Source organism: Coregonus lavaretus (assembly GCF_964263955.1).
Source record: "Coregonus lavaretus genome assembly, chromosome: 1".
In the NCBI taxonomy this organism is placed as follows: domain Eukaryota; kingdom Metazoa; phylum Chordata; class Actinopteri; order Salmoniformes; family Salmonidae; genus Coregonus; species Coregonus lavaretus.
The window spans coordinates 70,947,785-71,236,142 of NC_139988.1; the positions used below are offsets into that span (position 1 = coordinate 70,947,785).

Genomic DNA, 288,358 nt, shown 5'->3' on the forward strand with positions numbered 1-288,358 from the left:
TCCATAGCTAGGACTGACAGTGAGGACTTGTAAAGGGCAGAATCAACAACCTCTGCATAATCAAAACAGTTGCTTTGTGAGAAGGTGTTACAGTTCACAGTTAGCTATAGTTATGTAAATGCCAGCTGAAAAGTACCAGTGGCCTGGCTTTGGCCCCAAGTTACTGGGGGACTAAGACAGGGGGGTTGGGAGAGACTGTGACCCCATTCAATGTCACCCCTGGACAGACCAAGCAGGAAGGAGCTTACCCAACGACTCTAAGGTAGTGGTTGTGTGGCTACAAAGGGAAGCACAGCAGCGAGCTGCCCAGTGACACGAGCCTACCAGACAAGCTAAATCACTTCTATGCTCGCTTCGAGGCAAGCAACACTGAAACATGCATATGAGAGCATCAGCTGTTCCGGATGACTGTGATCACGCTCTCCGTAGCCGATGTGAGTAAGAATGTTAAGCAGGTCAACATTCACAAGGACGCAGGGCCAGACGGATTACCAGGACATGTACTCAGAGCATGCGCTGACCAAATGGCAAGTGTCTTCACTGACATTTTCAACATGTCCCTGACTGAGTCTGTAATACCAACATGTTTCAAGCAGACCACCATAGTCCATGTGCCCAAGAACACTAATATAACCTGCCTAAATGACTACCGACCCGTAGCACTCACGTCTGTAGCCATTAAGTGATTTGAAAGGCTGGTCATGGCTCACATCAACACCATTATCCCAGAAACCCTAGACCCACTCCAATTTGCATACCGCCCCAACAGATCCACAGATGATGCAATCTCTATTGCACTCCACACTGTCCTTTCCCACCTGGACAAGAGGAACACCTATTTGAGAATGCTATTCATTGACTACAGCTTAGCGTTCAACACCATAGTGCCCTCAAAGCTCATCAAGCTAAGGACCCTGGGACTAAACACCTCCCTCTGCAACTGGATCCTGGACTTCCTGACAGGCCACCCCCTGGTGGTAAGGGTAGGCAACAACACATCTGCCTTGCTGATCCTCAACACGGGGGCCCCTCAGGTGAGCATGCTTATTCCCCTCCTGTACTCCCTGTTCACCCACGAATGCGTGGCCAAGCACAACTCCAACACCATCATTAAGTTTGCCGATGACACAACGGTGATAGACCTGATCACCGACAACGATGAGACAGCCTATAGGGAGGAGGTCAGAGACCTGGCAGTGTGCTGCCATGACAACAACCTCTCCCTCAATGTAATGAAGACAAAGGAGATGATTGTGGACCAAAGGAAAAGGAGGACCGAGCACACCCCTATTCTCATTGACGGGGCTTTAGTGGAGCAGGTTGAGAGCTTCAAGTTCCTTGGTGTCCACATCACCAACAAACTAACATGGTCCAAACACACCAAGACAGTCGTGAAGAGGGCACAACAACGCCTATTGCCCCTCAGGAGACTGAAAAGATTTTCCATGGGTCCTCAGATCCTCAAAAAGTTATACAGCTGCACCATCGAGAGCATCCTGACTGGTTGCATCAAGGCGCTACAGAGGGTAGTGCATATGGCCCAGTACATCACTGGGGCCAAGCTTCTTGCCATCCAGGACCTCTATACCAGTCAGAGGAAGGCCCTAAAAATTGCCAAAGACTCCAGCCACCCTAGTCATAGACTGTTCTCTCTGCTACCGGTACCGGAGTGCCAAGTCTAGGTCCAAAAGGCTTCTTAACAGCTTCTACCCAAGCCATAAGACTGTTGAACAGCTAAACAAATGGCTACCCGGACTATTTGCATTGACCCCCCCCCATTTTATTTTCACGCTGCTGGTGCTCGTTGTTTATTATCTATGCATAGTCACTTTACCTCTACCTACATGCACGTATTACCTCAATTACCTTGACTAACCTGTACCCCCGCATATAGCCTCGTTATTGTTATTTTATTGTTACCCTTTAATTTTTTGACTTTAGTTTATTTAGTAAATCTTTTCTTAACTCTTATTTGTCTTTAAACTGCATTGTTGGTTAAGGGTTTGTAAGTAAGCATTTCACAGTAATGTCTACATCTGTTGTATTCGGCGCGTGTGACAAATTTGATTTGAATAGTGACAAATTTGATTTGAATAGTGAAATTGTGACTGAACAATTTTTACAAAAAGTAACAGCTCTTAATTTACACATGCTATTATATTCGTCTTTAATAAGACTCCACAACTGTTAGTTGGCATGCTTCACATCTACTTGCATAACACAACAGAACTGATAAACTGAAATGGCACTCTCACTCAAGTTGCACAAAAGGAACTCGGTGCAAACCACACACCCAAATATTATATTGAGCCACTTCCGCTATATTTTAATTATCACTAAAAGAGTAAAAAAACTTTTTCTGAACGGCAGATAAACATGTAAGGGCTCAAAGGGTTATTTGAGTCGCTGGCTGGTCATTATGGTTCCACATAGAACCATCACCCTTACCAAAGAAACCTAACACATCCTAAGTCTGAATGAATGAAATAATCTTATTAAATACTTTTTTCTTTACATAGTTGAATGTGCTGACAACAAAATCACACAAAACTTATCAATGGAAATCAAATTTATCAACCCATAGAGGTCTGGATTTGGAGTCACCCTCAAAATTAAAGTGGAAAACCACACTACAGGCTGATCCAACTTTGATGTAATGTCCTTAAAACAAGTCAAAATGAGGCTCAGTAGTGTGTGTGGCCTCCACGTGCCTGTATGACCTCCCTACAACGCCTGGGCATGCTCCTGATGAGGTGGCGGATGGTCTCCTGAGGGATCTCCTCCCAGACCTGGACTAAAGCATCCGCCAACTCCTGGACAGTCTGTGGTGCAACGTGGCGTTGGTGGATGGAGCGAGACATGATGTCCCAGATGTGCTCAATTGGAATCAGGTCTGGGGAACAGGCGGGCCAGTCCATAGCATCAATGCCTTCCTCTTGCAGGAACTGCTGACACACTCCAGCCACATGAGGTCTAGCATTGTCTTGCATTAGGAGGAACCCAGGGCCAACCGCACCAGCATATGGTCTCACAAGGGGTCTGAGGATCTCATCTCGGTACCTAATGGCAGTCAGGCTACCTCTGGCGAGCACATGGAGGGCTGTGCGGCCCCCCAACGAAATGCCACCCCACACCATGACTGACCCACCGCCAAACCGGTCATGCTGGAGGATGTTGCAGGCAGCAGAACGTTCTCCACGGCGTCTCCAGACTCTGTCACGTCTGTCACATGTGCTCAGTGTGAACCTGCTTTCATCTGTGAAGAGCACAGGGCGCCAGTGGCGAATTTGCCAATCTTGGTGTTCTCTTGAAAATGCCAAACGTCCTGCACGGTGTTGGGCTGTAAGCACAACCCCCACCTGTGGACGTCGGGCCCTCATACCACCCTCATGGAGTCTGTTTCTGACCGTTTGAGCAGACACATGCACATTTGTGGCCTGCTGGAGGTCATTTTGCAGGGCTCTGGCAGTGCTCCTCCTGCTCCTCCTTGCACAAAGGCGGAGGTAGCAGTCCTGCTGCTGGGTTGTTGACCTCCTACGGCCTCCTCCATGTCTCCTGATGTACTGGCCTGTCTCCTGGTAGCGCCTCCATGCTCTGGACACAACGCTGACAGACACAGCAAACCTTCTTGCCACAGCTCGCATTGATGTGCCATCCTGGATGAGCTGCACTACCTGAGCCACTTGTGTGGGTTGTAGACTCCATCTCATGCTACCACTAGAGTGAAAGCACCGCCAGCATCCAAAAGTGACCAAAACATCAGCCAGGAAGCATAGGAACTGAGAAGTGGTCTGTGGTCACCACCTGCAAAACCAGTCCTTTATTGGGGGTGTCTTGCTAATTGCCTATAATTTCCACCTGTTGTCTATTCCATTTGCACAACAGCATGTGAAATGTATTGTCAATCAGTGTTGCTTCCTAAGAGGACAGTTTTGATTTCACAGAAGTGTGATTGACTTGGAGTTACATTGTGTTGTTTAAGTGTTCCCTTTATTTTTTTGAGCAGTGTATATGCTGCATCAAGGATTTGAGCAAGCATTCGATACATTTTCCCAGTGCTATCATTTACCATATTTCTTCATCTATAATGATCCATTAATAATTAATGAAGAAATTAATATCATTTACACATGACATTGAAAGGGAATGCACACTTGCATTCTTCATCGAAAGAAGACTGGTCCTCCTCCCTGAACTTCAGTTCCCCTCCTTTGTCCAGGCACATCAGCAACTTGTTTGGGTCATATGGGCTGGATATCTTTCCTCTCCCTGAAGTTCTGAAGGTCTGCTGCATCCAGTAAGATTCTGGCAACAATCCTGCAGACCTCCAGAGACAACTCAATGTCAGAGAGGAGGACCAGCCTTTGAAATCCTCTTTTGATGGTGTGGCAGATCAGGGGGTTGGGTCAAGACGTTTGCACAGATCAGACATGGACAGAGTATGATTAGCTCGGTTTCAAGGGTGTTTATTAATGAAATAATCAAAAGAAAAAGGTTAGGTCTCCCCCATGAGACCCTCTCCAGGATACCGTCTCCAACTGCACGGAAGTTACCTTACTTCCCCTAGTCCTCCCCATGAGCTGCCCTTCTGGCAGCTTTATGGGCCTTGCACAGCTGGTGAGCAATCCGCCCTTAATTACTCACCAGCTCCCAATTAGTCCTGTCCGGGGAGCCCGTCGAGACCTGGCACGTCCAGCAGATGGAGCCACTGCCTCGTGATGTATACTTCATCTGTTACCAGGCCTCGACGAACCCCCCTGGTGGCTGACCTGCTGTACGCCACAATGGGGACTGCAAGTGTGCGTTCCCTTGTAAGATGTCTTGAGTCACTACACATTGTCTGTCTTGTGTTTCTGTGTGAGCAAAAACCATCTCTGCTGAAACATCATTACAACATTCTTTATGAAGAGGAGCGCCACCATGACTTTCTTCAGTGTGTTCTTTGTGTGTTCTTCGTGGCTTTAAAATGGGCCAGGTCTTCCCAGGGGCAGTGCAAGCTATTTGGAATTTGATTTGGGGCCCTCTCCCTATCTCGCAACAACCCACCAACCTCCTCCCCTTGGTTGACACATTGTACTCAGGGAACTCTTGCAGTTGGGACTCTACGCACAGTATGGAATCTGCTGTTGGCCTCCCCAACCATCTATCTCTTTTAGGACTAGCCTCACTGATGGACTGATTTACAGTCTCAGTTGAAATTTTCCTAATTTGAAATGAATTAATCCCTCCTAGAATGGGAGCAACACAGGCCATATGGACCCAGTCCACATCAGTATTTGGATACCACTTTGGGGGTTTTAATGGCTTTCTCAGCCACCAAGGCTGTGATGGAGATGAACGGCCGCATCATGGGCACCAAGCCACTATACATGACCCTAGCCCAGAGCCAGTGCAGACGGAGATATCGTGGACGTAGGTCAGGGTGCCTTGTAAGGATCTGACGTCAAGCGAGTAAACTGCCTCTTCCATCAATTCTATTAGCCAATGTTCAATTATTTGAAAATAAATTAGATGACCTAAGATTAAGGTTATCCTACCAACGGGACATTAAAAACTGTAATATCTTATGTTTCACCGAGTCGTGGCTGAACGACGACATGGACAACATACAGCTGACGGGATATACGCTACATTGGCAGGATAGAACGGCTCACTACGGTAAGACAAGGGGTGGCGGTCTGTGTATATTTGTAAACAACAGCTGGTGGATAAAATCGAATACTAAGGAAGTCTCGAGGTTTTGCTCGCCTGAGGTAGAGTATCTCATGATAAGCTGTAGACCACAATATTTACCAAGAGACTTTTCATCTATATTTTTCGTAGCTGTCTATCAACCACAAACCGATACTGGCATTAAGATTGCACTCAATGAGCTGTATAAGGTCATAAGTAAACAGGAAAACGCTCATCCAGAGGCAGCGCTCCTAGTGGCTGGGGACTTTAATGCATTAAATCCATTCTACCTCATTTCTACACACAGAGACGCATACAAAGCTCTCCCTCGCCCTCCATTTGGTAAATCTGACCATAACTCTATCCTCCTGATTCCTGCTTATAAGCAAAAACTAAAGCAAGAAGCACCAGTGACTCGGTTCATAAAAAAGTGGTCAGATGATGCAGATGCTAAGCTACAGGACTGTTTTGCTAGCACAGACTGGAATATGTTCCGGGATTCTTCAGATAGCATTGAGGAGTACACCATATCAGTCACTGGCTTCATCAATAAGTGCATCGATGACGTCGTCCCCACAGTGACCGTACGTACATACCACAACCAGAAGCAATGGATTACAGGCAACATCCGCACTGAGCTAAAGGGTAGAGCTGCCGCTTTCAAGGACTCTAACACACATAAGGACGGGACTCTAACCCAGACGCTTATAAGAAATCCTGCTATGCCCTCTGACGAACCATCAAACAGGCAAAGAGTCAATTCAGGACTAAGATTGAATCGTACTACACCGGCTCTGATGCTTGTCGGATATGGCAGGGCTTGAAAACGATTACAGACTACAAAGGGAAGCACAGCTGCGAGCTGCCCAGTGACACAAGCCTACCAGACGAGCTAAATCACTTCCATGCTCGCTTCGAGGCAAGCAACACTGAAGCATGCATGAGAGCACCAGCTGTTCCAGATGACTATGTGATCACGCTCTCCGTAGCCGATGTGAGTAAGACTTTTAAGCAGGTCAACATTCACAAGGCCGCAGGGCCAGACTGATTACCAGGACGTGTACTCCGAGCATGTGCTAACCAACGGGCAGGTGTCTACACTGACATTTTCAACATGTCCCTGACTGAGTCTGTAATACCAACCTGTTTCAAGCAGACCACCATAGTCCCTGTGCCCAAGCACACTAAGATAACCTGCCTAAATGACTACCGACCCATAGCACTCACGTCTGTAGCCATGAAGTGCTTTGAAAGGCTGGTCATGGCTCACATCAACACCATTATCCCAGAAACCCTAGACCCACTCCAATTTGTATACCGCCCCAACAGATCCACAGATGATGCAATCTCTATTGCACTCCACACTGCCCTTTCCCACCTGGACAAGAGGAACACCTACGTGAGAATGCTATTCATTGACTACAGCTCAGCGTTCAACACCATAGTGCCCTCAAAGCTCATCACTAAGCTAAGGATCCTGGGACTAAACACCTCCCTCTGCAACTGGTTCCTGGACTTCCTCACGGGCCGCACCCAGGTGGTAAGGGTAGGTAACAACACATCTGCCACGCTGATCCCCAACACGGGGGCACCTCAGGGGTGCATGCTTATTCCCCTCCTGTACTCCCTGTTCACCCATGACTGCATGGTCAGGCACGACTACAACACCATCATTAAGTTTGCCAACGACACAACAGTGGTAGGCCTGATCACCGACAACGATGAGACAGCCTATAGGGAGGAGGTCAGAGACCTGGCCGTGTGGTGCCAGGATAACAACCTCTCCCTCAATGTGATCAAGACAAAGGAGATGATTGTGGACTACAGGAAGAAAAAAAGGACTGAGCACGCCCCCATTCTCATCGACGGGGCTGTAGTGGAACAGGTTGTCCACATCACCAACGAACTATCATGGTCCAAACACACCAAGACAGGCATGAAGAGGGCATGACAAAGCCTATTCCCCCTCAGGAGACTGAAAAGATTTGGTATGGGTCCTCAAAAAGTTATACATTTTAGTCATTTAGCAGACGCTCTTATCCAGAGCGACTTACAGGAGCAATTAGGGTTAAGTGCCTTGCTCAAGGGCACATCGACAGATTTTTCACCTAGTCGGCTCGGGGATTAGAACCAGTGACCTTTCGGTTACTGGCACAACGCTCTTAACCACTAAGCTACCTGCCGCCCATCGAGAACATCCTGACTGGTTGCAGAGAGAGAGAGAGAGAGAGAGAGAGAGAGAGAGAGAGAGAGAGAGAGAGAGAGAGAGAGAGAGAGAGAGAGAGAGAGAGAGAGAGAGAGAGAGAGAGAGAGAGAGAGAGAGAGAGAGAGAGAGAGACCTAGCCCTTATGATAGAAGAATTCATAAAGGTATTGATTAACTCACTAAATTCAAAATGTTGTGACTTATATCATCAGAAGCCCATCTGTATTTGTTTAATCTACAGTGCAATGATGATTTACCTTACAGAATTACAATTTAACCACAATAAAATACAACTAAATATAGTGGAAATATTCCAGTCAACAATATCGACCTGACAGTGGAAAAGGATGTCACGCGACCTTAGGTCACACTAGCCATCTCTAGGGTATGCAAGTCTGCAGCAACTCTCTTGCCTGTCTCCAGTCGTCACTAGCTTCTATAGCCACAAAGTCATAAACCCAGCACATTTCTACAATTTCTCTTCTTAAAATTTGATTTTAAACCTAACCCTAACCTTATCCCTAACCACACTGCTAATGTCATTCCTAACCCAAACCTTAAACGAAGATCAAAGGGCATTTTTTTTGTTACCAATTTGGACTTTGTGGCTGCGGAATCGGACTTTGTGGCTATCGAAGCTCGTAGAAAGCTCCGAGCTTTCCGGGATCCTTGGGATGTCCCTATCCCATTGAGGATGAAATGTAAAATGGTTAAGTAAGGGTTAAGGTTAGAGTTAATCGTTTATGGTTGGGACGTCCCAAGGACTCTGGAGAGCACTGACCCTAGAGGAAACCCCTGTCTCCTCCTCTCTCACGACCCGTCCGCTCGTTAGACCCATAACTCCCCGCGCCAAGACAAGATGGAAGAAAGCAACAGCCGCAAGACAACAATGTTTTGGCTATAAAACCTCAAAGGAACGAGAAAGGGAAGAAAATACGAACGTTTAAAGCAAATAGCGGTCATGTGTAGGTAAATGTACCTTTACATTTCCATTTAGTTTGGAGTATTTGTTGAAATTATGTCGAGTTCTGTGGAAATGTCAAACGCAAATCGCTTAAACCAGCGAGAGATGCACTCAAAAGCCGAGCATCATTGTTTCTCTGTTGCATGGGCCATAATAATGCGGGGTTTCAGTTGGAGCGGCTAGCTCGTTAGCTTTATCTAGCTGGTAAGCACTAATTTGTCTCTTGGCATCCGTAGTTACTATTTGCAGTATGGGATCTAAAGTTAACTTGCACCGCAAACAGTACGGAATGTATTAATACATGCAGCTGTAATTGCTAGTTATAATTAGCTACAGTTATAGCTAGCTAGTTACTGTAGCTCGACAAATAGGCTCGAACGCCAGAGATGACCAGAATTTCTTTATCGAGCCTCGTCCCAGCCAAGGACAGCAAGCCAATCGTCTTTCATAAACAGGTTAATAAAATGTACTCCTCGCCCACGGTGAGATAATGTCAGTATTTGGGTTTTATTAAGGTCGTGCGAACTGTAAAGCCATTGAATCCCAGGGTAATGTACTGTAATGTTTTGTCAGCATGAGATTAACGTTACTTGGACTTCATAGCTAACATTAACAAAAACTAGCTACTCATTATTGAGCCGTCGCCATCTAGCTTCTATTTTCATAATGTATGAGTTGATTTGTTGTCCTGTGTTATTGTGTTTTAATAGTAATGCATTTATGTGACAAGTGTGTTTTGTATCAACAAAGCTGGCGAGGACATATAGGTAGTAGGTAGGTGGCTACCGTAATTCATTTCATTGTAGCAGGTTTGCTAGCTAGTTAGCTAGCTATTCATCACAAAAGCCCATCCGCTTTCCATATAATTCGATGTCGAGTATCCAAATGGTCGGTTAGACTAAACAATACATTTGCGCCTGAGACGTTCAGGAGCCAGCTGGAATAGTCACCCAACTAGCAGTTTTAACGTTTGATCACATTATGTTACTAAATTCAAGGTGAAATGTTTTGTTTTAGACTAGTTTAGTGGACCGTGTAATTTGATATGCTTATCACAGGCAGTGTCTTCAGCCTGTGGTTCTTATAAATTGTCAATGGCAGCAAATTCATTGTGTTCACATCCCGGGTAATACATTTGAATCAATTGTCAACCAGACAGTGTAATTTGAAAGGGGAAACTAAAATTGCACATTTTACACTGCAACAACGATTTTTGTTTGGCTGCATGCAATATACAAAATGTCGCACGTAACACGTGATTTGGATTATGTTTCAGAAGTAGCCTACATTTGATTGGTGATGATGACTGGCTACACTATTCTTCGCGGGCCTAATGTTATGGTGATGTCTAATTGGTAGCAGGCGAGCACAAGGTCATTTGAGACAGTTAGAATCTTGGGCAACATTTCAAAAGCAGCTCAAACATAGAACATGTAAGAATGAACTATAGACTTTGAATTCTACTGTGAGGATGTACCATAACGCACGCTCTAGAATGCCCTTCAAGCCAATCAGAAATAGGCTTGGTAGTACCCAGGTATTTGGAAATAGCCACGGGATGGGTTTTCAGTAACATCAATACTGTAAACTACTTCTTTGAAGTTTAAAAAAAATATATAATAGTAAATACCTGCAGCCAACTTGTGCAATGTGTTAGATGAAGCAGATTGCATTCTTATTTCACCTAAAGCTTACTTAGTTTCCCAGCACAGTTGAGCCAGTCACGTGTTTGTTTGTAATTATAAACTGGGTGCTATGAGCCCTGAATGCTGATTGGCTGACAGCCATTGTATATCAGACCGTATACCACGGGTATGACAACATTTATTTTTACTGCTCTAATTACGTTGGTAACCAGTCTATAATAGCAATAAGGCACCTCAGGGGTTTGTGGTATATGGCCAATATACCACAGCTAATGGCTGTATCTAGGCACCCTGCGTTGGGTCTAATCCTAGATGCTGATTGGTTAAAACCGCCTTCCAGCCGGTGTCTATTCCACAAGTTACCACCGGCTACATGTATGACGTTAAAATGCCTATTTACTCTGTTCCATCTGACTGCACAATCCACTGTCTCATCAAATTCGATCTCCAGCTGTCCCATAGTAATGAACGTGTCGGGACGAGACAGGCAGGCAGTGTTTCTCAGCCAGTCGAAATCACGAATCAGCTGGCATCATTTTTATGGATACATACAAAGAAATGTCAAATGAAAAAAGGTAAAACGAAACACAGCTAGTTTGCAGTCATTCCAGCTTCAGTTTGAAGTGATTGTGTTAGCTGTGTTGTTGGCTAGCTCCTCTGAACAACAGTGCCCTGACAAGAGAGCACATTTTCTATGCCAGGCAAAATCGCACCTATCATAAAAATAATGTAGCCAGCTACATTTCCTAATGTTTTGCTATAAGTTAATCTTGCATTTTACCATAGAGAAAAAATGCTGGCTACACCGAAAAAAGGACTGGAGAAAAGAAGCTACACATCAGTCGTCAACCTGTCTGCTGATAGAATGCCCGTTCGTGAATTCTCATCCGAGTATAGAAGTGCAACTTAAGCACAAAAATAGTCTGATGCAGAGCAGAAATTACAATAAGAAGCATTTTAGATCTGTGTTTACAAAATGCAGAAAGACATTTCTTGTGCGTTTTTATCTTTTTTTCCTGCGTGAAAATCGCAGAATTAGGCGTAAACACAACCCCTAGTTTAACTTGCTATCAAAGTGGCTGAATTAATAAGGTGACGGGGCATCATATTGTGTTAGCTTTCTGCCATGTTTGAGAAGGTAAAGCCCTTTTGGATGTTATTTATACAGCTGCCACTGCTATCTTGATTTCCTTGCATTTATCTCCTCTCTGTTCTCGGCCTGTCTGCTCCTCCCCCCTCTTCTCAGAGCAGGCAGGCCAGGAAATACAATGACATTGCTAAAGTAGTCAAATATTTAGTAGGAAACAACTGCCAGTATTATCATGTCGTCAGATTTACTTTAGACAGATGGCAATGTTGTCATTAGCTAGCAAAGTTTATCAAAAATAGATAGAAATGCTAACGTTAGCGAGCTATAGTCCGGTGGCCTCCCCTCAATCTTAGCTAGCTAACGTTAAACTGCATCTAATGTCAATCTGGTGACATCAAAAGGTTTTCCTACTAATTATTTGCCTCCTTTTGAATGTCATTCTATTTCCAAGCCACTTTAATGCACTTTTGGTAAAATCTTTATCAGCTCTCATTGACAATGCATTGAGTACAATGCTCAGTTGGACATCAGTCGAAACAGTGTTCAAAACAATATTGTGACAATATGCATTCTATGAATAAGCGGGACGAGATGGAGCCGAGTCCCTTTGCGGAGTTCATTTTTCCAAGGTAATGTACAGAATGTCGGCGTTTATTCCGCTTTTACCACAGTTGCCAAAGAAAACAATACTAAAGGCACACATTTACCAATAGGAGAAAAAAATAGTTTGTATTTATATTTTTACAAGATAATTCATACTTTGTCATCTTTTGGTTGCTAGAGACGCGACCCAGTCGTTTGTTTAGTTAGTTGGATATTTATGGACGCCACCCAGTTGGTCTTTCTACATGTTCCATGGCAACGTTCTTGTCCCTTGCTAGCTAGCCAACTAGCTACGGCTAACACAGTCATGACCTCTGCAGCCAGAGTAACAGCAAAGTTGCTGCATTTGTTTAAGCTGTTTTCTGTTGACATTTATTTGGATACGTCCATAACAATGAGTTTATAATGCCCGATTTTGCCTGCCATAGTGCCTTCCCGTCAGGGCACACGTTGAAACTTCATTATGAGGAGATCACATTGTATATCAAACACTAGGCTAGAAGCTAGCTAAATAGTTTGTTGCTAGCAAACCTGCCAATATGACAACCGAATTCAAAAATATCAGTTGCTGGAAACAGTTGGTCAAACTAGAAACGTGGGAGGATTTGACAGCATAGCGCCACTTGTCATGACTGCAACATAGGGACTGGCGAAATTAATGTTCATCACTCACCACGTTAGGCCATCAAATGCTTTGCAGAAGCAAATCAATACTAGCTAGCTAAGTTTTTCCTCGGTGGATCTGCATTTACAATGTGTCCAATATCAGTTAGTGTGGTTGTTGGTTTATATTTCTGTAACTTTGTAGCAAGTACGGTCTGCATGTGTAGGTGCATATTGCGTCAAGTCCCGATATCTTTTACAACGGTCCCGTTATTTGGTTTTAATGTCCATTCTAGAATGCCCTTCTAACCAATCAGAAACAAGTAATCAACAATGCTGTGGTAAAAACATTTGTAACCACATTTAATTACATTTGCATAGACAATGGATAAACAAGTAGTGGTGGAGAGTCGACTCCAAATGAATCGATTCCTTGACTCCTGGCCCGTTGTAGTTGCCGTAGGCTATTTCCGAGAACAAACTCTTGCGTTATTCACAGCAAATAAAGAGCGAGGGGAGGGGCATAGGTCGGCAACCAGGCAGACAGTCCTAACCATGCATCGGTAATCTCGCAATGCTGTATCTGTCAATTTCTTGGCTTGAAATTTCTCACAAGTTCACTAAAGTAGGGGCTATCAATGAGTAGGCTAAGCTATTCTAGACGCAACGGACCGAAGACTGAACACACACTCACATCTTTCATAGCTAAGATAAAGAGCAGGCAAGGGGGGAGACAGTCAGTCGGAACTGTGCGCGTAGGCTATATCTTTGTAATCTGTATCTCGCATTGTCTTGTCTGAGCTGGCCGCCTGTCAAAACTGAGTAATCGGAGGAGAAGGGGCCAGATGGAAGCCACTCTTCAGTAAAAGGCACATGACAGCCCGCTTGGAGTTTGCAAAAAGGCACCTAAATGACTCTCAGACCATGAGAAACAAGATTCTCTGGTCTGATGAAACCAAGATTAAACTCTTTGGAATGAATGCCAAGCGTCATGTCTGGAGGAAACCAGGCAGCGCTCATCACCTGGCCAATACCATCCCTACGGTGAAGCATGGTGGTGGCAGCATCATACTGTGGGGATGTTTTTCAGCGGCAGGGACTGGGAGACTAGTCAGGATCAAGGGAAAGATGAACGGAGCAAAGTACAGAGAGATCCTTGATGAAATCCTGCTCCCGAGCACTCCGGACCTCAGACTGGGGCGAAGGTTCACCTTCCAACAGGACAACGACCTTTAGCACACAGCCAAGACAACGCAGGAATGGCTTCGGGACAAGTCTCTGAATGTCCTTGAGTGGCCCAGCCAGAGCCTGGACTTGAACCCGATCGAACATCTCTGGAGAGACCTGAAAATAGCTGTGCAGTGACGCTGCTCATCCAACCTGACAGAGCTTGAGAGGATCTGCAGAGAAGAATGGGAGAAACTCCCCAAATACAGGTGTGCCAAGCTTGTAGCGTCATACCCAAGAAGACTCGAGGCTGTAATCACTGCCAAAGGTGCTTCAACAAAGTACTGAGTAAAGGGTCTAAATACCTATGTAAATGTGTTATTTATATTTAATACATTTGCAAAAATTTCTACGGACCTGTTTTTACGTCGTCATTATGGGGTATTGTGTGTAGACGGGGGGGGGGGGGGACAATTTAATCCATTTTAGAGTAAGGCTGTAATGTACACATTTTAGGAAAAAGTCAAGGGGTCTGAATACTTTCCGAATGCACTGTATAAGAAGCCTACTAATGATAATGACATTACTTATTATAATGATCATAATAATTGTAATAACAATAAGGAGTTCAAGAAAAACGAATGTATAGGAGCTAGAGCTGCGTGAATATTTTCAACCAGTTGACTCGAATGGAGTCAGCCCAAGTCGCATACTCCCTTTTAAAGACCTTTGCTTGAAAAATTTGAAAAATCCCACAATAGCATTGTTTGTCCCTCTTGAGACACCAGAGCCAGAATAGTCAGCCAATCTAAGATAACTCAAGAAATCTGTCATTACTTTTGATGTTTTTGCAGAGTAGATCTTAGTCGCACAATTTTACATCTAACTAAGATGCAGTATTTCTCAAGTGGAAACATTTGCATGAAAATGAGTATCGTTGAATGACAAACACTTAATTTAAGAATTTCTACTGTTGACCAACGAATGGCCGTAGACTAAAGCTCCCGAACTTGGGCTTGCCTCAAGAATTTTTTTTGTTTACACGAACAGCCGTTGTGTGCACGAAACACATGTTGTTTTGGATGGGAGCATGCAGACACCTTAAAGAAAGAATCCACCCAAAACCACTAATTCCTATAATTTAAGTGAGAACGATATTTTTTGTCAACAAATGTTACATTTTGTTGTTAAGGTTGGTAGCAACATGAGAATTGTTGTGGAAATCTGTTGCAGCTTAAGTCGACTACAAAACCCACAATGCAATGCGCTCTATGGGCTGGCTAGCTATTAAATGTAGCTACTCACAGTAATACCAAATTCAATATCAGCATGTGGAGTAGCTAGTTAGCTGTACAATTGCCTAAACAAACTGCACTGTTAATTTAGGAATCTACAATCTCACCATGTTCAACCTGCAGATCGATGTGCCTCAGAGTGGAGTCTGACATTCGCAACGACACCATGCAGTGCACCCTGGACTGAAGAGGCAGACAAATAACAGAAATGTGTTTAGGGCCTCTGTTAAATTACACATTTCTCGAGGTAGGAATTTTTCAAATATGATCAATGGCTTATTCGAGAGACAACCTCCCGCGTTATGACATCGGACAGTATTGAAATCTGACATGTATGATAGATGTTTTCGCAATCTAAAAGTCAAATTCCTATTAACTTCCAGTGTAGTGAGAGCGGCGTTATCACAATGCTACGTCATATCTGCCAAATTTCTGCCTGCTTAAACGGTAATAGCTCAGATAAACATGAAATGACCCAGGGAATCGATAAGAGTCGCTCAGATTCACAAAAACAAGATGGGTTAATCTTTTTTCTGTCTCAATATCAAGCTACATTCCTATTTGATATTAAGGTCAGACTGCAGGGGATGTCCACTGTTGGACTAGATTAGTGCCTATCTGAACATTGGTGTGCAGGGCAAGCATAGCCTACAGTTGCCCATTCCTAGACGCTAACTACCTTTAGTGTGTATTCATCAAGGTATCTTTTGGCCGGGGGAGTTTTGTTAAGAGCCCTGACGCTCTGGCTGACAGTTAACACACATCGCTTGCGGTACCGTTTTGGAAACATAAGGAATGTATCTTTCATATAAACAAGAAATCATTTTCACCAAAAAAGAGGTTAAATTACTACACAACTTTTTTTTTTTAGGGTTAGTTGTTCCCACACTGCCATATCTCTGTGTTACAGCGCTTGTTTACGGAAGACAGAGGCGACCATCTGTGCTAATTTAAGGGAAAGCATAACTGGGAAGTGTGGTTTTACAGCCTTATGGAGCTGTGAAACCCTGCTACAATAAGTGTATCTTTTTTATTTTAAAGATTATTTAGCTGATAGGAAAGAATTTCCATATGTTTCGAGAACTGCATCGCAAGTGTTGATTATTGACGTTTCTAAACGTTAAAACAGAGCATTGGGATTGTAGTTCACATGGTCCCACCAGTAAGTGGTGCTTATAGCTGAGAACCCTTGGGATAAGGCAGAATGCCTTGTTAATGCATTGGGTTTTCGAGAGCAAACTCTTCAGCACCATTTTTATTAGGCTGATATTCTATTCAGACTGGCACAGCTGCTGGCCTTGGTCCATTGTTGGGAGCATGCTGCCAGCAGTCAAGAGGTTAAGCTTTGCTTTAGCTTAAGTCGTTTCTTTAATCTTTGTTTAATCTTTGTTGACCCGGTGAGAGAGACTTAGCACGGCTAGTAATGGCCTTGATTTTGCTGCGGTGCTGTGAATCTTATATGACATGGATCACGCATGTCGCTCCCCTTGCGCTTTGCACGATAACACTGGACTAGGCAATTTAGTCATATGTCCCTGCTTTAACGGTGGAGTTATTTTGCCCTCTTTAATCATGGCAATTTTATTTAGCCATAGCAGCCTGGCATTTGGAAATGTGGGTTATCCTACATGGAACATTAGACAATTATATTACTTAAAGTAAACAAGAAGCAGGGTGTTTATAAGGTCTTCAAAGGAGCCACAACACAGTTTTTGCTTGATAACCATAACCCAGCCACTATATCATAGCCTCACTCCGTAGAAATAGAACTACTCACGCGTCCTGTTCCAGATAGGCAAATCCCAATAAATCCAATCAAGTAATTAATGGATGACTGGGGAAATGTAGAGCACGCTGACTCCACCTGGGACCAGTCTAGCCCTAAGGTCAGGGTTAAACCAAAACCTTACAAGATTGTAGGCTTGCAGCCTATATCTTCCACGGTGTAACTGTTTTTTTTTCTTTTCTCTCATGCAAAAAAACACATGAGAAAACAACTTGTCTAATATATTATCTCAACTCAAGATGTAGAAAAATCTGTCGGCGAGCCCTTGCGCAAGGCACTTAAAGAGAAATTTCACAATTTTTCAACTTCATCTCCAGCATCACCCCAACATCAACATGTGAAAATAGTACATTTCAATTTTTTGTAGTAAAAAAGATAGAGGTAGATAAGTGTTTCCAATGACATCAGCTAATTAGTAGGCAATGCCTACTCATAATTGGTTAAAATCAATGATGTCAATGATGTTCCTCTTTTTCCCCAGAAAACATAGAAACATGCCATTTTCACAGGTGGTGCTGGAGATGATGAATATGAAGTTGAACAATTGTGAAATTTCACTTTAACCCTAATTAATCCTCTAAGTTGCTCTGGATAAGAGCATCTGCTAAATAACAATTGTAAAACTGATATTGTGGAGCTATACTTAGCCTCCTCCCTTCTCTTCCAGGACATCCCCACTTGGCCCCATTTAGTGTTTCCCCTTTCTGCACGTGCTGACCAACCATGAGTATTATCCAAGACAAGCTAGGCAACGAGTTTCTGCGAGGCAATGGGGGCATGGACCCCAACTTTGCCCCGGGCATGCTCATGTTCAGCCACCTGCCGCCCGTCACCAGCTTCACCCGCCTGGCCTCGCAGTCGGTCATGGGGGGCGACCTTCCCCAGGAGATGATCCTGAAGAAGGAGCGCGACTCGCCACCCAACGCCCACGGCTTCCTCCACGGCATGGGCATCAAGCAAGAGCGGATGAGTGAACTGGATTACCGCATGCCCCTTTATAGCGGAGGTGGCGGGGGAGGAGGGCTGGGTGGCAGCTGTGGCGGAGGAGGAGGGGGCGTGGGTAAGGGCAACGAGATGATGGAGATGCAGTTTGGTGGAGGCCACCACCACAACCATCAGAACATGCTCCTGCACGACCTCAGCCACGGCGATGTCCGAATGGGAGAGCCGGTGAGGGAGCCATGTTTATTTTTTAATGTTGTAGTTTTAGTGGCTGAAAGGGGGCCTCCTCAATAGATATATTCTGTAGAGTTAATCCATGTATGCTTTGATCTTTTTGTCTTTGGGACTCCCTCTGTAAAGATCAAAATTAGTTATCAGTATAGCACCTATCGCTCCTTTGAGAATATTCAAACTGTGCATGAGGTATCACATCATAAGAACGTATCTGTTTACATGGCCAACCTCCTCCTCTGCTTTGTCCTCAGATGTCTGGAATACCAGAGAAAGGGCCAAAAGAGTCGTCGGGAAGAAGAAGGAAGAGCAACAGCGATGGGGAGGGGAAAGCCAGAAGAAAACGTGGAGAACCCAAGGTAGAACACAACACATCTCTAGCATTTACATTAATAATGCGTTTTAGAATCAAAGCTACCATAAAGTCACACAACAGTTCAGTTTTGCTGTGGTCAGCTCATGTTAACAACAGTTTGCCCCTTAAACAACATGTTGTTAAAACTTCGATGTAAAATTGCAATCGGGTTATTCTGACCTTTCATTCTGTCCCGTCCCCGCACAGGCCATGATGCTGGACGGCGGGGGGACCGGCCTGTCTCCCAACTCCAAACCGCACATCTGCGAGCACTGCAACGCTGCCTTCCGCAGCTCCTACCATCTCCGCAGACACGTGCTCATCCACACAGGTGAGAGGCTTTCAGTGCTTTCTGCATGGGAATTATTTTGTTCATTAGGTGCATTCGTTTTAGCTTGACCGTTGCACCGGGTGGCTGGAGTGTGCACTTTTTAGATCATTCTATTGGTCCTAAAGTGAAATCCTCACCCACCCAAGGCACAGGGTGAGCTAAAACGAATGCATCCAATATCACTGATGTGAGTAGCACGGATGACATTTGTTTGATGTTACAAAAATCCTGTAAATGCAGAGGTAATCATAAGGACTGATGCTACAAATATCCTGTCAATGCTGAGGTAATCTAAATCAAACATTTCTTGCTGGAGGTTTGACTCATTGTCGCGGTGAGAAATTCTGTTTTATAATTTTTATTTAAACGGAATGTTCAGCCAAATTACAAATGTGTGTGTGTATATATACATTTCTTTACCTTGAAAGTGGTCTATGGACAAGGAGAGAATGCAATCCACGCTTTGGTTTCGGTAAACAAGACACTGCCCCCAAAGTGTTTTATTGCCGATTTTGTCCAAAGACTACTTTCAAGGTAAGGGAACAAATATAAATGTGTTATTTGGCTGAACTATCCCCTTTAGGATTTCACTGTTTAACTTACCCTAACGTGTTTGCTTCTTCTGCAGTGTTAATCCAAAAAGTCAAATTGAATGAACTGACACTTGAATAAAGCCAACTTCTGCTTTCCCCCACTGATAGTCAATTAATGTGGAGAGTGGGTGATTGTATTTTTGATCGCACAGGTGAGAGGCCTTTCCGGTGCAGTCAGTGTAACATGAGCTTTATCCAGAAGTACCTGCTGCAGCGGCACGAAAAGATCCACAGCGGTGAGTCTTGACCTATGACAGCCAGCGCTGTGGTCAATTCCATTTCAATTTAGTCAATTCAGGAAGTAAAGGGAAATTCAGAGACATTTGAATTGAAATTTCAGTTTACTTCCTGAATTGAAATGATGCCAGCATGCCATTTATTTATTTATTTATTTATTTATTTATTTATATATATATATATATATATATATAGATATAGTACCAGTCAAAAGGTTGTACACACCTACTCATTCAAGGGTTTTTCTTTATTTTTTACTATTTTCTACATTGTAGAATAATAGTGAAGACATCACAACGATGAAATAACACATAGAATCATGTAGTAACCAAAAAGGTGTTAAACAAATCAAAATATATCACTCTCCTTCTTGGTAAAATAGCCCTTACACAGCCTGGAGGTGTGTTGGGGGCATTGTCCAGACCAAAGGACAAATTTCCACTGGTATAATGTCCATTGCTCATGTTTCTTGGCCCAAGCAAGTCCCTTCTTCTTATTGATGTCCATTAGTAGTGGTTTCTTTGCAGCAATTCGACCATGAAGGCCTGATTCACAAAGTCTCCTCTGAACAGTTGATGTTGAGATGTGTCTGTTACTTGAACTCTGTGAAGCATTTATTTGGGCTGCAATTTCTGAGGCAAGTAACTCTAATGAACTCATCCATTCCTGTGGCGGTCCTCATGAGAGCCAATTTCATCATAGCGCTTGATGGTTTTTGCGACTGCACTTGAAGAAACTTTCGAAGTCCTTGAAATGTTCCGAATTGACTGACCTTCATGTCTTAAAGTAATGATGGACTGTCATTTCTCTTTGATTATTTGAGCTGTTCTTGCCATATTATGGACTTGGTATTTTACCAAATAGGGCTATCTTCTGTATACCCCACCCCCCCCCCCCCCCACCCCCTACCTTGTCACAACACAACTGATTGGCTCAAATGCATTAAGAAGGAAAGAAATTCCACAAATTAACTTTTAAGAAGGCACACCTGTTAAATGAAATGCATTCCAGGTGACTACCTCATGAAGCTGGTTGAGAGAATGCCGAGAGTGTGCAAAGCTGTCAAGGCAAAGGGTGGCTATTTGAAGAATCTCAAATATAAAATATATTTTGATTTGTTAAACACTTTTTGGTTACTACATGATTCCAGGTTATTTAATAGTTTTGATGTCTTCACTATTATTCCACAATATAGAAAATAGTAAAAATAAAGAAAAACCCTTGAATGAGTAGGTGTTCTAACACTTTTGACCTGTAGTGTGTGTGTGTGTATATATTCATTCCTCAGGAGAGAAGCCCTTCAGCTGTGACCAGTGTAACATGTGCTTCATCCAGAAGTACCACATGGAGCGACACAAGAGGACCCACAGCGGAGAGAAGCCATACAGATGTGACACCTGCCAACAGGTCAGTCAGTCACAAGGGTAACTAGGTTTTACCCTCAAAGCAGATAAACAGATTTTTGATTGGCAACCGACCTGTGTTCAAATTAGGGTATTTCAATTACTTTCAAACACATTTCGAGGTAAGTTTTTGAAAAAATGTAGGTGAATATTGGAATGTATTTGGAAATAATGTGTATTTTCAAATACAAATATGTAGCCCTTTACACTCACAACAGGTATACAGGTTGAAAATGGCAGATTTGGTTACTGATAAGCGCCTAAATTGGAACACAGTAGCTGTACAGTAATATGCTGTACATGAAGTCAGAACTCAGGGTCTCCGCTTTACAGCGATGTATGGGATTCAACTGACAGCCATTCTAAACTGACAGCCATTCTAAACTTGAGCACTACTCGCAAAAAGAATATGCCCCCATCCCTCCTGCTAATTGGAATACTTTTGCGAATGTTTTGTTGTCTGAGTGAGGGGAATGCTCTAAATCAGTGTTCTGAGACGTTGTGAATTATTTTTAAAAAACACCGCTTTGATGTGATACACGCAAACCACACATCCGTGAGTCCAACATATTATACAACTTGTAATTTGCAATATCAACATTTATGATCGCTATGTTTGAACAGTTACAAGGATGACATGGCATCATACCCTGGGTTCTTCTGAACAGAATGAGCCTATGTTTGTCGTATTGTAAAGGAAATTAGCAGTGGAACACGCACCAAAATGCACTCATGACTCCATTCTATTCCCAACAGAAATAATGTGTCTCTGAACTTCTTTGTGAAAACCTAACACTGTAAGATCATTTTGTATAACTTAGCTAGTAGGGATGGGCATTTGAAATGTTTTGAGTGTTCATGTACTCAAATGACAAAAGTGTGCTTTTATTTATATATATATAATGAAACGGAAACAGATAATGAATCATAATTGCTAAATTGCCTCATAGACACTGAGTGTACAAAACATTAGGAACAACTGCTCTTTCCATGACAGACTGACCAGGTGAAAGCTATGATCCCTTATTGATGTAATTTGTTAAATCCACTTCAATCAGTGTAGATGAAGGGGAGGAGACAGGTGAAAAAAATGATTTTTAAGCCTTGAGACAATTGATACATGGATTGTGTATGTGTGCCATTGAGCGGGTGAATGGGCAAGACAAAATATTTAAGAGTCTGTGAACGGGGTATGGTAGTAGGTGCCAAGCACACCGGTTTGAGTGTTTTAAGAACTGCAACGCTGCTGGGTTTTTCACGCTCAACATTTTCCCGTGTGTATCAAGAATGGTCCATAACTCAAAGGACATCCAGCCAACTTGAAACAACTGTGAGAAGCATTGGAGTCAACATGGGCCAACATCCCTGTCGAACGCTTTCGACACCTTGTAGTCCATGCCCCAACGAATTGAGGCTGTTTTGAGGTTAATAGGGGGTGCAACTCAATATTACGGTGTTCCTAATGTTTTGTACACTCAGTCAATAAAGAAACAAGTGCCATTTTAAGATTCATTTATTGAAACCATAATATCAACTGGTTATATTATGAACACAATCTTCAAAAAGGTAGTAACCTCAGCAGTGGCGCTTGCTTGTAGAAGCCTATGGCTGTGCAATGGCATAGCATTGTTTTGTTAATTTAGTAGACAATACCCTCTTATTTCCCGAGCACTTATCACAGTCGACACATCTATTTTATAATAAAAAAACATGATGTAATATAACAGAATAAAATAGAACAGAATAGTGCGAAGTGATGCGCATCTCGCGTCTGGAACAGTTATTCTCAAAGAGTGATCATTTGAAACAGGGCTCAATTTGGTGAGTTGAAAGACCACATTTTTCAGGGTCACAAACAAATCTGTCTTTTCGATATACCGATGTTTGATTTAGTTCATTCTGCCTGTTCTTTTGGAATTTTCTAAATGGATTAATAATTCCACATTGAACTGTGGGATGAAATATGTTTGGTGAGTAGGCCTAGGCATAATGATTCTGATGAAAATACGCTCTTTGTCAAACGAATGTTTCTGCATATTTTCACTGTGGAACCTGTATGTTTAGGGGGGGGATATAGCTTAGGCTAACCAATTCTAAATGGCACTAGCAGTTTGCAAAGTAGGGTCGCCACAAACCCCTGCTTTTTCTACAATTTCTCTTCTTACAGTCTGATTTTAAACCTAACCTTAACCACACTGCTAAACGTATTACTAATCCTAACCTGAATTGATGACCAAAAAGCTCATTTTTGTTTTTATAAATTTTTACAATATAGGCAATTTTGACTTTGTGGCTGTGGTAACTGGTGACAATTGCAAAGTAGCCTAAGCGGAAAATTATGCAATTATTCCAAAACTGCAGCTCATTGTTGGAACACGCATTTCCTTACTTCAGTCAACCAGTCCATTTTGAATTTGTGATAAAACTGTCATTTGGCATGGAATGCTTGTGTATCCCATCGTTTTAATAGGCATTTATTTCTGTAGGCGCACTCAGCACGCGTGTGTAGCTGGAGCGGTCGGAACGCAATTGAGTGAGACGCTGAGGGGAAAGGGACTTTAGGGAGAACTGTGTGATGCTTGGTTTCTTTTTTGTTGTCCCGTAAATGCACATCTACAAATGGAACACTAAGCAAATTAATGTTGTCTTCAAGACAACATTTAGAGCAAATAGTTTTACAGTAGTTGAAAATAATGTGATCTCTGGTTAAAGATCGAGTTTTTATGTCCGTTTGAGTACTTGATTACTCATGCCCATCCCTATTAGCTAGTCATGTTGGCAATAGAATAAGCTTTCACCTGACCCAGATTGCAATTTTATAATGGACCGTTTTTGTATTGCATAAACAACAACAGTATTGTGATGGTATGGATGCAGGGCTGTGTTCCAAACAAACGACAAGTGTCCTTGCATCAGTTTCTCACTGGCACAGCTAGGAGAACTCAAAAGCACCTAATAGTTGAAGATTCTTTCCTTGAGTCTTAAAAGGAATTGTGCACAATTCGGAAAGGTGTGTGTGTGTGGCTATGTGGAGACACCAGTTAGACCTCTCAATGTTGCACCTACCCCAAGTCTCCATGAATATTCTTACTATGTTACTGAATGTATCCAGGGTAATTTCAGATTTAGTTATTGACTAATGCTGCGAAAAGTACAGTAAATGTACTGGATTCAGTCTTGTGGTGAGGTCAGGTGAACTGTTGTGGATTTCCAAAGTGTTCCCTTTCAATTGCTACCATGATTATACATATGCTTCTCATATTTCTTCTGTTAAAAACATTTCCATTTTCATATTTCTTCTGTTAAAAACATTTCAATTTGGGCCTATCCATATAGGGCAATTCCCATGAGTGTAAAGGTTTAAATACTCCATGCATTTGAACCAAGGTCTGCTTGGTCCTAGGCGTATTTGAAATAATGTATTTGGAAGTAAGTATTTGAAAATAGTTACAGCTATTTATAGGAATTTATTTGAAAATACTATATAATACGTAAAATAGAAGTAGCTGATTTGGCCACATTATTTGAAAATACTAAAATACTTATTTTCTATGTATTTAAAGAGCAAATACTTGAATACACATTTATTTTGAACCCAGGTCTGATTGACAATAGTTATTGATGTCAGTTCTTGATGTTAGACTGATGTTTGCAGTTTATCTTAATCTAGCATGTGTTTGCTCAAAATATCATGGGTACTCCACACTGTTTGATGCTTGCAACGTGCTCTGTCATCACAGACGTTTCAAACCGTAGTGCTTTGTCGAGCGCTTTGGGTGCATCTAACAGTGGGCCGATGCATTTTGCTGTCATTGATCCATTTGCTCTATCCAGTGACTAGAAAGTTTTAAAATACTGTGTATCTCCCCCGTTCCCCCTGTAGTTTTTCTCGAGGACGGACCGGTTATTAAAGCACAAGCGGACCTGCGGAGAAGCCATAAAGAAGGGCCTGGACCCCAGCATGCTGGAGCTTGCCCACGGAGACATGGGCCAGGGCAACTACTCACTCACTCAGGGAAACGCTACCGCCACCTCGGCATGCAAGAGAGGCAAGTCCAAAAATGTAGGCGAGGGCGGCGATCGTAAGCGTAAGAAGGCTGCTGCCACCACCGCGTCATCCGGGGGCCTGCAGGACTACGGCATGGAGTGCGCCGGCCCCAGCCTGCAGGGCCGCTCACCCAAGCTGGTGTTCAAGAAGGCCAAGAAGGGCCTCCTCCCCATGGAGGATGGGGGGCAGAAGCTGCTGTCTCAGAAGCAGGGCTCCATGGAGCTGGCGGGGGGCTCAGGGCTAGACGCCATGGGCCTCCTCCAGGGTTCCTCCAGCGGTGGCGCAAAACGGGGCCCATCAGCCACAAGCAACAACTACGACGACGCCATGCAGTTTGTGAAGAAGCGGCGCTACCTCCAACACATGGCCAACAACGACTACGCAGCGCCATCCCTCCACATGGGCCAGCCCCATGCCAGCAGCGTGATCCAAGGATCGCTGGGACACCACAACGAGCCCACCCTGGCCATGCTGGACACCTCACCCCTGGACCTCAAGCACCACGACAAGTCGGTCATCCCGGACGAGGTGCTCCAGAGCCTGCTGGACCACTACAGCCACAAATCGGAAGGCACGCACCACCATCACCACGATGTGAACTTTGACCTCTCGGACCACAGCGGCCCGCACCACGTGACCCTGCAGCCGGCGGCCCCTGTCACCCCAGAGCTGGACGTCGACTCGCCCAACGGCGGCGACAAGCAGGTGGTCATGAGCGAGTACTCCAAGTTCCTGCTGCAGGCCCTGGAGCGCACCAGCCACAGCGGACCCTTCCCCACGCTGGTCCCCAGCGGGCCCTTCCCTTTGCTCTCCAGCACCTCCAGCCCCACGGGGCCTCTCTTCTCCGACAAGCATATCTACACTACATCTCCGCTGGAGTGCGGCTACCAGCCCGCCGTCTCCTCGCCGCTGCCCATCCCCTCCATCTCCTCTTCTTCCTCCTCCTTGTCCTCCTCTAAGTCCCACTACAGCATGGTGGTGGGCTCCCCCTCCCAGCCGGCCTTCCACCTCAGCAACCTGGAGGTGGCTGGCCACCAGCAGCTCACCCCGTCTCAGGAGCTCACCGAGCAGCTGGAGAAGCAGCACCACTCCCCCGGGTTCCAGCTCATGCCTCAGGAGCTGACGGCCACCGGTGGAGCCCCCAAGGAGCAGGGGGCCAAGGGCAACGGGAGCAACGGCACCAATGGCTCCGGCAGCTACTCCGACCTGATCACGCCCAAGGAAATGGACCTGCGGGCCACCTACCAGATCGAAAACTTCGCCCAGGCCTTCGGTTCCCAATTTAAGTCGGGCTGCCACACCCCGCTGGGCTACAGCACTGGGGCCGAGGTCGATCAACGAATACGAACTCCCGTGTCAGAATTCTCAGGGTATACCAGTTTGTTAGCTGACGTCAGTGAGCCAGTAAGTACAGGATCGAAAACCCCAACAAGCCAAAGTTTCAGGTAAGGGTTAAAATGAGGTGAACCTAGTTGCGGGTCTTGTATTTTTCTTTGTGTCCCTATACCCCTCTACATTTTGTTCTTGTAGCGAGGTCAATTTTTTTAAAACACTGCCATTAAATGTTGATAATGAGAACTCTACCAGGGGAAGGTCTTCAAGGCCTCAAATGCAATTTTTTATATTCCTTTAAAAAAAATCTGTATTTAGTCTTTATTTTGTTAGTGTAGTTGGTATGATATGAACGTAAACGTAGATTTTAATGTAATTTAAAAATTAGGGGTTAGCTAAGCTTGATCATTTTTATTTTTGAACTCTTGTTTTACCAATCATCATACAGTTGTAAAGTAATAATGAATGATGTTGATAATTACAATAATAATAAGGTGGTGGCAGGGAAAGGCCCAGAATTCAAATGGCAAAAAAAGTTATATTGTCTGTTACAAGAATCGTATTACTCAGGTATTAAGGAAAAATTGTGTAATAAGGAAAACTTTGTATAATGAGATGCAATTAGCACACTTTTTACAAGTGTACTTTGAGACTACAAAGCTTTGTTACTATTTATCCCTCGAGGAGGGGGAAACAAAAAGACAAACAAATTCAACGGATCTTCCTGTTCAGTTTTCTTTGTCATTGAACAACCCTTTCCGCGACGTGTAGCTGTGTAGAGATTATGGTACTTCTGTGTCAATGTGAAAATGACTGCTCGCATTTCCTCCGCAAAGGGCCACATGTAAAACACACGCTAACATGGATATTTATACACTCAAGAACTCATAGTGCACACAGTCCAGCCTCAACGGAAAGCAGTTTCAACCCGATAACCTTTTTTTGTATATATAAGTGATGTTTGTCTAGCCATGCACCTTTGGATGCCCCCTTCAATGGCCCGTGACAAGGAAATGCGCTGGCCCCATTGGTGACATTTCAACTATATTGTCTCATTGTTACTGGGTTCCACTCCACTCCTGTCTGTTACTTTTTTTGTCAGTGGAAATCAAACAAGCACTTTTAAAAACAAAATCGTAATTGAAAACTAAAAACAGCCCAACTCAATTAAGGATGCGCAAAACAAAGCCATTTTCTTATTGAAGAAGATAACTGTGAACGGGGGTGGGTGGGATAGGGTGGTTTGTTGTTCTGTAGGGAGGGTTAGACGGGTTGAATGGACATGGGCATTGAGATGTATTTTTGTTTTAGTCTTTTTGACGGTTTGGTCAGGTGGAGGGGTTGTACAAATGATGATTTGCCATAATTGTATGTAACCCAATGTTCTGAGAATACCTCTGTATTGATACTGAACAAAAATATAAACGCAACATGAAACAATTTCAAAGATTTTACTGAGTTACAGTTCATATAAGGAAATCAGTCAATTGAAATGAATTCATTAGGCCCTAATCTATGGATTTCACATGACTGGGCAGGTGTACAACCATGGGTGGGCCTGGGAGGGCATAGACCCACCCACTGGGGAGCCAGGCCCTGCCAATCAGAATGAGTTTTTCCCCACAAAAGGGCCAGATGTGGAGGTCCTGGGCTGGCTTGGTTACACGTGGTCTGCAGTTGTGAGGACGGTTGGACGTACTGCCAAATTATCTAAAACGACGTTTGATGCAGCTTATAGTAGAGAAATAAACATTACATTCTCTGGCAACGACACTGGTGGACATTCCTGCAGTCAGCATGCCAATTCCACGCTTTCTCAACTTGAGACATCTGTGGCATTGTTGTGACAATGTGACAACTGCACATTTTAGTGGCCTTTTATTGTCCCCAGCACAAGGTGCACCTGTGTAATGATCATGCTGTTTAATCAGCTTCTTGATATGCCACACCTGTCAGGTGATTATTTTGGTAAAGGAGAAATGCTCACTAACAGGGATGTACACAAATGTGTGCACAAATTGAGAGAGTTAAGCCTTTTGTGCGTATGGAACATTTCTGGGATTTTTTTATTTCAGGTCATGAAACATGGGACCAACACTTTACATGTTGCGTTTTATATTGTTGTTCAGTGTAAATTGTTTTGAGAGGGGGCCGATAATATGCTGCAACACCCCTTTTTTTTATTCCCACTGATGTACTAAGACTCTACTGGATGCAAAAACTATTTTCCCTTTATTTATTTGTAACCTAGCAAGAGTCTTTTTGCAGGATGTTTTGGAATTGCAAGTATTCACTGTACCTCAATCTGTCTTTATCCTATGAAATCAGGCCTGATACATAACAATTGCCTCAAACATACAGGCTCAACATTACTATATATATATATATATATATATATATCTCCCCAAAGAAATGCATTCTTCAAATTTTGCAAGAATAAACAATGGCCTTCTTTGTCTTCCGCAGCTCAAGCCATTCTCTCCCGGCAGTCAGGGTTGATATGTAGCTAATTTTCTGTGTCTATTTCAGACCCTAATGTACCTCATATCACTGAAGCGTCAGAAAACAGGGACACACATTTCATGTATGTAGTGGAAATACTTGTAGTATAGGTTAAACATTGTATAATCATGTAACACCACCTGTGTTTACAATTATAGAAGAGCAATTGACTTGTTGAAATGCTAAATGTATTATTTGTTTTGTCTGTAAAGCATTCACGCCAAGCAGTGTTGCATTCTAGATGCCTCATAGAAACGTTCATTTCTCATGTTATATCCCTTATTTTTGTTACTTGCCATAAATGTTTTGATATGATCTCTAGAAGGATATTGTTTACAAAAATGTACAAAAACACTAAAAATGTATGTTCATTTTTTGTTTCTACCGATATGCATGATATGTTTTTGTATGGCTTTTTTCTGATCGTTACCACAACACCAAATTTTGTAGCAGATGCCTCCCCATCCCTGTCTTATTTGTTTAAGACCCTTGTGATATGATTTCCAGGGCTGTACCAGTTATTGAATTTATAAACTGCTTAGAGAAGCCAATAAAAGCATTTTTGGTAATAAAAAAACACCTGTGCAGACTGGACTTGATTGTGATAGTGAAGTCTTCAACACATGTCAACAATTCTTTTTGTAAGGGTTTGAACCACAGTAAAGACGGGAAAGAACTCTCATTTTGAATTTTAGATTGACTCACAATTATATTTTGCGGGATTTGAATTACAGGGGGGCTACAGGAGCAAAATAACGGAAATATCAATGTTAGTGTAATTTGAACCCTGATGTTTTCTATTGTAATTCTTCAAAATCTTCCTGATATGATTATTCTTTAAAATCATTTTAAAATGCTTTATCAATGCTCTATCTATTCAAAGCGGATGCTAACATCGGTACTGGTAAGTGACCTGGCATAGGGAGAATCTCAATTGCATATCCTCTTCCACGCTCTCCTCACCTCGTTCTCAAAATCCTTTTAGAGGAGAATGTCGGAGGAGAGGTACATCTGGCTTTCTCATCCAATGGGTTTTGAGAAGGAGGCGAGGAGTATGCTATTGAGATTCTCCCGTAGTCTTTCTCTACCACACTCATTCATTTAGTTACCATTTCGTTCCTCAACACAGACAACTGTGTGTACCCAACCTGAAGCTGGCCACGGTAGCCTAGCGGTTAAGAGTGTGGGGCCAGTAACCGAAAGGTCGCTGGTTCGAATCCCAGAGCCGACTAGGTGAAAGATATTTGCACTTGAGCAAGGCACTTAACTCATTGCTCCTGTAACTCGCTCTGGAAAAGAACGTCTGCTAAATTACTTAAATGTAAAAAATGTCCATGTCTTATGTTTGGTAACACTTTACATTAAGGTACCCTTTAAAGGTGTAAATGGTTAATAAGTAGTTAGACCTTTAAATATCAGTTAATGAATTAGAACTTAATGACAAACTATTTGTAAACTAACTATTAATGTGAACCCTTTACAACCTCCGTTAAAGGGTACTTTAATGTTAAGTTACCTATGTTTTCATATGCTTTAAGGCTAATTTCTGCTTTCCATCAATTTTTCCCCTCTAAGAAATCATATTTATCGTAAAGCTTCATGTTCAGATGTTACATGTTCTTTTTGGTATCTGTTTTTGCATATGTTCTCAGCTTGATAGTTACTGCAACCATGTATCCGACTGATGTGTTCATGTTTGCTGTCCAGACAATCACAACCAAGTAGATCCTTCACTTGCTCTGCCTTCCTCTTAGACATAATGGTAAGTACTGTGAGGTAAATTAACCACTATCAGTACTTTTTCACAGTGCGTGACAATGGGTACCTTCTTTAGCCTGCTTTGTTGTTTTGATTCCAGAGAAAAACTTTGTCCATTTCTATTCATGGATACACTTTTGGATTTTGAAGAGTACCATCTTATAACCAAAAAAAACAAGGACCAATTTTCCTTCAAGGCCCAACCTATAGAGGGCAGCAAGTAATAGTTTTAGTGATGCCACTGCACTGGCTGATCTTGTTGTACCGGTCGAAGGTTGTTACATGTACCCTCAACCTGATCTCATGCCTATTCATCTATTTTTGTCACTTTCTTCCATTTTTTAAATGTGTATGAAACTATGTAAATAGTATCAGCTATAGCCATGGTTTGAAAGACCGGTGTCCCAGCAATCTGATAACAAATCTGGGGACCTCCATAATAAGAAATATTAGGGTGGGCACTCTTGACTAAGCTACTTACAAAATAGCAAGAGTTTCTAGTTAAATTTGCCACATCCTTTAATAAAGTATCATCTACCGAGGCCATGGAAGGACATGCTTTTAACACTTCTGTATGTGCATTTCCAGGATAGTTTCCCTTGATTACGGCTATATGTAGCCTGTTGTTAAAGGCCTAACCAAGTTGTATACAATTGACCTATTTTTGTAGAGATGTTCACTAGTCTTTATCTTATCCCACCTTTTGGTTTTGCTTTATTTCTCATGACTGGGCAGGGTCGCAGTGATGGGTGGTGCCATTGGGAGCCAGGCCCAGCCAATCAGAATGAGTTTTTCCCCACAAAAGGGCTTTATTACAGACAGAAATACTCCTCTGTTTCATCAGCTGTCCGGGTGGCTGGTCTCAGACGAGCCCGCAGGTGAAGAAGCCGGATGTGGAGGTCCTGGGCTGGCATGGTTACACGTGGTCTGCGGTTGTGAGGCCGGTTGGACGTACTGCCAAATTCTCTAAAACTAGGTTGGAGGTGGTTATGGTGGAGAAATGAATATTACATTCTCTGGCAACAGCTCTGGTGGACATTCCTGCGGTCAGCACGACAATTGCACACTCCCTCAACTTGAGACGTGGCATTGTGTTATGTGACAACTGCACATTTTAGAGTTTCCTTTTATTGTCCCTAGCACAAGGTGCACCTGTGTAATGATCATGCTGTTTAATCAGCTTCTTGATATGCCACATCTGTCAGGTGGATGGATTATCTTGGCAAAGGAGAAATGTTCACTAACAGGGATGTGAAGACATTGGTACACAACAGTTGAGAGAAATAAGCTAGAAAATGTCTGGGATCTTTTATTTCAGCTCATTGAACATGGGACCAACACTTTACATGTTGCATTGATATTTTTGTTCTGTGTGTGTGTGTGTACACACACTGCATTCGGAAAGGCACTTAACCCTAATTGCTCCTGTAAGTCGCTCTGGATAAGAGCGTCTGCTAAATGACAAAAAATGTAAATGTATTCAGAGCCCTTGGCTTTTTCCACATTTTGTTACGTTACAGCCTTATTCTAAAATGTATCTACACACAATACCCCATAATGACAAAGATTTTAGCAAATTTATAACAACCGAAATATCACATTTACATTAGTATTCAGACCATTTACTCAGTACTTTGTTGAAGCACCTTTGGCAGTGATTACAGCCTCGAGTCTTCTTGGGGATGACGGTACAAGCTTGGTACACCTATATTTGGGGAGTTTCTCCCATTCTTCTCGGCAGATCCTCTCAAGTGCTGTCAGGTTGGATGGGGACCGTCGCTGCACAGCAATGTTCAGGTCTCTCCAGAGATGTTCGATCGGGTTCAATACCGGTCTCTGGCTGGGCCACTCAAGGACATTCAGAGACTTGTCCCGAAGCCACTCTTGCGTTGTCTTGGCTGTGTGCTTAGGGTCGATGTCATGTTGGAAGGTGAACCTTCGCCCAAGTCTGAGGTCTTGAGTGCTCTGGAGCAGGTTTTCATCAAGGATCTCTGTACTTTGCTCCACTCATCTTTCCCTCGATCCTGACTAGTCTCCCAGTCCCTGCCGCTGAAAAACATGATTCTGCCACCACCATGCTTCACCGTAGGGATGGTGCCAGGTTTCCTCCAGACGTGACGCTTGGCATTCAGGCCAAAGAGTTCAATTTTGGTTTCATTAGATCAGAGAATCTTGTTTCTCGTGGTCTGAGAGTCCTTTAGGTGCCTTTTGGCAATCTCCAAACGGGCTGTCATGTGCCTTTTTTTAAATTGAGGATATACAGTGGTGTGAAAAAGTGCATGCCCCCTTCCTGATTTGTTATTTGTTTGCATATTTGTCACACTTAAATGTTTCAGATCATCAAACACATTTAAATATTAGTCAAAGATAACACAAGTAAACACAAAATGCAGTTTTGAAATGAAGGTTGTTGTTATTATTAAGGGAAAACAAATTCAAAACCTACATGGCCCTGTGTGAAAAAGTGTTTGCCCCCCTGTTATAACACAACTCAACTGTGGTTTATCACACCTGAGTTCAATTCCCAGGCCTGATTACTGCCACACCTGTTCTCAATCAAGGAATCACTGAAATAGGACCTGCCTGACAAAGTGAAGTAGACCAAAAGATCCTCAAAAGCTAGACATCATGCCGAGATCCAAAGAAATTCAGGAACAAATGAGAAAGAAAGTAATTGAGATCCATCAGTCTGGAAAAGGTTATAAAGCCATTCCTAAAGATTTTGGGACTCCAGCGAACCACAGTGAGAGCCATTATCCACAAATGGCGAAAACATGGAACAGTGGTGAACCTTCCCAGGAGTGGCCGGCCGACCAAAATTACCCCAAGAGCGCAGCGACGACTCATCCAAGAGGTCACAAAAGACCCCACAACAACATCCAAAGAGCTGTAGGCCTTACTTACCTCAGTTAAGGTCAGTGTTCATGACTCCACCATAAGAGACTGGGCAAAAATGGCCTGCATGGCAGAGTTCCAAGACGACAAACACTGCTGAGCATAAATAACATTAAGGCTTGTCTCATTTTTGCCAGAAAACATCTTGATGATCCCCAAGACCTTTGGGAAAATACTCTGTGAACTGATGAGACAAAAGTTGAACTTTTTGGAAGGTGTGTGTCCCATTTACATTTGGCGTAAAAGTAACACCGCATTTCAGAAAAAGAACATCATACCAACATTAAAATATGGTGGTGGTAGTGTGATGGTCTGGGCCTGTTTTGCTGCTTCAGGACCTGGAAGACTTGCTGTGATTAAATGGAACCATGAATTCTGCTGTCTACCAAAAAATCCTGAAGGAGAATGTCCGGCCATCTGTTTGTGACCTCAAGCTGAAGCGAACTTGGGTTCTGCAGCAGGACAATGATCCAAAACACACCATCAAGTTCACCTCTGAATGGCTGAAGAAAAACAAAATGAAGACTTTGGAGTGGCCTAGTCAAAGTCCTGACCTGAATCCTATTGAGATGCTGTGGCATGACCTTAAAAAGGCAGTTCATGCTCGAGAACCCTCCAATGTGGTTGAATTACAACAATTCTGCAAAGATGAGTGGGCCAAAATTCCTCCACAGCGCTGTAAAAGACTCATTGCAAGTTATCGCAAACGCTTGATTGCAGTTGTTGCTGCTAAGGGTGGCCCAACCAGTTATTAGGTTGTAGGGGGCAATCACTTTTTCACACAGGGCCATGTGGGTTTGGATTTTGTTTTCCCTTAATAATAACAACCTTCATTTCAAAACTGCATTTTGTGTTTACTTGTGTTATCTTTGACTAATATTTAAATTTGTTTGATCTGAAACATTTAAGTGTGACAAACATGCAAACAAATAAGAAATCAGGAAGGGGGCAAACACTTTTTCACACCACTGTGTATATATATATATACACTACTGTTCCAAAGTTTGGGGTCACTTAGAAATGTATTTGTTTTCGAAAGAAAATCATTTTTTTTTGTCCATTAAAATAACATCAAATTGATCAGAAATACAGTGTAGACATTGTTAATGTTGTAAATGGCTATTGTAGCTGGAAACGGCTGATTTTTAATGGAATATCTACATAGGCGTACAGAGGCCCATTATCAGCAACCATCAGTCCTGTGTTCCAATGGCACGTTGTGTTTGCTAATCGAAGTTTATCATTTTAAAAGGCTAATTGATTATTAGAAAACCTTTTGCAATTATGTTAGCACAGCTGAAAACTGTTGTGCTGATTTAGAGAAGCAATACAACTGGCCTTCTTGAGGCTAGTTGAGTATCTGGACCATCAGCAATTGTGGGTTCGATTACAGGCTCAAAATGGCCAGAAACAAATAACTTTCTTCTGAAACTCGTCAGTCTATTCTTGTTCTGAGAAATGAAGGCTATTCCATGTGAGAAATTGCCAAGAAACTGAAGAACAGCGCAAACTGTCTCTAACCAGAATAGAAAGAGGAGTGGGAGCACAACTGAGCAAGAGGACAAATACATTAGTGTCTAGTTTGAGAAATAGACGCCTCACAGTTCCTCAACTGGCAGCTTAATTAAATAGTACCCGCAAAACACCAGTCTCAACAGTGAAGAGGCGACTCCAGGATGCTGACCTAGGCAGAGTTGTAAAGAAAAAGTCCAGTGTCTGTTCTTTTGCCCATCTTAATCTTTTCTTTTTATTGGCCAGTCTGAGATATGGCTTTTTCTTTGCAACTCTGCCTAGAAGGTCAGCATCCTGGAGTATACTCAGTGGTAGGCCTGATTACCAGCAACGTCGAGACCGCCAGGGCTCTCACCTCATCCCTGTAGGCTGAGTGGTGTCAGGAAAATAACCTCTCCCTCAACGTCAACAAGACAAAGGAGCTGATCGTGGACTACAGGAGACAGCAGAGAGAGCACGCCCCCATCCACATCGAAGGGCTGCAGTGGAGAGGGTCAAAATATTCAATTTCCTCAACGTGTACATCACAACCCTCACAAACTTCTACAGATGCACCATCGAGTATTCTGTCAGGCTGGCACTCTGTCTGCCCTCCAGAATATCTACAGTACCCGGTGTCACAGGAAGGCTAAGAACATCATCAAGGACCTCAGCAACCTGAGCCACGGCTTGTTCACCCCACTACCCATCTAGAAGGCGGAGACAGTACAGGTGCATCAAAGCTGGGCCCGAGAGACTGACAGAAGCTGTTTATCTCCAGGCCATCAGACTGTTAAACAGTCATCACTAGCCGGCCCAGTAACCAGCCCTGAACCTTAGTCACTGTTACTAGCCGGCTACCACCCGGTACTCTACCCTACACCTTAGACTGCTGCCCTATCTACATAGTCATTGAACACTGGTCACTTGAATAATGTTTACATACTGTTTTACCCACTTTATATGTATATACTGTATTCTTCTAATCATTGCTCATCCTATATAACTACTGCTGTACACACCTTTTCTATTCATATACTGTCTAAACTGTCTATGCACCGAGTATACAAAACATTAAGACCTATTTCCATGAAACTGATCCAGGTGAAAGCTATGACCCGTTATTGATGTCACTTGTTAAATCCACTTCAATCAGTGTAGATTAAAGGGATTTTAAACCTTGAGACAATCACAACATGGATTGTGTATGTGTGCCATTCAGAGGGTGAATGGGCAAGACAAAATATTTAAGTACCTGTGAATGGGGTATGATAGTAGGTGCGAAGCACACCGGTTTGAGTGTCAACAACTGCAACGATGCTGCGTTTTTTGAGTGTGGAAAAAGTACCCAATTGTCATACATGAGTAAAAATAAAGATGCCTATAATAGAAAATGACTCAAGTGAAAGTCACCCAGTAAAATACTACTTGAGTACAAGACAAAGTATTTTGTTTTAAATATACTTAAGTATCAAAAGTATAAATAATTGAAAATTGCTTATATTAAGCAAACCAGACGGCACAATTTTCTTGTTTTATTAATTTATGGTTAGCCAGGGGCACACTACAACATGCAGACATAATTTACAAATGATGCATTTATGTTTAGTGAGTCCTCCAGATCAGAGGCAGTAGGGATGACCAGGGATGTTCTCTTGATAAGTGTGTGAATTGGCCCATTTTCCTGTCCTGCTAAGCATTCAAAATGTAACGAGTACTTTTGGGTATCAGGGAAAATGTATGGGGTAAAAGGTTTAAAAAAAATCTTTAGGAATGTAGTAAAGTAATCCAAAATAAATAGTAAAATAAAGTACAGATACTCCAAAAAACTACTTAAATAGTACTTTCAAGTATTTTTACTTAAGTTCTTTACACCACTGTTTTTTTGTTACGCTCAACAGTTTCCCGTGTGTATCAATGGTCCACCACCCAAAGGACATTCAGTCAACTTGACTCAACTGTGGAAAGCATTGGAGTCAACATGGACCAGCATCCCTGTGGAACTCTTTCGACACCTTGTAGAGTCCGTGCCCCGACTAATTGAGGCTGTTCTGAGGGCAAAAGTTGGGCGCAGCGCAACTCGATATTAGGAAGGTGTTTCTAATGTGTGGTATACTCAGTGTACACACCACTCTATTAGGCACACCACTCCGTTCACGAAAATGGTTCGCTCCTACAGACACCTTATAGCCGTGGATTGCTATATACAGTGGGGAAAAAACTTATTTAGTCAGCCACCAATTGTGCATGTTCTCCCACATAAAAAATGAGAGAGGCCTGTAATTTTAATCATAGGTACACGTCAACTATGACAGACAAAATTAGAAGAAAAAAAATCCAGAAAATCACATTGTAGGATTTTCTAATGAATTTATTTGCAAATTATGGTGGAAAATAAGTATTTGGTCAATAACAAAAGTTTCTCAATACTTTGTTATATACCCTTTGTTGGCAATGACACAGGTCAAACGTATTCTGTAAGTCTTCACAAGGTTTTCACACACTGTTGCTGGTATTTTGGCCCATTCCTCCATGCAGATCTCCTCTAGAGCAGTGATGTTTTGGGGCTGTCGCTGGGCAACACAGACTTTCAACTCCCTCCAAAGATTTTCTATGGGGTTGAGATCTGGAGACTGGCTAGGCCACTCCAGGACCTTGAAATGCTTCTTACGAATCCACTCCTTCGTTGCCCGGGCAGTGTGTTTGGGATCATTGTCATGCTGAAAGACCCAGCCACGTTTCATCTTCAATGCCCTTGCTGATGGAAGGAGGTTTTCACTCAAAATCTCACGATACATGGCCCCATTCATTCTTTCCTTTACACAGATCAGTCGTCCTGGTCCCTTTGCAGAAAAACACCCCAAAGCATGATGTTTCCACCCCCATGCTTCACAGTAGGTATGGTGTTCTTTGGATGCAACTCAGCATTCTTTGTCCTCCAAACACGGCGAGTTGAGTTTTTACCTAAAAGTTATATTTTGGTTTCATCTGACCATATGACATTCTCCCAATCCTCTTCTGGATCATCCAAATGCACTCTAGCAAACTTCAGACGGGCCTGGACATGTACTGGCTTAAGCAGGGGGACACGTCTGGCACTGCAGGATTTGAGTCCCTGGTGGCGTAGTGTGTTACTGATGGTAGGCTTTGTTACTTTGGTCCCAGCTCTCTGCAGGTCATTCACTAGGTCCCCCCCGTGTGGTTCTGGGATTTCTGCTCACCGTTCTTGTGATCATTTTGACCCCACGGGGTGAGATCTTGCGTGGAGCCCCAGATCGAGGGAGATTATCAGTGGTCTTGTATGTCTTCCATTTCCTAATAATTGCTCCCACAGTTGATTTCTTCAAACCAAGCTGCTTACCTATTGCAGATTCAGTCTTCCCAGCCTGGTGCAGGTCTACAATTTTGTTTCTGGTGTCCTTTGACAGCTCTTTGGTCTTGGCCATAGTGGAGTTTGGAGTGTGACTGTTTGAGGTTGTGGACAGGTGTCTTTTATACTGATAACAAGTTCAAACAGGTGCCATTAATACAGGTAACGAGTGGAGGACAGAGGAGCCTCTTAAAGAAGAAGTTACAGGTCTGTGTGACCCACAAATCTTGCTTGTTTGTAGGTGACCAAATACTTATTTTCCACCATAATTTGCAAATAAATTCATAAAAAATCCTACAATGTGATTTTCTGGATTTTTTTCTCTCATTTTGTCTGTCATAGTTGACGTGTACCTATGATGAAAATTACAGGCCTCTCTCATCTTTTTAAGTGGGAGAACTTGTACTTTGGCTGACTAAATACTTTTTTTCCCCGCTGTATATTCATATTATCAACATTTATTCTGTCATCAAAATACATTGTGTAATTACACTGCCGTCAAAGCCAAGCTAACTATCTCTCACCCTGTCAAAGCTGTTGACTGAAGTTTTGTCCAACTACTGTAGGGCTGGGCCAATTGAATTATTGGTCCAATGTGTTCAAATTGTGGTCCTAATCATCGTTAAAGTACATCGCCACGTGTCGGGAATGGTCGGTGTGGGTGAGATGGCCTTGCCCGCAAGTGACGTGAGAAACTTTGGACTTTGGACTGGAAACAGTGGCAATTTCCGAGCTGTGATGATGATGCCTCCCTTGCCACACCTGCCTGTTAGTCTATAAGTCTCTTCTCGTGTTTACATATCTTACAATGGTCTCTGCTCTTATCGCTAGACCCTTGTGAGGCCAATGTCAAAGTCTAATGACAATCAATAGGCCTTTTCTCATAGTGGGTACAGTGCAATTATGTATATAAACCCTGGATCGCTGATGTTATGTTAGCCATATTGGCACTTGTCAGAAAGGCAGTCCTCCATAGGAATGAATGGAATTCCACAGTATTTCATTTAAAGGACAAAATTACATGTATTTAAGTATTTTTCTTGTAGTTGGGACAGTAACATTAGTACTTTCTTAAAATTATACTTTAAGGAAAATGTTTTTATATATTATTTCATTTATGTTCAGCTCATATAATATACACTGCTCAAAAAAATAAAGGGAACACTAAAATAACACATCCTAGATCTGAATGAATGAAATAATCGTATTAAATACTTTTTTCTTTACATAGTTGAATGTGCTGACAACAAAATTACACAAAAACTATCAATGGAAATCAAATGTATCAACCCATGGAGGTCTGGATTTGGAGTCATACTCAAAATTAAAGTGGAAAACCACACTACAGGCTGATCCAACTTTGATGTAATGTCCTTAAAACAAGTCAAAATGAGGCTCAGTAGTGTGTGTGGCCTCCACGTGCCTGTATGTCCTCCCTACAACGCCTGGGCATGCTCCTGATGAGGTGGCGGATGGTCTCCTGAGGGATCTCCTCCCAGACCTGGACTAAAGCATCCGCCAACTCCTGGACAGTCTGTGGTGCAACGTGGCGTTGGTGGATGGAGCGAGACATGATGTCCCAGATGTGCTCAATTGGATTCAGATCTGGGGAACGGGCGGGCCAGTCTATAGCATCAATGCCTTCCTCTTGCAGGAACTGCTGACACACTCCAGCCACATGAGGTCTAGCATTGTCTTGCATTAGGAGGAACCCAGGGCCAACCGCACCAGCATATGGTCTCACAAGGGGTCTGAGGATCTCATCTCGGTACCTAATGGCAGTCAGGCTACCTCTGGCGAGCACATGGAGGGCTGTGCGGCCCCCCAAAGAAATGCCACCCCACACCATGACTGACCCACCGCCAAACCGGTCATGCTGGAGGATGTTGCAGGCAGCAGAACGTTCTCCACGGCGTCTCCAGACTGTCACGTCTGTCACGTGCTCAGTGTGAACCTGCTTTCATCTGTGAAGAGCACAGGGCGCCAGTGGCGAATTTGCCAATCTTGGTGTTCTCTGGCAAATGCCAAACGTCCTGCACGGTGTTGGGCTGTAAGCACAACCCCCACCTGTGGACGTCGGGCCCTCATACCACCCTCATGGAGTCTGTTTCTGACCGTTTGAGCAGACATTTTGCAGGGCTCTGGCAGTGCTCCTCCTGCTCCTCCTTGCACAAAGGTGGAGGTAGGGATCCTGCTGCTGGGTTGTTGCCCTCCTACGGCCTCCTCCACGTCTCCTGATGTACTGGCCTGTCTCCTGGTAGCGCTGACAGACACAGCAAACCTTCTTGCCACAGCTCGCATTGATGTGCCATCCTGGATGAGCTGCACTACCTGAGCCACTTGTGTGGGTTGTAGACTCCGTCTCATGCTACCACTAGAGTGAAAGCACCGCCAGCATTCAAAAGTGACCAAAACATCAGCCAGAAAGTATAGGAACGGAGAAGTGGTCTGTGGTCACCACCTGTAGAACCACTCCTTTATTAGGGGTGTCTTGCTAATTGCCTATAAATTCCACCTGTTGGCTATTCCATTTGCACAACAGCATGTGACATTTATTGTCAATCAGTGTTGCTTCCTAAGTGGACAGTTTGATTTCACAGAAGTGTGATTGACTTGGAGATACATTGTGTTGTTTAAGTGTTCCCTTTATTTTTTTGAGCAGTGTAATTTAAAAGTATGCATTAAGGTGTCTGTAATAGAATAATCATGTCAAAAACAAATATAGACATTAGTAAATGCATTTCTATAGCTTCTGATAATTATTATTTTTTAACAAAGGTGAGGGAGTGCCAAGATGGAGGCGCGATGGCTTCAATGCAGCGCCCCCTCAGTCATCTAGTGCAGGGGTGTCAAACTCATTTCATGGACGGCCTAGTGTCTGCAGGTGTTAGTTTTTTCCTTTCAATTAAGACCTAGACAACCAGGTGATGGGAGTTCTTTACTAATTAGGGATTTTAATTAATCAAGGACAAGGGAGGAGCGAAAACTTTCAGACACTTTCGGAAATTATTCAGACCCCTTGACTTTTTCCACATTTTGTTACGTTACAGCCTTATTCTAAAATGGATCAAATAAAATAAAAAATCCTCATCATTCTACACACAATGCTTTCCGAGATGCCGTTCTGCACACCACTGTTGTACTGTGCCTGTGGCCCACCTGTTAGCTTGAACGATTCTTGCCATTCTCCTTTGACCTATCTCATCAACGAGTTATTTTGGGTGGTGTACCTAATAAACTGGCCGGTGAGTGTATATATAAAACACAGGAAAATCACATATTTATTTATTATGGATCCCCATTAGCTGCTGCAAAGGCAGCAGATACTTTCCCTGGGGTCCAGCAAACTGCACTCTGCAGTTGTTTTAATGTCGAGCTTATAAAACTCCAAAGTTGAGCATGACGTCTTTACCCTCCACTTTGAGCCACCCATCCCAGTTTATTGACCATAGAGTTCAATACAACATTGTGTTAACAGCTTAGTCCGGCAACACTTTGCATCAACACCTAGTGCATATCTGTTATGTATTAGATTGTTTTTATTTAATTAGGCAAGTCAGTTAAGAACAAATTCTTATTTACAATGACGGCCTGCACTGGCCAAACCTGGATAACGCTGGGCCAATGGTGCGCCGCCCTATGGTACTCCCAATCACTGCCGGTTGTGATACAGCCTGGAATTGAACCAGGGTGTCTGTAGTGACGCCTCAAGCGCTGAGATGCAGTACTTTAGACCGCTGGCGCCACTCGGGAGCCCACTCGGTAGGGTGTAGCTTAATCTTTTTTACAACATTTTGTGATGTGGAGTTGTCATGACTAAACCTTATAACTGAAGTAACAATGTTTATCAAAGTTTTAATGAGATGGATGGTGACATGGCACAACTAGCAATAAATTAATAAAACGGTGGGTTCAGCACCTATGTTGAAATTCATGACCCAGCTTTCTTCATTTGTTTAAGTCTTTTACAACATCCAACGGTTGTTTACTGTAGTTATCAAGTTAATGAGTCCATGTAGACTGATTTTAATTGGGCAACCATTTATTATACTGAACAGAAAAATAAACGCTTCATGTAAAGTGTTGGTCCCATGTTTCATGAGCTGAAATAAATGATCCTAGAAATTGTACATATGCACAAAAAGCTTATTTCTCTCAAATTTTGTGCTGGGGACCAGAGCATGTGAGCGGAGTGGAGCGGGAGCGAGCGGGGAGCGCGAGCGGGTGGATTTTGGACAGAGCGCAGAGCGGCATTTTTAAAAGGACGGAGCGTCGCCCTATGTCCCGCTCCAGTTTCGCTCCGCTCACACCACGAGTCTGAAGCATGCTCAAGCCCAGTCATCAACAGTAGACTATTTTCAGTCAAAACTCGGCTCAATAATGGAGTTCACCAAGTACTTCAAAAAGGAAAATGAGAAGTCATACAGGTGTACTATTAATATAAAACTAACAATGATAATGTGGTACAAGAAAAAGAATGTGGTGACATCGTTTCAGTCAGTAAAGATTCATTTTGGAATCTAAAAAGACAAATATCTCGAAAACACGAAAGTGTGCTACGTGAACACGCTGGGAAGAAAGCAAAAGGTTAGCAAGTTGAATACGGTAACTTGTAACAAAAGTGTTTGTAAATATAGCCTAATATTCAAACAAATTCGTTTTGTCATTCAAAGTAGGCCTAATATATGGTTTGTTTAATTTAATTTGTGTCGTCCATGAATTTGTATTTTATAGAGCGATAGGAGCAGCAGCAGCAACAAGAGAAAAGGGTTGAGGAATTCAAAAGTTTCTTCACTGCATGCAAAGGCCCAACCATAATAAGGGAGAGAAAAAGAGAGCTGGATGTAGCATTTAAAAAAATGATTGACATGGACTATGAACCGCTGAGTAAAGGAGAACGTGAAGGGATGCAACACTTCGCCCGCGCAGCTCAACCGGGCTACACCCCCCCCATGCTACAACACCGTACGGGACACGCTCATGCCACATGCCCTGGAAGAGATGTAAGCCAAACTGCAAGACCTACTGCAAAATGGTGATGGGCTCGTTCTGTCAGCGGACATTTGGACCAGTAGAAGAGGGCACAGCTTCCTTGGCATCGTGGCCAGTTTCGTTGATGGGACGTTCCGGGGGCACACGGTTTTGTTGGGCTGTGAGCACATACAGGGGCATCATACCGCAGATCGTATTTACCAAAAGTATGAAGGTGTACTGAAATATTGGAACGTGCAACGACGTGTGATTCGAGTCGTCACTGACAGTGCCAGCAACATGATCAAGGCGTTTAACCTCCTCCCTGGCACTGAAGAGGAGGCGGAGGGTGAAGAGACCGCGGATGCCAGCAGCAGCGCAGAACATGAAGAGGAGGATGAGGGACCACCTGCGCCCTCGCAAGTCCATGTGGAAGTTATAACCACTAATGTAGAAACTATGATGAATCAGTACTTTACTGTGTCAAATTTACATCTGAGATGCCCCATTCACATGCTTCAGCTGGCGATCAAAGACGCCAATAACGAGCACGACAACATTAATAGGCTGTTAGTGGAAGTCGGGCACCTGGTGAAACGTGTACGCAAGAACACCCTGAACACAGAGGAAACCGACCAATTAGGTGTCTGCCCCCACAAATGCCTGCGCCACTCGATGGAGCAGCCAGCTGCGGATGATTCAGTCGTTCATCCGGTTGTTCCAAAAAGACCCGTTATGGCAAAACAAACTCAAGTCTAATGTTGCTAACATCACCCTGAATCAAGTACGGCAGTTGACGCACCTTGTCAGTGTGCTGACACCACTGGCAGACCTCACAGACAAAATGCAGAAGGAGCTGAGGAACCTGGGGATGATCCTCCCTGCTGTCACAGAAATCAAATCTCTGCTCACCGATGACACTCACGCTGCACTTCCAAGGGGCATCGCTGCTTTTGCAGAAACATTGGCAAACAACGTGTCAATTCGCTATGGAATATACTATACTGATAAACATCTCATTTTAGCATCAGTGTTAGATCCCCGTTTCAAGACAGAATGGATAATCCGAGATGAGTCTGTATGCAACAAACTCGGGGAGTTCCGCAAACTCCTCATAAAAGAAGCTGAGGAAATTAACGCTCCCAGCGGGACACCCGAGACCGACACCCCACCCGCCGCTGACCTGAATCCCGAGCCTGAACCAAAAAGAGCTTGCCTGTTCGGGTCATACTTCAGCGAGCAGCTACGCATAACCGGAGACGCCAAAGGTGAAGTCGAAAATTACCTCTCATCCCTGAGACAGAACCCGGACGCAGATGTTATTCGATTTTGGAAAGAAAACGCCACGTCTTTTCCCCGCCTGGCTAAAGTAGCTCGCATTGTGTTCAGCATCCCAAGCGGGTCTGCGAGCGCAGAGAGGGTTTTCTCCGCTGCTGGCCTGCTGTCAAGAAACCACTTTTGACATTGGCCAAACTTCTGTTCTTGAAGGTGAACTCAAAAGAACTGTAGATAAGGAAAGCAATTCATTTTTATTTTTAATTTTAAAGTTTGACAATGGATATAAGCCAATTTAAAGTTTTATCCACGTGCACGCTGCGCAAAAGTTCAGTTATCAGAATTTTGGCCTAATAGTTAATTTACTTTTAAAACTTTGATGTATAACGTGTATATTAATTCCCATTGATTCGTTTAATTTTACAGGACATTTTGTGTATATTCCTTCTTACATAGGCTAGGCCTAATTTGTAATTTGAAATAAAACATTTATATTTGTAAAATGTTGTCGTTGCTCTTTAGTTCTTTGGGAGGTAAGGCTGTGGTTTAAGCTAAAAGTGAAATACATGCAGATTTTTTTAATTTTTTGGAGCGAGCGGGGGGGCGATTTGAGTGGAGTGCGATGCAAACTGCGTTGAGCCCTGAGCGATAATGAGCGGACTGGCCTGATGTGGCTTTGAGCGGGGGGAGCAGAGGGGTGAACAGCTCCGTGAGCGAGGAGCTGAGATTCTCATCGCTCCACTCCGCTCATATGCTCTGCTGGGGACAATAAAAGGCCATTCTAAAATGTGCAGTTTTGTGACAAAACTAAATGCCACAGATGTCTCAAGTTTTGAGGGAGTGTCCAATTGGCATGCTGACTGCAGGAATGTCCACAAGAGCTGTTGCCAGAGAATTGAATGTTCATTTCTCTATCATAAGCCGCCTCCAACGTCATTTTAGAGAATTTGACAGTAAGTTCAACCGGCCTCACAACCGCAGACCACGTGTAACCACGCCAGCATGAGCATCTCTTATTAGGTTTATAGTTATGTACAGAAATGTTAAACTTACTCATAATCATTATGATATACAGTACCAGTCAAAAGTTTGGACACACCTAATCATTCAAGGGTTTTTCTTTATTTGTACTATTTCCTACATTGTAGAATAATAGAGAAGACATCAAAACTATTAAATAACACATATGGAATCATGTAGTAACCAAAAAAGTGTTAAACAAATCAAAAAATATTTTTGATTCTTCAAAGTAGCCACCCTTTGCCTTGATGACAGCTTTGCACATTCTTGGCATTCTCTCAACCAGCTTCATGAGGAATGCTTTTCCAACAGTCTTGAAGGAGTTCCCACATATGCTGAGCACTGGTTGGCTGCTTTTCCTTCACTCTGCAGTCCAACTCATCCCAAACCATCTAAATTGGGTTCAGGTCTGGTGATTATGGAGGCCAGGTCATCTGATGCAGCACTCCATCATTCTCCTTGGTCAAATTGCCCTTACACGGCCTGGAGGTGTGTTTTGGGTCATTGTCCTGTTGGAAAAACAAATCATAGTCCCTCTAAGGGCAAACCAAATGGGATGGCGTATCGCTGCAGAATGCTGTGGTAGACATGCTGGTTAAGTGTGCCTTGAATTCTAAATAAATCACAGACAGTGTCACCAGCAAAGCACCATCACACCTCCTCAATTCTTCAGGGTGGGAACCACACATGCGGAGATCATCCGTTCACCTACTCTGCGTCTCACAAAGACACGGCGGTTAGAACCAAAAATCTCCAATTTGGACCCATCAGACCAAAGGACAGATTTCCACCGGTCTAATGTCCATTGCTTGTGTTTGTTGACTCAAGCAAGCCTCTTCTTCTTATTGGTGTCCTTTAGTAGTGGTTTCTTTGCAGCAATTCGACCATGAAGGCCTGATTCACGCAGCCTCCACTGAACAGTTGATGTTGAGATGTGTCTGTTACTTGAACTCTGTGAAGCATTTATTTGGGCTGCAATCTGAGGTGCAGTTAACTCTAATGAACTTATCCTCTGCAGCAGAGGTAATTTGGGGCCTTTCTTTCCTGTGGCTGTCCTCATGAGAACCCGTTTCATCAGAGCGCTTGATGGTTTTTGCGACTGCACTTGAAGAAACGTTCAAAGTTGTGTTAAAGTAATGATGGACTGTCATTTCTCTTTGCTTATTTGAGCTATTCTTGCCATAATATGGACTTGGTCTTTTACCAAATAGGGCTATCTTCTGTATACCGCCCCTACCTTGTCACAACACAACTGATTGGCTCAAACGCATTAAGAAGGAAAGAAATTCCACAAATTAACTTTTAATTGAAACGCATTCCAGGTGACTACATCATGAAGCTGGTTGAGAGAATGCCAAGCGTGTGCAAAGCTGGCATCAAGGCAAAGGGTGGCTATTTGAAGAATATAAAATATATTTTGAGTTGCTGTCACGTTCGTTGTGTAAAGGATCGGACCAAGGTGCAGCGTGGTATGCGTACATAGTCGTTTATTTTAATAAACACCGACAAAATAACAAAATCCAACAACGTGAAGTTCAAGAGGCTAAACATCAAACAAGCCAAACAGAAACAAACTAAGGTTGTGTAACATTCCACAAATTAACTTTTAAGAAGGCACACCTGTTAATTGAAATGCATTCCAGGTGACTACCTCATGAAGCTGGTTGAGAGAATGCCAAGAGTGTGCAAAACTGTCATCAAGGCAAAGGGTGGCTATTTGAAGAATATAAAATATATTTAGTGTTGCTGTCACGTTCGTTCTGTAAAGGATCGGACCAAGGTGCAGCGTGGTATGCGTACATAGTCGTTTATTTTAATAAACACCGACAAAATAACAAAATCCAACAGAACGTGAAGTTCAAGAGGCTAAACATCAAACAAGCCAAACAGAAACACACAACTAAGGTAGGCAACATGGCTGCCTAAGTATGATCCCCAATCAGAGACAACGACCGACAGCTGCCTCTGATTGGGAACCACACCCGGCCAACATTTTTTATTTCACCTTTATTTAACCAGGTAATCCAGTTGAGAACAAGTTCTCATTTACAACTGCGACCTGGCCAAGATAAAGCAAAGCAGTGCGATAAATATAAATACAACAACACAGAGTTACATATGGGGTAAAAAAACAAAGTCAAAAAATACAACAGAAAATATATATACAGTGTGTGCAAATGTAGCAAGTTATGGAGGTAAGGCAATAAATAGGCTATAGTGCAAAGTAATTACAATTAGTATTAACACTGGAATGCTAGGTGTGCAAGAGATTATGTGCAAATAGAGATACTGGGGTGCAAAAGAGCAAAATAAATAACAATATAGGGATGAGGTAGTTGGGTGGGCTAATTTCAGATGGGCTGTGTACAGGTGCAGTGATCGGTAAGGTGCTCTGACAACTGATGCTTAAAGTTAGTGAGGGAGATAAGAGTCTCCAGCTTCAGAGATTTTTGCAATTTGTTCCAGTCATTGGCAGCAGAGAACTGGAAGGAATGGCGGCCAAAGGAGGTGTTGGCTTTGGGAATGACCAGTGAGATATACCTGCTGGAGCGCAGACTACGGGTGGGTGCTGCTATGGTGACCAATGAGCTAAGATAAGGCGGGGATTTGCCTAGCAGTGATTTATAGATGGCCTGGAGCCAGTGGGTTTGACGACGAACATGTAGTGAGGACCAGCCAACAAGAGCGTACAGGTCACAGTGGTGGGTAGTGTATGGGGCTTTGGAGACAAAACGGATGGCACTGTGATAGACTACATCCAATTTGCTGAGTAGAGTGTTGGAGGCTATTTTGTAAATGACATCGCTGAAGTCAAGGATCGGTAGGATAGTCAGTTTTACGAGGGCATGTTTGGCAGCATGAGTGAAGGAGGCTTTGTTGCGAAATAGGAAGCCGATTCTAGATTTAACTTTGGATTGGAGATTCTTAATGTGAGTCTGGAAGGAGAGTTTACAGTCTAACCAGACACCTGGTTAGAAATATATAAATTCGATTTCACACCCTGACCAACCCAACTAGAGATCTCAATATCAGGGCGTGACAGTACCCCCCCCAAAGGTGCGGACTCAGGCCGCAAAAACCTGACTCATTAGGGGAGGGTCCGGGTGGGCATCTATCCTCGGTGGCGGCTCTGGCTCCGGCTTCGGACGTGAAGTAGGCAGTAAACTCTTCTCCCATCCTGCCTCCCATTTGCACGCCCGGTCCGGTCTGGACCCCGGTGCGATGCTCCCCCTCTCAGTCCTCCCACAATGCACCAAGCCCTGTCTGGACCCTGGTGTGGGAGACCCCGATCCTGGAGAGGGGTTGACGTCTGGCTCCGGCACAGACCCCAGTGGAGCGGATGGCTCCGGCATGGGGTAAGAGTAGACGACCGGACCCGGACTGGGCACTGGTGAAGCGGAATGCCCCGGCTCTGGTAAGGAGCAGATAACCGGAGCTGGACTAGGCACCGGTGGAGCAGACTGCTCTGGCACTGGAGTGAAGCAGCTGACCGGAGCTGGACTCGTCGGGCCATGGATCATCACAGGAGGCTTCGTGCCATGGATCATCACTGGAGGCTTCGTGCCATGGATCATCACTGGAGGCTTCGGGCCATGGATCATCACTGGATTGGTGTGAGGAGCAGGCACGGGCCGTACCGGGTTGGGGACACGCACCACTGGTCTGGGGACACGCACCACTGGTCTGGTGCGAGGAGCGGGCACAGGCCCTACCGGGCTGGAGACACGCACCACTGGTTTGATGCGAGGAGCAGGCACGGGCCGTACCAGGCTGGGGACACGCACAACTGGTTTGTTGCGAGGAGCAGGTACGGGCCGTACCGGACTGGAGAAACGCACCACTGGTTTGGTGCGAGGAGCAGGTACGGGGCGCACCGGGCTGGAGACACGCACCACTGGTTTGGTGCGAGGAGCAGGTACGGGGCGCACCGGGCTGGAGACACGCACCACTGGTTTGGTGCGAGGAGCAGGCACGGGCCGTACCAGGCTGGGGACACGCACCACTGGTTTGGTGCGAGGAGCAGGTACGGGCCGTACCGGACTGGAGACACGCACCACTGGTTTGGTGCGAGGAGCAGGTACGGGGCGCACCGGGCTGGAGACACGCACCACTGGTTTGATGCGAGGAGCAGGCACGGGCCGTACCGGTCTGTGAAGGTGCACTGGTGGCACAGTGCGTAAAGCCGGCGCATAGCCTGGTGCCTGCATGGTCACACGCTCCTCAAAGCGAGTGTGGGGAGTTGGCTCTGCTAAACCTGGCTCTGCCAGCCTCTGCTCTAAGGACCGAGCTCTCTGCTGCTGGAGGGTTAACTCCTCTCTCAGCTCCTCCTGTTGCCTGGCCAGCTCCTCTCTCCGTGCATCTACTGACTCCTCCTCCCTGTGGGCCTCCTGCAGTGCATCCTTCTGAAGGGAGAGCTCCTGCTCCCTCTTAACTAACAGCTCCTGTAAGGTGGTGGCCTCCTCTCTCAGAGTGCTGAGCTTCAGGTCTTTAGCTGCTTGGAGGGCCTCCATCTTCAGAGTGGCCTCCTCTATAGCTCTCTCCTCCTTCACAGTCAGCCCTTTCAGGGCCTCCTGCTGCGTCGCCAACCACCCTGTGTGCACCCCCAAAACATTTTCTTGAGGCTGCCTCTCGGGCTTCCTTCGTGATCGGGACCTTTTGAGTCCCCGTTTTTTCTCCCTCGCTGCCTCCGTCTGCTCCCAAGGAAGGCGATCCATACCTGCCTGGATCTCCTCCCACGTCCATGATCCTTTTCCATCTAATATCTCCTCCCATGTCCATGATGTCTGCTCCTCCTGTTCATGCCGCTTGGTCCGTTGGTGGTGGGATCTTCTGTCACGTTTGTTGTGTAAAGGATCGGACCAAGGTACAGCGTGGTATGCGTACATAGTCGTTTATTTTAATAAACACCGACAAAATAACAAAATCCAACAGAACGTGAAGTTCAAGAGGCTAAACATCAAACAAGCCAAACAGAAACAAGATCCCACAACTAAAGTAGGCAACATGGCTGCCTAAGTATGATCCCCAATCAGAGACAATGACCGACATGTGCCTCTGATTGGGAACCACACCCGGCCAACATAGAAATATATAAATTAGATTTCACACCCTGACCAACCCAACTAGAGATCTCAATGTCAGGGCGTGACAGTTGCTTAATACTTTTTTGGTTACTACATGAATCCATATGTGTTATTTCATAGTTTTGATGTCTTCACTATTATTCTACAATGTAGAAAATAGTAAAAATAAAGAAAAACCCTGGAATGAGTACGTGTGTCCAAACTTTTGACTGGTACTGTATATTATTTTGATGATATGACATTAGAATGGGGTCATATGTACAGTACTTATATCTGGCCAGACAGCCTATTGTATGTAGCCTAGTCTTGACTCTAGTCATATTGCAAAATAGGACTCCGTTTGATTATAGGTCAAAAATATCCCATTTAAGCTTTTTCTCTCTACTTCTCATAGCAAAACCCAGAGCCATATAAATACATTATATATTTTTTTAAGTAACTAAGAATAACGCGATTATTAAGTGATCATAGCGCATTAAGATACTGGTAAAATAGTGCCGCCCTTGCGAGGAGTGGTCAAAGACACCTGAACCATCAGTATTCAAACACAACAAGGAAGACCACCTGGCGACGCACCTAGAAGTCGTAGTATTTATCGCCTGTCGCAGTTTTTTGGCCTGAAGAAAGTTTTTCCTTTACTTTCATGAGATGAGCAAGATGTTCGTCGTTAGACTTATTCTCTTTTTCTGCCTTGCAGTGGCCGTTTTCGGACAGACACCAAGTAAGTTTAACGGTCTCTCCCCCATTTTGGACAACAGGTTGATGTCATTATATAGTCTATTGAATGTCTTGTCGAACAACTAATTTAAAACCAGTTTAGTTCATCTTAAAGCTAGAATCCTTAATAGAAACAATATCAAAACGACTACCTGCCTCTGTTTTGGTAAAAAGCTGAGGGATCGGCATGGAGAAATCTTTCCACTCAAATTTATAGACCTAGCTATGGATGAAAGGACTGACCATCCATGATATCAAAATGTGAGTTGTAACCATGTTTATTTACGTTTACATTGTTCACAAACATAAATGTATAAGTCCAAAAATGGACGTAGCTGCTAAGGATTCTAATTTTAAAGATACGGAAATGGGCTATGGGTTATTGATAAAGTAGCCTGAGTCTGAGTTTAAACACAGATTTTTAAATTATTCAGTAAAAGCTAGAATTAAATCATAAGACTAATGCACTGAATAGACCTTCCTTTCTCATAAATCAGGAATAAGACTGAAGTGCTTTCAAGTTGCCTCTGAAGTGTGAGCGCTCAATCTGCTGTTCAATGGTCACTTCTAACTTCTAATACTAATTTACTCACACAAATGTCATTTTAGTTTAATACCCTTCTGTGCATATTTACATCGTTCAATGTTAATATGTAATTCTGAATCTCTGCAATTGAAGACAAGCAGTAGGCTATAGTAAACATTAACTAGCTCGTTTTCGAAGCGTCAATTTAGGGAAGAGTTCTGTGTGCCAAAAGAGCATCTCTATAGTCACTGTAATATCTCCTCTTATCCATGATTGGATTGATACATGTCTATGAAAGCATTTCCCCCCCAAGCGTTGTCTTGTGGACCAGTATGGGAGATTAAGGAGCGCTACTTGAAAGATTTCCCCCAGGAAAATCCTACTGTAATATAATTTCCCCCAGGTGGTACACTGCCATACAAATGGGTTGGGAGACTGGTGAGCTAAGCTGAAATGTATTGGCAAATGCAACATTTATAAAGACATTAAGTATTTTTCTGCTACCGCTGTAAGTGTAATCCTTACCAAGGAAGGAAACAAATCGTTTTCATCTTTCCTTTGTGCTTCACAAAATCCATGCATTGGTCTTATACAGTATACATTTTGTAAAGGACCAGTCTGCCTTTGACCCTGAAGAGTCATTTGGGTGGCCCTAAGCTTGCACTCTGTCATGCAGAGGGCCTTTTCCGCTCTACCCTTCCATTGTCCTCATAGGCTCTCATGATTGAAGAGATATTTTGGCTAATTCTCAGTGTTTGCAACTGTTGCAGATGCCACACTGATTCCACGTCAGTAAGGCTGTATATCCTATACAGTGGGGAAAAAAAGTATTAAGTCAGCCACCAATTGTGCAAGTTCTCCCACTTAAAAAGATGAGAGAGGCCTGTAATTTTCATCATAGGTACACGTCAACTATGACAGACAAAATGAGATTTTTTTTTCCAGAAAATCACATTGTAGGATTTTTAATGAATTTATTTGCAAATTATGGTGGAAAATAAGTATTTGGTCAATAACAAAAGTTTCTCAATACTTTGTTATATACCCTTTGTTGGCAATGACACATGTCAAACGTTTTCTGTAAGTCTTCACAAGGTTTTCACACACTGTTGCTGGTATTTTGGCCCATTCCTCCATGCAGATCTCCTCTAGAGCAGTGATGTTTTGGGGCTGTCGCTGGGCAACACGGACTTTCAACTCCCTCCAAAGATTTTCTATGGGGTTGAGATCTGGAGACTGGCTAAGCCACTCCAGGACCTTGAAATGCTTCTTAGGAAGCCACTCCTTCGTTGCCCGGGCAGTGTGTTTGGGATCATTGTCATGCTGAAAGACCCAGCCACGTTTCATCTTCAATGCCCTTGCTGATGGAAGGAGGTTTTCACTCAAAATCTCACGATACATGGCCCCATTCATTCTTTCCTTTACACGGATCAGTCATCCAGGTCCCTTTGCAGAAAAACAGCCCCAAAGCATGATGTTTCCACCCCCATGCTTCACAGTAGGTATGGTGTTCTTTGGATGCAACTCAGCATTCTTTGTCCTCCAAACACGACGAGTTGAGTTTTTACCAAAAAGTTATATTTTGGTTTCATCTGACCATATGACATTCTCCCAATCCTCTTCTGGATCATCCAAATGCACTCTAGCAAACTTCAGACAGGCCTGGACATGTACTGGCTTAAGCAGGGGGACACGTCTGGCACTGCAGGATTTGAGTCCCTGGCGGTGTAGTGTGTTACTGATGGTAGGCTTTGTTACTTTGGTCCCAGCTCTCTGCAGGTCATTCACTAGGTCCCCCCGTGTGGTTCTGGGATTTTTGCTCACCGTTCTTGTGATCATTTTGACCCCACGGGGTGAGATCTTGCGTGGAGCCCCAGATCGAGGGAGATTATCAGTGGTCTTGTATGTCTTCCATTTCCTAATAATTGCTCCCACAGTTGATTTCTTCAAACCAAGCTGCTTACCTATTGCAGATTCAGTCTTCCCAGCCTGGTGCAGGTCTACAATTTTGTTTCTGGTGTCCTTTGACAGCTCTTTGGTCTTGGCCATAGTGGAGTTTGGAGTGTGACTGTTTGAGGTTGTGGACAGGTGTCTTTTATACTGATAACAAGTTCAAACAGGTGCCATTAATACAGGTAACGAGTGGAGGACAGAGGAGCCTCTTAAAGAAGAAGTTACAGGTCTGTGAGAGCCAGAAATCTTGCTTGTTTGTAGGTGACCAAATACTTATTTTCCACCATAATTTGCAAATAAATTCATTAAAAATCCTACAATGTGATTTTCTGGAATTTTTTTCCTCAATTTGTCTGTCATAGTTGACGTGTACCTATGATGAAAATTACAGGCCTCTCTCATCTTTTTAAGTGGGAGAACTTGCACAATTGGTGGCTGACTAAATACATTTTTTCCCCACTGTATTTCAGTATGGTCCTTACAGGGTTTGGCTGATCTGGGATGTGCTAGCATGCAAGGCATCGGTCAGTTCACCGTTGTGGTGGTTTAGGTTTTCCCAACTTGACAGATGATGCTTAAGAGATGGTGCTAGCTCAACCACGCCACCACTATATTTCTTTCCAATCGCTGAAATGCCGTTGTCATATTTGTACCTTTCAAATTGTTTACCTTCACACTTTGATCCTGGCCTACAGTATTTACTATGTGAAGTGGTTACTCTTTTTCAATGGTAGCATGCAATCTGAAACAATGTTTTTAACGTCATTGCTTGAATTACTGTGGCTCTGGAAAGTTTAATTGTGAGGAAGGATAGCATCTATAAGAAAAGCCTGTTTTGAACCCCCAGTTGATCATATCAAGAAATTGCATTGAGTTGGTCATTGAAATCTTCATCCAACCCGTAAATGTCAAACTGGGATGTTCTGTCTTGAGAGGACACGATACAGCTGTGGCCCACTGATTGCCCATCTCTGTTTTTTCTGTAGTCTAGGACTGCAACCTGCACTGCTTGATGGGATAACAACTATTTCAGGAATGCGCCCCTAATCCCCCTGAGTAAGCGGGAGATGTTACCACGGTAACTCAGGAGAGCGATGGCTAGGCCTCCATCCTGTTGTTCGGCTTAGACTCAAATGACTGCACAGTGAAAACCCCAGAGTTTCTCGCTCATTGGGATATCAAATGAGGTGGCTTGATTGAGACTCAAATGACTCAGCACAGAAAATACCCTCGTTTTTTTGCTCAGTTAGGACTCAAATGACTCAGCACAAGTGAAGAGTCCAGTGTTTCAGGGAATCCAATGTCCTGGCATGATTCTGACTCCACTGACTTAGCACAGTGAGGAATCATATTGCTTGATTCAGACTCGAATGACAGCTTATTTCAGACTCTAATGATCTAATTCAGTCTGGAATGAGTCAATTTACGACTACTATGGATGACTATCCTCAATTAAGTTTCTTGTTGTGATGAGACAAATATGACCTGAGACATTTAGGCCTACTCAGTAAACCCCCACTTGTTAGAGTCATGATCACTGGTATGGTGCTTGTAACGCCAGGGTAGTGGGTTCGATCCCCGGGACCACCCATACGTAAAAATGTATGCACACATGACTGTAAGTCGCTTTGGATAAAAGCGTCTGCTAAATGGCATAATATATATATATATATAATAATAGTCAACAACATGGCGTACCTTGGCCTTTTTTGTGATGGTTTCTTTCTAGAGAAACGAAAAGGCAAAGTCCATGAACTCATAAATACCTAGGCTTCGTATCAGGAATATTATGTTCTTGTCATGCTGATAGGCGTATATTTTCCTCATCGTTTTGATGATCAATTGACCTTAGATAGCGGAGTTGATTCATATGCATTGCTTTTATAACTACTCAATGACACTGATGTGTGTTGCCATTAGTGCCCTGATAGAAAATTATTGACATGGACAAACATTTTGATTATGAGACAGGGACTTGGAATGGGTCCCTTCTGTGTGGGTCTTCTTGATACACTTTCAGTGGGGATGTGCAAGTACGACTGTGCATGTGAAGGTGTGTGTGGGTAGGAGAGGAGAGTGTGGGGTGGGTTGCTGGAGGTCAGATGTGAGGTTCCAATGGGGATCTTTCAGAAACCAGTGGGATTGTGTGTTCAGGTGTGTCCACACACACACACACACATACACTGTCTTATTGGCCCTGTCAATTAATAACGTTTTAAGTGCTCTCAGTTGCAAGTCATGAATTGATAAAACGGCTGTTAAAGAAATGTCTTAACAAGATGGTCAATTTTCCATCTGTAAAGATGGAAGGTCTGGATAATGTAGGCCTCTGACCTAGATGTAATTTTAGGTACAATAAGTTCCCTGCATTAAATTAAATCGTAAAACTAGAATAATTGACAGAATATGACACAAAACAACACGTCACGTAGAGGGATTCAAACTTGGCAAAAGATGCCCTTTTAGTTAATATTCTATCCATCTGTGAAATAGTGATAAAGGTCAGTTGGTTACTTCCTCATTGGTCTTACAATCACTAACTTAAACTCTTTTATTGTGGTTTTTGTGGTTCAACTCAGAGTTCTCAACGTTTGTGTTTTTCCCCAACCATTGTGTTGGTGGGCCGCCCTTCCTCTCCGGATCGGGCTCTATGGAATAGTATTGTAGCATGTCTACCCACTCTGCCCAGAAAATGCACTTTGGTGATGAAATGTCACTTCCTTACCAAGACAAATATGACTATTAATGTTCTGAATCGTTCAGTGGGGTCTTTCTCTAACGTACACTACATGGCCAAAGTATGTGGACACCCCTTCAAATTAGTGGATTTGGTTATTTCAGCCACACCCGTTGCTGACAGGTGTATAAAATCAAGCACACAGCCATGCAATCTCCATAGACACAAATTGGCAGTAGAATGGCCCGTGCTGAAGAGCTCAGTGCCTTTCAACGTGGAACTGTCATAGGATGCCACATTTCCAACAACTCAGTTCGTAAAATTTCTGCCCTGCTAGAGCTGCCCCGGTCAACTGTAAGTGCTGTTATTGTGAAGTGGAAACGTCTAGGAGCAACAACGGCTCAGCCGCCACACAAGCTCCCAGAACGCGCATCGCGTAAAAATCGCCTGTCCTCGGTTGCAACACTCACTACCGAGTTCCGAACTGCCTCTGGAAGCAACGTCAGCACAATAACTGTTCGTTGGGAGCTTCATGAAATGGGTTACCATGGCCGAGCAGTCTCCCACACGATCACCATGCGCAATGCCTGGAGTGGTGTAAAGCTCGCCGCCATTGGACTCTGAAGCAGCGGAAATGCGTTCTCTGGAGTGATGAATCACTCTTCACCATCTGGCAGTCCGACAGATTAATCTGGGTTTGGCGGATGCCAGGAGAACGCTACCTGCCCGAATGCATAGTGCCAACTGTAAAGTTTGGTGGAGTAGGAATAATGGTCTGGGGCTGTTTTTCATGGTTCGGGCTAGGCCCCTTAGTTCCAGTGAAGGGAAATCTTAACGCTACAGCATACAATGACATTCTAGACAATTCTGTGATTCCAACTTTGTGGCAACAGTTTGGGGAAGGCCCTTTCCTGTTTCAGCATGACAATGGCCCCATGCACAAAGCGAGATCCATACAGAAATGGTTTGTTTAGATCGGTGTGGAAGAACTTGACTGACCTGCACAGAGCCCTGACCTCAACCCCATCGAACACCTTTGGGATGAATTGGAACGCAGACTGCGAGCCAGGCCTAATCGCCCAACATCAGTGCTCGACCTCACTAATGCTCTTGTGGCTGAATGGAAGCACGTCCCCGCAGCAATGTTCCAACATCTAGTGGAAATCCTTCCCAGAGGCTGTTATAGCAGCAAAGGGGGGACCAACTCCATGTTAATGCCCATGATTTTAAAATGAGATGTTCGACTAGCAGGTGTCCACGTACTTTTGGCCATGTAGTGTTTCATTAACATTATATGCCAAAAGTCTGATTTTATAACCTAATTCATTTTGTGGTTGTCTTTAAAGTTGTTTTCCGCGGGTTGCAAAATTACCATGACACAAGCTGAATTAAATGTAAAAGGCCCTGAAAATAAAAGCTTGTTATACGCTCAGTGCTCCGTTGACATTTCACAGAGACACGCTTGTTTTTGTGAGAAATCGTAGAAAAATAAGAGGTATTTCGAATGAATATGAAAAGTGTATACTAAAATATGAAAATACTACTCGTCATGTTTCAAAATCAATAACCATCTTAGCTCTATTGTTTTATGTCCTGCGGATTCGAGAAGAAAGATGATGAGTTCAACGGGAAAGTGAGCCTGTCAGGTAACCAGTAGCCAAAATTCTTGTACAGAATCCAGCCTAGCTGTTGGGATGCAATTTTCCAGATTTTTGACCACTTTTTTTCTCTGGCCTCCATTGATTTAGTCACCCTAATTCTGGCCATCCTACAAGGGTAAAAACTCCAAAAACTTTTGAACGGATTATGTTAGAGGCATTAGGATCGGACCGTTGGTTTTCTTAGAGGATTATCTACCCAATTAGCATACCCATTAGTCAAAATATGCATTTTTGATTGAACACGCTAAGTATTGTCTTTGTTTGCACAATTTTCCCATGACGATTTCCCAGAAATTAGCTATGAACTGTCTCATATACAGGTAACAGACAAAATATAGGAAACACAAGTACATTTAGGGTTTTGGCGCATCTTATGGTGTGGGGTGCATTTTCCTAGCAGGGTTTAGGTCCACTCAATCCCTTAGAGGGCAAGGTGTAAATGCCAATACATACACAACCATTCTGAGTGATCAACTTCAACCTATGGTGAATCATTTCTATCCTGATGGAAGTGGTCTCTTGCAGGATGAAGATTCCCCCAGCCACAAGTCACGAGTGGTCATTGAATGGTTTGATGAGCATGAAAACTAAGTAAACCATATACCATGGCCGTCTCGGTCACCAGATCTCAACCCAATTGAACACTTATGGAAGATTCTGGAGCGGCTAATGAGACAGCATTTTCCACCACCATTGTGTCGCATCCCTCCAATAGAGTTCCAGACACTTATAGAATCTATGCCAAGGTGCATTGAAGCTGTTCTGGCTCGTGATGGCCCAATGCCCTATTAAGACACTTTATTTCGGCAGTGACCTGTACTTCCTCCTATCTTTAGTGGATTGTCTGAGGGGAAGAGATGAGTGCTGTTATCCAGCTTGGACCCCTCCTGATAAGGATACTAGGGATGGAACAAGGAAGTACCAGTCTACTCTCCCACTCCTTTTTCTTCTCCCATCTTCCCTCTTTCATTGACACTTCTCAGATGTGAACTCTCTACGACCTATTATTGCAGTTCTTTAAAGTTTGTCCACATTTCTGTAAGTTTACTTTGTCTGACCTGCTGAACTTGAAGATATTTATCATGAGTCAGTTTCAGTGGGACTTTGAGAAAAGGGGCATACTGCAGAAGTCTTAATGAGGTGGTAGTGAAAGCCGATTTGTCACATAAATCTAAAGTGAACTCAAATTAAAGTAATCCAGAGCAAACACTTGGGTGTTTTCAACGATCCTGTCATTATCAGTGGCGATTTTAGCATGTAAATCTTGGTGGGGCAAACTGTCAGCAAAGACAACACTAAACAATACATTAATTGGACTATAACGGTGACAAACGGTGCCCACAAACTGTTAGGGCCTACATAAAGCTGTCCCAACAGTGGAGTCCCAACAGCAGTCTCAACACCTTACCACCGCTACACATAGCTATCAGCGGAGCCTTGTCTGGCGGCGAAACACTTCATTCAGCCTCATTTACTGCCTTTAAAAAAAACAGCTGATATGGCTGACTTGCTTAAACAAATGTGGTTTCTACTGACAATTGAGATGTACAAACTATGGCATAAGGGGATGACGAGCGGATAAGAGGCAATCCGTAATTGTGATTAAGACATTAATGAGCGAGCTAGGACGGACTTAGTCAATATAACTATTTGTTCAGCACTTTTGAAATGTACACCGACAGAATTCAGAACATGGGCCGCTCTTACAGTATTCTCCCTGTACCCCAAGTCCGAACCGTATAATAAATAAAGGGGGCATATAATTGTATTTATTTATTTTATTTCACCTTTATTTAACCAGGTAAGCCAGTTGAGAACAAGTTCTCATTTACAACTGCGACCTGGCCAAGATAAAGCAAAGCAGTGCGGTAAAAACAACAACAACAACAACACAGAGTTACATATGGAATAAACAAAATGTACAGTCAATAACACAATAGAAAATGTAGTAAGTTATGGAGGTAAGGCAATAAATAGGCCATAGTGCAAAATAATTACAATTATAATTAAGTGTTAACACTGGAGTGATGTGCAGAAGATGATGTGCAAATAGAGATACTGGGGTGCAAATGAGCAAAATAAATAACAATATTGGGATGAGGTAGTTGGGTGGGCTAATTACAGATGGGTGGTGTACAGGTGCAGTGATCGGTAAGATGCTCTGACAACTGATGCTTAAAGATAGTGCAGGAGATAAGTGTCTCCAGCTTCAGAGATTTTTGCAGTTCGTTCCAGTCATTTGCAGCAGAGAACTGGAAGGAATGGCGACCAAAGGAGGTGTTGGCTTTGGGGATGACCAGTGAGATATACCTGCTGGAACGCATACTACGGGTGGGTGTTGCTATGGTGACCAATGAGCTAAGATAAGGCGGGGATTTGCCTAGAAGTGATTTTATAGATGACCTGGAGCCAGTGGGTTTGGCGACAATAATGTAGTGAGGGCCAGCCAACGAGAGCGTACAGGTCACAATGGTGGGTAGTATATGTGGCTATGGTGACAAAACGGATGGCACTGTGATAGACTACATCCAATTTGCTGAGTAGAGTGTTGGAAGCTATTTTGTAAATGACATCGCCAAAGTCAAGGATCGGTAGGATAGTCAGTTTTACAAGGGCACGTTTAGCAGCTTGAGTGAAGGAGGCTTTGTTGCGAAATAGGAAGCCGATTCTAGATTTAACTTTGGATTGGAGATGCTTAATGTGAGTCTGGAAGGAGAGTTTACGGTCTAACCAGACACCTAGGTATTTGTAGTTGTCCACATATTCTAAGTCAGACCCGCCGAGAGTAGTGATTCTAGTCGGGCAGGCGGGTGCAAGCAGCGTTCGATTGAAGAGCATGCATTTAGTTTTACTAGCGTTTAAGAGCAGTTGGAGGCCACGGAAGGAGTGTTGTATGGCATTGAATCTCGTTTGGAGGTTTGTTAACACAGTGTCCAATGAAGGGCCAGATGTATACAAAATGGTGTCGTCTGCGTAGAGGTGGATCTGAGAGTCACCAGCAGCAAGAGATACATAATTGATATACACAGAGAATAGAGTCGGCCCGAGAATTGAACCCTGTGGCACCCCCATAGAGACTGCCAGAGGTCCAGACAACAGGCCCTCCGATTTGACACATTGAACTCTATCTGAGAAGTAGTTGGTGAACCAGGCGAGGCAGTCATTTGAGAAACCAAGGCTAATTTAGTCTGCCAATAAGAATGCGGTGATTGACAAAGTCAAAAGCCTTTGCCAGGTCAATGAAGATGGCTGCACAGTACTGTCTTTTATCGATCGCGGTTATTATATCGTTTAGGACCTTGAGCGTGGCTGAGGTACACCCATGACCAGCTCGGAAACCAGATTGCATAGCGGAGAAGGTACAGTGGGATTCGAAATGGTCGGTGATCTGTTTGTTAACTTGGCTTTCAAATACTTTCGGGGGGGGGGGGGGGGGCATGGGCAAGTTGCAGCGGCGTGTGCAGAGCTGGTGGCCGGGGTAGGGGTAGCCAGGTGGAAAGCATGGCCAGCCGTAGCAAAATGCTTGTTGAATTTTTCGATTATCGTAGATTTATCGGTATTGACAGTGTTTCTTAGCCTCAGTGCAGTGGGCAGCTGGGATGAGGTGCTCTTATTATCCATGGACTACAGTGTCCCAAAACCTTTTGGAGTTAGTGCTACAGGATGCAAATTTCTGTTTGAAAAAGTTAGCCTTTGCTTTCCTAACTGATTGTGTATATTGGTTCCTGACTTCCCTGAAAAGTTGCATATCGTGGGGGCTGTTCAATGCTAATGCAGTACGCAACCGGATGTTTTTGTGCTGGTCAAGGGCAGTCAAGTCTGGGGTGAACCAGGGGCTATATTTGTTCTTAGTTCAGAATTTTTTGAATGGGGCATGCTTATTTAAGATGGAGAGGAAAGCACTTTTAAAGAACAACCAGGCATCCTCTACTGACGGAATGAGGTCAATATCCATCCAGGATACCCGGGCCAGGTCAATTAGAAAGGCCTACTCGCTGAAGTGTTTTAGGGAGCGTTTGACAGTGATGAGGGGTGGTCGTTTGACCGCGGACCCATTAGGGACGCAGGCAACGAGGCAGTGATCGCTGAGATCCTGGTTGAAGACAGCGGAGGTATATTTAGAGGGTAAATTAGACAGGATGATATCTATGAGGGTGCCCATGTTAACGGATTTAGAGTTGTACCTGGTAGGTTCCCTGATCATTTGTGTGAGATTGAGGGCATCTAGTTTAGATTGTAGGACGGCCGGGGTGTTAAGCATATCCCAGTTTAGGTCACCAAGCAATACGAACTCTGAGGATAGATGGGGGGCAATCAATTCACATAAGGTGTTCAGGGCACAGCTGGGGGCTGAGGGGGGTCTGTAGCAAGCGGCAACAGTGAGAGACTTATTTCTGGAAAGGTGGATTTTTAAAAGCTCAAACTGTTTGGGCACAGACCTGGATAGTATGATAGAGCTCTGCAGGCTATCTCTACAGTAGATTGCAACTCCGCCCCCTTTGGCAGTTCTATCTAGACGGAAAATGTTGTAGTTGGGAATGGACATTTCAGAATCTTTGGTGGCCTTCCTAAGCCAGGATTCAGACACTGCTAGAACATCAGGGTTGGCGGAGTGTGCTAACGCAGTGAATAACTCAAACTTAGGGAGGAGGCTTCTGATGTTAACATGCAAGAAACCAAGGCTTTTGCAGTTACAGAAGTCAACAAATGATAGCGCCTGGGGAGCAGGAGTGATACTGGGGGCTACAGGGCCTGGGTTAACCTCTACATCACCAGAGGAACAGAGGAGGAGTAGAATAAGGATACGGCTAAAGGCTTTAAGAACTGGTTTAAGAACTGGTTTTCTAGTGCGTTGGGTACTGAGAAAAAAAGGGGCAGATTTCCGGGCGTTGTAGAATAGATTCAGGGCATTATGTACAGACAAGGATATGGAAGGATATGAGTACAGTGGAGGTAAACCTAAGCGTTGGGTAAAGATGAAAGAGATAGCATCACTGGAGGCACTGATTGAGCCGGTCTCCGCATGTGTGGGGGGTGGGACAAATGAGCTATATGAGACAGGTTGAGCAGGAATGGGGGCTCTACATTGAAAAAGTACAGTTAGAACTAACCGAAACAGCAATAGGCAAGGCATATTGAGATGCGAGAGAGGCATAAAGCAGTCACAGGTGCTATTCGAGAGAGCTAAGACAACAGCTGGTAATGGCGACGAAAGTTTGAGCTGAGGCTAAACAGGATGGGGTACCGTATAACGGAACAGTCCAGCAGGCATCAGCTGTGTAGCTGAGTGATCATAAGGTCCAGTGAACAGCAATAAGTAAGTCCGGGAGCAGTTCAGTGGCTGCTACGATACAGGCGAGCTGGAGGCACGGCTGTTGATTGCATGTGCTAGCGGGCCGGGGCTAGCAGATGGATCTTCGTGGTCGTCGCAACGGGAAGCCTGTTGAAACCACATCAGACGATTATTTCGGCAGACCAGTCGTGATGGATCGGCGGGGCTCTGTGTCAACACCAGGAGGTCCCGTCCGGTTGACAGAGAGGTAGATAGCTGGGTGATGGGCCTGGCTCGAGGCTAGCTCAAGGCTAACTGGGGTTAGCTTCAGAACAGTGGTGATTAGCCAACAACAACAACAGCCATTCGGTTGCAGCTAGCTAGTTGCGATGATCCGGTGTTAAGGTCCAGTGATTCAATGATTCCGGCGGAAAATCCGATATGCTCTGGCTCGATAGCGTGATGTGCAGACTGTGCAGACTGGCCGACAATTGTCCAGGCTAGAGCTGGCTGGTATTTAGTGCAGGCCACGGCCACGGACAATGGTGAAGACCGCTAACGGTGGCTAATAGCAAGTAGCTAGTTAGCTGGCTAGCTGGCTAGTTTCAGCCAGAGGTTCTGGATAAAAATGTATGAAGAAACAACAGAATCCGTTCCTAATTTGGTGAGGCGGGTTGCAGGAAAGTATATTTAGTTAAAGGATGGAAAGTGAGATTGAGAAATATATACGAAAAAGACAAAAAAACGGGCTATTTACATGAGGACACTACAGAAAACACGAAAGCTCTTACAATATTTGATGATGACATTTATCTAAAAGAGGCTATAGGCTACATGTGCACCACCAAGTCAGAACAGTAGGCTAAATTATGAGGGGAACAGGGACCAAATTATTAGGGTGAGGCACATGGGCTACTAACAGCTTACTACACAACATACAGTACATTCTGAAAGTATTCAGACTACTTCCCTTTTTCAACATTTTGTTACGCTACAGCCTTCTTTTAAAATTGATAAAAACAAAAAATCCTCATCAATCTACACACAATACCCCATAATGACAAAGCGAAAACATGTTTTTAGAAATGTTATCAAATTTATAAAAAATTGAAAACAGATACCTTAGTTACATAAGTATTCAGACCCTTTGCTATGAGACTCGAAATTGAGCTCAGGTGCATCCTGTTTCCATTGATCATCCTTCAGATGTTTCTACAACTTGATTGGAGTCCGCCTGTGGTAAATTCAATTGATTGGATATGATTTAGAAAGGCACACACCTGTCTAGATAAGGTCCCACAGTTGACAGTGCATGTCAGAGCAAAAACCAAGCCATGAGGTCGAAGAAATTGTCCGTAGAGCTCCGACGCAGGATTGTGTCGAGGCACAGATCTGGGAAAGGGTACCAAAACATTTCTGCAGCATTGAAGGTCACCAAGAACACAGTGGCCTCCATCATTCTTAAATGGAAGAAGTTTGGAACCACCAAGACTCTTCCTAGAGCTGGCCGCCCGGCCAAACTGCGCAATCGGGGGAGAAGGGTCTTGGTCAGGGAGGTGACCAAGAACCCGATGGTCACTCTGACAGAGCTCCAGAGTTCCTCTGTGGAGATGGGAGAACTTTCCAGAAGGACAACCATCTCTGCAGCACTCCAACTATCAGGCCTTTATGGTAGAGTGGCCATACGGAAGCCACTCCTCAGTAAAAGGGTACGTAACAGCCCGTTTGGAGTTTGCCAAAAGGCACCTAAAGATTCTCAGACCATGAGAAACACGATTCTCTGGTCTGATGAAACCAAGGTTGAACTCTTTGGCCTGAATGCCAAGCGTCACGTCTAGAGGAAACCTGGCACCATCCCTAATAATAATAATAATAATATGCCATTTAGCAGACGCTTTTATCCAAAGCGACTTACAGTCATGCGTGCATACATTATTATTTTTATTTTTTTGTGTATGGGTGGTCCGGGGGATCGAACCAACTACCTTGGCGTTACTAAGGTGAAGCATGGTGATAGCATCATGCTGTGGGGATGTTTATCAGTGGGAGGGTATGGGAGGATCGAGGGAAAGTTGAACGGAGCAAAGTACAGAGTGATCATTGATTTAAACCTGCTCCAATGCACTCAGGACCTCAGACTGGGGCGAAGATTCACCTTCCAACAGGACAACGACCCTAAGTACACAGCCAAGTCAACGCAAGAGTGGCTTCGGGACAAGTCTCTGAATGTCCTTGAGTGGTCCAGCCAGAGCCCGGACTTGAACCCGATCGAACATCTCTGGAGAAACCTGAAAATAGCTGTGCAGCGACGCTCCCCATCCAACCTGACAGAGCTTGAGAGGATCTGCGGAGAAGAATGGGAGAAACTGCCGAAATACAGGTGTGCCAAGCTTGTAGCGTCATATCGAAGAAGAACGGTTTATTCTTTGTCATTATGGGGTGTTGTGTGTCGATTGATGAGAACCCCCCCCCCCCAAATTCAATCCATTTTAGAATAAGGCTGTAACTTAACATGTGGAAAAAGTCAAGGGGTCTGAATACATTTCCGAATGCACTGTACACTTAGTATTACTTTCTTAGCAGTGGGTCTATTACAGTATACATATCTCCCTGGCATATTACATAATGTATGCAGCAGCATACAATACATTTTTGGACTCACCTTGTTGTGCTGTGCTCACTTGAACAGGAAGGTGGTGATGCGGGCCTTCATAGGGCAAATTTTGTCATCAAAGTCTTTCATTCTCTGGATTTATAGTGCTTTCAAGACAACTGGGAACTCTGAAAAAGGTTGAATCATGACGTTAGTGATCTTCAGGTCGGCGCTCTAGAAAGAGGCTCACTGAAGTCTGAGATTTCCCAGTTCCGAGTTTCCAGTTGTTTTGAACGCGGCAGAATTCATGCTGGATTGACAGCATGGCCAATGTTGAATGTTTATCTTTTTAAGCTTGGAAAAGAGACCCTTAAACCCAGACTTGGACCACACATCCACTCCACTGAATAGCAGGCTAGTGATTGCTTTGCAATGCTTGCAGTTAGCCACTGATTCCTTCCAAACCACATTTTCTATATTTTCCGCTGGCTGCCCCACCACCACAGAAAACATTGAGCTAGGCTGAAACACCTGCATTACTCAAGAAAGCAAAAAAGAGACCATGTTTGTATGTGGCTTTATTAAGTCAATGATTATTTAATTTTTTCATTGTTTGCAAACTGATATGTGACATGTATTAATGCCAAAATAACATGCAAACCTGCCCTTTGATGGGTCGCCACTGGTCATTAAAATGAGTTTGTAAAAGTAGTTTAGGAGCTTCAGAAGTATTTAAGTATTTAAGTGCAAGTATTTTGCAATTTACTTCCCTAACCATTACAAAGTAGTTTCATTGTAGGGCAAATTCATGTCCCGAATTATCTTGTTTGTGTGTTTAATGGGTGGACGTGAATCATGATATAATTTTACTGTGACACTAAAGAGGAAGAGACAGTGAAATTCAGCCCCTTTCCTGGCCGCTCACCCAAAAGTGAACACTAGTAACCAAGCAATAAATCACAATAGTCACACGACACAAAGTACAGAGCAGGTTACCTACCTATAGTACAAACAATGGCATTGTCTACGCCTAGTAGTTATGGACTTGGACAGTGGACTCTTGTCTTTTTTTTTACATTACCTGCTTTTTCTCTGAGTGATACCTGTAAATATGTTTCCAGTGAGAGAGTAGGCATATACAATGTAGAGTGAAACTTTAGCCAGGTGCTTCAAGTGTTGCTGGCTGGCTAGCTTTGTTCTCTTTCAGGGGCCCCTGTAGTTCTTTTGGGACAGGGCTGAGCTGTATACAGTCAAGGGCTGAACCCACAAGACTCCAAATAAAGACCCTATTCTTTGCTGTGCTGCTGCTGTTCTGCAAGAGCATCACGGTGGACAGTGAATGAAAGGATGTGGGTGTTTGTGTCTGCATTGTCTGTGCGTAGGGGTTGGTGTCTGCTTCAGTAATGAAATATGACTGTTTAATCAATGTCTATCTATCTTGGTGAACTTGGATCTGTCTTATCCTGCCAACTACAATTATCCAAATGAATGGCATATTATAGATTTTATCGTAGCATTTAGTAGCAATGGCTTAAGTCGCAGAGGGACCTAGCCTATACTGTATATGGGCTTAGTTTGTCGTGTTAACTGTACAAGCCCAATGCTGCATTTTTATTTGTTCACATCTTGCTGTTACATGCCCTGGATTGCACCTGAAACTTAAACATAACGCAATGTTTATCATGCCGATGGTCTTATGAACAAGGTGACGCAGTCTGCTGAAGTGGACACATCCTGTGTTTGGCATCCCTGTTATTGAAGTGGTATATTATGAGTTTCAGGGTTGGTGGAGGGAAAGATGGTGGGGAGGGTGGACAACTTTTCTGAATTCAGAGTTGACCCCTAGGCCCTACCCTTAGGCACTTCATGTAGATCTGAAAGGATTGGATAGGTATAAGCAATATTGTACTTTCACCTTTTCCTCTGATAGACTAGGTGGAATCTTCGACTGAGTTACACCTGTCCAACCAAGCCTTTAGTGCTACATAAATACATAAGGGACGGGGGATAAGTGTTCTTCCCACACCCCTTCTACCTGAAGTGTCCACTCGTTCAAGTGTCTACCATATTTCTTACTCCAGTCCAATTCTTTGAAATCCTTGAGGGGGAGTGAATGAATGCATACCGTCACCTCAGGGAGAAGGGGGAGAAACTATATTGGGCTAGGGTGGAACATAGAGGAGAGGAAGACTCAATGTTTGTCCAGGGCCCGCGCCATTAGGTTGTGGGAGTCTTCCCAGCTGGGCTGATAAGAGAATGGAGGCAGTACAGCCTTGTTTCCATTGTGTGACAGTAAATCAAGAATGAACTGTCTTCTCTACCCGTCAAAGTACCTGACCAGTGACAATATTTCCTGTACGATTTAATTATATAGAATTTCTTACAATGAAAAAGTGTTTGTAACAGATTTATGTTTTAGGGAAAATAAATCTTAGCAGCAGTGAAAACTAGTGTCAACTTTTTTATGGGACACAGACATTTCAGTCAGCCGCTGAATGTTGTTTTTGCTACATTAATTATCTTAAAGGGCAATTCCACCACTTTTCAACCTCATTTTCATTATCTCGAGCACAATACCAGTGTCTACATATGTGAAAATGGCGCATTTCTAAAGTTAAAAAGTTCTACTCAATGACATCATCAAGCACAGGGAGCAGTGAAATGCCATCCCCTGGCAAAAAAAATTATGGCAGGTTTTGGAAATCACTTTTTTACTTTTAATTCTACTCGATGAGGAATATTTTAGGACCTTTCTTTTTAACCACAGAATGGGGACATTGGTATGGTACTGGAGATAATGAATATGAGGTTCAAAGTGGTGCAATTGCATTTATTCAATAATAATTAATCTATACCCTTCAGCCGCTGATCCCAATGCTGAACCCTCTGCTACCCCCCCCCCCCCCCCCCCCCCCCCCCTTCCAACAATGTCCCTACAGCAACAGCTCCAACAGCATCAACCGAATCTCCAACAACAAAGGATCCTACACCAACAACAAAGGATACTGCAGCAACACCAACAACGAAGGATACTGCAGCAACACCAACAACGAAGGATACTGCAGCAACACCAACAACGAATGATACTGCAGCAACACCAACAACGAAGGATACTGCAGCAACACCAACAACGAAGGATACTGCAGCAACACCAACAACGAAGGATACTGCAGCAACACCAACAACGAATGATACTGCAGCAACACCAACAACGAAGGATCCTGCAGCAACACCAACAACGAAGGATCCTGCAGCAACACCAACAACGAAGGATCCTACAGCAACACCAACAACGAAGGATACTGCAGCAACACCAACAACGAAGGATCCTTCAGCAACACCAACAACGAAGGATCCTGCAGCAACACCAACAACGAAGGATACTGCAGCAACACCAACAACGAAGGATCCTGCAACAACAACAACACCAAGTAGGCTCATTAGTCATCCAACTAACCTTCTTGTTTTTCTATGACCAGGGGTGTCAAATAGTAGGCCCGATTTCATATGGGCTGCCATGTTGGCTTGGTAAGATGTCTTTCTTCTTTTTTTTTTTCTTCTTGAATGACTAAAACCATATAGAAGCTGTGTAGAAATAATAATGGATGATGAAAAATTATTAGCCTAACAATCACTGAAACGAAAGCTAGACAGTCAGGGAACATTATTGAAAGAGGAGTAATTGTTTTGCAGATTTTGACGGCAAAACAAAAGCTAGAGTCTTAGAGCATCAGAAATTCTAAAGATGATTGATAGAGGACTATATTTTGGACATTTTGACAGCAAGGCAATACAACCCATTGTCATTGCGTCCCTCTAGACCGCAGTGAATGCCCTCTGGGCAAATTTACTGAGTTGTTTTGATGACAGAATGACTGGAATAGGGTATGGATTGGGTTAACACCATTATCAGACCTAGAAAAGTTATCTGGTGACATGATTTTAGGGAATTATTTCAATGCACATATACAGAATCTATTCACGCCCCTTGGAAACCGCTCAAGGATTTCACCATGAGGCCAATGGTGACTAAAACAGTTAGAGTTTAATGGCTGTGATAGGAGAAAACTGAGGATGGATCAACAACATTGTAGTTACTCCACAATACTAACCAAATAAAAGAAGGAAGCCTGTACAGAATAAAAAAAATATTCCAAAACATGCATCCTGTTTGCAGCAAAACACTAAAGTAATACTGCAAAAAATGTGGCAAAGCAATTAACACTTTGTATTTAGGACAAAAAATTATGTTTGAGGCAAATCCAATACAACACATTACTGAGTACCACTCTCCATATTTTCAAGCATAGTGGTGGCTGCATCATGCTATGGGTATGCTTGTAATTGTTAAGGACTGGGGAGTTTTTCAGGATAAAAAAGAAACTGAGTGGAGCTAAAACACAGGCAAAATCCTTGAGGAAAACCTAGTTGTCTGCTTCCCACCAGACACTGGGAGATCAATTCATCAAGATCAATTCATCTACACAAAAAAAAAAAAAAATTTATGCACGCATGACTGTAAGTCGCTTTGGTTAAAAGCGTCTGCTAAATGGCATATTATTATTATTATTATTATCTTTCAGCAGGACAATAACCCAAAACACAATAACCTAAAACACTGTAATTGCTTCTGCAGTGATTATCCATTATGGTCACAGCCAATTCAATATTAAAATCCAAAACGAGTGCGCCTTTGCCAATCTTAAATGGTGATATGATATCCCACTTTGGAAATTGGATCTGCTCATTGAGTAAGACGGTAAAAAGGTAATTCAATTATGTACATAATTTTCAGAATTCACATGTGGTGGCAGGTAGCTTAAAGATTAAGAGTTTTGGGCCAGTAACCGAAAGAAATCTGTCTGTGCCCTTGATCAAGACACTTAACCTTAATTGCTCCTGTAAGTCTCTCTGGATAAGAGCGTCTGCTAAATGACTATAATGTAAGAACTTTTTTTATAAAGCATTAATAAACTATGTATAACTAGTATACATTCAATGTATTAAACTATTAATAAATGATCGTTTCGTTATTTGTAAACATTTATACATATTTAATAAGCATTCATAAGCATTGCATTGCAAGGATGTATAAATATTAATTTATAACAGCTTATTCATTAACGTTTTAATAAATTGTCATCAATTAATGCAATTAAGTAGTTACAAAACATATCAATACAACTCCTATTTCAGAGCTCATAGTAAGGTTTCAAATAACATCAAGGACAACGGCATCTGTACTAAAAGTAGTGCAAAAAAGGCCATATCACAGTACTTGGGTGCTGATTGGCTGAAACAGCATTTCAGCCGTGTGTATATCAGACAATATACCCCACCCCCTCTGGCCTTATTGCTTAAATATATAACCAGCACAGTTGTGTGTTGCGTGCAATATAGGCTAATTGCAAGCTGCAGTATTTCAAACACATTTTTGAGTAAGTGCCACTTGTATATTTAAATCAATAACTCATAACTCTGGCCCTCGAGTTCCACAGTCATACTGGTTTTCCAGTTTTCCCTTCTGCTTTGATCAATTGATGCCACTGATTGGCTGGGGAGTGCACACACACAAGGGCTTTGTTTAGGATGAAGGAGATATAGTAAATGGGAGTGGTGCTGTTTTAATCAACCAGTGAAGGAAAGTTGTTATTATTGTGGCTAACATGGCAATTTTGTACGGTGTGCTGCTGCATGACTCTTGCTATTTGGGTCACATTCGAATAGCAGTTCGTGGACATACCCTGAGCGACAGGAGCAAACGGACCTCAATGAAAGTTGAAGAATGGTGTGCAACATTTGTATTTATTTATTTACCCTTATTTTACCAGGTAAGTTGACTGAAAACATTCTTTTTTACAGCAACGACCTGGGGAATAGTTACAGGGGGGAGGAGAGGGGATGAATGAGACAATTGGAAGCTGGGGATGATTAGGTGGCCGTGATGGTATGAGGGCTAGATTGGGAATTTAGCCAGGACACCAGGGTTATCATCTCTACTCTTACGATGAGAGTCAGGACACCTGTTTTAACATCCCATCCGAAAAAAGGCAACCTACGCAGTGCAATGACGCCTTCACTGCCCTGGGGAATTGGGATCTCCAGATGGAAGAGTGCCCCCTACTGGCCTTCCAACACCACTTCCAGCAGCATCGGTTCTCCCATTCAGGGTCCAACCAGGACTGACACTGCTTAGCTTCAGAGGCAAGCCAGCAGTGAGTGGGAGGCAGGGTGGTATGCTGCTGGCAATTTCGAGAGCACTTAAAATAACTTAATTAGTACGTACTGCTGCAAATGTAACCAAACTTTTATTTTCACAAACCTTTATTTGCAACATGTAAAAAGACAAAGTAACATGGTGACAGTCAAATATAACATGGTGACAGCTTATATATAAACCACTTATAAAATTAACTATATTAACTACACTTTTCGTTGTCCTATTTTAACTACAACTAAAATAGGAAAATGAAAAATGTATAGAAAAGCTGAACACACCCTTGTTTTCCCAAGTAGAAATCTGTCCCTCGTTGAAATGCATCAAGCCAAACCAGTTGTATGCCCCAGATTATTGTTCTTTAGGGCAATTTTGCTGTTTAGTGGACAGACATTCTCCCCAAGACTTGCTCTGTATCGTCTATTCTACACAGATTATTTTGTATTAATAAATGCATCACAAAGTGCTATGTGCGTTCTAAAGAACTGTGTTCCTCTTTAATTTTAAGATCCCTGTGACTCAAACCCATGCAATGGCAGTAGCAGCTGTCAGCCAGGCTATGCATCCCACTTCACCTGTCTCTGTATTGCTGGCCAAACATACTCTGAGGCAAGTGGACTATGTGAGGAAGGTGGGTATCTCCTCTTTGACACCACTAGTGGGTGCTACAATACCATGGATGACAGAATGATATAGCCCTACATAGCTCTGATTGATAGGGAGGACAGCTTCATCATCTACAATGAAAAGTTAGGAACTTTAGAAACTATTCTGATTTAAGACGAGTTTTTTTTGTCCTGGGCATGGTTAAGTGTGGATAAGCTGGTTCTATGTTTGTATTTAGCTTCCACGTGAAGCAATCGAATAGGTTTAGGTTCTCATCAATACATTGATAAATGTATAAGTGTATGAATACATAAATGAGAGCAACCTAGATGACAGTGGGTAGATGAGTCAAACTCAGTTAAATATATATTATATTAGCTATAGCATCTATACATGTATATTGGATCTCATGTACCATCTCCTCTGTGGGCTTTTTAACACAATGCTGCACCCCCACCATTTTCAATAGGTGCTTATCATTCGTATTTGTCATGTGATACCACCATGTGTTGATTCTCAATTTCAGCCAAGGTCTTCCCTGGATCTCTGACCCTGACTAATTTGCCCTTTGAAGAAGAAATGATCAACTCAACAACACAACAATTCAACAAGATAGCTGTCAAGATCATTGACTTGGTAAATAGATATTAGACGTTTTACACTGTATTTATGTCTGTCTGTAGTTAAAAATCACAACTTTTCTCCAACGTTGTCACATAGTAAGGTCGTTACCAAGCTGTTTGTGACATTTTGACAATGTGTGAGCTAGGTAACAGCTGCATTACACTTGTTGTTAAGTCCTTGGAAACTGTCCCAGTCAACCCAGGTCGTAGAAACTGTAGAATTTTTCCAAGCAGGTATTTTCACAACAGTTAGTGCAGTAATTCTGAGGAGAAAATATGGGTTCTTGATCTTCTAAGGAGCATCCATGTTGACCCGTTCAATCAGTGAACATACATCTACTGTAGTAATATGAACATTCACATCTCATTTACTTACTTAATCTCACAAATGAGATGAAGTTAATAAAGAAATGCCATCTATTTTAAACATTTTCTAATTAATATAATGGGATACAATTGAATGTGTGTGTGGAAATCCTTCAGTCAGTATCAGCTACTGTAATGGCCTTGAAAGATGCTAATAAAGATGGACCCCCATGTAAAAATACGATAATGATGACCTTAGTACAGCACCTAGTGATTATATAATGGATCACATTTTGGAATGGCAGTCACAGGGACTAGGGTCCTGGTCGGGTTACCCCCCTAATTAACTACATTGGTGTCAGAAGTGGTTAGTACCATTGGAAGCATGTCCCTAGCGAGTCTGGCCCACAGTAAAGTTTTCTGAGGCATAGCTATTTTTGGTTATTAGTATGCGTGCATCACAAAGTAATCAGACCTATTCTCACTATATTGAAATGCTTCAGCTGCTATTCAGCTTGAATTCTACATTTAAAACATCTCCCACAGCTATAAAAAAACTTTTTCTCCAGGAAATGTACCGTTTCAGTCATATTTATCTTACCTTAGAAGTATTATGTCAGTAGTGACGTCATATACCATAAGCCCATGTTTACTTTGCAGGCTGACTAGGATCTATTGAGTGATGCAATGTCCCATAAATGTAATGCCCAAATCAACTTATACAAAACAAGTTTTGCAGCTACATAATCCAAAAGGAAGCTTGAGATCTTTACTGGAAGCCTGGGATTTTGTTTTGCTGTTATCTTGCAACCTTTCAGTAGCCTACATCTTATCTTTTTACTTTTGCTGTTCGTGATTCACAAATGATTATTTTGATTTGAAATTATTCGATTCACCATGATCTAACCATACCCCATCTACTACAATGTTTGTTGTTTGTAAAAAACAACAGTCTCCTTTATTTAGCTGTACTAGGCTAATCTAATTTTAGCGTGTCATGATGAAGAAACGTTGAGATGAACTGTCCAGCAGAATAATATTGTGAACTAATTTGTCTGTCCGAAATACAGATGTTTATGGCTTTTAAAGGTCACGCCGGCTACATTGATTCCACAGTGCTGAAGCTCAGGTCAGTGTTAATGTAGTTACTGTGGTCCCCTGTTTTTACCATAAAAATATAATTTTGTATACCAGTCACGCTATAGGCTACACTACAATTTTCGTGTTATTGGTTTGATTCTAACAAACTACTTTCATCCTTGAATTTCAAAGTCAACGTCTTCTTGAACAAATTCAACCTAACTGTAATTGTGTCAGTTCAGATTATTATAACCATCATGATAATGTCTCATTTTGACTTGGAAGATATCCCACGCCCAAGACAAATATTGACAGATGATTGATGCTGTAGCTATCACTACTTTCTTGCACACTTGTGAAGATCATGAGTATGTGATAGTTTCATGATGATCCTAACTCTAAAAATCCTGATACTAATTTGCCTCCTAGCAGAATGAGTGAGGGTTCGGCTCGTACCTTCTGGTCACGTGAATCAGCAGGTGTCAACGCGACCATTGAGAACAATTTTAAACTCAACTCCATCATCGACGAAACCATCATCAATGGAATTATAGAAAATGCTCTTCAAGACAGTAAAGATGATGTGTTCTTAAAAGCGAAATACAAAGGTATGTCACCTATAGTAACACACTATTCCCTTTATGTATAATGACTGTGGTTTAACATAAGCTAGGAGGCAATCTAGTGAGCATAGCTACAATGAATGTCGAGGCAAAGACCGAGAACTAAGTGTGCAATCAATCACAATCATGATGTTGTCATATGTCATTGGTAGTATGATGTAACTTTACACTCTAGAGTAGTGATCCTCCTAAATCCTGCTGCTGGAGAGCTGTACCCTTATTTTGTCCCATGATTCAACTATTCAACTGATCTTCAACCCCTGGACTAGCTGTCTTTTGGATGTTATGCATTCAGGCCTCCACAGCGGGTAATGAAGACATGATGGGGGGGGGGGGGGGGGGACCACTGCGGCACTCGCACTTGTTATTGAAGATGTCAATGTGGAATTGATTTGAAGGAATTCCGTCACATCGGGCAATTGATTGAATTTATGGAATAAACATTGTTTGCCCCAAGCATAATGCTGAATGAAGGCACACTTACTTACTGTATGTAATCATCTCCCTGTGGCACTGTCTATACAGAAGCCAAACAGTGTGAATCGTCTCGGAAACCTTGTGAGGACACTTCAACTATTTGTAATTCTGTGGGTGGTAGACCTAAATGTGACTGTCGGACCGGTTACGTGAAAACGGAATACTCTATCAGAACATGCAGAGGTGAGTGGCACTGGGGGGGGTTGTTGCAATGACTTGTCCTTTGTAATAAAAACATATTGTGATAGACTTACTTTACCGTCTCTGTCTGCAGCTTGTGAAAGTGGGAAAGCAGACGGCTATGTGTGCCATGAGTAAGTACTTAAAACATTTAATTAATTCAATCATTTTCCATCAATTCATTTATTCAGTCATCTATTTTCACATAAACAATGAGTCTTTCATCTAGGAGTCTAACTCCTGAGTGGTGCAGTGGTCTAACGCACTGCATCGCAGTGCTAGCTGTGTCACTAGAGATCCTGGTTCGAATCCAGGCTTTGTCGCAGCTGGCCGCGACCAGGAGACTCATGGGCGGCGCACAATTGGCCCAGTGTCGTCCAGGGTAGGGGAGGGAATGGCCGGCAGGGATGTAGCTCAATTGATAGAGCATGGCGTTTGCAATGCCAGGGTTGTGGGTTCGATTCCCACGGGGGGCCAGTATAAAAAAATATGTATTCACTAACTGTAAGTCGCTCTGGATAAAAGCGTCTGCTAAATGACTAAAATGTAAATGAGTTTGGATGCAGTGCAATGGTTAACTTGCGTTGTTGGTCTGTGTGCAAAGATCACGTTTTTTTTTTCTTTCAGTTGTTCATTTGGTTATTCGGGATTCAACTGCAGTGAATGTAAGTATAACATACCATATTATGGTATGATAGTTCCTTACTTGGATTTCCTTGGATTTGACACTAGGCCGTCGCAATAGATTTGTGTGCTACAACTATTATTCTTTCATGTGGTGTTTCCTGTAATGGTGTTTGCAGGTTTTTTAACATCCCTTCTCTTTCTCTCTCTCCCTCTCTCTCTCCCTCTCTCTCTCCCTCTGTCTCTCTGCAGCATGGAAGTTGATACTGGTGATTGTCGGCACTGTTCTTGGTGCACTGCTACTCGTCACACTAATCCTGCTGCCAGTAGTTGCACGCAAGTGAGTCACAAACACAGAGGACAACATTTACACCATCTTTTAATCAAATAAAATTCATCTTTAATCTTGTTACAATTCCACAATTGTCTCTAATGTAGTATAAAATGTAGTTATTAAATCTTACGTGTATTGTCAATTTCTATAGGACACCCAAGAAGAGCTCCTCCAAGAAGTCCTCTAAGAACGCTGAGGTTCCTACCTACACCAGCCCCTATCCCGCCAAGGACTTCAGGGCATCGGCCTTAACCAATGGGGGTGTGACCAATGCCAGTTCAGGTTTTGCGGGCGTACCCAAGATCCCCCGGGCCATGCCCAACAATAACAGCAGCTGGGACCGTGGCAGCAACCTGGAGATGACGGAGAGCGGCAGCAGACAGGCACTGGTGACCAGGGGAGACAAAGGAGGGGTAAGAACCTAGGGAGGGAGAGAGGAAGAATGAGTGAGAAAGAAGGGGGAAAAAGACACAGTAGTTCATCTGGCCAGATAACTACCAAAGTATGACTTTATATGTCTTATAATCTCGGACAACCAGAACTAAAATCTTGCGTAATTGCACCAGATGCTCAATTAAGTTTGGGGTGAAACGTGTTCGAAAATGGACTAATGAGACTAGTTGGTGTGTATGTGGTGGGGTGTGTAACCATACACATATTATGATGAGTGTAACCGTTATATGCCCAACTACAAAAATGCCACCTTTTGGTAACGTCTATTATGTCTTGAAGAAGTACTATCATGCCCTTATACTGCCACTTACTATAAGATAAGTGACAGTATTATTTCATGTAAAAAGGAATCATTTTATTTGATCAACAGAGGATTTTCTTACCAATATTTTGAGGAAACATTTAAAATGTGTTATGTATTCTATGAATCCATTAAATATATTATATTAAAGAAGAAACAATATGAACAAAAAGTATATTCAGAGTAAAGTATCTTAAGATGTGAAGTACATATGAATTACCGAATAGTACAAAGAACTGGGCCAATTTAACCCCCCAAAAACAATTTATTGAAGAACATTTCAAGCACTTGCGTTCAACTTTATTCATTAAAGAATACAAAAGTGTATTTTTATGAAATGTATTGGTTGTAATATGTCTTCTCAACCAAAACACCAGTTACAACCAGAAAATGATGTCATTAAAATGTAATGTGCCAAATTGTTATGAATTATTCACTGTAGTGTCAGATACAGATGTTGTTTTGTGTTTTAGATTGGTGGCTACCAGAACCCTGATGACACAAGGAGCTTCAACACCAGGAACCCCTACCAGAGCAGAGGTCAGGGCAGCAACCCCTACCAGAGCGGAGGTCAGGGCAGCAACCCCTACCAGAGCGGAGGTCAGGGCAGCAACCCCTATCAGAGCGGAGGTCAGGGCAGCAACCCCTACCAGAGCGGAGGTCAGGGCAGCAACCCCTACCAGAGGGGAGGTCAGGGCAGCAACCCCTACCAGAGCGGAAGTCAGGGCAGCAACCCCTACCAGAGCCGACCCCAAGACGACAACCCCTACCAGAGCCAAGGCCAGGACAACCCCTACTTTACACACGACAATGGAAGAAGAAACTGAAGACCCACTGGAACAGTCAACTAAGGATACCATTTTTTTCAGAACGCAAATGCTTAGAAATCAGAAAGCAATAACAATGGTTTTTGAATAGTCCTACTTGTGATTCTTCCCTATGTTCTACTCAACTTTTATGCACTGTGTATCAATCTTTTTTTTTGTACAATAAATTATTGTTGAGTTGCAGTGACCATTCAGTCCAAGAGTGGGCGGTGTATCCAAGCTTCTGAAATTGATGTAGCCAAAAGGCTACTACTGTATTGTCGCTCAGTTTTTCTTATGTTTTTAAGTATCAGTTAATCCATTCACATGTCCTGATTGTATAACTGTAATGAATGTATTTTCCAATATCATTCCAATACTGTATTCATGTGTGATACATGAGGGCTTAATCTTTGACTTAGCTGAAACTGTTGTGACTCATGCAAATCTTACATTAACATCAATGCAAGATGTCAACATGAAAGTCCCAAATTTCACGTGCTAAATCATCATTACATTATGATTGTATGGGTCTGTCGTTTTAAATGTTTCTTATTTATTAATTTGAATATGGACTTGAACCCAGATAAATTGATGTCGGGAATTTATTGGTGTAGTTCGCACTTATCTGTTTGATCTCTTGCACGTCTATGAATTTGCTGATATTCAATCAAGGTTTAGAAATAACAATTTACTCATAAATAATGCCTTTTATCCTTTAATGTGCCATCTTAATACATATTGTATATGTCATGTAAATATAGTCAAATATAAATTAACAATGTGTGTAAAATTGTTCAATGATACACACAGTTCAGTATGACTTTTACACAATACATTTTGTAAATGAGACTGGCTTCTGTATGTTTGAATAAAGAAAAGGGGAAAAAAAACAATTTTGATTGTACAGCTGCGTTTGGTTATTAATTCAGACAGACACTAAGATTTTTTGTGTGTGTTTTTGTACATAATGGAATTTCTATAGTGAGTGTATCATATTGCAAATATGTAACGTGTGCTGTCTGGAAGTAGTTCTGTATTTTAAGATTAAGATCACTTTATTCAACAATTGTACACAAGGTCCAACCGTAATTGGGCTTTTGCTTTATCCCAATCCCTCCGAAAGACACACAGGCTACACGTTGGAGCTTGTGGCTGCCACACTGGGCCCCCTTGGAGCAGTTATTGTGGGGGGGGGGGGGGGTCAGGTGCCTTGCTCAAGTGCGCGATAGCATCTAGGATTTTATACCAGCAACCCTCTTGTTGCCAGCTCACTTCCCGACAAAATTTCCCCATCACAGGCTCCCTTCTCTAACATCAAGGCTACCTGCTGCAATGGTGTATAAGTGATGGTAATCAAGAGTTTGTATAGTCCCATGTCATAACATTGTTTCTGCCCAGTGAATATTCAATATGGCATTTGGAGAAACAATGTATTAATGGTGAACAAAACTAAAATGTACTGTTGATTCTGCAACTTTATGTAGCCTATCCCACGTTTCCCTTACCAATGAGAGTGAATAATAATGTCAACCATACAGATTGGCAACAGCAGTTACATTTTATCAAAATATGAACAGGAATAATCAACTTAATCTTGTGTTTTTTTACAGCATATTAAATGTCAATCACCTATTTTACATTTAAGTCATTTAGCAGACGCTCTTATCCAGAGTGATTTACAGTTAGTGAATGCATACATGTCTTTTTTATACAGGCCCCCCGTGGGAAACGAACCCACATCCCTGCCGGCCAAACCCTCCCCTACCTTGGACAACCCTGGATTAATTGTGCGCCGCCCATGGGTCTCCCGGTCGCAAACAGAGCCTGAACTCGAACCAGGATCTCTAGTGGCACAGCTAGCACTGCGATGCAGTGCCTTAGACCACTGCGCCACTCGCACTTGTTATTGAAGATGTCAATGTGGAATTGATTTGAAGGAATATTCATGTGATCAAGACAGATGACACTTTTAGTTTAATGATGTACATAACTACATATTTACTCTTAACTAATAAGTTAATAAAATAAATAAATAGCCTATCTAATTGTTTTTTAATTATTTTCATATTTTATCATTTTTATTAACCTATACCAGTTTGATGTTACCGTTTACATTTCATGAATTTCAGTAACAAACAGGGGGCAATTTGCACTGGCTATTAATAATTGGTGTCCAATAACACTTCTGAATAATGTCTGTAAAGTGTAAAGGTACACGCTTCCATCTTAGAAATGTGTTTAAAATTACGCTTAGATGGAATTATTAGTATTTCTGTAAAACTAGCCTGCGGGTACATAACCTAGGCTAGGTTTGAGGTCAGCAGGGGAGTTTGTAAAGGTTGCCAGATTTCTCCCTTCCTCTACCTTTTGACAGCTCAGATTTTATATCTATTAGTATCCCCAAATTCTTGTTTTTTGAATGTGTCTTTGTAACTATATTTACGGTAGGTCTTCGGGAAAAAGTAATGCTTCATCAGATTTCAGCATGTTTTCAGATTTTGTTTAGATAAAAGTAACATTGCTCTCATAGAATGTAGTTCCTTGAGCACTACAGATATGTCGACCAGTAGGGGTGGCAGGTAGCTTAGTGGTTAAGAGCGTGTGGCAGTAACCGAAAGGTTGCTGGTTCTAATCCCCGAGCCAAATAGGGAAAAATCTGTCGATGTGCCCTTGAGCAAGGCACTTAACCCTAATTGCTCCTGTAAATCGCTCTGGATAAGAGCGTCTGCTCAAAAACCAAATATTTGTGAGAATTGCTCCATTGTTAAACATTTTGTTGGTGACCCATTCTTATATGGTATGCAAATTGAACAGTTGTCGCTTTAAAATGGGTCTTGATTGATGTGATCTGATCTTTCAAAACCAGGACGAAAATAACAATTCCTGTCTTCCTGTTGCACAAAAATGACTGGGTTGTTTTCTTGCTGATGTGGACAACATCTCCACCGGTACAAGTTAATCTTAGATGAATTTCATGTAAAAGAGAGAGTCATAAAAAGCTGTATACTTTATGTGTTTCAAATTGGACCCTATGTCATTTGGGTTTAGAAATCTTCATCCAAAAGACACTCTGGTTTACACTGGGGTTAGAGGGAAGAGAGGTGATAGTTAAGATTGAGTATGAATCAATTTAGTTCATCATACTAACTAATACCCAAACTAAGAAAAGAGAGTATTGACTAAAGGGAGAGGGTGCTTGAAGATGGACCTCTTAGGTCTACTTGTCCTGTCTCTCTTACTGCTCTCTCAACGAATTCAGCTTACTCAAGGTATGTATGATTTGAAAAAATTATGTGTGTATTACTATCTGTTTTAATTTACTTTAACAAATTGTTATAGAACAAGTATTGCATCTATGGCACAGTGATAATGCATTAGGTTTTTTAAATTGAATTTATTGAATCATTCAGTCTTTCTACATGATTTGAAAAGTGTCCTCTTAGTTGAACAGTTAGATATTCAATATGCTTTCCAGAATGCAAAGTGCACCCAAATGCCCAAACCTCTCAAACATAAAAAAAAAAGAAAAAAAGTCTGCTACCACAGGCCTAACCAAGATCCATAGGTGTGCTGACCTTATTCTATTATTCCACAGGTTCCTTCAGAAAAGAAAGTCATGAGATATGATGTGAAATTGTGTAGACATGTTAAGTTTAGAATTCTGGGGGTGATTCAAATATGTTTTGAAACATTTCTTTATTGTTATTTTTATAGACAAACAGTATGAATCGTTAGATTTACAAAAAACTGCACACATTTTGATTTATATGAATGTAAAATATGTCTGCTTTAGAGCTGTACAGATGAAAGAAGTCATCAAATTATTATTGTTAAATGGAGTAGCTGATTGATTATGAATATGTATGAATATGTATTTCCTTTCAAATGTATTACATGATGACATGGTTTGGTCAACTATATGATCAAGGACTCATCTCATGAGTTTCAAGGTCATAGGATGTGCTCTGACTGCATTTATGGACAATAATTAACTATATTTTTAAAGGTCCATCATGTGGTAGGGTTCAAATGCCGTACACATTAGACGAAACAGTAGCTGTAGTTGTCATAAACACTGTTACTTATTGTTAAGGGAAACAGTAAAATGTTTTTTTCTAATAAATTCAACCAGATGATGAAATCCAAAGATGTTTTATTAACGGATAGGCCATCTCTATTTCAGTTTTGTTCAAATGCACTGAAGACTGTCATTTTTTATTTCACATCATGTCGTTTTGTCTATTGAAAAGTACAACAAATCATTAGTATTAAGACATGAAATGATAAAGGTTCTCTAGTTCTGTAGACTATCCAGGAGTGTAAAATATGATATTCTAATGGTTTAGATAAGGGATGGGGTGGGGGTCACAGAAAATCTGAACTCATCTTGAGGGGCCGCAGTGGCTCGCGGGTCTGCGTACCTACATCCATAACCACACGTGCAGTCAGAGCCGGCCCTAGCCTTTTGGGGGCCCTAAGCTGTTTATTTTTTAACAAGTCAACCATACTGCAGTTACCACACTGACTGTGCTACTGACCGCTGCACTCTCTTTTTTGAAGGCCAATGTGACAATGGTAAGTTTCAGTGTGCCAACGGTCAGTGCATTGACTTAGACTGGAGGTGCGATGGAACCAAGGACTGCACAGATGACTCTGATGAGCTCAACTGTCGTGAGTATCACGGGTACCATGATCTTGGAAATCCTTATACTGTACATGGCTTCAGTTGATGCTCTTATAAATGTTGAACATGCTGCTAGCTGTACCAGATAACATTCAATTCAAATTTGTTTGAGTGTATTTGAAAATCTCAGACACTGGGTTATAGGTTTTGATTGAATAACACCCTATACATAACTTGTCCTGGGCCTTATTCATGAAGCTTCACAGAGTAAGAGTGCTGATCTAGGATCAGTTCTTCTCTGTCCATATAATCTTTGTCATTGTAATCTAAAAGGAAAAACTGATCCTAGATCATATTCTGAGACTCTTTGTGAATATGGGCCCTTGTGTATTTCTGTGTGGCAGCACCTCCATCCTGTAGCTCCCAGCAGTTCAAGTGTGTGACGGGAGGCGAGTGTATCTCCCTCCAGTTTGTCTGCGATGGGGAGGAGGACTGCACTGACGGCTCCGATGAACAGAGAACCTGCGGTACGTACAAGTTCACAAGACTTCACTTCAGGTTACATGGGGTTCCAGTTTCCTCTGGATATCACTCACTTAAGACCAATATTTTACTCTGAGACGCTTTATACATACAGGCCCTGACCTCACACAGCTTGGTCTTATCTCAACATGGTACTCGGTACATAAATCCGAGACACTCCATTTAGTATGATATGTTACAAATTACAATTCGTATTATATGTTACGAATTTGCAAAACGTGTTACAGTAGATGTTATGAATTTGAAAACCATACAATATGTTACGAATTTGCAAAACGTATGGGGGTGTTACACTTGCATCACGATTTCATATCAAGTGTCAGGAGTAATTTATCTTACAGTTTGACTTTATTTAGAGATAACAAGGCAGCAGAGTTTCTGCATCTCAACGGCTCAAATATTCTCGAATGTGGTATTGTCTTATTCCTGGGGATTAAGACATGACTGTTGCCTATCTCCCTCACTGTTTATAATACCGAGGTAAAATTTGTTCATATTGGATATTCGGTTTTCTGTCATCAATAGCTATTGAACCAAGCATGCCATGACTATGAAGATGGTATATTCTGAATCAGGGGTGGATGGAGAAAAATACACAGTAAAAAAATACATCTTCAATCTTCAATAGCTCTTTAACAAAGCATGCCATGACTATGCAAATTATATATATACAGTTGAAGTCGGAAGTTTACATACATCTTAGCCAAATACATTTAAACTCAGTTTTTCACAATTCCTGACATTTAATCCTAGTAAAAATGTCCTGTCTTAGGTCAGTTAGGATCACCACTTTATTTTAAGAATGTGAAATGTCAGAATAATAGTAGAGAGAATGATTTCTTTCAGCTTTTATTTATTTCATCACATTCCCAGTGGGTCAGAAGTTTACATACACTCAATTAGTATTTGGTAGCATTGCCTTTAAATTGTTTAACTTGGGTCAAATGTTTCGGGTAGCCTTCCACAAGCTTCCCACAATAAGTTGGGTGAATTTTGGCCCATTCCTCCTGACAGAGCTGGTGTAACTGAGTCAGGTTTGTAGGCCTCCTTGCTCGCACACGCTTTTTCAGTTCTGCCCACACATTTTCTATAGGATTGAGGTCAGGGCTTTGTGATGGCCACTCCAATACCTTGAATTTGTTGTCCTTAAGCCATTTTGCCACAACTTTGGAAGTATGCTTGGGGTCATTGTCCATATGGAAGACCCATTTGCGACCAAGCTTGAACTTCCTGACTGATGTCTTGAGATGTTGCTTCAATATATACACATAATTTTCCTTCCTCATGATGCCATCTATCTTGCGAAGTGCACCAGTCCCTCCTACAGCAAAGCACCCCCACAGCATGATGCTGCCACCCCCGTGCTTCACGGTTGGAAGCAACCCCCTTTTTCCTCCAAACATTACGATGGTCATTATGGCCAAACAGTTCTATTTTTGTTTCATCAGACCAGAGGACATTTCTCCAAAAAGTACGATCTTTGTCCCCATGTGCAGTTGCAAACCGTAGTCTGGCTTTTTTTATGGCGGTGGATATAGATGCTTTTGTACCTGTTTCCTCCAGCATCTTCACAAGGTCCTTTGCTGTTGTTCTGGGATTGATTTGCACTTTTTGCACCAAAGTATGTTCATCTCTAGGAGACAGAACACGTCTCCTTCCTGAGCGGTATGACGGCTGCGTGGTCCCATGGTGTTTATACTTGCGTACTATTGTTTGTACAGATGAACGTGGTCCCTTCAGTCGTTTGGAAATTGCTCCCAAGGATGAACCAGACTTGTGGAGGTCTACCATTTTTTTCTGAGGTCTTGGCTGATTTCTTTTGATTTTCCCATGATGTCAAGCAAAGAGGCACTGAGTTTGAAGGTAGGCCTTGAAATACATCCACAGGTACACTTCCAATTGACTAAAATGATGTCAATTAGCCTATCAGAAGCTTCTAAAGCCATGACATCATTTTCTGGAATTTTCCAAGCTGTTTAAAGGCACAGTCAATTTAGTGTATGTAAACTTCTGACCCACTGGAATTGTGATACAGTGAATTATAAGTGAAATAATCTGTCTGTAAACAATTGTTGGAAAAATTACTTGTGTCATGCACAAAGTAGATGTCCTAACCGACTTGCCAAAACTATAGTTTGTTAATAAGAAATTTGTGGAGTTGTTGAAAAACGAGTTTTAATGACTCCAACCTAAGTGTATGTAAACTTCCGACTTCAACTGTATATCATTATTTAACAGTGACACATACACTACCAGTCAAAAGTTTGGACACACCTACTCATTCAAGGGTTTTTCTTTATTTTTACAAGAGTGTGCAAAGCTGTCATCAAGGCAAAGGGTGGCTATTTGAAGAATCTCAAATATAAAATATATTTTGATTTGTTTAACACTTTTTTGGTTGCTACATGATCCCATATATGTTATTTCATAGTTTTGATGTCTTCACTATTATTCTACAATGTGGAAAATAGTAAAAATAAAGAAAAACCCTTGAATGAGTAGGTGTGTCCAAACTTTTGACTGGTACTGTATATATAAACTAAATTTAAATAGGAAGAAAAGCAATGGGTTTTTGTCCATCCTCTCGTGATTCTGAATATATCATTTTCATAGTCATGTCACGGTTTGTGTAAGAGCTATTGAAGATTGAAACCAAAAAAAGAAACTAAAAAAGAAACAACAAAAAATAAAAAGTCGTGGATTTTTGTACATTCTACCCTGATTCTGAACATGTCATTTTCATGGTCATGCCATGCTTTGTCTAAGACTATTGAAGATTGAGTGTGAATTTTTCTCCATCCACCCCTGACTCATAATCTACCATTTTTATAGTTATGGCATGCTTGGTTCAATTGCTAATGACGAGAGAAAACCGAATATCCACGGAATATCCAATATTAAACTAATTTTACCTCGGTGTTAATGTGATTTTGGAAAGAATTCAGACCCCTTTACTTTTTCCACATTTTATTACGTTACAGCCTTATTGTAAAATGAATTAAAATGTTTTATTCCCTCATCAATCTACACACAAAACCCTATAACGAGAAAGCAAAAACAGGTTTTTAAAAATGTTTGCTAAAAAATAAATAAAACGTAAATATCATATCATAAGTATTCAGACCCTTTACTCAGTACTTTGCTGAAGCACCTTTGGCAACGATTTCAGCCTCGAGTCTTCGTGGGTATTACACTACAAGCTTGGCACACCTGTATTTGGGGATTTCTCCCATTCTTCTCTGCAGATCCTCTCAAGCTCTGTCAGGTTGGATGGGGCGCGTCGCTGCACAGCTATTTTCAGGTCTCTCCAGGGATGTTAGATCGGGTTCAAGTCCGGGCTCTGGCTGGGCCACTCAAGGACATTCAGAGACTTGTCCCGAAGCCACTCCTGTGTTGTCTTGGCTGTGTGCTTAGGGTTGTTGTCCTGTTGGAAGGTGAACCGTAGCCCCAGTCCTAGTTCCTGGGCGCTCTGGAGCAGGTTTTCATCAAGGATCTCTCTGTACTTTGCTCCGATCATCTTTCCCTCTGGCAAACTCCAAGTGGGCTGTCATGTGCCTTTTACTGAGGAGTGGCTTCCGTCTGGCCACTCTACCATAAAGGCCTGATTGGTGGAGTGCTGCAAAGATGGTTGTCCTTCTGGAAAGTTCTCCCATCTCCACAGAGGAACTCTGGAGTTCTGTCAGACTGACCATTGGGTTCTTGGTCACCTCCCTGACCAAGGCCCTTCTCCCCCAATTGCTCAGTTTGGCCGGGCGGCCAGCTCTAAGAAGAGTCTTGGTGGTTCCAAACTTCTTCCATTTAAGAATGATGGAGGCCACAATCAACAGCTTGAACAGCTCTATGCGAAAGAAATGTGTCTTGCTGCATGAGGCAAATGGTGGTCACACCAGATACTGACTGGTTTTCTGATACACACTTTTTAAAAAGTTATCTGTGACCAACAGTTGCATACCTGTATTCCCAGTCATGTGAAATCCATAGATTAGGGCCTAATGAGTTTATTTCCTTATATGAACTGTAACTCAGTAAAATCTTTGAAGCTGTTGCATGTTGCGTTAATATTTATGTTCAGTAACGCCTTGCCCCCAAAATAAGACATTAGCATCCCGAGTGGCGCAGCAGTCTAATGCACAGTATCGCAGTGCCAGAGGCATCATTACAGATCCGGGTTTGATCCCGGGCTGTCTCGCAGCCGGCCGCGACCGGGAGACCCATGAGGCGGCGCACAATTGGCCCAGCGTCGTCCGGGTTAGGGGAGGGTTTGGCCGGCTGGGATGTCCTTGTCCCATCGCGCTCTAGCAATTCCTTATGGCCGGGCGCATGCACGTTGACTTCGGTCGCCAGCTGTACGGTGTTTCCTCTGACACATTAGTGTGGCTGGCTTCTGGGTTAAGCGAGCAGTGCGGCTTGGCAGGGTCGTGTTTTGGAGGACGCATGGCTCTCGACCTTCGCGTCTCCCGAGTCCGTACGGGAGTTGCAGCGATGGGACAAGACTATAACTACCAATTGGATATCACGAAAAAGGGGGTAATAAGTACAGAACAAATAAAAAAATAAGACATTAACAATAATGCGACAGGAATGTGAAATCCCTCCTTATCCATTTTACATCTTACATTTACATTACATTGACATACCTTATGATTTATGTGCTCGTGTTCTACGTTTTCAGGAGAGCAGACTTGTGGACCACACCAGTTCACGTGCCAGGAGGGCCAGTGTATTCCCAAAGTGTACCGATGTGACCGTGTGAAGGATTGCTTGGACAACTCAGATGAGAACAACTGCAGTAAAGTTTTTAAATCCACATTCCTTAATAAGATTGGTCTGTAGTTTAAGGTTCTTAAAACTTGTCTGGTTAATTTGCAGTAGATCTACAGTAGATCATTTCTGCTGCTAGCAAAGGTTGTGGACATTTGTCTATTTTGACGATAACACATTTTCACATGATTCAGTGTTATTTAGTAGATGCTTGTGATGTACTGTATGATAGATGTAGGCCGTATGTATGTATGTACTATATGTTCATAGGGAATGATACTGCAATTTTTGGGATTTGCAAATGTGCAAAGTCAGACTGTTTTATTGTTTATGGGACTACCTTTACAACCCATTTTGTTCTTATTAATATTTTAAGAAGCATTCCAGTTTTGTTCCTGCTAGATATGCGTTAGTCACCAAATGGTTTGATTTTTAATTAGGGGTTGTTACGTTGTTAACTCAGATTGCATCTCCTATTACTGGCCACTGGTCATCTTAATGTGGCAAAATAGAAGTAGACTTTATTCTCCACTCAAGAAAGTGGTTCAAGTCTATCGTAATTAAACTATATAATTCTCAATTACTTTATGGTTTGGATTATTCTTTCTGAACAGGAAGTAAAATGGGACACTCCTCAGTCACATTGTCACATTTAACTCATTGCTTTGTCACAATTTTGTCCCCACAACCATTTTGAGATCTTGTGACAAAACGTGCAACGTGACAATCTACCTTATAGTATGTGTGTGTGTCAGGGTTGGGGTCATCTCAAGTTGAAGTCAGCCAATTCAAGGAGTGATTTGTAATTAAAATACAAAAAGGTTTAAACTTTTGAAGTAAATTGCTTCTCCTTTTCAGTTTATTGAGAATGAATTGAACATAGATGGCCTTTTCTCACTTATTGAATTAGAATTTCAGTTTGCTTCCTGAATTGACTGATTTCAATTCAAAATTGACCCCAACCCTTGTGTGTGTGTTATTCTCTAGTCTACCCCAGCTGCACTGAGAAAACCTGTGCCAATGGAGCTTGCTACAATAACTCGCAGCACTGCAACGGGCTGCAGAACTGTCGGGATGGCTCAGACGAATCCAACTGCAGTAAGTCAGATGGGTCAGGGGAATCGAACTATACAGCCTTAATAGAGTTAGTAATTTGAACTTCAGTGGCTCAAGAGAGTCTGAAAATTCAACTGAAGATAACATCACATAATGGTCTGTTTGAGGGAGTAGTCTTGACCCAAAACACCAAAGACACCTAGCAGGATGATAAAATATATGACCCAATTAAGAAATGATGGTTTGACATAATCACAGTCATGCATTTATCCCATGTTGAATGACAATGACAAATGAAGACACAAAATATATACTTAATATATGTCAGGCATATGGGTTGACATAAGATTAATGCGTTTATTACATTTTCCTGTATGTCTGCTCTTTTGCTGAGTATATTACATTGTGTCTCTTAGCAACACAGCAATGTCCTCTGCACCAGTTCCAGTGCACCAATGGCTACTGTATCCCTGTGTCCTTTATCTGTGATCACTGGGACGACTGCGGGGACAACAGCGATGAGCAAGGCTGTGGTAAGAAGCACATAGACCACCCATAGTACATAGTATATTCTTACCTCACAACAAAAACATGGTGAAGTCCTAAAACATTGGCGTAAATATGTGTTCATCTGAGATTGCTATTTCAAACATTTGTACCTCTCGCTATATCAACTCAACAATATCAACCATACAGAATCTAATGGAGGTTTTACTGTAGTGTTATTTGCGAACTTTATTGTAGTATTCACTGTAGTTTTTTTGCGGACGTGAGTGTATACTATAGTAATATAGTACTATAGTAATTACTGTAGTGTTTTTGCGGACTGTAGTATACTGTAGTATTTACTGTAGTGTTTTTGCAGACATTACTGTAGTATTTACTACAGCGTTATTTTTGCGGATAATACTGTAGTATTTACTATAGTATTCTACAGTATACTACAAAATGCTATAGTAAATACTACACATGATCGAGGGATACTACAGTGTATACATAGTATTCTTCAGGTTAGTACAGAATTCTATAGTAAACTGTAGTATTTTTTCATGTTGGGAGCAGCCATTCAGATTTGATGGTTAGTCATGGCTTTGTAAAATGACAGACAGAAAGACTGACAGAAAGACCGACACGCGCACACACACACACACACACACACACACACACACACACACACACACACACACACACACACACACACACACACACACACACACACACACACACACACACACACACACACACACACACTCACTGTATTTTATTGCATTGTATTGCATGATATTCTTCCCCTTAGAGTACCAGAGCTGTAGTGGAACTCAGTTCACCTGCTCCAGCGGCCGCTGCATCCCTCAGAACTGGGTGTGTGATGAGTTCAACGACTGTGGGGACTACAGTGACGAGAACGGATGTGGTGAGAAACTCACTAGGAAATCTTGGACAGTTTATTATGTCACTGACTATGAAGATTGAGACATTGTTGATTTGGACATCTAAACGGTAAAATGTTTATAAGTGACAGAGAGGAACATAAAAGAGGAACAAATAACATTCTAGCTGTATGTGTAGCAAAGTAAATATTCAAAGTAGTGGTCATACTAAAGTGAATGGAAACAAAACACATAAAAAAAAGCCCTAAAACATTGACAAATGAATGAATGAATGACGAATGAATGAATGACGAACAAATGAATGAATGAATGACGAATGAATGAATGACATTTTGTTTTCGTGTCAAATCGGCAGTTGGCAACCCATTCCTTACGGGATTAATTGACACATAAACAAACGTTATAATAATTCACTGTGATAATTCAGTGATTATTTTTCCAGTGTTCTGTGCAGTGCGCGCTGCATAAAGAGTGAAACAGAAATCAATACATAATAGTAAATAAGGTTATCCAAGCAATAATTATATTGCCATTATAGTCAAAGCATTAACATTTTAGTCAAAGCTGCGTGAAATGTGTAATTATTGGATAAAAATAACTGTGTCATTGAGGCCTACCCAGCAAAAGGTGATAAATGAAATGTGTTGTCTTTGCTCTCTCAGATAGTAACTCCCGAGACTGTTACCCTGGTGAGTGGCCTTGTCCAGGCTCCTCCATGTGTGTGCCAGTGGGCAAGGTGTGTGACGGCAAACCAGACTGCCCCAGAGGAACAGATGAGACCAACACCACCGCACAGCAAACCTGCAGTGAGTCTCGTCTTCTATCTGACAGGTTTTACTACTGGGCACACCTTTGTACTGGGTTTTATGAGGTTAACAATTTGGTCAGCATGACTTTCTCTAAATGTGTTCGGACGTGGGCATGGACACAGGCACGCACGCACATACTCTCATACTCTCGCATTTACTCGCACACACAAACACACACGCTTACACACCAGACCTGGGTTCAAATACTATTTAAAATATCTAAATTACTTTCACATACATTCGAAGTAAGTATTCAGATATCTTTAATTTGAAAAGACAAGTAGTTTAACATTTTAATGTATTTGGAAACACACTTGGAAAGCTATTTGAAAATGTCAAATACACTGACTCAAATACACTCCCATGCGTTTAACCCAGGTATTTGAAAATAGTATTTAAATCAAGTATTTTAAAATCCTCTTAAATACAATTTGGTCGACTATTTGTTTTTTACCAATAACCATTCAAATACGCAAATAAAAGCACTTGTTTTGGGCCCTGTATTTGAAAATACTCAAATACACAGAAAAAGTATTTTAAACACCAGATACATAAAATACACATGTATATAACACACACACACACATACACACACACAAACACACTCTTAAAAGGACAGTATTGCACCCAGTCAGCTCACTGCTGTGTGATGTTTCATTGGGCAGTAAAGCCAAGGTCCTGGAGTCATGCAATAAGACTGTACTCTTGAATGTTTTTATGTTTCTCCAAACTCACCTGTTACGACAGCCATCGTCACATTTATGGCTTTAGCTCTCACATTCACTTATCACTTCATCAGCATGTGCGTGCACACTCTTTGTTAAAGATTGACTTTTGCACTTTTACTTATTACTGTGTACAACTACATAAAAATGACCTCTTTAGTAATTATACTGACGTTATAGTGTAAGTCATAGGCAGCCAGTAGAAGATGGATGGTGGACATTCAGAGAAAGTTTCCCCCGACAGAGATTAAGCATAATCCTGAACTAAAAAGCACTTTTTAGAATCTCCATTCAACATGCTTCTTAGTCCAGGACTAGGCTTGATCTGTGTCCAGGAAACTGCCCCTCAACGGCTGCTACCCAAATGGTACCCTATTCCCTATTTACTGTGCTACTGGTCAAAAGTAGTGACTATAGGGAATAGGTTGCCATTTGGAACACAGAAATCTAAAAGTGTTAAAAAAGTGTTCGAAAACTAAAATTGTTAGTACAGCATTGGGGGGTGTTGTAGATAATTATTTCCTGTTGCAGTCCGGCCCATTTCCACCACTAGTTGTATCTCCCATCTCTTTCCCCTCTCCCAGGCCTGGACCAGTGCTCAGCGCTGAGCTGTGAGTACCTGTGTCACTACACCCCACAGGGCGGAGCCTGCTACTGCCCAGACGGCTTCATCGTGGCCAATGACAGCCGCTCCTGTGTGGGTGAGTCTGAGTGTGAACGGTATGATTGGTGGAAGTAGTAAGTACAGAAACAGCTGAAGAAAGTGAGGAAGGAAACAGGGCCACTAGCAGTGATGTCACAAACACTATGAATGAATCCACACACAGATTACTAAATAGAAACAGATGTAGGCCAGAGACATTTAAAACAATTACCATTCTGTAACATAGACAAACAGAGGTCTGTTCTATTCTATTCAATTCTATTATGTTAGTGTAGGTACAGGTAACTGCCAAAATAAAGTAAACACCGATAAAAAGTGTCTTAGTAGGGTGTTGGGCAACCACGAGCCGCCAGAACAGCTTTAATGCACCTTGTCATAGATTCTACATACTCTATTTTGTATTTCTGTATTTATTATGGATCCCCATTAGCTGTTGCCAAGACAGCAGCTACTCTTCCTGGGGTCCAGCAAAATTAAGGCAGTTATACAATTTTTAAAACATTAAAATAGATTCATTACAGATTTCACAACACACTAAGCGTGTGCCCTCAGGCCCCTACTCCACTACCACATATCTACAACACAAAATCCATGTGTACGTGTGTGTATAGTGCGTATGTTATCATGTGTGTGTATGCATGTGTCTGTGCCAGTGGAGGTTCCTCAGAGGAGGAAGGGGAGGACCATCCTCCTCAGTGAATCTCCTAAAAATAGAAATGGTAAAACATTGAAAAAGTTATCCTTTTTAGATAAAACTATACTAAATATATTCACGTCACCAAATAATTGATTAAAACACACTGTTTTGCAATGAAGGTCTACAGTAGCCTCAACATCACTCTGTAGGGTAGCACCATGGTGTAGCCGGAGGACAGCTAGCTTCCGTCCTCCTCTTGGTACATTGACTTCAATAAAAAACCTAGGAGGCTCTTGGTTCTCACCCCCTTCCATAGACTTATACAGTAATTATGACAACTTCCGGAGGACGTCCTCCAACCTATCAGAGCGCTTGCAGCATGAACTGACATGTTGTCCACCCAATCAAAGGATCAGAGAATGAATCTAGTACTGAAAGCATAAGCTGCAGCTAGCTACGCTGCAGTGCATAAAATGTGGTGAGTAGTTGACTCAAAGAGAGAGAAAGACAGTTGAACAGTTTTTAACAAATTAATTTATTCAAAAATGAAGGAGAAGCAAAAGAGAGAGAGAGATTTCATCATTATTTTTCACTTTCAGTTTCACTTATTTAGCTAGCAAATGCAGATGGCTAGTTTAGTTACTCAAACACCTGGCTCAAACAGAGCTGGCTATGACTATCCAACACAACACTGGAACTCTTCCAAGTCAAGGTAAGCTTTTGGTTTTATTCATTTATTGCCACCGGGGACGGTGTAACTGCTTACAGACTATACACTGTAACGTTACTGCATGATTGTAGTGGGTTTACTTACAAATTATTTATATTAGCTATGTTGACTAGGACGTTACTTTAGCTAATATTGGGACAATGATGTAGGCTGTGTGTAGCGGTTATGACATGGTTTGGCTTGGAACGTTTTTTTCGCCTGGTCACATACAGCAGATGTGTTGTTCATTGAAGTCCACAAACGAACGGAAAAGGTGAGAGAAGGAGAGTGCTTAGAGGCCAGAATTAATCCAACGTGGCTGCTATGAAAGTGAACTGTGTTTATGCGTGATCAGGAGTGTATTCATTCCGCTGATTCTGTTGAAAAACATTTCTTAAACGGAAGCAAACGAAATAGGAATAAAAATACCTGAATTTGTCCAATAGAAACTCTCGTTTGCAACTGTTGGACTAATCATTACACCCTAGATAAGCTAGATGAAGGCAAGAGTGTGCAAGGCGGTACTGTCTGTCCATGTGTCACTGTCTGTCATCTAAACATTTTCTCCCGACCTGTGTGCACCTACGTTGTAAACTTTCATTCATCGGCTAGGTTGTAGCAACCTCATGATGGGCATAGGGAACATTTGAGTACCATGTAGTAGCGTAAACCCATCGATGTTACATTGAACTAAGTGAATGGAATATGAATGACAGTCATCCAACATAATGTAATAGAAATAAGGCCATGCTCATTAAAACAAATATTGTCCTCCCTCATCATAAACGGCACTGACTGCCACAGGTCTGTGCATATGTTTGTGTTACTTCACAGACCTCGCTGTTCCATAAGGTGTATTTTTTATCAGTTTTTTAAATAAAAATGTTGTGCTTGCATCAGTTACTTGATGTGGAATAGAGTTCCATGTAGTAATGGCTCTATGTAGTACTGTGCGCAAGTGGGTGTCAATTCCTCTCACAAATACAAGTAGTGATGAAGTCAATCTCTCCTCCACTTTGAGCCAGGAGAGATTGACATGTATATTATTAATGTTAGCTCTCTGTGTACATCCAAGGGCCAGGCGTGCTGCCCTGTTCTGAGCCAATTGCAATTTTCTTAAGTCCCTGTTTGTGGCACCTGACCACACGACTGAACAGTAGTCCAAGTGCGACAAAACTAGGTCCTGTAGGACCTGCCTTGTTGATAGTGCTGTTAAGAAGGTAGAGCAGCTCTTTATTATGGACAGACTACATGGGGCTCCTGAGTGGCGCAGTGGTCTAAGGCACTGCATCGCAGTGCTAACTGTGCCACTAGAGATCCTGGTTCGAATCCAGGCTCTGTCGCAGCCGGCCGCGACCGGGAGACTCATGGGCGGCGCACAATTGGCCCAGGGTAGGGGAGGGAATGGCCGGCAGGGATGTAGCTCAGTTGATAGAGCATGGCGTTTGCAACGCCAGGGTTGTGGGTTCGATTCCCACGGGGGGCCAGTAAAAAAAAATAATGTATTCACTAACTGTAAGTTGCTCTGGATAAGAGCGTCTGCTAAATGACTAAAATGTTAGCTAGGAGGGATGCGACACCATTCTTCCACAAGAAATTCCATAATTTGTTGATGGTGGTGGAAAACGCTGTCTCAGGCGCCGCTCCAGAATCTCCCATAAGTGTTCAATTGGGTTGAGATCTGGTCACACACACGCACACACACAAACAGACACACACCCTTCAGACCCCCTATGCTCCTTTGAAAACCTTATTTCAAAGTCACTGAGATCTCTTCTTCTAGCCATGGTATGCATGACCCTAAGCTGTGTGGAAGCACCTGCTTTCTATATACTTTGTATCCCTCAATTACTCAAGTGTTTATTTCATTTGGGCAGTTACCTGCAGGTTTAACCTTGGATGAAGGCTACATGACAACACTGTGGTTGTGTTCCCCAGACTATGACGACTGTGACATCTGGGGGATCTGTGACCAGCTCTGTGAGGACCGCCCCGGGACCCACCGCTGCAGCTGTGCAGATGGATACTTCCTGGAACAGGGCAACCGCTGCAGGGCCAACATCTCAGGTACAGGATGTGACATCACTAGCTCCACTCGTGATCACGTGGGAGCACTACTGTATTTTTGTTCAGGTTCAAGTTAATTTAATTCATTCATATGCAGAATATAATTGATCTCTTAATTGTGTAATGAATAAAATAAACGGAAAACAAACAAACATTCATGAAACATACATTTAGGGAACTGTCGTTTTTATGATTAGTTGTGGTGTAGTGTGGCTAGTGAGCTAGCACGAGTGAGCATTGTGTGAAAGTGATGTGATTAATTGTGGGAGTTCCATTGAAGGTCATTATCCAAAAGGGTCATTGTGAAAAGACCTTTCTTGTGTGCATAATTGTGCTTACGTAAACCTACAGTAAGTGTACCAGTTATCATTCCAAAATATAATTGACTGTCCTATATAGGGTTAAGTCCGTTAGTTCAAAGACCTGGATGTATGCCCTGTATTTTTTCCAATTATCTTCTCAGTAAACTGTTTAACTTGAACTCAGGCCTCTCTGCCTCATCCATAGATAATAACCTAACATGGTGTCAGAAGTAGGATCAGAATGAACCCTTTACAGGATAACAACCTATGCTTTATATCTACCCTGTAGCTGGCTTGCCACAACTCATCTTCACCAATGGTGGCGACGTGATGATGGCAGACATTCATGGGCGCTTTATCAGAACCCTGGTCCCTTCACAGGGCAGAGGTAGCTCGGTGGGTGTGGGGTACCACTGGCACAGTCAGAGGGTCTTCTGGACAGACACTAACACTCAGAAGGTGGGTCGCATTTACTGTTTGCGGGTGACATTTCCATCGCTCTAAAACAGCACTGCACTGTGAACTAATGCACCGCAACGATCTAAATATGGAGCAATTGCATTGGTTTTGGCACATTTAGTGCGCTGTTTACTACATTTCCGGTTAAACTAAAGTTCCCCCTAACGGAAATTGTCAAAGAAAAGTTACAACATAAATCGCTTACAGTGCATTATCTCACAGTGCAGGTGACTTTGCCAGAGAAAATGTTTGCCCATTGTGCGCAAAAGCATGGGAGACCTAAGATCTAAATTTGTGAACATTTGTATGAATATAGGCCCAAAAAAAAACATACTCTGTGTGTCATGCCTTAAAGAAATAGCTCATTTTGAAATGTTAGAAAAATAAATGTCTCTGTTTGGTATCCAATAATGAAAATGTCACACAATATTAATTCAAGTAAGGTAGTGAATGTTATTTATAATAAGGGTTACATGGAGAAAATCGGACCTCTCTGAAATGAAAATGGATGGTATTTTCAAAAGTTAGGCCTACCTTTCCACCCCATACAATGTAGGCCTACTGACACAGAAACATTTCAGCTTTAACTGCTGGCTACTCTTTTTCCGTGGCTTAACCCAACGAGAGAAGGTCACAAGTGTTTCCCTAAAAGCTGTCTGGGTTCAAACATCTTCTATTGTACGGAAAGTGAATAGCTTAATCAATTGATAGTGACAGAATTAGATTACTTCCCTAGTAAATTTGTTGTCTCCTCGGCTATAGAAAGTTGTAGCTCAGCATCTGAATGTCAAAGAAACTAAACAATGATATCCCCATATACATCTTAGCCACTTTTTTCCCTGGTATTTTACAGCTTCTTTCTAGCATAAAGCAGCGCGGACCAAAGCGCTGTTGTAGATCACTTTAGATAATCGGATCTGTTTTTTTTTCTTCAAAATCTGACAATGGGTAGACCTGTGCTTTTTGACATTTTCTTTAATAAAAGGTAGGCCTATGGCATATCCTCTCATACCCCCTCAATTCGAGTACTGGTTTTAACTTAACAGCCCTTCACTGACAAGGAGGTAAGCTATTTAAAGAGTGCATGGTGGGTGGAGGAATTGGCAGACAAATCTGTGGATATAGCAGCCTATAGCCTAATTTCGTCTGTCAAACAGGTAGGCTCCAACACAATATGCTTCAACACAAAGCCCTCTTGTTAGTAAAGTCTAATTAAAATGAAGATGGTTGAAATGAATTATGCCTACTTGAATTTGGCTGTCCGTTTCCGATTGATTGTGCAGCGGCTGCTGCTGCTTCAAGTTTCAGCACCACAATGTAAGTTACTCGAATCTGCTTTATTGAGAGGTCAATAACTCTCATAAATACATCATGGGCAAGAAACATATTGTTTTTATTCAAATCAATTATAGTAGTAGCAAGCTATCAAAGTTGACCTCCGGTCCTCCTTCTCATCTTCGCGTTCTCCTTCTCAAATTGAACAGAACATAGGCTATAGGCTAGTCCGCCCCCAAGGTATAGATTTTTGTGGACCAGGCATAATAATTATTTGACTCTCCTCCTGAACTGTCACTGTAGGCCTACACAGCACAGCATTGGTTAGACAGCACAAACAAAAGTTTTGATCAGCAAGAGCATAGCAGGCCATGGGCTCAGGGTTGTAATATATATTGCAGTGTGTAATGCAGCCTAGTTTTATTTACACAATCATAGCAGAGCAAAAGACTTTGCTCTGTACTTCTCCAAGCATGCACTCCCTATAGGATATGGATCATTTGATTGAGACCACACTAAATAGCTTATAGGCGCACTTGATATTGTGCGCCCAGCAGAGAATCAGAAATGATGGCCGATATAACTCTAAAACACTGAAAAATATTGATATTTCATCAAATACAAATTACATGTATATTGAAAAAATATTACTCCTTGAATGAAATTGAAAAAGCATCCCCCATTTTCCTCCCTAAGTCTAAATGTTAAGAATAAGATTTCAACATATTTGCCATATGTAATAAACTCACAAACTAAAAACACCCTTTGAAACAGCTTTGTTTGTGTTTGCTGAATCAGACTTGCTTAAAATGTCTTTAAATTACCATTGCAACACAATAGTAATACTACAAATCGATTTTTAACACATTTGTCATGCAATCATTTCCAGTATGGCGTGTCCCTTGAAACATTTTTTGCACTGAGGTTAATGGTGCAATCTAGGATATATGCAGCTGTTTTTGAACAATTGCGATGAATGATATACCCATTTATTCTTCAAGAATCCCCGATTGTAGCTTTAAATTAGTGTCACTCTGACCCTATAGGTGTACTCTGCCAACTTTGATGGAGGTGACATCCAAGAGGTGCTGACCGAGGCCGTTCACAGTGCCCAGAACATCGCTGTGGACTGGATCAACTTCAAGCTCTACGTCCTAGAGGCCAGGGTGGAGCGCATCGACATGTGTGACTTTGACGGAGGCAACCGGGTCACCCTTGTGGCCGAGAACCTCTTGACTCCCCATGGGCTGGCTCTGGACCCCACAGTGGGGTAAGAACTTTGAACGTCTCAACACCAAAGACATGAAACATGGAACCCATCCCCTTTACATTAATATAACCCATTGACAAACACACCCATTGAAAAACAAGGACAAGGAGATTGAAAGAGAAATGTGATTGTCAATGTTTTTTACAGGAACTTTTTCCGACTCTCCTTACATGTGTGTAAAACCAACACTGTTTTTGGAGCACAATTATGCTATCTTGGTCCTAACCAAGCTTAAATCATGAATTCAGTTATTCTCCCACACTGTACTGCCCATTGTATTATTAATAACTGCTGCTAACTAGCGCTAGCTAACTCAAGTTAATCAACACCCTCCTCCAATGCTAACCCTCAAGAACTAACTTGGCTCCTGCTTTTTGAAGGTACATGTTCTTCACGGACAGCGGCTACATCAGTGAGGACATGAAGCTGGAGAGGGCTTACATGGATGGTAGTAACCGTGTGGAGCTGGTGAAGACCAGGCTGGGGATACCGACTGGTGTCACCCTGGATATTGTCACCCAAAGGGTCTATTGGTCCGACAGCCACTTTAACATGGTGGAAACGGTCACCTACAGTGGTCTGGAGAGGTACGCATGCAAGTCCTCATGTCTCAGGCAAGGTCCTACTAATTAGGGTGTGCCAGGTAGCCTAGAGGTTAGAGAGGTGGATCTGCAACTGGAGGGTTGCTGGTCCAAATCCCAAGTCAAACAGGAAAAAATTATAGATATCCTAGATGCCATATCCTGCCTGTGTGCCCTTAACCCCAAATGAGCTCACGAATTTGCATGAGCTCAAATTGACAATGGATAATAAAGTATTCTTCTTATTTTTTGCCGAACCACCGCCTTTACACTAGCGTGCTTTTATATGCACAAATCATTGCCATCTACAGTGTTAGCCATGTTTGCTAATTCTCCACAGGAAAACGGTGCTCAACGGTGGCACCCAGGTTCCATACCCATTTGGCATCTCTGTTTTTGAAAACCATGTGTTCTTCACCGACTGGACCAAGATGGGGGTAATACGAACCAACCGCTTCAACGGTAGCGATCCAATCCTCATCTACCGCACCGCAGATAGACCCGGTCACATTGTGGTCGCACACCCTGTGCTGCAACCCATTGGTGAGTAGAAGAACAGCAGACTGCCTATCAAGAAGGACATGGTTTTCTCCAGTCTTGCAGTACTTTATAAGCCTGGTTCCAGATCTGTTTGTGTTGTATAGCCAACCCCTACGGTCATTTTCATGTTCAGGAGTTGGAAAAAACAGCACAAACAGATCTAGAATCAGGCTAGTACTTTATACAGTATATCTTACCAATTAATGTACTTTTGCTAGATTGGAATGTGCCTGATTCTGACTGTCATGCACCTCTGCAGGAGGTTGAGAGTATGTTGCTCTGTCTGGTTGCAGTAAAGTCCATAGGCATTGTGAGATTTGATCATCACACTATGATATCACAGCATACACAACCTTGGGGATATTTAAGATGGTTTGACTTTGAACATGAGCATCCTTATATGCATTTATGAATCTAACTTTTTAAGAGATATTTGATGGTAGTCAAAAGTCACTACTGAGTCCATCTTTAATGTTTTTTGTGGGCTTTTAGCATTGTTGTAATTGACCGTGTGCGGTCCTACTCTGCTCTCTCCCACAGTGATGAGTCCATGCGGTCGAAACAACGGGGGTTGTCAGCACATCTGCGTCCTGAGCCACCGCTCCGACAATGACGGCCTTGGCTTCCGCTGCAAGTGTCGCCTGGGTTACGACCTCCATGAAGACCGCCACAGCTGCTTCAGTGAGTGACTGGGACGGAGGGGGTCTCATCAATTATTAAAAGCCCAATCCTGAATTAATTAGTAAAACAACAAAACGACAGTCCTGCCACTTGGTAAAGAGTTTAATAATAAAGAGTATCTGATTGTTCTGTCCCCATCCAGAGGTGAGAGACTACCTCCTGCTGGCCACCCAGTACGCAGTGCGTGGAATCCCCCTGAACGTGTCCCTCCAGGAGGATGTGACTCTGCCGCTTACCGGCCTGGGGGTCACGTTCTCCTCATCTGCCGTGGAGTTCGACGGCAACGAGGAGGCCGTGTTCTACAATGACCGCAGCAGGCAGATCATCTACAAGTCCAACACCAACGGCTCCAGTGAGTTTGTAGTCTATCAGGGCCCGTGTTCACAAAGCGTTTCAGAATAGGTTTGCTGATCTAGTGTCAGGTCTTTCCTGTCCGTATAATCTTATTCATTATGATCTAAAGGGGAAAATGTATCCTAGATCAGGACTCCCTGGTTTAGCTGAATGCGTTCTGTCATGTCCTGCCTTTACCACAAGGTGGCAGTAAAGATTGCAATGTGTTGAACCGCGATATCAGATCTGTTCCAATATTGACATTAGCATACCACTTAGAATGAAGCGATGTATTGGACATGCATTCTAAGTGAGATGTTAGTATGGACATAGAAAAATAGCTTCCTGTCTTTATGCACATAAGTGATTTAGTAGTAGGAAAAATATTGAACTGAAGTAGAAGAAGGCTAAAGAGGACTTTACACATAAGACTTCACCGTTACACATTCTACATTGCTAATTTAAGTCTGTAGTGCTACCTTTTAAATTGATTTATTTCTCCAACTCACTAATTCTCACTTAATTTACTACCACAAGCTATATTGAAGTTACTGATACATAACATTCAACATATCTGTTTTGTTCTCTGGTATTAAAAAGGAAAAATACCACATCCAATTGTCAGTTGCTGGACAAAGAAAGCATAAGAGTTGTGGACATTACATTTTTCATACCGGGAATTTAATGTTTGGTTCTCCAGACGCGCAGATCCTGACAGGTTACAGGGTGGGCCATGCGGAGGCCATGGCGTACGACTGGACCTCCAAGGTCCTCTTCTGGACATCCAGCTCCTACAGGGTGGTGGTGGCCTTCAGAGTGACCGACAAGTCCAGGCGGGACATCGTGACAGGCCTGAAGAGCCCCAGGGGTCTCGCTGTGCACCCCAGTGCGGGGTGAGAAACATAATTTAAACTTAAATGTAATATTTATTTATTCAGGTTAGTTTCATTGAGATAAAATCTATTTTTGAAGAGAGACCTAGTCCAACCAAGACAGCAGCAGGGGGGAATAATGTTTCAGATAAATCTCACAACTTCCAGACATAGACACACCATAAACAATTTAGGATCAGTTTTGCCTCATAGACAGACACACAGTGAATAAGAATACATGGACGGGGGGGACTGGGATGGGGGGACGGGGGGACTGTCTTCTCTCTAGACAGTCCTATAACAAAGATATTGGCCCACAGATACCTGTTCTGGACTGACTGGTACCGGCCAGCGGTGATCATGAGGTCCTGGACTGATGGCAGCAACGCTGTTCCCCTCATCAACACCACCTTGGGCTGGCCCAACGGACTCACTATTGACTACATGTAAGGAGGGATACTATGTACTGTTTGTTTGGGAGTTTCTATGCGTCCCAATTTTCTACCCTTCTGCCCAATCATACTGGACTCGAGTGATTGCCGATGGAGACTTCCCTTCATGGATTTAAAAGGAAAGGACTGGTATAAGAAGTAAAGTGGAAACTGCCTCTAGCCCATGGCTTTACCAATCCAATACTTTTAAATGTGTGGGGAAGAGTGTACACTTTTCAGAGAATTGGAGGTCGTCCCCTAAGATTTCACTCTAGCTCTTAAAGTAATGGCCGGTTCCTTCACAATTTTACTCAGTTAACACGTTTTTAAAACAACTGGAATCTTATATGGAATTGATAAGATCTCTGCTAGCATGTCACAGGAATATTTGTCTCATCAATGTAAAGACGCATAGCTGATTCCTATGATGATTGGGAGCCTAAATAGCAACCTGATCTCTTCTGACTTGGTTCCGGTTGGCAGGAATGACAGGCTATACTGGGCGGATGCCCTCCTAGAACAGATAGGCCACGTGGGCATTGACGGGTACGACAGACAGATGTTCTCCAACATCGGGCAGATCACCCAACCCTTCTCCATCACTATCCATGCAGGTGGGCACAATCAGAGGAGCTGAAGGCTCTTATCTTTATTTGTGTAATTGTGAATTGAACTACATTTACGTGTTAAACTGTTTACATGTGGGTCACTAGGGACTATGGATCTGTCTCCGTCCATTCATACGTACGTTAGTCACTCACAATATCTCAGAGACCATGGCCCGATTTTGACTAAACTTGGGTGAATGGTGCGTCTTGCCATGAAGATCTGCATTTACAAAATTACATAGATTGGCCCAAGGGGGGTGCGATAGTAATCAACTGAAAACTTTGAACAAGCATATCTCTTGTCCCGTTTGAGCTACAGCCATGAAATTTTATACATACAGGTAAAAGTCAGTAAATTAGAATATTTTGAAAAACTTGATTTATTTCAGTAATTGCATTCAAAAGGTGTAACTTGTACATTATATTTATTCATTGCACACAGACTGATGCATTCAAATGTTTATTTCATTTAATTTTGATGATTTGAAGTGGCAACAAATGAAAATCCAAAATTCCGTGTGTCACAAAATTAGAATATTACTTAAGGCTAATACAAAAAAGGGATTTTTTAGAAATGTTGGCCAACTGAAAAGTATGAAAATGAAAAATATGAGCATATACAATACTCAATACTTGGTTGGAGCTCCTTTTGCCTCAATTACTGCATTAATGCGGCGTGGCATGGAGTCGATGAGTTTCTGGCACTGCTCAGGTGTTATGAGAGCCCAGGTTGCTCTGATAGTGGCCTTCAACTCTTCTGCGTTGTTGGGTCTGGCATTCTGCATCTTCCTTTTCACAATACCCCACAGATTTTCTATGGGGCTAAGGTCAGGGGAGTTGGCTGGCCAATTTAGAACAGAAATACCATGGTCCGTAAACCAGGCACGGGTAGATTTTGCGCTGTGTGCAGGCGCCAAGTCCTGTTGGAACCTGAAATCTCCATCTCCATAGAGCAGGTCAGCAGCAGGAAGCATGAAGTGCTCTAAAACTTGCTGGTAGACGGCTGCGTTGACCCTTGATCTCAGGAAACAGAGTGGACCGACACCAGCAGATGACATGGCACCCCAAACCATCACTGATGGTGGAAACTTTACACTAGACTTCAGGCAACGTGGATCCTGTGCCTCTCCTGTCTTCCTCCAGACTCTGGGACCTCGATTTCCAAAGGAAATGCAAAATTTGCTTTCGTCAGAAAACATGACTTTAGACCACTCAGCAGCAGTCCAGCTCTTTTTTTCCTTAGCCCAGGTGAGACGCTTTTCGCGCTGTTTCTTGGTCAACAGTGGCTTGACACGAGGTATGCGGCAGTTGAAACCCATGTCTTTCAAGCGTCTCTTGGTGGTGGATCTTGAAGCCCTGACTCCAGCAGCTGTCCACTCCTTGTGAATCTCCCCCACATTTTTGAATGGGTTTTTTTCACAATCTTGACTAGGGCGCGGTGATCCCTATCGCTTGTACACTTTTTCTGACCACAGTTTTTCCTTCCCTTTGCCTCTCTATTAATGTGTTTGGACACAGAGCTCTGAGAACAGCCAGCCTCTTCTGCAATAACCTTTTGTGTCTTTCCCTCCTTGTGCAATGTGTCGATGGTCGCCTTTTGGACAGCTGTCAAATCTGAAGTCTTCCCCATGTTTGTGTAGGCTTCAGAACTGGACTGAGAGACCATTTAAAGCCCTTTGCAGGTGTTTTGAGTTAATCAGCTGATTATTTTGTGGCACCAGGTGTCTTCAAAATGTAACCCTTACACAATATTCTAATTTTGTGACACACGGAATTTTGGATTTTCATTTGTTGCCACTTCAAATCATCAAAATTAAATGAAATAAACATTTGAATGCATCAGTCTGTGTGCAATGAATAAATATAATGTACAAGTTACACCTTTTGAATGCAATTACTGAAATAAATCAAGTTTTTCAAAATATTCTAATTTACTGACTTTTACCTGTATATGCAGAACCCTCATGAGTAACAAGTTCCCCATAAGGACCTACAGTATAAGCTCTGCCCATTAGATTTTCAGCAAATTAGACTTTTTGTCCCCCACCAAACTTTGACCTACAGTCATGTAATGTTTATATATATATCTCCTCATGATAAACAAAAACATTTCCCATAAGGACCTATAAGCTCTGCCCATTAGATTTCCACAAATTAGACTTTTTGTCCCCCACGATTGTGTGTGGGGGAATATATTTTTTTAATAAAACGCTGCTACTCTTCCTCCCTATATGATTCGATGACACTACATAACCACCTGGTCTTTTGTCACGAAACTTTGCACAATGATAGAAGGTCACTCCAAGGTCACTCCGATTGACCACATGGTATCTTATATGTGGCTATTGCGTGCTTGGGCCCCAGAATTGCTGCTTGCAGCTATATTTTTTGATAACTGATATTCAGATTTAGACCAAAAAAGCAAAACATAACACCATTTCGCAACAGCTCTGATGACATATCTACCTGTGAAATACATTTATTTCCCACATGCCACTAAGTTTGTTCCTTTATCCTGTAATGCATCTCCCTATCAAGCAGTGGAGTCCGTTCTCTGACATCCCATCCATTGTGAGCTGTCAAGTTTTGATTTCCAGTGAGGGAAAAAATACTTTTTTTCACTCTCTCCCATTAATCCACACAACATAAGTTTTAATAATTGGCACTAATTGGCCCAAGGGGGGAGCTGCATCATTTTTGGGGGATGACATGTTTACTGTTTCCTTTTGTTAATTTTTATCTTCTTTCTCTTTTTCATCTCTCTCTACCCCCTCTCTTTCCCTTGTATTTCTGTATCTCCTCTCTTTGTTCTCCCTTTACTCTTTCCCTCTCTCTCTTACCCTTTCTCTCTCACTCTCTTTACCTCCCTCCCTCACTCTCTCCTCTCTCTCTCTATCTCTCTCTATCTCCCTTTTTTCCTTCTCTTCTTCCAGATTACCTGTTTGTGTCAGACTCGAGGACCAGGTCGGTGTTCCGGATGCGGAAGAGGGATGGGGGTGAAATTACCCCTATCCGAAAAGGAATCTCCGGAATCCTGAACGTCAAGGCTTACACAGCTGACCTTCATGGCAGTGAGTGAAAAATAAGCAATTTTACACACTTATTTGTTTTGTGAATAGAGTTTATACACCTAGTACGCAACATTTGCATTAGCATTTAGGTTACTCGTGAAATGTCATCTCTACTAGCCTGGGTACCAGTCTTTTTAGCTAACATTCCGCTCCTTGCCACTCCTGGCAAGGAGTGTAATGTTAGCTAAAACGACTGGTACCCAGACTACATAAAATAATACATGGGTTTTAAAGACCCAAAGATGTTTTTGCATGTATTTTCTGCTAATCTTTTCTCCACGTCTGTTTCTCGTCTTTCTATTTTATATTAATTTCTCCTCTCTGCCTCAAAGTGTTCAACAGCCGGTGCAACATGGTACCAAATGGACGCTGCAGCCACTTCTGCTTCCCCGCGCCCTCCTCTAGCCGTGTGTGTGGCTGCCCCTACGGCATGAAGCTCCAGGAGAATCAGAGGGACTGCGTGAAGGACGACTCAGTCCCCCCTATAGACACCAGCTGCGGAGACTACTCCTTCCCCTGCGACGGGGGCCGCTGCATGCCCAACTCGTACCGCTGCGACGGGGTTAAAGACTGCATGGACCAGACGGATGAGGCCAACTGCACTGATACAGGTGGGGGCACTAGAATGGCCGTTTGCATCCTGGCAATGTGACTAAAATGGAGGCCATCTTGGTCAGGGAATCTTTTGTTTTATACAGTGGCTTGTGAAAGTATTCACCCCCCTTGGCATTTTTCCTATTTTTCCTTACAACCTGGAATTAAAAAGGATTTTTGGGGGGTTTGTATCATTTGATTTACACAACATGCCTACCACTTTGAAGATGCAAAATATTTTTTATTGTGAAACAAACAAGAAATAAGACTAAAAAACAGAAAACTTGAGCGTGCATAACTATTCACCCCCCAAAGTCAATACTTTGTAGAGCCACCTTTTGCAGCAATTACAGCTGTAAGTCTCTTGGGGTATGTCTCTATAAGCTTGGCACATCTAGCCACTGGGATTTTTGCCCATTCTTCAATTTAAAACTGCTCCAGCTCCTTCAAGTTGGATGGGTTCCGCTGGTGTACAGCAATCTTTAAGTCATACCACAGATTCTCAATTGGATTGAGGTCTGGGCTTTGACTAGGCCATTCCAAGACATTTAAATGTTTCCCCTTAAACCACTCGAGTGTTGCTTTAGCAGTATGCTTAGGGTCATTGTCCTGCTGGAAGGTGAACCTCAGTCAAAGTCTCAAATCTCTGGAACACTGAAACAGATTTCCCTCAAGAATTTCCCTGTATTTAGCACCATCCATCATTCCTTCAATTCTGACCAGTTTCCCAGTCCCTGCCGATGAAAAACATCCCCACAGCATGATGCTGCCACCACCATGCTTCACTGTGGGGATGGTGTTCTCTGGGTAATGAGAAGTGTTGGGTTTGCGCCAGACATAGCGTTTTCCTTGATGGCCAAAAAGCTCAATTTTAGTCTCATCTGACCAGAGTACCTTCTTCCATATGTTTGGGGAGTCTCCCACATGCCTTTTGGCGAACACCAAAAGTGTTTGCATATTTTTTTCTTTAAGCAATGGCTTTTTTCTGGCCACTGTTCCGTAAAGCCCAGCTCTGTGGAGTGTACGGCTTAAAGTGGTCCTATGGACAGATACTCCAATCTCCGCTGTGGAGCTTTGCAGCTCATTCAGAGTTATCTTTGGTCTCTTTGTTGCCTCTCTGATTAATGCCCTCCTTCCTGGTCCGTGAGTTTTGGTGGGCGGCCCTCTCTTGGCAGGTTTGTTGTGGTGCCATATTCTTTCCATTTTTTAATAATGGATTTAATGGGGCTCCTTGGGATGTTCAAAGTTTCTGATATTTTTTATAACCCAACCCTGATCTGTACTTCTCCACAACTTTGTCCCTGACCTGTTTGGAGAGCTCCTTGGTCTTCATGGTGCCGCTTGCTTGGTGGTGCCCCTTGCTTAGTGGTGTTGCAGACTCTGGGGCCTTTCAGAACAGGTGTAAATGTACTGGGATCATGTGACAGATCATGTGACACTTAGATTGCACACAGGTGGACTTTATTTAACTAATTATGTGACTTCTGAAGGTAATTGGTTGCACCAGATCTTATTTAGGGGCTTCATAGCAAAGGGGGTGAATACATATGCACTTTTCCGTTATTTATTTTTTAGAATTCTTTGAAACAAGTTATTTTTTTCATTTCACTTCACCAATTTGGACTATTTTGTGTATGTTCATTACATGAAATCCAAATAAAAATCAATTTAAATTACAGGTTGTAATGCAACAAAATAGGAAAAACGCCAAGGGGGGTGAATATTTTGCAAGGCACAGTATCTCTATGAGTGGGGGACAGTGCAGACATTTTGTGTTTGACTGGGAGTGTGCGAACGTACATGTGCAAGATTGTTTGTGGTTTTCATTTGTGTGTGTGTTTATGTGAAATAATGAAAACTGTATGAGTGTGTGTCAAATGAGATAATCAGCATCATGTAACTGTAACTATTGTGCTCCCAAAGCAAACAAACACAGACAACCCAACATGTTTTACCTATGTCCTCCTTTACTTAATATACCCCCCACTATGCTATTCTCTTCATGCTTCTTTCCTCTTCTCCTTCCTTTACCTGTTTACCAGGCATGACCTGCTCCCCGTGGGCGTTCACCTGCGACAACAAGCACTGCATCCTGTCCGGCTGGCGCTGTGACGGCCATGAAGACTGTGGTGATGGCTCAGATGAGGTCAACTGCCCCACACGTCTGCCCTTCACCTGCAGTTCGGAACAGTTCGCCTGCACTGACGGCACCAGATGCATCCCCAAAGCCTGGACATGTGACGCCGACAAGGACTGCAGCGATGGCTCGGACGAGAGGAACTGCAGTGAGTAAAAGTAGGAGGGGCCAGGATTGGGAGGGTCGGATACAGTTTTATAAACATACTGTTACTTAAGTGTATCCCTAGTCAAAAAATCCTATAGGATTAGTACTTTTTCTAATCGAATCCTATAGGATTCTCACAGTCCTATAGGATTTTGTCACCTCTATCAGATTCCTATTGGAATCCTATTGTACTACTTTTTTCCTATTGGAAAGCTAAATTAATCGTATTGGATCCTATAAGATTCTAACAATCCTATTGGATTTTGTCACCTCTATCAGAATCCTATTGGAATCCTGTTGGACTACTCTTTTCCTATTGGAAATCAAAAGTAATCCTATTGGATCCTATAGGATTCTCACAATCCTATAAGAGTTTGTGTCAACTCTATCATAACCCTATTGGAATCCTATTGGACTACTTTTTTCCTATTGGCAATCCAAAGTAATCATATTGGATCCTATAGGTTTTGCAGAATTTTGTCACCCCAATCAGAAGTGTTTTCTTAATTTAACCCATTAAGTTATTGTTTGTTCTCATTTGTTCCAGTACAATATAATAATATAATTTACAAAACATTTTGTTGATCAGAAAACAACAGTTCTATATTAATTTATGTTTTATTCACCACCACAATATGGGAGAGATTCAAGGCTGCAAGTTCATTTGAAGTATGACCACCAGTACAGTACAACTTTTTCAACAAAACACTCATTTGAGTTATTTGATTTGATTCTTATTCATGCAACTTCTTGTCTTTGAATTAGACATTACAATATGACATGCAAGGGTTCCCCTTACAATGCACAGCATCTTTACATTTCTTTATATGCAAATAAAAAGTAGAGGGAAAATAAATATTTACGTACAGTAACACAATACAAGAATCCAATAGAAAAATCTGAAATCAGATAAAGTCCTATAGGATAGGTTCAAAATATGATATGATTTTCTATTGGATTCTATTGGATTTTTTGACTAGGGATATGTTTACTTGCCTGACGACTCAAACGGAATTCTTCCACTGCTATATGTTCGCTACATACTTAAGTCTGAGACTGCCATCATTGAAGTCGTTTGTGTTGTACAAAACAAATTCATCAGCGATTGGATCATCTCTAACCAATCAGTGTATCGAAGCCAATGATGAATTTTCTAAACGCTGCTTTACCCACGTGTGTTCAACTTCTGACTCTGGCCGAACCCATCGGTTTCTGGGACCAATCAGAATGGTTAGAATGTGTTTACGTTGTAGAACTCGTCGGGGAGGTAATCAGATCCAGACTCATTGCGGACAAGAAACTAACGTCCGTGGGCGTGGCGTAGCGTTTGGGCGGAGCAAGGAATTTGGGTAGCCAGGCAATATGTTCACAGTATATGAACTGAACTACATTGTTGATTTGTGTGTTATTTTATTTGAAGGGGCAGACTCATCAAGTCCCAACTTCTAAGTACCCAGAGATTTTTGTAATTTCTCAAGCCTTTACCATCTCATACATGTAGCAAACAGACATGATGTTAAAGGGATAGTTAAAAAATAATAAATATAAACTAAAACGTGAACTATAAGGATAGACCTCTGTCTTAATAACTCTGTCAGGGATTGTTCTGCCATTGAAATCCTTGGACGGGCCACCTAAGCGTTTTTTCAGTCCAAACTGTGTAAACTTTTTTTGGGGAGAAAAACAATTTCGGGATGGAAAAACACTTTCAATGTAAACTTAAAGCTGCAATATGTAACTTTTTGGGCGACCAAATTAACATAGATATGTCATTCTCATTGAAAGCAAGTATAAGAAGCGGTAGATCTGTTCTATGTGCGCTATTTCTATGCTTCCCGTTCTTAAGTTTAGTTTTTGCGTCTTTTACTTTCAGTTTTGTACACTAGCTTCAAACAGCTGAAAATACAATATTTTTTGTTATGGAAAATATATTTCACAGAGGTTTAGATGGTACAATGATTCGCTACACTATACTTGCTTGTTTTGTCACATAAACTGAAATTATTTGAATTTTAGCAACCAGGAAATGCACCATTAAACGACTATACCAGATATAAAGTATGTAGAAAATATAATAGACCTATATATTTTAACTAACAATCTCCACAATAAAAGCTAGACAGTCACTGAGTATTGAAAATTCCAAAAACAATGAATTTAGCAGTATATATTTTGTTATTATGTTTGAACAAAAGAACACAGCATTAGCCATGGCAAAATGCATAGAATTGCAGGAAATTTGCTTTAAAACTGCAACATTTTCTCTCAGCTGCATGGCAAAATGTGTAGAATTGCAGGAAATAAGCGTAAAAATGCAAACATTTCTCTACACCACCAAGATTGGGGACCTCTGAAATGTTCTCTAAAATTCAGCCGTGTCGATGGGCCAACCGTGCCCCCTGCCACACCCCTGTCACGTCCACCACCTAAGCCCCTTTTTGATTCAGAAAAAAACCCTGCTCTGTCTCTTTTGTCAGACGGGACCATCGCTACGTGTGAGCCTGGGTACTTCTTCTGTCCCGACCACCGCTGCATCTACAGCTCCTACGTGTGTGACGGAGACCAGGACTGTATGGATGGCTCAGATGAGAAGAACTGTGGTACGATGAATAATCTAAGACTATCCTCCTCTGTGTGCTCTGTCACTGTAGTTCTGGGATGTACAAGAGAGAATGACTTCTATTCAATAAACTTATATTTCTATTTAATAAGCTTATATTTCTTTAAGTACTCTTGTTAATCTAAGATTTGTATTTTGCAATGTTGTGCAATGTTTTTCCCCACCCTTTCCATTTCTCAACTATGCTCTTCTCTTTTTTGCCTCTCATCCCCTTATCACATTCATTTTCCTACTCGCCTTTCTCCTCCCTTCACCAATCATCCCATTTCCTCTTATCTCTTCTCCTTTACCACCCCTCCTCTTCGCTTCCTTTCCTCTCAGAGTTCTCCTGTTCATCCTATGAGTTTGCCTGTGCCAGTGAGGACCAATGTGTCAGTAGCATCTACCGCTGCGACGGGGTCTTCGACTGCAGGGACCACTCAGATGAGAGTGGCTGTCGTAAGTCAACTCGTCCTGCTTCCTGTGCCATCATCCTGGGTTGACTCAGATTTCAAGTCATATGACAAATTCAGTTGTATTTCTCCCATAGGAGAAATAATTGCTTTATAATTCCTAACTTTGAGTATGGCTGTGTTTTAATTTTATTGCAACGACTTATCAAGCCAAATATTTATGCTTATCTGAGATTCAATCATATATTAATTGTATCATATTCAGCCCTCCAATGTCCTTTATGGACTCCTCAATCAGTTTGTTAATTTCTTACGTCTGCAGCCACGCGAGGACCTGGCCTCTGCCACAACGATGAGTTCCAGTGCCAGACGGATGGCCTGTGCGTGCCCGACGCGTGGGAGTGTGACGGGCATCACGATTGCGAGGACGGCTCTGACGAACACAACTCATGCCCGCCTATAACATGCCACATCAACTATTTCCAGTGTGCCAATGGCAACTGCATCTCTCCGAGCTGGGTGAGTGAGTGGGTGGGTGAATGGGTGAGTGAATGAAATGAGTGAATAAAATGAGTGCGTGAATGAAACTAGTGAATGAATGAATTTGATTAGACAAATTCTAAATACACGGGAGTACATCTATCGACTTGTTTCCATTGTGGTCATCGTTATTATTAGGTGTGCGACGGCGACAACGACTGCAGGGATATGAGCGATGAGCAGAACTGCCCCACGCCTCCTTTCATGTGCCCCTCGGGCCAGTGGCTGTGCCCCACCGACCAGGTGTGCATCGTCCTAGGGAAGGTGTGCGACGGACAGCGGGACTGTCCCAATGGAGCTGATGAGTCGCCCCTCTGCAGTGAGTGAAATTGACATTTCTAGTTTAGAAGTAGTGTATGACATGTGAAAACTTTCAGGTGCACAAGTGAAGTCATTAAGAAAGATACCTGCACACTGTTGAGTGCTCCTGCAGTGTTGTTGTGCAAAGTTTTGACCCGAAGGTAGTGCTGAGCGATTAGTGCTTTTTGAGGTCGGTTCGGTTTCGGTTAGATTATAAAAAAATTATATTTATTTTTAATTACATTAAATGCACTATGCATTATGTGGGTTGAATGCTGTAACAACACAGAATAAAATAATTAATAAAAGTCCCATGAGGGTAGTGATTGCCCATTAATGCTTATCACTAAGTGATATGATTATTAACCATAATTTATTCACAGTCACAATATTTCAGTTGTTGTGTGCATTACATTTGTTTTATTTGATGACTTTATAATTTCATTCCAAGTCATCATCTCAACTCTATAGAGCTGCTGCCTATGCTGTCTGACAAAATCACTTTTTTAGTAGTCCTTCAAAGTAAATAAGGCATACTTTTATGACTGCTGTATCAATCACTTAGATAATGTATTTTCAGGTAGAGATACCTCGCGAAGCAACTGCTCTCTATACCTCTCGATTGCACATTCTTCTGTCTTTTCTCTCCCTCTATGTGTCTGCCCCACACAGAAGTAGGCGCAAAATGGATTATGGTCATTGTAGTTAATTACCACGTTTTCTGTGCTAAACTATGTAGAATACATGCCTGTTGGAAACTACAACTCCCTACTACACTGAAGAAAAATATTAATGCAACATGTAAAGTGTTGGTTCCATGTTTCATGAGCTGAAATGTTCCATACGCACAAAATCTTTTTTCTCAAAAATGTTGTGCACAAATTCTTTACATCCCTGTTAGTGAGCATTTCTCTTTTATCAAGATAATCCATCCACCTGACAGGTGTGGCATATCAAGAAGCTGATTAAACAGCATGATCATTACACAGGTGCACCTTGTGCTGGGGACAATAAAAGGCCACTCTAAAATGTGTATTTCTGCCACAGAAGTTTTGAGGGAGTGTGCAATTGGCATGCCGCAGGAATGTCCACCAGAGCTGTTGCCAGAGAATTTAATGTTAATTTCTCTACCATAAGGCATCTCCAACGTGGTTTTAGAGAATCACAACCGCAGACCACGTGTAACCACGCCAGCCCAGGACCTCCACATCCGGCTTCTTCACCTGCGGGATTGTCTGAGACCGCCACACCGACAGTTGATGAAACTGTGGGTTTGCACAACTGAATAATTTCTGCACAAAGCCATCTCTGAGAAGCTCATCTGCATGCTCGTCGTCCTCCCAGGATCTCGACCTGACTGCAATTCGGCGTCGTAACCAATTTCAGTGGGTAAATGCTCACCTCCGGGCAGATGGCAGACAGCGTGTATGGCGTTGTGTGGGCGAGCAGTTTGCTGATGTCAATGTTGTGAACAGAGTGCCCCATGGTGGCGGTGGGGTTATGGTATGGGCAGGCATAAGCTACGGATAACGAACACAATATCCAGCAACTTCGCACAGGCATTGAAGAGGAGTGGGAAAACATTCCACAGGCCGTAATCAACTGCCTGATCAACTCTATGCCAATGAGATGTGTCGCGCTGCATGAGTCAAATAGTGGTCACAACAGATACTGAATGGTGTTCTGATCCACGAACCTACCTTTTTTTAAAGGTATCTGTGACCAACAGATGCATATCTGTATTCCCAGTGATGTGAAATCCATAGATTAGGGCCTAATGAATGTATTTCAATTGACTGATTTCCTTATATGAACTGTAACTCAGTACAATCTTTGATATTGTTGCATGTTGCGTTTATATTTTTGTTCAGTGTACATTGCACAGTTCAGGCTTGATCTGATTTATCTCTAGAGAAACTGCGCATTGAGCTCACAGAAAACAAAATACGAAATGGTGTTCAAATAATTGAAATGACATTGGTCAGTTAGTTGTTTAAAAATGCTCAGCACTACCTGAAGGTCTTAGTCAGGCTGACAATGATGTTACACGCAGTTGTCTCTGACTTTGCCTGTCTGTTTCGGTGAATGAAGTTGTATTCGAACAGGAAAAATACTAAATGAAAGAAATTGATCAACAAGACAAGTGATTGGGTGTGAATAGAAAGGTCACGTTATGTATTCTCTCCCCTTTCCTAGGGTGTATTGACTAGCACCTTCAGTGTTGATGTTAAGATTTACATGTGATATAAATGTTTAAAATGGTAATGGATGTTGAGTGAAGACTTGTTTTAGTCTGTCCATGTTAGGTGAGGGCGCCATGAAATAAGTAGTAGTGGTATACCGTGACTATATCATGTCCACAATATACACTATATATACAAAAGTATGTGGACAACCCTTCAAATTAGTGGATTCGGCTATTTCAGCCACACCTGTTGCTGACAGGTGTATCAAATCAAGCACACAGTCATGCAATCTCCATAGACCAACATTGGCAGTAGAATGGCCTTACCGAAGAGCTCAGTGACTTTCAACATGGCACCGTCATAGGATGCCACCTTTCCAACAAGTCAGTTTGTCAAATTTCTGCCCAGCTAGAGCAGGCCAACTGTAAGTGCTGTTATTGTGAAGTAGAAACTTCTCGGCGCAAAAATGGCTCGGCAGCGAAGTGGTAGGCCACACAAGCTCACAGAACGGGACCGCTGATTGCTGAAGCGCGTAAAAATTGTCTGTCCTCGGTTGCAACACTCACTACCGAGTTCCAAACTGCCTCTGGAAGCAACATCAGCACAATAACTGTTCGTCGGGAGCTTCATGAAACGGGTTTCCATGGCGTCGGCTGAATTGGTGGAAACGCGTTCTCTGGAGTGATGAATCCCGCTTCACCATCTTGCAGTCTGAAGGACGAATCTGGGTTTGGCAGATGCCAGGAGAACGCTACCTTCCCGAATGCATAGTGCAAACTGTAAAGTTTGGTGGACGAGGAATAATGGTCTGGGGCTGTTTGTCATGGTTCGGGCTAGGCCCCTTAGTTCCAGTGAAGGGAAACATTCTAGACAATTCTGTGCTTCCAACCTTGTGGCAACAGTTTGGGGAATGCCCTTTCCTGTTTCAGCATGACAATGCCCCCGTGCACAAAGCGAGGTCCATTGTCATGAATGTCTGTGGAATGCGGTAGGCCAGAGTCAAGCGCAGGACACAGAATGAAATGAAAATCTACTTTACTGTATAGTAAAAAAACAAGCAAAACCTCCAACACAGGGAGGAGCAAACCCGCTCACAAACGACACTCGAAACAAGTAACAAACAAGCACAACACACAGTGGGAGCGAACAGGTTAAATAGGGAAGGACATAATACCATAATGGGAAACAGGTGTGCAACACTAGACAACAACCAGATGAACATAGATCGGCAGCCGCTAGTATTCCGGTGATGACGAACGCCGAAGCCTGCCCGAACCAGAAGGAAGGGCAGTCTCGGCAGAATCCGTGACAATACCCCCCCCCCCCCCCCCTGGGATGGCCAGGAAGACGCTGCGTGGGGCGAGTCGGATGATTTCGATGAACTTCTCTCAACAAGGAGGGATCGAGGATATCCCTCCTAGGAACCCAGCACCGCTCCTCCGGACCATACCCCTCCCACTCCACGAGATACTGCAGGCCCCCCAACCGACGCCTCGAATCCAGGATGGAACGGACCGAGTACGCCGGTGCCCCCTCGATGTCTAGTGGGGGCAGAGGAACCTCCCGTATCTCAGATTCCTGGAGTGGACCAGCTTGAGGAGAGACACATGGAACGAGGGGTTAATGCGATAATTAGTAGGAAGCTGTAACCTATAACATACCTCGTTCAATCTCCTCAGGACTTTAAATGGGCCCACAAACCGCCTACCCAACTTCCGGCAGGGCAGGCGAAGGGGCAGGTTTTAGGTCGAGAGCCAGACCCGGTCCCCCGGTGCATACACCGGGGCTTCACTGCGGTAGCGGTCGGCGCTCGCCTTCTGCCGTCTGATGGCCCACTGCAGATGTTCATGTCCCAGGTCTCCTGCCGAACCCACTCATCCACCGCAGGTACCTGATCTGGCTCTGATGCCAAGGTGCCAGGAACGGCTGATAACCTAACACACACTGGAAAGGAGTGAGGTCAGTTGAGGAGTGGCGGTTGGAGTTTATTGCCATCTCTGCCCAGGGTAGGAAAACCGACCACTCCCCTCGCCGGTCCTGACAATACGACCTCAGAAACCTACCCACCTCCTGATTGATTCTCTCCACCTGCCCGTTACTCTTGGGGTGAAAACCTGAGGTAAGGCTAACCGAGATTCCCAACCGTTCCATGAACGCCCTCCAAACCCTTGAGGTGAATTGGGGACCCCGATCAAACACTATATCCTCAGGCACCCCGTAGTGCCGGAAGACGTGTGTAAATAGGGCCTCGGCAGTTTGTAGGGCCGTAGGGAGTCCGGGCAGAGGAAGGAGGCGACAGGAGTTAGAAAACCGATCCACAACGACCAGGATGGTTGTGTTCCCTTTTGAGGGAGGAAGATCAGTCATAAAATCCACCGATAGGTGGGACCATGGTCGTTGTGGAACGGGTAGGGGGTGTAATTTCCCTCTGGGCAGGTGTCTAGGAGCCTTACACTGGGCGCACACCGAGCAGGAGGAAACATAAACCCTCACGTCCTTAGCTAAGGTGGGCCACCAGTACTTCCCACTAAGACAGTTCACTGTCCGACCGATGCCAGGATGACCAGTGGAGGGTGACGTGTGAGCCCAATAGATCAAACGATCGCGGACCTCCAGCGGAACGTACATACGACCCTCTGGACACTGGGGAGGAGTGGGTTCGTTACACAACACCCGCTCAATGTCGTATACCACCGGTGCCACCAGACACAACGCCGGAAGTATGGGAGTGGGCTCCACGGAACTCTCCTCCGTGTCATACAGTCAGGACAGAGCATCTGCCCTAGCGTTCTGGGAGCCTGGCCTGTAAGAAAGGGTGAAAACAAAACGGGTGAGAAACATGGACCACCTTGCCTGGCGAGGGTTTAACCTCTTCGCCGCTCAAATGTACTCCAGATTGCGGTGGTCAGTCAAAATGAGAAAAGGGTGTTTAGCCCCCTCAAGCCAATGTCTCCACGCTTTCAGGGCTTTGACCACAGCCAACAGCTCCCGGTCCCCCACATCATAGTTGCGCTCCGCCGGGCTGAGCTTCTTCGAAAAGAAAGCACAGGGGCGGAGCTTGGGTGGCGTGCCCGAGCGCTGAGAAAGTACAGCGCCTATCCCAGCCTCGGACGCGTCCACCTCAACCGTGAAGGCCAAGGAGGGATCCGGATGAGCCAGCACTGGAGCCGAGGTAAACAGGTCCTTCAGGTGACTAAAAGCCCTGTCCGACTCAGCTGACCACCGCAGACGCACCGGTCCCCCCTTCAGCAACAAGGTAATGGGAGCCACTACCTGACCAAAGCCCCGGATAATCCTCCGGTAGGCGTTGGCAAACCCCAAGAATCGCTGCACCTCCTTCGCCGTGGTTGGAGTCGGCCAATTACGCACGGCCGAAATGCGGTCACTCTCCATCCTCACCCCAGACGCGGACATGTGGTACCCTAGGAAGGAGATGGACTCCTGAAAGAACAGGCATTTCTCTGCCTTAGCATACAGGTCATGCTCCAACAGTCTTCCAAGTACTTTACGCACCAGGGACACATGCTCGGCCCTTGTAGTGGAGTATATAAGGATGTCATCAATATACACCACTACCCCTTGTCCGTGCAGGTCCCTGAAAATCTCATCCACAAATGATTGGAAAACTGATGGAGCATTCATTAACCTGTATTGCATGACAAGATACTCATAATGTCCAGAGGTGGTACTAAATGCCGTCTTCCACTCATCTCCCTCCCGGATACGCACTAGGTTGTACGCGCTCCTGAGATCCAATTTTGTGAAGAAGCGTGCCCCGTGCAATGATTCCGTCATACTAGCTATCAGGGGTAATGGATAGCTGTACTTGATGGTAATCTGATTTAAGCCACGGTAATCAATGCAGGGGCGTAACCCACCATCTTTCTTCTTCACAAAAAAGAAACTCGAGGAGACAGGTGAAGTGGATGGCCGAATGTATCCCTGTCTCAGAGATTCGGTGACATATGTTTCCATAGCCGCCCTCTCCTCCTGAGACAAAGGATACACGTGACTCTGGGGAAGTGCAGCTCCTACCTGGAGATTTATCGCGCAATCCCCCGGACGATGGGGTGGTAATTTAGTTGCCCTCTTTTTACTGAAGGCGATAGCCAAATCGGCATACTCGGCAGGAATGTGCATAGTGGAAACCTGGTTTGGACTTTCCACCGTAGTTGCCCCCAAGGAAACTCCTACACACCTCCCTGAACACTGACCGAACCATCCCTTGAGAGCCCTCTGTTGCCATGAAATCGTGGGGAATGGAGTCCCAACACCACAGGATACGCAGGAGAATCAATCAGATAGAGGCTAATCCTTTCCTCATGACCCCCCTGCGTCCTCATCAGAAGTGGAGCGGTGACCTCCCTGATTAAGCCTGACCCTAACGGGCGACTATCTAATGCATGCACAGGGAAAGGTTTATCAACAGACACAGTAGGGATCCCTAAACTACGAGCATACTGGCGATCAATAAAATTCCCAGCCGCGCCTGACTCTACTAGCGCCTTATGCTGGGAATGGGAGGAAAACTCTGGAAAAACAATATCAATACACAGATTAGCAACAGGGGGCTCTGGGTGAGTCGGGTGCCTACTCACCTGAGACGGTTGACCAGTGCTCTGCCTGCTGCCTCGACCTCCTGAGGACCCTCCCCAGCACCGACCAGCAGTGTGTCCTCTGCGGCCACAGTTGGTGCAGGGGACGGTCCCTCTCCCCGTCTCCCTAACCGCAGCACCTCCGAGCTCCATGGGGGTAGGCTCGGAGGTGCTGGGGGATGGAATGGACTGCCCCCGATCAGAACGTCCGCGGGCTGCCAACAGGTTATCCAACCTGATGGACATGTCCACCAGTTTGTCCAGGTTGAGATTGGTGTCCCTGCAGGCCAGTTCCCGACGGACGTTCCCCCTTAAGCTGCAATGATAATGGTCGATCAGGGCCCTCTCATTCCATCCCGCGCTGGCTGCAAAAAGTTCTAAACTCCAGCGCAAACTCCTGCGCACTCCTCATCTCCTGTCGTAGGTGGAACAGACGTTCACCCGCCGCTCTCCCCTCTGGTGGATGATCGAATACCGCCCGGAAACGGTGGGTGAAATCCTCGTAGCGGACAGTTCTCGAGTCTATTCCTCCCCACTCAGCGTTGGCCCATTCAAGCGCCTTCCCCGATAGACAGGAGATGAGGGCGGACACGCTCTCGTATCCCAAGGGCGCCGGGTGAATGGTGGCCAGGTAGAGCTCTATCTGGAGGAGAAATCCCTGGCACCCGGCAGGTGTACCGTCATATGCCCTCGGGAGTGAGAGCCGAATCCCACTGGACCCAGGTGGCGGAGTGGTGAACAGTGTTGTAGGTGGTTGAGTGGTTGGAGATGGTGACGGGATACCACCTCTCTCCCATCGTTCCATCGTCTGGAACACTCGTTCCATGGTGACACAGAGAGTCTGAATCATCATCTCTTGTCGTTGGACTCGTTCCTCCATCGTCTTGGATAATCCAGCTGTTCCTGCTGACTCCATAGTGGTGCGTGTTTCTGTCATGAATGTCTGTGGAATGCGGTAGGCCAGAGTCAAGCGCAGGACACAGAATGAAATGAAAATCTACTGTACTGTATAGTAAAGAAACAAGCAAAACCTCCAACACAGGGAGGAGCAAACCCGCTCACAAACGACACTCGAAACAAGTAACAAACAAGCACAACACACAGTGGGAGCGAACAGGTTAAATAGGGAAGGACATAATACCATAATGGGAAACAGGTGTGCAACACTAGACAACAACCAGATGAACATAGAAACATAAAACATAGATCGGCAGCAGCTAGTATTCCGGTGACGACGAACGCCGAAGCCTGCCCGAACCAGAAGGAAGGGCAGTCTCGGCAGAATCCGTGACATCCATACAGAAATGGTTTGTCGAGATCTGTGTGGAATAACTTGACTGGCCTGCATAGAGCCCTGACCTCAACCCCATCGAACACATTTGGTATGAATTGGAACACCAGGCCTAATCGCCCAACATAAGTGCCCGACCTCACTAATGCTCTTGTGGCTGAATGGAAGCAAGTCCCCGCAGCAATGTTCCAACATCTAGTGGAAAGCCTTCCCAGAAGTATGGAGGCTGTTATAGCAGCAAAGGGGGGACCAACTCCATATTAATGCCCAAGATTTTGGAATGAAATGTTCGACGAGCAGGAGTCCAGATACTTTTGGTCATGTAGTGTATCCCTAACATTTAATTTGTTTAAATATTACATTTATTTAACAGACACATACACTACCAGTCAAAAGTTTGGACACACCTACTCATTCAAGGGTTTTTCTTTATTTTTACTATGTTCTACATTGTTGAATAATAGTGAAGACATCAAAACTATGAAATAACACATATGGAATCAAGTAATAACCATAAAAGTGTTAAACAAATCAAAATATATTTTATATTTGAGATTCTTCAAAGCTGCCTTGATGACAGCTTTGCACACTCTTGGCATTCTCTCAACCAGCTTCATGAGGTAGTCACCTGGAATGCATTTCAATTAACAGGTGTGCCTTCTTAAAAGTTAATTTGTGGAATTTCTTTCCTTCTTAATGCCAGTCAGTTGTGTAGTGACAAGGTAAGGGGGGTATACAGAAGATAGCCCTATTTGGTAAAAGACCAAGTCCATATTATGGCAAGAACAGGTTAAATAATCAAAGAGAAACAATAGTCCATCACTACTTTAAGACATGAAGGTCAGTCTATACAGACAATTTCAAGAACTTTGAAAGTTTCTTCAAGTGCAGTCGCAAATACCATCAAGCGCTATGATGAAACTGGCTCTCATGAGGACCGCCACAGGAATGGAAGAACCAGAGTTACCTCTGCTGCAGAGGTTAAGTTACCAGCCTCAGAAATTGCAGCCCAAATAAATGCTTCACAGAGTTCAAGTCACAGACACATCTCAACATCAACTGTTCAGAGGGGACTGTGTGAATCAGGGCTTCATGGTCAAATTGCTGCAAAGAAACCACTACTAAAGGACACCAATAAGAAGAAGAGACCTGCTTGGGCCAAGAAACACGAGCAATGGACATTAGACCGGTGGAGTCCAAATTGGAGATTTTTGGTTCCAACCGCCGTGTCTTTGTGAGACGCGGTGTAGGTGAACGAATGATCTCTGCATGTGTATTTCCCACCGTAAAACATGGAGGAGGAGGTGTTATGGTGTTGGGGTGCTTTCCTGGTGACACTGTCTGTAATTTATTTAGAATTCAAGGCACACTTAACCAGCATGGCTACCACAGCATTCTGCAGCGATATGCCATCCAATCTGGTTTGGGCTTAGTGGGACTATCATTTGTTTTTCAACAGGACAATGACCCAACACACCTCCAGGCTGTGTAAGGGCTATTTTACCAAGAAGGAGCGTGATGGAGTGCTGCATCAATTGACCTGGCCTCCACAATCCCCGACCTCAACCCAATTGAGATGGTTTGGGATGAGTCAGACGGCAGAGTGAAGGAAAAGCAGCCAACAAGTGCTCAGCATATGTGGGAACTCCTTCAAGACAGTTGGAAAAGCATTCCAGGTGAAGCTGGTGGAGAGAATGCCAAGAGTGTGCAAAGCTGTCATCAAGGCAAAGGGTGGCTATTTGAAGAATCTCAAATATAAAATATATTTTGATTTGTTTAACACTTTTTTGTTTACTACATGATTCCATATGTGTTATTTCATAGTTTTGAAGTCTTCACTATTATTCTACAATGGAAAACATTTTAAAAATAAAGAAAAACCCTTGAATGAGTAGGTGTGTCCGAACTTTTGACTGGTACTGTATGCCATAATTAAAACATAACTCTCAAGGGGAAATTTGATGCATTGTACTAGATTTAGCTAAACAGCTCATTTACATCTACTGTCCCTGAGCAGGTGAACAATAAACATACCTCCATGTTTGTTCCTCCATAGACCAGGAAGACTGTGCATTGAACAACGGGGGCTGCAGTGACGGCTGTATCCAGGGTCCTTTCGGAGCAGAGTGTACCTGTCAACCAGGCTACCAGCTCCTCAACGACTCTAAGACCTGTGACGACATCGACGAGTGTTCCATCCCAGGCTGGTGTAGCCAGCAGTGCTACAACGAGAGAGGCTCCTTCCGCTGCTCCTGCTCAGACGGCTACCTGCTAGAGCCCGATAATCGCTCCTGCAAAGCCACCGGTAAGGGTGCAACCTAACATTTTAGCTGCTCATCCATTACTATTTTTTGGGGGGAGGGGGGAAATTGCACTTTAATAGACATATTTTGAATATATTTACCTTTATCATTTTGAGGTGAAAGTGAAATGATTATTTTGACATTACAGTAAAAAAAACGAATCCCAATCATTTTTATTGGCGAATACAAAGTAAGACATATTGTTATGGTAACATTTTAGCCATGTAGCAAATGCTATTTTTGTTCAACTAAATACTAACTCCCTCTAAACTATCGTGAAATAATTGTATTGTATTGACTATTTATTTGTTTACCCGCAGACCCCACAGCAGCCACGCTCCTAGTTGCCAGTCGCAGTCAGATCATCTCCAGCAAAGTCAACCTCCAACCGCCCCTCATCCGCCCTGTGGTCAGCGGTTCCGACATCGTGACCGTAGACTTTGACCGCTTGACCAGCAGAATCTACTGGGCCGACGTCTCGCTGAAGAAGATCTTTACCTCCTTTCAGAACGGCACGGACAGACGAGAGGTCTGAGAACATACGTTAGGAACACACTGAATTATAGTTCTTTTTCGGTTAATGCTCCAAGAAAAAGCCTTCGTCCAGTTTTTATAACAAATATAGTTATTTAATATACATCAGAATATACATTATTATGCTTCTTAATATTTCATCCATATTAACACAATATAACAGTATGTCCGATATGACGTGCTGAAACTCCAAAATACAGTGCGTTGTAATGGCGAGAATTGAAGTACATGAAATTGAACTCTACTATGGTCTATATTGTTCTAATATACCGCACTTTGTTCTTCTGTGGTTCTAGGTGTTCTCCACTGGTCTAATGGTACCGGAGAGCATAGCTGTGGACTGGGTGGCGAGGAACCTTTACTGGACCGACTCAGTAATGGAGAACATCGAGGTGTCCACTCTGGACGGCCGCTTCAGGAAGGTTCTCCTCACCAAGAACGTCACCAGCCCCCGTGGACTGGCTCTGGATCCCCGAAACCAGTAAGGCCTTTCACTGCTAACCATAGGAACACAGCAATGATTGAATGATCAGTAACACTGAAAGGTACCTACATAAGGATTTTATAGCACATTCATTAACCATACATAACACATTCATGAGCAGTAGAGAATAATTAATGAAATGCCTGTCAACAAACGCTCAAATTATGAATTACTTAATTAATTAAGTGACTTAATTACTGCTTATGAATGTGTTATGCTGTCCCTTTCTAGGAACCCTTCAATAAAGAATTGCTAAATTATCTAGCACCAATACATTCTACTTTACATGTTGTTCTTTAATCATTATTGGGCATTCTTTTTCTCTCTGTTGAGTTCTCGACATTTACCTTATTCACTGCAAAATCACAGCATTGCAAAGGTAAAAAAATACAATAATTGATTTGACATTTGACCTTTCCCAGCACCAACATAATGTTCTGGTCAGACTGGGGTCAGAACCCGAGGATAGAGAAGGCCTATATGGACGGCACCGGGAGACAGGCCATTGTCACCACCAAGCTCTACTGGCCCAACGGTCTGGCCCTGGACTACACCACGCGCCGGGTCTACTTTGCTGACGCCTACCTCAAGTACATCGACTACTGCGATTACAACGGCAACGGCCGCTTCCAGGTCATGGCCAGTGATATGGTGAGCATTGGTAAAACCAGCAGGCTGAGGTTGTCCTAAAATGTACACTGTACGCTAGTTCCTTATTCTTATTGTAGGTGCTCATGAATCAATTGTTCTCATGTCACTACTTCCTACAGTTTCACATTCATTGGTAACACTTAATGCAGACATTACTGCATTGTAATGCTGTTATGATGCATTGTAAGACTTAAGCATTTATGACCCCTTATAATGTCTTAGTATCATGTTATGTTTGTGGCTAAATAACTGCCATTTTCAATCTGTTGAAAGATTGCACCATATAAATACATTATAAGTTGTATAATAAGACATTATAAAGGCTCATACAATAACAAGTAATAAAGCATTGAACACGTTGGCTTTAAGTGAAGTGTCACCCATCCTTTTGAAATCCCTTCATAACAGTTTCTCCACCTCTCTGTAGGTTCTTCAACACCCCCACGGTATGACCATCTTCGAGGACCACATCTACTGGTCGGAGCGCTATACTTACCAGGTCCTGAGGACCAACAAGTTCCATGGGGGCAACACGACCACCATGATCACCAACGTCTACCAGCCCATGGGCATCGTCATGGACCACCCCATCAAACAACCTTCAGGTAAAAATTGGAGGCCCCTTACACTTCAGTGCTGTGATGCAAAGATTCTAGCAAAATGTATAGCGCATAGAATTAAAAAGGTATTGTCGGACATTATTCATTCTAATCAGACAGGTTTTTTACATGGAAGATACATTGGAGATAATATAAGGCAAGTACTGGAAACAATAGAACACTATGAAACATCTGGGAAACCAGGCCTGCTATTCATAGCAGACTTCGAAAAGGCATTTGATAAAGTACGACTGGGGTTTATATATAAATGCCTGGAACATTTCAATTTTGGAGAATCTCTTATAAAATGGGTTAAAATCATGTATAGTAACCCTAGGTGTAAAATAGTAAATAATGTCTATTTCTCAGAAAGTTTTAAATTGTCAAGAGGAGTGAAACAAGGTTGTCCACTATCGGCATATCTATTTATTATGGCCATCGAGATGTTAGCTAATAAAATCAGATCCAACAATAATATCAAGGGATTAGAAATCCAGGGCTTAAAAACAAAGGTGTCATTGTACGCTGATGATTCATGTTTTCTTTTAAATCCACAACTTGAATCCCTCCACAGCCTCATAAAGGATCTAGATACATTTTCTAACCTCTCTGGATTACAACCAAATTATGATAAATGTACTATATTACGTATTGGATCACTAAAAAATACAATTTTTACATTACCATGTAGTTTACCAATAAAATGGTCTGATGGTGATGTGGATATACTCGGAATACATATCCCAAATGAAATAAATGATCTCACTCCAATACATTTTAATAGAAAGTTAGCAAAAATAGATAAGATCTTTGCTACCATGGAAAGGTAAATACCTGTAAATTTGTGGAAAAATCACCCTGATTAACTCTTTAGTATTATCCCAGTTTACCTATTTGCTTATGGTCTTGCCTACGCCTAGCGAACAGTTTTTTAAATTATATGAGAAAATAATATTCAATTTTATTTGGAACGGCAAGCCAGAATTAAACGGGCCTATTTATATAATGAATATGAATTCGGAGGACAGAAATTATTAAATATTAAAGCATTAGACCTATCACTAAAAGCTTCAGTCATACAAAAGTTATACTTAAATCCGAACTGGTTCTCTAGCAAATTAGTAAGATTGTCTCACCCAATGTTCAAGAATGGCCTTTTTCCCTTTATTCAGATTACAACCTCTCACTTTCAGTTATTTGAAAAGGAAATAATCTCCCAAATATCACTATTTCTAAAACAAGCCATAGAAAGTTGGTTACAATTTCAATTTAATCCTCCAGAAACGACAGAACAAATAATGCAACAAATATTGTGGTTAAACTCAAATATACAAATTGATAAAAAAACTTTTTATTTTGACAAAATGTTTAAAAAAGGTATAATCTTCGTAAATGATATCATGGGTAGGACTGGTGGAGTTATGTCGCACATGCAGCTAACAAAAACATATGGAAATGTCTGCTTTACCCAAAATTACAAACAAATAATTGCAGCATTACCACAAAAATGGAAGAGGAAAGTGGAAGGGGGAAAAAGTAAGTAACTTGTCTGTCAGCCTTGCATTAAAGAACATAATGATTTAAAGAAAACTGTGATAAATAAAAAAGTATACCAGTTTCATTTAAGGACCAAAGGATTGACAGCCGTCCCATATAGATTGCAAAATAGTTGGGAAGAGATTTTTCACGCACCGATCCCATGGCATAGTGTTTATGAACTGATACGAAAAACAACGCCAGATTCAAAACTTAGAATTTTTCAATTTAAATTATTATATAAAATTCTTGCTACCAATAGAATGTTATTTATATGGGGAATACAATCTTCCCAGCTCTGCAGATTTTGCTGCGAAGAGACAGAATCATTAGATCATTATATAGAATGGCGCCGGAGAAGATGACTGCCGTTTTACAGCCCTCTAACCAATTGTCAAGAATGCTGTAGGTGGGTGTAGTGGTGGAATCAAGCGCAGGACACCGAAGTATAGTCCAAAAGACTTTAGTTCAATTTCCAACAAGGAAAATACGAACAAACTTGCCCGAAGGCGAAACTACGCACGAAGGCGACAAAACAAAAGGCGCACTAAACATGTGCGTAAACGCTCCAACACAGTGGAGTGAAGCTCAACCGAGCGAATAAGCAATATACAAGCACAACACACGACAGAAATAAATCAATCACACACAACACTAGACAAACACAACGAGAAACTTATAGGACACTAATTATGCTAAACGAGAACAGGTGTCACAACAAACAGACAAAAGCAAACGAACATGAAACATACAACGGTGGCAGCTAGTATTCCGGAGACAACGAACGCCGAAGCCTGCCCGAACAAGGAAGAGAGGTGCCCACGATGGAATTCCGTCAGGAGAGACGGGTCCAAAATGTCTCTCCTCGGCACCCAGCACCGTTCCTCCGGACCGTACCCCTCCCACTCCACTAGATATTGGAGACCCCCCATCCGACGTCTCGAATCCAAGATGGACCTCACGGAGTACGCCGGTGCCCCCTCGATGTCCAATGGGGGCGGAGGAGTCTCCCTGATCTCACTTTCTTGGAGTGGGCCAGCTACCACCGGCCTGAGAAGGGACACATGGAACGAGGGGTTAATACTTTTATATTCAACAGGTAGTTGTAATTTGTAACACACCTCGTTCAACCTTCTCAGGACTTTAAATGGCCCTACAAACCGCCGACCCAGTTTCCGACAGGGCAGGCGGAGGGGCAGGTTTCTGGTAGAGAGCCAGACTCGATCACCAGGTGCGTACACCGGTCCCTCACTGCGGTGGAGATCGGCGCTCGCCTTATGACGTCGGAGGGCCCGCTGCAGGTGGACGTGTGCAGCGTTCCATGTCTCCTCCGAGCGCCGCGCCCACTCATCCACCGCAGGAGCCTCGATCTGGCTCTGCTGCCAAGGTGCCAGAACCGGCTGGTAACCTAACACACATTGGAAAGGGGTTAGGTTAGTGGAGGAATGGCGTAGGGAATTCTGGGCCATCTCGGCCCAGGGAACGTACCTTGCCCACTCCTCCGGCCGGTCCTGGCAGTATGTTCTAAGAAACCTACCCACATCCTGGTTCACGCGTTCCACCTGCCCATTACTCTCCGGGTGGTAACCCGAGGTGAGGCTCACCGAGACCCCCAACCGCTCCATAAAGGCTCTCCAGACCCTGGAGGTAAATTGGGAACCTCGATCAGACACAATATCCTCGGGTACCCCGTAGTGCCGGAACACATGGGTGAATAGTGCTTCGGCAGTTTGCAGGGCGGTAGGAAGGCCCGGCATGGGGAGCAAACGACAGGCCTTAGAAAACCGGTCCACAACGACCAGTATAGTGGTATTCCCCTGTGAAGGAGGAAGGTCAGTAAGGAAATCCACCGAGAGGTGAGACCATGGTCGTTGTGGAACGGGCAGGGGTAGTAACTTACCCCTAGGCAGATGTCTAGGCGCCTTACACTGGGCGCACACCGAGCAGGAGGAAACATAAACCCTCACATCCCTTGCCAACGTGGGCCACCAGTACTTGGCACTAAGACAGTGCACTGTCCGGCCGATACCAGGGTGTCCAGAGGAGGGTGACGTGTGAGCCCAATAGATCAATCGATCCCGAACCTCGAGCGGAACGTACTTCCGACCCTCCGGGCATTGCGGTGGACTAGGGTCGGTGCGTAACGCCCGCTCGAGCTCAGCATCGACCTCCCACACTACCGGTGCCACCAGACACGACTCCGGCAGTATGGGAGTGGGCTCCACGGACCTCTCCTCCGTGTCATACCGCCGAGACAGTGCATCTGCCTTACCGTTCTGTGACCCAGGGATGTACGTGATCTTAAATGTAAACCGGGTCAAAAACATATTCCATCTTGCCTGACGAGGGTTCAGCCTCCTTGCTGCCCGGATGTACTCCAGGTTACGGTGGTCCGTCAAAATGAGGAAAGGGTGTTGAGCCCCCTCAAGCCAGTGCCTCCACACCTTTAGGGCCTGTACCACGGCTAACAGCTCCCTGTCCCCTACGTCATAGTTTCGCTCCGCCGGACTGAGCTTCTTGGAATAAAAAGCACAGGGGCGGAGTTTAGGTGGCGCGCCTGACCGTTGTGAAAGCACGGCTCCTATACCGGCCTCAGACGCGTCCACCTCTACCTGAAATGGCAAAGAGGGATCCGGATGCGCCAGCACCGGGGCCGAGGTAAACAGGTCCTTCAGCCTCCCAAACGCCCTGTCCGCCTCGGCAGACCACTGCAGACGCACCGGACCCCCCTTCAAAAGAGACGTGATGGGAGCTGCCACCTGTCCAAAACCCCGGATAAACCTCCTGTAGTAATTCGCAAACCCCAAAAACTGCTGCACCTCCTTCACAGTGGTTGGTGTTTGCCAATTACGCACGGCTGACACCCGGTCTACCTCCATCTTCACCCCTGACGCAGACAACTGATACCCCAAAAAGGAGACCGACTCCTGGAAAAACAGACACTTCTCTGCCTTAACATACAGGTCGTGCTCCACCAGCCTCCGCAACACTCTGCGCACCAGGGCCACATGCTCGACACGGGTAGGCGAGTACACGAGAATGTCATCTATGTACACAACCACCCCCTGCCCCTGCATGTCCCTGAAGATCTCATCCACGAATGATTGGAAAACTGACGGAGCGTTCATCAACCCGTATGGCATGACAAGATACTCGTAATGGCCCAAGGTGGTACTAAAGGCTGTCTTCCATTCATCGCCCTCCCTGATGCGCACCAAGTTGTACGCGCTCCTGAGATCTAATTTAGTGAAGAAACGCGCCCCATGCAATGACTCAGTCATGGTCGCAATCAGCGGGAGTGGATAACTGTACTTCACCGTGATCTGATTGAGACCACGGTAATCGATGCACGGGCGTAAACCACCATCCTTTTTCTTCACAAAAAAGAAACTCGAGGACGCAGGGGAAGTGGAAGGCCGTATGTATCCTTGTCTCAGAGATTTGTCTATGTAAGTCTCCATAGCTTTCTTCTCCTCCTGAGACAGAGGATACACATGGCTCCGTGGGAGCGCAGCTCCTGCCTGGAGGTCTATCGCACAATCTCCCTGCCTATGGGGCGGCAACCGCGTCGCCCTCGACTTACTAAACGCAATAGCCAAATCCCCATACTCAGGGGGAACGTGCAATGCGGGCACCTGGTTTGGACTCTCCACCAAGGTAGCCCCTACGGAAACGCCCAAGCATCGACCCACACACTGGGCAGACCACTCCATCAGAGCCCTCTCCTGCCACGAAATAGATGGGTTATGGGTACTCAACCAGGGCATGCCCAGCACCACCGGATACGCAGGCGAGTCAATCAGAAATAGCTGAATCATCTCCTGATGACCCCCCTGCGCACACATCCTAAGTGGCGCAGTGACCTCCCTGATCAAGCCCGCACCCAACGGACGGCTATCTAGGGCATGAACGGGGAAAGGGACATCAACAGGAAGAAGGGGAATCCCTAAGGCTAAACAAAACTTCTTATCAACAAAATTCCCAGCCGCGCCTGAATCTACCAGCGCCTTATGCTGGGAATGAGGTGCTACCTGTGGAAAACGCACAGGTATACAGAAATGTGCAACAGAGAGCTCTGGGTGAGTGGGGCGCCTACTCACCTGGAAGGAATCCCCAGTGCGGGACCTCTCGTCCTCTCCCCTAGGAGGCCATCCCCAGCACCTAGCCGCGGTGTGTCCTCCCCGACCACAGTTGGTGCAGGAGATGGACCCCCTCGTAAGCCGACCCCTCCTCTCTCTAGCGCCAGCGCCCCCGAGCTCCATGGGGCATGGCTCGGAGGCGCTGGAGGGTGAAATGGACGGACCCCCCTCGGAACGTCCGCGGGTAGCTAGCAGGTTATCCAGCCTGATGGACATGTCGACCAACTGGTCGAACGAGAGGCTGGTGTCCCTACAGGCCAGCTCCCGACGGACGTCCTCGCGAAGACTACATCTGTAGTGATCGATGAGAGCCCGCTCATTCCACCCTGCATCTGCCGCTAGAGTACGGAATTCTAGGGCGAACTCCTGGGCACTCCTCCTCCCCTGCCGGAGGAAGACCAGACGCTCCCCCGCCGCTTTCCCCTCCGGGGGATGGTCAAACACCGCCCTGAAGCGGCGGGAGAACTCTTCGTAGGTGATGGTATCCGCGTCGATCCTCCTCCACTCCGCGTTGGCCCATTCCAACGCCTTCCCGGAAAGGCAGGAGATCAGGGCGGACACGCTCTCATGTCCCGAGGGCGCCGGGTGCACGGTGGCCAGGTACAGCTCCACCTGGAGAAGGAATCCCTGACACCCGGCCGCGGTCCCATCGTAGGCCCTCGGGAGCGAGAGTCGAACTCCTCGGGGTTCCGGAGCGGGAATGGGCTGACTGGCCGATGGTGCTGGCAGGGAGGATGGCGGTGGAGGAGTCCCCCAGCCTCGGATGGTGGTGATCACCTCCTGCAGTGCGGACCCCATCTGCAGGATCTGGTCACTTTGTTCACGGACCTTGTCCTCCAGCGTCGCCTGGGCTGCTGCGGCTCCTGCTGATTCCATTCTTGAAGGTGTGTGATTCTGTCAAGAATGCTGTAGGTGGGTGTAGTGGTGGAATCAAGCGCAGGACACCGAAGTATAGTCCAAAAGACTTTAGTTCAATTTCCAACAAGGAAAATACGAACAAACTTGCCCGAAGGCGAAACTACGCACGAAGGCGACAAAACAAAAGGCGCACTAAACATGTGCGTAAACGCTCCAACACAGTGGAGTGAAGCTCAACCGAGCGAATAAGCAATATACAAGCACAACACACGACAGAAATAAATCAATCACACACAACACTAGACAAACACAACGAGAAACTTATAGGACACTAATTACGCTAAACGAGAACAGGTGTCACAACAAACAGACAAAAGCAAACGAACATGAAACATACAACGGTGGCAGCTAGTATTCCGGAGACAACGAACACCGAAGCCTGCCCGAACAAGGAAGAGAGGCAGCCTCGGCCGAAACCGTGACACCAATTGTACTATTATGTGTGTTTTTCTGCGTTATTTGAAATGTATTCTGTACATAATGTTTCTGCCATCGTCTCTTATAACCAAAAAGAGCTTCTGGAAATCAGGACAGCGATTACTCACCTCGTATTGGACGAAGGTTTTTTTCTTCAACAAGTCGGACACGAATGATATCCTACAGACACCCGACAAGGCCCAAATCCCTGTCATTCACATGAGAAAGAGACAGAGATATCGTGGACGTTGGTCGGGGTGCGACGGCGAGCGAGTAAACTGCCTCTTCCATCAATCCTATTAGCCAATGTTCAATCATTTGAAAATAAATTAGATGACCTAAGATTACGGTTATCCTACCAACGGGACATTAAAAACTGTAATATATTATGTTTCACCGAGTCGTGGCTGAACGACAACATGGACAACATACAGCTAGCGGGCTATTTGCTACATCGGCAGGATATAACGGCTGACTCCGGTAAGACAAGGGGTGGCGGTCTGTGTATATTTGTAAACAACAGCTGGTGCACAAAATCAAATACTAAGGAAGTCTTAAGGTTTTGCTCGCCTGAGGTAGAGTACCTTATGATAAGCTGTAGACCACACTGTTTACCAAGAGAGTTTTCATCTATATTTTTCATAGCTGTCTATTTACCACCACAAACCAATGTTGGCATTAAGATTGCACTGAATGAGCTGTATAAGGCCATAAGCGAACAGGAAAATGCTCATCCAGAGGCAGCGCTCCTAGTTGCCGGGGACTTTAATGCAGGGAAACTTAAATCAGTTCTACCTCATTTCTACCAGCATGTTAAATGTTCAACCAGAGGAGAAAAAAACTCTAGACCACCTTTACTCCACACACAGAGACACATACAAAGCTCTCCCTCGCCCTCCATCCTGATTCCTGCTTATAAGCTAAAACTAAAGCAGGAAGCACCAGTGACTTGGTTAATAAAAAAGTGGTCAGATGACGCAGATGCTAAGCTACAGGACTGTTTTGCTAGCACAGACTGGAACATGTTCCGGGATTCTTCAGATAGCATTGAGGAGTACACCACATCAGTCACTGGCTTCATCAATAAGTGCATCGATGACGTCTTCCCCACAGTGACCGTACGTACATACCCCAACCAGAAGCCATGGATTACAGGCAACATCCGCACTGAGCTAAAGGGTAGAGCTGCCGCTTTCAAGGAGCGGGACTCTAACCCGGACGCTTATAAGAAATCCCGCTATGCCCTCCGACTAACCATCAAACAGGCAAGAGCCAGTACAGGACTAAGATTGAATCGTACTACACCGGCTCTGACGCTCGTCGGATGTGGCAGGGCTTGAAAACTATTACAGACTACAAAGGGAAGCACAGCCGCGAGCTGCCCAGTGACACAAGACTTCCAGACAAGCTAAACCACTTCTATGCTCGCTTCGAGGCAAGCAACACTGAAGCATGCATGAGAGCACCAGCTGTTCCGGATGACTATGTGATCACGCTCCCCGTAGCCAATGTGAGTAAGACTTTTAAGCAGGTCAACATTCACAAGGCCGCAGGGCCAGACGGATTACCAGGGCGTGTACTCCGAGGATGTGCTGACCAACTGGCAAGTGTCTTCACTGACATTTTCAACATGTCCCTGACTGAGTCTGTAATACCAACATGTTTCAAGCAGACCACCATAGTCCCCGTGCCCAAGGACACTAAGATAACCTGCCTAAATGACTACCGACCCGTAGCACTGACGTTTGTAGCCATGAAGTGCTTTGAAAGGCTGGTCATGGCTCACATAAACACCATTATCCCAGAAACCCTAGACCCACTCCAATTTGCATACCGCCCCAACAGATCCACAGATGATGCAATCTCTATTGCACTCCACACTGCCCTTTCCCACCTGGACAAGAGGAACACCTACGTGAGAATGCTATTCATTGACTACAGCTCAGCATTCAACACCATAGTACCCTCAAAGCTCATCACTAAGCTAAGGATCCTGGGACTAAACACCTCCCTCTGCAACTGGATCCTGGACTTCCTGACGGGCCACCCCCAGGTGGTAAGGGTAGGTAACAACACATCTGCCACACTGATCCTCAACACGGGGGCCCCTCAGGGGTGCGTGCTCAGTCCCCTCCTGTACTCCCTGTTCACACATGACTGCATGGCCAGGCACGATTCCAACACCATCATTAAGTTTGCCGACGACACAACAGTGGTAGGCCTGATCACCGACAACGATGAGACAGCCTATAGGGAGGAGGTCAGAGACCTTGCAGTGTGGTGCCAGGATAACAACCTCTCCCTCAACATGACCAAGACAAAGGAGATGATTGTGGACTACAGGAAGAAAAAAGAGGACTGAGCACGCCCCCATTCTCATCGACGGGGCTGTAGTGGAACAGGTTGAGAGCTTCAAGTTCCTTGGTGTCCACATCACCAAAGAACTATCATGGTCCACTACATCATGATCATCATGAAAATGATCAGAGAGATTGAGGGTAGATGAAGTTCAGGAGTAAAAACAAACAAAAAATAATTATTGTAAAATTGACTGTGTCCGTAAAATGTATATAGTATGTATAAGCTGGAAGTAGAGGCCTAAGCATTGTTGTTCACTAGTTTACTCCAATTAGGGAAGGGGTTGTGGGGTTGGAAAGTAATAAAGGGAAATATATTTTTTGAAAGGATATGTACAGTGGGGAGAACAAGTATTTGATACACTGCCGATTTTGCAGGTTTTCCTACTTACAAAGCATGTAGAGGTCTGTAATTTTTATCATAGGTACACTTCAACTGTGAGAGACGGAATCTAAAACAAAAATCCAGAAAATCACATTGTATGATTTTTAAGTAATTAATTTGCATTTTATTGCATGACATAAGTATTTGATCACCTACCAACCAGTAAGAATTCCGGCTCTCACAGACCTGTTAGTTTTTCTTTAAGAAGCCCTCCTGTTCTCCACTCATTACCTGTATTAACTGCACCTGTTTGAACTCATTACCTGTATAAAAGACACCTGTCCACACACTCAATCAAACAGACTCCAACCTCTCCACAATGGCCAAGACCAGAGAGCTGTGTAAGGACATCAGGGATACAATTGTGGACCTGCACAAGGCTGGGATGGGCTACAGGACAATAGGCAAGCAGCTTGGTGAGAAGGCAACAACTGTTGGCGCAATTATTAGAAAATGGAAGAAGTTCAAGATGATGGTCAATCACCCTCGGTCTGGGGCTCCATGCAAGATCTCACCTCGCGGGGCATCAATGATCATGAGGAAGGTGAGGGATCAGCCCAGAACTACACGGCAGGACCTGGTCAATGACCTGAAGAGAGCTGTCCCTACAGTCTCAAAGAAAACCATTAGTAACATACTACGCCGTCATGGATTAAAATCCTGCAGCGCACGCAAGGTCCCCCTGCTCAAGCCAGCGCATGTCCAGGCCCGTCTGAAGTTTGCCAATGACCATCTGGATGATCCAGAGGAGGAATGGGAGAAGGTCATGTGGTCTGATGAGACAAAAATAGAGCTTTTTGGTCTAAACTCCACTCGCCGTGTTTGGAGGAAGAAGAAGGATGAGTACAACCCCAAGAACACCATCCCAACCGTGAAGCATAGAGGTGGAAACATCATTCTTTGGGGATGCTTTTCTGCAAAGGGGACAGGATGACTGCACCGTATTGAGGGGAGGATTGATGGGGCAATGTATCGCGAGATCTTGGCCAACAACCTCCTTCCCTCAGTAAGAGCATTGAAGATGGGTCGTGGCTGGGTCTTCCAGCATGACAACGACCCGAAACACACAGCCAGGGCAACTAAGGAGTGGCTCCGTAAGAGGCATCTCAAGGTCCTGGAGTGGCCTAGCCAGTCTCCAGACCTGAACCCAATAGAAAATATTTGGAGGGAGCTGAAAGTCTGTATTGCCCAGCGACAGCCCCGAAACCTGAAGGATCTGGAGAAGGTCTGTATGGAGGAGTGGGCCAAAATCTCTGCTGCAGTGTGTGCAAACCTGGTCAAGACCTACAGGAAACGTATGATCTCTGTATTTGCAAACAAAGGTTTCTGTACCAAATATTAAGTTCTGCTATTCTGATGTATCAAATACTTATGATATGCAATAAAATGCAAATTAATTACTTAAAAATCATACAATGTGATTTTCTGGATTTTTGTTTTAGATTCCGTCTCTCACAGTTGAAGTGTACCTATGATAAAAAATTACAGACCTCTACATGCTTTGTAAGTAGGAAAACCTGCAAAATCGGCAGTGTATCAAATACTTGTTCTCCCCACTGTATGTGTATGTGTATGTATGTATATATGTATATATGTATGTATGTATAAAAAATAAAAAACATCAGGTAACGTTCAAACAACTTCCAGATAACATTCAAACAACCAGTAGGTACTGTTCCAACAAATTCTGTATTACATTCTAACAACCAGCGGGTAACATTCAAAATTCGTCCATAAAACATTCAAACATACTATTTGTTTGTAGTGGATAGTGCTGAACAATTAACAGAAATTCCTGTTATTGAATGATGTCTGTTAAATTATTTGAATTCCATTTCGTTCTTTTTTTTTGTGAGTGCAATGCGCAGTTTCTCTAGAGATAAATCAGATCAAGCCTGAACTGTGCGATGTAGTAGGGAGTTGTAGTTTCCAACAGGCCAATATTCTACATAGTTTATTGCAGAAAACATGATCATTAATTATAACCATAAACCATTGCGCGCCTACTTGTCCAGTCTGAGAGGGAGAGAAGTGACAGAAGAACGAGCGATCGAGAGGGATAGAGAGCTTCGTTAGGTATCTCTACCTGAAAATACATGATATAAGTGGTTGATAGTTGGTATTCAGCAGTCATAAAAGTATGCCTTATTTACTTTGAAGAACTACTAAAATAGTGATTTTGTCAGACCGCATAGGCAGCAGCTCTATAGAGATGAGATGATGACTTGGAAATTAAATAATAAAGTAATCAAATAGGCCTAAAACAAATGTAATATACACAACAACTGAAATATTTTATTAAAGTAAAGTAATGTCAATAAATGATGGTTAATAAGTAATAAGCAGTAATGGGAAGCCACCACCATCATTGGACTTTTATTAATTGTTTTATTCTGTGTTGTTACAGCAGTCAACCCACATACATGTAATGCATAGTGCATTTAATGTAAAAAATGTATAATCAAAACCGAAATCGAAAAAACTTGATAATCTTTTAATAATCGAACCGAAACCGAACTGACCTCAAAAAGCACTAATCGCTCAGCACTAGTTTACATTTACATTTAAGTCATTTAGCAAACGCTCTTATCCAGAGCGACTTACAGTTAGTGAGTGCATACATTTTCATACTGCCCCCCTGTGGGAAACGAACCCACAACCCTGGCGTTGCAAGCGCCATGTTCTACCAACTGAGCTACAGGGGACCCTGTAGCTCAGTAGTGGATAAAGCATTTCATGATTGTTCCATTGTTTTCCACTATGCAGCAATCAACCCATGCGCGGAGCACCTGTGCAGTCAGCTGTGCCTACTGTCTGGCTTTAGGCCCAGGTACTACACCTGCCACTGCCAGTCTGGCTGGAACCTCAACAGTGATGGGCGGACCTGCATCAAAGGTACCCTACCAGCAGCTCTAACGATAGGCTTGTAGCATCTCTCTTAGCACATCGATTTGACCTGATGAATTATTGCTGTCATAAATTTGTACAGTACAAGGGATTTTTTCTATCCTATTCCTAATCAATTTTATTTTATTCTATACCACTCTGATTTATACTATTCTGTATGAAGGCAAATGTGTTGTGTATTTGTCATAACATGATAAATGGAGATAGCGATATCGCAAATGCCAATCAGAAAAAAACATTGGTTGATTTTGCTTTTCTGTTTTGCTTGTCTCTTTCATATTCTATTCCACTCCACTCCACTCCACCCCATCCCATTCTATCCTACTCTGTCTCTACCTCAGATGACACTCCGTTCCTGATGGTGGTGAGGGAGACTGTGATCTTCGGCATCCCTGTGGACCCGGCCGACCCCTCCAACAACGCCATGGTACCCGTGTCTGGCATCACCCAGGGGCGGGACATCGACTTTGACGACCAGGAGCAGTTTGTCTATTGGGTGCAGGGCTCGGTGAGTGACAAGTTGCTCACAGTAAATAAACCACTACCATTTTAAATGTTGCAAAATTCAGGTTTTGCAAAATTCCCCAGTTTTCCAGAAATCCCGGTTGTAAGATTCCCGTAATAAGGCAGGAATAAGCAGATTTCTAGAGAAAAAAAATGGGACGGTTACTGGAATTTTGTAACCTTAACCGTTTTGAATGATGTAAGTGCAGAATCCTACCTCAATATACACACACTTAACTAGACTCTTGCTTAACTCACACATTGAAGTCCGAGGAAGTTGAAATTAAGACTAAGAAAAAGCTCAAACCAAGTTTATTCACCCACTGGGTCCAACAGCTGAAAAGACAAAGACATGTTTACACAAGTACATATATTTATACCCTCTAGTGGGTGGAGTCAACTCCTTGCATATCTAGACAGCCAATACACCTCTGTTGCTAGTCAGGAACTTAAGTGGTTCCTCTCATGGGTGTAGTCATGTCCCTGCCTCCGTTGTGTGTATGTCATAGGACTGTTCCTGCTCACTTCATCTGACCTGACCTCGGCCCACATTCCTCACTCCTCCCTAATCCACGGCTATACAACCTTATCAGTGACTGAAACCAGACTGTTACTCTTTGCCTCTCTCCATAGGATACATGAGATTTGACAATAACATGTTCTGACAGAATGTAAACTTTCTGCACTCCCCTTTCTCACTCAGTAGATTTCCATACACCCAGTTCTAATATGGAAACATGAATAAGGATATTTCAATATTTCAAGTTAGAACCCAACACCCCAAAACTCACTTATTTCAAGTCTGGATTCGGGTCTAATATAAGTGAATTGTTTGCTGTCTCTCCCTCTCAGAGCTCCATTTACAGGGTGAAAACGGATGGAACCAATAGGACTCTGTTTGCTCCATCTGCAATCATTGGCTCGCCCTCTGGTCTGGCTTTTGATTGGATAACTCGCATGATGTACTACACTAATCCAACTAATAAAGCAATAGAGGTAACGTATCATGTCCTCATTGTAAATGATGTATAGAATATATCTTACTTGCATTTGTAGACATACAATATCATTACTAGGCTTAAGGTGTTATTGGATCCAATATAGAGATGATAACTGAGTAGTTTCACGCTAATTGTGACTATATCTCATTTCTTTGCATAATGTATCTTTTAACTGCGTTAGTAGTAACATGGTTATAATGTATTCATTTAACATGATATAACAAGTTTCTCATCTACTGTAGGTCATTCGTGTGGATGGAGTCCAACTCTACAGGAAGACCCTCATCACAAACACAGGGAAGCCAGAGGGAGCAGGGGAGCCTATTGGAATAGCCCTGGACCCAGCCAGAGGGTAAACACTCGTCTGTGTATCAGTATTACTAGTTACAAAGGATACAACTGAATAAATGTAATACTGACAAACAAGTAGTACTGTATGTGTATGTGCCGTCTTGCGTATGTAGTGTATGTTTAATGGTCAAGTAATAATACTGTACAGTTTGTTGGATACTGATGTATTTAGGAAGTAAAATAATCAATGTGACTTTATACCAACATTATACCAAGCATTTCATAACATTATAAGGAAAATCAACAACAACAACAGACATTTTTTGAATTGTTAGTTAGGCTTCATTCCAGGTCATCATCAGTGGATTAATACTAATGCTAATACTAATTTATGCTAACCTTTCTGAATTCCTGCTTTATAGTAAGTTGTTCTGGACAGACCGGGGGATAGACAGTGGCGTACCTCCTAAGGTTGCCAGTGCTGACATGGATGGAGGCAACCTGAGGAACCTCTACACCATCAACCTGGGGAACATTGGGTTCATCACCGCAGACATCGCTATGAGCAAGCTGTACTGGGGCGTCGCCAGCACCGGAGTGGTGGGTACCGAGTTACACAGAAACAAATATATTAAATCAAATCACATTTTATTGGTCACATACACATATTTAGCAGATGTTATTGCGGGTGTAGCGGAATGCTTGTGTTCCTAGCTCCAACAGTGCAGTAGTATCTAACAATTCACAACAATACACACAAATCTAAAAGTAAAAGAATGGAATTAAGAAATATATAAATATTAGGACGAGCAATGTTGGAGTGGCATTGACTAAAATACAGTAGAATATAATACAGTATATACTGTATATATGAGATGAGTAAAGCAGTATGTAAACATTATTAAAGTGACTACTGTTCCATTATTAAAGTGGCCAGTGATTCCATGTCTATGTATATAGGGCAGCAGCCTCTAAGGTGCAGGGTTGAGTAACCGGGTGGTAGCCAGCTAATGATGGCTATTTAACAGTCTGATGGCCTTGAGATAGAAGCTGTTTTTCAGTCTCTCTGTCCCAGCTTTGATGCACCTGTACTGACCTCGCCTTCTGGGTGATAGAGGGGTGAACAGGCAATAGCTTGGGTGGTTGATGTCCTTGATGATCTTTTTGGCCTTCCTGTGACATCGGGTGCTGAAGTTGTCCTGGAGGGCAGGCAGTGTGCCCCTGGTGATGCGTTGGGCAGACCGCACCACCCTCTTGAGAGCCCTGCGGTTGCCATACCAGGCGGTGATACAGCCCGACAGGATGCTCTCAATTGTGCATCTGTAAAAGTCTGTGTGGGTGGACCATTTCACATTGTCAGTGATGTGTACACTGAGGAATTTGAAGCTTACCACCTTCTCCACTGTGGTCCCGTCGATGTGGATAGGGGCGTGCTCCCTCTGCTGTTTCCTGAAGTCCACGATCAGCTCCTTCGTTTTGATGACGTTGAGGGAGAGATTATTTTCCTGGCACCACTCCTCCCTGTAGGCTGCCATAGGCTGTCGCGTCATTGTTGGTAATAAGGCCTACTACTGTTGTGTCGTCTGCAAACTTGATGAGAATATATGCCATTTAGAAGACGCTAAAGCGACTTATGTGTGCATACATTTTCCTTATGGGTGGTCCTGGGAATCGAACCCACTACCCTGTTCTACCAATTGAGCTACAAAGGACTACACAGACGGACGGACGGACAGACATACATGCACGAACACACACAACCACTGTCATATTATTTTCTCATTTAGTGCTCACAACTTTATTGCATATCATATTCTGATGTGTTGTATGTGTCTGAAACATCACTAGCCCTAGTAGTTATTACCTAAGGGGACAAATAAGGTTATGCTGAATTGAATTGAATAGTGCTGCAACTGAAGCATACAGTATCTCTAATGTCCCTGACTCCCTGTACTGTCCCTTTCCCTGTGAACAGATTGAGTGTGGTACAATGGACGGGGTCAGCAGGGTGACCATAGTGAGCCAGCTGTCCCACCCCTGGGGCCTCACCGTGCACCAGAACTACCTCTATTACACCGACCTGGACTACGAGGTCATTGAGAGGGTGGACAAGGGCACTGGGGCCAACATGGTGGTGCTGAGGAGTGGGATGACAGGAGTGCGAGCCCTCAAAGTCAATGCCCGAGACAGTGAGTGTGGCTACCTACAGCTAATCTGCTGGTCTTCACCTGCGTAGGCTAAAACATATATCGTTTTTCAACAGAGAGCTATGTAGAGTATGAAACTGAACATTTTACTGATCCGATATTAGGTACATTTGCCACCAAGTAGATTGTCAATAGATTTGTAGGTCCTTGAATTTTCAAGTTGGTGTCAATGGGAGATTTTTGTGAAAAAATGAGTTCCACACAGGCATTATACCTCAAGTTAATTTCTCATCCTTTCTCTTCTTCCCCAGACTCGGCCGGGACCACCAACGGCTGCAGCACCAACAATGGGGCTTGTCCCCACCTGTGTCTGCCCAAGCCTGGGGGCCAGAAGACATGTGCCTGCACCACGGGCTTCGTGCCTTCCCAGGATGGCACCAGCTGCGTGCAGTACGACTCCTACGCAGTGGTCTCCACCCCCAGACTTATCCGAGGCTTCCACATCAACAGCTCCGACCACTCGGAGGCCATGGTGCCTGTTGCTGGATGTGCGTAACCCTAACTCTAACTTTAAATCAACCAGACCTAAATATACCCTAACTTTAACCATACATAACATGTACATGTCATAATCGTATGCTAACTATGACCTTTATTAATTGGGTAATTGTTAATTATGACCTATAATAATCTATCTGATGATGTCTGAAACACATCTTGTCATGAATCCTCATTAATTAATCTATACCCAACTTTGTTACTAACTTATACTGTAACTGAGTATCTAGATAAGCTAACATGTCTTTACCCGTTGCAGACTCCTACTCTGTGATGGACAAGTTGGATCTCCACGTCGCCTCTAGGTACATCTACTGGATCGACAACAGCACCTCCAGCTCTTACAGAGGGATCTTCAGGGCCCAGACAGATGGTGGAAGCTTCACTCCCGTCGTCAACCAAGGCATCGGCCGAGGAGGCATACAAGGCATGGCTGTGGACTGGATCTCAGGTTAGGATCCATGATGTAAAGAGTGGAGAGACATACTCCAAGTTGTAAATAGTTCTGGTACTGACCTTCATCTATAAACCACACCCAGCAGGCAAAACTGGTTGAAATGACTTCATTACAAAAAGATAACAACCAGTTCCATTAAGGGACCGGTCGGAATTTACACAATTGTTACCCGGAAAAAAATGGGGGACAGTTTCGTATTTTTTTATTTAGTCCAGGGTAGGGTCATGTAATTTGTAATCGATTAAATGTTAGTATTTGTCAGCACTTTGGAATTTACTAATTGAATTCGACTGTGTAACTTTGACGTACAACCCCAAATAACTGGGGCGTATTCATTATGCCGGTTCTGTTGCAAAACGTTTCTTAAACGGAAGCAAACGGAACGAAACGGGTAGGGACCTACCTGAATTTGGCAAATAGAAACTCTAGTTTTGCTCTGTTTTCTTCCATTTGGTTATAAACAGTAAACAGTTTCCGTAATGAATACACCCCTGGCTGGGAATTTGAAAGGAGAGAGAGAGAAACTGCGTAATGGTGTGATCAAAATACACCATGTGAGTAGCCTGCTAATGTACCTTTCAGGACCTTGTAAACTGTTGAGAATAGACCCATAACTGATCCAAATGGTTGCACAATCAGGCCTATACTGTATGGTACTCCCTGTATATAGCTCCATTCTTGTGTATTGTGTTTTATTCCTCGTGATACTATTTTACTCTGCATCGTTGGGAAGGGCTCGTAAGCCAGAATTTCTCGCTAAAGTCTACACCAGTTGTATTCGGCGCATGTGACAAAATGTTATTTTATTTTATCCAGTTATTTCGGCATGAAGCATTCAAAACAGGTTGTTTTAGCGGTCTTGCTCTTCACTGTAATCAGAGGGTTAATATCAATACTATGCATGCCAGTCTCTCTTGGTTAAAAGTAAAGGAGAGACTGATTGCATCACTTTTTGTTTTTAGAACTCTAGCCTCCCTCTTCCAGCTATTCCCATGCGCAATAGGCTATAGGCTACGGAAGCAAGCCTCTCTGCTATTCCTCTTCTCGTGAAATCCCAGGAAAAGCTATAGGCTACAAAAGCTAGAGGAGTTTTTTTGTTGTTGTATTTTGTATACTAGGCCTAATAGGCTTTCCGTGGAGAGAAGAATGCTTCCTTGCTATTGCTGAATGTAAAATAGGCCTTGGCCAAATGAACTGTTGGGGAAAGTTGCGGAGAGAGAGTGCAGTGATGATAACATTGTTGCACAGATGTAGCCTATTAAATGGTTGCACAGGACAGATAGTGATGAGCACAGTGAAAAAGAAGATCCAAATTTACATCCATTAGAAAAATGGAAATCACTTTCAAACCACTTGAGCAACGAGGCAAGCAATGACATGATGTAAAAGATGCGCAGGCTAAACAGCGTTTGTTGTTGAATTTCAACGTTTAATTAACATTTTCATTAGGCTACATGTAACCTACATTGAAGTATTATTTGCAGTTGTCACCATAACAATGAACACACTTTGAAGCACTGAATGGTCTGTGTTACCACCTTATTAATAGTCCTACAGCATGCAGTAGGATGCGTTGATAGTTGATTGACAGGTGTAGGCTACTGTAGAACGTAAACTTTCCTCTAGTGTGGATGCTCGCCAACGTTTTATAGTTACGTATAATTTATCATTATATTTATCGTCCTTGGTGTTGACGGCCCTTAACGCTTAAATTGGTAAATGCGGCCCTCTAGCGGATAACATGAATATGGTATGAATACAGCAGTGGTTCTCAACCACGGGTTGATTTGATAGAAAGCACGTCTGCAACATTGATAGCCTACTAAAAAGGGATTTAATATTCCCTGCTATTTTGTTTTAATGATAATTTTTGGAGGGGGAGGGTTACATGTTTAGTTTTTTTACGCTCAGGGAGGGCCAGGTAAAAATATTTTTCCACAGTGGGAGGGCCATCTATTTTAATTTCAAAGAGGTCCGATTACCTCCAGGTATCCCTCAATATCAATATTGTTCACTCCCTAAACTTTCTTTCTCCCATCCCCTCCCCCTTAGGCAACCTCTACTTCACTAACGCTGTCGAGGCCCAGACCTACTTGGAGGTGACCCGCCTCGAAACCCCCTACCGCACGGTCCTCCTCAAGTCCATTGAGGACCGGCCCAGTGACCTTGCCGTCAGCCCCAAGCTCCGTTTTCTCTTTTGGGCTGACGGAGGCCAGAACCCCAAAATTGGTAAGTAGTCCAGAGGTTATAGAGGTTGACCAGTAACCAGCACACTTCTAAAGGGTCGGCATAGGTTTCGAATCTAGCCTATTGCCCTTTGACACAACCTCTCTATCTTTCCCCACTCACCCTCTCTCTCTATCTGTTCAATAAAGTCAGAAAACACCTAACAATATATAAAATGAAAGGAAAAGTGGGAACTGAACTGCCTACTGGAGGGCTGCTGGTGTCATTACTACCACTACCGTTGTTCCCTTGAGCAAGGCCCTTAACCCCCAAAATAGCTTTCCATCCAGTGGTGCTGCATCCTAAACCTGTGCCTTTCAATGTGTGTGTAACAAATGTATTATTTTCTATTCTAGAACGTGCCCAGCTAGATGGTGCCAACCGTACCTTGTTAGCCTCCGAGAGCCTGGCATCGCCACGCGGCCTCACCGTCGACTACACCAATGATTTCCTGTACTGGACCGACGACGTGCTGGATATGATTTCGCGCATGGCGCCCGATGGGACGCAGAGGGAGATTGTCCGTTATGGGAGTCGATACCCGGCTCCGTACGGATTGTCGATATTTGGGAATTCTATGTTGTGGGTGGATAGAAAGCTCGGGAAGCTTTTCCAGGCCAGCAAGGATCCGGCGAATACGACCCAGCCAGAGGTGATTATGAAATATCTTTATTTTGCCTAGTGTCTCTTTCACTTTTTTGAAAAATGTCTTATCAAAGTAACATAACAAAACATTATAATCAATGTACGCAACAATGTATACAACGGGTAAACCTACAACATACAACTCCTAGATGTCGATACAACAAGCTGCACAAAAGTAGCACAAAATCACAAAGCACAAAATAGTGTCTTTCACATTCAAAGACTGAACTAACAACATCACTGTCATCACCAGGTGATCCGCGACGACATTGACGGACTCACGGACGTGGTGGTCTTCAACTCCCACGTGCAGCCCACCGCTGCCAACCTGGTGGGCTTCAACCCGTGCCAGGAGGACAATGGGCGCTGCCAGCAGCTCTGCTTCGCCCTGCCCGAGCAGGAGAAACCCACTTGCGCCTGTGCCCACGGTTCGCTCCTCAACAACGGCGTGTCGTGCGGCTACGGTCTGGATGAGTTCCTGGTTTTCACCACCGACTACACCATGAATAGTTTACGTTTAGACCCCTCCGATCACACTAGCCCCTACCCTACTATCAACTTGGGCTATAATGTGGTGGCGCTGGATTTCGACTTTGCAGACAAGAGGATATTTTTTACTCAGTACATGGGGATAGGCCGAAGCAGGATAGGCTATGTCATCACCACGGTTACCGGTGCACCTGTCATCATAGCCGACAGTAAGTGTTGTGAATCCGAGGGTTGGGGAAAACAATGTATAGTGTTTTTGTAATGATTTTTCCACACTATGTGGTCGAAATAACACTCTGAAATTGTGAAAATGATGATAATGTCCTTTTTGTGGAAGAAAAGATTGCCTGGAATTTCAGCCTGCTCAGGTGGGTTTTTGGCCCAGATCATGACATCACAATCTGATCTGATTATTCTGACCGATGACCAGTCATCTTTTATTTGCATATGTATCCTCCTACTTTTAAGAGGTAAGCGGTAGGCTCTAGAGTCTAGACCAGTGGTCGATCTCCAAGGCATTCCTAGTCAATCACCAAACATTTATGTTAAAACCCAACGATAAAGCCTTGCATTCAAAATGTTTTATTCGTTTCGCGCTATTGGCGGTAGGTGCACTTGATTCAGCAGCCATAGCGCCGGGAAGGCAAAGTATTCCCACTTTGAACCATTTCATGTGTCTGAAGGTAGAACTCCGCCTACTCGGCAGGCCCAGAGAGCAAACCAAGTGCACCTATAGGCCTACCGCTGGCCAATCAGATAGCTCAGATCACCGTGTCTGCACAGTTTTCTCGAGCCATAGACTGTAAAAAGAAACCTTGTACGCACAGCAAAGTTGATACTGTGAGATTTCAAAAAATTCAAAACCATGACTAGAGAGAGACAACGAATATAGCAAAGAGCTGCTGTTTTTATGAATAAGTTAATGTTTATGTTGTTATTCAGCACTGTCAACACTTTGCTCAATATTTTATAAGCCATAAAATGCGCATTCTCCCTACTTCCATTTACGCTACAACCAGCACTGCAGCTGCAATGAATGAGTATAGTGAAGTGTTCCGATAAGCTTGCATTGTTATTATTAGTGGCTTGGGTCTTTTTTAATATCGAGGAATATTTCACTTTCTCTGGGCATAGGAGTGACAACATGAATTGGTGCATTATGCAGAAATAATGCAGTGCGACTAGATTTTTGCCATCAGCTGGAAGACTGTGTCCCCCTTTCTCATTGGAGGGAGGGAGGGAGAGTGAAGGGACGGTGAGTCAGAGAGAGGCAGCCTCACCGCTGTTCCCTCCCCTCACACTGTCGATCCAGGCCATCAGTCTAGTAAAAAAAGCGGATTATTATGCTCACTCAGCTGTGCCTCACAAGTAATACAACAAAATGTCTATTACCAGTGTGATCATATACCAAAAATATACACTGCTCAAAAAAATAAAGGGAACACTAAAATAACACATCCTAGATCTGAATGAATGAAATAATCTTATTAAATACTTTTTTCTTTACATAGTTGAGTGTGCTGACAACAAAATCACACACAAATTATCAATGGAAATCAAATGTATCAACCCATGGAGGTCTGGATTTGGAGTCACACTCAAAATTAAAGTGGAAAACCACACTACAGGCTGCTCCAACTTTGATGTAATGTCCTTAAAACAAGTCAAAATGAGGCTCAGTAGTGTGTGTGGCCTCCACGTGCCTGTATGACCTCCCTACAACGCCTGGGCATGCTCCTGATGAGGTGGCGGAGGGTCTCCTGAGGGATCTCCTCCCAGACCTGGACTAAAGCATCCGCCAACTTCTGGACAGTCTGTGGTGCAACGTGGCGTTGGTGGATGGAGCGAGACATGATGTCCTGTTGTCTATTCCATTTGCACAACAGCATGTGACATTTATTGTCAATCAGTGTTGCTTCCTAAGTGGAAAGTTTGATTTCACAGAAGTGTGATTGACTTGGAGTTACATTGTGTTGTTTAAGTGTTCCCTTTATTTTTTTGAGCAGTGTATATAATTTCAAAATGGTCTGAGAACAACAACATTGGCAGGGCAATTCAAGCATAGCCAATATGCAGTGATAATGTATTCGGCCTATAGCCTACTGCACAAACCTCATTGATCAGACTGAGCATTTCAATGGCAAAAGGAGACTCAGGGAAATAAATGATAACAAATATATTTAGAGTTATTTTTATGAAATAAACACCCACAGTGATTTATTAGACATACTGTGATGATTTAAACATAATATAGAAAAGGGGGCCTTGAAGGCCCAATGCAGTCAAAATTCAGTTTTTCCTTATTTTGATTAACCTAACACTGTAAAAGTATGAAAAATGTGATCATTGTTATTTTCTGATAGTTGCCGGTTGAAAATACAATCTACACTGAACATAAAAAATATATACGACATGCAACAATTTCAAAGATTTTACAGTTCATATATGGAAATCAACTCCGTTGTGTCCTCCTCCCAGAGTGCGAAGAGCCTTGGCGTGACCCTGGACAACACCCTGTCGTTCTCCGCTAACATCAAGGCGGTGACCCGATCCTGTAGGTTCATGCTCTACAACATTCGGAGAGTACGACCCTGCCTTACACAGGAAGCGGCACAGGTCCTAATCCAGGCACTTGTCATCTCCCGTCTGGATTACTGCAACTCGCTGTTGGCTGGGCTCCCTGCCTGTGCCATTAAACCCCTACAACTCATCCAGAATGCCGCAGCCCGTCTGGTGTTCAACCTTCCCAAGTTCTCTCACGTCACCCCGCTCCTCCGCACACTCCACTGGCTTCCAGTTAAAGCTCGCATCTGCTACAAGACCATGGTGCTTGCCTACGGAGCTGTGAGGGGAACAGCACCTCCGTACCTTCAGGCTCTGATCAGTCCCTACACCCAAACGAGGGCATTGCGTTCATCCACCTCTGGCCTGCTGGCTCCCCTACCTCTGCGGAAGTATAGTTCCCGCTCAGCCCAGTCAAAACTGTTCGCTGCTCTGGCACCCCAATGGTGGAACAAGCTCCCTCACGACGCCAGGACAGCGGTCACTCACCACCTTCCGGAGACATTTGAAACCCCACCTCTTTAAGGAATACCTGGGATAGGATAAAGTAATCCTTCTACCCCCCCCCCCCCCCCCAAAAAAAATAAAAAAAATAAAAATAAACATTGTAAAGTGGTTATCCCACCGGCTATAAGGTGAATGCACCTATTTTTAAGTCGCTCTGGATAAGAGCGTCTGCTAAATGACGAAAATGTAAATGTAAATGTAATTGAAATAAATTAATTAGGCCCTAATCTATGGATTTCACATGACTGGGAATACAGATGTGCATCTGTTGGTCACAGATACCTTAAAAAAAAGGTAGGGCCGTGGATAAGAAAACCAGTCAGTATCTGGTGCGATCCAGAGCATCCCAAACGTGCTCAAGGGGTGACATGTCTGGCCATGGAAGAATTGGGAAATGTTCAGCTACCAGGAATTGTGTACAGATCCTTGCGACATGGGGCCATGCATTATCATGCTGAAACATGAGGTGATGGTGGTGGATGAATGGCACGACATTGGGCCTCAGGATCTCGTCACTGTTTCTCTGCATTCAAATTTCCATCGATAAAATGCAATTGTGTTCGTTGTCCATAGCTAACCCCACTGCCACCATGGGGCACACTGTTCACAACGTTGACATTAGCAAACAGCTCACCCACACAACGTATGTCTGCCATCTGCCCGGTACAGTTGAAACCGGGATTCACCCATGAAGAGCACACTTCTCCAGCATGCCAGTAGCAATCAAAGGTGAGCATTTGCCCTCTGAAGTCGGTTTTGACGCCAAACTGCAGTCAGGTTAAGACCCTGGTGAGGACAACGAGCACGCAGATGTCCTTCCCTGAGACGTTGTGCAAACCCACAGTTTCATCAGCTGTCCGGGTGGCTGGTCTCAGACAATCTTTCAGGTGAAGAAGCCGGATGTGGAGGTCCTGGGCTGGCGTGGTTACACGTGGTGTGTGGTTGTGAGGCCGGTTAGACGTACTGCCAAATTCTCTAAAACGACGATGGAGGCAGAGAGAAATTAACATTAAATTATCTGGCAACAGATCTGGTGGACATTCCTGCAGTCAGCATGCCAATTGCACGCTCCCTCAAAACATCTGACATCTGTGGCATTGTGTTGTGTGACAAAACTGCACATTTTAGAGTGGCCTTTTATTATCCCCAGCACAAGGTACACCTGTGTAATGATCATGCTGTTTAATCAGCTTCTTGATATGCCACACCTGTCAGGCGGATGGGTTACCTTGGCAAAGGTGAAATGCTCACTAACAGGGATGTAAACCAAAAAAAATATATATATATATATATATATATATATATATATATAAAAATGTATAAGCTTTTTGTGCATTTGGAACATTTTTGGGATCTTTTATTTCAGCTCATGAACATGGGACCAACACTTTACATGTTGCGTTTATATTTTTATCCAGCGTACCTTCTAACTAGCAGGTTTTGTGTGGGTGGAGTTTTGGCTTGCCTGGTGACATCACCAGGTGGTAAATTAGTTAAAAACTATATTTTGGTATTTGTTTCATTAGTCTATTGTTGATATAGTCCAAAAATGTTTTGCATGTCAGCAATCAAGTTTTCAAAATATATAACTTTCAAAATACAGAAATATGATGCATTTTGCATAATGAAAGAAATGCCCCAAAAAAATTTTTGGGGTGGAGTTTTCCTTTAATAGACCAATAACAAAAAGAGTTCCAAAGCTCTCTGCCAATAACAGATACTATTCAGTTTCCCCCTTTCCACTCAGACCACTTCCAGACAGTCTTAGCTAAATTCTGGCATGAGAAATAGTTTTTTGCTAAAAATCTATTATTGTATATTTTTGACCATTGAAATGGAAATCTAGTACAGTAAGGTACTTCATTGTTACCCAGAAATGATTTGATATTGATACAAAAATGGCTGCATTGGGCCTTTAATGTCTTGTTACAATATTGAGTGTAGCTGTTAATATCTCTAAGTTGCGGTATTAGTTACCTTGGTGACTTTGGTTGTCTCCATCCTCACCCTTATCTTTTTCCACTCTGACTCTTTTCTCTCTATTTCTCTCCCCTCTCTCTTTTAAAATGTTCCTTCTCTCTCTCTCTCTCTCTCTCTCTCTCTCTCTCTCTCTCTCTCTCTCTCTCTCTCTCTCTCTCTCTCTCTCTCTCTCTCTCTCTCTCTCTCTCTCTCTCTCTCTCTCTCTCTCTCTCTCTCAGATTTGAATGATCCAGAGGGGCTAGCCTATGACTGGGTCCACAAGCGCCTCTACTTCACCGACTACTACAACAGGAGTGTCCAGGCCATGGGGGTGGATGGGCAGAACCGCTCCTTCATAGCCCATGCCAACCGCCCTCTTGGCATCATTGTGGACCCCTGCTATGGGTAAAACCAACTGAGATGTTTGCATACATTGATCGCTAATTTTACAAATCCCATCCAGGTCTTCCACAAATTGGTCATTTGAGCCAGATAGGAACAATTGTCCTGGAACACTAATATCAATTATTTTGATTCCAGATTATATCACATTCTGTGGTGCCATTGAGCTTTTCTCATTTATATGTTTTTGCCTTTTTTGTCAGACATTTTTATTGATCAAAAGTGGTCTAAAATAAAATTGTCCCATATTTCATGCCATCTATTGTGTAGCTCAAGCTAAATATGTCAATCCATCCAATTCATTTGGGATTGACAGGTGCATATTTCTTGTCTGGCAAACTTTGGTGATTGGTCAATCCATCCCATGTACAGTATCTTGCGAAAGTATTCACCCCCCTTGGCATTTTTCTTATTTTTCCTTACAACCTGGAATTAAAAATGATTTTTGGGGGGTTTGTATCATTTGATTTACAAAACATGCCTACCACTTTGAAGATGCAAAATATTTTTTATTGTGAAACAAAGAAATAAGACAAAAAAACTGAAAACTTGAGCATGCATAACTATTCACCCCCCCAAAGTCAATACTTTGTAGAGCCACCTTTTGCAGCAATTACAGCTGCAAGTCTCTTGGGGTATGTCTCTATAAGCTTGGCACATCTAGCCACTGGGATTTTTTCCCATTCTTCAAGGCAAAACGGCTCCAGCTCCTTCAAGTTGGATGGGTTCCGCTGGTGTACAACAATCTTTAAGTCATACCACAGATTCTCAATTGGATTGAGGTCTGGGCTTTGTCTTGGCCATTCCAAGACATTTAAATGTTTCCCCTTAAACCACTCGAGTGTTGCTTTAGCAGTATGCTTAGGGTCATTGTCCTGCTGGAAGATGAACCTCCATCCCAGTCTCATATCTCTGGAAGACTGAAACAGGTTTCCCTCAAGAATTTCCCTGTATTTAGCGCCATCCATCATTCCTTCAATTCTGACCAGTTTCCCAGTCCCTGCCGATGAAAAACATCCCCACAGCATGATGCTGCCACCACCATGCTTCACTGTTGGGATGGTGTTCTCGGGGTGATGAGAGGTGTTGGGTTTGCGCCAGACATAGCGTTTTCCTTGATGGTCAAAAAGCTCAATTTTAGTCTCATCTGACCAGAGTACCTTCTTCCATATGTTTGGGGAGTCTCCCACATGCCTTTTGGCGAACACCAAACGTGTTTGCTATTTTTTTTCTTTAAGCAAGGGCTTTTTTCTGGCCACTGTTCTGTAAAGCCCAGCTCTGTGGAGTGTACGGCTTAAAGTGGTCCTATGGACAGATACTCCAATCTCCGCTGTGGAGCTTTGCAGCTCCTTCAGGGTTATGTTTGGTCTCTTTGTTGCCTCTCTGATTAATGCCCTCCTTGCCTGGTCCGTGAGTTTTGGTGGGCGGCCCTCTCTTGGCAGGTTTGTTGTGGTGCCATATTCTTTCCATTTTTTAATAATGGATTTAATGGTGCTCCCTGGGATGTTCAAAGTTTCTGATATTTTTTTATAACCCAACCCTGATCTGTACTTCTCCACAACTTTGTCCCTGACCTGTTTGGAGAGCTCCTTGGTCTTCATGGTGCCGCTTGCTTGGTGGTGCCCCTTGCTTAGTGTTGTTGCAGACTCTGGGGCCTTTCAGAACAAGTGTAAATATACTGAAATCATGTGATAGATCATGTGACACTTAGATTGCACACAGGTGGACTTTATTTAACTAATTATGTGACTTTTGAAGGTAATTGGTTGCACCAGATCTTATTTAGGGGCTTCATAGCAAAGGGGGTGAATACATTTGCACGCACCACTTTTCCGTTATCAATTTTTTTGAATGTTTTGAAATAAGTTATTTTTTTCATTTCACTTCACCAATTTGGACTATTTTGTGCATGTCCATTACATGAAATCCAAAATAAAAATCAATTTAAATGACAAGTTGTAATTTAAATTGGAAAAACGCCAAGGGGGTGAATACTTTTGCAAGGCACTGTAGCTCCAACAAATCAAATGTTATTTGTAAACAACAGGTGTAGACTAAATGTGAAATGCATACTTATGGGTCCTTTTTCAACAATGCAGAGTTAAAGCTAAAGAATACAATACAAATTTGAAATTGTGACACAAGGAATAAATACTCAGTGAATAACAATAAAGAGTAAAAATATCATAGCTATATACAGGGAGTACCAGTACCGATGTGGAGGGGTAAGACGTAATTGAGGTAGCTATGTACTGTACATACAGGTAGGGGTAATGTGACTAGGCAACATAATAGATAATAGACAGTAGCAGCAGCATATGTGGTGAGTGTGAAAGTGTGTGTGTGTGTGGCGTCAGTATTGCATGCTATGTGTGTGTGGTCGTATGTAGTGTGTGTGTACAGTGCATTCGGAAAGTATTCAGACCCCTTGACTTTTTACGTTACAGCCTTATTCTAAAATGGATTAAATAAAAAATTTCCCTCATCAATCTACACACAATACCCCATAATGACAAAGCAAAAACAGGTTTTTAGAAATAAAATAAAAATAACTGAAATATTACATTTACGTATTCAGACCCTTTACTCAGTATACAGCCTCAAGTCTTCTTGGGTATGACACTCCAAGCTTGGCACACCTGTATTTGGGGAGTTTCTCCCATTCTTCTCTGCAGATCCTCTCAAGCTCTGTCAGGTTGGATGGGGAGCATCGTTGCACAGCTATTTTCAGGTCACTCCTGCGTCATCTTGGCTGTGTGCTTAGGGTCGTTGTCCTATTGGATGGTGAACCTTCACCCACGTCTGAGGTCATGAGCGCTCTGGAGCAGGTTTTCATCAAGGATCTCTCTTTACTTTGCTCCATTCATCTTTCCCTCGATCCTGACTAGTCTCCCAGTCCCTGCCACTGAAAAACATCCCCACAGCATGATGCTGCCACCACCATGCTTTACCGTAGGGATGGTGCCAGGATTCCTCCAGACGTGACGCTTGGCATTCAGGCCAAAGAGTTCAATCTTGGTTTCATCAGACCAGATAATCTTGTTTCTCATGGTCTGAGAGTCCCTTAGGTGCCTTTTGGCAAACTCCAAGCGGGCTGTCGTGCCATTTACTGAGGAGTGGCTTCTGTCTGGCCACTCTACCATAAAGGCCTGATTGGTGGTGTGCTGCAGAGATGGTTGTCCTTCTGGAAGGTTCTCCCATATCCACAGAGGAACTCTGGAGCTCTGTCAGAGTGACCATTGGGTTCTTGGTCACCTCCCTGACCAAGGGCCTTCTCCCCCAATTGCTCAGTTTGGCCGGACGGCCAGCTCTAGGAAGAGCTGGAGGCCACTGTGTTCTTGGGGACCTTCAATGTTGCAGAAATGTTTTGCTACCCTTCCCCAGATCTGTGCCTCGACGCAATCCTGTCTCGGAGCTCTATTGACACTTCCTTCGACCTCAAGGCTTGGTTTTTTCTCTGACATGCACTGTCAACTGTGGGACCTTATATAGACAGGTGTGTGCCTTTCCAAATTATGTGCAATCAATTGAGTTTATCACAGGTAGACTCCAATCAAGTTGTAGAAACACCTCAAGGATGATCAATGGAAACAGGTTACACCTGAGCTCAATTTCGAGTCTCATAGCAAAGGTCCTGAATACTTATGTAAATAAGGTATTTCTGTTTTTTATTTTTAATACATTTGCAAAAATGTCTAAAAACCTGTTTTTGCTTTGTCATTATGGGGCATTGTGTGTAGATTGCTGAGGGGGGGGGATTATTTAATCCATTTTAGAATAAGGCTGTAATGTAACAAAAGTGGAAAAAGGGAAGGGGTCTGAATACTTTCCGAATGCACTGTATGTGTGTGTTGGGGTGTCAGTGTAAGTCTGTGTGGCTAGAGTCCAGTGTGTGTGCATAGTCAGTGCAAAAAGTGCAGGTAGTCCGTGTAGCCATTTGATTAGCTATTTAGTCTTGTCTAGCAGTCTTATGGCTTTGGGGTAGAAGCTGATCAGGGTCCTGTTGGTTCCAGACTTGGTATACTGGTACCGCTTGCCGTGCGGTAGCAGAGAGAACAGTCGATGGCTTGGGTGGCTGGAGTTTTTTGGGAGCCTTCCTCTGATACTGCCTGGTATAGATGTCCTGGATGGGAGGTCGGCTCCAGTGATGTACTGGGCATTACTCATCACCCTCTGTAGTGCCTTGCGGTCGGGTGCCTTGCAGTTGCCATATGAAGTGGTGATGTAGCCAGTCAAGATGCTCTCAGTGGTGCAGCTGTGTAACTTTTTGAGGATCTGAGGGCCCATGCCAAATCTTTTATTCCTTAGTGATGTGGACACCGAGGAACTTGATGCTCTCGACCCGCTCCGCTACAGCACCATCGATGGGGATGGGGGCGTGCTCGCCCTTTCATAGGGACCTTAGCTAAGCTAAGATGCTAGAATAACGTTTCTCCCTTCCTCTCTCTCTGTAGCTACCTATACTGGACTGACTGGGGGATCCCTGCTAAGATAGAGAGAGCTACTCTGGGTGGAAACTTCCGGGTGCCCATCATCAACACCAGTCTGTCCCAGCCCAACGGCCTTTCCATAGACTACGAGGAGAGGATGCTCTACTGGGCCGACGCTTCCCTGTAAGAACATGATCATCTGTTACATTCTGTAATGTTTCAGATGTTGTTTGTCTTGTGTTATAATGTACAGTACAACATTTTTTGTAGCATAGTTTGAATGAATCTCAAAGAAAGAAAGTAACTCATTCTCATTACCATTTTACCATGTAATTTCTTAGTATGTACCTGGTCGTTTAGTTGGAAATTAGGTGGAATCAATAAGTTCTTCAAATCATGTGCCATTTGTGACACCACTGGATTTTTTACCCAGACAAATGTTGAACAATTCTCCACTTCCTTAAATATTTAAGAGCAGTAGGCTGCACTGTTTCTATGCACCCATTTCTCATGATCTCTTATCATTCTAACTCTCCATCCATCCATCCATCCATATATCCATCCATCTATGCATTCATCCACCGACTCAATCATCAATTATTTTTCTCCAACTCCACCTCCCTCCTTCTCACCATCAGAGATAAGATTGAGCGTTCCACCCTGACCGGGGAGAGCCGCCAGGTGATCATGAGGGGGGTCCAGTACCCCTACGCTATGACCGTATTCCAGCAGGACATATACTGGACCGACTGGACCACGCGAGCGGTCTACCGTGCCGGGAAGGACGACGGGTCAGGGTTAACGGTCCTGGCCCAGGAACTACAGTACAGGCCCAACGACATCCATGTTTACGCAGGCTCCAAGCAGGAGGCTTGCTCAAGCCCCTGTCAGCAGTATAACGGAGGGTGTAGTCACGTCTGCGTGCCAGGTCAGGAGTTTGAATAACAAAACATTTGCTTTGTTACATATGCTAAACTCAATGCTAAACTCAAATTTCTCGTCTCCCATTGACATTAATTAATGATTCAGGTTCAAGTCTGAGAACAACAATACCCACTGGGCACACCACGTTCTTTCAACATGTATAATTTGGTAATACAGTATTTGGTTGAGACGTTGATCAATGAGATTACAACCTATATTTACCCACTCAAAAGGACAGCCAAAAGTTATATAAATTTCCAATCACTATGCTTTCAACCATCTACATTTACATTACATTTACGTCATTTAGCAGACGCTCCAGAGCGACTTACAAATTGGTGCATTCACCTTATAGCCAGTGGGATAACCACTTTACTTTTGTATTTATTTATTTATTTGTATTATTTTTTTGGGCTGGGGTAAGGGGGGTAGAAGGATTACTTTATCCTATCCCAGGTATTCCTTAAAGAGGTGGTGAGTGACTCCGCTGTCCTGGCGTCGTGAGGGAGCTTGTTCCACCATTGGGGTGCCAGAGCAGCGAACAGTTTTGACTGGGCTGAGCGGGAACTGTGCTTCCGCAGAGGTAGGCTGCAGGCCAGAGGTGGATGAACGCAATGCCCTCGTTTGGGTGTAGGGACTGATCAGAGCCTGAAGGTACGGAGGTGCCGTTCCCCTCACAGCTCTGTAGGCAAGCACCATGGTCTTGTAGTAGATGCGAGCTTCAACTGGAAGCCAGTGGAGTGTGTGGAGGAGCAGGGTGACGTGAGAGAACTTGGGAAGGTTGAACACCAGACGGGCTGCGGCATTCTGGATGAGTTGTAGGGGTTTAATGGCACAGGCAGGAAGCCCAGCCAACAGCGAGTTGCAGTAATCCAGACGGGAGATGACAAGTGCCTGGATTAGGACCTGTGCCGCTTCCTGTGTAAGGCAGGGTCGTACTCCGAATGTTGTAGAGCATGAACCTACAGGATCGGGTCACCGCCTTGATGTTAGCGGAGAACGACAGGGTGTTGTCCAGGGTCAGGCCAAGGCTCTTCGCACTCTGGGAGGATGACACAACGGAGTTGTCAACCGTGATGGCGAGATCATGGAACGGGCAGTCCTTACCCGGGAGGAAGAGCAGCTCCGTCTTGCTGAGGTTCAGCTTGAGGTGGTGATCCGTCATCCACACTGATATGTCTGCCAGACATGCAGAGATGCGATTCGCCACCTGGTTATCAGAAGGGGGAAAGGAGAAGATTAGTTGTGTGTCGTCTGCGTAGCAATGATAGGAGAGACCATCTAAAAGCACAACCAAATTCCAATGGAAAAACAATGTCTGATTTTTGGTTTAATTGTCACCCAAATGTCTATCACTGCGCTTTCAACCATTTAAAAGTACAGCAAAGTTCAAATGGGAATACAAAGTCAGATATTTTGTTTAATGTGCTATCACTGTGCTTCAACTAATAGCAGAATCACATGACCTGGATTGCCGTTTAGATTACATTAAAAGTACATGGTGCAAGTGATCAATGCCGTTCGAGATTCTGCACAGTTTATTACAGCAATTGTGAAGATCTTCACAGACCTGCGACGACCTGGACCCACTCCAATTCACCTACCGCCCCAACAGATCCACAGATTACGCAATCTCTATTGCAGGCCACACTGCCCTTTCCCACTTGGACAAAAGGAACACCTATGTGAGAATGCTGTTCATTGACTACAACTCAGCGTTCAACACCATAGTGCCCTCGAAGTTCATCACTAAGCTAAGGTCCCTGGGACTGAACACCTCACTCTGCAACTGGATCCTGGAATTCCTGACGGGCCGCCCCCTGGTGGTGAGGGTAGGCAACAACACATCCGCCATGCTGACCCTCAACATAGGAGCCCCTCAGGGGTGCGTGCTTAGTTCCCTTCTGTACTCCCTGTTCACCCACGACTGATTGGCCCTGCACGACTCCAACACCATCATTAAGTTTGCTGACAACACAATGTTGGTAGGCCTGATCACCGACGACGATGAGACAACCCCTAGGGAGGAGGACAGAGACCTGGCAGTGTGGTGCCAGGACTACAACCTCTCCTTTCAACGTCAGTAAGACAGAGGATCTGATCATGGACTACAGGAAACGGAAGGCAGAGCACGCTCCCATTCACATCGACGGTGCTGTAGTGGAGTGGGTCGAAAGCTTCAAGTTCCTCTGTGTCCACATCATTAACAATCATGGTCCAAACACACCAACAAAGTCGTGAAGAGGTCACAACAACGCCTCTTCCCCCTCAGGAAGAGGGTAATGCGTACAGCCCAGTATATCATCCAGGACCTCTATACCAGGCGGTGTCAGAGGAAGGCACAAAAAATTGTCAAAGACTCCAGGCACCCAAACCACAGACTGTTCTCTCTGCTACCGCATTGCAAGCGGTATCAATGCACCAAGTCTGGAACCAACAGGACCCTGAACAGGTTCTACCCCCAAGCCATATGACTTCTAAACAAGATTGATAAATAGCTAATCAAATGGCTACCCGGACTACCTGCTTTTACCCTTTGTACCCTTCTCTTGCTCTGACTCTATGCACACACTGGACTCTACCCACAAACACACACACACCCACACAAACACACACACATACTACATACGCCCACACATACATAAAATGCACACACATGTATACTGACGCCACACACTCACTCACCACCTACGCTGCTGCTAGTAACTTTACCCCTACCTATATGTACAGTACATAGCTACCTCAATTACCTCATGCCCCTGCATATCGACTCGGTACTGGTAACCCTTTTTATAGCCATGTTATTTTCTACTCCCTATATACTGCATAGCCAGTATTTTTACTTGTTATTTTTATTAGTTATTCACTGTGTCAATTTTGTATATTTATTTTGTATTATCTTTAACTCTGCATTGTTGGAAAAGGACCCGTAAGTAAGCATTTCACTGTTGTCTATGAAGCATGTGACCTATGCATGCTATCTTGAACATGTGCATGCTTTACATCATGACATATTAAGGCCTCCTGTGGCTCAGTTGGTAGAGCATGGCGCTTGCAACGCCAGTGTTGTGGGTTCGATTCCCACGGGGGGCCAGAATGGAAAATGTATGCACTCACTAACTGTAAGTCGCTCTGGATAAGAGCGTCTGCTAAATGACTAAAATGTAAATGTAATTACATAAGAAGACATTTATAGTTACAGTAACCTCAAAATGTGGCCATTTGAAGGATGAATGTTACATTAGTTTGTTAGATAGCCTTAACTTTAGGCTATTTATGGTATTACAACGCAACCAAATATCAACATTTAAAGGATATGTATCTACTGCTTGAATAGTTACATCTGAGCAACTGGCTTAATCCCATTCTTTAACTTTTATTTTTGGTTAAATTGGAGACGAGAATCCAACATATCATTTGTTAACTTGTTGACACGTTTATAGGCTATTATACTTCAAAAGTGATATTGAATTGTGTTTGGTTGTTAATGCTATTCATTGACTACAGCTCAGCGTTCCACATCATAGTGCCCTCAAAGCTCATCACTAAGCTAAGGATCCTGGGACTAAACACCTCCCTCTGCAGCTGGATCCTGGACTTCCTGATGGGCCGCCCCCAGGTGGTAAGGGTAGGTAACAACATATCTGCCACGCTGATCCTCAACACGGGGGCCCCTCAGGGGTGCGAGCTCAGTCCCCTCCTGTACTCCCTGTTCACCCATGACTGCATGGCCAGGCACGACTCCAACACCTTCATTAAGTTGCCGACGACACAACAGTGGTAGGCCTGATCACCGACAACGATGAGACAGCCTATAGGGAGGAGGTCAGAGACCTGGCCGTGTGGTGCCAGGATAACAACCTCTCCCTCAACGTGACCAAGACAAAGGAGATGATTGTGGACTACAGGAAAAAAAAGAGGACTGAGCATGCCCCCATTCTCATCGACGGGGCTGTAGTGGAACAGGTTGAGAGCTTCAAGTTCCTTGGTGTCCACATCACCAACGAACTATCATGGTCCAAACACACCGAGACAGTCGTGAAGAGGGCACAACAAAGCCTATTCCCCCTCAGGAGACTGAAAACATTTGGCATGGGTCCTCAGATCCTCAAAAAGTTATACAGCTGCACCATCGAGAGCATCCTGACTTGTTGCATCACCGCCTGGTATGGCAACTGCTCGGCCTCCGACCGCAAGGCACAACAGCTTCTACCCCCAAGCCACTCCTGAACAGCTAATCATGGCTACCCGGACAATTTCCATCTCAACCAAAAATCTAAGTTTAAGAATTGGACTAAATCAAATCAAACTTTAAATGCAGTTTAAATAAAGTTTGATTTGATTTCGTCATATTCTTTAACTAGATTTTTGGTTGAGATGGAGACGTGAATCCAACATATCAATTATTAATTTGAAAACAAACTGGAATTAAAGCCAGACAATGGCACATATGGAACTATCCAAGCAGAAGATACATCTTCAAATATTGATATTTCAAATCAAATCAAATCAAATTTTATTTGCCACATACGCCGAATACAACAGATGTATCTCCTTTGTCTTGATCACGTTGAGGGAGAGGTTGTTATCCTGGCACCACACAGTCAGGTCTCTGACCTCCTCCCTATAGGCTGTCACACTGTTGTGTCGTCGGCAAACTTAATGATGGTGTTGGAGTCGTGCCTGGCAATGCAGTCATGGGTGAACATGGAAGTACAGGAGGAGACTGAGCACGCCCCCGTGTTGAGGATCAACGTGGCAGATGTGTTGTTACCTACCCTTACCACTTGGGGGCGGCCCGTCAGGAAGTCCCGGATACAGTTGCAGAGGGAGGTGTTTAGTCCCAGGGTCCATAGCTTAGTGATGAGCTTTGAGGGCACTATGGTGTTGAACGCTGAGCTGTAGTCAAAGAATAGCATTCTCACGTAGGTGTTCCTCTTGTCCAGGTGGGAAAGGGCGGTGTGGAGTGCAATAGAGATTGCATTATCTGTGGATCTGTTGGGGCGGTATGCAAATGTAGGGTTTTTGGGATAATGGTGTTTATGTGAGCCATAACCAGCCTTTCAAAGCACTTCATGGCTACAGACGTGAGTGCTACGGGTCGGTAGTCATTTAGGCAGGTTATCTTAGTGTTCTTGGGCACAGGGACTATGGTGGTCTGCTTGAAACATGTTGGTATTACAGACTCAGTCAGGGACATGTTGAAAATGTCAGTGAAGACACTTGCCAGTTGGTCAGCGCATGCTCGGAGTACGCGTCCTGATAATCCGTCTGGCCCTGCAGCCTTGTGAATGTTGACCTGCTCAAAAGTATTTCTCACATAGGCTATGGACAGCGTGATCACATAGTCATCCGGAACAGCTGATGCTCTCATGTATGCTTCAGTGTTGCTTGCCTCGAAGCGAGCATAGAAGTGATTTAGCTTGTCTGGTAGGCTTGTCACAGGGCAGCTCGTGGCTGTGCTTCCCTTTTGTAGTCTTTAATAGTTTGCAAGCCCTGCCACATCCGACGAGCGTCGGAGCCGTTGTAGTACGATTCAATCTTAGTTCTGTATTAACTCTTTGCCTGTTTGATGGTTCGTCGGAGGGCTTAGCGGGATTTCTTATAAGCGTCTGGGTTAGAGTCCCGCTCCTTGAAAGCGGCAGTCTCTACCCTTTAGTTCAGTGCGGATGTTGCCTGAAATCCATGGCTTCTGGTTGGGGTATGTACGTACGGTCACTGTGGGGACGACGTCATCGATGCACTTATTGATGAAGCCAGTGACTGATGTGGTGTGCTCCTCAATGCCATCGGAAGAATCCCAGAACATATTCCAGTCTGTGCTAGCAAAACAGTCCTGTAGCTTAGCATCTGCGTCATCTGACCACTTCCCAATTAACCAAGTCACTGGTGCTTCCTGTTTTAGTTTTTGCTTATAAGCAGGAATCAGGAGGATATAATTATGGTCAGATTTGCCAAATGGAGGGCGAGGGAGAGCTTTGTACGCTTCTGTATGTGTTGAGTAAAGGTGGTCTGGAGTTTTTTTTCCTATGGTTGCACATTTAACATGCTGGTAGAAATTAGGTAGAATGGATTTAAGTTTCCCTGCATTAAAGTCCCTAGCCACTAGAAGCGCTGCCTCTGGATGACCGTTTTCCTATTTGCTTATGGCCTTATACAGCTCATTGATTGCAGTCTTAGTGCCAGCAGCCTGTTTGTGGTGATAAATAGACAGCTGCGAAAAATATATAGATGAAAACTCTCTTGGTAAATAGTGTGGTCTACAGCTTATCATGAGATACTCTACCTCAGGTGAGCAAAACATAGAGACTTCCTTAATATTAGATTTTGTGCACCAGCTGTTGTTTACAAATATACACAGACCACCACCCCTTGTCTTACCGGAGTCAGCCGCTCTACCCTGCCGATGTATGTTATCCATGTAGTCGTTCAGCCACGACATAAGATATAACCATTGTTAATGTCTCATTGGTAGGATATCCGTGATTGTAGGTCGTCCATTTTTTTTCCAATGATTGTACGTTGGCTAATAGGACTGATGGAAGAGGCAGATTACTCGCTCGCCGTCGGATCCTTACTAGGCACCCCGACCTACGTCCACGATATCTCTGTCTCTTTCTCATGCGAATGACGGGGATTTGGGCCTTGTCAGTATATCCTTCGCGTCCGACATGTTGAAGAAAAAATCGTTGTCCAATACGAGGTGAGTAATTGCTGTGCTGATATCCAGAATCTCTTTTTGGTCATAAGAGACGGTGGCAGAAACATTATGTACAGAATAAATTACAAAGAACATGAAAAAACACACATAATAGCACAATTGGTTAGGGGGCCGTAAAACGGCAGCCATCTCCTCCGGCGCCATTCTTGCTGATTATTACATTTACATAAATATTCAGACGCTTTACTCAGTACTTTGTTGAAGCACCTTTGGCAGCGATTATAGCCTCGAGTCTTCTTGGGTATGACGCTACAAGCTTGGCACACCTGTATTTGGGGAGTTTCTCCCATTCTTCTCTGCAGATCTTCTCAAGCTCTGTCAGGTTGGATGGAGATTGTTGCTGCACTGCTATTTTCAGGTCTCTCCAGAGATGTTCGATGGGGTTCAAGTCCGGGCTCTGGCTGGGCCCCTCAAGGACATTCAGAGACTTGTCTTGGCTGTGTGCGTTGTCTTGGCTGTGTGCTTAGGGTCTTTGTCCTGTTGGAAGGTGAACCTTCACCCCAGTCTGAGGTCATGAGCGCTCTGGAGAAGGTTTTCATCAAGAATCTCTCTGTACTTTGTTCCGTTAATCTTTTTCTCAATCCTGACTAGTCTCCCAGTCCCTGCCGCTGAAAAACATCCCCACAGCATGATGCTGCCACAACCATACTTCACCATAGGGATGGTGCCAGGATTCTTCCAGACGTGACGCTTGGCATTCAGGCCAAAGAGTTCAATCTTGGTTTCATCAGACCAGAGAATCTTATTTCTCATGGTCTGAGAGTCCTTTAGCTGCCTTTTGGCAAACTCCAAGCGGCCTGTCATGTGCCTTTTACTGAGGAGTGGCTTCCGTCTGGCCACTCAACCATAAAGGCCTGATTGGTGGAGTGCTGCAGAGATGGTTGTCCTTCTGGAAAGTTCTCCCATCTCCACAGAGGAACTCTGGAGCTCTGTCAGAGTGACCATCAGGTTCTTGGTCAGCTCCCTGACCAAGGCCCTTCTCCCCCAATTGCTCAGTTTGGCCGGGCAGCCAGCTCTAGGAAGAGTCTTGGTGGTTCCAAACATCTTCCATTTAAGAATGATGGAGGCCACTGTGTTCTTGGGGACCTTCAATGCTGTTCTTAGGGACCTTCAAATGTTTTCGTACCCTTCCCCAGATCTGTGCCTCGACACAATCCTGTCTCGGAGCTCTACAGACAATTCCTTCGACCTCATGGCTTGGTTTTTGCTCTGACATGCACTGTCAACTGTGGGACCTTATATAGACGGGTTTGTGCCTTTCCAAACAATTTAATTTACCACAGGTGGACTCCAATCAATTTGTGGAAACATCTCAAGGATGATCAATGGAAACAGGAGCTCAATTTCAAGTCTCATAGCAAAGGGTCTGTTTTTTATTTTATTTATTTTTTTAAATACATTTTCTAACATTTCTAAAAACGTGTTTTCACTTTGTCATTATGGGGTATTGTGTGTAGATATGACATTTACATAAATATTCAGACCCCTAAAAAACGATTTTAGAATAACATAACAAAATGTGGAAAAAATCAAGGGGTCTGAATACTTTCCGAATGCACTTTATGCCAAGGCGCATTGAAGCTGTTCTGGCGGATCGTGGTGGCCCAACACCCTATTAAGAAACTTTATGTTGGTGTTTCCTTTATTTTGTCAGTTACCTGTAAATCTCCTTCAAATGTTGATTTATGGTTGCGTTGACAACCAAACACAATTCAATATCACTAAATATCATTACATTTTAAATGAGCTTGAAACCCTAAGCCTATGTATTGCCTATTTATTGTTGAATCCTGGGTTGAATTGAAACAACAGCTCTTCATGACTTTGCAAATGGTATATAGTCCTAAATAGCATCATTGATGATATTTGAGTGATAAAGTATGGTTACATTTTATATGCTCATTTAAACCTCCCTTCGATAGCAACTCGATAGCAGTAAATCTATTTAGTTCTTAAGTGGAGATTACTCAACAATCATTCTCACGATAGCACATTAGTAATAGTCAGTGACAAATATCATAGCTAAGCAGGGTTAAAACTCTGGATGGGAGACAAAAGGGTAGCTGTACGTAGATCAATTCTCCAGTAAGAGGTACTGCCCAGCCTGTTTAAAAAAAGAAATATATAGTGGCAGTGGTGGAAAGAGTACCCAATTATTGCCATACTTGAGTAGAAGTAAAGATACCTAAATAGAAAATGACTCAAGTAAAAGTTAAAGTCACCCAGTAAAATACTACTTGAGTAAAAGTATAAAAGTATTTGATTTTAAATATACTTAAGTATCAAAAGTAAATGTATAAATCATTTCAAATTCCTTATATTAGGCAAACCAGACGGCACGATTTTCTAGTTTTTTTAAATTTACGGATAGTCAGGGGCACACTCCAACACTCAGACTTAATTTACAAATGAAGCATTTGTGTTTTGTGAGTCCGCCAAATCAGAGGCAGTAGGGATGAGCAGGGATGTTCTCTTGATAAGTGTGTGAATTGAACCATTTTCCTGTCCTGTTAAGCATTCAAAATGTAACGAGTACTTTGGGTGTCAGGGAAAATGTATGGAGTAAAAAGTACATTATTTTCTTTAGGAATGTAATGGAGTAAAAAAAATGTAGTGGTCCTCTGTAGCTCAATTGGTAGAGCATGGCGCTTGTAACGCCAGGGTAGTGGGTTCGATCCCCGGGACCACCCATACGTAAAAATGTATGCACACGTGACTGTAAGTCGCTTTGGATAAAAGCGTCTGCTAAATGGCATATTATTATTAAAAGTAAAAGTTGTCAAAAATATAAATAGTAAAGTGAAGTACAGATACCCCAAAAAACTACTTAAGTAGTACTTTAAAGTATTTTTACTTAAGTATTTACACCACTGGATAGTGGATATAACATTGAAGATCTGATGTTGTTTTAGAGCTACAAATTCAACAAATTCAAGGTTTGTCTATGTTGAAATTTGGTTGCCATGATGACATAATCCTGTGGTTTAAATGTTACCCTCAAAACAAGTGTACATTGATTACCTCTTTCAAATCCAATGTATTTTCCATGTAGATTCCACGTCAAAATAAGTTGACAAATTAAATTGAAACAAAGTTTAATCAACCAGTTTGTTCCCAGTGGGTAGTCACACACTTACTCACAATAATATTGAGCAACTAAACCAACATCTACCAATGTCCATCATGCCAATGTCTATCACCCCTGACCCTGATGATGTATCCCTCTGCCTATAGGTCCCTCTGGTCCTGAGTGTCAGTCTATCACCCCTAACTGTGATAACGTATCTCTCCTCCTATAGGTCCGTCTGGTCCAGAGTGTCAGTGTCCTGCAACGGGTAACTGGTATCTGGCCAACAATGGCATGGACTGTATCCATGACAACGGTAACCGTTGCCAACCCGAGCAGTTCACCTGTCTGAACGGTGGCTGCATCTCAGTGCGTTCGAAGTGTGATGGCTACAGTGACTGCCAGGACAACTCAGACGAGCTAGAGAGAGTGTGCGGTGAGTGTATTTACCTCAGTCTGTTTTTTGCAACGGCCGCCATTTTAGTCAAGACCCAGCAACAGCAAAGCCAAATGCTCTTAAGTTTTGAATCTTTCAAACTCAGCTGTCAAGTCAAATGTTTTATAGCTCAAGTGCTCCCTGTACTGTCATTTCCCTGCACCTAGCAACATTGTCAAAAAGACTCCATCATTATTGGTATTTCCCCCATAGATCCCCCATAGATTTCCACACTTGCTCAATCACTCAGTCAATCAATCAATCAACCAATCAATCAAATGTATTTATAAAGCTCTGTTTAGATCAATTTTCAGAAATTGCTTTACAGTAACCTGGTATAGACCCCAAAGACCAAGCAAAAACACAATGGCAAGGAAGAAACTTCGAGAGCAACCAGATGTGCTCACACCCTCTCTTACTTCCCCTCTCAGCCTTCCACGAGTGCTCGGCCCAAGACTTCACCTGTGACAACGGCCGCTGTGTGCCCCTGTCCTACGTGTGCGACTACACGAACGACTGCGGCGACAACAGTGACGAGCTGGGCTGCCCGTTCCCCACCTGTGCCCCCGCCACCGAGTTCACTTGCGCCAACGGACGCTGCATCTCCGCCGCCTTCGTCTGCGACGGCTACAATGACTGCCGTGATAACGGCACCTCAGACGAGATCAACTGTCGTGAGTGATCACTGCTGTGAATAGAGTTGATTTAAGTGGAAACAAAGATATTAGCAAAAGAGTGCCAAAAAAGAGACTGCACTAGTCCACAGATACTGCTAAGCATCTGCGCATGTGCATAGGAGTTAACTCTGTCCTGCAACATAATAGCTGTGTGACAACAAGTAAAACTTCACCTCTTTATTTGAACTCTCTTTGCTTATGTCAGAAGTTACCCCACTACTTATTGTAACGTCATATCGTTGAATCTACCTTTAACCCTCTGAAACCTTTTCTACTTTACTCTGTCCCTGCAGCGCCCAGAACGTGTCCCTCTGGACAAACCAAGTGTGACAGCACCAACATCTGTATCTACGCTAGCCAACTGTGCGACGGTTATAACAACTGCGGGGACAACAGTGACGAGAACCCTTTGTTCTGTGGTAAGTCTAGCTATGATGTGTGTTTTGTTTTATACACTGAGTGTGCATGCTCTTTCCATGACATATACTGACCAGGTGAATCCAGGTGAAAGCTATGATCCCTTATTGATGTTACTTGTTAAATCCACTTCAATATGTGTAGATGAAGGAGATGAGATAATATTATTATATTAATATATTATTAAATAAGGACTTTTAAGCCTTGAGACAATTGAGACATGGATTGTGTATGTGTGCCATTCAGAGGGTAAATGGGCAAGACAAAATATTTAAGTGCCTTTGAACAGGGTATGGTAGTAGGTGCAAGGTGCACTGGTTTGAGTGTGTGAAGAGCTGTAACGCTGCTGGGTTTTCCACGCTCAACAGTTTCCCGTGTGTATCAAGAATGGTCCGCCACCCAAAGGACATCCAGCCAACTTGACACAACTGTGGGAAGCATTGGAGTCAACATGGGCCGGCATCCCTTTGGAACGCTTTCGACACCTTGTAGAGTCCATGCCCAGAATTTAGGCTGTTCTGAATTTAGGCTGTTCTGAGGGCAAAAGGGGGTGCAACTCAATATTAAGAAGGTGTTCCTAATGTTTTGTACACTCAGTGTATATCATGTCTGTACCTGCTGTGGTTTTGGACAAGACATTAATATTTTTATCCCTGACTTGTTTGCATATGTACAGTACAGTGAGGGAAAAAAGTATTTGATCCCCTGCTGATTTTGTACGTTTGCCCACTGACAAATAAATGATCAGTCTATAATTTTAATGGTAAGTTTATTTGAACAGTGAGAGACAGAATAACAACAAAATAATCCAGAAAAATGTATGTCAAAAATGTTATAAATTTATTTGCATTTTAATGAGGGAAATAAGTATTTGACCCCCTCTCAATCAGAAAGATTTCTGGCTCCCAGGTGTATTTTATGCAGGTACCGAGCTGAGATTAGGAGCACACTCTTAAAGGGAGTGCTCCTAATCTCAGTTTGTTACCTGTATAAAAGACACCTGTCCACAGAAGCAATCAATCAATCAGATTCCAAACTCTCCACCATGGCCAAGACCAAAGAGCTCTCCAAGGATGTCAGGGACAAGATTGTAGACCTACACAAGGCTGGAATGGGCTACAAGACCATCGCCAAGCTGCTTGGTGAGAAGGTGGCAACAGTTGGTGCGATTATTCGCAAATGGAAGAAACACAAAAGACCTGTCAATCTCCCTCGGCCTGGGGCTCCATGCAAGATCTCACCTCGTGGAGTTGCAATGATCATGAGAATGGTGAGGAATCAGCCCAGAACTACACGGGAGGATCTTGTCAATGATCTCAAGGCAGCCATAGGGACCATAGTCACCAAGAAAACAATTGGTAACACATTACGCCGTGAAGGACTGAAATCCTGCAGCGCCCGCAAGGTCCCCCTGCTCATGAAAGCACATATACAGGGCCGTCTGAAGTTTGCCAATGAACATCTGAATGATTCAGAGGAGAACTGGGTGAAAGTGTTGAGATCAGATGAGACCAAAATCGAGCTCTTTGGCATCAACTCAACTCGCTGTGTTTGGAGGAGGAGGAATGCTGCCTATGACCCCAAGAACACCATCCCCACCTTCAAACATGGAGGTGGAAACATTATGCTTTGGGGGTGTTTTTCTGCTAAGGGGACAGGACAACTTCACCGCATCAAAGGGGCGATGGACGGGGCCATGTACCGTCAAATCTTGGGTGAGAACCTCCTTCCCTCAGCCAGGGCATTGAAAATGGGTCGTGGATGGGTATTCCAGCATGACAATGACCCAAAACACACGGCCAAGGCAACAAAGGTGTGGCTCAAGAAGAAGCACATGAAGGTCCTGGTGTGGCCTAGCCAGTCTCCAGACCTTAATCCCATAGAAAATCTGTGGAGGGAGCTGAAGGTTTGAGTTGCCAAGCGTTAGCCTGGAAACCTTAATGACTTGGAGAAGATCTGCAAAGAGGAGTGGAACAAAATCCCTCCTGAGATTTGTGCAAACCTGCTGGCCAACTACAAGAAACGTCTGACATCTGTGATTGTCAACAAGGGTTTTGCCACCAAGTACTAAGTCATGTTTTGCAGAGGGGTCAAATACTTATTTCCCTCATTAAAATGCAAATCAATTTATAACATTTTTGACATGCGTTCTTCTGGATTTTTTTGTTGTTATTCTGTCTCTCACTGTTCAAATAAACCTACCATTCAAATTATAGACTGATCATTTCTTTGTCAGTGGGCAAACGTACAAAATCAGCAGGGGATCAAATACTTTTTTTCCTCACTGTATGTTTTTTTCAGTTTTACGTCACTCTCCACAGTCTGTTCACTATATACTGTGCCGTGTGTGTGTTTGGGCATATGTGCGTGTGTGTGTGTGTGTGTTACAGCGGGCCGGACGTGCTCCCCGGACCAGTTTCGTTGTGACGAGGGGAAGTGCATCCCCAGCTACTGGGTGTGTGACTGGATCAGCGACTGTGGCGACGGGACCGACGAGCCCCCCTCCTGCCGTGAGTACTACCGAACCTGGGCCATGTTCAGGCACCAAATGCAAGAAAGATCATACCCACGGGCCACGTTCAGAAGGCACATTTTGTGGAATGTTGCAAATAGTAATGTAATTCATATTCCTTATTCTACAAGACAGAGAGGCATATTAGTTTTACGTAACATATTTCTATCTGAACATTCCACAATGTAGTGAAAACTATACCTGTTGCCAGATCATGGGCAGTGAAAATAACATACAGTACTCTGTATTTAAATTGTCCCCCTCTTTCTCTTTCCTCCAGAGGACCAAATAAACACCTGTCACCCTGACCAGTTCACATGCACCAACGGCAACTGTATCCCCATGTCACTGACATGTGACGGCAACAACGACTGTTGGGACAATAGTGACGAGGCACTGGAACTCCAATGTGGTGAGACATTACAGTATACAGTGCCTTCGGAAGGTATTCAGACCCCTTTACTTTTTCCACATTTTGTTAGATTACAGCCTTGGTTTTTCCCCCTCATCAATCTACATACAACACCCCATAATGACAAAGCAAAAACAGGTTTTTTGAATGTTTTAAATTTACATAAGTATTCAGACCCTTTACTCAGTACTGTTGAAGCACCTTTGGCAGCGATTACAGCCTCGAGTCTTCTTGGGAAGGACGCTACAAGCTTGGCACACCTGTATTTGGGGAGTTTCTCCCATTCTTCTCTGCAGATCCTCTCAAGCTCTGTCAGGTTGGATGGGAAGCGTCGCTGCACAGCTATTTTCAGGTCTCTCCAGAGATGTTCGATCAGGTTTAAGTCCGGGCTCTGGCTGGGCCACTCAAGGACATTCAGAGACTTGTCCAGAAGCCACTCCTGCGTTGTCTTGGCTGTGTGCTTAGGGACATTGTCCTGTTGGAAGGTGAACCTTTGCCCCAGTCTGAGGTCCTGAGATTTGCAGCAGGTTTTCATCAAGGATCTCTCTGTACTTTGCTCCGTTCATCTTTGCCTTGATCCTGACTAGTCTCCCAGTCCCTGCCGCTGAAAAACATCCCCAGGGATGGTGCCAGGTTTCCTCCAGACGTGACACTTGGCATTCAGGCCAATGAGTTCAATCTTGGTTTCATCAGACCAGAGAATCTTGTTTCTCTTTAGGTGCCTTTTGGCAAACTCCAAGCGGGCTGTCATGTGCCTTTTACTGAGGAGTAACTTCCGTCTGGCCACTCTACCATAAAGGCCTGATTGGTGGAGTGCTGCAGAGATGATTGTCCTTCTGGAAGGTTCTCCCATCTCCACAGAGAAACTCTAGAGCTCTGTCAGAGTGACCATCGGGTTCTTGGTCACCTCCCTGACTCCCCCGATTGCGCAGTTTGGCCAGGCGGCCAGCTCTAGAAAGAGTCTTGGGGGTTCCAAACTTCTTCCATTTACAAATGGTCTGAATACTTATGTAAATAAGGTATTTCTGTTTAGATTTTTTTATAAATTAGCAAAAAATCTTAAAAACCTGTTTTCGCTTTGTCATTATGGGGTATTGTGTGTATATTACTGGGGATTATTATTTATTTAATCCATTTTAGAATAAGGCTGTAACGTAACAAAATGTGGAAAAGGTCTGAATACTTTCCGAAGGCTCTGTAACTCAGAAACTACACAACACAAACAACACATATGCGATATGCGTGACGCTATTAGTCCATGAACTTATAATGGGGGTGCGACACCAGAATTATGTCACGGAGGCAGGAAACAAAAGCAATCCTTTTGTAACAATTGTGTATGCTTCAGAGATGCTTCACAGTGCATAAACACACTTGAAATATTCTTAAAGTGTAAAAATACGTTTTAGCAAAGAGAGCCATGTGTTTTGCTTCACTGACTTGCAGTTTCTATGGGCAATGGTGCAGATGTCTCATTTGGGGCTTGTTTCAACTCTTGCAAAATATTGTTTGTGCCTCTTTACTTACCTCTCCCATTTCAGGAGAGAGGACATGCGCTTCTCATCAGTTCACCTGCCCCCCTCCATGGCGCCCTGGTCACCCGCACTGTATCCCCCTGAGCTATGTGTGTGATGGGGAGAAGGACTGTGCCGACGCGGCTGACGAGCTTCAAAACTGCCCCAACCGCACCTGCCACATGAACGAGTTCGCCTGCGCCAATGGCCTGTGTATCCTCGTCCCCTTCCAGTGAGTGTGTGTGAATGGGTCAGTCATATACTGTAAAAATAAGGTGTGTGTGTGTGTGTGTTTTTTGTTTTACTATCCTTGTGGGGACCAGAAGTCCTCACAAGGATAGTAAAACAAGGGAAATTCAGACAAGTGGGGACATTTCGCCAGTCCCCACAAGGAAAAAGACTATGTTAGGCTTAGGGGTTAGTGTTACAATTAGGGTTAGGGTAAGAATTGGGGTTAAAGTTAGGTTAGGCTTAGGGAAAATACGATTTTCAATGGGAATCAATTGTTTGGTCCCCACAAAGGTAGTAAAACAAACATGCATCTGTGTAAAAAAGGCGGCCCTCTCAATCTGACTGGCCTTCAGACCTATATATCACTTATTCATCCCAACCAATCAGGGCGCTTGGATGCACTCTAGGGCTCCGCCTCCTATCACTTCAGGTTAGTGCGCGGCATCTACCATGCTGAGAAGAAGCAAGTTTTGTGTTGCAGAGGACCTTTGGACATGCTGTTTCCTAGCTGAAGTGTCCATTGACAAGTGAGTGTTGGGGATGTTGTTGTGCTAATAGGGGGTGCAATAGTAGTAAGTTATGGGTACCTTATTGTGCAGTGTACTGTAACTGTGTAGATACATTTGCAAGTAAGAAGTTGCAGTGTTGTTTGCTTTGTCTCGGGTTAATGCTAGTTCTAGTTTATTTGTACAGTGAGGAAAAAAAGTATTTGATCCCCTGCTGATTTTGTACGTTTGCCCACTGACAAAGAAATTATCAGTTTATAATTTTAATGGTAGGTTTATTTGAACAGTGAGAGACAGAATAACAACAACAAAAATCCAGAAAAACGCATGTCAAAAATGTTATAAATTGATTTGCATTTTAATGAGGGAAATAAGTATTTGACCCCCTCTCAATCAGAAAGATTTCTGGCTCCCAGGTGTCTTTTATACAGGTAACGAGCTGAGATTAGGAGCACACTCTTAAAGGGAGTGCTCCTAATCTCTGCTTGTTACCTGTATAAAAGACACCTGTCCATAGAAGCAATCAATCAATCAGATTCCAAACTCTCCACCATGGCCAAGACCAAAGAGCTCTCCGAGGATGTCAGGGACAAGATTGTAGACCTACACAAGGCTGGAATGGGCTACAAGACCATCGCCAAGCAGCTTGGTGAGAAGGTGACAACAGTTGGTGCGATTATTCGCAAATGGAAGAAACACAAAATAACTGTCAATCTCCCTCGGTCTGGGGCTCCATGAAAGATCTCACCTCGTGGAGTTGCAATGATCATGAGAACGGTGAGGAATCAGCCCATAACTACACAGGAGGATCTTGTCAATGATCTCAAGGCAGCTGGGACCATAGTCACCAAGAAAACAATTGGTAACACACTACGCCATGAAGGACTGAAATCCTGCAGCGCCCGCAAGGTCCCCCTGCTCAAGAAAGCACATATACAGGCCCGTCTGAAGTTTGCCAATGAAAATCTGAATGATTCAGAGGAGAACTGGGTGAAAGTGTTGTGGTCAGATGAGACCAAAATCGAGCTCTTTGGCATCAACTCAACTCGCCGTGTTTGGAGGAGGAGGAATGCTGCCTATGACCCCAAGAACACCATCCCCACTGTCAAACATGAAGGTGGAAACATTATGCTTTGTGGATGTTTTTCTGCTAAGGGGACAGGACAACTTCACCGCATCAAAGGGACGATGGACGGGGCCATGTACCGTCAAATCTTGGGTGAGAACCTCCTTCCCTCAGCCAGGGCATTGAAAATGGGTCGTGGATGGGTATTCCAGCATGACAATGACCCAAAACACACGGCCAAGGCAACAAAGGAGTGGCTCAAGAAGAAGCACATTAAGGTCCTTGAGTGGCCTAGCCAGTCTCCAGACCTTAATCCCATAGAAAATCTGTGGAGGGAGCTGAAGGTTCGAGTTGCCAAACGTCAGGCTCGAAACCTGAATGACTTGGAGAAAATCTGCAAAGAGGAGTGGGACAAAATCCCTCCTGAGATGTGTGCAAACCTGGTGGCCAACTACAAGAAACGTCTGACTTCTGTGATTGTCAACAAGGGTTTTGCCACCAAGTACTAAGTAATGTTTTGCAGAGGGGTCAAATACTTATTTCCCTCATTAAAATGCAAATCAATTTTTAACATTTTTAACATGCGTTTTTCTGGATTTTTTTGTTGTTATTCTGTCTCTCACTGTTCAAATATACCTACCATTAAAATTATAGACTGATCATGTCTTTGTCAGTGGGCAAACGTACAAAATCAGCAGGGGATGAAATACTTTTTTCCCTCACTGTAGTATGTAGCCTATGCATACTATTTCGTCTAGTATTGTTATTTATTGCTAAGTGTGTTTATTGAGTGCGACTAGCCAATTCATTAGTATGTATTAGAAATGCTTTGTATTACTTGCATGCCCCTGCTGCAATATGTTTATATTATATGCATGCTACCGCTGAAATATGTTTATATCTGTGTTACTTGAGTAGTAGCTGATGCCATTCTACAAGTTTTCAGAAATCATCTTTCTGTGCGCCAGCACATGCGCAGTAGCCCTAAGTTAAGATCTCAGCCAGGCCAGAGAGATAGCCATAAAGCTAGCTAGGCCTTATATTTCTCTCTCTCTCTGGTCATGTACAGTGCCTTGCAAAAGTATTCAGACCCCTTGAATTTCTTCACATTTTATTGTGTTACAAAGTGGGATTAAAATGTATTTGTCATTTTTTGTCAACAATCTACACAAAATACTGTAATGTTAATAGAAATTAAATAACTAAAATATAGTCGTTGTATAACTATTCAGCTCCCTGAGTCAATACATGTTAGAAACACCTCAGTGTATAAACCACAGCATAATTATTAACTTGGCCATACTTAAAGAGAGCGTTTTCGAAAAGCAACCTGGTCTTTGCAGTTGAATCTGTGCTTAGAATTCAATGCTTGACTGAGGGACCATACATATGTTGTATGTATGGGGGACAGAGGAAGGGTTAGTCATAAAAAATTAATGTCAACCCCTATTATTTCACACAGAGTGAGTCCATGTAACTTATGTGATTTGTTAAGCCAAATTTTACTCTTGAACTAATTTAGGCTTGCCTACCGAAGGGACGCAAACGGCATTGGCCGTATGATCGATGAGACATTTCATATGGCAAATGGATGGCCCCTTACTAAACGTCCGCGGATGTGCTAAAAATAGGCCAACGGCCTCGGGTCGAGTGCCAAGGCCCGTTCTTCCGGGAAGTCATGAAAGAAAGTTTCCAGGACACTCTTTTTTATTTATTATTATTTTTGCTGTACCGGACAATTCCACAGGGTGGCGAACCGCAGTATATGGCAAATGGACATTTCATCACCAAATGGACATTGCCGTTTCTCGTAAACGGAACAGATTTCAAAGACGAAACTCAGTGAGCAGAGGGGCGGCCAGATGTACTTTTAGCCTGGAAACAAGATGGCATCGAAGCCACACCGCTCTTTGAGTTAATGCACATTTTCTGGGATTAAAGGCTGAAAACTGTAATACAGCGCTAATTTGACCGCTGCACGTCAAAGTACATAAACCTACGGTGTAAGGAAAAATAGAACCAGCAATTTATCTATCGTAGTTTACGAGAAATCGGACAACATCATCTTCGTGATGCTAAACTTTTTTTTTTTTTGTAGACAAACGTTATAGATCCAGTTGAGGCGTTTTAAGGCGAATCCGTTAAGGCAAGTTTCGGAGCTCTAAGGGATTTCTGTGATTTTCTGTGATTTTCTGTATGAAGTTTGTCCATCTTCAATAAGTTAGGTGCATTTTCATATTGCAAATGGACAGTGTCCATTTGCCATATAATATATTGCCAGTGCCAATATTTCATATTGCAATTGGACAGACTCACACAGCCCTGTGTTCTTCAAGTATTATTTTGAGACCCAAGGAACCACCCCTTAAGCCCAGGACACAGAGACAGCACCGATAGAGACATGCTCTAGCCTGACAAGTGCTCACACTGCCCATCAGACCTCCGAGAAAAACTCACACACACAGCCAAGATGGAGTGACAGAGTGTGTGGCTTACAGACGCAAGGAGCCTGCAATAGATACCTGCGTTCGAACCATCAAAGAACCGTCAGACCTAGAGCTCTGAAACTTTATAAACCTGTTCTATAGCTTAAGTCGGTACTGCACAGTGAGTTATGTGGCTCTAGGAGGTTCTCCGGCCGAGAAACAGCCTCGTCCATTTGCAATATATTCAATTCATTTTTAACATCATGAAAATGATGACATTTAGAAAAGTCCCAGAATCACAAGGTTTAGGTTTTTTATGGTTTTAACAGAAGGCGCTATGAATTTTGGGCCGGCTCTGACATATGTGATAGTTGGACAAAGTGTGTCCATTTCCAATATGTTTAAACAGGGATTTACCATCACCAAATGGACAGGCTGAAATCAACACCAACGAGCAAGGGAGAGGAACCATTATCGTCTCTAGGCCGTTCTGAGTTCAACGAGGTGCCCCACTTGACCATAGCTCGCTCGGTCCGACCGCAGCCACTGTGCAAATAAGAAGGCCTGGAATGAAGCCTGACTAGTAGTGATTTCAACATGATTTTGACATATTGCGGCCTCTGTGTCACACAGAGACACACCGTTTTCGACTGGGTCATTGGGGGGAGGTTGGTGTGGACAAGCAACAGAGTTATTCTAGCTGCGTGCGGCGGTTTGTTCAGTTTGATCCATCCGAGTTGTTCCCTTAGGATAACATTGGTTTACAGGTTATGCTCTAACTCTGATTCTGTTTATGCAATTTGCCACGTGTTCAGGGTCACCTTCATATCCTAAACGGGAAGTATGAACTTTACCATCAACAAATGAACAGGCTGAATTCAACAAACAGACAGGCTGAAATAAACACTGAAATTTTTATTTTTTATTTTTTTATTTTTTGAAAGGCAAATGAATGGCATCACTGTAGTCTCTAGGCCGTTCCAAGTTCAACAAGGTGCCCCACTTGACCGTAGCTCGCTTGGTCTGACCGCAGCAACTGTGCAAATAAGGAGGCCCGGAATGAAGCCTGACTAGTAGTGATTTCAACATGCTTTTGACATTTTACGGCCTCTGGGTCACACAGAGACACGCCGTTTTCAACTGGGGTCATCAGGGGGGAGGTTGGGGTGGACAAGCAACAGAGTTATTCTAGCTGCGTGCGGCGGTTCATTCAGTTTGACCAATCCGAGTTGTTCCCTTAGGATAACATTGGATTAAAGATTACGCTCTAACTCTGCTTCTGTATATGCAATTTGCCAAGTTCCTTTTGCCACGTGTTCAGGGTCACCGGTAGCTCTACAGATATCAATATGAATACAGTACATGGTCCCCTTAATATCCTAAATGGGAAGTATGAACTTGCAATATATCATATGGCAAATGCTATTGTAACATATTGCAATTGGACAGCAATCAAGTCAGCCATCTCATTGCTTAAAATCATCATAAACAGTCAAAGGACAGCACATATGAATTGTATTTGTACAGTAGAGTGTCCCAGTAGTGGACTTTATTAGTTTAAACCCTTTAACTGCATGTCCAATTCGTCATGGTAAATGCCCATTGTAACATATTGCTAATGGACAGTGTCCATTTGCCATATGATATATTGCCAGTGCCAATATGTTATACTGGACATATTGGCAGTGGCAATATATCATATGGCAAATGGACCCTGTCCATTTCCAATATGTTTAAGCAGTGATTTACCATCACCAAATGGACAGGCTGAAATCAACACAAACGAGCGAGGGAGAGGAACCACTATCACTGCTAGGCCATCCCGAGTTCAACGAGCCTGAAAATTGGGCATTTCAGCAATGTAACAGTATGTCCAATTCGTGATGGTAAATTCCCATTGTAATCCATTACACATAATACATTGACAGTCTTAACATGTTATGATGGACACTGTCCATGTTCAATATGTTTAAGCATTGATTTACCATCACCAAATGGACAGGCTGAACTCAACACCAACAAGTGAGGGAGAGGAACCACTATGTCTGTTTGACTCATACTGTATATTGTTAATGGACTTTTTGTCCATTGGCAATAAATTACTCTGCTAATTGGACAGTCCAATGCTGGCACCACACGGCCCTTCAGCTCAGTGCGGATGTTGCCTGTAATCCATGGCTTCTGGTTGGGGAATGCACATACTGTCACTGTTGGGACGACGTCATCGATGCACTCACTGATGATGCCAGTGACTGATGTGGTGTACTCCTCAATGCCATCGTAAGAATCCTGGAACATATTCCAGTCTGTGCTATCAAAACAGTCCTGTAGCTTAGCACCTGTGTCATCTGACCCCTTCCTTATTAACCGAGTCACTGGTGCTTCCTGCTTTAGTTTTTGTTTATAAGCAGGAACCAGGAGGATAGAATTATGGTCAGATTTGACAAATGGAGGCCGAGGGAGAGCTTTGTACGCTTCTCTGTGTGTTGAGTAAAGGTGGTCTGGAGTTTTTTTCCCCTCTGGTTGCACGTTTAACATGCTGGTAGAAATGAGGTAGAACGGATGTAAGTTTCCCTGCATTAAAGTCCCCGGCCACTAGGAGCGCTGCCTCTGGATGAGTGTTTTCCTGTTTGCTTATGGCCTTATACAGCTCATATAGTGCAGTCTTAGTGCCAGCATCGGTTTGTGGTGGTAAATAGACAGCTACGAAAAATATAGATGAAAACTCTCTTGGTAAATAGTGTGGTCTACAGCTTATCATGAGATACTCTACCTCAGGTGAGCAAAACCTTGAGACTTCCTTAATATTAGATTTTGTGCACCAGCTGTTGTTTACATATATACACAGACCACCATCCCTTGTCTTACCAGAGTCAGCCGTTCTATCCTGCCGATGTAGCATATATCCCACCAGCTGTATGTTATCCATGTCGTCGTTCAGCCACGACTCTGTTGGTAGGATACAGTTGGTATTTTTTTTCCAATGATTGTACGTTGGCTAATAGGACTGATGGAAGAGGCAGATTACTCGCTTGCCGTTGGCTAATAGAACTGATGGAAGAGGCAGATTACTTGCTTGCCTTCGGATCCATACAAGGCACCCCTACCTACGTCTACGATATCTCCGTCTCTTTCTCAATGTAATGACGCGTATTTGGGCCTTGTCGGGTGTCTGTAGAATATTGTTTGCGTCCGACTCGTTGAAGAAAAAGTCTTAGTCCAATACGAGGTGAGTAATCGCTCTCCTGATATCCAGAAGCTCTTTTTGGTCATAAGAGACAGTGGCAGAAACATTATGTACAGAATAAATTACAAATAACGCGAAAAAACACACATAATAGCACAGTTGGTTAGGGGGTTGTAAAACGGCAGCCATCTCTTCCGGCGCCATCTTTTTTGTTTGTTTGTGTGTGTATGCTACTTCGTCTAGTATCGTTATTCATTGCTACAAGTGTGTTTACTGAGTGCGACTAGCCTACTCATTGGTATATATTAGCAATGTTTTGTATTACTTGCATGCCCCCGCTGCAATATGTTTATATTATATGCATGCTACCGCTGCAGTATGTTTATATCTGCAATATGTCTCTTGTGTTACTTGTATAGTAGCTGGTGTCATTCTACAGATTCTAGAAGTTTCCAGAATGTTGTAGCTCTTTCTGTGCGCCAGCACATGTGCAGTAGACCTAAGTTAAGATCTCAGCCAGGCCACAGAGATAGCCATAAAGCTCCATGACCTTAGGCCTTCTATTTCTGTCTCTTTGGCCATGTTTATTCTTCGAGGATGTCTAGGTGCTATACTATTGTATTCATTCATAGGTGTATATTATTCCACAGTTTGCTCATCTGCTTCTTGTTATATTGCATGTGTATATTTATCTTAGTATCTTCTAATGGATACTGATGATTGTATTGTTTCCCCTTTTAGAACCATACAACAATATAAATAACTTTTAATGGAATCAGCTGTGTGGAGTGTTCAGCATGGGCCTCAACATCATGTTCTGACTGGACAGCACTAGGGTTCGCAAAAATGCCCATTTGGCGTCTATTACCAGAATGCTAACAAAATTAGCACAAGTAATAGCGAATTTCCATGGAGGATGCTAGCTAAACATGCTAATAAACAAATTGCAAAGATCGCCAATCCAGGTCATGAAGTTATACATACAGTATATAGGTAGGAGCTACTGAATGTCATTTTTGGTGAGTTTGTACATTTACAAGGAATGTGAACGAGAGAATGTGCAAATGAACAAAGTTTTGATGCATGCTTGTCTGAAGGAAGCCCTCTGGAGCAGCATGTGTACATGCCTGGATTCTGGAGTCGCTAGGACAACGTGTCTGCCCGCTTTGCTCGGAGAAGAGGAAGGGGAGCAGACGGGCCGAGAAACGGAGAGGAGAAAAAACGCAAGGAAATCAAAAGATAGCAGTGGCAGCTGTACAGATAACTCATCCAAAGGGCTTTGACTTCTCAAACATGGCAGAAAGCTAACGCAATATGATGCTCCGTCACCTTATTAATTCAGCCACTTACTTAGATAACTAGCAAGTTCAACTTAGGGGTCGGGTAAACGCAGTTTTCTTCATTTTTCTAAAATATCAAACGAGAAATCTTGCTGCGTTTTGTAAACGCAAATGTTAAATTCTTATTGTAATTTCTGCTCGGCATCAGACAAATTTTGTGCTTCAGTTGCACTTCTTCACTTGGATGAGAATTCATGAACAGAGGCATTCTATCAGCAAACAGCGCTCTGACTGATGTGGAGCTACTTTTCTCCAGTACTTTTCTCTTGGTTTAGCCAGCCTACTTTTCTCTGGTAAAATGTAAACAAAACATTAGGAAATGTAGCTGGATACATTCTTTCTATGATAAACATTTGAAATATTTGGCCAATATATGACTGCCAGCCAAATAGCGTTGCACTTCTATTGTCATCTGATGGAAATTAAGCTATTTTCTGCCGAATGTGATGCACTAATGTATTTTCTGTAAAGGAAAACTATAGTTGCAACAAAACACTTGACTTTCAATATAAAATGTGACCCCTGTCAATACACAGCTGGAATCACCTGCTCCCGCTTTCTCCTGTTGTGCTAGTTACAAACAAACACGTGACTGGCTCAAATGTTCTGGGGAACTGTGGTAAGCTTAATGTAAAATCATGTGACGGGTGAAATGAAGAACCCAATATTCTTTATCTCCTAATGTATTGCACAAGTTGACTGCAGGTATTTACCTAAAAAGTAGCTACAAATATGACAATTTATTGAAAAACTTCAAAGAAATAGTTTTGACGGTATTAAAAAACCATCCTGTGGCTATTTCCAAATACGGTATATACGGTATACCGCCCAAACCTAGACAGCACTATAGTGGGCAGATCTTAGTGAATCAGTTTAAGTGTACTAGCGGGTGAGGGTTTTCACAGCCAACCACTCAGACAAGCCCTAGCTAGCCGTTTTTTCATTATCCTAGATCTCACCAGATTTTGCGACCAACATTTTTTAAATGGTACTTCAAGCTGGATTTAGCTATACAGTGCATTCGGAAAATATTCAGACCCCTTGAATTTTTCCACAAAACATATAAAAACTACTGAAATATCACATAAGTATTCAGACCCTTTACTCAGTACTTTATTACATTTTAGTCATTTAGCAGACACTCTTATCCAGAGAGACTTACAGGTAGTGAGTGCATACATTATTATTTTTTAAAAATTTCATTCTGGCCCCCCGTGGGAAACGAACCCACAACCCTGGCGTTGCAAACGCCATGCTCTACCAACTGAGCTACATCCCTGCCGGCCATTCCCTTCCATACCCTGGACGATGCTAGGCCAATTGTGCGCCGCCCCATGGGTCTCCCAGTCGCGGCCGGCTACGACAGAGCCTGGATTCGAACCAGGATCTCTAGTGGCACAGCTAGCACTGCACTGCAGTGCCTTAGACCACTGCGCCACTCGGGAGACCTATTGAAGCACCTTTGGCAGCGATTACAGCCTTGAGTCTTCTTGGGTATAACGCTACAAGCTTGGCACACCTGTATTCTCCCATTCTTCTCTGCAGATCTTCTCAAGCTCTGTCAGGTTGGATGGGGATTGCTCAGTTTGGTGGTTCCAAACTTCTTCCATTTAAGAATGATGGAGGCCACTGTGTTCTTATGGACCTTCAATGCTGCAGATATTTTTTGGTACCCTTCCCCAGATCTGTGCCTCAACACAATCCTGTCTTGGAGCTCTACGGACAATTCCTTTGACCTCATGGCTTGGTTTTTGCTCTGACATGCACTGTCAACTGTGGGACCTTATATAGACAGGTATGTGCTTTCCAAATCATGTCCAATCAATTGAATTTACCACAGGTGGACTCCAATCAAGTTGTAGAAACACCTCAAGGATGATGAATGGAAACAGGATACACCTGAGCTCAATTTCGAGTCTCATAGCACAGGGTCTGAATACTTATGTAAATAATTGTTGTTTTTAGTGTGCCTGTTTTCTCTCTCTCTAAACATATACTGTACATTGGGTAACATTTTGTTTTGAAGAGTAGGGGTACTTACACAGATGTCATAACCCATCTATAACCCATTGTTTACCTCCCTTCCTGTTAGCTGTGACCGAGTCAACGACTGCGGGGATGGCAGCGACGAGCTGGGCTGTTCCTACGACACCTGCACCAGCTACCAGTTCACCTGCCAAAACGGCGCCTGCATCCCAGCCTCCTTTGCCTGTGACGGCGAGGCCGACTGTCTGGACGGTTCTGACGAGGCAGAGGGTTTGTGCAGCACCCCCCAGCCTACCTGTGCCCCAGGAGAGTACCTGTGCAAGTCGGGCGAGTGTATTGACATCCACAAGGTCTGCAACTCGCAGAAGGACTGCTCGGATAACAGTGATGAGAAGGGATGTGGTAAGATCTCTCTTACAGCAATGGATGTAACACAATGGGGAAGGGGTGGATTTATTTTCTTTGAGTGAATGGAGGTTGTGTCAGTTGTACAATAGGTATGCGAATGTAACCTAACTAAATCTATGATATTTCCAGACGTACACTGTATTTGGAGTAGGAAATTAGTATTTGGAGTAGAAAATATGTATAAGGAGTAGGAAATTAGTATTTGCAGTAAAAACATTAGAATTTAGAGTAGGAAAATGGAACTTTGATTTGGATTCCTAGACTAATCTTACAGCACATCTTAATCTTACAGAACTCATCCTGCCTCCCTCTATCTCCTTCCCTCTCTCCTCTGTGTAGGAATTAACGAATGCCAAGATCCGTCGGTCCACAAGTGTGCCCAGCTCTGCACAGACACCCTGACAGGTTACTACTGCTCGTGTAATGCCGGCTACCACCTCATGCCTGATGGTAAGGCGTGCGCAGACCTGGACGAGTGCCGCGACACGCCCGCCGCCTGTAGCCAGATCTGCGAGAACTCCGCCGGCTCCTTCCACTGCAAATGCGCCCCGGGCTACGTGCGCGAGCCAGATGGGCGCACGTGCCGCCAGAACAGCGGCATCGCCCCTTATCTGCTGTACAGTAATCGTTATTACATTCGTAATTTGACGACTGATGGTTCGCAGCTGAGCGTGATTCTGCAAGGGCTGTCGAATGTGGTGCCGCTGGATTTCGACCATTACGAAAAGAGGCTGTACTGGTTGGATGCGGGAATGGGGCGGATCGAGAGGATGCGATTTGACGGCAGTGAAAGGGAGACGATAGTGGATAACAACGTGGTAGGGGCCGAGGGGCTGGCGGTGGATTGGGTTGGCAGGTAAGTGAAGGGGGGGGGGGGCATCAGAGCTTGATTGTAATTTTTCAATCATTGGCCTCATGGCGATGCAGTTTCCTTAATCTCCGGCAGCTCAGTTAGGAAGGACAGGTGAGCAAAACTGTGAGTGTGAATAATTTCACGATGCACTGTATGTGTTCTGTTTAAAAGTTTAATAAATCTGTCTCATAATTCAGATTTTGATTAGAGCCTACAGTTGGCTGATAATGACACATTTGTATCTCCTTACAATTATATGTAGGTCTGTATATATAATATGTGTATCTATGCATATGCCCATAGTCATTCTTATATGTTTATGTGTGTGTATCCCAAAGGAAGCTCTACTGGGTAGACAGTTACTACGGCTCTCTTCACGTGTCAGAGCTGGATGGTCGTTTCCAGAAGAAGTTGCTGAGTGGCTGCATGGGGCCTAACTCCACCTACTGCTTTGTCCGGCCCCGTGCCGTGGCCGTCAACCCCAAATATGGGTACTAACCAGTGGAGGCTTCTGAGGAGAGGACGGCTCATAATAATGGCTGGAACGGAGCGAATGGAATGGCATCAAACACATGGAAACCATGTATTTGATGTATTTGATACCATTCCACTGATTCCGCTCCAGCTATTACCACAAGCCCGTTCTCCCCAATTAAGGTGCCACCAACAACCTGTGGTACTAACATACACACACACGAGGTCCCACACATCCCCACCTGCATGATAGAGGAAGAGAGGGGGCATTCTTAATTAATGGCAGATATTGAGGCGTTTTTCAATAATCCTTTTATTTGTATATATTATTATAAATTACATCTAATTCTTTGTTCTCTTTTACTTTACTCTCCATTTTATTCTCTCTGCCTGCAGCTGGCTGTATTGGACAGACTGGGGGGACACCGCCTACATTGGCAGGGTTGGTATGGATGGCACCAACGCCACTGCCCTCATCACCACCAAGCTGGAGTGGCCCAGTGCCCTGACCATTGACTACACCACCAACAAGATCTTCTTCGCCGACTCCCACCTCAATTTCCTGGAGTGAGACATCAACACAACACTGTCTTCAGAGATTAAATTAATAATTCACTCTAATGCTTTTCTATGTAGTACTATTGTGCTTTATCATAAAAGTGTGAAAGTGCAGGAAAATAAGGCCTTATGACCCCATCACATCTATGCCTTGAGTATCAGGGTTGAAGGAGAACATGTTCAGTTGAAGAAAAACACACTGATGATACGTAGGTAAGAAAACCCCTAGTAGAGCAAGTCAAGGCAATGGAGGAAAACACTCTTTAGTTAGGAAGAAAGCAAGGAGCCCGGTCCCATCCTTCTCAAACTTGCCTGTTTGGAGACCAGAGATTATGATCAATGAGGTCAGACAGGATCAACCCACAGAACTTTACATTGATATACACTTTGTTTGTTTATTTGGATCCCCATTAGCTGTTACAGTCGTAACAGTTACTCTTCTTGGTGTGCACAAAAAACACATTTTAAAAAACAATAGACAAGAACAAAACAAAGACAACAGAACATTACATTGATTTATACACTAATGTATATGCCCTCTCTCTAACTCTCTAAAGTTTTGCTGATATGGATGGGGAGAACCGCCACCGGGCCATAGCAGGCTCCCTGCCTCACCCCTTTGCCATCACCCTGTTTGAAGACTGGGTCTACTGGACTGACTGGAACACCCACACCGTTGAGAAGGCCCACAAGTACACTGGCGCCAGCCGCGTCGTCATGGGCAACAACACACACCGGCCAAATGACATCCATGTATACCATCCCTACAGGCAGCCTCACAGTATGTATAGTACTGTGCCCTTTGACCTTTTGGAATTCCCATACATTGCTTGCTTAATTTTCATTTGTCTACACTTTACTGTTATACTTGTCTTTCCTGCATTTGCACTCTTATTTGTCTTTTCTTACTGGCACTGATTTTGTAGATAGCAGCTTATTTAAACAAGACTTTATGTGGTTGTTTTCCTCTACCTTAGTTGAATGCACTTACTGGATAACAGCTTTGCTAAATGTATTACATGTCAATTGAGACAACATTATTAGCATCATAGATGCGTCCATTCTTATGGCTGCTGATTGGTGTTTCCTAGGTGATAACCCATGTGCCACACACCACCTAACCTGTAGCCACCTGTGTCTGATTGGTCCTGGTGGGACCAGCGCTACGTGTGAGTGTCCAGACCACTTCATTGGCCTTTCCGTGGGCTTCAAGATCCAGTGTGTGGCCGACTGTTCCAGCACCCAGTTCCGCTGCGGAGACAACGAGAAGTCAGTCTGAATTTCTGTCACTTATCAGGAATATTTGTTTGTTTTCCATGTAATATAATTTGAATCAGGGGTTTATTTTTGTGTGTTTTGTTTTTTTATTGTTTATTTTTTTTGGAATTTAGCAGACGCTCTTATCCAGAGCGACTTACAGTTAGTGAGTGCATACATTTTCATACTGGCCCCCCGTGGGAAACGAACCCACAACCCTGGCGTTGCAAGCGCCATGCTCTACCAACTGAGCTACAGATACTGACACAACCGTACAATTTACGGCTTTCACACTACTGAGCTGAGCTAAACTAAGCTGTACTAAGCTTGCCTGAAAAGGACAATGTGAAATATTTGAGCAAGCACAGTTTGGTTCGGTAAGTGTGAAAAGGGTATTTGGAGCCATGTGACTATTTGCTTGATAACTTGTGTGGTTGCACAGTTGTCTAAATTCAATATGTTTAATTAATTAACTCTTTACTCTCCCACCTCCCTCTCTCCTTCTAATCCCCTAGGTGTGTCTCTATCTGGTGGAAGTGTGATGGTCAGTCCGACTGTGGTGACGGGTCCGATGAGCCCCTCACCTGCCCGCCCCGCTACTGTCCAATTGGACAGTTCCAGTGCCAGGATGGGAACTGCACTTATCCTGGCTTCCTGTGTGACGGACACGCTGACTGCCATGACAGTTCAGATGAGGACGCTGCCCTCTGCAGTACGAAAACCCTATTTTACCTCATTTTTACCGTAGTACTTCCATCCATCAGACAATGCAGCACTTATTTTCTAGTAGCGTCAGAAACCCACAGTGTTATGTGATTGTTCAACTGCTCTAGAGTCCAATTCATACACTCAAAATGCATGCATCTTCCTGTTGTAGTGTCTTTAATTGCGATTACGAACAAACATGGGGGGAAAAGGACAACCCTGTCTGATCCCTCAAGATAAACTAAAACTTTCAGAGACGTGGCCTTAGAATCAAAACACCCAATCCTCCCATCCCCTAGGTGACCACAGGTGTGCAGAGAATCAGTTCCAGTGTAAGAACAAGCAGTGCATCCCTGTGTCATGGCACTGTGACGGCATCAGCGACTGTTCTGATGGGAGTGACGAGGACACGGATGGCTGTGCCCAGAAGACGTGCCGACCGGGCCAGTTCACGTGCGCAAGCGGAGTGTGTATCCCGCCCAACTATGTGTGTGACGCTCAGGACGACTGCGGAGATGGATCGGATGAGCCCTACGAGATCTGCAGTGAGTTTGCTGTATTTGTATGAGTCTGGATTTTAGTTTGGTGCTAGTGTTTTATATGTTGGCTGCAATGTATGTTATATTCTGGTTATTTGACTACAAGAGCATATATTTGAATTATTTTATATTTGAATTATGAATTAATGTTTTATGTACAGAAACAGTGACAGTTATAGGATCAGGAGAGAATTGGGCTCCGTCATCTGACTAGTGCTTAATACATTTAAAAAACACCATCTTGCAGAAACACTCACTGCATCCATCTTTTTTCTCCATCTATCCCTTCATCCCTTTGTCTCCTCCCTCTGTAGTGGGGCCAGAACATAAATGCGACGAGCTCACTGAGTTCTCCTGTAAGACCAACTACCAGTGTATCCCCACCTGGGCCGTGTGTGATGGCTCCAACGACTGCATCGACAACACCGACGAGCAGAACTGTGGTGTGTGTGTGTGTGTGTGTGTGTGAGAGTGCGTGCATGCTTGTGATATGATAAGGGCAGAGTTACATTGTCTGAATATGGATACAGAAAATGTATAGTAGGCTACCAATCATATTTCCGTAAGCTCCAGGTCCTGCTTTTTCCTTCACATTCCACTTTTAAATGCTGGTCTTGTTCTGTTTTTATGCTTAGACACACAATAAAGACCTTGAGTAGACTAAATTCTAGTCATTGATGGTTGACCAAGTAGTCCAAATCCCAAAATGCTGCTAGGCAGTCTACACTAAATAGTATCATTACATTTCACTAAATAACTTCAAAACATTAACCTGACCCTGACCCATTCACAGAGGCGTTGACCTGTGACCCCCTGGGAGACTTCCGTTGTGACAACCACCGCTGTGTGCCCATCCGCTGGAAATGTGACGGCAGCAACGACTGTGGTGACAGCTCTGATGAGAGAGACTGCGGTGAGTAGAGGTCAACTACATAACCATCTAATAAGGATCAACTCCGTAGCCCTCTAATGGGGTTCAACTCTGTAACCATTCAACAGAGTTCAACTCTGTATCCCTCAAATAGAATTCAACTCCATAACCATCTAATACAGTTCATCTCCATAACCATCTAATATGGTTAATCTCCATAACCATCTAACAGGGTTCAACTCTGGATCGATTATGAATTGATAAAATGTTATGGTTCAAAGAAATGATGCAAAAAAGGTGGCAAACAAATCAGGCTGCTCAGCTGATTGGTTTACATACTGGCAATTGAGAAATGTTGTGACTTAAACTTAACAACAAAAAAATTAATGATATTAACAAAACAAGATAAATGACATAAAAACAATGGGAAAGACTTTGGAGCACCTTAAATTATATTATGGGCAGAAAACCCAATTTATCTCCATTGTTCATTGAAGTTGATGGATCATTTATAACAAAACCTTTTGATAAAGCCATTCATTAGCAGACTGTGTTGGCACCCCTATTTGCCATGTCTTTAACCAAAGCCTAAAGGAGTGTGTGTCCACAGGCGTGGAAGGAAGCTAAAGTAATTCCACTACCTAAAAAATAGTAAAGCACCCTTTGCTGGCTCTAAAAGCCACCCAATCAGTGTGCTGCATGTTCTTAGTAAACTAATGGAGAGAATTGTGTATGAACAAATATAATGCTATTTTTTAAAGAACAAGTTAACTACTGACTTTCAGCATGCATATAGGGAAGGGCACTCAACTTGTTCTGCACTGACTCAAATAAATGTATAATAAGATGATAGTTGGAGTTGTATTGTTAGATTTCAGTGCAGCCTTTGATGTTACTAATCATAATTTGTTATTAAAAAAACTCACTTGTTATGGTTTTACATCACTTGCCATCACATGGTTGGAGAGTTACTTATAGAACTCAGAGAGTATGTACAGTGCGGTATCCCTCAGGGCAGTTGCCTTGGGACGTTACTCTTCTCTATTTTTACAAATGATTTGCCACTTATAGAGCATAAAACTAACTTTTTGGTCCACCAGCTAATATAAAAAAGATTTTAAAAATCTACCAGCCACTCAGATTTTTACCAGCCCAAATATATATCCCTGCAAAAATGTTACCAACAAAACACAAAAAAACGGATGAGCATGGTTTGTAATGTTTCTAAAACAATTAATGTATTACTAGTAAGAAGTAATGTGGTATATTGTTTAATAAAACAAATTGTGAGTCTGTTAACCAAAATATCACAGACATGACAAAGAAATTCACCTGCCCCGCGGGAGGTTCCCGTGGTAGCGCGACTCGAGTCATGTTTGTGCCTATGAGATTAAGTCTGACTAGTAGAAGCGTCGTCTTCTCTTCCCTAGCAGTTCAAACTCCAACATAGAAAAATAACCTAGCATGTACACAAAACATTGTAAATAGCCAAGAAACACAAGGACAAAATCTCACCTCAGTAGACTTTAGTTTCAAGTAAATTAGACCAGCTTTTATGCCTGGGCGCAGCGCTTCAAAAAAAGAACATGCGCACAGCCCCCAACCAGGCAGTGTTGCAGCGCTAAGGTGGAATAGACTATATATGATTCGTAGTTATTTTACTTTGTGCGATTAATTTACCAGCTACAGTGAGAGAAAAAAGTATTTGATCCCCTGCTGATTTTGTACGTTTGCCCACTGACAAAGAAATGATCGGTCTATAATTTTATTGGTAGGTTTATTTGAACAGTGAGAGACAGAATAACAACAAAAAAATCCAGAAAACCGCATTTCAAAAATTTTATAAATTGATTTGCATTTAATGAGGGAAATAAGTATTTGACCCCCTCTCAATCAGAAATATTTTCTGGCGCCCAGGTGTCTTTTATACAGGTAACGAGCTGAGATTAGGAGCACACTCTTAAAGGGAGTGCTCCTAATCGCAGCTTGTTACCTGTATAAAAGACACCTGTCCACAGAAGCAATCAATCAATCAGATTCCAAACTCTCCACCATGGCCAAGACCAAAGAGCTCTCCAAGGATGTCAGGGACAAGATTGTAGACCTACACAAGGCTGGAATGGGCTACAAGACCATCGCCAAGCAGCTTGGTGAGAAGGTGACAACAGTTGGTGCGATTATTCGCAAAATGAAGAAACACAAAAGACTGTCAATCTCCCTCGGCCTGAGGCTCCATGCAAGATCTCACCTTGTGGAGCTGCAATGATCATGAGAACGGTGAGGAATCAGCCCAGAACTACACGGGAGGATCTTGTCAATGATCTCAAGGCAGCTGGGACCATAGTCACCAAGAAAACAATTGGTAACACACTACGCCGTGAAGGACTGAAATCCTGCAGCGCCCGCAAGGTCCCCCTGCTCAAGAAAGCACATATACAGGGCCGTCTGAAGTTTGCCAATAAACATCTGAATGATTCAGAGGAGAACTGGGTGAAAGTGTTGTGGTCAGATGAGACCAAAATCGAGCTCTTTGGCATCAACTCAACTCGCCGTGTTTGGAGGAGGAGGAATGCTGCCTATGACCCCAAGTACACCATCCCCACCGTCAAACATGGAGGTGGAAACATTATGCTTTGTGGGTGTTTTTCTGCTAAGGGGACAGGACAACTTCACCGCATCAAAAGGACGATGGACGGGGCCATGTACCGTCAAATCTTGGGTGAGAACCTCCTTCCCTCAGCCAGGGCATTGAAAATGGGTTGTGGATGGGTATTCCAGCATGACAATGACCCAAAACACACGGCCAAGGCAACAAAGGAGTGGCTCAAGAAGAAGCACATTAAGGTCCTGGAGTGGCCTAGCCAGTCTCCAGACCTTAATCCCATAGAAAATCTGTGGAGGGAGCTGAAGGTTTTGAGTTGCCAAACGTCAGCCTCGAAACCTTAATGACTTGGAGAAGATCTGCAAAGAGGAGTGGAACAAAATCCCTCCTGAGATGTGTGCAAACCTGGTGGCCAACTACAAGAAACGTCTGACCTCTGTGATTGTGACTCCTGATTGGCGCAGTGGTCTAAGGCACTGCATCGCAGTGCTAACTGTGCCACTAGAGATCCTGGTTCGAATCCAGGCTCTGTCGCAGCCGGCCGCGACCGGGAGACTCATGGGCGGCGCACAATTGGCCCAGCGTCGTCCAGGGTAGGGGAGGGAATGGCCGGCAGGGATGTAGCTCAGTTGATAGAGCATGGCGTTTGCAACGCCAGGGTTGTGGGTTCGATTCCCACAGGGGGCCAGTATAAAAAATATATATATATATGTATTCACTAACTGTAAGTCGCTCTGGATAAGAGCGTCTGCTAAATGACTAAAATGTAAATGTAAAAATTGCCAACAAGGGTTTTGCCACCAAGTACTAAGTCATGTTTTGCAGAGGGGTCAAATACTTATTTCCCTCATTAAAATGCAAATAAATTTATAACATTTTTGACATGCGTTTTTCTGGATGTTTTTGTTGTTATTCTGTCTCTCACTGTTCAAATAAACCTATCATTAAAATTATAGACTGATCATTTCTTTGTCAGTGGGCAAATTTACAAAATCAGGAGGGGATCAAATACTTTTTTCCCTCACTGTATGAAACAAAACGGCAGAAATACTTTGAAAACAGCTACTGAAGCATTTATTTTACTATAAATGTGATCATACTCGACTATTTGTATTCACAAATGCGAGTGAAATGCTCACACTGTGGAGCCCTGACCACCCAACGTGGCTGGTGAAATACACATTTTACCCGTTTTACAAAAATTCCCTGTTTTAGGTCAGTTAGGATCACCACTTTATTTTAAGAATGTGAAATGTCAGAATAATAGTAGAGAGAATGATTTATTTAAGCTTTTATTACTTTCATCACATTCCCAGTGGGTAGGAAGTTTACATACACTCAATTAGTATTTGGTAGCATTGCCTTTAAATTGTTGAACTTGGGTCAAACGTTTCAGGTAGCCTTCCACAAGCTTCCCACAATACGTTGAGTGTATTTTGGCCCATTCCTCCTGACAGAGCTGGTGTAACTGAGTCAGGTTTGTAGGCCTCCTTGCTCGCACTCGCCTTTTCAGTTCTGCCCACACATTTTCTATAGAATTGAGGTCCGGGCTTTGTGATGGCCACTCCAATACCTTGACTTTGTTGTCCTTAAACCATTTTGCTTTGGAAGTATGCTTGGGGTCATTGTCCATTTGGAAGACCCATTTGCGACCAAGCTTTAACTTCCTGACTGATGTCTTGAGATGTTGCTCCAATATATCCACATAATTGTCCTTCCTCATGATGCCATCTATTTTGTGAAGTGCACCAGTCCCTCCTGCAGCAAAGCACCCCCAAAGCATGATGCTGCCACTCCCGTGCTTCACGGTTGGGTTGGTGTTCTTCAGCTTACAAGACACCCCCTTTTTCCTCCAAACATAACGATGGTCATTATGGCCAAACAGTTCTATTTTTGTTTCATCAGACCAGAGTACATTTCTCCAAAAAGTACAATCTTTGTCCCCATGTGCAGTTGCAAACCGTAGTCTGGCATTTTTATGGCGGTTTTGGAGCAGTGGCTTCTTCCTTGCTGAGCGGCCTTTCAGGTTATGTCGATATAGGACTCATTTTACTGTGGATATAGATGCTTTTGTACCTGTTTCCTCCAGCATCTTCACAAGGTCCTTTGCTGTTGTTCTGGGATTGATTTGCACTTTTCGCACGAAAGTACGTTAATCTCTAGGAGACAGAACGCGTCTCCTTCCTGAGCGGTTGTCACGATCGTCACACATAGAGGACCAATGCGCAGCGTTGAAGGTGAACATATTTTATTACTATAAATGATCACACGATCAAAAACGAAAACGTGACGTCTACGGTTTCACACAAACCGAAATGAACAAGAAACCACAAACACAACGTGAAAGACAGATAGTTAAATATGGCTCCCAATCAGAGACAACGAGCCAACAGCTGACACTCGTTACCTCTGATTGGGAGTCACTCAAACAAAGAAATACAATAACCTAGAACCCACAACAAAACATAGAAACTAACACCCTGGCTCAACATACGAGAGTCCCCCGAGCCAGGACTCCGACCGCGCCAACGAAACACAACAGGGGAGGGACCGGGTGGGCACTCCGCCTAGGCAGCGGATCCGGCTCCAGTGGAACAGGCACGTGCCGTGCCGGACTGACGACGCACACCACTGGCTTGGTGTGGGGAACAGGCACGGGCCGTGCTGCACTGACGACGCACACCACTGGCTTGGTGTGGGGAGCAGGAGCGGGCCGGACCTCCCCCCGTAACACACCTCAGTCTCTCACGCCGTGCCTCCACTACTTCCCTCCCTCTACTCGCCAATGGCTCCCGTAATCCGGTAGCCTTCTCTCCACGTCTCCCTGTGGCAGCCTCCTGCTGCCCAGCCGCCCAAGCCATGTGCCCCCCCCAAAAAACTTTTTGGGGTTGCCTCTCGTCCTTCCGACGATGGCCCTGCTGACGCCGTTGCTCCTCTCTCGCCAGGGCCTTGATCCTCCCCCAAGGTCCCTTGCCCCCGAGCATGTCCTCCCAGGACCACGATTTGCCCACCTGGGCCATCGCCAGCCTCTCGATCTCCTTACCCGGCGCTTCCTCCCATGTCCAGTCTCCTTGCTCCTGGACACGCTGCTTGGTCCTTTTTTGGTGGGTTTTTCTGTCACGGCCGTCTACGGAAGGAGTGGACCAAAGCGCAGCGTTTGTAGCGAACATGACTTTATTAAAGTTAAAGTGCACGAACGAGAAAACAATAAACAATGACGGATAGTGAAGTCCTCAGTACACAGACTGAAACATGGAACAAAAACCCACAACCCTAAGGTGAACACTGACAGTTTACATATGGCTCCCAATCAGAGATAACGAGCCGACAGCTGACACTCGTTACCTCCGATTGGGAGTCACATGACGAGACAAGACACTACAACCAAAACCAAACACAACCAAATGAACACACCCTATACCCAACACAACCAAATGAATACACCCTGGCTCAAACTACACAGTCCCGGAGCCAGAGCGTGACAGCGGTATGACGGCTGCGTGGTCCCATGGTGTTTATACTTGCGCACTATTGTTTGTACAGATAAATGTGGTACCTTCAGGCGTTTGGAAATTGCTCCCAAGGATGAACCAGACTTGTGGAGGTCTACAATGTTTTTTCTGAGGTCTTGGCTGATTTCTTTTGATTTTCCCATGATGTCAAGCAAAGAGGCACTGAGTTTGAAGGTAGGCCTTGAAATACATCCACTGGTACACCTCCAATTGACTCAAATGATGTCAATTAGCCTATCAGAAGCTTCTAAAGCCATGACATCATTTTCTGGAATTTTCCAAACTGTTTAAAGGCACAGTCAACTTAGTGTATGTAAACTTCTGACCAACTGGAATTGTGATACAGTGAATTATAAGTGAAATAATCTGTCTGTAAACAATTGTTGGAAAAATTACTTGTGTCATGCACAAGTAATTTTGTCCTAACCGACTTGCCAAACTTGCCAAACTATAGTTTGTTAAGAAGAAATGTGTGGAGTGGTTGAAAAACAAGGTTTAATGACTCCAACCTAGGTGTATGTAGACTTCTGACTTCAACTGTATATAACAGACTGACCCTAGCATAGATACTGGAGGCTGAGACAGGGGGGGGGGGTCGGGAGACACTGTGGCCCCGTCCGATGATACCCCCAGACAGGGCCAACCAGGCAGGATTAACCCCACCCACTTTGCCAAAGCACAGCCCCCACACCACCAGAGGGATATCAACAGACCACCAACCTACTACCCTGAGACAAGGCTGAGTATAGCCCACGAAGATCTCCTCCACTGTACGAGCCCAAGGGAGCGACAAACCGGACAGGAAGATCACGTCAGTGACTCAACACACTCAAGTGATGCACCCCTCTTAGGGACGGCATGGAAAGCACCAGTAAGCCAATGACTCAGCCCCCGTAAAAGGGTCAGAGGCAGAGAATCCCAATGGAGAGACAGGAACCAGCCAGGCAGAGACAGCAAGGGCGGTTTGTCGCTACAGTGCCTTTCCATTCACCTTCGCACCCCTTGGCCAGACTACACTCAATCATAGGACCTACTGAAGAGAGCCCATGTAACACTTTGTAGGTTAGCAGTAAAACCTTGAAATCAGCCCTAGCCTTAACAGGAAGCCAGTGTAGAGAGGCTAGCACTGGAGTAATATGATCAACATTTTTGGTTCTAGTCAAGATTCTAGCAGCCGTGTTCAGCACTAACCAAAGTTTATTTAGTGCTTTATCTGGGTAGCCGGAGAGTAGAGCATTGCAGTAGTCTAATCCGTGACAGCTGAAGTGAAAGGCATCCTCTCTTGGGGAATGCTGCTTTTTAGTTAGCTTTGCGACAGTATCAAATATACATTCTGGATTGTTCTTATTCTCCTCAATTAGGTTGGAAAAAATAGGATGATCGAGCAGCAGTGAGGGCTCTTCGATATTGCTCTGTACTTTCTTTCCAAGCTAGTAGGAAGACTTCCAGTTTGGTGGAGTGCCATTTCCGTTCCAATTTTCTGGAGGCTTGCGGTATTTTCTGTATACCAGGGAGCTAGTTTCTTGTGACAAATGTTTTTTGTTTTTAGGGGTGCGACTGCATCTAGGGTATTACACAAGGTTAAATGTTGATCCTCAGTTAGGTTGCTAACTGATTTTTGTACTCCGACGTCCTTGAGTAGGTGGAGGGAGTCTGAAAGGGCCTCTAGGAATCTTTGGGTTGTCCGAGAATTTATAGCACGGCTTTTGATGGTCCTTGGTTGCGTTCTGAGCAGATTATATGTTGTGATTGCAAACGTTATATAAGATGGTGGTCCGATAGTCCAGGGTTATGAGGAAAAACATTTAGACCACAATATTTATTCCACGGGACAAAACTAGATACAGGGTATGACTGTGGCAATGAGTAGTTCCGGAGACATGTTGGACAAAATAATATTATCTGCCATGACTACAAGTCCTCTGTAGCTCAGCTGGTAGAGCACGGCGCTTGTAACGCTAAGGTAGTGGGTTCGATCCCCGGGACCACCCATACACAAAAAAAATGTATGCACGCATGACTGTAAGTCGCTTTGGATAAAAGCGTCTGCTAAATGGCTTATTATTATTATTATTACAAGGTCCGATAGGAATTCAGGGAACTCAATGAGGAATTCTGTATACGGCCCAGGAGGCCTGTAAACAGTAGCTATATAAAGGGATTGAGTAGGCTGCATAGATTTCATGACTAGAAGCTCAAAAGATGAACATTGACTTTTGCTATCGTAAATGTTAGCAACACCTCTGCCTTTGCGGGATGCGCGGGGGCATATGGTCACTAGTGTAAGCAGAAGGAGAGGCCTCATTTAACACAGTAAATTCATCAGGTTTAAGCCATATTTCAGTCAGGCCAATCACATCAAGATTATGATCAGTGATTTAGTTCATTGACCATAACTGCCTTGGAAGTGAGGGATCTAATATTAAGTAGCCCTATTTTTAGATGTGAGATCACAATCTCTTTCAATAATGATAGGAATGGAGGAGGTCTTTATTCCAGTGAGATTGCTAAGGCAAACACCGCCATGTTTAGTTTTGCTCAACCTAGATCTAGGCACAGACACGGTCTCAATGGGGATAGCTGAGCTGACTACACTGTCTGTGCTAGTTGCAGACTCCACTAAGCTGGCAGGCTGGCTAAAAGCCTGCTGCCTGGCCTGCACCCTATCTCATCGTGGAGCTAGAGGAGTTAGAGCCATCTCTATGTTGGTAGATAAGATGAGAGCACCCCTCCAGCTAGGATGGAGTCCTTCCATCCTCAGCATGCCAGGCTTGGTCCTGTTTGTGGGTCCCACAAACAAAGTCCCAGAATGAGGGCCAATTATCTACAAATTCCATTTTTTGGGAGGTGCAGAAAACAGTTTTCAAACAGCGATTGAGTTGTGAGACTCTGCTGTAGAGCTCATCACTCACCCTAACTGGGAGGGGGCCAGAGAAAATTACTCGATGCCGACACATTTTTCTAGCTAATTTACACGCTGAAGCTATGTTGCTCTTGGTGACCTCTGACTGTTTCATCCTAACATCGTTGGTGCCGACGTGGATAACAATATCCCTATACTCTCTACACTCGCCAGTTTTTGCCTTAGCCAGCACCATCTTCAGATTAGCCTTTACTGCCCCCTGGTAAACAGTGTATGATCGCTGGATCACCTCCGTAACCATATAATCCTTCAATGTAGAGTGTAAAGAGACAAACAGTGAAGAGTTCCTGTGTCTGCGTGTGTGTGTGTTCATTCATAGTGCCAAGGCCGTGCTCGGAGAGCGAGTATCGCTGTGACAACCAGCAGTGCATACCTGGAAACTGGGTTTGTGACCATGACAACGACTGTGGGGACAACTCGGATGAGCGCGACTGTGGTGAGATGGACGACTATCTCTCCTCTCCTCTCTCTACTCCCACTTTCTCGCTCTCTTTTCTCTCATTCTCAGTCTCTCTCTCTCTCACACACACACACACACACACACACACACACACATATTCACCTGGTCACTCTACCTTCCTCTCACACAGAGTTGCAGACGTGTCGTCCTGGGTATTTCCAGTGTCTGTCGGGTCACTGTATCCCCGCCGCTCTTAAATGCGACGGACAACCAGACTGCCTGGACATCTCTGACGAGAGCTCCTGTCGTAAGTCTCTACAAGAGGAACTGTTTCAGTTAGTGAGCCATTTCGCTACCCCAATGCTAGCCGTTTCGCTATTTTGTTTAACCAATGCTAGCCATTTCAATACACCTTTACCAGCCATTTTGCTGTACCAATGCTAGCCATTTCGCCACACCTGTACTAGCCATTTCACTGCTCCAACACTAGCCATTTCACTACACCAATGCTAGCCATTTCGCTATAAAAAAAGTTGTGCAAATACATCTCTCACTCCCTACTTTTTCCCCAAACCATAGCGACCCGTTACCCAGGGGGCCGCTGGTGTCCCAACCACCAGTTCCAGTGTGCGAACAAGCTGTGTGTGTATGAGAACTGGGTGTGTGACGGCAACAACGACTGTGGAGACCGCTCCGATGAGGAGCTCATCTTATGTTGTAAGACACACACACACACACACACTCACACACACACATGCAAGTGCTCACACACACACACACACACACACACTCTCTCTCTAACATGATGGCATTCATTTGGTTATGTTGTCTTCTGGTCTCCTTTTCATGGCAGACTACTTAAAGGGCAATTCCACCACTTTTCAACCGCATATTCATTATCTCCATCATAATACCAGTGTCTACATAATATGTACATATAATGTGAAAACGGCACGTTTCTACTTTCTTTGGTTAAAAATATAAGAAGAAAGGACCTTAAGTCCTACTCTGACATCATCGAGTAGGATTAAAAGTTTAAAAACAGTAATTTTCTAAACCTGCAATGAGTTTTTAGCCAGGGGAAGGGCATTTTCTTGCTCCCCTTGTCATTGTGAATCTCATAGTGTTTTAAAATCACTGTTTTTAAAATGTTTATAACATCATCAAATTGCACTTTTATTTTTTTAATACAAATTTTAGAAATGTGCCACTTTCACATATGAGAGATAATGAATATAAGGTTGAAAGTGGTGGAATTGACCTTTAACATAAAAACATATAGGATTTTCACAGAATGTTAATTTAGTTTACCTTTATGTTCTTACCTGAGGGGTATACTACGAATCAAGCTAGATGTACTCAGGCTTTTCGGAATTTAGGTAACTTCAGTTAGCTTCACATTCCAGCACAGGCTTAATCCATGTTATGAAGGTAGATATTGATCATGCGCCCGCCACCTACTCAAGCCTGCTCGAGCCGGGCATGAAACTGCACGTACAGTTGAAGTCGGAAGTTTACATACACTTAGGTTGGAGTCATTAAAACTTGTTTTTCAACCACTCCACAAATTTCTTGATAACAAACTATAGTTTTGGCAAGTCGCTTAGCACATCTACTTTGTGCATGACACAAGTAATTTTTCCAACAATTGTTTAGACAGATTATTTCACTCATAATTCACTGTATCACAATTCCAGTGGGTCAGAAGTTTACATACACTAAATTGACTGTGCCTTTAAACAGCTTGGTAAATTCCAAAAAATTATGTCATCACTTGAGTGTGTTGAGTCACTGACGTGATCTTCCTGTCCGGTTTGTCGCCCCCTCGGGCTCGTGCAGTGGAGGAGATCTTCGTGGGCTATACTCAACCTTGTCTCAGGGTAGTAGGTTGGTGGTCTGTTGATATCCCTCTGGTGGTGTGGGGGCTGTGCTTTGGCAAGGTGGGTGGGGTTATATCCAATAGTCTATGTGCCGGGGGGAAAATTCCAGAAAATGATGTCATGGCTTTAGAAGCTTCTGATAGGCTAATTGACATCATTTGAGTCAATTGGATGTGTACCTGTGGATGTATTTCAAGACCTACTTTCAAACTCAGTGCCTTTTTGCTTGACATCATGGGAAAATCAAAAGAAATCAGCCATGACCTCAGAAAAAACATTGTAGACCTCCACAAGTCTGGTTCATCCTTGGGAGCAATTTCCAAATGCCTGAAGGTACCACGTTCATCTGTACAAACAATAGTACGCAAGTATAAACACCATGGGACCACGCAGCCGTCATACCGCTCAGGAAGGAGACGCATTCTGTCTCCTAGAGATGAACGTACTTTGGTGCGAAAAGTGCAACTCAATCCCAGAACAACAGCAAAGGACCTTGTGAAGATGCTGGAGGAAACAGGTACAAAAGTATCTATATCCACAGTAAAACGAGTCCTATATCGACATAACCTGAAAGGCTGCTCAGCAGGAAAAAGCCACTGCTCTAAAACCGCCATAAAAAAGACAGACTACGGTTTACAACTGCACATGGGGACAAAGATCGTACTTTTTGGAAGTTAAAGCTTGGTCGTAAATGGGTCTTCCAAATGGACAATGACCCCAAGCATACTTCCAAAGTTGTGGCAAAATGGCTTAAGGACAACAAAGTCAAGGTATTGGAGTGTCCAACACAAAGCCTTGACCTTAATCCTATAGAAAATGTGTGGGCAGAACTGAAAAAGCGTGTGCGAGCAAGGAGGCCTACAAACCTGACTCAGTTACACCAGCTCTGTCAGGAGGAATAGGCCAAAATTCACCCAACTTATTGTGGGAAGCTTGTGGAAGGCTACCCAAAACATTTGACCAAGTTAAACCATTTTAAAGGCAATGCTACCAAATACTAATTGAGTATATGTAAACTTCTGACCCACTGGGAATGTGATGAAAGAAATAAAAGCTGACATTTCACATTCTTAAAATAAAGTGGTGATCCTAACTGACCTAAAACATGGATTTTTTACTAGGATTAAATGTCAGGAATTGTGAAACGCTGAGTTTAAATATATTTGGCTAAGGTGTATGTAAACTTCTGACTTCAACTGTACATGTCGCATTTGGCTAGACCAGCGCCAAACTCTTCATTGAGACAATGCTGAAACATCAATTAATGTGTAAGTCAGTGCCACATTTACCATTTTGCCAAAATTAAAGAAAAGTTCACCTGCAAATTCATCCAGCTATGGTGTGAAACGGGCTATCAGAAGTCCCATAACATCAAACAGCCACCACCATATTTTACAGTAGGTATGTGGTTCTTTTCTGCTCATGCATTGTCATTTCAACGCCAAACCCACCACTGGTGTGCTAGGCCGAAGATCTTTATTTTCATTTCATCCAACAAATGTGAACGCCTGGAGTTTGCTAAACAGCATTGGCACTTGGATTGGAACTGGTTCTTTGATCAGATGCGTTTCTATAGGTTATAGTAGTAAAGGCCAATTATTATTATTTTTTTATGGGGGTGTCAATTTTTACCCCTACCTTTTTTGAGGAAAAAAGTTTTACTTGTTAAACAAAATCTCTTGCTCTGAGCAATTGTATTTGTATAAAACTAAAGAATATAATTTCATTGTTTTGGTGCATACAATATAGCTCTGGGCTCTATTTTAACAAACCTAACTCGTTGGTCAATCTTAGCGCTGGTGGTAGCGCTATAGGTTCGGGGGTGTGTAAATTTTTTTACAACTATTTTCACAACCAGAATTATGGGCGCAGATGAATAAACAAGTCGAGGCTTGACCCCTCACTGGCCAATCAGAACATGCTCCATGGCTAAATATGTGGTTGCTCCTCCAAGTTGTGTATTTACATTACCTTATGTATTGCGTTGTCATCAATTCGAATATAGCCTTGTTTGTTAAATAGCCTACAGAAACAAAATAACACAATGTAGGCCTATCCCATGCCTATTTGTTAAATATGTTCAACATGTTTTTGAACAGTAATTGCATGGTTTCAAAACGGAAATAAAGTGCCTTCAGAAATTATTCATACCCCTAGACTTGTTGTTACAGCCTAAATTCAAAATGGATTAAATATATTTTTTTCTCTCACCCATCTAAACACAATACCCCATAATGACAAAGTGATAACATGTTTTTTGAATGTTTGCAAATGTATTGAAAATTAAATACAGAAATCGAATTTACATAAGTCAATGCATGTTAGAATCACCTTTGGCAATGATTACAGCTGTGAGTCTGTCTGGGTAAGTCTCTAAGCGCTTCGCACACCTGGATTGTACAATATTACAATATTTTGTCCATTATTCTTTTCAAAATTATTGCCATAGATTTTCATGCAGATTTAAGTCAAAACTATAACTCGGCCACTCAGGAACATTCATTGTCTTCTTGGTAAGCAACTCCAGTGTAGTTTTGGCCTTGTGTTTAGGTTATTGTCCAGTCTGTGTTGTTACGTGTTAATAACATGAAGACTACGTTACCCAGCAGGCTATGCGAGGGGGGGGAGTTGAAGTATGCCTTGCATGGCTACACAAGGACATTGCTAGCTAGAGTTTATTAAAAGTAGTTCAACCTTGTCATTATTCAAAGGAACAAACATAATACAGTCAGTGATTAATTTGATCCGGATCCTGCCGGAACAGGTTCAGGCACCTCTCAGACTTGTTTGTTCCGGCACCTATTTGCCCAGATCCGGTACCTCTCGCGGCATGATTTATTAATTATTTCACTGTTTACACTGTAGACATTCTAGTAAAAGCGATTAGCATTCAATCAAGTTGCCTCCTCGTTATTTCTCCCGCCCCCCAGAAAGACCATCATGTAAAAGCGCGGTGATCCTTCTATGTAATCATCCTATCCTGCCACACTGATTCAAGACCTGCTCTCTTATTTCTACATAGAGGTTATGGGGAGGGCCAGTGGGGTAAGTAACTGATCTTGACACAGGTCTTGGTAGTGGTGGTAAACTAGTGAAGAGGTCCCTACGTAATCACGTCACGTAGCCTAGTCTAGTCTACTCCGTACTGAATTTGAATCGTGGGAAAGGCAAATAAAAAATGGATAAAAGACAATCGAGTTTGACATTTTTCAAGTCCAAAAATCCAGAGAAAGATGGTGAATCGAACCCAGAACGAGCCAGAGAACTGTCAGTGCCGGAGGAGAGGAGTGAGGGGCAAACTGTTCATGATGGCGATGCTAATCCCGCCAGTTCAGCATCACCACCGGCACCTCCACTAGCTAGTGGGCATACTAGCGAGTCAGACCCAGTGGGAGAGGGAGACGGGGAGCTGGGGGGAGGGGGGCATTGCATCCACCGACTAAGTGCTCGGAGCAGGTGGAATTGCAGTTCAAGAACAAGCAAACGTATAACCCCTGGCTTGTCATGCAGAATTCAAAGTTTGGCTGTACAACATGAAAAAAGGTAGGGAGCTTGAGTCTAGAAATGACTGGAGGGATTAACCTAGCAAAAGAGTTGGTGGAATGTACAGTAAATTAACATCCCATGCATCAGACGTAAAAAAAACTAACAACAAAGAGCCCTCATAATTTTTTTTTTTGAACATGCCTGAACCAAGGCGCATTTGGTGGCAGCAAGCCTTGTAGACAAGGCTAAAGAGGACACACAGGTTAACACTCAAAATAAAAATAAAAATGGGCACTACAGCCAGAGACTTCAGAACAGCTTTAGAAGGAGGCTAAACATCACAGCCCGCTCATGGCTTTGAGCAAGAAGTTGACTCAGGAGTTAAATGGACTTCACATGGGGAGAGACATTGTGGGAGGTTTTGAAAACTAAGGTAGGACATTTTTTTTCCTTTACCTTCACAGCACAAGTTTGTAATCTGAATATGTGCTTCATATTATCACAAAGGCAGGAGGCCTATATATTCTCGTGTGTTCTGCTGTAGCCTACATTGATTTATTTTATTTGAAGTTATATTCCGATATTGTGATTATTTGTTCTACTGCTACATTGATGTCTTGAAAATTATATGAGATGTGGGTATTGTAAGCCCAACAGCTGAGTATGTGTGCATATGGCGGGTGTTCTGCTGTACATTGATGTCTAGAAAAGTAGGCTTGTGTAAGCCCCGCAGCTATACTCAAGTATGTGGGCATACTGCAGTGACGTCTAAAATGCTTTGAATTAATTAGCACCTTGGAGAGTGCTGTCCGTTTCACCACCAGAGATAGTAGGCTACTTGGCTGCTACGTTGTGTTTGACACTTTTTTTCACAATGTGTTCCTGGACCTCCCAATTTACAAATTAAGCACTGATTGTCCTGCTGAAAGGTGAATTCATCTCCCAGTGTCTGGTGGAAAGCAGACTGAACCAGGTGTTCCTTGCCTGTGCTTAGCTTCATTCTGTTTATTTGTTAGCTTGAACAACTCCCCAGTCCTTAACGATTACAAGCATATCCATAACATGATGCAGCCAAAAACATAATTCCACTTTCACATTATGGGGTAATGTGTGTAGGCCAGTGAAACAAAAAAGTATACATTTAATCAATGTTAAAGTCATGCTGTAACACAACAATGTGGAAAGAGTCAAGGGGTGTGAATACTTTCTGAAGGCAGTGTATATTGTTAATATCACAATCACACTGATATAGGCCTACTGTAAAATGCATTATGTCTGAGCCATGGACATGCCAAACATTGTCAATGAGCAAGATTGAATTCACTATTGATAAGACCTAAAAAGACACTGAATAAGTATAATCAAATTCTAATAAAATGAAACAACTTGTTTTAAAAAGGCTATGTCTAAATACAGTTACAGGCACCATAATTGCTCCCTGTGGGCGTATACTATTACGCCTAAAAGACAACTTAGACTATGGAGGGTTTTACGCACGTTCAAACTTTCCACAGGAGCTGGAAAAATATCCAATATAAGGAGAAAGGGGGAATGTCCACTTACCGTTACTGCTTCCACATATATATTGTTATAGCATACCATTGGTGTTGATATGGCAGGTAGTGACTTTGACACGTGAAAGTTAACCAAACAAAAAGCGGACTCAGCGCCACGGACAGCAATCGGAATTCCCATGATTTGACAATTAGGTCCAACAGAGGAAAGTGGAAGATACATTTTTTTGACAAATGATAAACAAAAAACTATAAGCAGTCTCTTTAAATACCTTGATGTTCCTAAACAGGCTTCCTACAGTCACTAATACCTTTCATGCAATGGGCATTGCACGTAATGAGCCCAAACGTTTCACATAAGCTGGACAAAAATAATGTCTAATATAAATAAAAAAGCAGAATGTCTGACTGTTTTGCTGCACGTTATATTTTCATAAAACATTGGTGATGTACATAAGGCTACTGTGTGTGCCTCCGCTGGCAAAATCAATGGCATAACCAATTGCGTTACCCCTAAGACCAGCTTTTGGTCAGTCCCTAGTTGTGTCACTGAAGTTGGCACACCTTTTTAAGGACACACCTCAAATGTTAGACAGGTAGATTGCCAAACCTGGCGTAAGGGCTGGAAAATGCAGTAACACTTTATTTGGATAGTCTGTAGAGCATCTACAGGTGGACTATCTACAGACAATCATTAACATTTCAACAAACTATCTACTAACCTTAACCTTTAGCCTACCCTAACCCTAACCTTAATCCTTAACCCTTATTCTAAACCTAACCCTAACTGTAACCTTAGTAAGCAGTTGCTTATCAACAGATAGTTTGTTGATAGTATGACTATCTGTAGAGCATCTACAGATGGACTACCCGGACTATCCAAACAAAGTGTGACCGAAAATAACAGTGCGCCAGTTTTTACATGACGAAATTGTAAACTAATATGCACTTGACACTTGCGCTTCCTTACCGCCAGCTGAAAATAAAGCCCTCAGTATTTTAATGGTTTGTTTTTTACAGTCATTTTTGCTCATCTTTATCAAGGCTGTCAATGATTTCAGACCCCACTGTATGTATTTGAATATTTATATTTTTAACACACAAAAACATTTCATTAATGAAATATTTAATCAGTCGTCTGATGGGACGATGACTCACTCTTTGCAAGAGGGAGGGAATCTAATTAGATTGGTCCTGAACTCACGGCTCAAACCCTTCATTCAGAATAAGTGGAATTATCCCTGAGTTAGCCTGCCCCAGAGCGGGTTAGTTCTGAATGATTCGTTGCCATAGACATTTTACTGGCTAAAAGGTGAGCCACTTTCCTGTCACCGGTTATCCCGTGTTTACCTCAGAGTTGACCAAAGTTACCTCGCTAACTCCTCAAGCCAAATTCGTGGTATAGGGCTCAGGGCAACCAATATAACCGTAAAAATATAGTCTTGTGTGTACGTCTGTCAAATGAATTAATACCTATTTCCTCCTTTGGTGTTGTTTGCCAGTGAACATCACGTGTGAGATGCCATCGAGGTTCCGCTGTGCTAACGGCTACTGCATCTACTCTGGGAATCTGTGTAACCAGAAGGACGACTGTGGGGACGGAAGTGATGAGAAGGAGGACCTCTGTAAGCAACGTACCCCCAATGCAACATTTGTAAATGCAGCCCTAATGCAATATGTTGTGGAGGTTAGGTTCAGTAAACGCAGAAATTATGCAACCTGTAGTGATGTTTAATGAAGTGAACATAGCCCGAATGCAACATATTGGGGTTTATCTGGGTTTAGTTAAAGTAGCCCTAATACAAACTGTAGTGGGGTTTAGGTTTTGTGAATGTAGCCCTTATGCAAATAATATTATGGTTACGTTTGAGTGAACGTAGACCTAACCCAAATATTCATTAGGTTAAGGTTCAGTGAACGCAGCCCTTTTATTTGAAAATGTATTGCAATAAACACTGAGTGTACAAAACATTAGGAACACCTTAATATTGCGTTGCACCCACTTTTGCCCTCAGAACAGACTCAATTTGTCAGGGCATGGACTACAAGGTGTCGAAAGCGTTCCACAGGGATGCTGGCACATGTTGGCTCCAATGCTTCCCACAGTTGTGTCAAGTTGGCTAGATGTCCTTTGGGTGGTGGACCATTCTTGATACACACAGGAAACTATTGAGCATGAAAGACCCCGCAGCATTGCAGTTCTTGAAACACTCAAAACGGTGCGCCTGGCACCTACAGTACCACCATACCCCGTTCAAAGGCACTTCAATCTGTTGTCTTGCCCATTCACCCTCTGAATGGCACACTATGTCTCAATTGTCTCAAGGCTTAAAAATCATTGTTTAATCTGTCTCCTCCCCTTCATCAACACTGATTGAAGTGGATTTAAGGGATCATAGCTTTCACTTGGATTCCCCTGGTCAGTCTGTCATGGAAAGAGCATGTTTTGTACACTCAGTGTACATTTTCCAATGGAATCTTCCCGAACATTGCATGGATAATGACATTGTTAGATCACCCTCTATGTTAAAGTGCAGTTGGACAGGCACTCAGTGACTTAATCTCAAATTAAGGGTGAAAGGCAAGAGGGGAAGCATTTATGACTATTGAAATAACAATATTATAGATAAGAAAGTCGTTATTTGTTTGATTGTTGTACAATCCGGCTTAAAAATCAATCTAGGCAAATTTTTTTTAGAAGAGATTACTGTTGTATTGTTGTTATGAATTGAGGCAGTTTTGTAATATTTTTGCGGGGCGTGGGGGTACAACAGGATGAGACAAAAGATAAATTAAGAATGGAATGCAACTTTGATTGTGTTTATGTATTTGTGTGTGTGTGTGCCTGTGTGTTTGCGTTCATGCTTGTGTGTGTGTGTGTGTGTGTGCGTGTGTGCGCGTGTGTGTGTGTGTGTGTCTGTGCTCATCCGTGTGTGTTTCCTTACAGGCCGTGAGCCCACCCTGGCTCCTTGCACACTCCAGGAGTTCAAATGTACCAATGGACAGTGTGTAGCCCTGCCCTATGTGTGCGACCACAATGACAACTGTGGGGACCTCACTGACGAGATAGGCTGCAGTGAGTTCAACATCACTCTCTCACAACATTTAATCTTCTGAGAGCAAAACCCATTGCTCACAATTATTTGTATTACATAATTGTTACATTACAAATGAGTAACCATCATCTGCAATGTATCTGTGAAGGAGCTGGCCGTACCCATGCACACTACGAGGTTAATGAAAATAGTAACTGGACTGGAAACATTTTCAAAATCTGTAAATATTTATTATAAAACAGATGGGTTGAAAAATAGGTTAAAATACAGACAATGCTAAAGGTTATAAAATCAACAAACTTTCCTGCAGAGCATAAAAGCATGTCTACCTCCTTTCATGAATTATTTCTCCTACACTATTCAAACAGACACATTCTAAAGCGACACACAATAATTAAGATCAATCATTAACACAGTAATTAAGATCAACACACCTGAACACACGCAAACTGACAAGACAAACACTTGAAACTGTTGATGATACATGTACATGTATAGCAAGGTTTGAATGATAGGAAACACAATTTGGGCCCAATGAAACAACATATTTGACAAACTAACACATTTAAAATGTATAAGTGAAGATGCGTTATCCTTATGCAGATGCTATCTTCACAGTATCTATTATGTAATGTAAGTAGGTTATTTACCTCAGCCTTTCTCAATCTCGGGGCAATTCCATATATTTGATCTATTCAAACACCACTGAAACTAGTGACTAATCAGCAAAGGGTGTGCTGGTGTTGGAATACATCAAATGACTGGTGGGCCTCGAGGATTGGGTTGAGAAAGGCTGATCTACCTTACTTTAATTCTACTTTCATAGCCTGAACCAGATTCCTTAACTTCAAATGATTGTTTATTACTGTGATATTATCAAAAGCTGATTTAGACAAATGGAGAAAGTGACCCATTGTGTGCCCTGTTCCAGATTTTGGCCATGACCGGACCTGTGAGGAGAAACTGTGTCAGCACGAGTGTACCAACCTGAACGGGACCGGCTTCATCTGCTCCTGTAAACCCGGATACAGAGTGGACCCAGACAGCACCTTCAACTGCATAGGTACACACATATAGAGGCATGCTCACTAGGGCTGACCCCATTTAGTCGACTGGTCGATTGTTTGGTCGATAGGCTGTTTGTTGGTCGACCCCGAGATTTCTTTAGTCGAACAGTAGCAAACAATTAATAAATCATGGTGTACAAGACACCTGTCTGATTTGCGCCTGTCTGAGTGGACTACTCAATTGTGGAGGCCATGGGGATGGCAAAGTCCATCACTAAGGCATGTGCTACTGAAATTGTATATGGTTAAGGACAATTGTACAACACTAATAAAAATAACCTTATTTTATAACAAATGCGCTTTCTCCCTCGTTTGATAGCGGTCACTGTCCGCGGTTCTGAAACATCAGTGTGCTGTTGAATTGGCGCCTTTTCCTAGACCATGTTGCTATGTGCATAATAGCAAAGTTAACCAGCATATTGGTGTTGAGAACAATGTGGCAGCAGAGTTAGGAGACGAGAAAACAGCCCCTGCCTTAATTGTCTAAGAAAAGTGAGGAGAGAGGAAACCCCAACATAATTAGGTCTATAATCAGTAGCCTAACTGTTAAATGTGCCAGTTTTTTTTTTTTAATCATCCATATATACTATATCTACAGAAATAAGACAGATCCTGCTTGTGTTGCCTGTTTGAGTGTTTGTTTAATAGCCTCCTGATTCCGTGAGCACCAAGCCTCATGCAACACAACATGTCAGATAAACAATTTCACAAATTCGGCTGTTTTCAATCTTTGCTATGCTGTAATAAAGGCTTTACACTTTTTTTTTTGTTAGAACAGCCTCTCTGGAATTACTTATTTATTTAGTGTTTATACTGTTCCAAATAGTCCGAAAAATAATATTTATAATAATAATAAGCCTCCTTTTCTTGATCTCATTGTTATTGTTATTATTATGATCATCATTATAAGAATAAGTAATGCCATTATCATTAGTAGGCTTAGTAGTTTATAGCAGCCTTGTATAACTACCATCGAGCTGTAGGCCTAATAGCACATCCTGTTTAGTCTTAATACCATAACTTACTATATTTCAATACTTACTGTATATAGGCTACTGTATCAATCAATCATTAATTCGTACATGTCACCACACCGCATATGAGGCATTCATGATTTTAAATGGGGGGTGTACTTCTAAGCTATATGGAATTGTTTTAAGAAGGTCATACCAAGGATCATTTTTCTATTTGATTTCTGGAAATAAAATAAAAAAACATTAAAACAATTATTTGAAAAAGTAATTTTTGGCCTTACTGCTATTAGCCCATACAAACACATTGAATAACAGATTCACTACATGGAACAATAGATAGTCCCAAACAAAATCTAAAGGAAGTTTGTTCTGAAGTGTCTGTCCTATATCTGAGAAATGTAAGAAAGATCAGGAAACATTTGTTGTATTTTTTAAAACTTATTTTTGTCACTAAACAGTCTCCATATACTGTACTTCCATTAATTTTTTCAACGGGTACAGTGGGACCTTCAGACGAGTCTTTTGAGGCCTGTGGGCGCCCTAGAGCAAAACAAGAGTCTCACCTTTACACAGATGGGTCATATTAGTGTGTAGCCCAAACCCTTTGGACGCTACAGACGTTGCCAGATCGGTTGTACCGACTTCAGATTAGTCCCAAGACGCTTGTGGAGGTCATAGAGCAAAACGAAGATTCTCATCTTTCCATAGAGGGGTCATAATAGTTTGTAGGCCAAACCGTTCGGACACTATAGACGATTTTGTGAGTATACCGATCTTCGGGTTGTCTCATGTTCTGACAAACACTGTTGTAGTTCTATCACCTTTCACCGCAGCTGCGGAAGTGTTACATAGGTGGATGCGGTTGATTGAGACGCATCCAATGCAAGAAATAGATATCTCTAGATATCTCTAGCTTAAACTGACAGATTTGTATGGGGAATTTTTCCACGGGGCGCGGGCATCGACCTTAGGTTAATTATTTAATCAAACAGAGCGCTTAAAGCACCAGACAAGCTCAGTGCATATAGTTGATTTCATTAAAACACATAGGATGTGTCTATATATGGAAAAATACACATTTAAAAATGTTGACTAATCGATTGGTGACTCTCGGTCTACAGCCCTAATGCTTGTACGCACACACACCACACACTCCGACATGCACTTAAACAAACAACATTCAACTTACACTACACCTACACAGACATAAACAACATGAATATTTCAAATCATATTAACTGGATCATTGCCTTCATTCCATCTCTTCCTTGTAGAGTTGTTGTTGACTGAAAACAATGCAACACAATCAACGAAGCACAAGCTACACGCTTGACTAGATAACACTCTGAAAGAACATAAATCAAAGTGTTTGTTGTGAAAAGCAGCAGCATTAGTATGACTCCGTTTTGTGGTTATACAGTGAGGGAAAAAAGTATTTGATCCCCTGCTGATTTTGTAAGTTTGCCCACTGACAAAGACATGATCAGTCTATAATTTTAATGGTAGGTTTATTTGAACAGTGAGAGACAGAATAACAACAAAAAAATCCAGAAAAACGCACGTCAAAAATGTTATAAATTGATTTGCATTTTAATGAGGGAAATAACTATTTGACCCCTCTGCAAACATGACTTAGTACTTGGTGGCAAAACCCTTGTTGGCAATCAGAGGTCAGACGTTTTTTGTAGTTGGCCACCAGGTTTGCACACATCTCAGGAGGAATTTTGTCCCACTCCTCTTTGCAGATCTTCTCCAAGTCATTAATGTTTAGAGGCTGACGTTTGGCAACTTGAACCTTCAGCTCCCTCCACAGATTTTCTATGGGATTAAGGTCTGGAGACTGGCTAGGCCACTCCAGGACCTTAATGTGCTTCTTCTTGAGCCACTCCTTTGTTGCATTGGCTGTGTGTTTTGGGTCATTGTCATACTGGAATATCCATCCACGACCCATTTTCAATGCCCTGGCTGAGGGAAGGAGGTTCTCACCCAAGATTTGACGGTACATGGCCCCGTCCATCGTCCCTTTGATGCAGTGAAGTTGTCCGGTCCCCTTAGCAGAAAAACACCTCCAAAGCATAATGTTTCCACCTCCATGTTTGACGTGGGGATGTTGTTCTTGGGGTCATAGGCAGCATTCCTCCTCCTACAAACACGGCGAGTTGAGTTGATGCCAAAGAGCTCAATTTTGGTCTCATCTGAACACATCACTTTCACCCAGTTCTCCTCTGAATCATTCAGATGTTCATTCAAACTTCAGACGGGCATGTATATGTGCTTTCTTGAGCAGGGGGACCTTGCGGGCGCTGCAGGATTTCAGTCCTTCCTTCTAGTGTGTTACCAATTGTTTTCTTGGTGACTATGGTCCCAGCTCCCTTGAGATAATTGACAAGATCCTTCTGGGCTGATTCCTCACTGTTCTCATGATCATTTCAACTCCACTAGGTGAGATCTTGCATGGAGCCCCAGGCCGAGGGAGATTGACAGTTCTTTTGTGTTTCTTCCATTTGCGAATAATTGCACCAACTGCTGTCACCTTCTCACCAAGCTGCTTGGCGATGGTCTTGTAGCCCATTCCAGCCTTGTGTAGGTCTATAATCTTGTTCCTGACATCTTTGGAGAGGTCTTTGGTCTTGGCCATGGTGGAGAGTTTGGAATCTGATTGATTGATTGCTTCTGTGGACAGGTGTCTTTTATACAGGTAACAAGCTGAGGTTAGGAGCACTCCCTTTAAGAGTGTGCTCCTAATCTCAGCTCGTTACCTGTATAAAAGACACCTGGGAGCCAGAAATCTTTCTGATTGAGAGGGGGTCAAATACTTATTTCCCTCATTAAAATGCAAATCAATTTATAACATTTCATGCGTTTTTCTGGATTTTTTTGTTGTTATTCTGTCTCTCACTGTTCAAATAAACCTACCATTAAAATTATAGACTGATCATTTCTTTGTCAGTGGGCAAACGTACAAAATCAGCAGGGGATCAAATACTTTTTTCCCTCACTGTATACAGTATAGGTCAATTCTTTGTCCAAAACATGTTTTGCTTAGAAAAGAGCATTCAAGTCCATGTTTACAGAGACCTTGCTACCCTATAAACAATAACAAGCAATATAGTTACTTAACTTTCTACCTCAATTTTCCCCAGACATCAACGAGTGTGAGGTACATGGGACTTGTCCGCAGGTCTGCAAGAACACCAAGGGCGGGTACGAGTGTGTGTGTGCCCCCGGGTACCGCAAAGTGGGTAATGGCAACCAGTGTGAAGCTGAGGGTGAGTTCACACCTCTACCATACTGTTGTTTAGACCTGAGACCTAAAGCTTTGCTTTAGAAATATGCTAATTCCTAAGTATTTTGCTAATTGAAGACCAGTTGACTAATTTGCAAATGAACAGTTTGTTGGTTTTATCTCATTTTAGTACTGTGTAGGCCTATAAATTGAGTGTTTGAGATTTCAAAATAATCTCCATAATATTATACACTATTATGAACAAATAGTAACAATATTGTTATTATTACAATTGCTATTAATTTATCGACTTTTTATGGGGAAACTTTAAAAATAAACTTTTCCTACTTCAACACAAACTTACCTGAAGCTGATTATTCCAGGTGCCGGGCCTCTCCTGTTGCTCCCAGAGAATATCCGTATCCGGAAGTTCAACTTGCAGACGGAGGCCTACCATGACTTCCTCGAGGAGCAGGAGCACATCATGGCTCTGGACTATGACTGGGACCACAACAACACTGGACTCAGTACGTCACACAGACAAAATTTGCGGCCTCCTATGACCCAAACAAAATAGCTGCGATTATAGGAAAAATACACTTTTTGTTTTACAAAGAAACATTATGTTTCTAAATAAACTTTACTTATCAAAGTCAGGAATGCATATTCAAATACGTGTTTAACATGTTAGTTAAACTTACATGGAAAACCTTAATTATCATCAATATCATCAAAAAGTGACTAAATATTGTTAACAGTTGATGTTATTCTTCAATAACACAGACCCCAAAGGAAATCGGGGAGAAAAATATATTTATTCAAAGAGAACTAATCATAGTTGTTATGCTGGAAAGTAGATGGTAGATGTCCTCAATGTTGTCTCCACTGAACAAAGAGACAGGATGTAGTTTATAGCCTCAAGCCTAGCATGTGGCTGACCAATTAGAATTCCTTGCAATCAAATTAGGCCAATGGCCAAATACCAAGTATCCTGTTTCAGGCTCAATGTATAGACCATTTGAACCAATGAGAACTTGCCACATGTAGCTATGAGTCCCTGGTTGGAACCCCTACACAAATTCTAAACAGATGTTGAACTGAAAAACAACTATTTCCATTGATCGTTAATTCCCTCTTGACCTCTAGTCCTCCATTGACCACTAGTCCTCTGCGTTGTGTATTTATCTTCGAATATTCTTACAATATAATCAAAAGTGACTAAATAATGCAAAATAATAATCCTGACAAAAATAAGGTATCTATGTTAAAAGAGAGCTGACTAAGCTCTCCATGTCTTTCTCAGGTATGGTGTATTTCACGGTGGAGGGGAAGGACAATGCGGCAGGTGCCATCAAGAGGGCATATATACCCACAGTGGATGGCAATAGCAACAATATGGCCGCCGCTGTCGACCTGGGCATCAAATACATTACCACACCAGATGGCATCGCTGTTGACTGGGTCGGAAGGTAGAATGGCATGGCTGCACCTCTATTTATTTATTTATTTATTTATTTATTTATTTATTTGTTTGTTTGTTTGTTTGTTGTTCAGATTCCCTTGTAATACAGAACTGGGCATACTCCCCTACTGTGTGGTTTTGTGTTTCATTCAAGTTCTGAAATGTTCACATTTATGAAAATGTCATGTAATCTGTTAGCTAATATATTGATCACTGAAATTGTCATGGCAGTGGTATCTACACAGTACTTGTTATATTGATGTTAATGGCTGTGAATGACTTTGATATGCAGTGCTATAACATGTTTGGGACATAACAAAACATGTTCTTTATTTTCCTGTGAATAGGAACCTGTACTGGGCGGACTCGAGAGTCAAGAGGATAGAGGTGGCCATGCTGGATGGGCGCTACAGGAAGCATCTGGTCAAGACGGACATTGGCCAACCCTCGGCTGTGGCTGTCAATCCTCGACTGGGGTGAGAAGCATTGTAGGCTGCAATGAGTCTGGGGCTTGTATTGGAAGCTGTGGATGATGCTTCGAGAGGCTCACAATTTCCTCGTCCCCAAAAAATTCATACAAATAGAAAATGTGAACTTGTTTAAACTACAAATTGACGGATCATCGCAGTACTACAGTTTCACAATTGATGTGCAAGCAGTCATGAATGAGACATGGTCATATTTGTTGTTGACCTGGGCATTCTTTGGACAAAAAATCTGACATCGTCTGAAAAGCCCCTTACAAAATAAATCTACTGTAGGTGAAACACTTATCCCTCATTTTCCTTTTCCACTTTCCTTTCTTCATCCAGGATGCTGTACTGGGCGGACCGCGGAACCGCGGCCAGGATCGAGTACTCATGGTTGGACGGGCAGCATCGGAATGTCCTGGTGCCCGACGGCCTTGGTTTGCCCACAGGCCTGTCAATCGACTACGCCAACGGTGACCGGGTCTACTGGTCCGATGCCAAGGAGAGTCGCATTGAGTCGGTGCTACCTTCCGGAGAAGACCGCCGCACGGCATTGTATATTGGTGAGGCTGGAGGGCATAGTAATACACCATAGAGTGGAGGGATACACATGGGGCCTGAAAATAGTCTATTTTTTAATTGTTTGCTTTACTTGTACAAAACTCTATTATACGATTGCCATGCCTCTCTGTGACGGTCGGCTGACTATTCAAACTTGGGGTTCTTTTTTTATTCTTTAAAGGGGCATTACACTCAATCTAAGTTTGTGGAGAATTGATTCATTTTGACATTAGACTACTTCTAGGTCTGAAAATATACAGAAATTAAGGTGGTACATTACATGGTTTCTAACCCTATTTTCTTCTCTACATTTGACATTTTAGTCATTTAGCAGACGCTCTTATCCAGAGCGACTGACAGTTAGGGAGTGCATACATTTTTCATACTGGCCCCCCGTGGGAATCGAACCCACAACCCTGGCATTGCAAGCGCCATGCTCTACCAACTGAGCTACAGGAGGCCTAATCTGTAACCTGTAATTTCTAACCCCTGTGTTTGTCTCTGTGGGCCCAGATGTGCGGTACCCTTTCAGTGTGAGTGTGTTTGAGGACCACATTTACTGGAGTACCCAGGAGAAAGGGGAAGTGTTCCGGCAGGACAAGTTTGGCCGGGGCACCAAGACCAAGCTGCTCACTGCTGGGCCCTGGCTCACCCAGATCAGTGTGTACCAGCAGCAGAGATACAACTCCATAGGCAGTGAGTGACACTTCAAACATCTTCTGTGTTTCCTATTTGATATCAATTAAAACGCAGTCTAGGTTTTAGTGACATTGTTGTTTACGTGTGTGTGTGTGTGTGTGTGTGTCAGTGAAAACCCCTTGTAAGGGGATCTGCAGTCACTTGTGTCTGCTCAGACCTGGAGGCTACACCTGCGCCTGCCCCGAGGGAACCAGCTTTGTCTCTGGCAGCAACACAGACTGTGATGCAGGTACCATAGCCTCCTCCATCTTGGACTGATGACTCTGTATTGTAAATGAAAATTATCTCTATCTTGTCCCTCTTGGTTTGACTGTTGTGGTTAGCTACATGAGGTTTTCAATCTATTTTGTGTGCCATAACAAAATTGGAATGGCTGTAGGTGGGTCACCATACAAATTTTTTTGAGAGACACTGTTCCAAACTTTAGTATTGGGCAAAGACAGGATATGATGTAATACCTTAAACAGGTAACACTTTGAAGGAAATTGTGCTCCATATATTGTAGTGTACATTGTTGTGGTTGACTGGTGTTGACCATGTATTAACCTCTGAAATCTGACCTCTGTCAGGATTTGACCCCCCACCCACCATGCCCCCTCCATGCCAGTGTATAAATGGCGGAACATGCTACTTTGATGACAACAAGGCCATGTGCATGTAAGTTGGATGTTACATTAACTTGTCCTATTAGTGCCATTACAATTACTGCACAATATCTACATGTTGCATTTTTCCAGACTATGGTGTCCATTTTAGGACAGTGACACATCCATGGAAGCAGGGTGTCCACGGGTCCTTAAAAAGTATTAAAGTCTTAAATGAATTTATCTGAAATGTCTTAAATTCAGTCTTCAAAGGTCTTAACAAATGTGACTGAGATGACTAGAGTGTTTCCGTTATATTGTGCCGCTGCTTAATTGTTGCCACCGCGGCAAAAAAGAAACTAAATTGAACATCAAATAATACTCGAGGCACACTTTCAAGATGTAAAAGAGCTATCCAACCGCGTCTGTGTGTGCACGTCAGGTGCGCGTGCCAGTGCGAGTCGGTCCTTTGCCAGAGGAGAGAGATGAGAGCAAGGTAGCCTAATATGCCTATACAATTTGATAGACAACAACACTAACTAGAGCTGAGACATTAAACTGAAAATTACCAACACCGACATTGCCCTCCTCTTACCGAAGCAATTTTGCTTACATCTGTAATTTCGGTGATTAAGCTGCACAAGTTCCTGCAGATATTTGGGCTCTAAAACCATTATTTGGTCAACAATAATGTGCTTGAATTAATCTGCTTCCTGCGATGAAAGTATGTATCTGCCCTGTCACTGTTTTGTGCTGGCTCTCACTCCCGCTCCCTCATTTAAACATGGAGTAAAGGGAGAGATGAATTCTGTGCAAGTGCAAGCATACTGACTGTTGAGCAACATTTCAAAATGTAATTGTGTGAAAGACACAGTTTTTTTAAACAACTACTGATACTGTTGTTAAAAAAGAGGAGAGTCTCAGCTTTATGTGAGTATAACAATTATTTCTCAACTGTCATTACAGAGGAAATAACACCACTTTACAAACAGAGTATGTAATTGAGAGCAGGTAGCTGACTAGTGGTGGCTATTCAGCAGCCTGATGGTCTTGGGGTAGAACCTATTGGCCAGTCTGTTAGTTTTAGCCATGATGCTCCTGTACTGGCCGTGTCTGAGTGATGGAATCGGGGAGAACAGGCCGTGGCTCGGGTGGCTGGGGTCCCTGATAAACTTCTTGGCCTTCCTGCGACACCTGGACTTGTAGGTGTCCTGGAGGGCAGGCAGTGTTCAACCCATGGTGCGTTCGGCTGAGCGTACCACCCTCTGTAGTGCCTTGCAGTCAGCGGCGGTGGAGTTGTCGTACCAGGCTGTGATGCAGTCCGACACTATGTTTTCGATGTGAGGGCCTTCTGGGACAGGTTGAATTTCTTCAGCCTCCTGAGGTTAGAGTGACTGTCGTTCCTTCTTCACCACAGTGTCGGTGTGGTTTGACCATTTCAGCTCCTTGGAGATGTGTACACTGAGGAACTTGACGTTTTTGACCGTCTTCATAGCGGCCCCATTGATGAGGATGGGGGCGTGCCCAGCCTGGTTCCTCCTGAAGTCCACAATCGGCTCCTTTGTTTTGCTGACGTTGAGGGAGAGGTTGTTTACCTGGCACCACACCGTCAGAGTGCCTACCTCCTCCCTGTAGGCTGTCTCATCGTTGTTGGTAATCAGGACTACTACTGTCGTGTCGTCAGCACTCTTGATGATGGAGTTGGAACTGTGTGAGGCCATGCAGTCGTGGGTATACAGGGTGTACAGAAGGGGACTGAGGACATACCCTTGTGGGGCCCCCATGTGGAGAAGGTAATGTTGCCTACCTTCATCATCTGGGGGCGGCCCGTCAGGAAATCCATGACCCAGTTGCATAGGGAGGAGTTCAGTCCCAGGGCTGTGAGCTTTGTGGTGAGCTTAGAGGGCACTATGGTATTGAAGGCCGAGCTGTAGTCGATTTAAAGCATCCTCACATATGCATTCCTCCTGTCCAGGTGGGTGAGGGCAGTGTGCAGTGCAATGGTGATTGCGTCGTCCGTGAATCTGTCGGGCGGTAGGCAAATTGGAGAGGGTCGATTGTGTCGGGGAGGGAGGAAGTGATGTAGTCTTTGTCTAGCCTCTCGAAGCACTTCATGATGACTGAAGTGAGTGCTACGGGTTGGTAGTCATTCAGTTCATTTACTTTTCCTTTCTTGGGCACGGGGATGGTAGACATCTTAAAGCAGGTGGGGATAACAGCTTGAGCTAGAGAGAGATTGAAAATGTCAGAAAACACAACAGCTAGCTGGTCTGCACATGGTCTGAGGGCACGGCTAGGGATGCCGTCTGGGCCGGCAGCCTTGCGAGGGTTAACACGTTTTAATGACTTGCATACGTCCTCCATGAAGACCGCAAGCACATAGCCCTCGTTGTCCTCAGGGGCTCTCCTAGGCAGCTCAGAGTCGTTTTGCTCGAAGCGTGAGAAAAGGGTGTTTAGCTCGTCCGGTAGGGCGGCGTTGGTGATAATCCGTGATCGTTAGAAGCCTCTGTCACATACACCTCGTATCCGACCAGCTGAATTTTTCCTCCACTTTGTCCCTATACTTGTGTCTCGTCATCTTGATCGATCTGCGTAGGTTGTATTTGTACTGTTTAATCATACAATTGTCCCCAGTCAATATGCACAAAAAACATGTTGCAAATCAAAATATCCATCATGCATTCCCTGAAAATGTTAGATTAAACTTCTTTCATGACTTACTTGGCACTGGAAAAAGTCAGTCTAGAGCCCTCCTGCTGAAATTACCTAGCTTCGAAGTATAGCCATTTGATACCTGATTCACTGAATGAGGGAATTCTTTTATTAGACTTTTTGGTTGTAGTCTGTTATAGCATAATACCTCCAAGAGAGCTACTGAGTGTGTAGACTTTTGTTCCCCCCTCTACTCTAACACACCAACTGCTCAACAGGACCTTGTTAAACTGACTCAGGTGTGTTTGAGCAGTGCCGGATCAAAAGCCTGCACACCCAGTGGCTTGGCTTTCCAGATGGAGAGTTGACCACGTGTTTTATACTGTAACATACAGTGCCTTGCAAAAGTATTCATCCCCATTGGCGTTTTTCCTATTCACCCCCCCCCCCACCTTTTGCAGCAATTACAGCTGCAAGTCTCTTGGGGTATGTCTCTATAAGCTTGGCACATCCAGCCACTGGGATTTTTGCCCATTCTTCAAGGCAAAACTGCTCCAGCTCCTTCAAGATGGATGGGTTCCGCTGGTGTACAGCAATCTTTAAGTCATACCACAGATTCTCAATTGGGTTGTAAGGCAACAAAATAGGAAAAATGCCAAGGGAGGTGACTACTTTCGCAAGACTACTTTTGCAAGGCACTGGCACTTCGACTTTAAGGCATTTTTTTTTCACAGTTATGATATTGAGCATCATTATACTAAGCTGATATTGGTATCGAAGCCAAAATTCTGAACACTTAGGCCTAGAGTTTGTGATTTAGCTAATGATTAGCCCATTGGGGTAGCCTAAACAAATGCAGATGGGAAACCCCATGCTTCAGTCATCTATATCCTAGCCGCTATGCTACTACATCCGTTAGGCTACAGGAGAATGCTCATTGCTCAAATAGCACACTTGCCTGATAATATTATGAGCCAGCCCAAAAATACTACTTTTTGCCAACATGGGCTCATTTCTGGAGAGGAATATTAGCAGTTGTGTGGCGCTCGCAGACCTCAAAATTGGTATTGTATTGCATTCCAAGTGGCATTAAAAAGTCTTAAATTCAACAAATAACCTGAATATAACGTGCGACTCTGTCCTTATTATGGATAGCGTACAAGCCCTGCCGGTGTTACCTCTCTCTGTATAACATTGGTTTTGATTTTTTCCTCAGATGTCCTCCAGAATGGCAGGGAGACTTTTGTGAGATAAACATATTTGGGGTGGTCGCATCTTCAGGTACATGCAACAGTATATCCATGATCCATCGTTAGTTTGTTCATATTTTTTTTCATACCACAAAATGTCAATGTCTTTACGTCCCCCCTCTGTTTCTCTCTATCGTTCTCCTTTTCACCTCATCTCCTTCCCTTCCTTCTCTTTCACCCCCACTCTCATTCCCTCCTCTCCCTCATGCAAACCCCCTCTCCTTCCCTCCCTCCCTCCCTCCTGCCATTCCCCCCCCCCTCCCTCCCGCCCAGTGGGTATAGCCATCGGGGTGACTGTACTGATAGTACTTCTCCTTGGGGGTCTGGTCTATGCTGCCCAGAGGAAGGCCAGTATCATGGAGACAATAAGCCACATCATGCCAAGTATGCCTAGCTTCAGGTGAGCCACAGTTCCACAGGTACTGCCACAATATATCTTGTCCCCCAGCTCATTAGATTCTAAAAGGATATGCTAATGCTAAAGCTAGCCCAACAACCCATTAGATTCTAAAGGGATGCTAATGCCAAAGCTAAGTTTCCTCATAATACAGAGCTAATATCTGTATCATAATCCTTTCATTCATACCAAGTGTACTTTTATTGGATGTTTTCAGGGGTGCCCCGTCTCAAAGCTCTGACCCATCAAAGGAGGAGGGGAGTGACCCGGGCCCAAGCCTCAAAGCGGTTTGTCTAATCATGATTTGTTAATAATCCATAAAACAAAAACATTTAAAGTGTTTTCCAGCACACAGACTCCTAGAGTACTGTGGTTAGCTTATGTTCATGCAAAGCGTCTCTTTACATAGTCTTACGGTCTATGTCTCATCAATGTCTCATCTAGGAACCCCTTCACCAGGAGCCCTGTACTGCTGTTCCTATGGAGGAGGAAAGGGGGAAGAGTTTTGAGAACCCCGCCTATGCAGCTGAGGGGATTGAGAGACCTGCCCCTAACGGTATCACTACTGCCATCCTTGTGCCCAATGGGACAGCAAAGGTCAATACACCAAATATACTGTATTAGCTAATATATGTACTATAATGTACTGTATTCTGTTAAATCATCCCAATGTGGATTTCAGCAGTTCTATGATTTTAGTTTTACTAAGACAACACTGGCGGGTCACAGCCAATCAACTTGTGGGCCAGATTTTGCCCGTGGGCCGCCAGTTGAAGACCCCTGTTTTGGAGTTTCAATTGAGAGCTAGTTAAAAAGTGTATTCTTGTTTTTAGGGACATGCACTGGGCAGTATGCCAATGTCATTCAGAACATAGAACATGAGGAAGACCACCCTGTCGACTGTATCTTGCGTGTAGTTCTGAATTGTTCTTTATGTTGTTCTATAGGAGAACATTGAGAACCCTTTGTATGCTGAGGTTCGTGTGGTAGCTGAGCCTGACCCTGAGCCCGATGCTAGCGCCACACCCGCTAACACTGTATCAGTCGAGGTAGGCACCGTTTGAAAATAAACATATTAAGGGGCTAGTTATAGTTCACCTCTGAAACAAAAGCTGGTCAGCTTGTTTTCATTTTTATGGGATAGTTAACTTTTTTAAGTTTTAGCTGACTTTCGACAGGGTGAATTATCCCTTTAAATGTGGTCTTAACTCAAACAGACTGACAAGGTTTGATTTTGACGTGAACCATCCCTTTCAAATATCAGACAATAGAGTAAGATCTTTACAGTTCAGGCTTTTCTAACTTATTTTTCTGGCTGCCATTTTAGGGGGCCTTTGAGAATCCAGCGTACTCTTCAGAATCAGATGAGGAACTGACTCCCAAGGAACCAGTAGCCGACAAGTCACTAAAGGTACAGTGTATGGAGGACTAAAAGTGCCACAATTAAATAAATAAATACACCATTAAATAATTACTTAAATGTGTCATTAATTAATTAAAATTAGAATTAAATACATAAATGTGTAATTAAATGTATCATTAATTAATTCAAATACCGATTCATTTAATGTAAAATACATATATAATTATTTCACTATTTACATTTACATTTCATGATCCTGCATTGCAGTGATTCATGAATTACTTAAAACTGTCAAACTGACCCATCAAAGTCAGTGGGCGGGGCTAATGCGAATCTAGTCTGATCCATTGCTTTGGTCTGAAGTAGAGTAGGCCAACCTGGATAGAGACAATGGAGGATCTCCGTGAACTTTCCAGGGAGTTGGTTAGAGACATTTTAAACTTAGCAGAGGATGTAGAAGCAGGACCTGCTGACATTATCCGGAATTGATTTGTCTTGGCTTGATGCAGAGGGTAACCAATCAGGCGTTAGGTTCCGCCTACCAACTTTTGATGGGTCAGTTTGACAGTTTTAAGTAATTCAGGAAGCACTCCAACGCAGGACCATGAAATGTAAATGTGAATAGTGAAATTATTATATATGTATTTTACATAAAATGAATCGGTATTTGAATTAATTAATGACACATTTAATAACACATTTATGTATTTAATTCTAATTTTAATTAATTAATGACACATTTAAGTAATTATTTAATGGTGTATTTATTTATTTAATTGTGGCACTTTTAGTCCTCCATAACAGTGAGGGAAAAAAGTATTTAATCCCCTGCTGATTTTGTACGTTTGCCCACTGACAAAGACATGATCAGTCTATAATTTTAATGGTAGGTTTATTTGAACAGTGAGCGACAGAATAACAACAAAAAAATCCAGAAAAACGCATGTAAAAAATGTTATAAATTGATTTGCATTTTAATGAGGGAAATAAGTATTCGACCCCTCTGCAAAACATGATTTAGTACTTGGTGGCAAAACCCTTGTTGGCAATCACAGATATAAGTTCATGTTAATTTACCTGAGTGCCAATAATTGTTTCTTTCACACCACCCTCTTCAGTTCGAACCCATCCCTGATGACAATGCCGACAACAGTTTCATAAACCCAATGTTCTCGGTGAGTGTTCAAGAAATAAGCTTGTACATGTGCATTCTACAATAGAATGTGTGTTTTATTGTTTTCATATGCACTTTGGTGTATTGATGTCTTCTTTATGCATAATTGCAGTGTAATATGTGTTGTAGACCTAGGTAGAATACTTAATGTAAAATACTTTAAAATACTTTATAGTTTCAAATAAACTCCAAGCTACATCAAGCACACCTCAAACACTTTCAAATCTTTGACATAGAACACAAACACACAAGATCAAATACTGTCTGTCTTCATTCTAATGCTCTTTCGACAGGATCCCACTTACCCATCCACCCCAGAAGACTCCTTCATTTGACCTCCACACCAAGCAAATCAGTGGACAAAACACCAGGACTAAACACTGGACTAAACTGAACACTAGGACTAACACTGGACTAATCATATCATACTAATCTCTCCCTGGTTGGAGAATGGCTTATTAAAACAGTACAAACAATGCACCTTCACTTGCCCTTAAACAGCCCGACTTTCAATACCTGACTTTGAAAACCACTGCATTAGATGAAGAAATCGGGGCCCGGTTTCCCAAAAGCAACCTAAGGCTAAGATCATTGTTAGAACCTTTGTAGGAGCATCGTTAAATCTCTGAGCTGTTTCCCAAAACCATCGTTACTAAAGTTGGACTTAAATACTCCTAGAACAGCTAAGTGAGTCGTTAGTAGGCATAGTCCCGTTGTGGTGATGCTTTCAGTTGACTGTACAGCATAGCCATTCACAATTGCATAGAAAAAAAAACTAAACGTCCCTTGTCTGTCATGAATGTTGAATAAAATTATCTTTTAATTTAGCCTACTCTGCCGATTGTCCGTGGGGTTGGTTCTTAGTCAGGTCGAAATTTGAGGCAAAATGTCTACAGGAAAGTATTATTAAACCGACTTCAAAACGCGTCTCTGTGTGTGGCAATCAAGGCTTGTTTGCTCATCAGCTAAGGCATGTGCACAAGACGGAAGTAGCCTGCATGCACACGATGCATACTAACCAAAGTCTTGCAGGTGTTTACATTGTTTTGTACAAGGTGATAGATATCTCAACGCCTGTACCGGTGCTCTAAAAAGTCAGGTAAACAAGACTTTTCTGTGCATATTTGGTCTCTCGACCAGCTGAAGGACCAACCGCACAGACAACCGGTAGAGTAAGTTCAAATGTAATGTTATTCAACATTCTGGCTTGTAAGGGAAGTTTCCAAGTTTTTGCAGTGCTTTGATTCAGACTGTATACCAAGAATTGGTATCAGTCTGATTTATTAGGCAACGTCGTTAGATGCTGTTTTGCCCTTCCACATCACTTTATACACAGAAGATCTCTGCTAAACATAGAATCAAGGTGCTTATCTGTCTGTGACCTCCGATAACTTCAGAATGAAGTTGACTACAAATACAAAGTTGCCAATGTCTTTGCAATTTGTACAAATAAGTGAAGGATAAAAATATGCTTCAAATGAAAAGAGATGACAGCATTAAAAGATAAATACAGTAGGCCTATTCATAGACATATATATATATATAAATCATGTTGAAATAAATTTCTTGTTCAATCAACTGAGTTTTATTTTGCTAATTGTAAGCTAACCTACTGTAATTTTTGCCTCAATATATTTCATGATGTGTAACAGCATGTGTGCAATGATGTGCCAAATATGTGATTTAGTGGATTATTATTGGGGAACCATTAGAATAAGCCGCCTCAATATAGGTGGTAATTTCTCTCTAGGAGCTGATCCATCGTCAGTATTGTGGAATACTTATAATGTAAAGGTAAGATTTGAATTGAGAAAGCTGATCCGAGAGCAGTGCGGCCTTTCTTTCGATCCTACCAGTATGGACATATTCTCCAACGAAGCACTGAGTGAACGTTAACTCTACGTTGTGTTCTGGAAACGCATGTTACATCTTCGGCCGTTGTAAGAACGATGCACCGTTAAAACACTCATAAGTTCCATCGCTATCGGGAAACTGGGCCCAGAGCAGTTAATGGAAGTGATGCGATAGTGGGTGAACGGTAGAACGGATGTGTATAGCTAGAAAGTCTGGAATTATGTGGCTTAGTTATAAGTATTTATAACTAAGACTATATTTTTATGATTATAATCTGTGATTAATTATATTTGATTGACTCGTCATAAAGCGAAACAAACTGTTGATGTATATGATGTTGTAAATGATCTTGTTTTATACTGTATGATTAAACCGATTATTGTTGTAGAGTTTGATAAGTGTTCTTGGAGATTAACCTTGGCAACCAGGTCTTAGATTTCTTCATCCTATGTATTATGAGTAGGGCCCTGTGTTTTGCTTAATAATGTCACATGACCTGGATTTAAAACGTTATTTAGAGCTTTTTCATCAACCTGTCCCCTTTTCTTTTTATGTCAGATGGTCCAACACCATCCTCAGACAGTTTCTTTCATTTTTGGTCTAATTCTAATTTCTAGAAAAAGCTTTAAAAAATGTTAAAATCCAGGTCATGTGACATGATTAACCAAAACACAGGGCCCTAATTATGAGATCAATGAAAGTGTAATCATCTGACCGCAAAATTAATTGTTTGGATGAAGGACAATATGGATGGTAATAATGTTAGTATTAACAATAAGACATTGGCCAACATACCACAATACAGTAGGCTACATATACATATATACTCTCTCTCTCCTTCCCCTCTCTCTCTCTCTCATTCTTTGCATCCCTTTTTTGTGTCTTTCCACTCCACACATGCTGCACGTGTCAGCTAAAGATCAGAGATATATTTGCCAAGCAATCAGCATAGAGACTCACACTGGTATCGTCTGAGTATGATGACCCTGATTCCCATGTAGTGTCTGCTGCGACCCACTGAACTTGGCTGCTGTGCTCTCTGCTCAGCCATAGAAGCCTACAGCCCTACACTAACCACGCCTTAATGATCACTGATGGGGTAACAAAAGCAATGACTACAGCACTTTGCAACTCTCCTCTTCTTTTCTCTTCTCTCTCATCTTCTCTCCCTTCCTTCCCTCTTCTCGCCCCTCCTCTCCCTTTCCCTCCTCTCATCCTGCCATCACAAATGTCTTATCACATCAATGCTTCCCCTTTCACTGAGTGGAATGTAACTACACTCCAAAAGGGTTCTTCGACTGTCCCCATAGGAGAACCCTTTTTGGTTCCAGGTAGAACACCATTTGGTTCCATGTAGAACCCTCTGTGGAAAGGGTTCTATCTGGAACCCAAAAAGGTTCTACCTGGAACCACAAAGGGTTCTCCTATGAGTGTAGGGCACTAAAAGAGAGATAGGGAATACAGAGTGGTTGGGTAAGGGATAAGTGGAGTTATAGTGTGGTGATGGAAGAGTGGAGGGATGGGGGGCAGAAAAGGAGGGAAGTAGGGGGACTGGTAAATTTAGAACCAAAAAGTTGCTATCTAGAACCTAAAAGTGTTTTTCGGCTGTCCCCATAGGAGAACTCTTTGAAGAACCCTTTTTATTTCCAGGTAGAACCATTTTGGTTCCAGGTAGAGAACCCTTTGGGGTTCCATGTAGAACCCTTTCCACAGAGGGTTCTACCTGGAACCAAAAAGGGTTCTCCTATAGGGACAGCCGAAGAACCCTTTTGGAACCCATTTTTCTAAGTGTGTCATTTAGCAGACACTCCAGAGCGATTTACAGGAGCGATTAGGGTTAAGTGCCTTGCTCAAGGGCACACCGGCAGATTTTTCACCCAGTCAGCTTGGGATTCGAACCAGCGACCTTTCAGCTACTGGCCCAACGCTCTTAACAGCTACGCAACCTGCCACCCCATAATGATTCATAGGCATGTTTTAGTTCTACTACCCCTGCATGTAAAATCTGCTTATCAGCTCAAGCATGTCACAATCAGCAGCACTGGGGTGGGTGGGGGGGAGAGAGAGATTGGAAATGGGTGGACCAAAGATCCTGCATCCATGCATCTGTATGAGAGAGAGAGAAAGAGAGAGAGGAACAGCGTGAGTGATATACTGAAGATAGACAGAGAGGGGGAGGGGGGAGACTGAGCGAGAGATAGATTGGGAGAAAGGGAGGAGCAGAGAAGTGCAGTGCTGCACGCGTGTCTGTGTGAGAAAGAGGAGAGAGTGAACTAGAAAACGAGTGAGGGAGGAGAGAGTGATGCAGCTAGCAGGGAAGCTAATGGAAGGTTTACACAGGAGTCAAGACACAGCGCTAGGCACCAACCCAAAGGAGTAAAAGGAGGGATTGCCAATGCACACACGCCCACACAGTTACACACCACACACAGAGCAGACAGCATGTATAAGGTAAGGATGTTATTCTGTTTGATTTATAATTATTCTGGCAGACGTGGTCACAGCAGGAGGGAAGGATTCAGCAATTAAAGGGATTGAGGAATACAGCATGTGTGTGCACATTTATGTGAAAGCTGCAGGGATGCTCAGCCTCGTGTGTGTGTGTGTGTGTTCTTGTGAAACCTGCTAGGATTCTCCAGTGACAGCTGAGGCAGACAAATGCTGGATTTTACCAAAACAAGTGCAGTGGATTTATAGATTGGATTTAAAGATTACATATGGCAATCTATTTAGTTTGCTATAGCTGCTTTTTTTTTGATTTGGTATTAGAGGTAGCATTGAATGCCATGGAACTCTAAGTTGAATGATACATTTCGATGTCTTTGTGTTCTGTGTTCTGTGTTCTGTGTGTGTGTGTGTGTGGGGGGGGGGGGGGTGTCTGTCTATATCTGTGTGTCCATGTGGATAAGCGTGTGCTGCTCACATGCATGCTAATGCAAAGTACATTTCTCAGACTAATTCTATCCGTTTATACAAATTGCATTTGAATTGCAAAGATTAGCATGTATTTTGAAACATCAGTAATGGAATGATAAGGACACACATTGCATTCTTACCTTGCATGACCGCCCCTGCTCTCTTTGGCCTGGAATGATTCAATACATGACCTTAGAGTGATCTGGTTTCTTTTTTTCTATCTTTCTTTTTTAAATACTACAGCATATTTTTAAACCACTTGTCATAAGCCATCACATTGCTTAAACCAACCCGTTGCTTTTCAGACACTTTAAGGGACAGAGGAAAGAGGTTTGTTTGCAGACCAGACAGTCAACCATTACTTAAGGACATGAGGTGAGGACATGGGTGGTGTCACGTACCAACACACACACACACTGGGTAGAAGGGCAGATGGTGCCAGGTCTGTGTTTGAGTGACCTTGCCTTCCTCCTCTCTGGCATCACCTACAACAACAGATGCATCATGCACTCTTTATCCAACTCTACAGGCAGGCTGATAGCGAAAGAGAGGCGAGTGCGTGTGGGGGTTCACCATCTGTCATAGAGACAGGCACTATGAAAGACTATTGTATGTCTACGCAACGTGATGATAAGTAAACTTGCCTGAGACCTGAAGACTTGTGTTAGAGCTAATGCCTATAGGCTTTGTCTCAGTAGGCTGATGTGGTCCTGAGACACAAGACAGTAACAACCATGTAACTATAGGAGTGAGCTATAACAGATCTGAAGAAAATCTTTAAAATCTCTTCACACTGCTTATCATTTTGGTCTCTGAAGTTTAAACAGTCAATGATTTTGGCTTTTAACAATGTCTCAACCATGTCCATTGGCCCAATGCTTAGCTAAAAGTACAGACCTCTTTGTCTAATGCTTAGTCTTCTGGACAAGATAATCCTCTCACCATCTTCACTACTGCGTGCAGCAATATAGTATAGTGTGCATGTAACAGACTACCATGCCACAGATGGCACTAACACATTGTAGTCCCACTAGTATTCTATAGATCACTCAGTATTAGAAAGTACTACCAAAGGCATTCCTCTTGTCCCTGACCATATAGCCAGTAGGAAACCCCAGATTGTTCAGTGGCAGGCAGACAAGTGTCAGTGGGAGAAGGCTGTCCACTCTAAGCTCTCCTCCACCGCTTGTAATCAGAGTCTCGGAGAGGGGAAGGATGGAGGAATATAAGGGAGGGACAGAGAAGATGGGGAGGGAGAGAAAGAGGGTAGGGGGAGAAGGGCAGAGACGATGGGAGGGAGTAAGAGAGAGGGAAAGAGGTGGGCATGAAAGAGGGAGAAGGGTAGGTAGGAGATGGAGGGAGAAGGGGGAGGGAGAGGGGGAGGATGAAGGAGGGATAGGAGGGAGGCGGGATAGAAAGATGGGTTGGGAGGTAACGAAGAGGAATGGAGAGGGAGAATGTAGGAGAGAGAAGGGATCCAGCTTTTGTCAAATTAATGTCAAAAGTAGAATTTTAGCATTTTAGCTAACCCTAACCATTTTCCTAACCTTAACCTAATTCTCCTAACCTGGTGCATTAATTCTCCTAACCTGCTGCGTAAATTCTAACCTGCTACAAAAAGTCAAATCTGACGTTATTTTTTCAAAAGCTGGATTCCTTCTAGCCATAACCCAGTAAGAGGGGGCATGAGAGGGAGGCAATCTGTAGAAATTACTGATGAGGACCAGAGACTTTCTGAGCAGAGAGGTCAGGGGGTCATGACCTGGCTTATTAATAATAAATTGGTCATTTAGCAGACGCTCTTATCCAGAGCGACTTACAGGAGCAATTAGGGTTAAGTGCCTTGCTCAAGGGCACATCGACAGATTTTCCACCTAGTCGGCTCGGGGATTAGAACCAGCGACCTTTCGGTTACTGGTACAACGCTCTTAACCACTAAGCTACCTGCCGCCCCAGAAATGGACTGTCAAGATTGGAACAGACATGGCTTTTTGTTGCAGTGTAAATAACCATACTAGCCATATTAATTTATTTTATATCCCTGAAGACCTCTTCCTAATGCAACCATGACCATTTGTATTATACTCTCTAGCTTGTCATTGGTAGGCACAGAGTGATTTGTTACCTCTTCTACAGTGGGGAAAAAAAGTATTTAGTCAGCCACGAATTGTGCAAGTTCTCCCACTTAAAAAGATGAGAGAGGCGTGTAATTTTCATCATAGGTACACGTCTACTATGACAGACAAAATGAGGAAAAAAAATCCAGAAAATCACATTGTAGGATTTTTAATGAATTTATTTGCTAATTATGGTGGAAAATAAGTATTTGGTCAATAACAAAAGTTTCTCAATACTTTGTTAAATACCCTTTGTTGGCAATGACACAGGTCAAACGTTTTCTGTAAGTCTTCACAAGGTTTTCAAACACTGTTGCTGGTATTTTGGCCCATTCCTCCATGCAGATCTCCTCTAGAGCAGTGATGTTTTGGGGCTGTCGCTGGGCAACACGGACTTTCAACTCCCTCCAAAGATTTTCTATGGGGTTGAGATCTGGAGACTGGCTAGGCCACTCCAGGACCTTGAAATGCTTCTTACGGAGCCACTCCTTTGTTGCCCGGGCGTTGTGTTTGCGATCATTGTCATGCTGAAAGACCCAGCCACGTTTCATCTTCAATGCCCTTGCTGATGGAAGGAGGTTTTCACTCAAAATCTCACGATACATGGCCCCATTCATTCTTTCCTTTACACGGATCAGTCGTCCTGGTCCCTTTGCAGAAAAACAGCCCCAAAGCATGTTTTTCCACCCCCATGCAAGTAGGTTTGGTGTTCTTTGGATGCAACTCAGCATTCTTTGTCCTCCAAACACGACGAGTTGAGTTTTTACCTAAAAGTTCTATTTTGGTTTCATCTGACCATATGACATTCTCCCAATCCTCTTCTGGATCATCCAAATACACTCTAGCAAACTTCAGACGGGCCTGGACATGTACCTGCTTAAGCAAGGGGACACGTCTGGCACTGCAGGATTTGAGTCCCTGGCGGCATAGTGTGTTACTGATGGTAGGCTTTGTTACTTTGGTCCCAGCTCTCTGCAGGTCATTCACTAGTTCCCCCCGTGTGGTTCTGGGATTTTTGCTCACCGTTCTTGTGATCGTTTTGACCCCACGGGGTGAGATCTTGCGTGGAGCCCCAGATCGAGGTAGATTATCAGTGGTCTTGTATGTCTTCCATTTCCTAATAATTGCTCCCACAGTTGATTTCTTCAAACCAAGCTGCTTACCTATTGCAGATTCAGTCTTCCCAGCCTGGTGCAGGTCTACAATTTTGTTTCTGGTGTCCTTTGACAGCTCTTTGGTCTTGGCCATAGTGGAGTTTGGAGTGTGACTGTTTGAGGTTGTGGACAGGTGTCTTTTATACTGATAACAAGTTCAAACAGGTGCCATTAATACAGGTAACGAGTGGAGGACAGAGGAGCCTCTTAAAGTAGAAGTTACAGGTCTGTGAGAGCCAGAAATCTTGCTTGTTTGTAAGTGACCAAATACTTATTTTCCATCATAATTTGCAAATAAATTCATTAAAAAACCTACAATGTGATTTTCTGGAAAATATGTTCTCAATTTGTCTGTCATAGTTGAAGTGTACCTATGATGAAAATTACAGGCCTCTCTCATCTTTTTAAGTGGGAGAACTTGCACAATTGGTGGCTGACTAAATACTTTTTTCCCCCACTGTATTAGTCGAGTACACCAGTGGCGGTCACTGCCATTTAGGAAATACCCGTGCTAAGGACTATTCAACGCTGGTCTGACCAATCGGAATCCACGCTTCAAGATTGTTTTGATCACGCGGACTGGGATACAGTTGAAGTCGGAAGTTTACATACACTTAAATTGGAGTCATTAAAACTCGTTTTTCAACCACTCCACAAATTTCTTCTTAACAAACTATAGTTTTGGCAAGTCGGTTAGGACATCAACTTTGTGCATGACAAGTAATTTTTCCAACAATTGTTTACAGACAGATTATTTCACTTATAATTCACTGTATCACAATTCCAGTGGGTCAGAAGTTTACATACACTAAGATGACTGTGCGTTTAAACAGCTTGGAAAATTCCAGAAAATGATGTCATGGCTTTAGAAGCTTCTGATAGGCTAATTGACATCATTTGAGTCAATTGGAGGTGTACCTGTGGATGTATTTCAAGGCCTACCTTCAAACTCAGTGCCTCTGCTTGACATCATGGGAAAATCAAAAGAAATCAGCCAGACATTTGTTTTTAGACCTCCACATGTCTGGTTCATCCTTGGGAGCAATTTCCAAATGCCTGAAGGTACCACGTTCATCTGTACAAACAATAGTACTCAAGTATAAACACCATGGGACCATGCAGCCGTCATACCGCTCAGGAAGGAGACGCGTTCTGTCTCCTAGAGATGAACGTACTTTGGTGCGAGAAGTGCAAATCAATCCCGGAACAACAGCAAAGGACCTTGTGAAGATGCTGGAGGAAACAGGTACAAAAGTATCTATATCCACAGTAAAACGAGTCCTATATCGACATAACCTGAAAGGCCGCTCAGCAAGGAAGAAGCCACTGCTCCAAAACCGCCATAAAAAATCCAGACTACGGTTTGCAACTGCACATTGGGACAAAGATTGTACTTTTTGGAGAAACGTCCTCTGGTCTGATGAAACAACAATAGAACTGTTTGGCCATAATTACTATTGTTATGTTTGGAGAAAAAAGGGGGTTGCGTGCAAGCCGAAGAACACCATCCCAACCGTGAAGCACGGGGGTGGCAGCATCATGCTGTGTGGGTGATTTGCTGCAGGAGCGACTGGTGCAGTTCACAAAATAGATGGCATCATGAGGAAGGAAAATTATGTGGATATATTGAAGCAACATCTCAAGACATCAGTCAGGAAGTTAAAACTTGGTCGCAAATGGGTCTTCCAAATAGACAATGACCCCAAGCATACTTCCAAAGATGTGGCAAAATGGTTTAAGGACAACAAATTCAAGGTATTGGAGTGGCCATCACAAAGCCCTGTCCTCAATCCTATAGATCATTTGTGGGCAGAACTGAAAAAGCGTGTGCGAGCAAGGAGGCCTACAAACCTGACTCAGGTGCACCAGCTCTGTCAGGAGGAATGGGCCAAAATTCACCCAACTTATTGTGGCAAGCTTGTGGAAGCCTGAAACCTCTCACCGAAGTTAAACAATTTAAAGGCAATGCTACCAAATACTAAGTAAGTGTATGTAAACTTTTGACCCACAGGGAATGTGATGAAAGAAATAAAAGCTGAAATAAATCATTCTCTCTACAATTAAACTGGCAAATCATCAGTATAGAGACAAAGTGGAGTCGCAATTCAACGGCTCAGACACGAGACGTATGTGGCAGGGTCTACAGACAATCACGGACTACAATAGGAAAACCAGCCACATCGCCGACACCGACGTCTCGCTTCCAGACAAGCTAAACACCTTCTTCGCCCGCTTTGAGGATAACACAGTGCCACTGACGAGGCCCACTACCAAGGACTGTGGCCTCTCCTTCTCCGTGGCCAACGTGATTAAGACGTTTTAAGCATGTTAACCCCCACAAGGCTGCCGGCCCAGACGGCATCCCTAGCCGCGTCCTCAGAGCATGTGCAGACCAGCTGGCTGGTGTGTTTATGGACATATTCAATCTCTCCCTTTCCCAGTCTGCTGTTCCCACATGCTTCAAGATGGCCACCATTGTTCCTGTACCCAAGAAAGCAAAGGTAACTGAACTAAATGACTATCGCCCTGTAGCACTCACCTCTGTCATCATGAAGTGCTTTGAGAGACTAGTCAAGGATCATAGCACCTCTACCTTACCTGTCACCCTAGACCCATTTCAATTTGCTTACCGCCCCAACAGATCCACAGACGATGCAATCGCCATCACACTGCACACTGCCCTATTCTATCTGGACAAGAGGAATACCTATGTAAGAATGCTGTTCATTGACTATAGCTCAGCATTCAACACCACAGTACCCTCCAAGCTCATCATCAAGCTCAAGGCCCTGGGTCTGAACCCCACCCTGTGCAACTGGGTCCTGGTCTTCCTGACGGGCCGCCCCCAGGTGGTGAAGGTAGGAAACAACATCTCCACTTCGCTGATGCTCAACACTGGGGCCCCACAAGGGTGCGTGCTCAGCTCCCTCCTGTACTCCCTGTTCACCCATGACTGCGTTGCCAAGCACGCCTCCAAATCAATCATCAAGTTTGCAGACGACACAACAGTAGTAGGCTTGATTACCAACAATGACGAGAACGCCTACAGGGAGGAGGTGAGGGCTCTGGGAGTGTGGTGCCAGGAAAATAACCTCTCACTCAACGTCAACAAAACAAAGGAGATGATCGTGGACGTCAGGAAGCAGCAGAGGGTGCACCCCCCTATCCACATCGACGGGACCGCAGTGGAGAAGGTGGAAAGCTTCAAGTTCCTTGGGTACACATCACGACAAACTGAAATGGTCCACCCATGCAGACAGTGTGGTGAAGAGGGCGCAACATAGCCTCTTCAATCTCAGGAGGCTGAAGAAATTCGGCTTGGCACCTAAAACCCTCACAAACTTTTACAGATGCACAATTGAGAGCATCGGGCTGTATCACCACCTGGTACGGCAACTACACTGCCCGCAACCTTAGGGCTCTCCAGAGGGTGGTGCGGTCTGCCGAACGCATTATCGGGGGCAAACTACCCGCCCTCCAAGACACATACAGCACCCGATGTCACAGGAAGGCCAAAAAGATAATTAAGGACATCAACCACCCAAGCCACTGCCTGTTCACCCCGCTATCATCCAGAAGGCGAGGTCAGTACAGGTGCATCAAAGCTGGGACCGAGAGAATGAAAAACAGCTTCTATCTCAAGGCCATCAGACTGTTAAATTGCCATCACTAGCACATTAGAGGCTGCTGCTGCCTATTGAAATCACTGGCCACTTTAAGAAATGGAACACTAGTCACTTTAATAATGTTTACATACAGTGGAGAGAACAAGTATTTGATACACTGCCGATTTTGCAGGTCTTCCTACTTACAAAGCATGTAGAGGTCTGTAATTTTTATCATAGGTACACTTCAACTGTGAGAGATGGAATCTAAAACAAAAATCCAGAAAATCACATTGTATGATTTTTAAGTAATAAATTGCATTTTATTGCATGACATAAGTATTTGATACATCAGAAAAGCAGAACTTAATATTTGGTACAGAAACCTTTGTTTGCAATTACAGAGATTACATACGTTTCCTGTAGGTCTTGACCAGGTTTGCACACACTGCAGCAGGGATTTTGGACCACTCCTCCATACAGACCTTCTCCAGATCCTTCAGGTTTTGGGGCTGTCGTTGGGCAATACGGACTTTCAGCTCCCATCAAATATTTTCTATTGGGTTCAGGTCTGGAGACTGGCTAGGCCACTCCAGGACCTTAAGATGCTTCTTATGGAGCCACTCCTTTGTTGCCCTGGCTGTGTGTTTCGGGTCGTTGTCATGCTGGAAGACCCAGCCACGACCCATCTTCAATGCTCTTACTGAGGGAAGGAGGTTGTTGGCCAAGATCTCGCGATACATGGCCCCATCCATCCTCTCCTCAATACGGTGCAGTCGTCCTGTCCCCTTTGCAGAAAAGCATCCCCAAAGAATGATGTTTCCACCTCCATGCTTCACGGTTGGGATGGTGTTCTTGGGGTTGTACTCATCCTTCTTCTTCCTCCAAACACGGCGAGTGGAGTTTAGACCAAAAAGCTCTATTTTTGTCTCATCAGACCACATGACCTTCTCCCATTCCTCCTCTGGATCATCCAGATGGTCATTGGCAAACTTCAGACGGGCCTGGACATGCGCTGGCTTGAGCAGGGGGACCTTGCGTGTGCTGCAGGATTTTAATCCATGACGGCGTAATGTGTTACTAATGGTTTTCTTTGAGACTGTGGTCCCAGCTCTCTTCAGGTCATTGACCAGGTCCTGCCGTGTAGTTCTGGGCTGATCCCTCACCTTCCTCATGATCATTGATGCCCCATGAGGTGAGATCTTGCATGGAGCCCCAGACCGAGGGTGATTGACCGTCATCTTGAACTTCATCCATTTTCTAATAATTGCGCCAACAGTTGTTGCCTTCTCACCAAGCTGCTTGCCTATTGTCCTGTAGCCCATCCCAGCCTTGTGCAGGTCTACAATGTTATCCCTGATATCCTTACACAGCTCTCTGGTCTTGGCCATTGCGGAGAGGTTGGAATCTGTTTGTTTGAGTGTGTGGACAGGTGTCTTTTATACAGGTAACGAGTTCAAACAGGTGCAGTTAATACAGGTAATGAGTGGAGAACAGGAGGGCTTCTTAAAGAAAAACTAACAGGTCTGTGAGAGCTGGAATTCTTACTGGTTGGTAGGTGATCAAATACTTATGTCATGCAATTAAATGCAAATTAATTACTTAAAAATCATACAATGTTTTAGATTCCATCTCTCACAATTGAAGTGTACCTATGATAAAACCTCTACATTTGTAAGTAGGAAAACCTGCAAAATCGGCAGTGTATCAAATACTTGTTTTCCCCACTGTATCTTGCACTACTCATCTCATATGTATATACTGCATTCTATTCTATAATATTCTACTGAATCTTAGTCCATGCCGCTCTGTCATTGCTTTTCCATATATGTATATTTTCTTAAATTCCATTTCTTACTAGTTTTGTGTGTATTAGGTATATGTTGTGAAATTGTTAGATATTACTTGTTAGATATTACTGCACTGCCGGAGCTAGAAGCACAAGCATTTCGCTACACCCGCTATAACTTCTGCTAAACACGTGTATGTGACTAATAACATTTGATTTGATTGGATTTGATGATGAGGGAAGACAATATTTTTTTCCATGAGCATGGCCTTATTTGTCACGCCCTGGCTCTGGGACTCTGTTATGTTGAGCCAGGGGGGGTTGTTTCTATGTGTTTTGTGTGCTAGGTTGTTTATCTAGTTCATTTGTTTCTATGTTGGCCGGTGTGGTTCTCAATCAGAGGCAACGTGAATCAGCTGTTGCTTGTTGTCTCTGATTGGGACCCATACTTAGGTAGCCTGTGTTGCCACAGTGTTTGTGGGATCTTGTTCCGTGTATGGTTAGTGTTTGTAACCAAGGACGTCACGTTATCGTTTTGTTGTTTTGTTCGTTGTGGTGAATTAATAAAAAAGTATGTTCACTTATCACGCTGCGCATTGGTCCACTGTATTCGACGAGCGTGACAGAAGATCCCACCATAACTGGACCAAGCAGCGTGTCCAGGAGCCAACGCCAGGGGTGACTCTTATGGATGTCCACTTCGACTGGGTCAAGCAGCGTGTCCAGGAGCCAACGCCAGAGAGGACTCTTATGGATATCAACCTCGACTGGGTCAAGCCGCGTGAGGAGGAGAGAGGTTGGACTTGGGAGTAGAGGAGCGAGAGTCTGGCGAGAGCCATGGAGGCCTGGTCCACGGGGAGGAGAGACGGGCAGTACATTTTTAGGGGGGGTCTCACGCCGTGGATGACGGGGCAGCAGGAGGTCGGGATAGAGTGGTTCAGCGGGTTGGCAAGGGAGGCCGCCAGGTTACGGGAGTCACTGGTCACCAGGGGGAAGGAGAATGTAGAGGCACGGCGAGAGGTACTGGGGTGTGTTGACAGTCCGGTCCGGCCCGTTCCTGATCCCCGCGTAGGGCCAGTGGTGTGTGTCCCCAGTACGGTCTGGCCCGTTCCTGATCCCCGCGTAGGGCCGGTGGTGTGTGCCCCCAGTACGGTCCGGCCTGTTCCTGCTCCCCGCACCAAGCCTATGGTGCGCGTCGCCAGCCCGGCCCGGCCTGTTCCTGCTCCCCGCACCAAGCCTATGGTGCGCGTCGCCAGCCCGGCCCGGCCTGTTCCTGCCCCTCGCACCAAGCCAATGGTGCGCGTCGTCAGTCCGGTCCGGCCTGTTCCTGCTCCCCGCACCAAGCCTATGGTGCGCGTCGCCAGCCCGGCCCGGCCTGTTCCTGCTCCCCGCACCAAGCCAATGGTGCGCGTCGCCAGCCTGGCCCGGCCTGTTCCTGCTCCCCGCACCAAGCCTATGGTGCGCGTCGCCGGCCCGGCCTGTTCCTGCTCCCCGCACCAAGCCAATGGTGCGCGTCGCCAGCCCGGCCCGGCCTGTTCCTGCTCCACGCACCAAGCCAATGGTGCGCGTTGTCAGCCAGGTCCGGCCCATACCTGCTCCCCGCACCAAGCCTGTGGTGCGCATCGTCAGCCCGGTCCGGTCCGTTCCTGCTCCCCGCACCAAGCCTGTGGTGCGCTTCGTCAGCCCGGTTCGGCCCGTCCCTGCTCCCCGCACCAAGGCTGTGGTGCGCGTCGTCAGTCCGGCACAGCCCGTGCCTGGGTCACCGGTGCCTGGTCAGGTACCGGTTAGCTGCTCCACATCAGAGCCTGAGCGATCCGCACCACCGATGTCCAGTCCAGATCCAGCCAGCAGGGCCAGACCGGACCAGGGGCGCTATGGGGGGTTTGTTGGAGGGTGGGGGTCAAGCCCGGAGCCGGAACCGCCTCCGAGGAGGAATGCCCACCCGGCCCTCCCCTGTTCGGTTTATGTTTGGCACGGTCGCAGTCCGCGCCTTTGGGGGGGGGTACTGTCACGCCCTGGCTCTGGGACTCTGTTATGTTGAGCCAGGGTGTGTTGTTTCTATGTGTTTTGTGTGATAGGTTGTTTATCTAGTTCATTTGTTTCTATGTTGGCCGGTGTGGTTCTCAATCAGAGGCAACGTGAATCAGCTGTTGCTTGTTGTCTCTGATTGGGACCAATACTTAGGTAGCCTGTTTTGCCACAGTGTTTGTGGGATCTTGTTCCGTGTATGGTTAGTGTTTGTAACCAAGGACGTCACGTTATCTTTTTGTTGTTTTGTTCGTTGTGGTGAATTAATAAAAAAGTATGTTCACTTATCACGCTGCGCATTGGTCCACTGTATTCGACGAGCGTGACATTATTTCTATTACAGCATGTTGGATGACTGTCATTCATATTCCATTCACCCAGTTCAATGTAACATCGATAGGTTTAGGCTAGTACATGATACTCGAAATTTGTCTGTACCCATCATGAGGTTGCTACAACCTAGCCGATGAATGAAAGTTTACAACGGTAGATGCACACAGGTCGAGAGAACATTTTGAGATAACAGACAGTGACACATTCAATACTGCCTTGCACACTCTTGCCTGCATCTAGCTTATCTAGGGTGTAATGATTAGTCCAACAGTTTCAAACGAGAGTTTCTATTGGACAAATGCAGGTATTTTTATCCCCGTTTCGTTTGCTTCCGTTTAAGAAAAGTTTTTCAACAGAATTGGCGGAATGAATACACCCCTGATCACACATAAACACAGTTCACTTTCATAGCAGCCATGTTGTATTCATTCTAGCCTCTATGCACTCTCCTCCTCTCACCTCTTTCCTTCCTTTGTGGACTTCAATGAACAACACATCAGCTGTATGTGACCAGGCAAAACATTTTTTCCAAAACATGTCATAACCTAGGGTGACCATACGTAATCTTTTTCCCGGACATGTCCTCTTTTTGGACCAAAAAAAATATGTCCGGCCGGGATTTCTAAATCGCCCAAAATGTAAATTCACAGATGATTTACAGAGAAAATTCCTGTGTTTTCGTCTTGGTCAGGATCCGTGTGAAGCAGAATGCATGACCTGCAAAGCTGGCACGTACGTGTCAGTGTCAAATAAAGGTGCTAGCGACCTAAAAGCCCACACAAGCTCTGCAAAACACAAAATTGCAGCTAAAGGAGAGAGTTTGTCAGGTAAATTAACTGACTATTTTGTGAGAGCAGGTAAAACAGAAGATGCTGTTACTGCTGCGGAGGGAGTTTTTGCATTCCACACCACGAAGCATCACAATAGCTACAGATCAATGGACTGTACGTCTGCCTTGTTAAAAAGACATTCCTTGATTCCGAGACTGCGCGAACATTTTCAAGCGCTCGTACTAAGACCGAAGCAATTGTTAGCAATGTGATAGCACCACATTCTGTCGACATAGCTCTGAAAGCACTAGAAGACATACCTTACTGTGGTGTTTCTACTGATGAGAGCAATCACGGTGCTGTGAAAATATTCCCTCTGCTTATTCAGTATTTTGATTGGAAGAATGGTGGCGTGCAAAGTAAATTAGTCTAAGTTAAAAACACTCCAAATGAGACAGCTGATACGATTGCGCAATACATCAAAGAAACACTGGAAAATAATGGGATTTTTTCCAAATGTATTGCATTTACAGGTTACAACCTCAATACAATGTTCGGGGGAATCCGGCGTGATGAAGAAGGAAATAATGTTTTCGCAAACTTAAAGAAGTCATTGCAGAACGAGTCTTTAATCGGTGTGGGCTGCCCAGCACACGTCTTGAACAATTGTGTTCATTATGGGGCAGACACACTAGATGTCGATATTGAGAACATCATCTTCAAAATATGTCAATACTTTCACATCTACACTGTGCACACAGAGAATCTGAAGGAGTACTGTGAATTTGTTGATGTTAAATACAGAAGTCTCCTTTCTCACAGCAAGATGCGATGGCTGTCATTATTCCCAGGTATTGAGAGGCTGCTACAGATGTTTCCAGCCTTGAAAGCATTATTTTTGTCACAGGAAAAAACACCCTCCTTGATCAATAAGTTTTTTGAAGATGAGTTCAGTGAAATTTACCTCTGGCACATGCACTCACTCATGTGTGTGTGTTTCATTCACACATTCAGGAGATGGAAAGGGAGAGCAATTCAATTGTGGAAGTGAAGAACCTTTTGAACAAAGTCCACACCATGCTTCTTGAACGCAAGACCAATAACTTAATGTCCCTTAAAGTTAAGGGACTATTGGCACAAAAGCACAAGGATGGACTTGGTAAGAATTGTGACCATTTCAGTGCTCAAGTACAGGGTCTGTACAGTTCATGCCTGGAGTATCTGGAGAAATGGATGGCACCCATGGAGGAGTTCTCCTCTTTCATGTGGATGGATCTGAGTGAGACACCTGACTGGAATGACATAGAAGCCTGTATCAAACACCTGGAAGAAAAGGGGGTGCCAATTGGTGATGCAAAGTGCTTTGATCAGGTCACCAACCTGGAGAAATTCACAGAAAGGTGTAACAATGATGAAGAGTTCAGTAATCTGCAAACACAAAAGAAGTGGACCAAATATTTTGAAAGGTCCAAAAGCATAGATTTTCATTCAGAGCTACTGAAGATTGCACAGTTTTTCTTTGCTATTCCTTCTCACAATGCAAATGTAGAGAGAGTTTTTTCACTGATGCAAAGCCAGTAGACAAAGGAAAGGAATCACTTGTCTGTTGAGTCACTGAAGGGGCTTCTGTGTTCACAATACAACTTTAAAACATGTCTTGCAAAGACTTTCATGCCTACTTGATTGGTAATCAAGGACTGTTGGGAAAGATTTGATCTTCGGGAAAGTATACCAGAGAGCATCAGGAGGACTGACATTATTTTTGACTGAAATAGTGGATTTTTTTTTATGACAACTGTTTATTTAATTTAATTTTAACCTATGGCCATGAAAAGAAACAGTGTCATGTAAAAGGTGTTAAAAGCTAAACTCTTTTTTTTGTTGTTGTTATTATTCTATTGTTGAGGGCCAACAGTTGAATGGAAAGGATGTATTACTTTATGTATTAAAGTTCAATAACACAGTTGCATGGTTGTGAACACATTTGTATTTACCACCCACTGCGGGTGTCCTTCTGCCTCCCGCTCCCACTGTCCTCTTTTTTGAAAACTAAAATATGGTCACCCTATCATAACCGCTACACACAGCCTACATCGTTGTCCCATGTTAACTAAAGTAACATCCTAGTCAACATAGCTAATATAACTAATGTGTTAGTAAACCCACTACAATCATGCAGTAACATTACAGTGTATAGTCAGTAAGCAGTTACACCGGCGGGCCCCGGTGGTAATAAATGAATAAAACCAAAAGCTTACCTTGACTTGGAAGAGTTCCAGTGTTGTGTTGGATAGTCATAGCCAGCTAGCTAACATAGCATCCCTCTGTTTGAGCCAGGTGTTTGAGTAACTAAACGTGCCAGCTGCATTTGCTAGCTAAGTAAGTGAAAGTGAAAAAAATGACTCTTTCTCTTGCTTCTCCTTCATTTTTGAAGAAATTAATTTGTTGAAAACTGTTCAACTATTGTCTTTCTCTCTCTTTGAGTCAACTAATCACCACATTTTATGCACTGCAGTGCTAGCTAGCTTTAGCTTTCTGTACTAGAGGTATTCTCTTATCCTTTGATTGGGTGGACAACATGTCAGTTCATGCTGCAAGAGCTCTGATAGGTTAGAGAATGTCCTCCGGAAGTTGTCATAATTACTGTGTAAGTCTATGGAAGGGGTGAGAACCAAGAGCCTCCTAGGTTTTGTATTGAAGTCAATGTACCAAGAGGAGGACGGAAGCTAGCTGTCCTCCGGCTACACCATGGTGCTACCCTACAGAGTGTGTTTTAATAAATTATTTGGTGACGTGGATATATTTAGTATAGTTTTATCTAAAAATGATAACTTTTTCAATGTTTTACAATTTTTATTTTTATGAAATTCACTGAATTTCCTCCTCTGAGAAGCCTCCACTGGCATACACAAATTTGCAGACGTTATCACAGGTGCAGCAAAATGCTTGTGTTTCTAGATCCAACAGCGCAGGAATAATACCTAGCAAAAAACAATTACTAAAAAAGACAGACATAACCAAACAAGTTAAAATAAAAAAAATAGGAAATATCAGCACGAACAATTTCAGAGTCTGTTATATATACACTGCTCAAAAAAATTAAGGGAACACTAAAATAAAACATCCTAGATCTGAATGAATGAAATAATCTTATTAAATACTTTTTTCTTTACATAGTTGAATGTGCTGACAACAAAATCACACAAACATTATCAATGGAAATCAAATTTATCAACCCATGGAGGTCTGGATTTGGAGTCACCCTCAAAATTAATGTGGAAAACCACACTACAGGCTGATCCAACTTTGATGTAATGTCCATAAAACAAGTCAAAATGAGGCTCAGTAGTGTGTGTGGCCTCCACGTGCCTGTATGACCTCCCTACAACGCCTGGGCATGCTCCTGATGAGGTGGCAAATGGTCTCCTGAGGGATCTCCTCCCAGACCTGGACTAAAGCATCCGCCAACTCCTGGACAGTCTGTGGTGCAACGTGGCGTTGGTGGATGGAGCGAGACATGATGTCCCAGATGTGCTCAATTGGATTCAGGTCTGGGGAACGGGTGGGCCAGTCCATAGCATCAATGCCTTCCTCTTGCAGGAACTGCTGACACACTCCAGCCACATGAGGTCTAGCATTGTCTTGCATTAGGAGGAACCCAGGGCCAACCGCACCAGCATATGGTCTCACAAGGGGTCTGAGGATCTAATCTCGGTACCTAATGGCAGTCAGGCTACCTCTGGCGAGCACATGGAGGGCTGTGCGGACCCCAAAGAAATGCCACCCCACACCATGACTGACCCACTGCCAAACCGGTCATGCTGGAGGATGTTGCAGGCAGCAGAACGTTCTCCACGGCGTCTCCAGGCTCTGTCACGTCTGTCACATGTGCTCAGTGTGAACCTGCTTTCATCTGTGAAGAGCACAGGGCGCCAGTGGCGAATTTGCCATACGTTCTCTGGCAAATGCCAAACGTCCTGCACGGTGTTGGGCTGTAAGCACAACCCCCACCTGTGGACGTCGGGCCCTCATACCACCCTCATGGAGTCTGTTTCTGACCATTTGAGCAGACACATGCACATTTGTGGCCTGCTGGAGGTCATTTTGCAGGGCTCTGGCAGTGCTCCTCCTGCTCTTCCTTGCACAAAGGCGGAGGTAGCAGTCCTGCTGCTGGGTTGTTGCCCTCCTACGGCCTCCTCCACGTCTCCTGATGTACTGGCCTGTCTCCTGGTAGCGCCTCCATGCTCTGGACACTACGCTGACAGACACAGCAAACCTTCTTGCCACAGCTCGCATTGATGTGCCATCCTGGATGAGCTGCACTACCTGAGCCACTTGTGTGGGTTGTAGACTCCGTCTCATGCTACCACTAGAGTGAAAGCACCGCCAGCATTCAAAAGTGACCAAAACATCAGCCAGGAAGCATAGGAACTGAGAAGTGGTCTGTGGTCACCACCTGCAAAACCAGTCCTTTATTGGGGGTGTCTTGCTAATTGCCTATAATTTCCACCTGTTTTCTATTCCATTTGCACAACAGCATGTGAAATTTATTGTCAATCAGTGTTGCTTCCTAAGTGGACAGTTTGATTTCACAGAAGTGTGATTGACTTGGAGTTACATTGTGTTGTTTAAGTGTTCCCTTTATTTTTTAGAGCAGTGTATATACAGTGCATTCAGAAAGAATTCAGACCCCTTCCATTTTTCCACATTTTTTTACGTTACAGCCTTATTCTAAAATTGATTAAATAAAAAATGTTCCTCATCGATCTACACACAATACCCCAAAACGACTAAGTGAAAACAGGTTTTTAGACATTTATTACATGCAAATGTAATAAAAAAACAAAACAGAAATACCTTATTTACATAAGTAATCAGACCCTTTGCTATGAGACTTGAAATTGAGCTCAGGTGCATCCTGTTTCCATTGACCATCTTTGAGATGTTTCTACAATTTGATTGGAGTTCACCTGTGGTAAATTCAATTGATTGGACATGATTTGGAAAGTGTCGTGGAAATTCTAATTAATTAATGAGGAGAGACAAGGTCAATCACCAATCAAGATATTACTTTATTCAAAACGTATTAATAAGGGAGCAGGTCACACCACACACACAAATGAATAGAGTGAGTGCTCAGCAATAATGAGGCTGGTCGACCCCACACTCTTGAGTTTTGTGCCGAGAGTTCTGACATACAGAGATAAACAGAGGTCTTATATAGTAGACCTATAAATGCTTAGTCATGGCTGGTTCCACCACAACTGTCTCAATGTGTCGAACCAACAGATATCTACTGGATGAGGTGGCCAAATACTCTGTGTTCTCATGCAAGCACTAAGAACTGTTTGTTCTTAGAATAGAAGATAAGGAGAGACTTCGTTCTGAACAAAGATACCTTGTATCCGAACTTGCAAGTTTCAGAATACAGAAGGTGGGGGTAAGAACACAAGATGTGCACAGCCATGGTGAATTAGGTACAGAGTTATGTTAAAACAGCAACTTACACAAACAGAGTAACAGGATTGTACACACCGATCATTTATATTAACCGTAACGTAATGCTAATACTAATTGTTTCTCTCACAAAATGCACACACCTGTCTATTTAAGGTCCCACAGTTGACAGTGCATGTCAGAGCAAACACCAAGCCATGAGATCGAGTAAATTGTCCGTAGAGTTCCGAGACAGGATTGTGTCGGGGCACAGATCTGGGGAAGGGTACCAAAAATGTCTGCACCATTGAAGGTCCTCAAGAACACAGTGGCCTCCATCAGTCTAAAAAATGGAAGAAGTTTGGATCCACCAAGACTCTTCCTTTTCCTTAAGCAATCGGGGATGAAGGGCCTTCGTCAGGGAGGTGACCAAGAACCCGATGGTCAATCTGACAGAGCTCCAGAGTTCCTCTGTGGAGATGGGAGAACCTTCCAGAAGGACAACCATCTCTGCAGCACTCCACCAATCAGGCCTTTATGGTAGAGTGACCAGACGGAAGCCACTCCTCAGTAAAAGGCACATGACAGCCCGATGGAGTTTGACAAAAGGCACCTAAAGGACTCTCAGACCATGAGAAACAAGATTCTCTGGTCTGATGAAACCAAGATTGAACTCTTTGGCATTAATGCCAAGCGTCACGTCTGGAGGAAACCTGGCACCATCCCTACAGTGGAGCATGGTGGTGGCAGCATCATTCTGTGGGGATGTTTTTCAGCGGCAGGGACTGGGAGACTAGTCAGGATCTAGGGGAAGATGAACGGAGCAAAGTACAGAGAGATCCTTGATGAAAACCTGCTCCAGACCGCTCAGGACCTGAGACTGAGGCGAAGGTTCACCTTCCAACAGGACAACGACCCTAAGCACACAGCCAAGACAACGCAGGAGTTGCTTCGGGACAAGTCACTGAATGTCCTTGAGTGGCCCAGCCAGAGCCCGGACTTGAACCCAATCGAACATATCTGGAGAGACCTGAAAATAGCTGTGCAGCTACGCTCCCCATCCAACCTGACAGAGCTTGAAAGCATCTGCAGAGAAGAATAGGAGAATCTCCCCAAATACAAGTGTGCCAAGCTTGTAGCATCATCCCCAAGAAGACTCAGGGCTGTAATCGCTGCCAAAGGTGCTTCAACAACGTACTGAGTAAAGGGTCTGAATACTTATGCAAATGTGATATTTCAGTTGTTGTTTTTTATAAATTTGCAAACATTTCTTAACATGTTTAGCTTTGTCATTATGGGGTATTGTGTGTAGATTGATGGGGGGAATGTAATACCTTTTAGAATAAGGTTGTAACGTAACAAAATGTGGAAAAAGTCAAGGGGTCTGAATACTTTCCGAATGCACTGTATATATCCGTTTATATACACTGAACAAAAATATAAACGCAACATGTAAAGTGTTGGTCCCATGTTTCATGAGCTGAAATAAAAAATCCCAGAAATGTTCCATACACACAAAAAGCTTATTTCTCTCAGATTTTGTGCATACATTTGTTTATATCCCTGTTAGTGAGCATTTCTCCTTTGTCAAGATAATCCATCCACCTGACAGGTGTAGTATATCAAGAAGCTGATTAAACAGCATGATCATTACACAGGTGCACCTTGTGCTGGGGACAATAAAAGGCCACTTTAAAATGTGCAGTTTTGTCACACAACACAATGCCACAGATGTCTCAAGTTTTGAAGGACCGTGCAATTGGCATACTGGCTACAGGAATGTCCAACAGAGCTGTTGCCAGATAATTTAATGTTAATTTCTGTACCATAAGCTGCCTCCAACATCATTTTAGAGAATTTGGCAGTACATCCAACCGGATTCGCAAACGCAGACCAAATGTAACCACGCCAGCACAGGACTTCCACATCCGGCTTCTTCACGTGTGGGATTGTCTGAGGGGTAGGTGGGGGTGGTGCTGAGGAGTATTTTTGTCTGTAATAAAGCCCTTTTGTGGGGAAAAATTCATTCTGATTGGCTGAGCCTGGCTCCCCAGATTGGCTGCCAAACGGGTGGGCCTATGCCCTCCCAGGCCCACCCATGGCTGCACCCCTGCCAAGTCATGTGAAAACCATAGATTAGGGCCTAATTTATTTATTTCAATTGACTGACTTCCTTATATGAACTGTAACTCAGAGCAAAGCAGTCTGAGTAGAGTACCGGGTGGTAGCCGGCTAGTAAAAGTGACTAAGGTTCAGGGCAGGGGACTGGGCGGAGGCCGGCTAGTGGTGGCTGTTTAACAGTATGATGAGCTGGAGAAATGAGCTGCTTATCAGACCTTCGGTCCCAGTTTTGACACACCTGTACTGTCTCCTCCTTTTAGATGGTAGCGGGGTGAACAATTAGGTACTATGGTTAGGGTCAATGCCATTTCAATTCAGTCATTTCAGGAATTCAACTCAAATTCAAATTTTTCTAATTGAAAAGCATTGAGAAATGTCAGTTTATCTTCTGAATTCAAAAGGAATCTGACCCCAACTCTGGTAGGCTCTAGCCGTAACATTCTCCACACTTTCATTACTGTATTTCATGTTAGCATGCAAGCTATGTTACCTAACTTATGGGTAACACACACACACAGTTCGTTTTTCCAGGGAAGATAGAAAAGTTAATTGCATGATGCAGTGTATGGTGCAGGCATGCAATCATCATGTTGTTTGGATTAAACTTTTCATTTCTATTATTATGTTGTTTGGATTTGTAAGTTAATGGAGCAGATTTATGCGTGCTTTTGTTTATAGTACGGGATAATCATGTAATACAGGTTACACGCGCGCGCGCGCGCGCGCGCACACACACACACACACACACACACACACACACACACACACACACACACACACACAAACAAACACAGAGGCCTGCAGACGCACCCACACACATGCACACACACACACAAATAAACACACACACAAACACACTCTCTCGCCCTCTTTCACACACACACACTGTCACGCCCTGGCTCTGGGGACACTGTTATGTGTTTTGTTTCTATGGGTGCTATTTCTATGTTGGCCAGAGTGGCTCCCAATCAGAGGCAACGAGTGTCAGGTGTTGCTGGCTGTCTCTGATTGGGAGCCATATTTATACAGTCTGTTTTTCATTCGTGTTTGTGGGATTTTGTTTCTAGTCTGTTTATGGTAGACCGTGAATTGTCACGTATCGTTTGTTGTTTTTGATCGTGTCTCGTAATAAAGAGTATGTTTGCCTGCAACGCTGCGCCTTGGTCCTCTCTGTTCGACGAACGTGACAAAAAATCCCACCACAACTGGACCAAGCAGCGAGTCGAGGAGCCATCGCCAGGGAAATCCCTAGCAGATCTCCGTGGCAGCCTCGACTGGGTCAAGCCGAGTGAAGAGCAGAGAGTGTGGACTTGGGAACAATGGAGGAAGAGCCTCGACTGGGTCAAGCCAATTGAGGAGCTGAATAGCGGGAGTTGGAGGCAGAAGAGCGAGAGTTGGGCGAGAACTATAGAGGCCTGGCCCACGGGGAGGAGAGACCCCCAGAAATTTTTTAGGGGGGGCTCACGACGTCGGGGCAGCAGGAGGCCGCGATAGAGCGGTCCAGCGGGTTGGCAGAGGAGGCCGCCAGGTTACGGGGGCCACTGGTCGAAGAGGGGATGGAAGGTGTAGAGGCACGGCGAGAGGTACTGGGGTGTGTTACCAGTCCGGTCCGGCCCGTTCCAGATCCCGGTGTAGGGCCAGTGGTGTGTGTCCCCAGTACGGTCCGGTCTGTTCCTGCTCCCCGCACCAAGTCAGTGGTGCGCTTCGTCAGCCCGGCTCGGCCCGTTCCTGCTCCCCGCACCAAGTCAGTGGTGCGCTTCGTCAGCCCGGCTCGGCCCGTTCCTGCTCCCCGCACCAAGTCAGTGGTGCGCTTCGTCAGCCCGGCTCGGCCCGTTCCTGCTCCCCGCACCAAGTCAGTGGTGCGCTTCGTCAGCCCGGCTCGGCCCGTTCCTGCTCCCCGCACCAAGTCAGTGGTGTGCTTCGTCAGCCCGGCTCGGCCCGTTCCTGCTCCCCGCACCAAGTCAGTGGTGCGCTTCGTCAGCCCGGCTCGGCCCATTCCTGCTCCCCGCACCAAGTCAGTGGTGCGCTTCGTCAGCCCGGCTCGGCCCGTTCCTGCTCCCCGCACCAAGTCAGTGGTGCGTTTCGTCAGCCCGGTTCGGCTCACTCCTGCTCCTCACACCAAGCCAGTGGTGTGCGTTGTCAGTCCAGCACGGCCCGTGCCTGTTCTCCACACCAGGCCAGTGGTGGGCGTCGTCAGTCCGGCACGGCCCGTGCCTGTTCCACTGGTGCCTGGTTCGGCACTGGTCAGATGTTTTACGCCGGAGCTAGAGCAATCCGCTCCATCAGTGTGCAGTCCAGCTCCGGCCAGCGGGGCCAGACTGGACCAGGGGTATTTTGGGGGGTTGGAGAGGGAGCGGGGATCAGGCCCGGAGCCGGATCCGCCGCCTAGGCGGAGTGCCCACCCGGTCCCTCCCCTGTGGTATTTGGTTGACGCGGTCGGAGTCCGCGCCTTTAGGGGGGGGTACTGTCACGCCCTGGCTCTGGGGACACTGTTATGTTGAGCCAGGGTGTGTAGATTATGTGTTTTGTTTCTATGGGTGCTATTTCTATGTTGGCCAGAGTGGCTCCCAATCAGAGGCAACGAGTGTCAGGTGTTGCTGGCTGTCTCTGATTGGGAGCCATATTTATACAGTCTGTTTTTCATTCGTGTTTGTGGGATTTTGTTTCTAGTCTGTTTATGGTAGACCGTGAATTGTCACGTATCGTTTGTTGTTTTTGATCGTGTCTCGTAATAAAGAGTATGTTTGCCTGCAATGCTGCGCCTTGGTCCTCTCTGTTCGACGAACGTGACAAAAAATCCCACCACAACTGGACCAAGCAGCGAGTCGAGGAGCCATCGCCAGGGAAATCCCTAGCAGATCTCCGTGGCAGCCTCGACTGGGTCAATCCAAGTGAAGAGCAGAGAGAGTGGACTTGGGAACAATGGAGGAAGAGCCTCGACTGGGTCAAGCCAATTGAGGAGCTGAATAGCGGGAGTTGGAGGCAGAAGAGCGAGAGTTGGGCGAGAACTATAGAGGCCTGGCCCACGGGGAGGAGAGACCCCCAGAAAATTTTTAGGGGGGGCTCACGAGTCAGTGGTGCGCTTCGTCAGCCCGGCTCGGCCCGTTCCTGCTCCCCGCACCAAGTCAGTGGTGCGCTTCGTCAGCCCGGCTCGGCCCGTTCCTGCTCCCCGCACCAAGTCAGTGGTGCGCTTCGTCAGCCCGGCTCGGCCCGTTCCTGCTCCCCGCACCAAGTCAGTGGTGCGTTTCGTCAGCCCGGTTCGGCTCACTCCTGCTCCTCACACCAAGCCAGTGGTGTGCGTTGTCAGTCCAGCACGGCCCGTGCCTGTTCTCCACACCAGGCCAGTGGTGGGCGTCGTCAGTCCGGCACGGCCCGTGCCTGTTCCACTGGTGCCTGGTTCGGCACTGGTCAGATGTTTTACGCCGGAGCTAGAGCAATCCGCTCCATCAGTGTGCAGTCCAGCTCCGGCCAGCGGGGCCAGACCGGACCAGGGGTACTTTGGGGGGTTGGAGAGGGAGCGGGGATCAGGCCCGGAGCCGGATCCGCCGCCTAGGCGGAGTGCCCACCCGGTCCCTCCCCTGTGGTATTTGGTTGACGCGGTCGGAGTCCGCGCCTTTAGGGGGGGGTACTGTCACGCCCTGGCTCTGGGGACACTGTTATGTTGAGCCAGGGTGTGTAGATTATGTGTTTTGTTTCTATGGGTGCTATTTCTATGTTGGCCAGAGTGGCTCCCAATCAGAGGCAACGAGTGTCAGGTGTTGCTGGCTGTCTCTGATTGGGAGCCATATTTATACAGTCTGTTTTTCATTCGTGTTTGTGGGATTTTGTTTCTAGTCTGTTTATGGTAGACCGTGAATTGTCACGTATCGTTTGTTGTTTTTGATCGTGTCTCGTAATAAAGAGTATGTTTGCCTGCAACACTGCGCCTTGGTCCTCTCTGTTCGACGAACGTGACACACACACAGCGCTCTTCTGTTATCTGTGGATCATTTTCCATGGTGGGAAAAGATGCCATGGTGTCGTTTTCTACAGATCATAATTTTTTTTCAGCACCAGCTATAGGATTACACACATGACTTCAGAGGATAGATAACACATACAAATCAGCCTAACAAGTTAATGGGACAATCTGGTATTTAGAGGACCACAACAGAAATAAGCCTTTGGGCTTTATGGTATATTATCCTCAATGATGTTTTTTTTTTAGGTATACCGTATTAAACCGGAGCCTTCTATGTACTTTTAAGGATCAAATAAATAAATAGAATATTATTAACAGATAAGAAAGGTCAATCATATTTGTTACAGGGAATAGTAACAGTTAGAGCAGCCTTTTGTCTCGGTTTCCAGCTGGTTTCTTTGGTTCAGCACAGGGTGGTGTCTCTCTCACACACACACACACACACACACACACACAGTAAGTGTCAATCACTGCAGGCTGTATGATAGAGCATGGACTGACATTTCCATGGAGACATACCCCCAGGGGAGGATCCTATTGGATGAAGGTGTTACGGATTTCCTGACCTCACACTCATTATTTCTCAGGTTGGCTATGTCACGCGTGAGGAAATGGCTACGCTCTGATGTCTATATTAGCATACTACTTTGGATGCATGCACATTACATGATTTCATTCTAAGTAGTATGCTAGCGTGGACATTGAAACAGAGCTATTGTGTGCCTATGCCTGTGAGGGATGAGAAGTAATACTATACAGTATTTGAATTGGTATGTCCATTTCAATCATAAGTCCCACAGCCTTAGGGAAATGGATGTCCTCTCCCTTTAAGAAAACCCACAATACACTTCCCATGACGCCACAGAGCCACAGTCGGCCATATTGGAGCACAGGTGTGGAAGATTTCCCATTCCCGGTCAGCTCTGCTGGCCACACTTCATCAAAAAACTGAGCACAGCACATTAAAGGCCCAGTGCAGTCAAAAACTTGATTAGATGTATTTCCACACTGAAGCTGGAATAACACTGAAAATGTGAAAATAATGATAATGCCCTTTTAGTGTAAGAGCTGTTTAACAAAGACTATCTGAAATATCAGCCTGTTTTGGTGGGATGGAGTTTTGGCCTTCCATGGTGTTTTCTATTATTAATTTTTTTCACAATGAATTAAAGATAACATTTAAAGACATTGTATATTTTCTCCCTTTTTTTACCCCCTTTGACCCCCCCAGAATGCCTCCAAACACATTTAAAAAGAAAGGAAAAGTCATTGAGTTACATGTCAGAAAACAAAACAAAAGTATACAACAATGTTACTTCAATACAAACAAAAATGTAATAGCCTAACAATTTCAGGTGATTAGGTGATCTTATAGGCCTATAGTAGTAATCTCAAGGGGCGGGGGTGGGGCCAAGAGTACTAATCTGGAGGAAGTGTTTGGAGCTGTTCAAAATAGGATATCGTTGGGTCCCAGGTGGAATAGAATGAGTTGGTTGACCCTCGAATGGTATACTTAATTTTTTTCTAATTTTAGGAACATCATCAGATCTTTGAGCCAAAGAGAGGCTACGGGAGGATAGATAGATTTCCAATTCAATAAAATCCTTCTGCGGGCTAACAGGGAGGCAAAGGCAATGGCATCCAGCTGTCCATTGGTCAGAGAAGGATTGTTGTTTGGTACTCCAAAAATAGCAATTTCTGCACTAGGCTGCAACTTTATATCAAATGCTTCAGAAAGGGTTTTAAATATAGTGGACCAATAATCTGCCAGACAGGGACAGGCCCAGAACATGTGGGTCAAGTCCCCCAAGGAGCCTTTACACCTGTCACATGTACCATCAATATTTGGGTAGAATTTGGACAATCTGGCCTTACTGAAATGGATACGGTGAAGTACCTTAAACTGTATAAGGCTGAGCCGGGGACAAGAGGAGCTTCCATTTACCCTAAGTAAGGTAGCATTCCAGACTTCATCAGAGATCTCTCCACCAAGTTCCCTTTCCCACTCAGATCTGATTTTATTGAGTGACGGGTTTTCAAGGGACATGATTATCTCAAAAATACGGAATATGAGTCCCTTTAGTTGAAAAGGTGTTTTCAAAAGGGCATCCAGACCCGATCTGGGTGATAGAATTGGAAAGGTGTAAAGATCTGAATAAAAATGTTTGAAAGTATTATTGATTTCAGTGGGACTAACTGTTAAGACACCCGAGGTGTTGTGAATTTGAGGGATCAGCTGCGAGGCAGATTTGCACTTGAGTTGATGAGCTAGAAGTTGACCAGCCTTTTCTCCATGTTCGTAAACAAAACCGTGTGCGCGGAGTAGCTGCTGCTCAGCCTTATCTGTGGATAGTAAATTGTACTGCGATTGAAGACTCAGCCTTTCTTTGTAAAGTTCTGGTGATGGAGAGGCGGAGTATTGTTGGTTTAATTCCAGAATTGCGTCGATCAGCTGTTGTTGTTTAATTTTCCGTTGTTTATTGAGAAGAGAGGAATAGGAAATTATTTCGCCTCTAAGAACAACTTTAAGTGTTTCCCAAAGTGTAGATGGAGAGATCGATTCTGTTTTATTTGTCTCAATAAAGACATCAATTGCATTCGGTAGAATGGTGCAGAATGAATTGTTTGAAAGTAAAGATGAGTTAAGTCTCCATGGGGGGCGATCTGTATAGTTCAATGAGAATGAGAAGTCGAGCGACAGAGGAGCATGGTCACTAATAACAATGGCAGAATATTCTACTTTCTTAACAGAGGGGAGAAGGGCTTTATCGACGAAAAAGTAGTCTATTCTAGAATCGGAGTGGTGCACATGTGAAAATAAAAAAAATATTTGTCCATGGATCATAAATGCAGACAAAGCGCTGGTCATTTTTGAGGGAGATAATGATCTAGGGTTTGAGCGGTCCAAGAGTGGGTGGATCACACAATTCAAGTCGCCTCCAAAGATTAAATAGTGTGAGTTGAGATTGGGCAGCAAAGAAACACGTTTGTTAATAAACTCAACATCATCCCAATTGGGAGCATACACATTTATAAGCAAAACAGAGGTGTGAAAGAGAGAACCAGATACCATAACAAAACGCCCCTGTGGATCCAATATTATATCAGCAGCAGTAAATTGTACTTTCTTATGAATAAGTATTGCTGTTCCCCTTGCCTTAGCGTTGAATTTTGAATGGAATATTTGTCCTACCCAAGCTTTACGGAGTCTACCATGATCTGCTGTACACAGATGTGTTTCTTGTAAGAATGCTATATCAGTTTTTTAATTCTTAAGATGAGCAAATACTCTAGCCTGTTTAACCGGGCCGTTCATTGCCTTGACGTTCCAGCTTGTAAACCTAATAGCTGACCCCCCAACTCCCACCCCAATATCTGAATTGTCAGTCATTACAAATTGAGATTACTAAATTATAACTGGAATAGAGATGAAAACCCTGTATAAGACCACCAATCATATCCTGTGACAAAAGAAAAAGCATGTACCGAAAAGTTAGACAAAATACTGTTGAAGTAGAATATGTAACAATCAAATGGTTAATGAAGGCAAACAACATCCCCCCACCCCCCTGACATAAAACCCAAAAAATAACACAACAAAATAAACACAGTGCAAAATAACACTGTCCTATGCTCGCATCTAGGGTGGACTGCAGGCTTCCCCAAATAGGGTCAAACTCCCGGTTAACCATCTGCCACTCAACTTACAAGAGGGCTCCCAATTATTAACATCATTATTTACAACGCCAGTTTTAAATTGTTTAAACTCAAATATTAACAGTGCCACTCAATAGTCGATCAGTTACATCCTCCATTGGCTTTAACAAACGCAAATAGCCAAATAAAATGCTTCTGTTAGTCAAGACTTCGCCCATGGGTTGTGTTAGGGGCGTGCTCCACACCACGCTCCTGCAGCCGCACCGCGCAACTGTGTCCACAACCACAAGGAGTAAAATAGGCGCAGCGTGACCACAAAGACCACAGCAGGAAACGCATCCCACAAACACGAATGCCAAAATATTCTAACGTCCATGAACCTCCGTAGAGTCGAAAGCCAAATACAGTGAGGGAAAAAAGTATTTGATCCCCTGCTGATTTTGTAAGTTTGCCCACTGACAAAGACATGATCAGTCTATAATTTTAATGGTAGGTTTATTTGAACAGTGAGAGACAGAATAACAACAACAAAAATCCAGAAAAACTCATGTCAAAAATGTTATAAATTGATTTGCATTTTAATGAGGGAAATAAGTATTTGACCCCCTCTCAATCAGAAAGATTTCTGGCTCCCAGGTGTCTTTTATCATATAATATAGTATTTGACCCCCTCTCAATCAGAAAGATTTCTGGCTCCCAGGTGTCTTTTATAATATAATATAATAATAATATGCCATTTAGCAGACGCTTTTATCCAAAGCGACTTACAGTCATGCGTGCATAATTTTTTTTTTGTGTATGGGTGGTCCCGGGGATCGAACCCACTACATTGGCGTTACAAGCGCCGTGCTCTACCAGCTGAGCTTAAAGGGAGTGCTCCTAATCTCAGTTTGTTACCTGTATAAAAGACACCTGTCCACAGAAGCAATCAATCAATCAGATTCCAAACTCTCCACCATGGCCAAGACCAAAGAGCTCTCCAAGGATGTCAGGGACAAGATTGTAGACCTACACAAGGCTGGAATGGGCTACAAGACCATCGCCAAGCAGCTTGGTGAGAAGGTGACAACAGTTGGTGCGATTATTCGCAAATGGAAGAAAGACAAAAGAACTGTCAATCTCCCTCGGCCTGGGGCTCCATGCAAGATCTCACCTCGTGGAGTTGCAATGATCATGAGAACGGTGAGGAATCAGCCCAGGACTACACGGGAGGATCTTGTCAATGATCTCAAGGCAGCTGGGACCATAGTCACCAAGAAAACAATTGGTAACACACTACGCCGTGAAGGACTGAAATTCTGCAGTGCCCGCAAGGTCCCCCTGCTCAAGAAAGCACATATACAGGCCCGTCTGAAGTTTGCCAATGAACATCTGAATGATTCAAAGTGTTGTGGTCAGATGAGACCAAAATCGAGCTCTTTGGCATCAACTCAACTCGACGTGTTTGGAGGAGGAGGAATGCTGCCTATGACCCCAAGAACACCATCCCCATCGTCAAACATGGAGGTGGAAACATTATGCTTTGGGGATGTTTTTCTGCTAAGGGGACAGGACAACTTCACCGCATCAAAGGGACGATGGACTGGGCCATGTACTGTCAAATCTTGGGTGAGAACCTCCTTCCCTCAGCCAGGGCATTGAAAATGGGTCATGGATGGGTATTCCAGTATGACAATGACCCAAAACACACGGCAACAAAGGAGTGGCTCAAGAAGAAGCACATTAAGGTCCTGGAGTGGCCTAGCCAGTCTCCAGAGCTTAATCCCATAGAAAATCTGTGGAGGGAGCTGAAGGTTCGAGTTGCCAAACGTCAGGCTCGAAACCTTAATTACTTGGAGAAGATCTGCAAAGAGGAGTGGGACAAAATTCCTCCTGAGATGTGTGCAAACCTGGTGGCCAACTACAAGAAATGTTTGCCACCAAGTACTAAGTCATGTTTTGCAAAGGGGTCAAATACTTATTTCCCTCATTAAAATGCAAATCAATTTATAACATTTTTTACATGCATTTTTCTGGATTTTGTTGTTGTTATTCTGTCTCTCACTGTTCAAATAAACCTACCATTAAAATTATAGACTGATCATGTCTTTGTCAGTGGGCAAACGTACAAAATCAGCAGGGGATCAAATACTTTTTTCCTTCACTGTATATCCAAACACCCACTCAATCAAACAAAGGCATTACAGACACATGAAATCAAATGCAAACAAGAAAGTAACCTGAGTTAAACCCTAAGATTGTAGCATTAGTAAATAGTCTTTAGAGAGGTAACGTTAAATGACTAGCTAATGGCAGCATAAGTTAGTTCAAACAAAAACAAACTCACGTTGGATATTTAACTTGTGTTACTAGTACCAGCTATGCTAGTCAGCCCGCCAATATTACTTACATGGATACAGATCTTCGTTCAATTGATTCTAGATGTAGCTAGCTAGGTAGTTGTCCATATGTCAAGCTATATCTCAGCCAGCTAGCCGCTAGAAATGGTGGAGAAGTGCTTAGCTAAATTCACCGCCACATTCAAATAGCCAAGGCAGTCCTTCAGCACTACGGTTTTTGTTGTGCGTAACTAGCCATGTTAGCAAGTCAGCCCAATGTTCCTGTTTTCTGAAATCTTCTCAGCCAAGTATAGACACAATAAAGATATCCCTCCTGGAGTTAAGCATTCATCTTGTTGCAGTGTAAAAATACATACAAAAAAGTGGCGTTAGCTAACCAGCCAGATAGTAAACAGTCAAGTGTGCCAGCTCCCGCTAGCCAGCCAATTTGATTGTGATGTATTAGCTAACGTTGCCACTAATCTCAGTCAAATAAAACTAAATCAAATAAAGATGTAATCGGGTGCTCCCGGAATGAGAAAAAAACAAACACTGCTTTCATGTGAAAAGTAATATCCAAGTGGATGTCATGAAAATCAGTCCGTTGCCAGCTAGCAAAGTAGCCAGCTACATAGTCCTCCCTCCATGGCTAGCCAGCTGGGCCGCTTCCTTTACTCTATACGCCGGACATAGAATGCTTTAGCCTTTGCCAGTGTGTCAAAAATTAGGGTCTCTCCCTCATAAAAGACACAACGATGAGCTGAAACTTTATCCCTTCTTGTAGAGACAGGTTTTGATGTCCTTGAATTCAGCTCTTTTCTTCACGAGATTGGCACTCAGGTCCGGGTAGAATTGTATATTTACATTTACATTTTAGTCATTTAGCAGACGCTCTTAACCAGAGCGACTTACAGTTAGTGAGTGGATACATTTTTTCATACTGGCACCCGTGGGAAACGAACCCACAACCCTGGCGTTGCAAGCGCCATGCTCTACCAACTTGGCCACGGAATTTTGGTTGATGCTCCCTCGCCTAGCGCATTGCACGTTGTTCCTTGTCTTGGTAATGATGAAAGCGGGCTATGATCGCCCTAGGCCACTCCCCTGAGTTGGGTTTGGGGGCGAGGGATCTGTGCGCTCGGTCGAGCTCCGGCGGCTTATCAAAGACACTGTTACCCATCACTTCCACCAGCATGTCGGAGACAAATTTCACAGGGTTGACTCCAGTCTCAATTCCCTCCATGACGCCAACGATCCGGATGTTTTCCATTCTGGTATAATTCTCCAACGAATCTACCTTGGAAAGTAGAGTTGTGTTGGCCGTTTTCATATGAGATACAGCTGCCTCTAGCTCGGCAATCCGCTCGGTGTTGTCAGTATAGAAACCTTCTAGTGTAGTGAGGCGTCGCCCAAACGTGTTGACTGTTTCTCGAAAGGCATCAATGGAAGTTTGGAGAGGTGCCAGTGAAGTGCTGATGAGAGAAGCCATATCCTCTTTTAGGCTACTTCTTTGTTTAGCTAGCTCATCTACAAGCGTGGTCATAGACAAGGCCTCCGACTCTGCAGCAGGACTGGCCGCGGCAGCCATTTTCTGTGTTCGAGTAGTTGGTTCGGCCTTCGAAGATGTGTTAATCGTAGCAGTTCTCTTCGGGTTGGTCTTGCTCATGGTACCATGAAAATTGATTAAAAGAATATAACCAACTGATACATCCACATAAGAACTAACAGTAGCGTGTAAAAAAAAAACCGGTTAAAATTAAAGTATAATTGGGGACCTCTCAAACGCGTCTTCTCACATCGCCTGACCGGAAGTCAACCTGTCTCTCAAGTGTTTGCCTCTAAAGGTCTTACTGGCATCACACGCTCCCGGATGATGCATTTACATCATTACATTGCCACAGTATACCACCTTAAACCATGGTTTTAAATGACTGACATAACTCTGTTCTTCATGCAGGCTGTAGTTGTGCAATTGTGGATTTCAGTACCTATATTATGCTTTCTGTATAAATCTTTGAATAGGTTACAGGGAAAGGCAACATGCTCCTCGTTTATGTCTGTGCCAATGAGAAGAGTGAGCAGTTTGTTTTGTTGTTTATTTTTATTTTATTTTTTTTCCCTGTAGGATTGACAGTCCGGGTATAAATCTGGATAATAAGAAAAAGGAGGAGCTCCAGCAACTTTATTTTTCTTCCTTTTCTGTCCATCCTGAGTCTACACTAGCTGGTCCTTCCAGCTTCTAAATGATTGAAGCTATGCCTCACCTCTCTGCAAGCACAGGTAAGGACAGACACAAGGCTAAAGCTCATGTATAATGTATGGTATTCATGTTTAATGTATGTGTTACTACATCACTATTGTATAGTTAGTTATTGGACATATGTCTGGATTCATATGCCTTGTTATGTTAGATTTTTGTTTTGGAATTTTCAATAATATGATATTCTCAGTCAGAGAGGCATCTTTCAGTCTTGAATGCTAGTGCAGCTTAGCCTCCATGTATATATAGGCACATTCACACTTAATTTAGCCTAGGGCTATGAACCCACTTGGCTAAGAGTGCTCTTAGTACCAGCTTTTTGGGGCCAGCCAATCACAGAGTTCTGTTGTCTCCTAATTTGAATATTAATTGTGGGTAGCAGTATGAAAAGGCCTATAACGTAGTACAGCCTCTGCCAAGAGGTTTTAACCTTGATGGCACAGGAGGTAGTGTGCTTGCTCTGTAATGGGGTAATGCTTTTCTCATTGTAGGGTTGCATGAGACTCTGGCCCTGCTCACCTCTCAGCTCCACCCTGATGCCAAACACAAAGAAGACCTGGTGTTCCTCAAGGATGTCTTCAGCGAGAAGAGCCTGGGTTATCTGATGAAGGTACAACCCTATAGATTTGTTTAGGGTTGTTTATGTTTGATACCATTCCAGCCATTACTATGAGCCTGTCCTCCTATAGCTCCTCCCACCAGCCTCTGATGTGTTGTACCACAGATCCATGAGAAGTTGCGCCAGTATGAGCGGCAGAGCCCTATTCCAGTTCTCCACAGCGCCTCCTGTCTGGCAGAGGATGTAAGTACATCCACAACCCACTGAGTTGAAAACACAGGACAGGTGAAGAGGATTAATAAATGTCAGTGAAGATGGAGGAAGATAGATTCAGTTGTGTTGAGTCACCAACAATATGTCTTAGGCCTACTTATGATGACATCCTAATGCTGTAATTGACAGTTGGCTGAGGAGATTCAGAATGGACCAATGGAAGGTGATGAGAGGGAACTGCTTCTGCTTCTGAGTGCTCCTCATCTCAAGGTACACATGTCTCACACACACACACAAACACTCTCTCTCTCTCTCTCTCTCTCTCTCTCTCTCTCTCCCTCTTGTTTTTTATCTCTTCGACATCATCAAAAGCAAACACTAAGCCTTTCTACAGCCCAGACACGGGGTGAGTCCCAAATGGCACCCTATGTAGTGCACTATGTAGGGAATAGGGTGCAATTTGAGATGCAGCCACAGACAGTCCTCTTCAGTCACATTAATCAAGGTCATTATGCTCAATTTAATGGCTTTTTGTGTATGACAGCTAGGGAAGAAATCACAGCTCACAACATTAGTATAGTAATATCTTCATTATACCCGCTCGTTTTCACAATAGCCTGGGGGGATTTTGTCTCTCTTCAATCTCTTCTCGAGGTTCTTCAGGCTCAATTTCTTTGTGCCTCTCTTTCTCTCTTTCCGTGCCTAGCTCATTCAATTTATTGATTGTCTGTCTGTCCAACTCAGTTTTAGTGGAAACAAAAGATTCATCATCATCGTCATCGTCATCATTTAGGATGTGTCCCATCTCACTATGGTCTGTCTCTCTCTGACCTCTGACTCCTATAGGCTATCCTGGCAGCCCATGACACGGTGGCCCAGAAGAACTTTGACCCCGTGCTGCCCCCGCTGCCAGATGAAGTGGAAGACGAGCTGCAGGAAGAGTCTGTGAAGATTGTCCGGTTGGTGAAGAACAAGGAGCCCCTGGTGAGTCTTGATACGATAAGATGTGATATGATACAAAATACAGTACAATTTACGTTAGCTTACAATATACGATACAGTACAATACTTTATTGTGGGTGCATGAGATTCTGGCCTCATTTCATGGAAATTCATTTTGAGAGGCCAGTGGTACATTTAAATTATAATATGCACAACCATACTCAACCATTTAGAGTTTGGCTATAAGCAGGTAGGTGTCATGCTTTGTGAGTCTCTTCTGTGAGTTAGTTAAGTGTCTGTGAGTTAGTTAAGTGTCTGGGAGCTGGTTAAGTGTCTGGGAGCTATAGTTACATAGTATCACCTGGTGAAATTTTCCAGGGGGCGACCATCCGCAGAGATGAGGTGACGGGGGCTGTAATAGTGGCCAGGATCATGAGGGGAGGGTCTGCGGACCGCAGTGGTGAGAGAGCAGCACGCGTACACACACACACACACACACACACAGTATAAACCCTCACTCCCACAACAATGCCCTACCCCTCATATGGTACTGTACCAACCCTATCTTAGATCCTTCCCCATACCACCACCACCAAAGTAACCTACCTCCATCCTCACCATTTTTCATTCACATTCATACCCACCCACATAAACTACCAACCTGGACATAGGGGTAGACGTAACATAGTAAATGTAAATCCGAGACACTCCAATTAGTATGATATGTTTCGTTTCATATGGTATGTATTTATTTGTGGATGTCCATCCTATGATATGTTACGAATAAAAAAAGTAAAACAAAAAAAGTGTTCAGTAAAAAAATGTAAGCAAATAACTAAAGAGCAGCAGTAAAATAAAATAACAGTAGAGAGGCTATATACAGGGGGGGTACCGGTGTAGAATTAATTGAGGTAATATGTACATGCGGGTAGAGGTAAAGAGACTATGCATAAATAATAAACAGAGTAGCAGCAGCGTAAAAGAGGGGGATGGGGTGGGGGGGGGGGGGGGGGGGGGGGAGTCTTTGACAATTTTGAGGGCCTTCCTCTGACACCGCCTGGTATAGAGGTCCTGGATGGCAGGAAGCTTGGCCCCAGTGATGTACTGGGCTGTACGCACTACCCTCTGTAGTGCCTTGCGGTCGGAGGCCGAGCAGTTGCCATACCAGGCGGTGATGCAACCAGTCAGGATGCTCTCGATGGTGCAGCTGTAGAACATTTTGAGTATCTGAGGACCCATTCCAAATCTTCTAAGTCTCCTGAGGGGGAATAGGCTTTGTCGTGCCCTCTTCACGACTGTCTTGGTGTGTTTGGACCATGATAGTTTGTTGGTGATGTGGACACCAAGGAACTTGAAGCTCTTAACCTGTTCCACTACAGCCCCGTCGATGAGAATGGGGGCATGCTCAGTCCTCTTTTTTTCCCTGTAGTCCACAATCATCTCCTTTGTCTTGATCACGTTGAGGGAGAGGTTGTTATCCTGGCACCACACGTCCAGGTCTCTGACCTCCTCCCTATAGGCTGTCTCATCGTTGTCGGTGATCAGGCCTACCACTGTTGTGTCGTCTGCAAACTTAATGATGGTGTGGGTCTATGGTTTCTGGGATAATGGTGTTGATATGAGCCATGACCAGCCTTTCAAAGCACTTCATGGCTACAGACGTGAGTGCTACAGGTCGGTAGTCATTTAGGCAGGTTATCTTAGTGTCCTTCGGCACAGGGACTATGGTGGTCTGCTTGAAACATGTTGGTATTACAGACTCAGTCAGGGACATGTTGAAAATGTCAGTGAAGACACTTGCCAGTTGATCAGCACATGCTCAGAGTACACATCCTGGTAATCCGTCTGGCCCTGCGGCCTTGTGAATGTTGACCTGCTTAAAAGTCTTACTAACATCGGCTATGGAGAGCGTGATCACATAGTCATCCAGCTCTCATGCATGCTTCAGTGTTGCTTGCCTCGAAGCGAGCATAGAAGTGATTTAGCTCGTCTGGTAGGCTTGTGTCACTGGGCAGCTCGCGGCTGTGCTTCCCTTTGTAGGCTGTAATAGTTTTCAAGCCCTGCCACAGAGCCGGTGTAGTACGATTCAATCTTAGTCCTTCCTATATTGACTCTTTGCCTGTTTGATGGTTCGTCGGAGGGCATAGCGGGATTTCTTATAAGCGTCCGGGTTACAGTCCCGCTCCTTGAAAGCGGCAGCTCTACCCTTTAGCTCAGTGCGGATGTTGCCTGTAATCCATGGCTTCTGGTTGGGGTATGTACGTACGGTCACTGTGGGGATGACGTCATCGATGCACTTATTATACTCCCGAGTGGCGCAGCTGTCTAAGGCACTGCATCTCAGTGCTTGAGGCGTCACTACAGACCCCCTGGTTAGATTCCAGGCTGTATCACAACCGGCCATGATTGGGAGTCCCATAGGGTGGCGCACAATTGGCCCAGCGTCGTCCGGGATTGGCCGGTGTAGGCCGTCATTGTAAATAAGAATTTGTTCTTAACTGACTTGCCTAGTTAAATAAAGGTAAAATAAAATAAAATAAAAATTGATGAAGCCAGTGACTGATGTGGTGTACTCCTCAATGCCAAATGAAGAATCCCGGAACATATTCCAGTCTGTGCTAGCAAAACAGTCCTGTAGCTTAGCATCTGCGTCATCTGACCACTTTTTTATTAACCGAGTCACTGGTGCTTCCTGCTTTAGTTTTTGCTTATAAGCAGGAATCAGGAGGATAGAGTTATGGTCAGATTTGCCAAATGGAGGGCGAGGGAGAGCTTTGTATGCATCTCTGTGTGTGGAGTAAAGGTGGTCTAGAGTTGTTTTTCCTCTGGTTGCACATTTAACATGCTGGTAGAAATTAGGTCGAATGGATTTAAGTTTCCCTGCATTAAAGTCCCCGGCCACTAGGAGCGCTGCCTCTGGATGAGCGTTTTCCTGTTTACTTATGGCCTTATACCGCTCATTGAGTGCAATCTTAATGCCAGCATCGGTTTGTGGTGGTAGATATATACAGCTACGAAAAATATAGATGAAAAGTCTCTTGATAAATAGTGTGGTCTACAGCTTATCATGAGATACTCAACCTCAGGCGAGCAAAACCTTGAGACTTCCGTAGTATTAGATTTTATGCACCAGCTGTTGTTTAAAAACATACACAGACCGCCATCCCTTGTCTTTCGGGAGTCAGTCGTTCTATCCTGCCGATGTAGCGTATATCTCGTCAGATGTATGTTGTCCCTGTCGTCGTTCAGCCACGACTCGGTGAAACATAAGATATTACAGTTTTTAATGTCCCGTTGGTAGGATAACCTTAATCTTAGGTCGTCTAATTTATTTTCAAATGATTGAACATTGGCTAATAGGATTGATGAAAGAGGCAGTTTACTCGCTCGCCGTCGGATCCTTACAAGGCACCCTGACCTACGTCCATGATATCTCTGTCTCTTTCTCATGCGAATGATGGGGATTCGGGCCTTGTCGGGTGTCTGTAGGATATTGAAGAAAAAATCTTCGTCCAATACGAGGTGGCTCTTTTGGTCATAACAGACGGTGGCAGAAACATTATGTACAGAATAAATTACAAATAACGCGAAAAAACACACATAATAGTACAATTGGTTAGAGGGCTGTAAAACGGTAGCCATCTTCTCCGGCGCCACTTCAAACAAGGTTAGGGTTAGGAGTTAGGTTAAAGGGTTAGGGGAATGGTTATCTAACATGCTAAGTAGTTGTAAAGTAGCTAAAAAGTAGCAAGTAGTTCCAAAGTTGCTAAAATGCTAAAGTTGTCTGTGATGAGATTCAAACACGCAAACTATGCGTTGCTAGACGTTGGCGTTATACGCTCACCTATCTTGACCAACCAGCCTTAAGAAATCTTCTGTCTTATGTAACCATACCAAACGTAACATATCATACTAATTTGAGTATACCGGATTTACATTTACTATGTTACGTCTATTCTATGAGACCAGGCTGAAACTACAGTTCCACTTTACTCAACTCAACCCTATCTATTGGTCAGCATCCCAACCTATTACAACATAATGAAGGTTATTCATGGTCATATACCCCTGTCCTCACCCCAAAAGTAAAACTTCTTGGTTTAAGTCAACTGGATGACTCAAGACAGCAAATCCCATCTCTCTCAACCTCGAAAGTCTGAAGAACTTCACATTTATTTACATTTTAGTCATTTAGCAGACGCTCTTATCCAGAGCGACTTACAGTTAGTGAATACATATTTTTTTGTACTGGCCCCCTGTGGGAATCAAACCCACAACCCTGGCGTTGCAAACGCCATGCTCTATCAACTGAGCTACATCCCTACCGGCCATTCCCTCCCCTACCCTGGACCAATTGTGCACCGCCCATGAGTCTCCCGGTCACAGCCGGCTGCGACAGAGCCTGGATTCGAACCAGGATCTCTAGTGGCACAGTTAGCACTGCGATGCAGTGCCTTAGACCACTGCGCCACTCAGGAGACTATTATAATTAATAGCCAAATTTGAAGTTTAACAAATATTGAAATGCTGATCGGAGAAGGGATTATATTTCATGGCCTCACAGAAATAAAACTAGTCACTACTGTATAAAGACTAGACATTAAATCCTTGAGATTAGGCGTGTGCCACAAGATTGCATTTTGCAGATTATTACTGAGAGGGGTTGCAGTCAAAGCTGGTCACTGCCATTGCCATGGAAATGTTATTGACTGTGTCTGTGTTTTGTTTAGCTCATGTATTTTAGAAAGTAAATGCATATGTTGATGTTTGACTGACTGGTACTGCTTGTATTGTTTCATGTCTGTCTGTCTGCCTGCCTCAAGGTCTGGTGCATGTGGGAGATGAACTTCGAGAGGTCAACGGAAACCTGATCATCCACAAAAGACCAGATGAGATCAGCCAGATTCTGGTAGGTGTAATGTTTTGCTCTATTGCTCTCCAATGTAGCTAATATACAGGCTATCATTGTTTTCATTGAAGACAATGAATTGCAATAATTGATTATCAAGGTAATTTTAGCCTCATGCTTTATCCTTTTGACCTTTATTTAACCAGTCCCAGTCACAAGGCTCCATCACTTTGAAGATCATCCCTGCCATTGCAGAGGAAGATAGGCTGAAGGAGAGCAAGGTGAGGAGGGACACCAAAACATTAAATTCTTATTGCCCCCGTTCAGGTAGTATCTCCCGGTTTAAAATAAATTTAAAACGTTATCTCCATACTGAACAAAGCCCTGATTTGTTATGAGAGTATCCAGCCATAGAAGTACAATGCATACTTCTATGTACTATGAACATTCTGAGGAATGTTCATAGTCCATTGACAGTCAAAACGTTATGAAGGCCATTGTCAGCCAGAATGTTTTTATTTTATTTATTGGCAGCTATAAAAATAAATAAAGAGAGTCGCACACTCTGTATATAGAGTGTGAGAAACGTTGCTATTTTACCCAATAAATTACTGGGTTTTATATATATATATATATATATATATATATATATATATATATATATATATACAGTTGAAGTCAGAAGTTTACATACACCTTAGCCAAATACATTTAAACTCAGTTTTTCACAATTCCTGACATTTAATCCTAGTAAACATTCCCTGTCTTAGGTCAGTTAGGATCACCACTTTATTTTTAGAATGTGAAATGTCAGAATAATAGTAGAGAGAATGATTTATTTCAGCTTTTATTTCTTTAATCACATTCGCAGTGGGTCAGAAGTTTACATACACACAATTAGTATTTGGTAGCATTGCCTTTAAATTGTTTAACTTGGGTCAAACGGTTCGGGTAGCCTTCCACAAGATTCCCACAATAAATTGGGTGAAGTTTGGCCCATTCCTCCTGACAGAGCTGGTGTAACTGAGTCAGGTTTGTAGGCCTCCTTGCTCGCACACGCTTTTTCAGTTCTGCCCACAAATGTTCTATAGGATGAGAGGTCAGGGCTTTGTGATGGCCACTCCAATACCTTGTCTTTGTTGTCCTTAAGCCATTTTGCCACGACTTTGGAAGTATGCTTGGGGTCATTGTCAATTTGGAAGACCCATTTGCGACCAAGCTTTAACTTCCTGACTGATGTCTTGAGATGTTGCTTCAATATATCCACATACTTTTCCTTCCTCATGTTGCCATCTATTTTGTGAAGTGCACCAGTCCCTCCTGCAGCAAAGCACCCCCACAGCTTGATGCTGCCACCCCCGTGCTTCACGGTTGGGATGGTGTTCTTCGGCTTGCAAGCATCCCCCTTTTTTCCTCCAAACATAACGATGGTCATTATGGCCAAACAGTTCTATTTTTGTTTCATCAGACCAGAGGACATTTCTCCAAAAAGTACGATCTTTGTCCCCATGTGCAGTTGCAAACCGTAGTCTGGCTTTTTTATGGCGGTTTTGGAGCAGTGGCTTCTTCCTTGCTGAGCGGCCTTTCAGGTTATGTCGATATAGGACTCGTTTTACTGTGGATATAGATACATTTGTACCTGTTTCCTCCAGCACCTTCACAAGGTCCTTTGCTGTTGTTCTGGGATTGATTTGCACTTTTCGCACGAAAGTACGTTAATCTCTAGGAGACAGAACGCGTCTCCTTCCTGAGCGGTATGATGGCTGCGTGGTCCCATGGTGTTTATACTTGCGTACTATTGTTTGTACAGATGAACGTGGTACCTTCAGGCGTTTGGAAATTGCTCCCAGGGATGAACCAGACTTTGTGGAGGTCTACAATTGTTTTTCTGAGGTCTTGGCTGATTTCTTCTGATTTTCCCTGAGTTTGAAGGTCATGGCTTTAGAAGCTTCTGATAGGCTAATTGACATCATTTTAGTCAATTGGAGGTGTACCTGTGGAAGTATTTCAAGGCCTACCTTCAAACTCAGTGCCTCTTTGCTTGACATCATGGGAAAATCAAAAGAAATCAGCCAAGACCTCAAAAAAAATCGTAGACCTCCACAAGTCTGGTTCATCCTTGGGAGCAATTTCCAAACTCCTGATGGTACCACGCTCATCTGTACAAACAATAGTACGCAAGTATAAACACCATGGCACCACGCAGCCGTCATACCGCTCAGGAAGGAGACGTGTTCTGTCTCCTAGAGATGAACGTACTTTGGTGCGAAAAGTGCAAATCAATCCCAGAACAACAGCAAAGGACCTTGTAACGATGCTGGAGGAAACAGGTACAAAAGTATCTATATCCACAGTATAACGAGTCCTATATCGACATAACCTGAAAGGCCGCTCAGCAAGGAAGAAGCCACTGCTCCAAAACCGCCATATAAAAGCCAGACTACGGGTAGCAATTGCACATGGGGACAAAGATCGTACTTTTTGGAGAAATGTCCTCTGGTCTGATGAAACAAAAATAGAACTGTTTGGCCATAATGACCATCGTTATGTTTGGAGGAAAAAAGGGGTTGCTTGCAAGCCGAAGAACATCATCCTAACCGTGAAGCACGGGGGTGGCAGCATCATGCTGTGGGGGTGCTTTGCTGCAGGAGGGACTGGTGCACTTCACAAAATAGATGGCATCATGAGGAAGTAAAATTATGTGGATATATTGAAGCAACATCTCAAGACATCAGTCAGGAAGTTAAAGCTTGGTCGCAAATGGGTCTTCCAAATGGACAATGACCCAAAGCATACTTCCAAACTTGCGGCAAAATGGCTTAAGGACAACAAAGTCAAGGTATTGGAGTGGCCATCTCAAAGCCCTGATCTCAATCCTATAGAAAATGTGTGGGCAGATCTGAAAAAGCATATGCGAGCAAGGAGGCCTACAAACCTGACTCAGTTACAGCAGCTTTGTCAGGAGGAATGGGCCAAAATTCACCCAACTTATTGTGGGAAGCTTGTGGAAGGCTACCCAAAACGTTTTACCCAAGTTAAACAATTTAAAGGAAATGCTACCAAATATGAATTTAGTGTATGTAAACTTCTAACCCACTGGGAACGTGATGAAAGACATAAAAGCTGAAATAAATCATTCTCTCTACTATTATTCTGACATTTCACATTCTTAAAATAAAGTGGTGATCCTAACTGACCTAAGACAGGGAGTTTTTAACAGGATTAAATGTCAGAAACTGTGAAAAACTGAGTTTAAATGTATTTGGCAAAGGTTTATGTAAACTTCCGACTTCAACTGTATATATACACACTACCGGTCAAAAGTTTTAGAACACCTACTCATTCAAGGGTTTTTCTTTATTTTCACTATTTTCTACATTGTAGAATAATAGTGAAGACATCAAAACTATGAAATAACACATATGGAATCATGTAGTAATCAAAAAAGTGTTAAACAAATCAAAATATATGTTATATTACAGATTCTTCAAATAGCCACCCTTTGCCTTGATGACAGCTTTGCACACTCTTGGCATTCTCTCAACCAGCTTCATGAGGTAGTCACCTGGAATGCATTTCAATTAACAGGTGTGCCTTCTTAAAAGTTAATTTGTGGAATTTCTTTCCTTCTTAATGCGTTTGAGCCTATCAGTTGTGTTGTGACAAAGTAGGGGGCGGTAAACAGAAGATAGCCCTATTTGGTAAAATAGCAAGTCCATATTATGGCAAGAACTGCTCAAATAAGCAAAGAGAAACGACAGTCCATCATTACTTTAAGACATGAAGGTCAGTCAATCCGGAAAATATCAAGAACTTTGAACGTTTCTTCAAGTGCAGTCACAAAAACCATCAAGTGCTATGATGAAACTGGCTCTCATGAGGACCGCCACAGGAATGGAAGACTCACGAGTTACCTCTGCTGCAGAGGATAGGTTCGTTAGAGTTACCAGCCTCAGAAATTGCAGCCCAAAAAATGCTTCACAGAGTTCAAGTAACAGACACATCTCAACATCAACTGTTCAGAGGAGACATTAGGCCTTCATGGTCGAATTGCTGCAAAGAAACCACTACTAAAGGACACCAAGAAGAAGAAAATACTTGCTTTGGCCAAGAAACACGAGCAATGGACATTAGACCGGTGGAAATGTGTCCTTTGGTCTGGAGTCCAAATTTGAGATTTTTGGTTCCAACCGCCGTGTCTTTATGAGACACGGTGTGGGTGAACGGATGATCGCCACGTGTATTTCCCACCGTAAAGCATGGAGGAGGAGTTGTTATGGTGTGTGGGTGCTTTGCTGGTGACACTGTCTGTGATTTATTTAGAATTCAAGGCACACTTAACCAGCATGGCTACCACAGCATTCTGCAGCGATACGACATCCCATCTGGTTTGGGCTCAGTGGGACTATCATTTGTTTTTCAACAGGACAATGACCCAACACACCTCCAGGCTGTGTAAGGGCTATTTTACCAAGAAGAAGAGTGATGGAGTGCTGCATCAGATGACCTGGCCTCCAGAATTCCCCGACCTCAACCAAATTGAGATGGTTTGGGATGAGTCGGACCGCAAAGTGAAGGAAAAGCAGCCAACAAGTGCTCAGCGTATGTGGGAACTCCTTCACGACTGTTGGAAAAGCATTCCAGGTGAAGCTGGTTGTCAAGAGTGTGCAAAGCTGTCATCAAGGCAAAGGGTGGCTATTTGAAGAATCTGAAATATAAAATGTATTTTGATTTGTTTAACACTTTTTTGGTTACTACATGATTCCATATGTGTTATCTCATAGTTTTGATGTCTTCACTATTATTCTACAATGTAGAAAATAGTAAAAATAAAGGAAAACCCTTGAATGAGTAGGTGTTCTAAAACTTTTGACCGGTAGTATATATATATGTATATATATATATATATATATATATATATATATATATATATATATATATATATATATATATATATATATACTGTGTGACTCTCTTTATTTATTTTTATTTTTATAGTTTACAGTTTATTCGGCGTTAGTCAGCACATCTACACAAAATAATTATCTCTGGGTGTGCGCCAGCTCATGCTATTTATTTATTGGCACACAAGAAAAATACTAAACAATATGATGAGAGTTTGAAAGGCAAACGACAGAGAGGTAAAAAACCTTGAGAGGCTTAAAATAAAACATCACATTTTAATTGTGGTGAGCGAAGCATCTATTCTTCTCTTAAGAATGTCTATGCACCCCTGTCATGGTTTGAAGCCTGCTCTTCCTGTACTAGGTCTACCTGAGGGCCTTGTTTGGCTACACCCCCTTTGAGGACAAGGCCACGCCCTGCCAGGAGGCGGGACTTCCTTTCAAGCGGGGGGACATCCTGCAGGTGGTGAGCCAGGACGATGCCACCTGGTGGCAGGCCAAGAGAGTGGGCGACAGCAACCTGAGGGCCGCCCTAATCCCCTCCACACAGTTCCAGGAGAGGTAGGCAAGACTGCATTTTTTAGAATGGTTTCAACTTTAAAGAGTACGAAATAATGGGCATGCCTCAAGGACAACTTACTCAAGGGCTGTGCTCTATATGATGTCATATTGCTGAGTTTACCTTTAATTTGAGGAATAGATTTGTATGAGTATTCTGCATTTTCCAAACACTGTTGGGATATAATTGCCAATGTTATTGGGAAGAGCCAGTAGTGTCAATCTTGGCAGATTAGAATTTAGTTATCGTTGATTTTCTGTAAGCAGGAAGTCACCTCACTGTGTATGATGATGTCAAATTGCTGAGTCTATCTTATATTTGAGGGATTTCTACCAATCAACACCTCTCCCAGGCGTCTTAAATACAGAATAAAGATGGGCACTTACCAGGCGCCTGTGTCACCGAAAACACCCACATGTAAGTTCTCTCAATACACTGATTCCCATGATCACTTATATTTTACACTATTAGTAATAAAAACAGTTTGGGCTGCACATTGTATTATTTGCATTCTATAAATTTTTATACTTTATGTAGAGAGCCAGAAAGAAAGATAAAGGATATCAAAAGAGAGGAGGAATTGTAGAATGATTCTCCAGTGGTTAATCATTTTATTCAATTCGGAAGCAAATATGACAACAAATCTGTAGGTGGGCAAACAAAGGGTAATATTACTGTCCTCTCTTATATCTTTATCTGTCTGAGTATTGACTGTGAGGTCTTACATTTTGATATGCTCTAATGTTATCTGTACCTTGACATGACTGCATTACTTATCATGTGGGCACTGCCTGTTTGAGTTGTGTTAATTTCCCCCCTTACTGCTCACCTCAGATGATCCGGCTGAAAGAGGTAGGTGGAGAGTGCACACACACACACACACAGAAACTTGTCGAATGTTTGTTTTTTTGCTTACGTACCCTACCTTCCTTGACCCAATACTTGCAACAAACCTGCCTGCTTTGCTCTACCACCCTAACTCCCCTCCTCATCCCTGGACTCTTTAGAAACCTCCACAGTCCACACATCCCTTCAAAACTTCCCCTCCCCTCTCACCCAGTATTCTCTCCCTGCTTGCCTCCCTACAGCAGACTGTGACAGTGAGGGCTCTCAGAATGGACAAGACATAGGTGAGGGCATCACGGACTAAGCTCCACTCACAAACACGCTTCATATTAGCCCCGATGCTAAAGCTAAGCTTTACCTAGCCTCATGGCTAAGCTAATCCATTCAGCGAAAGGTTGATGTGGGCTGTTGAAACTAATTTTGTTCAAACTAATGCATTATGACACCATTATTTACCATTATGAGGTCTTTATTATGTAGCTCTAGTCCCTTTTTGAGAGTTTAAGTGAAGGTTTACCAGATCTCCATCACACCACATCTCCTTTACCTTGACCTTCCTTGTGACTTTGGCCATGTTCCAGACCGCCTGCAAAGCAGTCGCACTGCACACATTAACCAATGATTGAGTACTACATCATATCCATTGCAGTCGTGCATCAGATTACAATATCATATTGAAGCGGTTACCTGCAATATGGGTGGCCTGGAATGTGGCTTATATGGCAACTCTGCTGCCCTCCCCAGTCCTCAAACCCACTTCCACCTTTCTAGCTAGTATCTCTACTGCTTTGCTAATTGCTAATTCAGGATCCACCTCTCATACTATGTTAGAAGTGTCTTACCATGGCTTAATGCTGCTGAACACTTTTGCCACCTCCTTTTTGGTTTCTTGAACAGAGTTGGGTCAATTCCGTTTAAATTGTGGTTGGTTGAATTAAAGTTGTGTTCCTATGGGAAAAAATCCACATCCAATTCAACAGACTTAGTGCTGATTCTTGTCTACTTCAGTATGCTATGTGGCCTTTTGTTGAGCGCCATTACTGTGTACATTTGTGGTGCTTGGTGTGTTTGCCTCACTGTGCAGAGTAGCAGCTTTCTTTAAACTCTATTGTTTACAGAGAGCGTTTCCTTTATTTTATACTTTAAGCTATAGGTGCTTCTTGTGTTTTTGTCTACTGGTGCTTGCCTATAAAGAGGCCTTGCATTGGACGCATGGCTAACTCAACCAAGCTTATCTGCTCTTTCGCCGCACCATATCAGACACTGGGGCTGGTTGAGTCTAATGCTAGTTGTAGTTTTTTCCAATAAGAGTAAAGCGACCCCTGCTTCCTGTGGCCATGCTTTTTCCTGGGATTTTTACTCAGGTACCATTACAGACTTTTATTGACGTCGTAGTGTGCGTGTTATGTGGCATTTTCCTTTCATAATTTTTTTTTTGGGGGGGGGGGGGGGTGAAATCGATACTTTTATCTGGTGCCCTTTGATCAGCCAAGCAACGTTTTGTGATTGGAAGCCTTTTCTGAAAATAAGCTTCTCTCTAAATTATACTGTGAAGTTAGCCTGAGTGATAGTTTGTCTCTGCTTTCGCAAACTATGAATCGTCAATGTTGTGTTATTTATATTTTTAAACAGTCAGGCACCCAGGCTACGGTTTAAGTGTTCATTTTAGGCACCCAGACTAAAGTGTTAAGTGCTCTTTCTTGCGTTTTGTATCTGTCTGTCCGTCTGTCCCTCATATTTGTCTGTCTTTCTGTGTGACTGTGACCTCAGCTGGTCTACGCAGAAGTTTCCGTCTGAGTAGAAAAGATCGACAGGGATCCCCGGGAGAGCCTCGTACTCCAGACTCGGCCCCACTGGACTTCCTGATCTATGAGGAAGTGACACGCTACCAGCCCCGCCCCAGCGAGAGGCCCCGCCTAGTGGTGCTGATAGGTAAAGGACATGAGGGCTCTGTGGGTTATTAGTGCCAAGCTGACTATGGTCTTGGGATAAATTAAACTACATGTATAAGATTTAGGATTTCTGAATTTACCAATCCATAATGTTAGCTAGTTGTGTTAAAAACACTCTCTCTCTCTCTCTCTCTCTATATATATATATATATATATATATATATATACAGTGCATTTGGAAAGTATTCAGACCCCTTCACTTTTTCCACATTTTGTCACGTTACAGCCTTATTCATCAATCTACACACAATACCCCATAATGACAAAGCAAAAACATGTTAGTAGAAATGTTTGCAAATGTATTTATTTTTAAAAACGGAAATATGGCATTTACATAAATATTCAAACACTTTACTCAGTACATTGTTGAAGCACCTTTAGCAGCGATTACAGCCTCGAGTCTTCTTGGGTATGACGCTACAAGCTTGGCACACCTGTATTTGGGGAGTTTCTCCCATTGTTCTCTGCAGATCCTCTCAAGCTCTGTCAGGTTGGATGGGGAGCGTTGTGGAACAGCTATTTTCAGGTCTCTCCAGAGATGTTCGATCGGGTTCAAGTCCGGGCTCTGGCTGGGCCACTCAAGGACATTCAGAGACTTGTACCGAAGCCACTCTTGCGTTGTCTTGGCTGTGTGCTTAGGGTCGTTGTCCTGTTGGAAGGTGAACCTTCGCCCCAGTCTGAGGTCCTGAGCGGTCTGGAGCAGGTTTTCATCAAGGATCTCTCTGTACTTTGCTCCATTCATCTTTCCCTCAATCCTGACTAGTCTCCCAGACCCTGCCACTGAAAAACATCCCCACAGAATGATGCTTCACCGTAGGGATGGTGCCAGGTTTCCTCCAGAAGTGAAGCTTGGCATTCAGGCCAAAGAGTTCAATCTTGGTTTCATCAGACCAGAGAATCTTGTTTCACATGGTCTGAGAGTCTTTAGGTGCCTTTTTCGCAAACTCTAAGCGGGCTGTCATGTGCCTTTTACTGAGGAGGGGCTTCCGTCTGGCCACTCTACCATAAATGCCTGATTGGTGGAGTGCTGCATAGGTGGTTGTCCTTCTGGAAGATTCTCCCATCTCCACAGAGGTACTCTGGAGCTCTGTCAGAGTGACCATCGCATTCTAGGTCACCTCCCTGACCAAGGCCCTTCTCCCCCGATTGCTCAGTTTGGCCAGGCGGCCAGCTCTAGGAAGAGTCTTAGTGGTTCCAAACTTCATCCATTTAAGAATGATGGAGGCCACTGTGTTCTTGGGGACCTTCAATGCTGCAGAAATAGTTTGGTACCCTTCCCCAGATCTGTGCCTCGACACAATCCTGTATCGGAACTCTACGGACAATTCCTGAGACCTCGTGGCTTGGTTTTTCCTCTGACATGCACTGTCAACTGTGGGACCTTATGTAGACAGGTGTGTGCCTTTCCAAATCATGTCCAATCAATTGAATTTACCACAGGTGGACGCCAATGATGTTGTAGAAACATCTCAAGGATGATCAATGGAAACAGGATGCACCTGAGCTCAATTTCAAGTCTCATAGCAAACATTTGCAAAAATGTCTAAAAACCTGTTTTCACTTCGTCATTATGGGGTATAGTGTGTAGATTGATGAGGAAGAAATGTAATTTAATCAATTTTAGAGTAAGGCTGTAACAAAAAATTAGAATGCACTGTATATACTGTAATTGTTTTATTGAGGAACCTTAGCTGATAGGTTGAATTGCCTGTTCTTGTCATTGAAAGCGTTTTTAATATCTACAACAATTGATCAAAAATGTACATTACCCAGTGGAGGCTCCTCAGAGGAGGAAGGGGAGGTCCGTCCTCCTCAGTGAATTTCATGAAAAAAAATTGTGAAACATTACAAAAGTTATCCTTTTTAGATAAAACTATGCTACAAATATTAAAATGTCACCAAATTATTGATTAAAACACACAGTTTTGCAATGAAAGTCTACAGTAGCCTAAACAGCACTCTGTAGGGTAGCACCATGGTATAGCCGGAGGACAGCTAGTTTCCGTCCTCCTCTGGGTACACTGACTTCAATACAAAACCTAGGAGGCTCATGGTTCTCACCCCCTTCCATAGACTTACACAGTAATTATGACAACTTCCAGAGGACAACCGCCAACCTATCAGAGCTCTTGCAGCATGAACTGATATGTTGTCCACCCAATCAAAGGATCAGAACTGAAAGCATAAGCTACAGCTAGCTAGCGCTGCAGTTCATAAAATGTGGTGAGTACTTGACTCAAAGAGAGAGAAAGACAATAGTTGAACAGTTTTGAACAAATTAATTTCTTCAAAAATGTAGGAGAAGCGAGAGAGAGAAAGAGAGAGAGATTTTGTTGGATTCTTTTTTTTTTAACTTTCACTTTTACTTAGCTAGCGAATGCAGTTAGCTAGTTTAGCCTACTCAAACACCCGGCTCAAAGAGAGAGGGATGCTATGTTAGCTAGCTGGTTATGGCTATCCAACACTGGAACTTTTCCAAGTCAAGGTAAGGTTTGATTAATGTATTGCCATTGGGGCCTGCCGGTGTAACTGCTAAACTGCTTGCTGACTGTACACTGTACTGCATGATGGTAGCGGGTTTACTAACACGATAGTTCTAGTAGTTATGTTGACTATGATGATAGTGAATATGGTGACAGGGATGTGTAGCGGTTATGATATGAAGGTTTGGCTTGGAAAGATTTTTTCGCCTGGTCACAGACAGCTGATTTGTTGTGCACTAAAGTCCACAAGCGAAGGGAAAAGGTGAAAGGAGGAGGAGAGCACGTAGATGCGAGAAGGAATTATGTGATCATGCTGTTTGTATGTGGCTGCTATGAAAGTGAACGGTGTTTGCATGTGATCAGGGGTCTATTCGTTCTGCTGATTCTGTTGAAATACATTTACATTTTAGTCATTTAGCAGATGCTCTTATCCAGAGTGACTTACAGTTAGTGAGTGCATAAATTTTTTCATACTGGCCCCCTGTGGGAATCGAACCCACAACCCTGGCGTTGCAAGCGCCATGCTCTAGCAACTGAGCTACACGTTTCTTAAACAGAACCAAACGGGGATAAACATACCGGAATTTGTCCAATAGAAACTCTTGTTTGCAACTGTTGGATTAATGATTACACCCTAGATCAGGTAGATACAGGCAAGAGTGTGCAAAGCGGTATTGAATGTGTCTCTGTCACCTTGATTACTCACATTTTTCTTTCGATTTGTGCACCTACATTGTAAACTTTCATTCATAGGCTAGATTGTAGCAACCTCATGATGGGTATAGGGAACATTTTAGTACCATGTAGTAGCCTAAACCTATCGATGTTATATTGAACTGGATGAATGGAATATGAATCACAGTCATCCAATATGCTGTAATAGAAATAAGGCCATGCTCATAAAACAATAATATCGTCCTCCCTTATCTTAAACAGCACCGACTGCCACTGACATTATCACACTCCCTTTTAGAGACATTTTGAAAGGTAGTCTTGTTTCATGAGAGTCTCATTTACGAGGGAGGTCCTTCCTACCTGGACTGGCCTCTACTGACCTGCACTATAAACATGCATGCCTGTGTAATGTAGAGTTGATGACAAGTGTTCAGACGGATGGTAACAAGGTGTTCTATCATTGTCTGTCTGGCCACAGGTTCCCTTGGGGCCAGAATTAATGAGCTCAAACAGAAGGTGATCGCTGAGAACCCCTGCCACTTTGGTGTGGCTGTACCGCGTGAGTCACACACACACACACACACACACTCAAGTAACCATATTTCACTCTCACACACACACACACACAAGTTACTTTATTTCACACACAGACATACACGCACACACACAGAGTAAGTGGCATTGTGTTCATGTCATTCTTGGTATTGTATTTCTGAATTTCCTTTCCACCCTAGACACCACTAGAGCCAAGAAGAGTCACGAGAGGGAGGGAGTGGAGTACAACTTCATCACTAAACAGGCCTTTGAGGCTGACATTCAAAGCAACATGTTAGTTCATACTTCTAACATTATATAAATTCGCTAATAAATTACTAAAAGGTTAAAAAACTTTTAACAAAAAATGGAAAGTTGATTAAAGAAAATTTGATATTTTGGTTACCAGAAAATTGTGAAGATAAGTATAGGGCTCAATTCAATCTGCGGAAGTTCAGTGTTAAATCCTGATTGAAATTTGGCAATGTTCCCGCATTAGCTGAGACTGCATTCACGTTAAGCACTGCATATGTCGGCTTTATTGGAAATTACCTTAACATTTCTATTGCGGAATCTGTAACGCTTCAGCGATACAGATTGAATAGAGAGCCCTTAGCATTTATCAATAATAATGAAATGTTTTTCTACTGCATTTTGTTAGGCTATGTTTTGTTTGTTCAGTTTTATAGAGTATGGGGAGTACAAGGATAACTTCTATGGCACCAGTCTGGAGGCCATCCGCAGTGTGCTGGATCGAAATAAGATGTGCTTGGTGGATGTACAACCAGAGGTATGTATGTATCTCAGCCAGTTGAGGGGAAAATGTGGACGACGGGCTTATTGTAATGGCTGGAATGGAATGGTCCTCCCCTTTTCTTACTCCACCCTCCTCTACTGATCTCAGTCAACAGATTCACATAACTATTGTAAGTACAGTGACATGTACACAATCGACTGCATAAAAACAAAAACTATTACTTGCAGTGTTGATACGTTATGTAACAAAAGTTTGTGACTATGGCACAACCTACATGTGTCTTACGCTATTTCTGTGTAAACCATTTGAGGTTAACCAGAACCATGTGCATTGTGCCGTCCAGGATGATGATTATGATGAGTAATGTGTTCTGTCCTCCATCAGGCACTGAAGATCCTATGGACAGCTGAGTTTAAGCCTTATGTCATATTTGTGAAGCCTCGTATCCATGAGAGCCACTGCAAACGTCACGGCTCCTCCTCGTCACTCAGTGTAGGCATCACGGTGAGTTACACATACATACACACAGTATGGACAGGAGTTTTTCCTGATCAGGTTGCATGGCCAGGAAAAACTCATGGCCACACACATAGGCATTACCTTTTCCCCAGACACACTACAGACTGAAGACATAATATAAATTTAAAAACAAACACAACACATTCACCTTATCAATACACCAATCATATAGAGAACCCACACCTTTAAGTCAAACTCCCCCTATGGACACACCCAACCTCATAGGGATAGCAGTCACATCCTATTGACATACTTGAAAAAGAGAAAAAGCAGCTGTTTCACAATTTGAGAACAAAATAGGCTAAATGAGTTCAAATGGACAGGATAATAAATAGCTATGATTTTAAAACAACTGATAGTCCTGAATCTCTCTCTCCACTCTCTCTGTCCCATGGTTAGGAGGAGGACCTTCAGGAAATGAGGCAGTCGGCCGAGCTGATGGACGAGCGCTACGGCCACCTGGTGGACCGGGTCCTAGTGAAGGAGGACTTGGCCAGTGCCTGTGTAGAACTCCGGGACATCCTGCAGAGGGTTGAGACAGAGGTCCACTGGGTGCCTATTTGCTGGGTCCGAACCACCTAGCATACACTCCCTGGCGCTACAGAGGGGCTATGGCATATAATACAATTAAAACCATGCCATTAGAAACTAGCGGGTGACATTGAGATAATGGGAATGGATTTGAATTTTTAAGCGTTTCACTGCCATTGTGTTCAACCACTGCCATAATCTCACAAGCCAGAACCAAATCTCACATGCGCTTACGTTAACAGTCACAAGAGACTACCACTGCCAGAGTGATGGTGTTGGTGGTGGCAAACGGACATTGAGATGAGTGGAGAACGAAGAGGGAACTTGGGAATGGGACCTTTCCACAAGGACAACGGCTATCGGTGGTAACTCAGTGGAATCATTTGGAGCAGCTTGGGTTGCCTGGCTCTTGACAGACTCTTGAGAGACTTGTTGTTGCCATTACATGTTGGATCAGAAGTATTGGCTGTTGTCACCTCAAGATCAACTATATTTTGCATTGCTGAATTGTGGACAGTTTAAACATTTTTATTATTAATTCATCCTCATTGTATGAGCTTGTCCTGTTTAGTTCATTTTTAATAGAGGCTATGTGCAATGGGGAGTTGTGGATACTGGCTGAACTAAAGCATAGTAATCCAATGTTGTTGATCAGTAGGCTAATATACAGTCCCAAATGGAAAGGCAACAGATTGTAGCCCCATAGACTCCACAGAAATCAGCCAAAACAAGCTCAATAACTCAATGCATGCACACACTCCTATTGAGCATTCACCTGTATTGTGAGTAGGCGTATGCCATCTTGATCTATAGTAGTGCATAATAATCCTAATTGGCAATGTGACAACAACCATGAAAAAGCATAAAATACTTGCATGTGGGACTAATGGTCTTGAAAACGTATACTATTTATCAGAGCCATGCCTTCTATAATAATCTAGAATGTGTAGATTAGTCTAGTAAGTACTGAACATCAAACAGAAAGCAGTACAAATATTGGTTTCAATGATATTGGTTGATGAATTATCAATTATGATTACTCATTGAATGCAAAATAACACTGAGGACTGTGTGCTTGTGATAAATCTCTCAAATGTAATTCAATAAAGTCTCTTCCATAAAGATACAAGGTGACCCTGTTGATTTGGCCTCACTCTTCATTGTCCTTCAAGCCCTGGTTACACCTGGCACCATCATGTGGTTTTTGTGATTTGATCAAGATGATCTGATCACGGTTTACTGAGTCTCCCCATTGTATTCAAATGTGTCTCTTATGCGTCCACTGTGTCCGCATTGTGACCAGATTTCCTGGTCCCTCCCTACACAAATTATTTGAATTATATTTAGTCAACGGTGCCAGGAGAGGACAAGAAATTGAGGAAAGAATAATTGAGAAAGAGCCCTGGAATTCTGCCCAGAGGGGTTCACCTCATTCAGTTTTGTTCTGAGGGCAACTCCGCCTCCAGGGCACTGGCAGAACAAATTGATTGGTTCGATGAAAGCTCAGTGGGCAGAGCTTAGAGTGACAAGTCAGTGAGTGGAGTTTACAGGTGAGCTTAAAATAAAGAAAAGACTGGCAGGGAGGTAGGCCCCAGCCGGGGATTATTTGGCTAAACAGCCCTAAACCATTTCCCATGCATTGTCAATGGGGTTTCTAAACCAAACCGGGTGTAATATAATTATGGCCACTGGTTGGTTACATTGGCCAACGTGCAATCACTGGATAATAAACTGGATGAGCTCCGTTCGAGACTATCCTACCAACGGGACATTAAAAACGGTAATATCTTATGTTTCACAGAGTCGTAGCTGAATGATGACATGGATAATATACAGTTGGCTGGGTTTTCCGTACATCGGCAAGACCGAACAGCTACCTCCGGTAAATTGAGGGGGGTGTTGGTGTATGTCTATTTGGCAATAACAGCTGTGCTAATGTCTAATATTAAGGAAGTCTCAAGGTATTGCTCGCCTGAGGTAGAGTACCTCATGATAAGCTGTAGACCACACTACCTACCAAGAGAGTTTTCATCTATATTTTTCGTAGCTGTCTATTTACCACCACAACCGATGCTGGCACTAAGACCGCACTCAACGAGCTGTATAAGGCCATAAGCAAACAAGTAAATGCTCATCCAGAAGTGGCGCTCCTAGTGGCCGGGGACTTTAATGCAGGCAAATTTAAATCAGTTTTACCTCATTTCTACCAGCATGTCACATGTGCAACCAGAAAATAAAAACTCTAGACCACCTTTACTTCACCCACAGAGACGCATACAAAGCTCTCCCTCGCCCTCCACTCGCTCAATACGGAAGTGGTCAGATGACGTGGATGCTACGCTACAGGACTGTTTTGCTAGCACAGACTGGAATATGTTCCGGGATTCATCCAATGGCATTGAGGAGTATACCACCTCAGTCTCCGGCTTCATCAATAACTGCATCAACGACGTCGTCCCCACAGTGACTGTACGTACATATCCCAACCATGGATTACAGGCAACATCCGCACCGAGCTAAAGGCTAAAGCTGCCGCTTTCAAGGAGCGGGACACCATCAAACAGATAAAGCGTCAATACAGGACTAAGATTGAATCCTACTACACCGGCTCTGATGCTCGTCGGATGTGGTAGGGCTTGCAAACTATTACGGACTACAAAACAAAACCCAGCCGCGAGCTGCCCAATGACGCTAGCCTACCAGATGGGCTAAATGCCTTTTATGCTCGCTTCGAGGCAAGCAACACTGAAGTATGCATGAGAGCACCAGCTGTTCCGGACGACTGTGTGATCAAGCTTCACGTAGCCGATGTGAGCAAGACCTTTAAACAGGTCAACATTCACAAGGCAGCGGGGCCAGACTGATTACCAGGACGTGTAGTCAGAGCATGCACTGACCAACTGGCAAGTGTCTTCACTTACATTTTCAACCTCTCCCTCTCCCTGAGTCTGTAATACCTGCATGTTTCAAGCAGACCACCATAGTCCCTGTGCCCAAGAATGCTTTGAAAGGCTGGTCATGGCTCACATCAACACCATCATCCCGGAAACCCTAGATCCACTCCAATTCGCATACCGCCCCAACAGATCCACAGATGACGCAATCTCAATTGCACTCCACACTGCACTTTACCACCTGGACAAAGGAACACGTATGTGAGAATGCTATTCATTGACTACAGCTCAGCATTCACCACCATAGTGCCCACAAAGCTCATCACTAAGCTAAGGACCCTGGGACTAAACTCCTCCATCTGCAACTGGATCCTGAACTTCCTGACAGGCCGCCCCCAGGTTGTAAGGGTAGGTAACAACACATCTGCCACACTGATCCTCAACACAGGGGACCCTCAGGGGTGCGTGCTTAGTCTCCTCCTGTACTCCCTGTTCACTTACGACTTCGTGGCCAAGCACGACTCCAACACCATCATTAAGTTTGCTGACGACACGACAGCGGTAGGCCTGATCACCGACAACGATGAGACAGCCTATAGGGAGGAGGTCAGAGACCTGGCAGTGTGGTGCCAGGATAACAACCTCTCCCTCAACGTGATCAAGACGAAGGAGCTCATCTTGGACTACAGGAAAAGGAGGGCAGAACACGCCCCCATTCACATCAACGGGGCTGTAGTGGAGCGGGTCGAGAGCTTCAGGTTCCTTGGTGTCCACATAATCAACAAACTAACATGGTCTAAACACACCAAGACAGTCGTGAAGAGGGCACAACAACGCCCATTCCCCCTCAGGAGAGTGAAATGATTTGACATGGGTCCCCAGATCCTCAAAGTTCTCTATATTAGGCAGTGTCACAGGAAGGCCCAAAAAATTGTCAAAGACTCCAGTCACCCAAGTCAAATCAAATCAAATCTAAATGTATTTGTCACATACACGTGTTTAGCAGATGTTATAGCGGGTGTAGCGAAATGCTTGTGCTTCTAGCTCCGACAGTGCAGTAATACAGTGAGGGAAAAAAGTTTTTGATCCCCTGCTGATTTTGTACGTTTGCCCACTGACAAAGATATCATCAGTCTATAATTTTAATGCTAGGTTTATTTGAACAGTGAGAGACAGAAGGTTTGGCAACTCGAACCTTTCAGCTCCCTCCACATATTTTCTATGGGATTAATGTCTGGAGACTGGCTAGGCCACTCCAGGACCTTAATGTGCTTCTTCTTGAGCCACTCCTTTGTTGCCTTGGCCGTGAGTTTTGGGTCATTGTCATGCTGGAATACCCATCCAAGACCCATTTTCAATGCCATGGCTGTGAGAAGGAGGTTCTCACCCAAGATTTGATGGTACATGGCCCCGTCCATCGTCCCTTTGATGTGGTGAAGCTGTCCTGTCCCCTTAGCAGAAAAACACCCCCAAAGCATAATGTTTCCACCTCCATGTTTGACGGTGTGGATGGTGTTCTTGGGGTCATAGGCAGCATTCCTCCTCCTCCAAACATGGTGAGTTGAGTTGATGCCAAAGAGCTCGATTTTGGTCTCATCTGACCACAACACTTTCACCCAGTTCTCCTCTGAATCATTCAGATGTTCATTGGCAAACTTCCGACGGCCCTCTATATATGTGCTTTCTTGAGCAGGGGGACCTTGCGGGTGCTGCAGGATTTCAGTCCTTCACGGCGTAGTGTGTTACCAATTGTTTTCTTGGTGACTATGGTCCCAGCTGCCTTGAGATCATTGACAAAATCCTCCCGTTTAGTTCTGGGCTGATTCCTCACCGTTCTCATGATCATTGCAACTCCACGAGGTGAGATCTTGCATGGAGCCCCAGGCCGAGGGAGATTGACAGTTCTTTTGTGTTTCTTCCATTTGCGAATAATCGCACCAACCGCATCACCTTCTCCCCAAGCTGCTTGGCGACGGTCTTGTAGCCCATTTCAGCCTTGTGTAGGTCTACAATCTTGTCCCTGACATCCTTGGAGAGGTCTTTGGTCTTGGCCATGGTGGAGAGTTTGGAATCTGATTGATTGATTGCTCCTGTGGACAGGTGTCTTTTATACAGGTAACAAACTGAGATTCGGAGCACTCCCTTTAAGAGTGTGCTCCTAATCTCAGCTCGTTGCCTGTATAAAAGACAACTGGGAGCCAGAAATCTTTCTGATTGAGAGGGGGTCAAATACTTATTTCCCTCATTAAAATGCAAATCAATTAATAACATTTTTGACATACGTTTTTCTGGATTTTTTTGTTGTTATTCTGTCTCTCACTGTTCAAATAAACCTACCATTAAAATTATAGACTGATCATTTCTTTGTCAGTGGGCAAACGTACAAAATCAGCAGGGGATCAAATACTTTTTTCCCTCACTGTATCTAACAAGTAATATCTAACAATTTCACAACATATACCTAATACACACAAAACTAGTAAGGAATGGAATTTAAGAAACTATACATATATGGACAAGCAATGACAGAGCGGCATGGACTAATATATAGTAGAATATTATAGGATAGAATTCAGTATGTACATTTGAGATGAGTAGTGCAAGATATGTAAACATTATTAAAGTGACTGTAAACATTATTAAAGTGACTAGTGTTCCATTTCTTAAAATGGCCAGTGATTTCAATAGGCAGCAGCAGCCTCTAATGTGCTAGTGATGGCCTTGAGATAGAAGCTGTTTTTAATTATCTCGGTCCCAGCTTTGATGCACCTGTACTGACCTCGCCTTCTGGATGATAGCGGGGTGAACAGGCAGTGGCTCGGGTGGTTGATGTCCTTGATGATCTTTTTGGCTTTTTGGGTAGTTTGCCCCCGATAATGCGTTCGGCAGACCGCACCACCCTCTGGAGAGCCCTGCAGTTGCGGGCGGTGCAGTTGCCGTACCAGGTGGTGATACAGCCCGA

At 43.5% G+C, this 288,358-nt stretch overlaps 4 protein-coding genes across 4 annotated transcripts; all 4 read left to right on the top strand.

Annotated features, from left to right (window-relative positions):
* Positions 1-8,741: 8,741 nt before the first annotated feature.
* On the top strand, positions 8,742-27,718 carry znf281b (zinc finger protein 281b). The gene is made up of 7 exons (XM_084159312.1): positions 8,742-8,847; positions 17,700-18,202; positions 18,460-18,564; positions 18,768-18,891; positions 19,637-19,720; positions 21,010-21,128; positions 25,008-27,718. The coding sequence occupies exons 2-7, from the start codon at positions 17,756-17,758 to the stop codon at positions 26,619-26,621; spliced, it is 2,493 nt and encodes an 830-aa protein (XP_084015438.1). The 5' UTR covers positions 8,742-8,847; positions 17,700-17,755; the 3' UTR covers positions 26,622-27,718.
* Positions 27,719-51,442: 23,724 nt separating this feature from the next.
* On the top strand, positions 51,443-79,633 carry muc13b (mucin 13b, cell surface associated). Its single transcript, XM_084160757.1, has 12 exons — positions 51,443-51,591; positions 69,209-69,700; positions 72,995-73,117; positions 73,619-73,728; positions 75,092-75,150; positions 75,534-75,709; positions 76,250-76,384; positions 76,476-76,515; positions 77,009-77,046; positions 77,258-77,345; positions 77,491-77,752; positions 78,567-79,633. Exons 1-12 carry the CDS (start codon positions 51,519-51,521, stop codon positions 78,918-78,920), a joined length of 1,950 nt encoding a protein of 649 aa, XP_084016883.1. The 5' UTR covers positions 51,443-51,518; the 3' UTR covers positions 78,921-79,633.
* Positions 79,634-81,094: 1,461 nt separating this feature from the next.
* lrp2b (low density lipoprotein receptor-related protein 2b) lies at positions 81,095-224,755 on the top strand (the record flags this gene model as incomplete). The annotated part of the gene is made up of 81 exons (XM_084167517.1): positions 81,095-81,113; positions 83,463-83,570; positions 83,931-84,053; positions 88,742-88,858; positions 89,818-89,928; positions 90,303-90,419; positions 91,184-91,300; positions 91,940-92,083; positions 93,396-93,512; positions 96,760-96,888; positions 97,480-97,649; positions 99,971-100,194; positions 100,575-100,781; positions 101,116-101,318; positions 101,856-101,996; positions 102,139-102,348; positions 103,030-103,222; positions 103,522-103,647; positions 104,116-104,246; positions 107,174-107,311; positions 107,644-107,922; positions 109,948-110,190; positions 112,667-112,789; positions 113,131-113,247; positions 113,524-113,720; positions 113,880-114,060; positions 124,170-124,418; positions 124,737-124,945; positions 125,247-125,431; positions 125,857-126,085; positions 126,513-126,690; positions 139,203-139,331; positions 139,685-139,851; positions 140,700-140,843; positions 141,091-141,200; positions 141,562-141,739; positions 143,115-143,328; positions 143,598-143,834; positions 144,104-144,295; positions 146,354-146,530; positions 146,884-147,179; positions 147,426-147,870; positions 152,929-153,094; positions 157,546-157,704; positions 158,160-158,449; positions 168,466-168,669; positions 169,101-169,343; positions 169,640-169,765; positions 172,154-172,273; positions 172,556-172,687; positions 174,229-174,433; positions 185,050-185,345; positions 185,691-186,207; positions 186,543-186,695; positions 187,075-187,245; positions 187,794-188,017; positions 188,328-188,505; positions 189,009-189,205; positions 189,498-189,743; positions 190,052-190,180; positions 190,531-190,650; positions 199,965-200,081; positions 200,236-200,352; positions 200,625-200,762; positions 208,428-208,550; positions 209,873-210,001; positions 210,913-211,044; positions 215,166-215,291; positions 215,632-215,775; positions 216,552-216,717; positions 217,058-217,186; positions 217,523-217,743; positions 218,255-218,437; positions 218,550-218,669; positions 219,010-219,097; positions 222,893-222,957; positions 223,200-223,326; positions 223,541-223,610; positions 223,768-223,920; positions 224,271-224,372; positions 224,651-224,755. The coding sequence occupies 81 exons, from the start codon at positions 81,095-81,097 to the stop codon at positions 224,753-224,755; spliced, it is 13,755 nt and encodes a 4,584-aa protein (XP_084023643.1).
* A 37,407-nt stretch (positions 224,756-262,162) lies between these two features.
* LOC311148513 (MAGUK p55 subfamily member 3-like) lies at positions 262,163-282,553 on the top strand (the record flags this gene model as incomplete). Its single annotated transcript, XM_084185494.1, has 18 exons — positions 262,163-262,199; positions 262,671-262,789; positions 262,904-262,981; positions 263,141-263,221; positions 263,798-263,935; positions 264,272-264,353; positions 268,717-268,802; positions 268,949-269,023; positions 274,011-274,207; positions 274,558-274,622; positions 275,040-275,057; positions 275,294-275,335; positions 276,822-276,983; positions 280,640-280,720; positions 280,896-280,989; positions 281,377-281,485; positions 281,837-281,956; positions 282,371-282,553. The coding sequence occupies 18 exons, from the start codon at positions 262,163-262,165 to the stop codon at positions 282,551-282,553; spliced, it is 1,767 nt and encodes a 588-aa protein (XP_084041620.1).
* Between the last annotated feature and the right edge of the window lie 5,805 nt (positions 282,554-288,358).

What these genes read in the sequence shown, in the direction of transcription:
- znf281b (XM_084159312.1), top strand. Translation starts at nt 17,756, where the DNA reads ATGAGTATTATCCAAGACAAGCTAGGCAACGAGTTTCTGCGAGGCAAT. An exon ending in GAAAACGTGGAGAACCCAAG is followed by an intron (nt 18,565 to 18,767) that starts GTAGAACACAAC and finishes GTCCCCGCACAG; the next exon opens with GCCATGATGCTGGACGGCGG. An exon ending in GATGTGACACCTGCCAACAG is followed by an intron (nt 21,129 to 25,007) that starts GTCAGTCAGTCA and finishes TTCCCCCTGTAG; the next exon opens with TTTTTCTCGAGGACGGACCG.
- muc13b (XM_084160757.1), top strand. Translation starts at nt 51,519, where the DNA reads ATGAGCAAGATGTTCGTCGTTAGACTTATTCTCTTTTTCTGCCTTGCA. An exon ending in CTCTATCAGAACATGCAGAG is followed by an intron (nt 76,385 to 76,475) that starts GTGAGTGGCACT and finishes CTCTGTCTGCAG; the next exon opens with CTTGTGAAAGTGGGAAAGCA. An exon ending in GACGGCTATGTGTGCCATGA is followed by an intron (nt 76,516 to 77,008) that starts GTAAGTACTTAA and finishes TTTTTCTTTCAG; the next exon opens with TTGTTCATTTGGTTATTCGG.